At 41.2% G+C, this 288,358-nt stretch overlaps 1 protein-coding gene across 3 annotated transcripts; it reads right to left on the bottom strand.

Annotated features, from left to right (window-relative positions):
* Positions 1–94,551: 94,551 nt before the first annotated feature.
* Positions 94,552–257,921, bottom strand: LOC118668255 (procyclic form-specific polypeptide B1-alpha-like). Of its 3 annotated transcripts, XR_004971598.1 has the most exons (4): positions 124,889–124,951; positions 95,946–96,154; positions 95,663–95,802; positions 94,552–95,556 (listed from the first exon to the last, which is right to left on the bottom strand). XR_004971598.1 is itself a non-coding variant. In XM_036332833.1 (3 exons), exons 2-3 carry the CDS (start codon positions 257,194–257,196, stop codon positions 95,713–95,715), a joined length of 309 nt encoding a protein of 102 aa, XP_036188726.1. In that variant the 5' UTR covers positions 257,197–257,207; positions 257,765–257,921; the 3' UTR covers positions 94,552–95,712. The 3 variants fall into 3 exon arrangements, 1 of the variants encoding a protein (XP_036188726.1); XR_004971597.1 differs by having other exon boundaries at positions 94,552–95,802; XM_036332833.1 differs by lacking the exons at positions 95,946–96,154; positions 124,889–124,951 and adding exons at positions 256,978–257,207; positions 257,765–257,921 and having other exon boundaries at positions 94,552–95,802.
* Between the last annotated feature and the right edge of the window lie 30,437 nt (positions 257,922–288,358).

Raw genomic sequence — 288,358 nt, 5'->3', positions numbered from 1 at the left:
AGAAAATGTGAATAGAACCCATTTATAATGCACCTCTCTTATAATCACTACAGCCAGACTTGGTGACATGAAAAGTCTGAGAGAGAATTCTGGCACATGAAGCAAAGGACAACTGGGAGTTTCTTTCTATCTGGTCTCATAACCAGGAGGTAATCTGAATGCAAGTCCTACTCAGCTTTTAGCATCCACATTCCGTGTTCTCGCCATGTGCCGCTTCAGCAAGAAGCCCTGTGGTCACAGTGTGTCACCTGTAAAAACTGCTCACCAACAGGAAGGATCCTATTTTGTTTACACACAGAACCATACAGCACCCAGCTGGTCTCACTTTCCCTAAAGCAGTTCATCAATATTCAGTATTGTTTGACCTAAAGGGAATTTGCTGATCACCCCCGGTGACTAGACACACACAAAAGAGGAGGGGATTCTAATATTAGTGCATTTTCTAATCTATTGGTGTATACACTCTTAGACAGAGACACATGTGCCATAAACATACATGCATGTATGCACACCCACATGGGAGCATATGTGATTTCCTAGAATCAGGAAAGGGGACAGGAAGGATCATCTTTGGTTGAAGAAAAAAAAGGACAAATTCATTCAATTCCAATCATTTCTAAATTGATTTCATCAGCTATTCACCCAGGAAGGCTGTGAATAGGGAACTTCAGTATTTTCCAGTCTTTGCCCAGCTCACAGAGCCCTGACCCCAAACTGCACAAACCTCTGTGGAGGGAGCCACCTTCGAGGGCAGAAGAGACAAGAGCCGAATCCCTTCCACATGCGCCCGGTGACGAAACCATGTCAGTTTAAGCACAATTCTTGGGAAAGGAGTATGTCAAGGCCGTTAAGGGAGCGCATTACCTGATGTGGCTGTGAGCTGGACCATCTGCTGTAGGAAGGAGCGCCTGAGGCCTTGCTGGCTGACGTTCTCTGCAGAAGGGAGGGGAAAAGAAAAGATGTCATGCGGTCACACAGACGGAACACACTTTCTATTTCTCCAAACCAAATGGCTTCCGTGTCCGCAGTTCCAAACATTAACGTAGCTGAGACTCTGTCTGAACTTAATCCTTGTTTCCTTTCTTTTGAAACCAGTGTCAGAATGTGGACACCAGAGTCAAAAGCTCTCGATCCAGGTCTGTTTGCACAAGCTGTTGGACCTGATGCAAGTCACCGAAGCGCTCTCTGTCTCAACTTTCTCTGCTGTGAGGCAGGAATAATCATTTTTGTCCTGGCATCACTGTGAGGGTCCAATTTGATAGCAGGTGGGAAGCACTTTGTACAGTAAAGCGCTCTAAATATATAAGGCATTCATTCAACAGGAAGAAAATAAGGCAGACTATTATAAGTTTCTGCTTGAAACACACACTGGTGCACGAATATCCAAGTTAATACATGAGGTCATTTGAGAGTCGGTTATTCTTGTTATAAAAAAGACCCTTTAAACCGGCTGGTGTGGCTCAGTGGTTGAGCATCGACCTATGAACCAGGAAGTTATCGTTCTATTCCAGGTCAGGACACTTGCCCAGGTTGTAGGCTTGATCCCCATTGTGGGGCATGCAGGACGTAGCTGATCAATGATTTTCTCTCTCTCCCTCTCCCTTCCTCGCTCTCCCTCTCCCTTCCTCTCTAAAAAGGTGTTTCTCTCTCTCTCCCTCTCCCTTCCTCTCTAAAAAAATCAATAAAAACTATTTTTTTAAATATCCTTTATCTTCGGAAAAACCTGACCACATCTTTGTTACCAGCTCCTTGGGATTGGAAAACACCGCATGCTCACTGTAGAGCAGCTAATCCAAACCCATTTTAAAAACCATTTTTCTTTGCCTGCTTCTAAGATAGAGGCTAGAAAACCTATATACTCACTTTCTCAGCCTTCCTTCCCTCTAGTTCTGGCCAATGAGACCTGAGTATAATTTTTCAGGGGTTGAAGGAAAGTTCTGAGAAATCTCGTGTTTTTATAAAAGGGAAAAAACAAGACCTTCCCATCACCCTTCTTCTCTCTGAGTATAAATTAGCTACATGGAGCTGGAGCAAGCATTTTGTGACCAGGAGGAAAAAGCTAAGAGCAGAGAGGTGAACCCTGATCTTGTGAAGCAACTGAAACACACTTCAGGCTGCTCCTTTGGCCTAAACTCCCCTGGTGTGATTGACCGCAACCCTATTTTCTGTTACTTACGGAGTGTAATGATATACCCTGCTAGCTCATTGAAATTAAGAGTCAACTCACATGATTTCAATTCCTTGGGACCTTGTGGATGCTTCAGGCAGAGGGAACCTAATGGCGGGGGCATGAAGATGCAAAAGCGATCAGTGTGTTTGGAAAATGATCACGAGACCAACATAGAATTGCCAGCCCCTGGATTCACCATCACCGCATTTCATCTGCCTTTCAGGACCGCTGTGCAATTCTGTGCTGGCCTTTGCTGGTTCCGACTGCTTTCCTGAACTTCTGCCACAGGGAGACTGACTGGCATGTTGGCTAAAGGCTCTATTCTGCCTGCTCAGTTCCACTTTCCTGCAGCACCAGCCCATCTGAGGCGGCAGTGCTGGGACCCGCTGGCAGGAACCTCCCTGTCTCGCCTGCTCCATGGAGGTGAATGGGATTGGGCCCTATAGCAGACTTGAACTATGGGGGAAGTGGCAAGAAGTTAAACTAAAGGCTTACTCCTGTTTCCTCAATGAGAAGCACCAGGAATGAACTTGGAAGGTATCAGACTTGACCCATGCCAGACCATGTACCTTCTCAGATGCTGTTTTCCTGATTGTAAAATAGGTTAAGTTAGATGCTCCCCACTCGCCTTTCTTCTCCCGCCCCGAATCTATTCCAGTAAATGGTAATCCGCTTTTAAAATATATGCGATTACTGATGATAGTGGCAACACCGAATTTCCATGGAAATTCAATATTATGTGTTTAAAATATCGCCCCCAAAATTTATTATTAAACCTCAGGAAACTGGAAAATGCTAGTAATCCAGAAGATCCCCTTGCCTGAATATTTTAGCAGACTCCGAGTTCCCGACATTTTTAGGAAGGGGCTACTGGCTGGTTTTCCAGCCCAATAATTTGGACTTCGGCAGTCTCAAGTCTCCTGAAAGACTTAGAAATTCACCATCAGACTAATTTTCGAGATACCATGCTTTGAGAACAGAACTCATCATTGTCTCAAACAACAATACAGGTTTCTAAAATTATAACAATGAATTTTACATTTGTTATCAGAAAAATGAAGTTTTTAAAAAATTAAGTTATAATTGAAATGTTAACACTGTGTAAGTTTAAGGTGTACAATGGGTTGAGTTGGTACATTTACATATTGCAATATGATTACTACCATAATGATATGATTTCTAACACCTATCACATCGCATAATTATCATTTCTTTTGTGTGATGGGAACAATTAAGATGTAGTCTCTTAACAACTTTAAAGGTTATAATACAGCACTGTTGACTACAGTCTCTAAGCTGTGCGTTAGATCTCCAGGACTCATTTATCTGCCAGCTGTAAGATTGTTTCCTTACACACTATTTTCCAAATTCCTGCACCCCGCCCCCCAGCCCCTGGTAATTACCATTCCACTCTTTGTTTTCAAAAGGTTGGCTTTTTAATGTTCTACATAAAAGTGATTATCATATAGTGTTTGTCTTTCACTGTCTGACTTACCTCATTTAGCACACTGATTGTTTCCCTCTCTTGGTTATTGTAAATAATGCTTAATAAACACGGAGTGCCAATTATCTCCTTGATATCCCATTTATTCTTTCTTTGGATATCTATCCAGACATGAAACTACTGGATCATATCCAAGTTCTATTTTAAATTTCTGAGGAACCTCCATAGTGTTTCCATAGTGGCTGAGCCAATTTATAGTCCCATCAACGGTGCCTTTCCTCCACGTACTCACCAACACTTACCTCTTATCTTCTTCAACGTTTTGGGTTTTTTTTTTTGTGTGTGTGTGTGTTTTATCAAGACAGAATTATGGCAATTAAAGTCAAGATCTGAGCACTGACGTCCAAAAACATTTTAAAGAAAAATGAGGTGTGTGACCTGGAGGAGATGACCCAAATTATTACATAACCTTGAAGTGGGAAGGGCAGACGATGGATATTGTGGATTTGAGCGCAACAATTACTCTATCTGAAATGCTCATCTCTCCACTCTTGGCAAGTGTCACAATATTTCCATGTCCACGCTTAGCTTTTTTCTAAAGGTCACACTGCATTTCAACACTGACACAGCATAATTAACTTTATAATGGTAATTGTAGGCTATTGTGACTCACGTACTTCATGTCCTTTCTAGGTTAAGGATAAATGTGAAAGGCCAGAGAAACAATGAAACAATTGGTCAACATGAATTACACATTTTAAAGACGTGACAGTGTTCAGAACTGCACCACAACTTCTGATGGATGTCACTGCATTCAAAAAGCAGTCTCATAGCACAAAACACAAAATCTGATTGGGTTTCCTTTATGTGTCTTTGAATACACTAGTTATAATGTGTGGTTTGGAGTTCAGCCTAGACAAAAATCAACTCATCTGACTAACCAGGTAAGTAATTGTTTCTTTCCTCAGTTGCCTCCTACTAGTGCCCTTAGCAACCAATCTATATATATAAAAGGCTAATATGCTAAGTGTCCAATCGTCTGACCAGTCGCTATAACTCGCACTGACCACCAAGGAGCAGACACTCAACACAGGAGCTGCCATAACATGCACTGACACCACAGACCTGGCGCCCACAAAGTAAGACTCGGCTTTCCACAAGTGGGACACAGGCCCCACCACCACCCCAGAGCAATAGCCCACCAAATCGCAGCTGACGCTGCCAAGGCCCCATGGTGCAAAATGTGGCCCACAGCCCAGCCCGGAAATGGTCGTTGTGGGTGCGGGCAATGATGTCACGTAGCAACGCCCAGCTTCCTCTCCCTAGCAATGACTAGCCTCCTTGCAGTTTCTTCAGCCCAGGAACATGATCTGCTTTATAGACAAGTGCCAGCGTTTTACACTTTAACCAAATGTCTGTGAAGCGTGTTCCCATGCCTCATCTCATTTGATCCTCACAGAAGTCCTGGAAAAGGTAGATAGGAGACTCGGTAGAACCCTATTTTCTTTTCATTAGCTGGAAAACGAAGATTTTAAAACCTTAGAAACTTGACCCGACTGAAAAGAAGAAATGGTGGACGTTAAAAATGACTTCAGGTTTTTTCACTGCACAGAATGTAGTCAAACATGGCTGCAGTTAAATACTTTACCCTTGTTCTCCCTGTGTGATCTACAATAATAATCTGCTTCATGTTGATATTTACTGTTGTGTTGCTGACAATTACCTGAAAGAGAATTTGGGGTGCGTCACTGGGCTGGAAAAAATTTAGCTATATCAGAAAGCGGGTCTAATTAAGCAAGTTTATTCTATATATGTAAAAGGCTAAGTTGACTCGCACAGGCGCCATACAAAGCTCTTACTGACACCAATCACACGTGTGTGTTTCATTTGTCATTGTCAATCGTGAATTTGGTTGACACTTCTATTACAGAGAAAGGGCAAATAGTGGTATTAAAATATTTCTTCTAATTAATTTCCTTTCAATGTGCATGAATCCGTGTACCAGGCCACTAGTGGTTAATAAAAGGGCAGTATTCAGATTGGCAAAATGATACATGCCAGTTAAAGTGCAAATTCTCTGGCCCCAAGAATTTACAAACCTCTGGAAGTGGAATCCAGCAATTTGCTTTTTTAAAGGAGGCTCTTCAGTGGATTGATAGTAAATCTTAGAAGCAAAGAAAAATCCCAGAATAATCCCAGCACACCCTTCCACCGCTACCTGCACCCACTGAAGGACAAGGATGATGAAGAGGAGAGGCATGGAGACCCAAAGATATTATGGAGAGCAGTTTCCTTTTTTTTTTTTTTCCTGAACAGATAAAAATGAACTCTGAAACTCCAGAGAAATATTTCTGGAAATTGTGTGAAGATGCTTGGGGGAAAAGAGTCTGATCTTTAATCTACTGATATACTAGTAGATTGAACCTTGAAACCACCACAGCCCAATTAAATGGTTGGGTAAGGGTTTTAGATTAGATATCCATGCTCTGCCCTTGGAAAACCTTCCTGAGTACCAAGAATGGGCTACTGCCCTTCTGCTGTATTCCCAACACATCTGAACCTACCTCATCAAATGCTGATCCCTCTCTCTTATAACAGCCTTCTAAATGCAGCTTCCTTTTGTTGACTGTACATTCCATGAGCTTACGGTGGGGAGGGGGGAGCAAGTTGGGGCTGGGTCTTATTTACTCTTGTAACCAGGCATGCCTGTGCCTGGAATATAGTAAGTGCTCAGTAAACGTCAAATTAATTAATAGTTTCCGTAAACTTAACCCTCTTCAACTTCGGCAAGAATGAAAAGGAGCCTGTCAAATAAGAGATAGTGGTGATGAAAGTTACACTCTTGACGGCAAATACACTAAAAATTGTAGGGTTCCAGAGCTCTAAAGGCTACTGTAATTCTCAGAAAACATAACACCATTGGCCCAGATTTCAAATTATTAGAATGCAGAGTCCCTTGCTCTGGCTTGCTATGAAATATCAATGGCTAAAGGAACTAGGGCAAGATATAAGGAAATAGCAGACACCACTTTGAAGTTGAGAGCATTGGTTAATTGATACGTGTTATACCACATGAAATGTCTCAGGAATGCTTTGAGGAAACCTTGAAAGAACTAGGTGATCTACAAAAGCAGAGACAAGCTAGAAGTCAGCAAAACGTTGAAACCAAAATACTGACCGTACTTTACATCTTCTCTCTCTCCCTTCCCTGGGCTGTGAGGCTTATGGAAATCCAGGTGACTTACATCATTGAGAAGGGGGTTCAGGAGGAGGAGTGTGTAGAACATTTTAGTGACAAACACAAGCAGAGAGTGCTACTAAGGGGCTTCCCTGTAACAGTGTTCTGTTAAACAAAGGACAGACACGCACTATGCAGAAACCTGGAAGACAGACCCAATTCAATGGCAGCTCATAACTGAGTCAATCTGCCAGATGCTGCAGCAAGACTGCCCACCAGACAGCCAGTCTGCCAGCCGCTGCACTCCATCCCCCAACTGTCCTTTGCTTGGCCAGCTAGCTTCCTCCAAGTCTAATTGCCCATCATCACAAGGGAAGGAACTCTGGCAACACATACATTTTTCAGTAGCTGGAGTTTTCTCCTGCATTAAGCCTTGAGCATATTTGAAGAAAAAAAATAATAAAATAAAATAAATAGTGTTGGAAGGTGCCAATTGGACATCTGCATTTAACATCTTAGCACAAAAAGTCATTGACAAAGATGGTCCAAGAAACAGCATGGGTTACGCAGACAGACTGAACTCCGGGTGACAGGCCATGACTTTTGGGGTTTTCATTTCAGATGAAAAAGCATGTTTCCAACCCCAACAAGATGAATCATGCAAGAAACAAGACCAGCAAAATCACCTAGAAAAGCAAATCACCTAGACAGCAGTAACATTTTTAATAAGGTATGGAGAGCTGACTCAAAAACCTTTCTTCCAAGGCGAGAAACTTCACAAAGTGTAAGTGGTAAAGGCTCTACCCACGCACACCTTAATAAGTAGCTACAAAATAAAGTCACAAGGACGTGTCTGCATGCCAGGCAAGCTAAGAAAAGGAAACTGATAAAGAAAATAAGGACGTGGGGTGAAGTGCTGGCGTCTCTTTAATAATTTTGCTAGTGAACGAGCAGCATGATGCCCTCATTATATTTGTGATAGCCCAGGACACAGACTCAAATATCTGTTGCTACATTTATTTGACATTTACTGATGGCCTATACTACTGGTGTCCATGAGGTACTTAAGAAACAGTCTCCATCCTTCCTATCCTTTATAGACACAATCACAGACTAATTACCTTCATTTCAATAAGAAATCATGGCGCTCAATTAGGGAATCCCAGAACCCCGTTCCAAACAAGCTCAGGCATGGAGTGCTGTCACATTCCTAACACTCCAGAGAATCCTGACAGTTGGGTAAGGAACGCTACCTGAAGGGTGACCTAAATCTTCCCAGTTTCAGTAAAAGCCCAGATCATTAAGGTATATGACAAGCAGCTCACCTATTCTCCATCTCTTTCGAATGCTAAGCATCCTTTGGTATTCTTTTCCCAATTAAATCAACCCCGTTTTATTTAACCTTTCTCTGCGTGCCCTAGTTTCCAGCCTATTCATCATTCCACTGCCCTCCTCTGGGCCACCTCCCAAATCTCCACGCTCCTCCCTCTGAAGTTGTGAAATGGGAAATTAGATGAGTTACTCATTGTGTCCTCATTCCATGACAAAAATGCAAAAGGCAATAAATCTAAGCTAGCCTCAATGCAAAAAAATAAAAGGGAGGAAATCTCCAGACAACGCAGTACTAAAAACTGACTTAGGAACTCTATTAGAAAGGCTTTACCTCTTGGTTTGATTTATTTTCCAGAGGTGGAGGAGGAATAAATGAGTCTTGTTCAGAACACCTAACCAAGTCTTTTTTTTTTTTTTTTTTTTTTGTATTTTGCTGACAAAAAGCAGATGTAAAATAATACAGACTCCATCTCCTTCTAGGAGTTAAAATACCTTATGTAATTTCTGAGATCAAAATGGCGCTCCCAGGGTTTTCATTTGCTAGTTCCTTGGCCCCTCGGTGCACTTGAACTTTACAAGCATTTTGTTGTACACATGACATGTGGAAAGCACTCTATCAGCAATAGGGGTTACAATGATGGATAAGATTCTCCTCAGTCCCACCCTGCCCGAAAGATCCACATGTACCGGTAAGCCTGTCCTTAGGATAATCATAATTATCCTATTATGATTCCTTCGCAGCTCCTATCACTATCTGAGATTTTTCTTATGTATTTGTTTCATTGTACATGGTTCATGTCCCTTGCTAGAATATAAATACCAAGAGAGAATATAAATACCATTTTACCGCTTTCCTTTTTTAACCATCACTTTTACTATCATGCACATTGCAGTGTTTCAGGACATATTAGTGAAATAAATGAATGAATGAATGAATGAATGAATGAATGAATGAAGACTCAGTACTTACCCTCAGAGTTACAGTCCAGTGAGGGCAATTAATGCACACCCAAACGCTACTGCAAAGGGTGTTGCTCCTTCCACCAAATATGAGTCTGTGCAGGTTGTGCCCTGCATGAGGGAGTCACTCACAGCACAACAAAATCATACACCAGTATATTGCAACCCTTTTCCAGCAGAAGTTGTAAAGTTCCCTGCTGCAACAAAATTGATATAATTTTCTGACAAATGTTTTAGAGAGAGTAGTTTATTCTCATTTACAAAATGGTGCTCTGTGGGCAAGGAATGATGTTGTGTGTGCAGAACTGATTTTTAGACTTAACTTCCTGGCCTTAGGCTTTGAGTTTCCAAGGCCAGGAGCAAGGAGGAAGTGCATTAGAGATTTCACCAAAACATATTATTTTAAATAAATACAATGTGGTCTCTAGGTTCCCAGGTGGCCTCGTAGGACCTCTGTTTCTTGGTATTGACCTTGGCGATGTACAGGGTTGGAATGGTTGACCACTAGAATATAGAAATAATGATTGGTCACTTCCTCAATTAGGTTATAATCTTGGCCATGCTCTCTTGCACTTGGATCACTTACTCTGGGAGGAGTTATCTCATGAGCCACCCTATGGAGTGTCCCACCTGGTGAGGAACGGGAACCTCCTGCAAATATCCATGTGAACGAACTTGAAAGTTCAACCCCAGTCAAATCTTCAGAGATTGCAGCCTTAGCAATGGCTCGACTGAAACTTTAAGAGAAACCCTGGCTGAAACGGGTTTGGCTCAGTGGATAGAGCGTCGGCCTGCGGACTGAAGGGTTCCAGGTTTGATTCTGGTCAAGGGCATGTACCTGGGTTGCGGGCACATCCCCAGTGGGAGATGTGCAGGAGGCAGCTGATCGATGTTTCTCTCTCAGCGATGTTTCTGACTCTCTATCCCTCTCCCTTCCTCTCTGTAAAAAAATCAGTAAAATATATATTTTAAAAAAAAGAGAGAGAGAAACCCTGACCCAGAACCACCCAGCCAGTCTGATCACAAAGTTCCTACCCTCGGCAACAGACTGTACAAGATAATCAGTGTTTGTTTTCTGACGGCTAAATCTGGGGGTACTTTGTGACACAGCAATAGATAACTAACCTACCTTATTGGCAGGAAAACTATTCACCTCTTACTAAAATACCAATAAAAGTCTGTAGAAAGCATATAGTATCCTGTGAGTCATAGGCACAGGAAACATTAACCTCCTGAATTATAGGGACAAAACGTTTCAGGATTTTTCCTCCTTTGGGTCTTTTTAGAAAAAAAATAATAATAATAATCAGTCCCTGAATTTTCACATTGTTATTTAACAGGTCTCGCAGTCACTTTCTCCAAGGAGACAGAGAACGCGAAGTCCCTGAAGACATGAGCACAAGATAACCTCCAGCTCCCTTCCTGCAAAAGACTAAAAACAACGAACAAGATGCCCTGTAAATAAATGATAAGCTTCCTGTTATCATGCAGCTTTCTCTCTCTGAAACTCAACTTGACCTTCCTATATCATCTAAAAAACAAATGGATTCACTTTAGCCATTGGGCTGGATCTGCCGCTCTATGTCTCAGGGAAACAGAAATCCTCTGCTAGCAGCTGCCTAACAGGGAAGGGTAGGGAGTTAGGCTTTCAAGGTCCGGAGGGGAGGGGAGCACACACTCATACGGAAAGCGTGAGCTGACTCAGTGTTCCCCAATCTGCGCTGAGCAGAAACAGGGCCCACAGAAGGAACTACGGCCGAAAAATGGCCCCTTAGTTCATTTGGGGAAACGCTCATTTCCCAAGTGATCCAACCCAACCCAGAAGTCAGCAAAATTTTTCTAAATGGGCCTTACAGTGAATATCTTAGGCTCTGTGGCTATATGGTCTCTTTGACTGCTATTCAAATCTGCCCCGGTAGTATGAAAGCAGCCAGAGACAATATATAAAGAATTGGCTGTGGCTGTGTTCCAATAAAAAAAAAAAAACAAACAAACAAAAAAACCTTATTTGCAAAAGACAGGCTGGAGTTTGTACATTGTTTTTATTTCTCACTGGGATGTTTACGTACCAGAAAAGCAGGAATAGAAACACATAGGACAGTGCTCTAACCCCTCTCTAATCGCTGAACATTTTGGCATATTAAGGCATTGGGAATTTCAGCTCCAAAGACCCATCCTTGGGTCAATTTGTTCAATTCTGTTTCCCAAAGTTATTCTTCCAGAACAACTGGAAGGATTTACTTGCTCCCCCCGCCCAGCCCCCACATTTCTCCTCCTCCTTTCATTCGCTCTCAACTTGTTTTCTTACTGAACACCTATTAACATCTCAGGGATTGGGGCTTCCATACAACATTCCGGGAAAAATAATGAGTGACCTGAGGAAATAATGAATTACCTAATGAGTGAGCTAATTTGTCGTGTATATCAGCCTAAGTGAAAAATTTGATCCTAACTCCTCAAGGAACTGCCTTGAAACTTAAAGTGTCCGTAAACACTTTAAGCCAGTGATGGCGAACCTATGACACGCAAACTCATTTTTTTGGTTGATTTTTCTTTGTTCAATGGCATTTAAATATATAAAATAAATATCAAAAACATAAGTCTTTGTTTTTCTATGGTTGCAAATATCAAAAAATTTCTATATGTGACACGGCACCAGAGTTAAGTTAGGGTTTTTCAAAATGCTGACATGCCGAGCTCAAAAGATTCGCCATCACTGCTTGAAGCAATACCTTGACTTTCCTTACATAGGATAGCCCCAAAGATAGAGCACTTACAAAGTGTTGGCTGTTTTGTGTGTGTGTGTGCTATCTGTTTTGTGGGAAATGGATTGACTGATACCTTGCCACATTTTTCTATGTCCTCCACCTCCCCCATGTGTAATTATTACTTTTAGAACTTACAGTAGGGAAAACCATCATTTAGGAAGTTATGGATTAGGTTATATAACCTCCAGAAAATTCCAGGCACTAACACATTTCACACTTAAAACTCAAAATTGGTCTTATTGGCCAAATGAGCAAACTGAAGGTTTTCTGGCAAAGTGTATTGGAAACTTGTAAAACATGTATAATGGTGTCAGGCATTGTCAGAGTTCTCTTTTAAGCAGAAGAAACCAAAAGTTTCTCATTAGTGTCCTATGATTATTGCTGATTACTGGCCAAACAGAGCAATCCAATCTGGTTACAATGTGGGAGGGCTGATGCCCATATGTTCATTGGCTAATTCCTTCACCTTCTTTCATCCACTGCGTCTATTTCGAAGAATTTTGTTGCCGCCTGCATTATTTAAAACTTTTTTTTTTAATGAGAGGAGCGAGGTGAGGTGGAGAATTGAACCTACTTTTAAGAGAACAGGATTTAAGGCCAGCATGTGTACAAAGCATTCACAAGTATTAAATCAGGAGAGGGAAAAAAAAAAATTCACCACCCAATGCAATGTGTATTTAAGTGGAATAAATTCCAAGAAATTGTGGAAAGGCTGCCCTCTTCAGACACATTTATTTTCATTTTTAAGTTGCTATAGAATTTTCTGTATAAATTTTCTATAGGAGGAAAAAATGGAGCGTGGGGTAAAGAATTTTTTAAATCTGAGCTTTACTCTCATAAAGAAATGTCAAACAAGTACATGGGGAAATGTTATGAAGTACCTGGAGTGCCTGTCTGGACTTGACTGGAATATGTATCTTATGAGTATTCCACGGGGCTCTTGAAGCATGTACGCCCCGAACACTTTAGACTCCTGAGAGGTAGTTAATTAATGGAGCTGTCTGGGCTGAAATGTTTACCGCGGCTGTCACGTATCTAAGTGCACTCAGAATAACCACCTGAAGTCACAATAATTGGCTTTCGTGTCATTAGAATTTTTAATAGCCCTGATGAACTCGGCTCTTATTCTCCACAAACCTCTTGTTTTCTGTTTTACTCCTGTCATTCTGGACACCTGAAATGACAATTAAGGGAGTCCTGTCATAAGGAGAACTACCGTGCATATCCGGGACCTTGGGAAGGCACTAATTCTGCTGTCGGCAAAGTTTTCCTTACAATATTCTAGACAGGTCGTAAGGAGAACCGAGTGGAAATTTCCATCCAAACACAACTTGTTTTTCTACATTTCCTGACCTGGGTTTTTCTCCCCCCCTAATGCTTCCTTTTTCAATGACCAAAATGCAAGGGACGAGTCCAATATAATAAGATGGGTTCCAAGAATCTCACTCACAAACCAATTCCAATTCTTTAGTCAATCCGGAACAAATAAGAGCAAAAAAAAAAAAATTACCAGTGAATCAGAAAATACCCTCATTGTATCATCTTCTGCTAGAAGGACAGGATGGAATTTAGTTAACAGGGTAGCCTCTTTTGCTGTATAATGACAATGAGAAGAGATGGCATGTAATATACTCAGAGTTCATTGGAGAGGGAAATTCTAAATATCATTTTTGAGAAACGGCTGTTTATGAAAATCGAACTGCAGTCTGTGGGAAAATGGTGTGGGGACAATGATAACTGCTGGTTTACATTATATTTGACATATGTAATAGGCATGAGAGGTTTGCAGAGGGACATAAGTATAGAACCGAATTGTTTATAAGTTGAGGTGATGGGGCTGAAAGGCAGTGCATACCAGCAGGTTTCTCCTCTGGCTTCTAATATTCCCTCTTTCATGTATAATAGATAGACCAGCATTTTTATGATGGTTAAAATAAGAGTAAATTGTCAGGATTTAAATTATCATCCATTTGCCAGAAATACTGGTTTTCTTTGAATGGATGCTAAACAATTGCCATTCTGAAGGCAATCCTAGCAGACTAGCAAATATGGGAGCTTCTTGTGCTCCCAAATACTAATGTCCAAAACTGAGATCGGTAGGTAACCAGACTTCCAAACTGGCCCATGCTTTATGCCTATGCAGAGTTTAAGTTCATAGCACTGGGCAGAAAAGCCAGAGTGATACCAAATGCTGAGCTCAGGCGATATGCCCATATGCAGGGATAAAAATTGAAAATTCCAAAGGAAGCTAACAGAAGGCACTTTGTACCCTAGTGCAAGGGCTCGAGGTGGAGAGAAGCTAATCACAGGTGCCATGGCTTCTGGGATTTCAAATATAAGCATATTTGCTTCTGTAATTAAAACCCTGTAAAACATTGTGAACATGAATCCAGTTATAGATGCTGCATACACATGCATATAAATTACAGACTTGTGTAGTTTGTATACATACACAATATAAAAATTATGAATTATCAACATAGTATATATTATAATTATTTGTATGCCTTATTATTTAGATGTATTTTATTTATATGTTGTAAATATTTGTACTGTTATGTAAATACATAAGTATAATATACTAGAGGCCTGGTGCATGAATTCGTGCACGGGTGGAGTCCCTCTGGTTGGCCTGCAGGGATTGGGCTGAAACCCACAGTCCAATGCTACCTGTAGCTCCTACCTGCTGCTTCCGCTCATATCAGTCCCACTGTGCCTGCCGCGGGCTCACGCCCAATCAGTCCCAATCGGAGAGGCTCGCGCTGCCACAGCAGCATTTGCCAGCCATGAGACCTGCATCTGGTGCCCACCCAAGTGGAGTGGCCTGAAACCAGCTCTCTGACATCCCCTGAGGGGTCCCAGATTGCAAGAGGACACAGGCCAGGCTGAGAGACCCCACCGATGCATGATCGGGCCAGGGAGGGACAGGGCTCCAGGGCGTGTCTGGCCCACCTTGCTCAGTCCTGATTGGCCAGACCCAGCAGCAAGCTAACCTACTTGTTGTTGCCTGGTGGTCAGTGCACATCATAGCAAGTGGTTGAGCAGTCTTAGCATATCATTAGCATATTACACTTTGATTGGTTGTTCGGTTGTTCTGCCGTTGTCTATTTGCATATTACTCTTTTATTATATAGGATTACATATTACATACTATATTATATTATGTATTTCATATATTACACATAAGTTACATGTAATATATTATATATTAAATATAAATATGCACATATATAAATATACTACACACTAGAGCAGGGGTGGGCAAACTTTTTAACTCGAGGGCCACAATGGGTTCTTAAACTGGACCGGAGGGCCGGAACAAAAGCATGGATGGAGTGTTTGTGTGAACTAATACATGTTAACACTGCTGCTGGTGAAGGAGCGGAGGGGAGAGCAAGAGAACCCTCCGCTCTTTCGGCTCTGCGGGCCGGATAGAACAGCTGAACGGGCTGGATCCGGCCCGCGGGCCATAGTTTGCCCACGGCTGCACTAGAGGCTCAATGCATGAAATTCATGCAAGAGTAGGCCTTCTTTCCCCTGGCTGCCAGCACCACTTCCCTCTGGCACCCGGGACCCGGGCTTCCCTTGCAGCCCTGGCTTTGTCCAGAAGGTCATCTGGAAGGACATCCAAAAGGATGTCCGGTCTAATTAGCATATGACACTTTTATTATTATGGCTTATAAAATTATATATTCAGTATGTTATTTTACTGCAAAAGTATATAAACAAAACCATAGATACTGAATTTAATTGGGAATGTAACATTTTCAAGGGTAATCTTAATTGCATGTAATTTCTAACTCCCACAAGGACTTTAAAATGAAAACCCTTTCATCAGAGGAGACACCACTATATTTATTCTCAACAGAGCACTCAACAGAGTCTTCCTCCTCCTACAGAAGTAAATGCATCTTTAACAGTGAGCGCAGGAATGCCATACAATTTCAAATCTAAAATAAAAATAATTTTTGAATTGGTATTGCCTATCTTGGCCTTGGTCTACTAACTATTTTAAATACAACTTTGAGGTGGAATCATTGATGTGTCCATTATAAAGAGCAGTACAAGAAACCCCAGGTTACCCAGAACATGTGAAAAGGTGAGTTCCTGGGTAATGCTGGGGCAAGCCTGCTCCATGGACAGGGCCTGTAACCACTGGACCTCCCAGCCTCCCCAGGTCTCTGTGCTTTGATTAGCAAATGTCCCAAAGCACCATATTATGCTCAAGATATCAGCGCGATCATTTGTAAAGGTTCTGAAAAATCCCTTCTTCCCTCCCATGCACATTAAATAAGCCAGCCTTCATGCCAATTTCCCCACACAGACAAACCATTACCAGCTACTGTTACCATGGCACAGACACACACCGGGGAAAACTCCCACACACAGAAGGGTCGTTTTTGTGATTAACTGGTAGAATCAAAAGATGAAAAAAGAAAAAAAGGCAGAGCTGGAGCTCAAGCCATGCACGGCTATTTGTCCCACATGAACAAAATATTCATAAAAACAAACAATGCATGGAGCCAATATGGCAAATTTTAGACATGAGCATGGCTTTACAATCACTGATAAAATGCTGGAGGGCAGGGCAGAGGTGGGGATGGGGGAGGGGGAGGAGGGGGGGAGGGAGAGCTCCGAGGTTTATTCTCCCATTCTGTATATACTCCATGGCTTCGTTAAGGAGAGGGCAGAAGCCAGGGGGACTTCGGAGCATTAGCGTGAGCAGAGAGGCACCTGAGCAAGTGTCTACATGAAGGTAGGCTTCGTCCCCCTGGCACACCCAGCTCTTGATCGCCAAGGCAGAAGCAAGCACTCAGGTCTGGATACAAAGAAAAGTCCTAAGGCCGCACAGTGAAAGGAGACAGCCAGGTTTCCTGAAAGCTAGCGCCTGTCTTTCAGCGTGATGCTCAGAATTCCCTATCCCAGTGCGGGGTGCAAGGTCCACGCATAATGTGAGACTCAGAATCCTGGAGCTAGAAATATCTGTCGTGGGCGTCTGTGGATTTACTTGCCCAACCCGCCACGCCCACATTTTTCAAAAGATGTTTTCATTGATTTCAGAGAGAGGAAGGGAAAGGGAGATAGAAACATCAGTGACGAGAGAGAATCGTTGACCTGCTGCCTCCCCTCCGCCCCCGCACTGGGGACCGAGCACACAACGCGGGCATGTGCCCTGACTAGGAACAGAACAAGTGGCCTCCGGTTCATGGGTTGAGGCTCAACCACTAGGCCACGCCAGTCAGACCAGGCCCACATTTTTTGATAACAGTGTATTCCTTTGAGAAACTCCTCCACCCCCAACTACACAGCAGTTCAGGTGTCTTGTCCTCCAGGCAACCCAAGCCTGACAGGCAGTTTCTTTGCCAAGAACTGGGATCTTGAGAGGAATGGCCCAAAGGCAGCATGAGATGCCTCATCCTGAGGGCGGTGCCCTGGAGAGACCATCCATTAGTTTCTGTAACCATCCTAGGTCCCTGGAGCTCCCTTCCTTGTTGCCTTTTCCAAGCTCTGAAGGCTCGTTTTTTTTTCTTTTACATTTAATTCTATGACCTACCCCATATCCTTACAATAAAGTCCATTTTGCTTAAGTTAGCCATGGTTCCTTTTTTTTTTTTTTTTTGGCTTGAAACCAACGTACCATAACTAACACAGAACCTCATGAATTACCTTGTTTCCAATTCCTTTTTCACTCTTCACTGCACACTATTTATCAAGTTTTGTTCATTATATGTGACTGTTTTCTCTCTACATATACATATTATATTATAGTGTATTAGATTCTACTGTATCACATTCAACTATATTATACTCTACGATAATTGTACTTACCACACCATAGTTTTCCATCCTTAAAGCTAACGATATACTTATTGCAGTTACATGGGAAAGAAGGAGGTAATTGAAGCTTAAATAGTTAAATCAGTGGTGCACGGAGGTCACCTGAATCATGGACTTGGCTAACCCATAGCTTCCTGATCCCTGACTGCTTATTCAATGGGTCTGGGTCTGGGTCTGGAGTTGTGAGGGGGGTTGGGGAGAAGGAGCCAATATTTTAACCGGTCCCTATATAGTGACGTTGCTTGTCCAGGACCACATTTTGCATAACCCCAGGTTAAGTCAAAGCTTCTCAAATTCTAACATGCTAGCAGATCACCTGGGAAATGTCTTCTGATTTAGCAGGTTCGAGGTGGGGCCTGAAACTCTGCATTTCAAACAAGACCCAAGAGTTGCTGATGCTGCCAGACCACACTGAGGAGCAAGGATTACGGAACTGACCCAGATCACACCACAACTAACAGTGTCACCTTGATTTCAGGTTGGCCTTCTCTTATTCACTCTATTGTCCCTCCTAAGAAAACCTGGTCTTTACAGGTGAGAAACCCAAATCCCAGAAGGATCACACAACTTGACCAGATCTCACAGCTGCTGAGTTATATATTCAGAAGGACACAACCCCAATCTTGAACCACCATCCCAACGTTGCTGTCCTCTTTAGTGTTCAACATTAACGAAGTATTGAATATTCATATCCACTCTGTGTTAAATCCTGACAAACACACCAAGAAATGGGCAAGGCCAACACTACTCATTCACATTGCAGGGATGGGACAGCCAACTGAGGTGCAGAATGGATACAGGACATGCTATGATCACTCAGGTCAAAGGTGCCAGGAAGGATTCTCAGGTTAGGGAATTGCCTTGAGCCACCACTATCTCAAAATGAACAACAGGTGCTTAGTGCTTAGCGTCACCCCTGCTAACAGCAAGGTCCACCGGCCTTCCACGTTCCCTGGTGCACTCTCGTGACAGTATCGGCAAGCGGTGGCTTCCCGCACTGGCCTAAAGAAAGTCCAGTGCCAAGTGCAGTGTTCCCACCACCTACAACAGCCCCCTCGCAGAGGAGGCAGGTCACATCCTTACCGTGAGAGAGAGATGGGAGAACCTCATGAGCTGATCATGGGGACCCAAGACTCTGGAGACCAGGCATCAAAACTAGTGTCCACTAGCCCTGTCTGGCTTATTGAGGCATTTCCTCTGGTCTGCCCAGCATTGGTTTGGCTTGTTGGTTAGGCAGTTGCCTATGTTTAAATATTGGGAAAATATACATTATTAATTCAGAATAAAAATTGTGGAGATGTGGCCACACAGAGTCCAGATTCTGGCAATATAAAAGTCAGCTTTGGCTGTGGAGGCACAGTGGTCACTAAAGCAACCACAGGATCAGTCATGAGGACTTTTATTATCTATAATAATAAAAACATAATATGCTAATTAGACCAGACATCCTTCTGGACAACCTTCCAGATGAAGCTAGGGCTGCGAGGGAAGCCAGCGCCGGCAGCCGGTGAAAGGAAGGCCTACTCTTGCATGAATTTCGTGCATCGGGCCTCTTGTAGAAAATAAACCATCACCCTCTTGTTCTTCAATTCACTGCAGTCCCTACTGAGCCTGAATCCAGAAAACCCTGTAGGTATTTGAGATGCAATGGTTGCAAAACAAAACAACACACACACACACACACACACACACACACACACACACACACTAAAGATACCAGGCCAGGGCAGTTAAATGTCAATATTTCCCTGGGCTATTGAACAGGAAGGTGCAGAACTGAACCACATTGTGTTCACATAGTGAAGAAGAAAAATCCAGAATGCATGCCCCTGCTTTTGTTATTCCTGAGGGTGGCCACTCACCTCCAAATGACAGCTGAGCCTGTGGATCCTCCCCTTTCTCTCAAAAGTACAAGTTGCTAATACTGCTATTACTCTTGAAATAATGTCAGCATCCCTACTCAACCTGAAGCTGGAGTACCTCCATTAGTGACTCTGTGCAGGCTTTGGGAAAATTATGCCTTTGTAAAAAAAGAAAAAAAGAAAAAAAAAAAATATATATATATATATACACATATACACACACACACACACACACACACACACACACAATTTTTTTTCTTTTTTCTCAAACCTCCTGGATTAGTGGTCCCTGTTGCACACAGCCAAGTATGTTCCTGAACGAGATCAAGAATCCAGCTGGCAAAATCCTGCTTTAGCATAACTTTAAATTCGCCAAGTCAATGCAATGCCACTCTTCTGTTTAAATTACTGAACAATTAGAACTGTGTGGGCTGTGGGCTCTAATTCCAGTCTGAGTCCAGCCCCGTATGCAGCTTATTTTTGTGGTGGTGGTTGTTAAAGGGCAACACCGAATCACTGGGAGCAGAGCTTCAGAGCAATAACATTTATGCAAGGAATTTAAACACTGACATCCTCTTTGTTGAAGGCAAAAGGTTTGCCCATAACTATCACATCTTGAAGATCACAAGGGTGTGTGTGTGTAGGGGTGTTGAGAGTCAGCCCTGAGAGAACACAGCCCTACCCTCTAGTGTTCTGCTGTCTCCTTGCAGCCTGGAGGTAGAAATAATGAGCCTGCAGAAGGGAGTGACAGATTTTATCTCAGAGACACTGACCCGGATGACTCCATTAGCATTGTTCCAAATGAAAAGTCGCCCTCCCACTATGGGGATTGGAGGAGGCTGCTAGGGAGACAGGAGGCAGCTTCCATTTGGAACCAGATCCTTCCCAGAACCAAGGACGTGTTGTGCCCTTGCCCCCGTATCCCACAGAAGCCAGGCCCCACTTCTATGCTGCGTGCCTGCAACAGAGGAAGAGCCTCTCAAATGAGAGGAATGGTACCCACCTCCTGCCTGCTCTAACCGCAATCCATAATCCTTTGCAGCCTACATCATGGGGGGGCCAGGCCAACCAATGTGATGGATGCCCTCCAGCCCAGCCCCATGGTTTATCACTCACCAATTTCCCTCCTGGGATACTTTTCATATAGAGCAGTGGCTCTCAAGCTGTGGGTTGCGACCCCTTTGGCGGTTGAACGACCCTTTCATAGGGGTCGCCTAAGACCATCCTGCATATCAGATATTTACATTACGATTCATAACAGTAGCAACATTACAGTTTTTATGAAGTAGCAACAAAAGTAATTTTATGGTTGGGTCACAACATGAGGAACTGTATCTAAAGGGCCAGAAGGTTGTGAACCACTGTTAGAGGATCAAAGCCATTTGTCCTCCCCAGAAATCGGAGGTTCCAGAGAAAACCATTATTTCCAGTTCTGAACCATAGAGGGAGATAAAGCAGGGGGAGGAGGTAATGAAGGGGCACAAACGCACATATACATAGGAACACACATATAAACACGAATACGGGCACACAAACACACATTCACACACAGACACAGACAAGCACTGCATTGTTAAAGACTCCAGGCAAAACACTTCATTCCACAAGGTCAAGACCTCTAAACCTGACATAAGAGTTCACCGGACTTGCACCTTTTAAGTGCTAGATGTTTCTCAAGTCAGAGATGCTGCTAATGGGTAAGTCTGGAGTTCGACCTGACTGTGGTTCCAAATTTTACCACCTACTTGCTCTGGCACCTTATTCAAGTTTAACTTGCTTAACTACCTCGGAGTGTCTCAGTTTCTTCAACATCAAAATGAAGATATTAGCTACTACTATGCAGAATAGTTTTTTGTAAATTAAATACAAAAAGGAATTGTGCACCCAGAACATCGCCTGGTACTTATAAGGAATGTAATAAAGGTGGCCTTATTTTAAGAACCACAATAACAATTATATTTATAGGCTCTAGAAATGCCAAGTCAAGAATTCCACAGGCAGAGGTAACCCCTAGACATGCAAGGCTTGCAGATGAGGTTCCTCCCTGCCTTCTATCCTTACTGCCCAGTGAGAGATTTCTCACGCTATATTCCTCCCCAAGGACTGTGTGGACCTCCCACATTGCTAGACTAGACTTCATTCATGACTGAACTGAATAAGTTTCAGGATCCTGAGTGACAGCTCCGTGGCAGGACAGGTTAGGAGGGACATTGTCGATGGCTCCCCAAGCCAACAGAGCTCCTTGCTCTGGGGAGAAACTCAGTATGTCAGGACCTGCTGGAAATCACAGAGTAAAGATAGCATCTTGTCCAGCAGCATTATTTTTATTGGATGGTAAATACATTCAAATGTAACTTTTAAGTTACAGCAAATGTGGATATACATGGAGTAAAAGGGGAAAAATAAAAGGCCTTAGAAGAGGCTATTTTAGGGCATAGGAAGTTCTCTCCTTCATCCTTAAGGTTCCTAGGAAATACCCACTGAGTCCCAATCAATCTCAAGACAACAGCTCAGGTGACTATTATATTTGCTATTTCATTGGTAAAGAATCGGCACAATTAATCTGCAGTGACAGAAAGTGATTAGTGGTTTCCTAAAGCCAGGATTGGAAGAACTGACCACAAAGGGGCAGGAAGGAGCACTTTGGTGTGACAAATACTCCATCCACATCTCAGTGATGGTGGTTACATGGCTGCACACACTTGTCAAAAAAAAACAAAACTGTATAACTAAAATAAGTATAGTTTATTATATGTAAATATAGCAAAATAAAACTGATTTTTAAAAGCCTTTGGATTTTTAAAACTCTACATAAGGGAATACTTCTCGGCCATAGAAAAGAAGAAGAAAATCTTACCCTTTGAGACAGCACGGATGGACCTGGAGAACATTATGCTAAGTGAAATAAGCCAGTCAGAGAAAGACCAGTACACTATGATTTCACTCATATATGGAATCTAATGAACAAAATGAACTAACAAGCAAAATAGAGACAGACCCATAGAGAGCAGGCTGACAGCTGTCGGGGAGGGCAGGGCTGGGGGGTTGGAGAAACTGAGCAAAAAAGAAAAAACTCAGGGACAAAGAAAATGGTGTAGTGATTGCTGGGGACGGGGTATGGAGAGAGGTGGAAGAGGCTATGTGGGGGGATAAATAATGATGGACAGAGACTTGACTTGGGGTGGTGAACACACAATACAGTATACAAATGATGTGTAGAATTTTGCACCTGAACCTTGTATAATTTTGTTAAGCAGTATCACCCCCAATACACTGAATAAAAAATTAAGAGTTTTTCTGCCGAAACCGGTTTGGCTCGGTGGATAGAGCGTCGGCCTGCGGACTGTAAGGTCCCAGGTTCGATTCCGGTCAAGGGCATGTACCTGGGTTGCGGGCATATCCCCAGTAGGAGATGTGCAGGAGGCAGCTGATCTATGTTTCTCTCTCATCGATGTTTCTAACTCTCTGTCTCTCTCACTTCCTCTCTGTAAAAAATCAATAAAATATATTTTAAAAAAATTAAGAGTTTTAAGGAGGCTATTGACTATGAATCCAATTTCAGGTAAAAAAAATAAAATCGGATGCTATCACAAAGTAGAAGAACATTGTGGGGAAGGGCTAGAGATAAAGTGGAGAGGGTGGGAGAGGGAGGGACCAGGGCTGAGCTATAATGAGCAATTTAGATCCTAGGAGATGGTGCAGAGAAACATCTCACCAGGGAAAGAAGAGAAAGAAATAAGAGGTGGAAGACAAGGAAAGAGGGTGGGGCCTAGTGAGCAGAATGGAGGCAGGGGGTGGGCCTCAACATGCAGAGGGGGTTCAGGAGAGGAGAGGTAGCTGGACACAGAGGCATTTCCAGACACAGCCGCTGGTTCTCTGAGCCACCCAGGTCACACCCCCTACCTTCCGCTACCCTGAGAGCCCTGAACACAAGCTGTCCCTCTTCCTTTGGCTCCATGGGCCATTCATTCTCCCTGCTTTGGAGACAGTCTCCTGCCAAGTGTGGCTCCACCAGGGGTTCCATACTTAAAATGATGGACTTATTTTGAGCTCCTGGCAAATCCCTAAGGGTTTTCAATCCAAAGGAAAGATCAAAGAGGAGGCTTTTGGGGGGCGGGGCTGGGGAGTGGGATGGGGAATGGGGGGAGAAAGAAAACAGAAAACCAACCTGAAGTTTGTTGCCATGTCGCTTTTGATTTTCAGTGTTAATTTGGAAATTGGCTTCAACTTGCTCTGAACCTTTCCATAGAAATATATTACACTGAACACTGAAGTGTTTTAAAAATACTGGCGCACTCTGGTTACCGTCTGTCACTCTTTGCAGCACATAGCAATTTAAAATTATTGGAGCTCTTAAATTAAGTGCTTAAATTTGAAGGTGATCACCACTTTGAGCATGTGGATTGCACAGCTATCTCAGCTATAACCGTGCTTCAATTTTCTTTAAGCAGGTCATTTTGGGGAGCGATAAGGGAGTCTGATTGCCCAGCATGCATTGATTTCAAACTACTGGAGTTGTCAATTCATTTCTACAAAGCACTTCTGTTTGGGTGCAATCTTGCTCTGACGGCTTAAATTGGGCCAAATTGGTCTCTACTGCACATGCCCAAAACGCTAATGTACTTTGGTAATCTGCCTTTCTGGGGACAAAATTCACAATCATTTCTGGCTGAGCCAAAAACAGCACCCCAGCCAATGTATTTGCCTTTCAAAACACAAGGTCATCTAGGTGGGATTTTCTGTGTGTCTAATGTCAAAAAGATATAAAGGGAATATATGTATTGGTTTTGCAGAGATATTTGGCCCAACGCGTAGTTTTCAATTTCTCAAAAATAATATGAATTTTATCAGAATGTAATGCCTGCTGTAGAATTCTGTGTCCTTGCTGGAACCCACAAGTTAACATTTCATAGCATCTGAAATTCTGAGAAGTTACCAGGTTTAGCAAGATGTTCCCTGTATACAGGGAACAAAAGAGCTTTTCTCAAATTAAATATGACCTAGTCAAGTTATAAGAAAAAGCAAAAAAATTAAAGAGTTTTTTTTTTTAAAGCCAATGACAAAATGTCTTATATGATGGATCCAAAGTATCCCATTATCAAGTACTTCAAGAAAATGTTTTGCTCTTAAAAATAAGTGGGAAAATTCTGATTCAGTTACAACAAAAATAATGATAGCTAACATGTATTAAACTATGTGTTTATCTCATGTAATCCTCACAGCACCCAGGAGGTAACTATTACAGCCCCCCCACCCCATGTTTTACTACCATATAGAACTTGTCTTTTCATTTATTAAGAATAGATTTTGATATCTACAAAATAATAATTTAAGGGATGTCAGAGTAAGAAAATAGACATACACACACACACACACACACACACACACACACACATTCTCAAAAGGTTTCTTCATAGCAGCTGTAATGAGGTATAGCATACATACCATAAATTTCAGCCATTGTGTATGCACAGTTCAAATGATGTTTAGTAAATGTATACAGTTCTACAATCATCTCCACAATTCAATGTGAGAACATTTCCATCACTCCCAAAGGTTCCTTCATGCCCCTTTTCAGTCAACCTCCAACACCACCCCAAAATCCAAACAACCCCTGAGCTGGAAATTTCATATAATTGGGATCATTCACTACTAGTCTCCTATGCCTGTCTTCTTTCACGTAGCCTAATGCTTTTGTGGTCTGTGTTATAGTAAGTATCAGTAGTTCTTTCCTTTTTATTGCTGATATATAGTTACACCACAGTTGGCAGACATTTTGGTTGTCTCTATTTTTGTGCTATAATAAATAACACTGCTATGACCGCTTGTGTATATGCCTTTGTGTGAACGTATATTGTTAATTATCTTTAAGGGTAGAAACCTAGGTGAATTAGTGATATATAAGATAAGTTCATCTTTATAAGAAACTGGCACACTATTTTCCAAAGGGGCTAAAACATTTTACCTTTCCATCAGCAATGAATATAGTTCCATTTTTACTGCGAGGAAAGGGAGGCAAAGTAGGATTAGGTACTTTTCCATGATTACACAACTAATATCTGTAAAGCAGGGTCTAGTGCTGAGATTCCTGCACTTAACTTCCAAGTAGCATAGGTTATCTAAGGTTAAACAAATTTCCCTATTATAGGCCTTCAGGAGGACTTAATTCTCTATTAGTTGTAAGGAACTTCCAAAAGGAGTTAATACCATGCAGTGCTTCCTGACACACTAGTATTCTGACCATAGGACCTTTCCTACCTTGGTACTTGTCTTCTGTTGAGTTCCTAAGACACAGAGCCTTAGACAGGGACCTAAGTGTATAGGATTTGTCAAAGAAATATATGAGGGAAGCAGGATAGAAAAGAGAAAGGGCTAATCAAGATGAGATTTCAGGTAGAGTCCAGCTTTAGCCTAACTGGGGGTAAGGAGAAGCTCTGGAACATATATTACAAAATAAAAATATCTTGCCTAGAAGCAGAGGGGCTAGCAATTTGTTCCCCAAGTCAGCCAGTAATTGACTGTGGGCTGCTGTCCTTGGTGGGGAGACAAAGGAGGTTATAATCTTCTATCCTTGGTGCCTCCCAATGGGGGAGAGCAATGCTCAGAGAAGGTGGCTGCTCATAGCTATAGGTCCACTCACTGAGTGCGCTGTGCTAGAAATGGGACGTGGGGGGCGACGACACCCACAGCATCTGTTACAGTAAACTTCTTACGCTCTCACAGACATTAACATGTCAAGCTCTTTCTTACCTCTGGGCCTTGCACTTGCTAGTCTAACTTGAAAACCTTACCCCAATCCAAACACAAGCATGCTGGCCTCTTCTCACCCCTAAGATCTTAGTTCAAATGTCAATTTGAAAAAAAAAATGAAAGAGGAAAGGATGGTGATAATGAGGGTGGTGGTGTGTGGATCATCAAAACTGGCTATACAATTTCTGCATGATTGATGGTCTCCCTGAGCTGACATACCTCAATCATCAGATGATTACAAAAACAATAAAGCATGCTGGTAGAAGCCACTTCCTTCCATGTTGAGTCACTTTTCTCAGAATCACAGGCCTCCTGCGTGTATGTGCCTATCACTCAGGACAGGATAGGTTATGCTGCAGTAACAAATAACCCCCAAATCTCAGTGGCTCCAGATAAAAACAATTCACTTGTAGTTTACACTACATATCCATTGTGAGTCACCAGAGGTGGAAAGAGGGGGAGGCACTCTGCTGCCACAGTAATTCACTCAGAAGCCTGGCGGATAGATCAGCTGTCCATTTGAATGCTGCCTGTCAGTAACCACCAAACCTGAGGAAGAGAGAATGTTCCAGAGACTCTAGCCTCAGAAGTTAAGTGCCCCTGTGCAGAAGTAGCACATGCTGCTTCTGTTCACAACTCATTGAGTAGAACTGCTCATAGGGCCTCGATTTGCCACAAAAGGTCTATGAAGTGCATTGGCCCTATGTGCTCAGAAGAGAAGAGACCCAAGGAAGAACTTGAAGCCTTCCTTTAAGGCCTGACTTCATCTGATCCATAAATAGTGTGGCCCTGGTCACTGTTTCCAGTCAATAAAACAGCTCCCTTTCTGACGGCCTCCAGCATTAACCTGGTTTTGGAAAGCACAGAACTTCTAATAATGTAAAGATAAAGAGCAATTGAATATGGCATGATCAGTGGTTAATGAGCTGGCAAGCACTTTCAGGACACCACAAAAGAACTAGTACTAAATCCCAAGTCATCAGCTAAGTACCTCTGCAATATTTCAAAATGTAACAGACCATTTCTACTTCACTTTGAGGAAGAGAAATTTCCCTTGCATCTATTTCTAAGGTAAATGAAGGTCAAGAAGGCCATAAAACTTATTTTAAGACCAAGCCAGGACAGAGATCTGACAAGGTTATAGAACACACACACCTTAATTACAGTTCCCAAGTAAAGAGAGAGAATTTAACTATTTCCTTATATTACCATCCATGTAGAGAAAGTCTTTTAAAATTCTGTATCACACACAAAGTCTTTGTAATTAACTTAAAATAAGTCATCTTTTTCAAGGTACTTAGATTTATGATGCAAAGGTAGCTTTTAACTTAATTGTTATTTTTCCCCAGGACCTTACACACACACAACAGCCAATTAGGAGAGCTTTCTTTTGCTATTCAGCATATATGCAGCTGCTGAAGTGTGCTTTAAATCCTTTCTTATGAAATTAGCTAAGTTTAGGATCCTTCCCCATTTGCCTGTGAGTTGCCTAGAATGACAAGATATTCTGAATATTAGAAAAAGTGGATATGAGAGACCACAATCGATCGATATAGTGTTGAGGCATTGTAAGCCATCCATGGCAGCCATGCAAAATTGTATCCCAAGGTTTAAATGAAGAGGATCACAGAAATTGCCCATTTGTTTCCACGGATATAGCAGAAATTCAAGAAATGTGATGAACCACCCAAGAATCAAAGTATCTAATTTTGCTTATATTTGCTCTTTCGTGAAAGTAACTAAATATTTGAAGTAGAAGGTAACCCTTCAGTTACTCACTACTCACTGATTGCTTCTCATGATTTCTTTGGCTATGCACAACTAACCAATAACATGAAAGAAAATGTTACATGGTTAGGCTGAAAAAGAATACCATGGACTCTTTGTTTAGCCCTATTTGTAGAATGTGATTTGTTCAATTCTCTTAAAACAATGAACAGAGAATGGATAACTGCTTCTAATAATATACAGTTTGACCCAACCAGTGTGGCTCAGCGTTTGAGCATCAACCTATGAATTACAGTGATGGTGAACCTATGACACATGTGTCAGAGGTGACACGTGAACTCATTTTTTTGGTTGATTTTTCTGTTAAATGGCATTTAAATATATAAAATAAATATCAAAAATATAAATATTTGTTTTACTATGGTTGCAAATATCAAAAAATTTCTATATGTGACACGGCACCAGAGTTAAGTTAAAGTTTTTCAAAATGCTGACATGCTGAGCTCAAAAGGTTCGCCATCACTGAACTAGGAGGTCACGGTTTGATCCCCAGTCAGGACACATGCCCAGGTTGTGGGCTCAATCCCCAGTAGGAGGCATGCAGAAGGCAGCCAATCAATGAGTCTCATCATTGATGTTTCTATTCCTTTATCCCTCTCCCTTCCTCTCTGAAATCAATAAAAATATATTTTAAAAAATAATAATAATATACAGTTTGACTGATATATCTATCCCCTCAGTCTCTCTATGCTGTCCTCCCCTGTTTTCCTCAAAAATGCCACAACCATTGAAGCCTGCATGACCTCATGGAAAATGAAGGTGTTTGACTCTTAAAAAATTAGAACATCTGGAAATAATGATTTCACCAGGCCATTGAGGCCACAGAGGCTGAAGTTGAGTAACAGCTGTCCACTTTAGCCTGGGCACATATGCCCTAGTTTGTCATGGGGCCAGTGGTGTGCCTCTGGTAAACCTTAAACAGCCAGCTCTTGGGAGAGACAGAGCCCTGATTTGCAGTGTTTACCAGTTTTGATGATATAAATACTTCTGCCATGGTTGATTCCAAGCTACCACTGGGATATCAGCCAACTTAAAATGCCCTAAAAATGTAACCAATGGATCTCATGAGCTGGTGCAAGCATACTATGGCACAAGCATACACTATCATAGCTCCAGCACACCACTACACAGTACCAACACTCCACGCCCACACAGTATAGTTACATGAATGAAAATCAAACCTGCTTCACATTCTGCCTGCCTTGGCTCTGGGGACATCTAAATTAGCCACCACTAGAGTCCATGACCCTAGTTCTTTCCAGCTACAACATTAGACGATTCCACATCTCAGAGAACACTTTCTACATTAATATCAGGACAGTCAGATATTGCCTCACTATTTTTAGATCTAGAAAGGGCTGCTAGAAGATTGAAATTTCTTATCGGGATTCAGATTTGACTCTACAATCTTCACCATCTTATCCTTGTATAACTGTAACAGCTTCTTGGCTGGTCTCTCCCACTCTATTCTCTCCTTACTTCAACCCTTTCTGCGGCTAGGCAGCCACTGGAATAATTGTCCTCCAACAGCTGAATGAAGCCCTCCATCACCATTTTCATCATGTCACTTCCTTATGAGGCAAGCCAGGGAAGCTTCCTGTGGCTTGTCATATCTAATCCAAAACCCCCAGCTTGGCATTCAAACCTGTCCGCCCATAAGCAAGAGCAATAATGCTGGGCTATTGTGGCCTCGCATAACACCACGGAAGGTCTTTGAAATCCCTATAGACCCGCCACATTGCATCTCAATATCCTTATTCACAGAAGACAGCAATAACCAATTCTCATCTTTCATCCGACTAGCTGGAAATCAGAGTATCTAGTAAGCATGCTGCCTGCATACTAAGTGCCAGGGATGTGCCACTTGCTCTTTTAACACATGCATGTCCCTGACAAGTCACAAAACCCTGTAAAGACAGATAACATCTCATGTTAACACCTTCAGGGCCATCAGCAAAACAAACCTTCAGACATCCTGTTAATTTCAGGAAGTACTGAGTTTCTCTTCTCCCCAACTTCTACTTGTAGTTTTTGGTATCTTTAACCAGGGTCTACTCAGGAAACTATCAGCCCACAGAATGGCAGTCAGAGAAGGTCCTGCAAGTTTGGGTCCCTTGGTGCATCCTACTCATCATGAATCAGGATTTGAGAACCAGACTTTATTGAGGAAAGAAGAAACTCACAAAGACAGGATATAAAAGATGCTGTTAAGGTCCCAACCTAGCACACCTGTGTTCGCCTACAGCTCAGGTAAACAGTTTCTAGCACGCAGGAGAGCTTCCTACCTTAAGTACCTATCATCAATCTTCAACGCTGCCTGAGAGCTTTCTCCCAGAAGCACCTGAGCTGGCTAGGTAGCAAGTAGGTACAATCAGAAAGTGCAAAAAAATTAATATCCTCGGGGACAGCCTCTACCAATTGGGGGGGGGGCGGTGCGGATGAGTGGACAAATGTCCAGTTCTCATTCTTTGGAGGGATACTTCAAAAGTGCCTTCTACATTGTTCTTCAGAAGGTCCCAGAGACACTGAGCCTCATTTATCCATAGCAGTAATCTACTCGTTAACATACATCTAATGAGCTTTCCTCTGTGCCCAGGCTCACTTTCCTCACAGGTGTTTCCTGTTCTCCCAAATAAACAACCTGAGCTCACATCTTGGGCTCTGCTTTTGAAACACCAGAGCTAAGGTCTGTGGTCAGCGAGAGAAGGCACAAGCCCCCATCCCCCTACTCTGCCTATGGGGGGTGAGCTGGGTCCTGAGCAACGGCCTGGCCATGCAGTAATGGAATTTTGTTCCAATGGAGGATTCCCCACCATGCTGTGTCTCCCTTCTTATATTAATACATCAATGGTTCTAAACTAGGGGCCATTTGGAGCCCCTGGGGACAGTTGATAATAGCTGGCGATATTTTGGGTTGTCGCAACTAGGGATGAGGGTTGCTATAGATACCTAATTGGTTAAGGCCAGGGATGCTGCTAAACATCCCACAATGCTCAGGAAGGCCTCTGCAAGAGAGAATTATCTGGGCCAAAATGTCAATAATGTCAAGGTTGAGAAATCTTGTCAGAGAGCACGCATAAGAGTAACCCTGTCTGTAGGGAATAAGCAGACAATTCATGTACAGTGAGTCTAGATTTGGGTGTCAGCTATTTACAGGTATCCGGGAGCAACATTTCCCCAGCACCTGGAGGCCTCAAGAAGTTAGAGTTCTCATGATAGGGAGAAGGCACAATCCTGTAGGAAGCAAAGCTTGGGAGGGGTGCACTTCTGGGAGCAGACAGACCCCGGTCTTGGTTGCTTGTCCACATAACTCAGAGTGAGTCCCCAGGGTCATTTCTCAAACCTGCACCACAGAAAGGACTTATCACCCAGCCCTCTATCCCTTCTAAAGAGGATATTCTTCAGAACATTCTCTAGGCCTGCAAACAAGTGCAATTACATTTTCTTTTTAAAAACTCCTTTTTCCAAAGTTTTTGACCTGCCAATAAATCATATCCAGAGAGGAAGTCACACCCCCACCCCGCTTCCCACAGCTCCCCATCCCCACTCACCCAAACAAACCACAGCGGGAGAGAGAAAGTCAGATGCTGAAGTTAACCCACTTGGCTGATCCAAAATGAGTAGCACTGACTGAAAATCCACTGGGCACACCGAACACGGTCACATTGACCTTAAAGGTTCCACCGCTCGAGGATGACATTGTGAGTTCCTCCAGAAGACGGAGCAGCGATCCCAGTGTGAGTAAAATCACAGGGGTCCCAAGAAAAGGAGCATCAGACATGACAACAACTGCAGGTGAGGGGCCTGCCTGGAGGGCCTGGACATAAAGGTGCTGCCGGGCCCTCCTCAGGGACACACTCAGCCCACAGGCCCCTGGAAGAGCACTGCTGGGGAATTCCCATACAACCACCCAGGCAGGCCCCGTGAGCGCCTTGGCTGCCCTAATGGGCCCCACTCCCATAGGTGGCTTCCTGCCAGAGTAGACAGATGCCTCCCCAACGCTAACTCCACCTGTCTCACATGAAGGCCCCACGTGCTCGGGAACAGCTTTGAAAATCACTAATGGTTTCTTTTTACGGGAAAATAGAGAAGCAAAGAGGTGTAGCAGCCAGCTGACTGACAGAAATCCACCAGCCTGGCAGCCGGCCCCAGCCCAGGAAACAAAAGGGCCTTTGGTTCACCTGTCAAGCCTGTGCTGTTCCTGGGGCCTGGTCCCATGGAGCTTATCTGATCCCTTCAGCCAGGTGTGATGGAGCGGAGCAGGCCGACATCATCACCCAGGGTGAGCGGCTGGCTGGCTCTGTCGCCCCAGGGAACACTGGCAGCGGCAGCAGCCCGGGAGATTTCCCATTTCTCTCCTCCAAACTGGCAGCTCAGAGGAGGAGGGAGCACTTAGGGGCCTGGGCTGGTTCCCAAGAGTGTACCTACCTTCTGGTCTTGCTTCTCCTGCTGCCAGGTTCTTCCAAGACATAAATGAACCTTTCAAAGCTTTGGAGGAACATTATCCAGACTTAATCAGGTGGAATCGTTAATTATTATTAGTTAGTTCTTCTCTTCCACCCATTTTGATGAGCAAATACAGTATTTGGATTTTCTTAGAGTGAAGATTCTCAACGTGTAGTCCCTAGGGGAGGAATCATCCTCATAGGTAACTTTTCCAAATGCAAGTTGTCAGCCGCCCTCCAACCTTTTTGAGTGGGGAACTCTGGGAGGGGCGGGACCTAGCAATTTAGTTTTACAAGCCTTCCAGGTGATCCCAATGCACGCTACAGTTTGCAGTCCACTGGCAGAGAGGAACAGAAGTCACTGCCAGTGCCAGGTGATTTCAATTCCAGGAAAGTTCACACCTAGACAACGCGTTCCTGCCATGCAAACTTCTTCACTGAAATCGCCTTGGCGCCTCCGCCCTTCTCCCCAAAATATTATTTACTGACTTCAAGCTTTTCACAATTTGCAATTTAAACTTCTCTGAGTGTGAATGTTATATTAGCATAGATATCTCATAGAATGCAAATGTCTCTAGTCGGATGCATTTCAAAGCCAAAAAGCCCTCACACCTGTCATCCATTAGCGAATTTATTTTACCCTAATACAAACAATCCGAGATGAACCCCATCATCACTTTTTAAACAAAGTGGGTGCGTGTATGAAGAGGATTGTGTGGAGGGAAGGGTGGTGGAGGAAAGAATGTACTTGTACCTGAATGTGTGTGTTAGTATCACAGCCCCGTAGGCAAATATCTCACACAACGTTTATTTAAGGGCTACTTTCTTTTAGAATAATATCACCTCTCATGTCTAAAATGTTTTTTAACAAGGTCATAGTCTTTCACTCTGGCTTTCATCGTTCTCTGGAGTGATTCCTAAATATAACTCTCGACACTATTTTTAAGCCACCCAAACTGCCCTACCTTCTCCAAATAGCCCAGGGACTTCAGGCCTTTCTGTTTTGCTATGGCTGTGCCCTCATTGACCTCCACTGTGAAGGTTTCCCCAACACCCACTTAGAATAATTCTTCCTCCCCTACCTCCCCACTCAATCAGCAAAGATAAAATTGATAGGTTTGATGGAGCAATTGAAAATAAGCTTTTATTACTCAATGTTGGCAGTAATGTGATGGAGAAGAACTTTCTTTTTTAAAAAAAAAAAAGTGTTTTTATTAATTTGAGAGAGAGAGGAAGGGAGAGAAAGAGAGAGAAATATTGATGTGAGAGAGAAACATCCGTAGTCTGCCTCTTGCACCCCCCCACCCCCCAACTGGGGCTCTGACCAGGAATTAAACCTCTCAGTGCCTGGGACAATGCTCTACCAACTGAGCCACACTATCCAGGGTGAGAACTTTCATACATTTCCCATGGGGTATACATCACAGCAACTTTTCAGGAAAGTCACCAGGCAGTATGGCCAATGATTCCATAAGTCTACTTTTGAGACGATCTCAAAGACATTTTTAGAAAAATAATGTTTATCTTTTAGGGGATCTATCCAATCCATAGACCATCATCCTCTCTTCTTTGGTAACTGGTGATAAGTAGCATAAAGGCTGAGGATAGATTTGGAGCTGGCCACCTGGATTTGAAACTTGGCTCTGAAACATGTGTGACAGGGGCAAGCAATGTAAATGTTCTGAGTCTCAATGTAATCCATTTAAAATAATAATAGTTCTGCCCTGGCCGGTGTGGCTCAGTTGGTTGGAGCATTGTCCCATAAACTGAAAGGTTGTGGTCAGGGCACATACATAGGATTAGGGTTTGATCCCTGGCCAGAGTGCATGCAGCACATATGGAAGGCAGCCAACTGATGTTCTCTCTCTCTCTCTCTCTCTCTCTCTCTCTCTCTCTCTCTCTCTCTCTCTCCCTCTTCCTAAAATCAATAAGCATATCCTCAGGTGAAGACTTTTTTAAAACTTCCAATTAAAAAATAATAAAATAATGATGGTACTATCTCTCCTGTGTGAAGGTTCTATGAGATGCCCCAAATAAAGCACTTGGTACCACAGTGTCTGATATCCAGCTCACACTCAGAGTGTATTAACTATGATTGCTGTATGACTTTATGCCTCTTCTATAGGCAATGGGACCAAGGTGATTGAACATCACATAAGCTGGGTCTATCATAGTTTTCTCCTACAAATTTGGGATTGTGATTGAGAGCCAGTGAGTGAGTCTATTTGTTGCTGGGAGTATAACCTAAAATATATTCTTCCGTGTGGACTGAGAACCTGTGAAGACTGCAGAGAGAGATAGGGGAGAAGCTATACAACATAATAGCTGATACAAGAAATGGTGAGAGTCTGGGGGTTTCCCAATCCGTGGTTCTGCTTTCCACTGGCAGCCTGGTTTTACTGCTGTCCTTGGGTTTTAGGAAAGGTACAGTTCTGCCCATGCACAGGCTCGTATGTTGATTCTTATCTGTCTGCCCTCTCATATCCAGTCTTTGCCATCCTCTGTCCTCTGCCTTGGGGACTGGCAGTGGGATTGTCATGACCCAGAATCCCTTGCCCTGGCAGCTACATCCTGTTACCTTGTGGTTTCATCTTTGAGCTCTTTTTTGCTGAACTGAATTTTCAATCCTATTATGTTCTTCAATAAAATAAAGCATATGCATGAGATGTTCTTTCATTCCCCGAGTTATAGTGTTCTTCTAGACTAGCTGTTTGCCTTTCCCCTTATGTTTTCCTCCTGTGCCGTGTGTTCTACAGCTGCCATGTGGCTTTCTTCTCGCATCTCACGGTTTTCATGAGACACTTGCCTGGAATTTCTATTTGATCACTACAGGGTGAGTGAGTGAATCCCCCTTAAGTTCCTTTCCTATTTGTATCTTTCTAAACAACAAATAAAGCCTGGGCATCCCAGGTCCTAGCACATTGTTCTTGTTTTTGTTATGGTGGATCCAGCAACTTGAGTGGAATGGCTGAACAAAAAGGAGAAGAAAGCTTAGCTGAGATGGTGAGCACTCATTATTGGAAGATCTGGGTTCTCTAATGCCCAGATAGATGTCCATATTAAACCAGAGTCTATGCCACCAATGTAACAGAGATATGTCAGAGATACGTCATGTCACACTATAATCCGTTAGTCCTTTTCTTGGCTGTCACTTGGGGAAATTTAGGGTATTCCATTATTTCCATTTCTTATTTTTTCTATTGGTGATCTATTTTTTGTTTACTTGCTAGTTTTTCCTAGTTTCCTTAAAGGAAGAATCCATAGGTGGTGTATCTTCTCACCCTGGGAGCTATTCTGAGTGTTACCACTTTAAGGGGGAGCCCTGGGGTCCTTCATTCTCATTTAGCTATTTCACTATCCCTTATCAAAAGAGAGAAGAGTGAAGAAAAATTCCTTGTTTCATTTTTCTCCAGTTTGGGGACGATTAATGGCAATGTTAGGGATTATGTGTAGACACTGTGGCAGATACTACTATATAAACCAGCCGTGGGCAAACTACGGCCCACGGGCCAGATCCGGCCTGTTTGAAATGAATAAAACTAAAAAAAAAAAAAAAAAAAAGACCGTACCCTTTTATGTAATGATGTTTACTTTGAATTTATATTAGTTCACACAAACACTCCATCCATGCTTTTGTTCCAGCCCTCCAGTCCAGTTTAAGAACCCATTGTGGACCTCGAGTCAAAAAGTTTGCCCACCCCTGGTATAAACCCTTTCCCTTTCTTCCTGGGCACACATGTAGACTACATTTCCCAGCCTCCCTTGCAGTTAAGGGTTGCCATGTCACAGAGGTCTTCTGGCCAAGTGAAGTTGGCCACTTCCAAGCTTATTCCATAAGAACTTCTCATTTTTTAGTCTTTCCTTTTAATGGAGAGGACTTTTATGATCTAGGAGGAAGAATCCATAGGTGGAAAGAGCCCAGAAGTTATCTCACAAGATATAACTATCTTGTTATATAAGGAGGGAGAAGGAAACTTGTAGTAAGTTAAACACTGAGGTTTCAACATTTCGTGTTTCAACATTTAGCCTACTCTGAATAATATACTCACCAATATTGCTTTTTAAGTTTTAGAGCTATGGTTCAGAGTTATGTCATGCCACACTATAATCCTTTAGTTCTTTTCTTGGCTGTCACTTGGAGGAAATTTAGGGCATTCAATTATTTCCATTTCTTATTTTTTTCTATGGGTGATCTACTTTTGTTTACTTGCTAGTTTTTTCCTACTTCTATGCATTTCATTAGGGATATTTGTAAAACCCATGTCATGGTGGTCATTGTTACCTGGAAGTGATTTAGCATGTTTTTTAATCTATTTTAACCATTTTTCCATTGGACCTTGCAATGTATGTAGGTGATTACAAGCTGGTTTCTTTTTCAGACTGCAAGTTCTTGAATTCAAAAATGATGACCTACTTTTCTGGTAACTTTCATGGGTATCAGAGCAGTTGGTTCATACTAGGCACCTAATATTTTCAAACTAGTAGGTATACTTGTCATCAGTAAGACTGGACAACTGGACCCAGAATTTTGTCTGCAAGTTGCAACTAGAAGTGCCGGGAGCCGGTCCATGCTTGCTGTTTCAAGGGACCTGGCATATATGGCATACTGTTCTTAATATGTTTGCTCACCTTCTTGGCACTATGTGTTTTAACCAAGGTCTCTGAGAAAGGTTGTTTCCCCAGGTAGGGATTTTCCCCTGAAGTTAGGGAGGGAATAAAACCTCTTAACTAGTGCCAGGTGGGTAATTAATCACTTTAACTACGAACAATCATGCTTAAGCTACATAATCTTTACTCCCTGGAATGGAGATAAGAAACGCCCTAACCTTTGTAATAGAGATTGATAGGATTGAATCAACTGGTATAAATACAGATGTAATAAGACAGCAAGACACAGAACTTAGAATACAGACCAAGAGAGACAGAACCTAGGCACAGAACCTACACAGAACTAGAGACAGAAGAACTTCGCTGGAGAGAACATGGCAAAAGATCCTGGACTGAACCTGACTACAGAAATGGGCAAGAGAACCTGACTAGAACCTGGTGACTGAACCTGGCTGGAGAACCTGGACTGAACCTGGCTGGAGAACCTAGCAAGAGAACATGGACACAGAACCTGGCTGGAGATCTGAAGCAGAACCTCTCTGGAGATCCAGACCAGAACTTGGCTGGAGATCCTGGCTGGAGATCCTGGCTAGGCTGCTGATCAACTGAACGCTGTCTCCGTGTCCTTCCTTCTTCGCCGACTCCATCCACACCTTTGGGGACCCCTGGACCCGCTGGGGCTGGACCCCGGCATAGAAGTTAATACAAGTGGATTAAGCAATGAAAATAAACACAAAGTATAAGGTGCAAATACATCTATCCGTAGTTACACAAAAGATTCAGCCAATGAATTTCAACTGCTCATCATTTTACCTGCAATAAGAAAAAGAAACACAATTTACTGACGTGCAAAATTCCTTGTCAATGATATGGAATTAATCAACAAATCTACTTTGAACATATTAACAAAAACCCAATTAGAAGTTTTGAAACTGTTAATAGTGCTTAAACACCGGCATGTTAGTTTTGCTGCCTAGTGATCAACACATTTTATGATACCAATCTCTCAACAAATCTCCAATAATATAATTCAATTTTTCCTTTAAACTGTGCAATCAACCTGGTTGCTTTGAAGTACAATGGTGCAGTACTTTCTAACTCTTGATTCTGAAAGTTGTAAAAATCAACAGACTCTTAGAGGAGCCATGAGATTTATAAATGGTACCAAATGGACAATTGTCATATTTTGACTTTTTCTGGGTTTCCTTTGATATCCTCTGTCTAAGATCCCTGTCTATTCACAGAAATTCAAGGCCATGGCTGGTAGTCACTGAAATCTAAAATTTAAGCTAGAACTAAAGTGAGATTTGCCTCTATTCCTCTTTCCTGTCTGTATATCTATCTCTCCATCATGAATTGGGGGAAAAAATCCTTTCCTACCACGTGATATTCCCAAATTTACATCTTCTCTGAGTTCTAGATCCCACTGACTACTCAGTCTCCACATGGATGTCATACAGGCACCTGAAAGTGATGTGTTTAAGACAAGTCTTGACTGCCACCATCCCTGTCCTACCCTAACCTTCCTGGGTAGTGTTCACCATCTCAGTTTATGTCCCATTGTAATCATCACAATTCAGGGAACTATCTCTGATTACATTTTTATTACATTGTCTTCCTTACTCTAATTATCTCTAGAAAATCTGTCATTTCTTTCTCAAAGATGTATTTCTTTACATCTGTTCTTTTACAAAACCAACCTTGGTCATCCTTGCAACTCACCTGGACCCCAGCGATAGTTTCCTAATTGGTTCCCTTCTTCTACTCTAATGTATTGCCAATCTATCGACTTCATACAGTCAACACTATATTTTAAAAACACAAATAAAGTCACTAGCCTCTTAAAGCCTAAGACACTAAATAATTTCACCCCTATTGCTCTCCACACGCAGTCCATATTATTTTCCTCCTTCAACATTTCCTGTTAGCCATAGTCGTCATCCATTAAGTTCGTCCTACCTGCCCAGTTCTTTTTCATTGCATTTGGCTTTTGCATTTGCCATTTCATCTCCTGTTAAATCCCCCCACACATACCCTGAAATGGCGACTTCCTTATTCTTCCCATCTTACTTTAACTGTCACCTCCTCTGAGAAGCCTTCCCAGATCTCCCTCCTGGCTCTTTTCTACCTGGGACATTGTTTTGTTCACTCAATGTCTTGTTTAATGCTCAACACTTAGTTGAGGCTTAATAAATATGACTTAAATAAGTGAATAAATGATTATGAGAATTTTTTTTAAAATATATTTTATTGATATTTTACAGAGAGGAGGGGAGAGGGATAGAGAGTTAGAAACATCGATGAGAGAGAAACATCTATCAGCTGCCTCTTGCACACTCCCTACTGGGGATGTGCCCGCAACCAAGGTACATGCCCTTGACCGGAATGGAACCTGGGACCCTTGAGTCCACAGGCCGATGCTCTATCCGATGAGCCAAACCGGTTAGGGCATGAGAATTTCTTTAAGTGAGAGAACCACTGTGATTGAGATGACACTTTTCTCATTGTTTGTTAATTTATAAGTTAACTATTACCCATCTTTTGTAGCAAAACAGGTGACATTTTCTTTTTTCTTTTTCTAAAGAAGGGTTGTCTGTTGCTTCAGACAAGCATATTGATTTTAGAGAGAGAGGAAGGGAAAGGGAGAGAGAGAGAAACATCAACCTCAGAGTGAAATACCAATCGCTTGCCTCCCATGCCTGCCCCAACAGGAATTGAACCTGCAACCTGGGCATATGCCCTGACTGGAAGTGGAACCTGGGACCTTTCGATGTATAGACGATACTCCAACCAGCTGAGCCACACCAGCCAGGGCAAAACAGGTGAAGTTTTTCATGAAGCAAAGTGAGGAGTTATTTTTGCTCCCCAAAGGGAGAAAAAAAAAAAGCCTGCTGGTTCTGATAGAGATAGTGTTGGTAAGGTTAAGATTTAATGAAAAGAGGGATTAGAAGTAGTTTACAGGAGCAGTTTATTTACCTAATATGAAGTAGAAGTGAAACTCTCCTTTGTCGATACTATAAACTCTATCTTGCTCACTAATTCAATACATTCTAAAAATATCAAGAAGTGCAAACCTTGCATCTGGATTAGAATGGATTAGACCAGTGCTCATATAATTTAGGGCAATCCAGGAAACATGTTCGCATAGACAAAGGAATCAGACAGAGGATGAGGAAGAGGGTGACATTTTCATGACCTTGTAAAATAAAAGGATCTATATGCTCAGTGAAATAAGCCAGTCAGTGAAAGACAAATACTATGTGATCTCAGTTATATGTGGGATCCAATGAACAAAATATATGGACAAACAAAATAGAAACAGAGGCAAGGATACATGGAACAGCCTGACAGCTGTCAGAGGGGAGGGAGGGGGCCTGGAAGAAAGAAGGTGAAGGTATTAGCCAAAGAACATGCATGCATAACCCAGACACAGACAACAGTGGTGATGGCCAGAGGGAAGGGGGAGTGAGGGAGGATGGGGGGACCAAGATGGAAAATGGGGACATCTATAATATTGTAAAAATAAAGTTAATAAAATAAAAGAATTTATACAACAAGATATAACATGCAGAAAACATAAAAGAAAACTTGATATCTTTGAATATATTAAAATCAAAATTACCTTTACAACCCACTATGAACAAAAGGCAAAGACAAGCCACAGACTGGAAAATACATTTGTTGTGCATATAACCAACACTATTTTAGTACGCAGCATATATAAAGAACTCCAGCATTTCTCTTTGGAGAGCAATTTGGCAATATCTAGTAAAGTTAAAGATATTCACATCCAAAAATTTAGTAATTTCATTGTAGGCTAACCCTCTGGAGAACCCTTATACATGGAAACATGGAAATGAATGTTGTTTGCCTCATCGTTTGTAATGGTGAAAAACTGAAACCCTTCTAAGAAAATGGATAAGTAAATTATGGCAAAATCATACAAAAGAAGTTGTAAAATGCAAAAGCCTGTATACCGAAACTATTTATCACTTATGGATGTAAAATTATGTATTAAAAATATAAAAACATGCATGAAAATAAAAAAAATCACATTTATGATAATGCCTGTTTCTGGAACAGGAAGGCAAAGGAATGAAATCAGCAAGTCTGGGGGAAATATGTGGTCTGATAAGAGTGGAAGGGGCATCCATGGGGCTCATTATATTTGCATTAGAATCACTTGTACATGTAAAATCTCAAAAAATTACACTAAAAATAAAAAACAACAGGGAAAAATATAAAGAGGAAAAATGGAATAAAGTAAGATGAAACTGAACAAGGGTTCACACACAAAAAAACCAGACAGTCTACATTACCACCCACATGGCAAAAAAAAAAAAAAAAAAGATTCTAAAACTAGAACATTTAGCCCTGGCTGGTGTTCAGTGGTTGCAGCCGTGGGCAAACTACGGCCCAAGGGCCGTATCCGGCCCGTTTGAAATGAATAAAACTATTGAAATAAAAGACCGTACCCTTTTATGTAATGATGTTTACTTTGAATTTATATTAGTTCACACAAACACTCCATCCATGCTTTTGTTCTGGCCCTCCAGTCCAGTTTAAGAACCCATTGTGGCCCTCGAGTCAAAAAGTTTGCCCACCCCTGTGCTGGAGGAAGCCTCGATCTTTCTACTTTCTACTTTCTACTCCCTTAATGGCTGTGAGCAAACTTCCTAAGATAGTGGGGAGAAGAAACAATTACGGAAAACTTTGGGCTCTGAGGAGGAAGAAAATAGGTCATGTTTTTGTCTCATCTTGCTCATATTTGGAGAAACTAAATTCACTTTGAATCAACTAGGGATTTAACCTTCCTGTAAGGAGGCTAAGATTTTTATCATAATATAAAACCTGACACAATTACAATTGAATTCAAACCGGAGTTGCTTTTGGTCTTTGTTTTTCCCGGAAGCTCTGACAGACACTAGTGCCCAAAAGAAATTAGCAATGCAAAAGGATATTCTTTCTTTAAAATAAATCAGGACACTTCACTTTATTTCCCTATATTTTCCCCAGTAGCCAGTAGCCATGGCAATTGTTGGCCAATGGGGGCTCATCCTGGGAGAAGTTCTGACAGGAGTGCTTTCCTTGCTGCCTTCCAACTATGGCCAGGGTACACGGGACTTATATTCCCAAGGAATTGTTGCCATTGTCCCAGCTTCTGGAGTTAGAGACAGGAACCATCCACTCCAGCAAGTACATGTCACCCTGCCTCCCTTCCACAGTGACAGGTTATCCCACAGACAGTGACAGGTTATGCTGGCTCCATTTAAAACAGGCCAACTCTAGGTTGTGAGGCAGAATCTATTTTATTTTATTATTTTATTGTATTTTTCAAATATTTTTATTGATTTCAGAGAGGAAGGGAGAGGGAGAGAGAGAGAGAAACACGAACGATGACAGAGAATCACTGATCGGCTACCTCCTACATGGCCCACACTAGGGATAGAGCACGCAACTCGGGCATGTGCCCTAACCAGGAATTGAACCATGACCTCCTGGTTCATAGGTCGATGCTCAACCACTGAGCCATGCAGGCCCAGCAGAATCTATTTTATTTTAAACTACTTCCAGCCTACATTGTGTAATGTAAATGAATGTGACACCTGGGGGTGGGGGGAGGGGGGGAGAGAACATAGATTTCCTATCTGAGTGATATCATTGTAATTAACGTAGTTATTAATAACAGGAAAGAAGCAAAGGGAAGGCCAAATATTATAGACATGTCATTTGGGCAGCTTCACCAGGCAGCTAAAGCTTTACACGCCCCAGGGAGCCACTGGTCTATTCCACCTGCAAATCGCTGGGGGGGTGGGGGGGAGGAGAGAAACTGAAGGGCGGGGGGGAGAATAAACACATGCTCAATAAAGTTGGGGTGACATAGGGAAGGTACTTGCCTGTCAGTCACACCGGGGAACAGATCATTGGCTGGAATGGGTGTGGCCACTGCAAGGGCACAACATTTGGGATACTTAATTCCCTAAACAAAGGAACTCACCCTTTTGCTGCTCTTCATGTGCTTGGCTTTCTTGGAACTCTTGCTACAGGGGGCACACTCTCTTGGCTCTGCTGCATTCCCCACAGGGGACTCAAGAACTGCAGCCAGCCTGATGCTCAACTGGACCCGGTTGCAATATGGAACGTAAATGCTGGACACTGGCTTTGCTTTTCGCTCTACTGAATCCCCAGCTCCACTTCTTCTAGGGCTGGACTAAGGGAAATGGGACTTTAGAATCTCAGGGTTATAATTCCAACACAAAAATCACTCATCCTCCTGTGTGAGTCTCAGAAAATTCTTCTTCTGGAGATATTGTAAGGACTCCGCCCCCAGCACTCAGTGGGGAAAGGAAAACCTAAACTTCCCCAGTAGCATGAGGACACTCCAGGGGAGGTCAGTTGACAGTTATTCAGAAGACCACACACCAGAGGTTGCATCTACAAGGCTTCAGTTAGCTTGATCTCTGTTCTACAGAGAAGTGTATTAATTAGAATAATGAATATTATAAGTGAATTTTCACTGGTGAAATCAATGGTTTGTTTATAAGCATAATGGATATTAGATATGGGCTTTCATTGGTGAAAATGATGGTGTTCAGATACAAGGATGGGCTAGAATTCAGCAGATATAGTCCTCCTCTTATATGAACAGAGAATTTTTAAAAGTCTACAAAATTACACCTTCCACCCTTAATGGCTCCATAAGTTTGAGTTCTACCTAATCCTAGGATACTGGTTTAAGAGATTCTTGATCATTTGGTCTAAAAAGAAATATGGTTAGAAAATGTACACCACAGAAATTTGCACATTTGCCTTGAGTGAAATTTCCATACACAGTGATATTGGAGCAGACGAAGGACAGAGAACAGGATTTCATTGAGTTTACAGAACTCTGTGCTTGTTTGATTTAGATTTCAGATGTATAGAAGAAGGCTGTTTGAGACTCATTTCCCTTAAACTGCATCAAGATACTGGGAGGGGAATTGCAAATATTACCTATCTTTACTACTAAAAGGAAGCCATTAGTTGTGCATAGCCAATTAGATTTAAGTCAGTTTTAAGCATAAAAACTAAGGCAGACTCAAATAATGGCTTGAGAGGAAGCAAATGGGAAAAGATCAGAGAATGTAATTAGGCAATAAATGGCTGATGGGAAAAGAAGTTAGAGACAGGTGGACTTTCAGGAACAAAGAGAAGTAAAAAAAAAAAAAATTGAACATACCAATGAGGAGTGGGAATGTTGAAAACAAATCGGTATTATTAAAATATACATTCAAAACTTGGGAATAAGATAAAAGAATGACTTCATGTTTTTTTCAGAGGAATAGGAATATTGTCTAACAGGTCTTCTCCAGTATTCTGTATTTTTCTAGGAGACAGCACCTTTATTTAATTATTTAGCATTGATTAGCACTTTTTAAATTTTTCATTATTTATTATTGATTTCAGAAAGGCAAGGGGAGAGAGAGAGAGAGAGAGAGAGAGAGAAACATCAATGATGAGAGAGAATCATTGATTGGCTGCCCCCTGCACAATCCCCACTGGGGATCAAGTCCACAACGCTGGCATGTACCCTGACCAGGAATCAAACCATGACCTCCTGGTTCATAGGTCGATGCACAACCACTGAGCCATGCCAGCTGGGCTAGGACTCATAAATTTTGAAGTTATATGTTAACTTTAGATTTTATCTGCTAGAATTGCAAATGATATCTGAACAATAGATAGAAATGGTAATGCAAAACTTAGCATTTTTATTACTTATATTTTTAAAATTTTACCAGTTTTATTGTCCTGTAGAAAGTGAACAAATTTTATATCTTATTCCAGCAGTCATTTTTTCCAGACATTGTTTTTCAAATTCTCTTTGAATCAGCTTTAATATCCTGTTGGTTCCCTCATTAATGAGTTAAATAAATCTTTGGTGTGATAGTCATGTTTTACAGTTTTAAAAAAATATACTTTGGCAGGAAGTTGGAAGAGTTGCCAAAACATTTATAAGTAGCTTATAGTTGCTTAACGAGCTAAGAGGCAGATTGTTGTTTTATTATTATTGCTCTCCAAACACTTACATAGGAAGATACTAATGTTTCCTTTGGGAGGAAGTATTTCATTCCCATTTAACAGAGAAGAAAACTGAGCTTGAAAAGGTTAATTAAGTAAGTTTGCCCTTATTAAAAGTACCAGAGCTTTTACTTAAAAGAATGCTGAGTCTTTTCCCCAAGTTATACAACGGTTAGAGTCCATGAATAAAATTAGAAAATGAAATTAAAGAGCTGCCACATAATTATACTTCCATCTTAAGAAACCCCGTAGTGCTAATGTTCTGTGTTGCTCCAGGCATTTTTCGAAAGCCACTTAGTGCAATCTGACCAAGACTTCCAGTACCCAGGGCAAATTTTCCCAAGGTGATCTGCATTCTTATCAAGAAAACAAGGATATTTTCTGGGTTCCTTCCTACAAATCTTCCCAATAGTTGGGTGAAATAATCTTGGCTTTGGTTATAAAGATGGCATTTGGAGAGCAATGCAATATTTGCTATTTTTGCAATGTTAAAGAATGGGCGAAAATGCATCCAAAAAGATCAAAATGTTCTAAAACCAACATTCCCCCCCACTTTGTTTTGAGACCAAAGTTTTCAAAGGTCTAGCTTTCACCTCATTGCTTTACTTTTTTTCTTTCTTTTAAACATGAACATTGATTTTTTTCCTCCTCTTCTTTAAATGTTATTTTTCAATTACAATTTATTTTGTATTAGTTTCAGGTGTACAGCATGGTACTTTACAAAGCGGTCCCTCCCCCCATCCGATATTTCCAGTATCCACCTAGCACCATGCACAGTAATTACAATATTGTTGAATATATTCCCTGCGCTGTACTTTACAGCCCCATGACTATATAACTACCAATTTGTACTTCTTAGTCCCTTCACCTTTTCACCTCACCACCCCCTCTTTCCCGTGGTAACCATCAGTCTGTTCTCTGTATCTATGAGTTTATTTCTATTTTGAACAGGAAGATTAATTTTGATATTCAGAGAGAAGACTGGGAAATAAGAATGTTAGCAAGACCCCCAAAGAAGCGACGCTGAGAGCTATGAAGATGAAAAAGATTGCTGATTATCAGATCACCCCATTTGTTGTATCTTCTGGTGCCCTGAACTGTGCTAGATACCTGCACTTGAGGAATTGAGGGTCTGCTTTTATAAAACAAAGTGAACATAAAACAGATAGCTCAGTAATCCAGTATTAAATGTTGTAAGACCGACCCTAAATGTTACAGAAATTCAAGAAGGTGGGGATAGGGTAGAAGAGGGGAAAGGTGATCTGGTGACCTTTGAATGCAGGTAAGTTTGAATGCAGAGATCATAGTCCATCAGGGCCTATGGCAGTGGTTCTCAACCTTCCTAATGCCGTGACCCTTTAATACAGTTCCTCATATTGTGGTGACCCCCAATTTCATTGTTACAAATTGAACATAATTAAAGCATAGTGATTAATCACAAAAACAATATATAATTATATATGTGTTTTCTAATGGTCTTAGGCGACCCCTGTGAAAGAGTCGTTCGACCCCCAAAGGGGTCGCGACCCACCGGTTGAGAACCGCTGGTCTATGGACTTAGAAAAGTATCATAATCTATTACAGTAATTTGTAAAGCAGGAAAGAAAGCTCTCCAAGGGTGAGGGAAATCTGTCTGCAGAGTTTGTGATGTAAAATAACAATAATAATAAAGTACTATTTATTGAGTCCTATGTGTAAGGTATAGTAAGTAGCAATGTACACATATGTCATGTCTATTTAATTTCATCTGATCCTCAGTCCTGTGAGATAGAAAAAAATTACAACCATTTTACAGATGAGAAGACTCCATGCGTGTGCACATGGCACATGTGTGCCAGGGATGGAGATGGGACAGTCACTTGGTGAAGGTGCAAGGTGCTAAGAGACCTTAAATGGGAAGCTGCAGAGTCTGGGCTTGAAACAATAGGCACTCAAGAATGATTGTAGCAGAGCACCTGCAGCTCAGGCCCAAAGTCCTCCACCTCTGGGCTCCCTCCTCCAACCACAGTGCTTTTTCTAAAATACAAATCTGGGAACCAAGATGGCAGCATAGGTTAACACCGGAGTTTGCTGCCTTGAACAACTACTTCAAAAGTGAAACTAAAAGACGGAACGGACATCACCCAGAACCACAGGAACGCTGGCTGAGTGGAAGTCCTACAACTAGGAGGAAAGAGAAACCCATACGGACACTCAGAGGAGGCGCAGTGCTGAAGTCAAATTCTGAGGTGCGGAGTGCGCGGAGCGGGCTGGCGGCGGAGGGCGCGGTTGGCGTTTTCAATCGGGAGGGAGTCACAGACTCTGAGCTCCAGATCCGGGCAAGTCTTTAGGGACCCTGCCTCAAACGGGAGAAGCGGGACTGTCTGGCTTGGGTCAGAGCGAGTGCAGCTTTCTCTCTGAGGTTTGCAGCGGGTGCTGGGACTCAGAGAGGCAGAGCCCCTGGGGACAGGACTGAGAGCCACCATAACTGCTCGCTACGGCCCACCCTGTTGATCCTGTGCGACCCACCGCGCCCAAGCCCTGCACAGAGGCATTTGCCAGATAGCCTTAGGCAAAGGCTAGATTAGCACCTCCCTAGAGGACAGAAGTTCTCTCACTGCAGACACAGCTGATTCTCACAGCCACTTTGCCTGGAGGTCAAACCCTCCCTGGTATTAGCTATAACAATCAAGGCTTAACTACAAGACTGCGCACAAAGATCACTAGGGGGTGTACCAAGAAAGCATAACAAAATGGGGAGACAAAGAAACAGGACAAAATTGTCAATGGAAGATATAGAGTTCAGAACCACACTTTTAAGGTCTCTCAAGAACTGTTTAGAAGCCACCGATAAACTTAATGAGATCTACAAGAAAACTAATGAGACCCTCAATGTTATGATGGGGAACCAACTAGAAATTAAGCATACACCGACTGAAATAAAGAATACTATACAGACTCCCAACAGCAGACCAGAGGAGCGCAAGAATCAAGTCAATGATTTGAAATGCGAGGAAGCAAAAAACACCCAATAGGAGGGGCGGAATGAAAAAAGAATCCAAAAATGCGAGGATAGTGTAAGGAGCCTCTGGGACAGCTTCAAGCGCACCAACATCAGAATTATAGGGGTGCCAGAAGATGAGAGAGACCAAGATATTGAAAACCTATTTGAAGAAATAATGACAGAAAACTTCCCCCACCTGGTGAAAGAAATGGACTTACAGGTCCAAGAAGCGCGGAGAACCCCAAACAAAAGGAATCCAAAGAGGACCACACCAAGACACATCATCATTAAAATGCCAAGAGCAAAAGACAAAGAGAGAATCTTAAAAGCAGCAAGAGAAAGAAACTCAGTTACCTACAAGGGAATACCCATACGACTGTCAGCTGATTTCTCAACAGAAACTTTGCAGGCCAGAAGGGATGGCAAGAAATATTCAAAGTGATGAATACCAAGAACCTACAACCAAGATTACTTTATCCAGCAAAGCTATCATTCAGAATTGAAGGTCAGATAAAGAGCTTCACAGATAAGGAAAAGCTAAAGGAGTTCATCACCACCAAACCAGGATTATATGAAATGCTGAAAGGTATCCTTTAAGAAGAGGAAGAGGAAGAAAAAGGTAAAGATACAAATTATGAACAACAAATAGGCATCTATCAACAAGTGAATCTAAGAATCAAGTGAATAAATAATCTGATGAACAGAATGAACTGGTGATTATAATAGAATCAGGGACATAGAAAGGGAATGGACTGACTATTCTTGGGGGGGAAAGAGGTGTGGGAGATGCGGGAAGAGACTGGACAAAAATGGATGAGGACAGTGGGTGGGGAGTGAGGGCGGAGGGTGGGGCGGGAACTGGGAGGAGGGGAGTTATGGGGGAAAAAAAGAGGAACAAATGTAATAATCTGAACAATAAAGATTTAATTAAAAAAAAAGAATGATTGTAGATTTTTTTCTCTAGTATATGACAGTTAAAATAAATCAGGGTGCAGGATAAAAAAGTGAAAGAACCTGAATTCTAGATACATATTCCTTGCCATTTCCAAAAGATTAGTCCCTTCTATTTAAAAAATATGTTTTGCCCCTATAGAGTTAGATATATATTTTATAATCATCAATGTCCCTCCTTCTCTGTCCTCAGTTGCCATCAATGATACCATTACTTATCCATTAAAATCAAACAAACCAGACATTTGCAAATCATTCTTTTTTTAAAAAATCCTCACCTGAGGACATGGAGAGAGAGAGAGAGAGAGAGAGAGAGAGAGAGAGAGAGAGAGAGAGAGAGAGAGAGAGAGAGAGAAACATCAATTCATTGCCTTCAGTACATGGGGATCAAACTCACAACCCAAGTATATGCCATGACTGGGAATCAAACCGCAACCTCTGGGTCCACAGGATGATGCTCAACCAACTGAGCCACTTCGGTCGGTCGCAAACTATTCTTGATTCCTCTCTTTTCCATGTGGCCTAACTCCGATCAGTCACTATATGCCAACTACATCATTTTAATAACTCTCCAAATGCCTCCAACCTCTGCCAAGATTGTCATAAACTGAGGCATTTATCACTCCATCATTTCTCACCTGGATTACACCAACAATGTAAAATTAGCAACCAGCTCACTAAACTACTCTCTTTTTCAACTATTTCCATTTTGTAAAAAGTTCATCTGATGCTTTCTCAGCAACCACATCAATGATTTTGTGTTGTTGTGTGTGTGTGTTTTGAAATAAATACAAACTCCTTGGTAGAGCATACAAAATCCTTCATGATGCAGCCCTCATGAAATCTCAGTGTCATTTCTTGCCATTCCACTCACCAACCCCAGTCTTGCCTCCACTTCATGCACCATGTTTCCAGCCACACCAAATACTCCCCGATGGTCCCAGAGGTCTCCCACTGGAAATCTCTGCATCTGTTATTCTCTGTACCTAGAATACCTGTCCTCATTGTTCTCACAGGTCACTTCCTATCCAGCTCTTCAAAATTCATTTGCCATGTCTGCTTCCCCAGAAAGCCTTTCCAACTCCCCCACTAGACTTGAATCAGATGACTTTCTATATGCACTGAGTCAAATCATAGCACCTACTCACCATTCTCACGTTGTGCTGTGTTTTACTTTGTCAGTCTCATCACTAAACACCAATGGTGTCATCAAATATCATGAGCTTGCTTTTTTTCCTCTGCATGTGTTGTGTGCTATCCATTCCTTTAACGACTCTTAAGATACCTTAAGATACATATGCATCTTAATACATAAAGAGGGCACTCAACTGGGTAGAGCACTCAACTGGACTCTAGGCAACACAAGGTATATGTTCCTTGTCCTGGAGGGAGACTTCAATGAACCTGAGAAAAGAGAAAATTCAAGGAAAAATAATACAGACCATCATGAATGATGGCCCTACAAAAGATATGTCTACTCAGAACCTGTGAATGGAACGTTTTTGGAAAAGGAAAGGGTTTTTGCAAATGTAATTAAGTTAAGAATATTGAGATAAGATCATCTTGGATTATCTGAATGGGCCTTAAATCTAATGACAAGTGTCTTTATAAGAGGAGAAGATACTAGCAGAAGACGAGAAACAGAGGAAAAGTTACATGAAGACCACAGTAGAGATTAGAGTGATGTGTCTACAAGCCAAGCAACACTAAGGATTGTTATCACCCACCAGAAGCTAAAAAAAGAGAGACATGGAACAGATTCTTCCGCACAGCTTGCAGAAAGACCCAGCCTCACCAACATCTTCATTTTGGACTTCTGGCCTCCAGAACTGAGAGGGAATAAATTTCTGTTGTGTGAAGCCATCCAGTTTGTAGTAATTTGTTACAGCAGCTTGAGGAAATTAATACACTAGATAATAACAATAAGAAAACAAGGCCTTCCTTATTTTCAACATGTTTTGGCACAGGTTAACTCAATTCCAATCATTTACAGTGGGGCCTTGACTTATGCATTTAATTTGTTCCATGACGGAGCTCGTAACTCAAATTACTTGTATGTCAAATCAATTGTGAATGAGTGAGACACATGATGCTGGGCTGATGTTGTGGCGTTCACTGTGACGTTCGCTGAGCCAACTAGCGGTGGGGTATCTGAAGCTGGCTCGTAACCTGAATTTTATCTCGCAACTCAAAGCAAAACATCGGCCGAGAGACGGCTCATATCTCGAAAAACTCGTTAGTCGGGACACTCGTAAGTCAAGGCCCCACTGTACATGTAATCCTTTTCTTTTTCCTTGTATGCTCTTTTGCCCATAGACTGTAATATGGTGGTGTGCATGTAGAGCTGCTGTAAGTGCTTAGAAAATATTGATTGACAGATAAGTACATCTTGTGTGATAAGAGAGAGATACCACCACAAGTAGAGCCAAAGTGAAAACAAATATAAAAATGTGTGCTTTCCTTATTTCTAAAAAGAAAAACAATCTGTCAGAAACAGGAAAGAACTGTCAAAAGTACAAGATCCCAAGTATATAAATTATGAAACACAAGTCACAGTACAAGTTGTTTTGTGACAGTGTAAATGCATACATTTTCCAAGATAGAATGATAAAATTATTCTATCCAAATTACATGTGCTCCTCCCAACATTTTCATCATGCTCTCCAGTAATCTCTCATTCAAGAGAGATAAGTTGGTAACTGATATATTCAGAGCTGTTTAGGATCTTAAATCCAGAGAAAAGAGTGTTTCTTTGCAAAAAAAAATTGTCAAATAAAAAGGGAAAGATATATGATAGATGCTGGAACAGACAAGGACAGGTGAAAAAGAGAGCCTGCTATTCTTCCTTTTATCATCAGAACTTCAATAGCCTGCACCCTCCATTCATGCCAACCATTGTACTTACTATTGAAGGACAAAGTTCTGAAACTCATGGAACTTACACTCTACTGCATCTCTACAAAGCTACACAGCATTATGTAAATCTGTAATAGAAATAGCAGTAGAATCCTCGCTTCCTAGTCTTTTTTCAAATTAATTTATATCACTACAACAACCTATGGCTCCCTTTTTGACAGAGGAGGAAACTGAGGCACAGAGAAGTGAAGTGAGTTGCCTCCTGGTTGAACTATCGGAAGTGTATATAGACTGTTTTGAAACCCAGCAGCCCAGCTCCAGAGCTCTTGGGTTTAATTACCATATTACCTTTCGTGTAGATGTTATAAGAGCAACTGACAACAATATTCTGAAAATCATCTATGGAATAAACTAATCACTTTTTAGTCTCCATCACAAAGCACAAATCAAATAACAACCTTAGTTTCATACTCACCATTTTAAAAAAAATGTGGACAATAATAATACTTACTTTGCAGGATGCATGTGAGGAGGATGCAAGCATAGGACAGCTGTGAATGTGCATAGCATAATACCCAGAACAAAAAGGGAATTAAATAAATATTGACTTTTTAAAAAATTACACACAGACTGTTCCGTGGTCCCTTTCCTTGTTTATTAAGCATTAGCTTAAAATGGAGCTGAAAATGAATAGAGATCACATTGAAACCTTCAAAGTATATAATAAATCCACTAGTCGTTGCCTGTGGCAGAAAAAATGCTATATTTTCACTAAACTGCTTTATTTTCCTCCTGGGCACACAGGCAGGCCATATTTCACAGCCCAGCTTATATCTAGGAGCCAGGAGGTCTTTTCTGGCCAATGGAATCTGAAGGAACATGATATATACCACTTCTAGATCTGGCGCCTAAAACCTACGCTCCTGGATCTAATGTATCAGCCTCTGTCAGGCCACTCCTCCTGCTGGAAACAACTAGGGGGGAAAAAGATAAAATGGAAAAACAAAGTGAAGCAAAACACAAACTAAAAACATCTCTATGCAGCCATCAAGCCTGGCAGCGTGATCAGGGCGTATGGAACCTGAAGGACATGATGCCACTGAGCAGATACAAATAATCATTGAGTTGAGCGTGACTTTCTGTACCACTTATGGCAATCCAATCATCTATCAATGTGTAAGACAAATTACCGAGTTTGAAGAAACAGAGCAGAAAGCAGCTGCTAGAAAACTGAGAGGCTAAGCAGACCCAGTGGCAATGCATCCTGTCGGGGGAATAAAATCGCAAGGTTAGTGCCACCTGGGTGCAGATTCTCTGTAAGTTTACACTCCACAGTCAGAATGAAGTAGAAATGGACCAGATTTTATAAGGACTAAAATGCAGCCTCAAGTCAGCTCTAATCCTTTAGCCAGAAACTAAACAAAATCCTTTCTGGAGAAAGGTAACAGCATCCATAGACGCTAACAGTTATTAACACAAGGTCTGACATTCAGTTCCGAATTACCAGGCTTATAAAGAGACAGAAGAGAAAAAGCAATGAACAGAGAAAACAGACCTAAGGGTGATCCAGATATTTGAGCTACCAGACACAGACTTTAAAATAACAGTGATTAATATGTTCAAGAAAGTAAGGTCAAGATAAAAATTTCGCTAGAGAACTTGAATCTATGGAAAATCAAGTGGAAATTCTAGAATTAAAAAACATATATCTAATGAACCACATAAACTGATGCACAAAAATAGACCCAGAGTCAGAGAAGCATTGATCAGACCATCAAACCTCAGAGGGAAGACAGGGGAGGGTCGGAGAAGGGGGAGAGATCAACCAAAGGACTTGTGTGCATGCATATAAGCATAACCAATGGACACACTAGGGGGGTGAGGGCATGAGTGGGGGGGGGGGTGAGCATTGGAGGGATAAGGACACATATGTAATACCTTTATCAATACAGAAAAAATATATTAAAAAGTACAATGGCTGAAATTAAGAATATGACTATGATTAATAGGCTAAAGGCTCTCATGGATAGACACCATGCAAAAACAGATGGGCAATGTAAGCGGAAAGATACAAGCCTAAGAAAAAAACAAAAAGAAATGTTAGAGATAAAGAATCAAACCAACCATGAACAGAAATGAAGACTGTCTTTGATAAGCTGAGGAAAGAAACTGAGCCAGAGGACATTATCAATAGAAACCTCCCAAACTGCAAAGCAAAGAGTTCAAGGACTGGAAGAAAGAGACTGAATTCTAGCAACTACAAAAAGTGCAACATACACATAATAGACATATCAGAAGGAGAAGAAAGAAGGGAACCAGGAGAGAACCAAGATGGCGGCATAGGTTAACGCCGGAGTTTGCTGCTTTGAACAACTACTTCAAAAGTGAAACCAAAAAACGGAAGGGACATCACCCAGAACCACAGGAACGCTGGCTGAGTGGAAGTCCTACAACTAGGAGGAAAGAGAAACGCATACGGACACTCAGAGGAGGCGCAGTGGTGAAGTCAAATTCTGAGGTGCGGAAGCGCGCAGAGCGGGCTGGCGGCGGAGGGCGCGGTTGGCGTTTTCAATCGGGAGGGAGTCGCAGACTCTGAGCTCCAGATCCGGGCGAGTCTCTAAGGACCCTGACTCAAACGGGAGAAGCGGGACTGTCTGGCTTCGGTCAGAGCGAGTGCAGCTTTCTCTCCGAGCTTTGCAGCGGGTGCTGGGACTCAGAGAGGCAGAGCCCCTGGGGACGGGACTGAGAGCCACCATAACTGCTCTCTCCGGCCCACCCTGTTGATCCTGTTCGACCCGCCCCGCCCAAACCCTGCACACAGGCATTTGCCGGATAGCCTCAGGCAAAGGCTAGATTAGCACCTCCCTAGAGGACAGAAGTTCTCTCACTGCTGACACAGCTGATTCTCATAGCCACTTGGCCTGGAGGTCAAACCCTCCCTGGTATTAGCTACAACAATCAAGATTTAACTATAAGACTGCGAACAAAGACCACTAGGGGGTGCACCAAGGAAGCATAACAAAATGCGGAGACAAAGAAACAGGACAAAATTGTCAATGGAAGATATAGAGTTCAGAACCACACTTTTAAGGTCTCTCAAGAACTGTTTAGAAGCCGCCAATAAACTTAATGAGATCTACAAGAAAACTAATGAGACCCTCGATCTTATATTGGGGAACCAACTAGAAATTAAGCATACACGGACTGAAATAACGAATATTATACAGACTCCCGACAGCAGACCAGAGGAGCGCAAGAATCAAGTCAATGATTTGAAATGCGAGGAAGCAAAAAACACCCAACCGGAAAAGCAAAATGAAAAAAGAATCCAAAAATGCGAGGATAGTGTAAGGAGCCTCTGGGACAGCTTCAAGCGTACCAACATCAGAATTATAGGGGTGCCAGAAGATGAGAGAGAGCAAGATATTGAAAACCTATTTGAGCCGAAACCGGTTTGGCTCTGTGGATAGAGCGTCGGCCTGCGGACTGAGGGGTCCCAGGTTCGATTCCGGTCAAGGGCATGTACCTGGGTTGCGGGCATATCCCCAGTGGGGGATGTGCAGGAGGCAGCTGGTCGATGTTTCTCTCTCATCGATGTTTCTGACTCTCTATCTCTTTCCCTTCCTCTCTGTAAAAAATCAATAAAATATATTAAAAAAAAAAAAAAAAAAAAAACCTATTTGAAGAAATAATGACAGAAAACTTCCCCCACCTGGTGAAAGAAATGGACTTACAGGTCCAAGAAGCGCAGAGAACCCCAAACAAAAGGAATCCAAAGAGGACCACACCAAGACACATCATCATTAAAATGCCAAGAGCAAAAGATAAAGAGAGAATCTTAAAAACAGCAAGAGAAAGAAACTCAGTTACCTACAAGGGAATACCCATACGACTGTCAGCTGATTTCTCAACAGAAACTTTGCAGGCCGGAAGGGAGTGGCAAGAAATATTCAAAGTGATGAATAGCAAGAACCTACAACCAAGATTACTTTATCCAGCAAAGCTATCATTCAGAATTGAAGGTCAGATAAAGAGCTTCACAGATAAGGAAAAGCTAAAGGAGTTCATCACCACCAAACCAGGATTATATGAAATGCTGAAAGGTATCCTTTAAGAAGAGGAAGAGGAAGAAAAAGGTAAAGATACAAATTATGAACAACAAATATGCATCTATCAACAAGTGAATCTAAGAATCAAGTGAATAAATAATCTGATGAACAGAATGAACTGGTGATTATAATAGAATCAGGGACATAGAAAGGGAATGGACTGACTATTCCTGGGGGGGAAAGGGGTGTGGGAGATGCGGGAAGAGACTGGACAAAAATCGTGCACCTATAGATGAGGACAGTGGGTGGGGAGTGAGGGCGGAGGGTGGGGCGGGAACTGGGAGGAGGGGAGTTATGGGGGGAAAAAAAGAGGAACAAATGTAATAATCTGAACAATAAAGATTTAATAAAAAACAAAACAAAACAAAAACAAAAGAAGGGAACCATAATGACTGACTTTTCACAAATTAATGTCAGACACCAAACCACAGCTCCAGGAAGGAAGCTCGGAGAACACCGAGGCAAATAAATAAGTGTTAAATCTTCAAACTACATGAAATCAAAGATAAAGTCATAAAGAAGCAAGAGGGGAAAAACACGTTGCTTCTAGAAAGATAAACATTGCATCCAACTTCCAAGTCATGGGATTAAGGAAAGAGTGAGGTGAAACATTTAAAGTGTTGAGAGAAAAGAAATAAAAGTGAGACAAGACATTTCACAATGAACAAAAACTTAAAAACATGCCATTACTTACATTATGTTTTACTCTGATAATTCATCAAATTATATTCTTAACATAATAAAATGTATTGTTTTGAATGGTCTACAGAATGGTGAAGCCTGGAGATGATAGTGGACACTTTAATGATTATATCCACCCTTTCCCACTGTAAACTGAACCACCTGCCTCACTTGGCCATATCCAATTATAGATGGAAAACTAATTAACTTCAAATCATGTTCATAATTTTGCTAATTACAAAAGGCTGGACAATTTGACTTCTAGACCTAAATATAACACAAGTGTGCACGGGGTTCCCATGACTCATCCAGGGTCAATGTTTGAATTATGGGGCAATAACAAAAGTGTCGCATTTGTAATAATTTCAAAACCCTCCTCAGGTGGCCTGGCTGCTTTTACCTTATCTCTGTGCTGAAGGCAGAGGGTGCAATGAAGGACTTAAGTCTCAGCTGGGAAGAGAGCTGCCCACTCAGAGAGTCCACTTTGGACTTTTTGTGAATAAGACATAAATGGTATTGAATAGAGTTATAGTATTTTAAGGCTGTTTGTTCCAGCATTTAGCCTCACCTAACTCATGCGCCGCTCTTAGAACACTTGTTTGATTCAGGGTTGCCACAAACCTTCAATTTGTTAAAAATGCAATATCTGTGAATTGCGATGAGATGAAGTACAATAAAAGGACTCATACCTGGATAAAGTGCTCAAAATTGTGCTGTACACATGGAAGTCAATACCAGTTAGCAACTTTTTTTTATTAATGTGGATGTGATTATTGGGAAAAGAGATGATCCAAGCAAAATAAAACACAGAAGAGATCCATGATCAAATACATTTGGGAAATCCTGGGGTAACAAAATTAAACAAGTTTCGTATGCAGGACAGTGGTACTCCAAATAGAAGGACAAGAGCATGCAGTGTTTCTAGCACTCATTTGCTGAAAAAGAATACCTGTTTTTCAGAGCACATGTATTAACATCATTCATGCATTTAACAGGTGTTTATTGAGGACCTATTACATATCAGCTACTAATGTACATGATTTGTACAGTTCCTCTCTCATGAAGATAGCAGACAGCAGGGGAAAGATACAAAAACAAGGGAAAAGCAAATGAAATTGTTACAAACCAGGGAAGGGTCTATGAAGTGTAACTTAACTGTACCTTTGAATCCTGGGAAAGTGTGGATGGCAAAAAGATATTCCATGTGAAGGGCAGGGCATAGGAGGGAGGAAAATAACTCACGAAAATATTCCATGAAAATTAGAACCAACCTCTAGCTAACAGCTTTATTCCTTTTCCTTTGTTGTTTTCAAAGACTGATGTATAATCCCAACTGAAGCTTTATCTATTTAGGCCAATCATGGCATCTGTCTCATTACCCGATGGTGGCAATGATAATCAAAACACAGACTGGTACAATAGAGAAGAAACTAGAAACTAGTATGAAGATTAATTAGACCAATGAGGAAACGGAGGCTTAGCGAGGTCTCCCAGTGTCTGGTTGCCTGGAGCCACGCTGGTCCCAGTACATCATTCTCAGTCCCCACAGTTCATCATTTCCTGAACTAGAAAAAAAAATATTTATCAAGCTTGGTACAATGCTATGCGTTAGGGGGAATTAAAGTGAATGAAGTAAATAACAATATTGTCTCTGGCCTTGGAGTCTGGTTGCGGGGTGGAGCAGAAACACAGGAAAATACCACAATCAAGTGTAAATAGGATCTCCGGAGAACAATAGAATAGAAAGAACAGATGGAACTTCATAATGTCCAATGAATCTACAAGCGATAATTACTTTAAGAGTCTAGAGAAAGGTTTGGGATACCAGGGGAGGTCTTTTGTAAGAAATCAAATTTAGTTAGGTGTAGAACGTCTGCAAGGATTTGGGAGCCAGAGTGGAAGAGTCAGTTTCTAAATGAAGGTGATAATAAAGGAATTGCAGAGGGAATTCAAAGTGTGTTGTATTTTTCACGAATAACGAAGTATGGTACAGCAAAATAATTAAGCAGGGAACTCCTGTCAGGTCAAACCGATCGGTTTAGTGGGGCCACTTGTTGTGAAACCACTCTTGGAGCTCACGATGGGCTCATGGAGAGGAATATTCAGGTCTCTGGGAACCTCCTTTGGCCTTATCATTCATTCATTTACTCATTTGATATTTAGAGAAAATCTACTCTCTGCCAGGCAGTGTTCTAGGCTCCGGGGGGGTATACAAATCAACAAAACATAGTCAAAGGACAGAAATACCAGCTGGGAAATTAGATTCTAATTTGGTGCTTCTCCCACCTGGCCGCACATTATCATTTCCTGAGAAGCTTTTGAGAAAGACCTGAGGAACTTTAAATACACATTAATAAGTGAGAAGAGCCCGTGTGAAACGCTACAGACTATAAAATTCTAATTATATGACATCCAGGAAAAGGCAAAAATACAGAGACAGCAAAAAGATGAGTGGTTACCAGGGCCTCAGGGTGGGTTGCGGAGAGGACAACGTGGGGAGGTGGAGGACAGGGGAATTTTAGGAAGGTGAAGCTGTTCTGCACAGATACTGTGATAGTAGATATAGAACATTTGCATTTGTCAAAACACACTATACAGCACAAAGAGTGAACCCTGCCCTGTCCAGTTTGGCTCAGTGGATGGAGCGTCGGCCTGCGGACTGAAGGGTCCCGGGTTCGATTCCAGTCGAGGGCATGTACCTTAGTTGTGGGCACATCCCCAGTAAGGAGTGTGCAGGAGGCAGCTGATTGATGTTTCTCTCTCATCGTTGTTTCTAATTCTCTAGCCCTCTTCCCTCTTCTCTGTAAAAAATCAATAAAATATATTTTTTAAAAAAGAGTGAATCCTAACATAAACTATGAACCTCAATTAGTAACATATCTATATTGTTCACCAGTTGTAATTAAGGTACCACACTAATCTGAGAAATTAATAATGAGGAGAGAAGGGATATGTGGGAACTGCCTGTACTTTCACAACTTTTCTGTTAACTAAACCCGTTCTATAAATATAAACTCCATTAATACTAATCTATTTTAAAAATTATAAATGTTATTAAAAACAAAACAAAAGCCTGGCCAGTGTAGCTCAGTGGTTGATCATCGACCTATGAACAAGGAGATTATGATTCAACTCCAGGTCAGGGCACATGCTCAGGTTGCGGGCTTGATCCCCAGTGTGAGGTGTGCAGGAAGTAACCAACCACTCTGTCATCATTGATGTTTCTATCTCTCTCTCCCTCTCCCTTCCTCTCTGAAATCAATAAAAGCATGTTTAAAAAAATAAAACACACAAGAAAAACAAGACCTATGCTTGGGTCCCACCTGGAAATTCTGATGAAATAGAATAACGGGTCTCAAGTACTCTTTTAAAGTGCAGCCCATGCTTTTAAACCGAGAATACCAAGTGCTGGCAAAGATTTAGGACAACTGGAACTCCCATGCATTGCTGGTGATCACATGGCACGGAACAACAACTTCGGAAAGTAGTTGGACAGTTTCTTACAGCGTTAGACATGCACTGACCGTATGACCTAGTAATTCCACTCCTCGGTATTTCCCCAAGAGAAATGAAAACTTGTATTCACATAAAAACCTGTACAGAAATATTAACAGCCTCTTTATTGATAATTGCCCCAAACTAGAAACAATCTGGATGGAAGCCCTTCAACTGGTGAATGGATCACACACAGTGGAATACTACTCACCAATAAAAAATGTGCCACTGACACACACAAAAAGATGGATGAATTTCAAATGAGTTCTAAGTGAGAGAAGCCCTGTCCGAGTGAAGGAAGGTAATCAACAAATAAGCAGACATGCAGTAACTCGCATAGTGGTAAGTGCTGTAAAAGTAACAAAGCAGGGAAGGGAGATAGGTGTGCTACAGATAAACTTGCAAGTTCAAATAGGGTGGTCAGGCGAGGCCTATCTGAGGTGGCATGTGAGCAAAGTACTGAAGGGCATGAGGCCGTGGGACCCTGTAATATGGGGGAAGAGCTTGGATTTTACAGGAAGTGCATTAGAAGCCACTGGAGTAGGGCTGGGCATGGCTCAGTGGTTGAGCTTGGTATGGCTCAGTGGTTGAACTTGGACCTATGAACCAGGAGGTCACGGTTCAATTCCGGTCAGGGCACATGCCAGGGTTGTGAGCTTGGTGGGGGGCATGCAGGGATGATTCTCTCTCATTATTGATATCTCTCTCTCTCTCTCTCTCTCTCTCCCTCTCTCTCTCCCTCTCCCTATGAAATCAATAAAAAAATATTAAAAAAGAAAGAAGAAGAAGAAGCCACTGGAGGGCTTTATGGAGAAAGATCATAAATGGAATTTCTGTCTTAACTGAATTAGCTGCTAGAAAATAAATCCTTGTGGTTTTGGAAAAAGAAACAAGAGGTGAACGAGAAGACTATTTACAGTAGTTAAAGGGGAAGATGATGGCTGGGAGAAAATTTCATATCACACAACTTTCCTCCACAGAGACACACATAGTTTCGAAAGGGGACATTCTCTCCCTAAATGGAATGGGCATCTCCAATAGGCAGGATGTAACTCGCACAAACTGCTAATTAAGACTGCAATGCAAGGAGTAAAAGAAGAAAAATGCTTCTTAATGTTAGTGAGATACATGTTTACTGTCTCCAGTGAAAAATGAATAAAGCTCAATCTGATTATCACTAACCTGTCGTCTGAAACTGTGTGTTGATGAGAAGGCTACAGGACACCACGGATGGGGAGAGGACAAGAAAGAACAGTTCAGCTAAATGGCCTTAAAATAACTGCCCATCTATCTAGAATGTTCCTCTGTCAGTAGACTCCTACCCAAAACCAGCTCCTTAAGTCCCTGAAAACCTGGGATTTTGGAACCATTACTTGCAAATCAGGACTAGAGGAGCTGAAAAATCAGGCCCCTTGCCCAGGCTGAACAAAGAATAATAGGCACAAAGAGCCAACGTTCTTTGTTTCCTTCTTAGTTTGAGTTTTCCCAGAAGCCACACCAAGCAGGGATTTAAGTGGCAGCGTTTAGTTGGGAGATGCAGGAAGTGTTGCTGAGAAAGTGGGGAAGAGACACAGGGAGAGAAGGCAGCCCATCCAGCCAGCTTCCCTTGTAGATAAATGGGGCGGAATCCTGAGTGGAAACGGTAAAAGAATACCTCAGAGTTATAGCACCCGAGCAACAGGAAGGCGAGGTATGTACTAGGTGTACCGGTTAATAATGCAGGTTATTACAATAGATGGAGTTACATGTATGTTGATATATATGCGATTCAATATGTATGCTATTTTGTTGTATTGACAACAAGCTTCAAAACTTCATGTCAAATTTTCTGAAGGTGTTAACATATAGATATTTTTACATTTAAAAATGGCAGTAAGAGTATTATCGTGTTTTCCTTGGATTACAGAATCTGTATTATTAACCGATTAATAGTTAATCTGCACTATTAAATGGTTAATAATTAATCCACATTATTAACCATAATAATTCATATTTTGTAATCAAGGAAAACACAATAATTTCAAGAGAAACATCAAAAGTGCTTTACTCAAAGTAATGTCCATCGCTAGCTACACATTTCCCCCATCTTTCAGGTAATTTTTAGATACCGTCCCAATAGAACTTTTCTTGTTTTTGAGGCAGACCATTCAGAGACCCAATTTCCCACTTCTTCGTACATTTTGAAGTGCTGCTCAGAAAGTGCGTGTGCCATCGATCGGAACAAGTGGTCATCTGAAGGAGCAATACAACAAATAGCATACATATCAAATCACATATATATCAACATATGTGTAACTACATCTATTGAAAAAATCCGCATTATTAACCAGTACACCTAGTTCACACCTATCAGTCATTGGTTGAAGGATACTGAGGAGCAGGAAATCGTAATTTCCCAAGTACTGGAAGCCTCCTAATGTGGAGGCTTTGGAAAAGAGTCCTCGGGCAAAGAGATGCAAATACCAGCATTTGGTGGTCAAAGGGAGCGCTAAAACCATAAGGCCCAGGGGATCAAGCAGAGCACCCCCAGATTCTGCTAAGCACATACTTGTACTTCTTTTTGTCCCAAGAGCGGGACATTTCTTTACCTCTGGCCAATATTTCATCTGCAGAGGAAATAATTTCAACAAATTGGAAAAAGGAGGAACTCTTCTCTCCATCCATTTCTCTCAAAGCACTCCTCATTGATTTATCCATTACATTATTGTTATAAATTAATAAAGTAAGGCGCGCGTTAATTTACTTTATAGGTTTCTCAGCCACTGATTTCCTATTATCCCTTTCTATTACTCAAGTCACTGACTCCTGCAGATAAATTGTCTACAATGTAAATGCATCCCAGACTCTTGGATTTTATTAAGTACATAAAAGGTGTGTTATTTGTATTAACAACTCAACTCATCACCCCATATTCAAAACTTCCCCAATTAAGCTCAAGTGCATGCTAAAATAGTAAAGAGATTCCTGATTTCTAGTTAATACTCTTCTTGCCTAATGAATTGCTCATTCTTTCTAATTCTAGTGCCATTTGCTTAATTTTCTTTTAATTTCTAAAATGTAAGAAAATCAAGTCTAATTTTCTAGATGTGTGGAAATATAGTGTCTTAATATTGCTCATAAAAATTTCTTAAGAAAGTTGAAGAAAAGTGGCATAATGAGTGTCAAGTAATACACAGTGCCAGATACACAGTAGGCACTCAATAAGTGCTTGCTGAATGGATGAATGAGCCTACAGTTAAATTACCAATGTTCCAGTTATCACTATACCAGCTTGTTGATTTATCTAGCAGCTATTGTCCTCACAGGTTTTTGGTGAGTCTGGTAAAGTAAAAATATATGCATGTATTTATACAATTTCTTAGGGCTAATAGGTAGTTCTTTATTTTTATAGCCCTTTCATGCGTTAATAAATTCCATTAAAAATAGAAGCCATTATTCCACTAATTTATTCATTCAAAATACTATTAAATGCTAACTGTGGGCCAGGAATCATGAATTATATAATGCTGATAAGGTTAAAATAATACCAAGTTGTTTAGGACATCATCTGTGGTAAATAGTTTATAATGCAACCATAGTGCAGCGCACAGAGAGAGAGAGAGAGAGAGAGAGAGAGAGAGAGAGAGAGAGAGAGGGAGATTTTAAGGAATTGACTCACATGATTGTGTGGACTGACTAGTCTGAAATTTGTAGGCTGGAAATTCACATAAGAGTTGATGTTGCATCCTTAAATCCAGATTTCAGGCTAACAGTTGGCCAGAAACTCAGTCAAGATTTCTAGTTTACAGTCTTGAGGCAAAATTCCTTCTGGAACCCGTAGTCTTTGCTCTTGGGGCCTCCAAAGAGTGTATAAAGTCCACCCACGTCACAGGGGTTAATCTGCTTTATTCGAAGTCTACCGATTTAATTGTTAATCACAGCAACACCTAGACCAGTGTATGACCAAACAATTGAGCACCACAGTCTAGACAAGTTGACTCATAAAATTAACCATCATCGTCATGGAAACAGTGGTTCTCAAAGTGCAGTTTCCAGCCAGCTCAACCAGCGTCACCCAGGAACTTGTTAGCAACAAAAATTCTTGGACCTTCCCCAGATCACCTGTGTCATAAACTTTGGGAGTGGGGCCCAGCACTGTGATTTTAACAAGCCCTTCGAGTGTTTCTGACGCACATAGGAGTCTGAGAACTGCTGGACTAGATAGAGTACAAGGTTCAATGTTTAGGTCATTAAAGAACGTGTTAACACAGGAACAGGTTATTAATTGCCTTGTTTTTCATGAGCTTTAGTCATTTGATTGATTCCATGTTTAAATGGCATATCTGACAGTCCCAGCAACATCAGGTTGTATTCCAATTTGGAAGAAACAAAAGGGAGGACTATGGATTGTTTCTAAATCTTTACTCAGGGATACTAAATAAGTAATCCATTGAACTCTTCCTCCATCACTAAGTCGGGGCTCTTTAGCTATAAGACTCTGCTAAGCTGGCTTCAATTTCCTTGACTAAGGTCAATAGAACCCACATCTGAATTTGCCTCAAGACTCTTCAATAGTTTTTCTATTGGTATTGATCATACAAGGGGAACTGTTCCTAAACTGTTCCATGGCAGAGACAATATATTAAGATAACCAATGAGAATGGTTACTGTTTCAGCTCCTTTCAGTGATTTTAATACCCTATTTTTCACTGGCCCCCAAGCTTTTGCTCTCAGTTATCTAATACCACAATAAGGCACATAACAAACCGTGATGGCGTGTAACAGTATGCGTTCACTGCTCTTGCACTGAGGTAGGTGTCTCTGCTGATCTAGACTGGACTCAGTCACATGTCTAAGGACTGGCTGACTGTGGCTCTGCTAGGATGGCTTCAGCTGGATAACCACAGCAACTAGACTCAGCTCCATATCTCTCATCCTCTGGCATCCTCACAGGGAATGTTCTCGTGATGATGGAAGAGTGCAAGAAGAGGCTGACCAGTAATGAAAACTTGTTCATTTAAGCCTCTGCTTGCACCACGTCTACTAAAATCTCATTAGCCAAAGCAAGTCATATGGCTGGGCCCAGAATTGGGGGATGGAGACACTGCAGAGTTACATGGCAATGGGCCTAATTAATCCAGAGAGGTAAAGAATTGAGGCCATGTTTAATATCTACCTCACTCTTGATGCAAAACTCTTCCCTAACTGCCCTCCTCACCTGGTTACCTCTTACTCACCGTTTGGATGTAACTTAAGTGTCTCTTTCTTGGAAAATCTCCACTGACTCCTCAAAGCTGGATTCCATCATCTTCCTCTGGGCTTTTCTTTAACCCCCTATCATTTCCATCGCTGCAGCCCTTACAATATGAACATGAGTTAGCAAATCCAAGAAAACTAACTGAGCGGGATGCTGATAACATATATTTGAAAAAGGTTGTAGTATCTGGTTACTAAATGACTGAAGAACTACATTAAAAATTCATTGGTCTTAGAGATTTTTAACTTCTAGACTAAGGGACACAAAATTCTGTTTATTGCGCAGCCTGACTTTCAATGCCCACACATACTACTATGCTTTGCCATATGCTGTCCCTTCTACCTGTAACCTCTCCACTCTGTGCCAAAGTAAATCCTCCCCAACTTCTGAGGTTCCACCAGGCTTAGGTAGTAGTATCCCTGATGGTCTCACAGCTCTCCACTTACCTTTATTCTGGCACTAATGACTCAGTTTTAGAATGGGTGGTATGAAGGCAATAGATTATAAACACCTGCTAATGAAAAGACGCTTCTCATGTCCTGCCAGGTTGCACCCTCAACGATTGCAGAGATGGAATAGAAACTTACATCCAGGGTGCCCACTGTGGACTGGTGCCCAGGTATCTGTATGAGCATCAGGCAGCAGTAGCCTCACTCTCTAATCTTCACCATTTGATTCCAATAAGCTTAACTAATTAGCCTTCTGCTCAGGCTTTGATTTTCAGTTTCCTTTCAGTCACTAGAGCCCATTTGCAAATCCTAACTTGGGCCTTGAACTCATCACTTGGGTATTGTCATAGACTCTGCTTTCACTGTAGTTTCCTGACTAACACAGCAGCAACTCTAGGAACCCTCAACCCCAAAATATACCCAAAGGCTGTTTTTGCTCAGCAAGCCCCTTGAATCGGACCTCCAAAGGCCATTCCTTTTTTCCAGATTTCCTACCTCTACTTATTCCCACTGAGATTCCAGCCTCCTGTTCAGTTGACAAACAAGCTTTCAGAATTGCTCTCATTTCTCATTCCTTTTGATTCTTTCTCTGTTTTTTTTTATCCCTCTCTTCTCTAAAATATTAATTTCCAATAATGTTTTAGTTATCCCAAATTTGTGTTTTCCATCCCCATTTTCTCTTAGGGAGTTCCAGCCACCGAAGAATCATGCCTTCCCTGCCTGTTTACCTGCCAGCCTGAGGTTGGAAATGAGATGATAGGATCTTACAATAATCAGAAAAACACAAAATACAGCCTCAGCAAGTACACATCATTAGTAGGAAGCAAGTGGGTCCCAGGAGTGGTGATTAGGCATTTAAAGAAATAATAAGGATGGAAAGCTTGAAAACTGTATTGCAAAGAGAATGAAAAATAATCACTGACTGGCCAATTTTGGGGAGTCAACAACTTGCAAGTAGTTTGATTCATAGCATAAAAGGGCATTTAAAAAAAGCCAACAGAGCCCTAGCCAGATTGGTTCAGTGAGTAGAGCATCAGCCTGTGGACTGAAGGGTCCCAGGTTCGATTCCAGTTAAGGGCATATGCCTGGGTTTGTAGGCTTGATCCCCAGTGTGGGGTATGCAGGAGGCAGCCAATCAATGATTCTCTCTCATCATTGATGTTTCTCTCTCTCTCTCTCAAATAAGTAAAAAATATTAAAGAACAACAACAACAACCAACAGACCACCGCTCTATGCAGTTCCCTACTCATTCTTCCAAGGGGGCAATGGAGGCCCATTCAGGAGTTTCTACTATGGATACTGGTGGTCCTCAGGGCTCCATCCTGGCTTTATATGCTCTTCATCCACATTCATGGATTATATGACCACTTTAAACTATTGATTGCTACACCCATGGCTTTAGCCCTCTGCATTCCAGACATCCATATCTTGCAGGCAACTTTGTGCTGTTTAGTTTTCATTTGTCCTGTCACACACCCTTTCCACCTTTCTTCACTCTGCTCTGGACTCTAAGAGGCTGTCTCTGTGAACTTCATCAACCATTTTCCTGGCCTTCTGAATGCTAGGTGAGTTTACTTGGTCACTGGCTAGAGCTCAGAGGAGAAGAGAAGAGAGGTTGAGATCTTGATTCCCCCAGGTTTCTCCCTGCCAGGTTATGTCCTGACTGTATGACTCAGAACCTGATGTGGCCTCTCCCACCACAGTGGTGGACAAAGGTTAATTATTGGGGTGCAATGACTGCGCTTCTTGGGGAGACTCAGAAACCTGACCAACCTCACATAAACACATAAACAAGATACAGAAGCTGAAATGAGGCTCTGCAGGACTACAGTGGGGGCACATTTATGATTTTTAAACGTAAAAAAAATGGGTAGAAGCTTTATTCGCTTTTATAATGACCTGGCCCTGTCTCCTGTAGCTATGGTAGAATAGTCAGCACAGGGCCTGGGTGAATTCCAACAGGAGGAGAGAGCCCAGCTGTGCCTCACTCATAAAAGAAAGCCACAGGGAAGGGCTGGGATAAATGAGGAGACAACATGTATGTCAACAGAGCAGTGAGGGCACAGTGGGGCAAAGTGAGCGAGGACAGAAACATCCTAATTGTTAAAAGAGACAGGGAAACAGGCAGAACTAGCAGGGTAAAGGCTGCACAGTGGCACTGTCCTCTGGGGAGCGAGGAAAGAGGCTGCAATTGAGGGCAACTTTGGGGCACTTCCTTGGAGTTTATTAAAAGCACAACTACTTAGGGACCAAATGGGACCTTCTGCTACCAGTTCTTCCTGAATGTTTGCCGGAAATGCCTTTTCCTTTAAAAAGCAAAAGAGATTCAAATTTTGTTTAAGGCTGTGGAGAATTTTGAAATTAAACACCCTCAGAGGTAGAGTTCTTCTAGATGAGGAGTAGAAATAAAGGCTCTTTATGGTTTTCATTATGACCCTGCAGAGAAAAGGTAGAGAGAGCTGATGGGGAAGGCAGCCAAGATGACTTCAATGATGACCCTTCCAGGTGCCAGCTAGGTGCTTGGCGGAGGCTGGACCTGAGGTTTGCTAACCTTCAGTAAGACTATTACCCAACAGTGTAAAATATGGGTTTATTTTCTACGTCAAGAACAAATCACTTCTTCGTGCAAATTGGAGCAATTAATCATAATGTTAAAAATTAGCAAAATGCACAGGAATGAGAAAACTGAGATGATGAGAAGTTCAATGGCTGCCAAAGTTATTATACACCTTTCCTTTTAAGTATTTAATCATCTACCTCTTTCCTATCAACTTTATGGATTTTGGTGTTTGATGAACATACAATCAAACTTTGATCTAACTGAAATGAAATATGTATCTGCCCATAAAATATACAGATGTATACAGATGTGTGCATGAAAATGTGTGTTGCAGCTTGGTTTATAGTATTGAGAGTCTGGACAAATGGTCATCAATAAGAGACTAATCAAATGATGCTACATTGTCATCCAATGAACTATTAGGCACCTCTTACTCTGTTTTTGGCAATGTTGAAAGATCTTCAAAATGTATTTATTACAAAATAACAACATACAAGTGTAATGGCTTTTGCTGTTGTTGTTCAGGGGGAATATTTCCATAATAAAGCATCTCAAATAAAAAAAAAATTACAGCATATAACATGTATAACATGAATAACCTCCTTGTATTAAATAGATTCACATATAATTTAATATGCTTCTGTGTGCATAAAAATTTCTATAGATTTTCATTTAAAAAAAGAGTTGTTTTCATAGTAAGGGGTAAAGTTAGGGCATGTTTGAGATAGAAGAAGTTTTAATTTTCATTTTATATCCTGTACCGTTTGCATTTTAAATAGTGCAGATAAATTTTAAAAAATATTTTAAAAGTTAAAAAGCTGTTTCTCTGTGAGGATGTATAGTTGAAAATGGAATCTTCTTAAAATTAAGATACAAATCCCTGAGCAAAAAATAATAGGAAGATGGAGTCAATACTTTAATAATTTTTTTAATCCTTTATGACCAACCAGAGTTTATCCAAGGGATGTAACAGAGGTTTAATATTAGAGAATCTATTAACAAAATGCATTACATCATTAGACCAAGAAAGAGGAATTACATAATCATCTTAAAGAATGCCAAAGGACACTTGGTAATAAGAAAAAAACTGATTAAAAAGAAAAAACCTTTATAAGTAGTAGACTATCATAACAGATAAACAATAAGTACCTAAAAACAACAGCCAACATCATAATTGGAATTACATAGGACTTTTATATTTTTGAACTTTTAAAATAATGTCCATGTTGGAGTTTTACATTTTAAAAAGGTATGTTTCAGAATCTGTCCAGAAAATTCCTCCAAGAAGAGTGAGAAGGATAAATATGTGAAGCTTAGAAAGCATGCTCAGTACTAAAATAGACCCAACTCATTCAGCCCCAAATTCATAGACCAAGGAATTATTTTAGAATTTAGATTTTATCACTGACAAATTTGAGAACCCTTAAACTCTTCTCATGTATGACCCTCAACTATCTTCACCATGTGCTGTTCTTCAGAATCATCCAGTGAGAAATGATTTAGTAGTTTCTCTGCGATCAAGACTGTGTTAGGTTTGAGACTCACAAAATAGAAAAATAAAGTAAGAAAAGGGTTAGAGGTACTGAAGGTTCCCAGGTGTCAGGATCTGAGGTGAGGTCGTGGATTATAATCAATTCTCACATTAGGGAATGCTGACAGCAGGTGACTAAGTAGGCTGGAGAAGGCTGCTAGGGGGATAATAAGATAATGTTTTTAATGTTTTCCTAAGTGTGGACAGTGGTGAAATTGGCAGTAAGGAGCCAGGAAAGATGGCGCAGCTTCTATAGAAGAATGCTACAAGGCAAGTAGTAGCCTTCTAGAAAACTGGGGTTCCAGTTAGGCATGAAGAGGTGGAGAGATCACTCAGTGGTAAGTGTGAACATATAGCGATATTTGTTCACAATGGAACACACGTTCAAGAGCTTGAGAGAAGGTACAAGTTTGGGTTTCAGGGTTCAAGTGGATTGAACAGGTGACTTTTCATTCAATACCAAGAATTCCCAAAACAAGAAGACTCACTCAAAGTAAAAACTTAAGTGAAATATTCTAACTTTGACACATTGATGTCACAACAGTACATGGACACGAGCTTGTGTGGTAATTGTTAAGTAACCAATCCAAGACTTGGATTGAGATCTACTGGCTCCCAATTTGGCATTCCTCACATCTTACCCTGCCATTGCCAATGGTTATTGAGCATGTTCTCTGAGCAAGGCACTATGAGGAAGATAATGGAAAGAGTTAATGGACCAACCCTACTCTCAAAAAAATACTCAGCATAACTCAGAAGAGCTGTGACAGTGATTTTTAAAGTTTAGCATCACCAAAATCATCTGGAAGGCTTACTAAAACACAGATTGCTGGGCCCCACCCCTAGAATGTCTGATGCCGTAAGTCTGCAGTAGTAGATCCTGAGAATCTGCATTTCTAACAAGTTCCCAGATAACATGGATGCTGCTGGTCCAAGGACCATACTTTGAGAACTGATCTATGAGAGACAGTCAACTATAGATGTCATGGGAACTCAGAGTATGGAGATCCTCATTGATGGAGATTAAATTCATACCATGAATAAATTTTGATAAGCTTCCAAAGTTATGACTTTTGAGTCTATGACATTCTCGGGAAATCACATGTGGTTAATATATTTTTTAAAAGAAAAGCCCAGTTTTAAGTAAATTCAAATAGCAAGGGGGTATACACTGCCTGGTTCAAGGCCTACTCAAGCATTAGAAATGAGGGCTTCTGCATATTCTCTTTACAAAATCAGATTACACTACCAGATCCATGGGGTAGAAGCTCATGGTCATTGCGTGTGTGGGCTGGTCTGACCACAGAAAATCTCTCTCCTCCTCCAGCATTCCTGGGAAATATAATAACCACAAGAGCTACAGTTTTATAGTAGCTTGAAGCTTACAAGTGCATTTACATATGTTTACCCAAGGGGCCAATTGAGAAACATGAGTAAATGTGCTATAAACTGCAAAGTCTATTTAAATATTAGCTATTATCATAATTTGATCCTTACAGATAGAGCATTGCTGTCTATCTTTAGCCTGCGAATAAAGTGAGACTACAAGAGAAAAGTGCCTTGACTATGGTCAGAAAACTTCTAAGATATAGAGGTACAATTAAAATTAAGATTTGGAATTTGGATTCCAGTCTCTGTGCTGGTTTAGACAGAGGATATATGAGAAATGTTAGTCTTTGTTGTACGTGCTCCATCCATAGTCACCAAGGGAGAGACAGCCCTGGTAGCCATGTTTTATACCAGGTCATTCTCTGCACTCTTTTTTCTCTATGCAACTCCAATGGCACCTCCACAGCTCACTGGACCAGCGGTGAGAACTTGACCACTAGAGTAGCCAATCCATAGGCCTGGGATTAGATTATGTTTTCCAAACTTAAATGTGCTTTAAAATCACCGGAAAGCCTCTTAAAACAGATTTCTGGGCCCCAACCCCAGAGGTCTTCAGTATGGCCTGAGAATTTGCATTTCTAATGAATTCCCAGCTTCTGCTGCTGCTAGTGGTCAGGGGGTCATATGTTGAAAACCTCTAAATTATAGGACAGCTAGGTCAATCGGATTCTCTTTCTTCCAGATGTAAAACAGGAACTTCCGAGAGCAAGAGGTACTTAACAGGGGAGGAGGGAGCTGGAAAGAAATGTGGAGAGGGGATTGATGAGTAAGAGCTGTGGGAGATTATGACACACAAGTCTTATAAAGAACAGAAGCTATAAGCAAAGAAACGTGGTGTTGTTTTTTGTTTTTTTCTGAAGAGAGAGAAATAATGGGGGAGTTAATGGCAGAACAGATAGAAGCAACCAGGCCAGGGGCACCTTTCCTGAGGGAGCTCTATGGCATGAGAGAAAAGACCCCCAAATCTTCCTCTTCATTTCAAGTCCGGCTTATTTGGCCTCTTTCTGGATGCTCTCTATCCTCCCTCCCTTATGGAACCTCAAGGAAGTCTCTGGTTCTTTCAAAGAAGAACTCCATTGATCAAGAGAGGAGGTTGAGCCGTTCTTTAATCATGCACCATATTTGTCTAACTCCCAGCGCAGTCCAGAGCTTTGGAAACACTATCCCTTCACTAGCATTGTTCTGCAAAGCACAGTGGCTGTAGAGTCACCCTGGACCACCAGTTTCTTAGGAGAAGGCCATTCCCCATTCTCTGCTGCCAACAAGGCTTATCTGCAACCATCCAACTGTTTTGAGTTGTTGCCCTAATCCAGTGATGGCGAACCTATGACATATGTGTCAGAGGTGACACGCAAACTCATTTTTTTGGTTGATTTTTCTTTGTTAAATGGCATTTAAATATGTAAAATAAACATCAAAAATATAAATCTTTGTTTTACTATGGTTTCAAATATCAAAAAATTTCTATCTGTGACACAGCACCAGAATTAAGTTAGGGTTTTTCAAAATGCTGACACGCCGAGCTCAAAAGGTTCACCATCACTGCCCTAATCCATACTTGGCACATGTTTATTTCCCCATCATATATGTTCTGGTGGAAAAATTTCCAGTCCAATCTCCCAACCTGGTATAAAGGGGAAAAAACCAACCAACCAAACAAACAAACAAAAACACCTCAGCCAAATAGCCAGGAAGTCCAAAATTATACGCTCTGGTTCCTAATACTTTAAATGACTGGTTTCATGATTTGGGGTTATTACCTTTAAAAAAAATGATGTCCAGATGGTTTATCTGTAAGGTGAAAAGTATGTTTAAATCCCAGATAGATTTGCTTGTCAATGCTAAGCAATTGGTAGTGACTTCATAGAGTGCTGTCTTGAGAAGGATAATGAGCCTGTGTCCATCAAGGGTGTCAAGACTGGTTAATAACATCTGTCATGGCATGAGAAGGGGAAGTGAGATATGAATGCTGCTCCATATTTATCCTTCCTAATCCAAATGCTACCATGAGTCCCCTACATTTCTTAATTATATAATGCTGTTTTATTATCCTTAATGTGAATGTACCAAGCATATATTGACCTCTAAGATGTTAGCTTTATTTCTTCAAAAGGGTCATCTTTCTGTTTTCATCTTCCTGTTGGGTCTTGGGCTCCATTTTTTCTCAGGCGAACATTGTAATATTCCAGCTCCCGGCATTAAAAGTGCACATCAAATGCATAATAATATAAGGTCTGCTAAACATTTCACAAAAAAAGTAGTATTAATAATCCACAACACATTTTGTTTCTTTAGAAAAATCTGCATGGGGCAAATGAATTCAAAACCGCGACAGGGGCGAGCTACAGCCCTGGGACTGCAGATCTTGGATCCAGATAAAATAGCTGCAGGAAGAGACCTTTGATGAAAGCCACCTTGGTGCCCCTATTTCTTTTCTTCCTGACTCGCTTTAAGAGTGATGTCAAATTATTCCAAAGCACTCTGGCCCTGTTTCTGTAGAAACTATGTCAGCATAAAATGGCACAGCATAGAAAATTATTAGGTCTAAGCACTCCTTCAAAGCGCATTAGGAAGACAGCACTATTTATCTTGTGTTGTCAGTGTCGATGGGCTGCCTCTAACCTGGGCAAGCCACCTCCCTGATCCTCAGTTTCCTCATCTGTCAAAAAGGAGTCTCAATAGATGACTTCTCAGGTCCTTGCCAACTGAGACAATTTATAAAATCTATGGCAATTTATAAAATCTCTGCGCAAATGATTGCTACATGAAATTGGGAAACTGAATGTGTTTTAAAAGGAACTGGCTTGTTATGATTAAAGCTATAGTTGAACATTATGATTTTTCTCTATCAATGAGAATCCCATAAAAATAAAAAGTCAATTGGTTAACCATTGTTACCTTTAACTCAGTTGGGTACCCATCCCTGGTTCTAAACCCTGGAGGGTTGGGGAGAGAAGGGAGATACCCAGGGAAAATTTGGAAGTATCTGGAGACATTTTTAATTGTCAAAATGGGGCCAGAGAAAGATGTCACTGGCATTTAATGAGGAAAGTTTAGGTTACTCCTAAACACCCTGCAATGCACAAGATAGCTGCATCGCAAGAAAGAACAATGTCGCCCAAATTGTCAATAGTATTGAGGTTGAAAAACTCTTCATTAACTCCATCTTATTACAACAGAGTTCACAAAGGTTTTGATAGCGAAGAATGAGATCTTCAATCCTATATAATAAAAGCCTAATATGCTAAGTGTCTGGTCATCTGGTCAACCAATCAAAGCATAATATGCTAATGATATGCTAAGGCAGCTCAACCACTTACTATGACATGCACTGACCACCGGGGGCAGACGCTTTGACCAGTAGATTAGCTTGCTGCTGAGGTTCGGTGGATTGGAACTGAGCGAGATGGGCTGGACACGCCCTGGAGCCCTCCCTGGCTGGCCAACCTCCCACATCCCTCCCCAGCACCGATGGTGCACTGGTGGGGTCCCTTGGCTTGGCCTGCACACTCTCGCAATCTGGGACCCCTCGTGGGATGTCAGAGAGCCAGTTTCGGCCTAATCCTGCAGGCCAGGCCAAGGGATCCCACTGGTGCATGAATTCGTGTACCAGGCCCTCGTTTGATATAAAAACAAATTTCAGTTGTTTGAAATGACACAAATCAAGGTAACTGCATGGTTTATGTTAACTGCACCAGGACAAATTAGTCACAACAGTACAGCTAAAATAGTCAGGGTTTCTAAATATTACTAGGTGATAAAAAAGAAAAAATCGGACAATTTCTGAGTTGATGAATACTACCCAAAGCAAAGTATTTTTCTACAGTAACATGCTCTGCGTGTATGAATTTCAATCTCTCATACTTTTATTTTTAACTTCTTTCAAAAAAAACAAACAAAAAACCCCTACCAGATCCTCTTTAATTATAATCACATATAATAAATGAACCAGTTCTTCTGGTTCCCAGTCTCATTCAGCTAAAATACGAAAATGGAAAAACCTGCCAAAGAAATGTGCCTTCTATTTGGAGGTGAACCAAGAACACCTTCTTATATTCAGTCCTGAGATTGCCAAAGTGGAAGCTAGAACAAAAACATATTTTTGCAGTTCTGCTAACTTTTATTTTTGCAGGTTAACTATCTATACACTATTGGAAAGATTTCCACGGAAGAGCCACAATACCTGCTTTCTTCCCTGACCAAAAAGAAAAAAAAATTGTGTGTTTGTGTGTTAAGACCTTGAAATTGAAAGATGATTGTTACAGTAGCATAACCTAGCCTATCCTGACTAATGCACTTAGAAATCGAACTCATCTCTCTAGAACATGCCAACAAATTTGAGCCTTAGGTATGAGAATACCCAAGATCTTAAGTAATCTAACTCATAATTACAAACATATGAATCTCAGATACTACTTTTTACATACACCCTATTCCTCTTTACTGTACATTAAATAAGGTCTGTGACACTCCCAAATCAGTGTTATCATTGGCACAAACTTTAGTAGCACTTCACTGAGGATTTCCAATCCTCCTTCTGGTTGGTAGAGACAAGGTAATCAGTGAACTGATTTTCATAAAGCATCTCCAAATGCTTTATTTCTCTGCTAAGTGATGGACAATCTGTGTTTGAGTAGTTCCTTCTCCCCACTTGAATTCATCCAAAAATACAAACTTTCCTTTTGTTTGACAATTGTCCCTTTGTTTGACAAGGATGCTAATACCAAGTATCTCTATTTGATAAGGATCCCACACCATCTTTACTTCCTATTCTTGTGACACTTTATGTGCAGGGTTTTCCTAGCCATAGTTAGGGAATTTGATTAATGATTTGACCTCATCTCTGCTCATGTATTCATTTTACTGTTTCAAGTACCTCCTTGATGGCAGGCTCTCTGGAGTCATGAGGCCCATCACAAAAACCTCACAGGAGAGCTGAGTCACTTATTCAAATGTCTCCATCTAAAACTATCCCAGTCTCAATTATCCAAATGAAACACAACACCACACCGCAAACCCCTACCAACTGCCCAACTGGTCCAAGTTATTACCAAGTTGTTCATTCTCAAAAGTATGCTTTTCCATGGCGCTTTAAAAATAGTATGAGATTTTTTTTTCTACACTGTGGAAAAACCTCAAGAATCTAGTATTAAGTCCTAGAGCAGGGGTGGGCAAACTTTTTGACTCGAGGGCCACAATGGGTTCTTAAACTGGACTGGAGGGCCGGAACAAAAGCATGGATGGAGTGTTTGTGTGAACTAATATAAATTCAAAGTAAACATCATTACATAAAAGGGTATGGTATGGTCTTTTTTTTTTTTTTTTTTTTAGTTTTATTCATTTCAAACGGCTGGATCCGGCCCGTGGGCCGTAGTTTGCCCACAGCTGGCCTAGAGGAATTAGAATGCAACAAATAATCTTTGGCTGAACGAGCAGACAATAGCTCCGTGCAAGAAAGACCCAAAGCATCTCACTATAGCAGATGGCAAATAGGAATAGGTCAGAATATCTGTCCTATAAATGTTTAGTTTAAACAACATAGATGACAGAATGTATAGTAATCACCTGTTAACCTGTGACAGAATATAATAATTTATCTATTTATGAGTCTGTTTTTCCTGGACTTGAATGCGAGCTCTTGAGGGCAGGGAATGTGTCCTATTTATCACCTCAAGGCCCAGAACAGTGCATGGTCCAGAGAAAGTATTTGATTGATTGAATAACTACATGAATGAACACTAGTTTTTCACCCTGATTTATCTGGCATATATACACTATTTTGCTCTGCCTCTCAGATTGATTTTGCATTAAGGAACTATCGCTAGAAATCTCCCAATGACTTTAGAAAAAATGTCCCTTTTCCAGTAAAAGCTGTAGGACAATATCTATTTTGTTAATAGTGATCTTAGGAGGAGGCCAACACATTGCCTTCTATGCCCTTGTAAGACTGAACAAGAAGAAAAGGTAGAAATTAAGTTTGTACATAAAGAAGGACTTACCCACCACAGTGACAAAATATTGAAATGGGGACTCCACAGGACATTACATGGTCTCCAGAACATTCTCTTCTACAGGGACTAAATGAAACACCCCCAAATTTTCTTTATCTCCTGGCCTCTCAAAGGCCATTTTGGCTCTATGATAATATTGAAGAGATGACAGTAGGACAAGTGTTTAACCACTGTTATAAAGTGTGAGTAAAAATGCCTAACTAGCCCACTAGGGTGGCTCAGCGGTTGCACATCAGCCCATGAACCAAGAGGGCACTGGTTCACATGCCCGGGGTGCCAGCTTGATCCCCAGTAAAGGGCTTGCAGGAGGCAGGTGAATGATGTTTCTCTCTCATTGATGTTTCTCTGTATCTCTCCCTTCCCCTTTCTCTAAAATCAATTTTTAAAAATACTTAAATACTAATAGAAAAATTAAAATAAAGAGATTGTAAAGCACTTTGCAAATATAAAGGATTCTATCAATACTGAATAAATAATTTAATGCCTTCCAACAGAGCTACTACATTTGGCAGGATTATCTTTAAATAACAAGGGAGGGTCTATTCTACCTAACAGAATAAACAACTGTTGTGATTGCCCTAGAAACCTATATGAAGTCTGGATTTTATAATACAAGGCTGTTCTCTCTCTCTAGCTCTGTCTCCCTCCTTCCCTCCTTCCTTCCCTTTCTCTATCTCTCCTTCCCTCTCTCCCTGGCCTCCCTCTTTGTTTTACAGTCTTATTCCTATTAACATCTAATACCAAAATGTACCCACCACAAAGAAAATAGCACCCAATTTATTTAAGACAAAGAGCAAAACTTCAAAAAGTTTTTTGTGTTTTTTTTAAAATATATTTTATCAATTTTTTACAGAGAGGAAGGGAGAGAGATAGAGAGTCAGAAACATCGATGAGAGAGAAACATCGATCAGCTGCCTCCCGCACACCTCCCACTGGGGATGTGCCCGCAACCAAGGTACATGCCCTTGACTGGAATCGAACCTGGGACCCTTCAGTCCGCAGGCCGACGCTCTATCCACTGAGCAAAACCGGTTAGGGCAGTGGTGTTTTTTTTTTTAAGTAGCAGAAAGTTTTTTAAAGCAAGGTTAAGTGATTGAAAATGAAATTGGCCAAAAGGCCTTGTGGAAGATGGATTGCATTAATGACCCAATTATCGGCCATGCTGCATCCTCTCACATGGCAATGTGACTTGGCAGCTTCTCCCATCAAGACAGGAAGTCTATTTCCTCTCCCTTTTCATCTGGACCGGGTGTGTGATTTGCTTTGCCCAATAGAATGAGGCAGGAGAGACATTGTGTCAACTCTAGGCCTTCCCTTCATGACACTTTGCATATTTAGACTCTCAATCTCAGAACCTCCACCACTATCAGCACAATAAGCCTTGGTTACAGCTCATGGGAAATAAGAGACCATGTTGAAGAAGTTCACATTGTCCTAACTTAGGACGGCATCAATGATCAGGCAATGGCCAACCAATTCCTCAAATATGTGATAGGGCTCAGCCAATATCAGCAGAGCTGCCAACTCAACATGAAACTCAGACACATAAAGTTAGTTCAGCTGAGACCAGAAAAATTATTCAACTGAACCAAAGACTCTACATCAGTGGTTCTCAACCTTGCCTGCACATTAGAATCACCTGGGAATCTTTTTAAAATCCTGATTTCTGGGCCTCATCCTCCGGAAATTATGTTTCTTTGTTATGGGGTGGGGCCACAACATTAGTAATAAAGAAACAGAATTTCCAGAGGATGAGGCCCCAAAATCAGGATTTTAAAAAGATTCCCAGGTGATTCTAATGTGCAGCCAAGGTTGAGAACCACTGCTCTACATAATAATAAATATTTATTGTTTTCAGCCTCTTTGTTTTAGGGTGGTTTTAATATAGGAATATGTAATTGATATAGGCCTCATCTTTGTCTCCTCGCCACATGATTAAATGGTCTACCTGACATTTATTAACCTAAATGGAGACAATACATACTAAGACCCCGAACATATATACTTTGTATCTACTACAGTATGATAGATGATTGACATTTGGAGCATCACCTGTGGCATCCCTATGTTCAGAGGGCTGTTTATAAATATCACAACCGCTAATTGCAATTCCTGGAGATACTTCTGCTGTTATTAATTTTAAAGCAGCCATGCCCAAGCATGGGCAAAACTGTGAAATATGACATGCAAACTGCCAACATCACTTCACCAGCTCTCTGTGATAAAGACCTCTTAGGTATTGCCCTATTTTAAGACTATCAGACACTTTCTTTTACTCGTGGCATGAAAGAGAATGAAAACCTCTACCAAGATGAGAGATTTTAAATAGAGACTTCTGTCTCTACAAGCACAATGGAAAAATCTAGAAACTCCTTGAACTTGTATGTAAACAATTACATTTATATAATTTATGTAGCAGGCTAGTTAGGCATTTTTACTCACACTTTATAGCAGTAGAATGTGGTTTTAATGAAAAAAATTCCCAGTATTCCCTCTTAGCAACTGATGGAATTTATAGGCAGAAATTCAGCAAGGCTATAAAATATTTAAACAACACAATCAACCAACAGAATCAATAGAACACTCCATACAAAAATAGCACAATATACATTATTTTCAAGTGCACATAGAACATTCACTAAGGTAAAAGAATTAAATGTATGTAGTCTTTTCTCTGACTATGATGTAATCAAATTAGAAATCAATAATGGAAAGACAACAAGAAAATCACTAGAAACATGAAAAATAAACAATACATTTTTAAATAATCTCTGGGTCAAAGAGAAAGGTCTCAAAAAAATTTAAAAATTACATGGCACGAAACCAAAACAAAATACAACATATCATATCATATTTTCTGGGGCACAGATAACACAGGTCTAAGAGGAATATTTATAAGACAAATGCTTACATTAGAAGTGAAAAAAAAAGTCTTCAGTCAATCATCTAAGTTTCTACCTCAAAAAAGTAGGGAGAAAAATACAAAATAAGCCCAAAGCGAAAAGAAAAAAGGAAATTATGAAGGTAAGAACAGAAATCAATAGGTTGAAAACAAGGCAAAAAACAATAAAGATCAATGAATAAAAGCTGGTTCTTCAGGGAAAAAAATAGTAAAACTAATAAACGTTTAGTAAGAATAACAAATTTTTAAAAGAGAGAGAAGGCAGAAATATCAGGAATGAATTAGGGATTATAACTACAGAACTTGTAGCATTGAAACGATAATAAGGGAATATTATGAACAACTTTATGCCCCTCAATTTGACAATTAGAAGAAATGAACCAATTGCTCAAACATCACAAATACACAAATCCAACTAATATTAAAACAACGATGATCTGAATAGGCCTATCACCATCAAGGAAATGGAATTTGTAAGTTAAAAGCTCCTAAATAAGAAATCTTCAGGACCAGAGGGTTTCATTTAAGAATTTTATCAAATGTTTAAAGAAGAATTAACACCAATTTTGCATAATCTCTTTAATAGAACAGAAGAGGCGGAAACACTTCCCAATTCATTTTATGAAGCCAGGATTTCCCTGATAACAACGTCAGAAATTTCAAGAAAGGGGAGGGGAGTGGGGGAAGAACTAAAGACAAATACCTCTCTTGAAACCATGACAAAATCTTCAACAGAATATTAGCAAACCAGATCCAAATGTATGTCACATCCCCTACAAAGGCAAGAATCTCTGTCCAGCTACAGGGGGTACAGTCAGCACAGACCTCCAACTGGCAGCTCCTTCAATGTCTGTCTTAGCTAAAAAGAGCTACGTTGGTCCCTAAAAGTATCTCCTAGCAACTCCATTTTAGCATCTTCTTACAGAAACCAACCTGTGACACTAAACAATGCAGATTGTAATTTCAATGTTATATTTTCAATAGAGGAATATGAACACAAAACACAGTATTTCCTCTCCAGTCCCTGATAGTCATTAATGACTTGGCAATTGTTATAAAAGGATTGGCAAGAACAAAGCACAACAGACCGAAATGTTGGGATTTACTTTCCCAGTGATAAGAAGTACGGTGCCCCCATCTATTCTCCCACCTCCCTTTCTCTCTTAGCAGAAAAGGCATCTACAAGTAGTTTGGGCTTGAAATAACCATTTCCTCTCCTAAACACACATATGTTTTCATTGAGAGATCCTGAAGAATACCTCGGGCTTCTTCTTTTCTTCTTTTTATTTTATTTATTTATTTTTAATATATTTTTATTGATATCAGAGAGGAAGGGAGAGGGAAAGAGAGATAGAAACATCAATGATGAGAGAGAATCATTGATTGGCTGCCTCCGGTGTGTCCCCCACTGGGGATCGAGCCCGCAACTTGGTCACGTGCCCTGACCAGGAATCAACCGGCGACCTCTTGGTTCCTGTGTTAACGCTCGACCGCTGAGCTACACCCGGCTGGGTTCTTTTTATTTTTTTTAAATAAAGTTTTATTTATTAATGTATTTATTATTGATGAGAGAGAGAGAAAGAGAGAGAGGGAGAGGGAGAGAGAAAGAGAGAGAGAGAGAGAGAGAGAGAGAGAGAGAGAGAGAGACATCGATTGGTTGCCTCCCACAAGCGCTGTGCCCAGTGACAGAACCTCCAACCTGAGCATGTGCCCTGACCAGGAATCAAATCCACAACCTTTTGGTGAATGGGACAAGACTCCAACCAGCTGAGCCACACTGGCCAGGGCAGTCTCTATTCTTCCACAGAGACAACATTGTATGCATAGTGACTATACAGTACGATAGAAGAAATTTTGAGCAAAAATATTTGTTAGTTGAAATAGCCTGATTATGTTAGCCCCAGTTTAGGGGGTCAGGTCAGAAATAGGTAGGAGCAGGCAGGTGACAGTGAGCGTTTTTGAACCTTTGATAATTTGGGCTGGGTCATTCTTTGTTGTAGGGGAATGTCTTGTGTATTGCAGGATATTTATAAGCCCTGGTGTCTACCCATTGCATACCCATATCATATTACCTCCTCTCCCATCTTTGTGACAATCAAAATATGTCTCCAGACATTGCTAGTATCCCAAGGAGGACCAAATTCCTGCTGGTTGAGAATCCATACTCTAGAACAGCACTCTGTAGGAATATACTACATAAAAGAAATGGGCATTGCATCACATTATAAAATGTTTATATGTAACCTACTCTATCTGAACCCAATGAATAAAACTTTAATTATGTTGTTTCTGTAGTTTTAAATGATACCCCCAAAATCCAATTTAAATATTAAGGTAAAAACAGAACGCTTATTCACTATACTAATTTGTTTTGAAAATAACCCAGGCTGGCACACACCTTTGGTAATGATACATACTTCAGAAGCATGCTGGGGGAATTAGCACTTACAACATGCTTTAAAGGTAAGACCCTATTAAAATTATTAGTGCAGATTTAAAAGCCCATATTGTTTTGAAAATGCATTTTGCTAAGAGATGGTCTGAATTTCTAAACATAAAACCTCCACTCATCTCTCCCTAATTACTTGTTAGTGGATTCTATATATGCAGGACTGGCTCATGCTATGTATATTGGTCCCTGACATTTAATGCTCATAAAATTATTTGGAGAAGGTGGCCTGTTATAGTACACCCTCATAACTAGTTCACAGTCTTCCCCAAGCCATTGATGGACTTTAATTGAAGAACCTATGGGAAATGGAAGAAAGAGATGGGGTGTGGCCTAAGCCAAAGGGCCTAATATGATTTGTGGCCAGAGGATCAAATTCCAGTGCCCTAAGAGGCTTAACTCTAGAATCTATGCAGCTCTGTGGAAGTTTGATCTTCATCTAGGCATGAACTTAGAGTACATAGGAGCAGACCCAAAGTGCAGAATTTAGAGTAAAGGGTGGGTTTGATGGTCATTTCTTCAAGATCACCAGAAAGGCAAGTCTAATTCTGGACCTATCCTGCTGGTGAGAATGTCTTCTGAAACATCCCAGGAGGTAAGTTCTGGCTCAGAAACTAGGAAGAACTATGGCTCCTGGATGTTCAGAGGCCACACCTGAAGATGCTGGACATGGCAAACTAGCTTTATGTACCCATTAAGATAGTCTTGCTCTCATGGTTCCATGGGATGGTTCTTAGTAATTTCAAATATGACTCTGTGGGGAGTAACTGATCCAAGAAGATCCTTAGTTTGCCCAGACAGTAAAACAAGAAAATACGAGTGAATACTTCTAACTACATATTTAAATGTCTCTCTTTAAAGACAAGTTCTTATTGTTTATACCAACAGAAATGGAGAGATGGCATTACAGGAGCTAAGGAAAAAGGAAAGTACAATATATCTGTCAGGGGCAGAATACCAAAAATTGCCTCAAACATTTAAAGTCAAGAGACAGAGGTACTTGTTGGCAAGAGAAAGGGAGCAATTAAAGGGTGTTGTGGCACCCAGACATTAGCAAGATGAGGAAGCCATCATGTCCCTAGAGTCAAAGAGGTCAGAGGAGAAAATAAGGATCACGGAACTCTCCATGGTAGAGGGGGTCTCTGGTAGATTCTGAGATCACCTGGAGGCACAGCTATGGTCAGAGATGGGCTTCAAAGTAGGGAGGGAACATGAGAGGAATAGCCTGGCCTCTCTCTCCTTCTGCTCTATGATATTCCAATGCCAAACCCCACTGGAAGGCATTGGCAAGGAAGCCCGGGTACTGTGGTCCAGAGGAGTCAGCCTTCCATATCAAAGTCTGGGAACAAAGGGCAGAGTGAGGATGTAGATGGCGAAGCAAATGGAGAATAATTAACAGGAATAAATATGTATTGATTACCTACCATAAGAAGCAGACACTGGACCAGGCATTTGAAATAACTAAAGATATATGTAGATAGAATTTGAGGAAAACTTTCCCAAATATTTCCCTGAAATTTCCACCATTCAATAAGATTTGGATTCATATTGGTGTTCTGATGGCCTTCTGGGAGAATGATTATTTTTATATAGGTAATGTAGTTTGGCAAAGGTTTTCTAAGTATCGCCCTTGAATTTTTTATAATTTTTGTATAGACTGCCATCTAAGCACAATTATTTACTGGCAGGTGTTTGCTGATTAGGTCAAGACTACCATGTGAGTTTGGCTGAAGTGCTGTTTAAGGAAAGTAAGAGGTTATGGAGAAGAATGTGGTGGTGGCTGATGGTGATTCCTGTCTTCAAATGCCTGATGGGCTCTCCAATGAAAAGGAATTTGTATTCCTTCCTTGCAGCTGTGGGGCTTAGAACAAAAGTTTAAATTAATGGTCCATAGGCCAAATCAAGCTGTTGATGTGTTATTTAGCTCCCAGAATGTTGGCCTGCAGAATGTTTTTAAAGGTTTTGAAATGGTTGCCAATTTAAAAGTCAGGAGGTGCCACATAAAAATTCCAAATTCTGGTTTCCATAAAAAAATTAGAATATCTGGTACACACTTCTCCAAAGAAACAATAAACGAGAGCTGAAAAGTGACATGCTCTTCAGTTTACTACAGTCCCTACCACGCCCTACTGTGTTCACTAAGTTGTGGCCACATACCAGATGCCACTTAATATAATCTTGACCTTGTCTTTTTTCAATACCTGATTGCTTAACTCACGTCTATTATCTATCAAGCCTCTGTAGGCATTTGAACTAGAATTAGAAGTAGAATTGGGATCCATGAGTAAACTCACAGTGACACAAATTTTCACCTGATAATAAGGATGAGCTCCCCAGAGATGGCACTGGGTGATAATGACTTCCCTGAAACTGAACAATGTCCAAGGGAAGCTGGAGCATCATTTGGCAGCAACTCTTTAGAGAAAATTTAAGCACTGGATGATATTTTTAAATATCCCTTTCCTGAGATTTTACCAGTGGTTAGATTGTGACTTTTTGAAGTCATAGACTACTCCTTATTTATCTCTGATTCTAGCATAGGAATTAGAACCTGATTGAAGCAAAATAAATACTTTATGTCAGATAATACAGTGATTCATTCATTATTCCTTACATTAAGGACATGATGGCTGGGGAAAAAAATGACTTTTTTTTAATCTGGGAAAGATGATATATTAAGTCATTGTTGCTCATCAACAAACCAATAATCTTATCTAATCATTAGTCACATAGAGAGATCCAGAATTCATGAGACTCAGAATAAGGGAGGTTTAAAAGGGCGTGAAGAAGTAAATTCTGAAAAGATCAGAGTTCCCAAATAATAGTTAAATCCTTTAAAATGTTTTAAAGGGATTACTGCAGTGAGTTATACAACAGAATTAGTCACTTGTAGGCAAAGGAAAAGGTACAGACTGTCAGGCTCAGAAAAACAACACTATAAAGACAATGCTACTAACAGTGCACAAACTCTAGAGCGTGACTACCTCTGAGTCTTTGATTAAAGACAGTGGCTTACAAAATACATGACTCAGTTTAGCAATTATAGATTTTTTGCCTTATCAAATGATATACATGTAATTTCTGAAAATAAGAAATTGAAAGACTTTATAAAGAGCTCAAGATCATCTTTTGCCCATTCCAAAGAGGAGATGCTGACATGGGACATAGGACAAGATCACTCTTCGGCCTTGAGGATAGAGCATGGAGCTTTGTATAATCATAGAAGCTCCAGGGTTATAAGCAAAAAGTTAAAAACTATAGAGTCAGCATAGCCTGGAATCTTCGAATGTCCTGCCTTTTTAGAATTTCCCTCTTTTGAAACTTTCCCCATGTCACTGTGTAAGGTGGTCCTTGCGCTCCTTTAAGATATTTCTCTTTGAGTTTATTCTTGCCTGCCTTTACTGCCATAGGACACACCAAAGTAAGGTGCAGCCAATGGGGGAAAAGGCCATGTTGGTACGTTGACTTGCGTTGGTCTAGACCAGTGGTCGGCAAACTCATTAGTCAACAGAGCCAAATATCAACAGTACAGCGATTGAAATTTCTTTTGAGAGCCAAATTTTTTAAACTTAAACTATATAGGTAGGTACACTGTTATTAACTTAATTAGGGTCCTCCTAAGCTGGCCTTTGCTAAAAAACATCCTCAATCTGATGGATGTACATTCGCTGAGGTCGACCCCTTCCAACTCTCCCATCCACACTCGTCTTGTATACTTGCTTCGTCTATCTCCTTTCAGAAAACTGACTTCTGCGCATGGGCCACAAAGTTTCAATTGCACTGTATGTGCATGCCAGCACGTGGTATTTTGTGGAAGAGCCACACTCAAGGGGCCAAAGAGCCGCATGTGGCTTGTGAGCCGCGGTTTGCTGACCACTGGTCTAGACCACAGAGCTAAAGGAATTTTTAAGACCCAACTGTGGACCAGTTACCAACCCAACCTAGAGTTTCTAAATAACACTTTGGAGTTCCCACCTTCGCACGATAAATAGCCTGCTTGCTTCTTCTTTTTGTGCCACTATAACTCCATTCCCACAGAGCATTAGCATTCTTTAGACTTCTTTAATGTTTCCCCATCATGCTTAGGATAAACTCCATAATCTACAAGGCCCCACATGATCTAGCTCCCTTTTACTCTGGTCTCATTTCATACAACTTTGATTTACATCTCTATTCCCTCTCACTAGTCATTCATCTCTTCCCCAAACATACCAAGCTCATTCCCACCCATGGCCTTTCACATACTGTCCCTCAGTTGAGAATATTTCCCCTAGTTCTCTGCCTGGCTTGGTTTTTTCTCATTTTTCAAGTCTAAGCTTAACTGTCATGTACTCAGAGTAATCCTGCTAACTACATACTTTTTATACCCACAACACTCTTTAACATCACTGTTTCCTAATTAGTAAAAGTCACAATCTATATCAGTTTATTTCTTGTCTTTATCCCTCTTCTAGAACAAAAGCTCTATGAGAGCCTAATAAGTGTGGCCCCAAAGCCAGTACAGTGCCTGGCCAAGAGAGGGCTCTCAAATATTTGATGGCTTATAAACAACATGCACTTGCCAAGAGTACCCATCTCAGTATTTCCCATAAAGATATACCTCAGGCTTTGGTTATTTAGGATTCCCCATAGTCACAACAACCAGGTACATGCACAAGTCGGAAGTGAAATATCCATAGAGTAATGTGGAAGCTAAAAAAGAAGAGGTAACATTGGTTGGGATGAACCAAGCAATGCTCAACAAGGAAACTAACATTTATTATGCATCTTTCAAATGTATTGAATCAGTAGGTAGAAAAAGGAATAACACAAACCAAAAATTACATTTAAATGTATCTTTAAAGACTGATATAACACCAATGGAGTGACAGGGTTCATATATGAGTCATAAGAGAGAAGAAAGAGGAAACAAGCCAGGGCTGCCTATTAGAAAGAGAAAATAAGTGGGGGCTGCAAATATGTTCAAGCTCTTTGACATGACAAAGAGTTTGAACATATTTCCTTACATACTGGGAGTCATGAAATATTCTAGACCAGGACAGTGTCATAATCAGTGACACAATCTTTGGGAAAATGTGTGTTGCAAAGATATTTAAGATGGATTTCAGTGGAGAGAGATTGAAAATGAGAAAATCATTTAAAGGCTTTAACAACCATTTGAATGGCAGTATTGGATGCCTACGATACAGTTTTGTCAGTAGAAGATGAGATAAAGATATCAATGTCAGAGACATACCAGAGGCTGAATCTTGTGGCTGTCTGGGATGATAAAGAGGGAGATGTTAGTACGGAAATAATGTGGCTTATATTCAGGGAGAAAAGAAAATAAGGATACATTGAGTTGGGAAGAGGAAAATCTGAATACTGCTACAGGCAGGTGGTTTGAGTTACCAGAAAGACATATGAATAAAGATGTCCCCCAGTGACTTGGAAATGAAGATTCTCAAGGTGTATTTGGAGGGGAGAGGTTAGACTGTGAAATCAACCCTTTGAGAGATAATAATTTAAAGTGTGTGGAATAATCCACTCATAGAAAAACACAGACATCAAGGAACAAAGAGAGAAGGCAGAACCTTGAGGAACGTCTACGTTTTGGGGGCAGGCAGAGGAATAAGAAAACAAAAGACTTTTGTCAGGTAGTTCCAAAATAGACTGAACACCTGCTCTGTGTGTCAGAAGTTCAAGTTCTTAACAATAGTATAAATAAATGCATCTATTTATCTTCCAGCGTGAGTCTTTCTGCGGGATTGCAAGTGTCTTATTAATGTCACCCACAACATCCATTTATTATGACTGTTTATTATTCATCCCAAAGTGACAGCATACTTGGCACTTGCTTAAACACTTAGAAAGACAGACTTTCTGCTATAACAGATGTTAGGAAAGGGGAGACAAGGTATACACTTCAACCTTAAAATAAAATCAACACAAGATCAGGATTGAAAGACACAAATTCCCTTTATATGTGTGAAATCTTTTCCCATCCAAAGAATTTTTTTGGAAAAATTCATTGATGTTTATTCATGGTAAAAATAATTTTCTAGATGAATTATGGAATTCTGTTGTTTTAAACTGAGAAGTTCAGATTGTTAGTTACAAAATAATTGCAAGGGTGTAAAGTAGAGCATAGGGAATATAGTCAATAATATTGTGATGACTGTGTATGGTGCCAGGTGGGTACTAGATTTATTGGGGGAATCACTTTGTAAGTTATATAAATGTCTAACCACTATGCTGTACATTGAAATTAATATAATATTGAATGTCAACTGCAATTGAAAACTTTAAAAAATTAAAATAAATTTAAAAATAACATTAGATAAAAACTTACAATAGGTAATATTAGTACTTGTATCAGAAAATGGCAATGAAAATGTATGACTTAAAACACATACTTTTCTAGCACTTTTACTAGTGGTCAAAAGTAGTATGCTTTTGGCTATCACCACCACATTCCTGAGGATAAAACTGATATGCAATCCTGTTGCTCTTCTCTACTCATAGAAATCAGGGCTTCGGAGGAACTGAAAATCTTAACTATTAGAAGAGAAAAATCAATATGAGCATGGCATGTCATGTTGCCTTTAAGCAAGCGACTTTCAAAAATGACTCAGGACTAATGCTGAAAAGACAAGGGAGAATACTTAAGGATGTGCCCACATCGTACTACTTTAAGCAATAAGAATTTTTAGTTCATTGGAATAACTTATGTCTATGAAAATCCTTGAATCCATAATAATATTCAACAATGAAAAAGTATAAGGTATACATTAAGTTAATTAAAAAACAAAGAGGGCATAGTTTTGTAAATATTTTTAACAAGTAGGTTAGAAATTATAGATATGGATGTTCTATATACATATATAGATGCCTGGTACTTTTATTTGGTATACATTTAAACATATGTATACATATTGATTCTCAGTAAATAGAAAAAAAAGCTACAGTGGATTTTAAGTCAAATAACAAGAGAACTTGGAGATTTTTCTTGATGGACCAAAGAAATGACCCTCTCCTATGACCCTCTGTAATAGCCAGTGGACAGTCCAGTTGTGTGTTGGAAGCTGATGCATGAAGCAGCTCATCAGACTCCTCCTTTCATCCTGAAGATGAAGAAACTTGTGTTTTATTAAAAAAAAATAAGGAGAAACCAAAGCATCACGAAGCCCAGGCTCACTGCCTGGGACTAGGATTTGATGGGCATGGGAGCTCTCAGGAGTGCTCCATGTTGCTAGTATTAGGCAAGGGCTCCCAACAATTCATTGACATAGCAACTGAACCTTGACTCTTAAGAAAAATTCAGGCCAGTAAACATCAGTCCAGGGCTGCATCCCCCTTTGGAAAGATCCATAAGATCCAGAATGCCAAGCAAAAATCAAGTGGCGGATAACCCCAGATCTGTAAACTCAGCTGCTCTGAGATGCCATTCTTTTCCTTTTGAGTCTAGCAAGATGACTGTAACTCTAGGAAAGTATAAACACTGAGGGTTATAAAAAAATAAAAGGAAGTGATAAAACAAATTTATAAATAATAAAGATATAAATCAAACCCATAGCATAAATACTTCTGAATCAGTTAAATGTAGGTATAATACATTTTGAATTACATTGTGATTACTTGTGTGAGTGTGTGCGCACGCAGGCATGTGCATACAACCTGCTTTCAAAGTTTGTGAAGCTTTTAAATGAAATTGGCATAGATTTTATTGAAATACTTAAGAGAATTTGTCTACTTGAATTTGTAATCAGATTTAAATACTTAAGATGATTTGATTCATAAAGTATGTTTTATTAGTGGCAGAGGTAGCATTTTAATGTTTAGTGAACAAAATAATAATTAATGTGATTTAAAATGTGGGCATGAAAAGGTATCAATAGTAGCAAGTGTTTTTCCCTGTATAAAATGTCCTTGGTCATTTAAGATCCTAAGAACAATGTTATTCTCTGCTTTTTTTCCTAATAGGAATCTTACCCTCATTTTTCATAAAATATGGATAGCCCCACCCTCCAAGACCTCAGCAAAGACTGAGAAAGGAGATAAGACAGACTCTGACACACACTATAATTTCATTTTCCCATCTCTGATAACATAAACATCAAAGTCCTTACAGAGAAGCCCATAAAAGAAATGTGTTTCTTTGTGTGTCCTCCTCCCAGCTACAATAAAAATAAATTAGGTGTTTAATGTCTCTAAACAAAGATTAGGGCACATTTTCTCACTTTACAGGGTTGACACGTTCAACATTTATTTTTAAAAGCAGTAGTGGGTCCGTCTGACATGCGTTTTTAGAGCATCATAACTTGAACTTAGAGAATTTCAAAGATGAAATCTTGTATACAAAACTGCCCTGCCAGAAAAAGCAAGCCTCCAGTATAACAGTCCTGATCGATGTCTTAGCTACTCCACACAATATCCAATACTCCTACCGAAATGTCCCCATACAACAAAGGCTCGCGGGGAGTGTCTTAGAGCCTCTGGTAATGGAATTTGACAAGAGCCAGGCACTCTAGGCAGGCTCAATCAATGTTAATTGAAGCAGAAGTTATTCAAAGGCAAATAGGAGTCCTTGAGAGGTGAAAGTGGGCTTGAGGATTGTGACTCTCTCCTTTTCCCATTACCCCCTTCTATTTAATTACTTGTTCTACCCACTGTAGAATTACACTGTAGAATTGTAATTTGATTTGCCATCAGGTGATTCTGGCCCGGGTCTCATATGTTTGTGGAGTCTTTCATTTAAAGGCAAAATATCTCAGAACGTGTGGAGATGCCTGTTTCACAGGTAGGAAGTTGTTCTCTGGCATGTGGGCCTCAGGTTTAGAAGGTCTCATTTCCAGTTGCTAACATAGCAGAGATTCCAGCAGAAGAATGAGGTGGGAAAGGGCTTAGCCCCGAATGATGCTGCTGTATTTTCTCTGGGACATTATTATTTCTACTAGAGGCCTGATGGACGAAATTTGTTCAAGGGGCTTGGCCACTGTCGTGGCAGCAGCTGCCTCAGCCCCTGCCACAGTGGCTGCCTCTGCCTTGGCCCCCACCGCCTCGGCTTCATCCGGAAGGTTGTCCGGAAGGATGTCTGGTCTAATTAGCATGTTACACTTTTATTATTATAGATAACTGACCAGCACCAGACTTGTTCATGCACTCAGGCTCCTCCCAAAAGCAGACCCTCACACAGGCATTTGTATGCAAATTAACTACTTACTGGTGAGATATGGGTGTGAGACAAGGAAGGAAAGACAGCATACAAACATGGGTTAAACCTGACTGGCATGGCTCAGTGGTTGAGTGTAGACCTGTAACCAGGAGGTCACGGTACAATTCCCAGTCAGGGCACATGCCTGGAGCAGGCTCGAACCTTAGAGGCAGCCAATCAATGATTCTCTCTCGTTGATGTTTCTCCCTTTCTCTCTCTCTCTCTCTCTCTCTCTCTCTCTCTCTCTCTCTCTCTCTCTGGCTCCTTTCATCTCTAAAATCAAGAAAAATATATGTATTTTTAAATGGGTTAACAAACTAGTTCCCACCATGGGCCACTGGCATGTCACCTCCCTGGGGAACTCAGAACCACTGTAGGGCACGCTTCACTGGGTCCCCCCAAAGGGTGAGGAGGTGGGGGCACTCATACACCAACTTTCTCCAGTCTTGGGTGAGGGTTAGTCTCCATGGGGAGGGGAATAAAAGCCCCAGCACGTCTGACCTGGGATGCACACAGGCGCCCCCAGCAGAGAAAGCCCTCAGAAATACGGACAAGGCACCAACTGTGTCTGGTACATTCTGTCTACAAACATGTAGCTGCTTTAAACTCCTAGGGTCCTTCAGACAAATACACAATCATACCCCCTTCTGGATAAGCTGTTGGTGGGAAGTGGGAAGAGGTTCTTTTCCTCCGACATGAGTGATGCTTTTGAAAACAGGTTTTAGGAGCTAAAGTTAGAGTCAGCATCATTTTGCTCAAGAATTTAAGGCTATTTTGCCTTTAGTCAGTGCTCTCTCGTTTACTCTTGAGATAGCTCCTGGGCTCAACATTCACATCCTGTGAGGACTCCCCCTGGGTATGATGCACTGGGACCTCAGAATGTGAAACAGAAGTAGAATTCAGCATAAGGAAGGCTGAACCTGGACCCATTTTGGAAGAATATATTTTTTATTTTACATTTTAAAAAATGCTCATTGTTTAAATTAAAACCTTTACTTTCCATATTGATTTGCAGCTCGTTGGAGTACATTTGCCAAGCGCTTAGACAATAATTGCGAGAATCCGGCAGGAGAGGATGATAATTAATAGTCCCAAGATGTAAGTAATTTCCAAAGGTGAGGTTCAAGGTCAGGAGCTGGGAAAGCAGACAAGGACTGTGAGGAAGCAGCTGAGTGCAATGGAGTCAGGAAAGCCCAGTGCATCCCAGCTATGACTCGCCAACTGGAGTGGCCTGGCCCAGTCATCTAGTGATTTCACGCCTTGGTTTCTCACCCAGAAAATGAGAGTTAAGAGTACCTATCTCAACCGGTTATTGCAACAGTTAAATGAGCCAGTGCTCATAAAATACTTTGCCCAGTGGTCAGCATATGCTAAATACTTAAAAACTGTCCATTGCTATTGTGTTATTATTACCATTTTAATGACTTCAAGGTAGAAAGTAGAAAATATTTCTACTCTGCATGGCCTGAAGTCCAGGATTCATATCTGTGGGACTATAATCCATCCATGGCAACCAGAGAACAACTCCTTCAGAAGCCACCCAGAATGTCCTAGCTCTTGTCTTTGTTTCACATTGTGTTTATCCTGAAATCTCAGGTGAGGTGGTGGAGCGTGCTGGGGTCTTCTCAAAAGTGCTTGCTAGTAAAATGGCAAATGCAGTCTGAGGCCTGAGATGGGTCTAAGTCTTCCCCACAGTGAATGAGACCTCTTTGTCAGAACTGAGACTCACCTGCCCTTTAACAGCATAGACCCAATGCTGCAAACAGGGGGGTGAAGATGACATCTCCCACATCCATGGGCGTGGTACATTTCCCCGCTCTAAAGCAATGGTGTCATCTCTGCGAAGGAGATAAAACACCTGCCCAATGCCACAGAAGGGGGAAGGACGGTATTGAGCTACATACACAAGGTATGGAATGGCAGATTCTCTTCTCTTGTCTTATGTCCCATGAATCTTCACCTTGTTTTGAATGGCTTTATACAAGCAGGCCTAAGAAGCTATTCAGAGATTACTCAAGTGTTTTCAACCAAAGCCCAACTTTATGGAATTCAAGTGTCCTTTTCATCATTTATTAATACAATAAACAGCATTTATTGAGTGCTGCCACATCCAGTGTGTTTATATAATGTACCATCCATGTGATGTCCTTGTGCAGGCTCCTATCACCATAACTATAGCAAGTGTCATTGGCCCCATCTTATATAGGTGGACATTGAGGTGCAGAGAGCTTGTGGCTTGTTCTAGAGTCTCCGAGAAATGGGTGGGGACTGCAGAATTAGAGAATGGTGACAGAGGGTAGCAACTCGGTCTAACATGGTTATGTGTGATTAGAGATTCCTGGCGTTGACTACGATATGCAGAGTAGGTAAGTTGACCACACACACTGTCCCACGTGCAGACACCTGAGCGCTCCAGCGACACCTCTGGTGGCACCCAGCTGAGATCTTTGGCAAGTCAACCACTCGTCGGTCTGCCCTGGACTTTCTTACAAAGCCACTGAGGAAGGACACCGTATTGCAGGAAATGGACAGAGACCTTGTTGCTGAGTCAACTTAAGGTGTTTTATTGCAAGGCAGGCACAGTTACAGAACGTAGGTCAGAAATGCCACAGTTTCCGTAAAAGACAGAGAGGCATGCCTTGTTCCTAATCCCTCCGCAATGGGCAGGCCCCCGGACAGACCCGAGCAACCCTGGTGGCGAGGTCCGCGGATCTCCAGTTTCTGCTTTGCCTTAGAAAAGGGCATTTGGAAACCAGCCACTTACTGTTGGTTAGCTTACATTCAGGGTATTTGAAGCCATTTTTGATGTGTATAATTTCTCCCCCGTTCCAGCTGCAGGATCAGACAGGAATTAAATTTCAACCTATTAGGTTTGTGTTTCTTTGCAGTGTAACATATATATCAAACAGTGTGCAGGCGCCCCTGGTATAATATATGTTTGATTATATTTCAAATCCAAGCGATACCACAATGAGATCGCTTCAGTAGCTAAGCAAATGTGATTCAGGACATTACCTGAATCCAAACTAAAAAAAAAAAAAAAAAAAAAAAGCAAGCCAGAAAGAAAATGTATTTTTAATCTAAGGATCAGTACTACACAAATCAAACCACGCAGCCCCATTTACTAGGTAACCTGGGACTGCAATGCAGAAAATCCCCAGTGACAGAATTTGTTCATAAAACAAGGCTAATGTCACCAACAGAATTATACTTTCTAAAGCAATTCTTTTCTTACAATTCCCAGGGCCAAGAGGAGAAAAAGAAAGGACAGGTGGGGGGGAAAAAAGAAGAAAGAAAGCCAACCAATGGAAAACATCCAGAACTGTGTGTTATGCAAATGATGGCAAAGCAAAAACAGTCCAATTGGGCACCACAGCTCAGACAGCTCCGTCTGAAGGGCTTGAGTCCCACTCTAGGTGCCTCTTGCTTCCAGCTGCTGTGTTTCTGTCCTGGGGACCAGCAGCATCTTCCTCACTGTCCTTCAGCAGTTCCCCAGGACACCTGAGAAGGTGGTCTGTCCTCTGGCCAAAAACAACAACAATAACAACAACAGAGCCTGTGAAAGGACACACAGGAGAAAGCCCATCAGTCCTGGGCCCAAACCATCTGACAGCTAAAGGTCGATGGAGTCAAGGGCAGAGGAAAGAGTGATGTTTCCTCACCTCCTCCAGGCTTGCTTCTTGCTTCCTGCTGCCTCTCCAGACTGGTGTCTTTATATGTTGCAGCAGCCGGTGTCTTGGAATCTTTGCGGTCTTGTAGTGAGCTCTTTGGGGTACCCATCACCTTTCAGTCCATGATATGTCTGTTGACAAGAACATAAAATAAATACCCCTGCATCACTGGTCTATGGAATCTTGAGGAGAAAGAGACACGATAGAGCAAGAGAGATGTAGATAGGAGGGGTGGGAGGACGAGAGAGAATAAAATCCAGAAAGGATACTCTACCTGCTACCTTTCCCTGGAAGTCCCCCAGGTGGTCGGATCCTCGTTGGGAGGCTTGAGGTGATTTCTAAGACCGCCCAGAGGTCTCAAAGGTCTGAATGGTCAGGAGGCATCATTCCATTGCCATGAGGGCACCTGAACTCAAAACAGCTCCTTGAGAACCTCAGCCAGCCTTGCCCCAACTCTCCTCAGTGGATCTTGTCACTGAAATACTACATAACAGAGAGCAAAATGCAGTTGAAAATTAGCAGGAGGTCCTCCTTCTTCTTTTGCCCTGGGGTGGTGGCCAAGGGATGGGCAAGGGGCTGGGGTAGGAGGGATATCAACAACCACCTGGTCATCTCTTCAGTGATTCCAATCTTCAACTTCAAACTCTCAACTTCTCACCAAGTGACAAATCTCTAAGAAGATTCCTCCAGGCCCAGGATCCATGCCCTTGGGGGTCAATCTAGCATCACTTGTTGACTCTAAAGCATCATTTGGATCCTGAAGAAAGTGTGTGTCCCAGGCAGGCTGCCTGGGGCACAAGAGCTCCAGAAATGGAACACGACAGACACCTGGCTCCACCTGAGACCCTCCTTTCCCAAAACTCATGGAAAACCCAGGGCTACCCTTCGTCCTTTATAGATCCGGACTCCCCAGAACACAGGGTGGGTAGCGCACCAGTGAAGAACACAGACTGAGAATCAGAGAACTAGGAGTGTTACCAAGAAAGACAGAGAGAGAAAGGCATTCAAGAGAACTGATCCTAACAAAGCCAGTTACTAGTGGTGTAACAAAGGGTGGGGGCTGGTGGGAGTGGTCTGTCCTGGGCACACATAATGAAGAGGACACATTGTCTGTCAAGAATTTAAGAGCAATCATAAAACTAAGAGTAAGTATGCCTTTGACTACGATCATGCACCGGTAAGTGTAAGCAATGTTGGTGACAAAACGCTCCTTGCCACCCAGGCAGATCCCCCTCCTTGGCCCATCACTGCAAACTCATGGCATCTTCATTCTGCTCTAACAACTGAGCACACCACCAGGGCTTTGAGTGGGTTTTTAACTTGTCTCTTTCCTCCAAACTTGCCGTACTTAGTGGTACTAGGGCTAGGACTGTACACATTATATTCCTCCTGGGCCAGTAGGCTCACTTTGAAGTCTGCTGTTGGGGTTGGGGGTGGGCAGGGAGTTTCAACTTGAGATCAGAAGCAGGAGGAGAGGTGACTCACTCCTTATTTGCTTCCTAATCTGTCAGCATGGCCCAGTGATAACCCTTCACCCGGGGAGTAGTAACTGGTTCTAGTAAGAACAATTGATTCCATTTTGCAATTTCTTGATATTCCTGGCATCAGTTTCTTGACGACCCCTTCAGAGACACCAGCACAGCCAGCCACCCAGTATACCCTCCTCAGAGGTCTGAGGTCCCCCTCTGCAAGTATTTACATTTTCATTCTCCTGATTTTTTCCCTTTGTTCCCCCAGCCTTAAAGCTGTAGCTGCTTCCTGCAATTTACAACTTCTGCACCTCTTGGATTGTCCAATAATGTGGTTAAGAAGTGATGGGAATCAGGACACGCTACCCCCAATACAACACATTGGCACTTCGAATATTTTCAGCTGGGGAGTTTGAGAAAATAGCTGAGGCAGGAAGCTCACTCTGACCTCCTCCCCTGTCACCCTTCTTCCTGGAAACAGGTCATAAGATTCTCTTGGGAGAGATGCCCTCCCTACACCCTGAGAAAAGGAGCATCCTTATCTCCAAAGACAATGGGATGCCAAGAAGAAGCCTAATAGGCCTTGCTAATTTACCCAGGTAACTACACTTACCTTGGGCTCCTTAACCTCTCATAATCCTTCAGGACTGCCCACTCTTTATCATACTTCACATAAAAATACACAGGTCTGTTTCTTCAGACCTTCATTTCCTTAGTACGAGGTCTCCATGACACATAAAACTTACATTAACTAACTCTGTATGTTTTTCTCCTGTTAATCTGTTTTTGTCAGTTTGATTTTCAGACCCAGCCTAAGAGGGTTGAGGAAAACTACTTCCTCCCCCACCCAAGCCTCCATACTAATTCCTTCTGTTAAAGCAACTGGTGTAGCTCTGTCTTCTGACAGGATCCTGCTTAAACTCACTCTTTCTGCTTACTCTCTATGGACCAAGTATGTTACTGGGTACATAAGAATGCATCCGCATGTCCTACATTTCCCCCCAGATAAAAGCGATCAATAAATTATCAACACACCCTGACATTTCTATTACAGGCCTTCTCTGCCCAGCATATAAATACAGGATAGAGATAGAGCACATCCAAGCATATAATATGATATGGGAGGGAGTGATTAGCCCCTGAGGTACAACTTCCGGGAGCTCATCCTTGGGCACATCTACCAGGGCACCTAAAATCAGGTCAAACACATGGATGTTTCCATTAACAAAGATCAACACATGGGAGTCCTTGCAGGAGGCATTTGCTAAAGCCTAGGGTGTAGGCCTTATGAAGCAATATGTCAACCACTACCTGTGCCAGATGAACCCGAGCCCTCTGCTGTGCTACAGCCTTTGACTGTCTTAACTCCCCCCAGATCTCTATAGAAGGCACATACGACACAATATAATACAATACAAAAGGAGAGTATATTATCAGATCTACTTTAGAGGTGTGACCACGACCACCCCACCACCACTCTCCCAATGCCGTCACTCTTATTCTTTGTAAATACAGTAGGGGGCCTGGGATGCAATCTTCACTGCTTGTTGGTTACCAGCGGCCTCTTCAACCAAGTTGAGTGAAGGAAGGACATGTCTAGTGAATCAGGGGGCATCCTGACTTGGAGCAGCCCTCACCACCTGGATCCTCTCATCTTCAGTCAGCTTCAACTGGTAGCCTAGGCCTTCTTCCCTATGTCATTTGAGCCACACGCTCTCGAGAAACTTGCATAAGAAAGTCAATAGTTTCTGGCTTCAGTGCCATCCACTGTTAATTTTGGTCTTCATAGGTAGTGGTTTCTTCATTACTGGAAACCTCAGTCTCTCTATTTTCCAAGCCATTGCTGTAATCGATACCTCTAAGTGGAGCAGAGGCTGTCAGGGTCGTGCGCTTACCCTCAAGGCCTTTCCAAGTCCCACCTCCAACTGCCATTAATTTCATCTCTTTGCAAGAATTGCATGAAGAGTTTGCCCGAAACTATTTGATTGGGCAGGGAAGTCCAAGAGCATCTCGGTGTTAACTTGTTCTGAAAGGAGTCCTCAACCACTGGTGGACAGAGTCTGGGAGATAACTGTGAGATGCATGTGCTTAGCTGTTCCCAGAATTTCCCTTTGCTGGCTGCCTTCCTTCCTTCCCCGATCTTCCTTTCCCACTCCTCTTACTAGTGTTTCCAATACTTCTCAAATATACTACTTGCTTTCAAATCTTTGTCTCAGGGTCATTCCTTGTAAACACAAGCTTGGGCACTAGAAAACCCCTTTTAAAAATATATATTTTTATTGATTTCAGAGAGGAAGGGAGAGGGAGAGAGAGGTATAAACATCAATGATGAGAGAGAATCATTGATTGGCTGCCTCCTGCATGCCCCCCACTGGGTTGAGATCAAGCCCACAACCCAGGCATGTGCCCTTGACCAGAATTGAACCCAGGACCCTGCAGTCCGCAGGCTGACGCTCTATCCACTGAGCTAAACCAGCTAGGGGTGAAAACCACCTTTTTCCAGCTCCAGTCACTTTAGTCTTTTCAGAAAAATTCTTCAATTTTATATATATATATATATATATATATATATATATATATATATTCATTCCCAAGCCAAGTTAATTGGATTTATAAATAATGAATGACATATGTCTGGCTGACATTTGAGTGTTCATGTGTTTTGTTTTGTGCTGGTTCTGTCTAGCCTGTAAGTTGATAAGATGCTCAAAGGCCAGGAGTGCATCGTCACCTTCTTCTATTATTTTTCACAATGCATGGCATGATGCTCTGTAGAGTAAATATTCAATCAGGGCTGATAGACAAGGGGCCCTAGAGGGCAGGTCCTTCTGTCCCACAGGCTTGTCAAGGGTGAGAAAGCTCCTAAGAGAATGAAATGGTGATGCTATTTTCAACCCTTTGAAGGACAAGCTTGGGAGCCCAGAATGGAAGCTGGCCCTGAGTCTAGACACCAAGTCAGGACACCAGAGTCACATGCATGTGCTGAGCCCCCCAGTCACATGCATGTGCTGCATCAGGTGTGTTCTCTGAGCCTGTTTTGCAGTGAGAGTCCAGTCGAAGGCAAACTGAGCCAGATGAGCTAGATAGATCAATGTCAGGTTCATCCTGGAACCTGGCTTTTCTGAAAAAGCCTGGGCCTTTGCTGAAAATCAGAGCCTTCTGATTATTAAGCACTTCAAAACGCATCAAAGAACTGGGTGCTAATATGTGAGGCACTAAAACAGGTAGAGAGGAGGCCCTTCCTTGACCCATCTTATACCCCCAAGGCTTTGGAGGGCTAGTAGCAGAGGCAGACAGTGCTGAATATTAATATCTCCACATCACTCCCACCTTTGCTTTGGGCTCTCTTCCCTCTTCTGGGCCCTGGAGACTTTATGCCCTTTCCACTTGCCTATTTCCCTTCCTAAGTAGAATAAAGACTGGCTTTTCAGACATTCTAGACCAGTGGTTCTCAACCTTCCTAATGCTGCGACACTTTAATACAGCTCCTCATGTTGTGCTGACGCCCAACCATAAAATTATTTTCGTTGCTACTTCATAACTGTAATTTTGCTACTGTTATGAATCGTAATGTAAATATCTGATATGCAGGATATATTTTCATTGTTACAAATTGAACATAATTAAAGCGTAGTGATTAATCACAAAAACAATATGTAATTATATATGTGTTTTCCGATGGTCTTAGGTGACCTCTGTGAAAGGGTCGTTCGACCCCCAAAGGGGTCGCGACCCACAGGTTGAGAACTGCTGTTCTAGACCCAGAATCTTTACTAACTCCTCCCCCAGGATACAAAGATTCTATAGGACCCTCTGAATGAAAGAATGGTAAAAAGCCACTCCACATTATCGCATTTTTCTCTAAGCCTTTCACAACTGACAATCCAGGAAAGGTACCGCTTAAACAGATCACTCCACATCCCCAACTCTGCTGATGACAGAGTTCACTGTGTCACTCTTTCAGCCAATGGCCACCGGAAGCGCAAGCATCAGCACCTCACAGTGACTTTGCCAAGCCCCAGGTGTGCGGGGCAGGCCTGCCCACAGAATGCAGCCGCCCACCAGTGATGGGATTCGAAAAGAACATTCCCAAGGCTTTATCTGAGGAAATCACACCAGCATATGGCTTCATGAAAGCCTTTTGTTCAAGGAAATCTAAATTCTATAGCAGCTTTCTAAAAATAATTCTAATTGGAATAGAAAGTCCAGCCCTCTACCAAGCCCAGACTGCTTTGTTGTTGTTTTTTTCCCCCATCACCTGGGAACGTGAAGAAACTACAACAATGACAACAGACAGAGCAATGGGTAATTCATGCAGAAATGAATGGCAAACAGAATAATACACAGCTGTCATGTGGCCAGGAAGAAGCCAGAATTAAGAAGGGCGTGGAAGGGAAGCATAATGAAGACCAGAGACCTCTAAGCACCAAATACGAAGGCACACACAGCATGCTCTCACCCCCAGCCACACAGAAATGCTTCATCTGACAGCCAGATTAAATTCACTTCGGAAATAATCCTTGTGTGACATAAATATATTGAAAATAGACCCAGCCGTGGAAGTTCTAGATAATCCAGTCAATTCAAAACTATGTTGTATTTATGGGAGAAATTCCCTGCTAATTTCTCACAGGTGAGAAACACAATGCCAACGGAATGCTTAATTAACAGTCACCTTCAAAGCTGCAGGCTACTGAAAGAACCATAAAGAGAAATGGGAAAGGCATCCCATTACTCTCTGGGTTCTTCACTCTGTGGGTTCTTTGCATGCATGAACACCATGGCAGCATGAAAATGACATCACCTGTTACCAACACGGAAGACTTGAGCGTGTTCTTAAGAGTGAGGTTAAAAGCATTCTATTCTATCCCCAATTGTGCTCATGTTTACATTGAACACAGCATTGGCTATCTAACCTGCAGCAAGTTATAATATTCAACCTGGCCCCTGGGTTGTCTTATTAATATCTAAAACAGCTAAATATGAAAGGGTGGCTTATTTGAAGTCAATTCTAATTCTGCCCAGTCTCCACTCCTGAGGCAGTTTAACATCTCCCCACCTTAGTTGTATAGCAATTCTTTTCTTCCCACCAAAGTAGCTTTGGTCCCTGACAGTCTGTGTTATAAATCAGGAATGGCCATTTATTGTGCGGAGTGTTTTTACAATGCCAATGCACAGTACCTCAGCGAAGCCTATAAGCCCCTATTTGAACATTTTTATATGCATGCTTGGTTTTAGCAGCTAGAATATAAACTCGGTGAAGGCTGAAGCTGTTTCTTACACATGTTCCATTTGTAAGTCTCCTAATGCCAAATAGGATGCTGGAGATGGAGTTCAGGAGATTATAATTGCTACTAAGGTATCTGATGCTCAAGGCAACAGAAGACATCTTACAGTGCTGTCAATCTTGGATTAGACATTCCCCAGGTTTCCAAGGATGGGTCCACAGAGGTGTCCCTAATGAAGAAGGTACCAATGAGTCTCCTGCTAGAGGCCTTCCAGGATTGTCTTATTTACTCCTCTCCCCCACTTTTTCCTGTAACCCACTGGTTGAAGATGGAGGTTAAGAATGAGATATTATTGATGCTCATTCTGCAAAGATTCTGCAAATCATCACCATGGGGAAACAGGCCCTAGGCATCCTCTGTGGTTGGCCAGGCCTAGCACAGAGCAGACCTAGGAGTTTCCAGTCTCCAAAACTTAATCGCTTTTCTCTTGGCCCTTTGCAGACTGCTGCTCACATGAAATGGGGCAGGGGTAGTGAATCTGCCTTTCTTTGGGAATTCTGGGAGTGGAGCTTCTTGACTTGCCTGGAGAAGGCACCCTGAAAATAACATGGAACTCTGCTCATTACTGAGAGGTATAGGTGCTGTATAATGGGAGTTGCCTAGCTAATATAACTTTAGACAACTCTGGGTTTCAAATGCCTCATCTGTAAGATGAGAATACAGATGACTCTTTAACAACAGATTTTTTTCAATAAGTACTAACACTACTAAAAACCTATTTTCTCTTCCTTGTGATTTTCTTAATAACAAAGTTTGGGGAGAGTCAAAAGTTCTATGCAGATTTTCAACTGCACTGAGGGTTGGCACCTCTAACCCCTGCGTTGTTCAAGGGTCAATGGTACTAAATGTCTTGATTCCATTGAATACCTAGTACTCAGACGTGATGCTTATGCAATTGTTCTAAAGTCCCCTTAGCTGTATGTAGCCCAGGAAGGTTATTAAGGACAGCTCCCAACATGGGTTCAAGTACATTTTGCATCCAAGCTTATACCAGTAAATTTCCAATCTATCAGTCGTTCCAAAGCTGTGACCCAGAGGAACCAAGTTCCCGGGCAGGAAATGAATATAAACAGAATTCACATTTGTCTGCGTGTGGTCTACCCAGATGCAAACAGATTACTCAACCAGGGCAAACACATGAGGTGCCAGCAGCAAACCCAAATGGTGACAGGACCAATTACGACTCGGCTCACCTCCCTGATTTTAAAATGTCAAGCTCGAGAAGTGTTCTGTCTGTGAAACCCTGCAAAAGAGAAACCGCACCACTAGGACTTTCATTGCATTTGATTTCATGTGGAGGAAGCCAAACAGGATAACCAACTTGCTGTGCTACGCAGCACACCTTTAAATTCCTTGATGTTGGAGAAGTAGAAATTTTTAATTGAATCCAGAAGTCACAAACTCATTTGAACACAAAGGCCCTGGAGGTAACACAGACACAGGAAGGAGGCTGGGTGGGCGCCGTGTGAAACGAGAGAGCACGCGATTCAGTTCCTGTGGCCACTTGCCATGGAGAGATGAGAGCCTAGGGAGGGCAGATCTTTCATTTTTCAGAGAAGCTAAAATCTCGATGATCTGTGGGAAGCTTCTTAACATTAATATGTTGGCATCTACAAAAATTTTAAATTACTGTGCATGCAGATGAGGCCAAATTTGGCCTATAACTTGCCAAATTCCCAGGTTTCTTCTAAAAAGAAATATAGATCTATGTGGCTCAATGGTTGAGCGGCGATCTATGAGCCAGGAAGTCATGGTTGTATCCCCGGTCAGGGCATATGCCCACGTTGCCAGCTCGATCACCAGCAGGAGGGCGTGCAGGAGGCAGCCAATCAGTGATTTGCTCTCATCATTGATGTTTCTCTCTCTCTCTCTCTCTCTCTCTCTCTCTCTCTCTCTCTCTCTCTCTCTCTCTCTCCCTTCCTCTCTGAAATCAAGAAAAACATATTTTTAAAAAATTATAGATATGGAAAAAGTCCAATTCCAATGGTTTCAGTATAAATAGGGTGCAGTGGAAGGGTGCCAACTTGGAGTCAGGAGATCTGTATATGTGTCCTGGATCTGCGATGCTCTGAGAGGGAGAAGGCGGGCAAATCATTGCTTTCTGGAGTCCATTTCCTCCTGTCTGAAACGCAGCTAGATTGCAGGGCTCTTAGGAGAATTACATTAAAATGAACTAAATACACAAAAAGCACTCAGTGCAATGGCTGGTATATTATACCCAGGCTACACTTTATGTCTCCATTCCCTCAACTGAGATAATAATTTTACCTCAAAGGAGCTGTCCTTTGAACTAAGTGAAATAATACAAACAAGGGGCTTAGCCTGACAGAAAGTAAGTGCTTCGTGTTTGTTGTTGTTATTTGTAACCAAGAAACCTGTTTTTGAATTCTAACTTTTACCAGCGCGGACACAGAGATCCAGGGGGAAAGACAGCATAGTCGAGTCTCTGCTCGTGGGCAGCAAAGCCAGCATCGAGGAGCAGGCTTCCTGATTCCTGACCAGTAAACTTTTCCAGGAAGCCCTAGTTTCTACTCAACCCTTGGGTCAGAAACCGCTCTTTCTCTGGATTTGTTTCACCAACATATTCAAAATTAACCAGTAGGTTGCTGTTCATTTTGTAGTTGCTATTGGTAACTGATAAAATTGATATGGCTATCTTAACTTATTGATAAAGGGGGAAAGGGCAAAAGGACAAACACTACCAGACTTTCTTATTATATAAAATTCATAGGATATAGTTTCTACTTTTTAATAAAATCCAAAGAATCAACTAATTTTCTTAAAAAAAAAAATTCTTACTGTATCAAGTGACCTGCATTTTGATTCAGTATATAAAATCAGAGTTGTCTCTTTTTCTTTGACAGTCCTGAAACCAACAGCTTCGTCATGATCACACACAGTAGTATGTTTGATGTCTGCAGCAAAAGAATGTTATTCTACTTAATAGACAAACAAAATTTCCCAAGCCATTGTTTGGGTAACCAGGGCTTATGTATATCAACACTCTCAAGGTAGAGCATTCAGGAATCTAACATTAGCTTCTATGAAAGCAAAACTGCATAAAATGTTTGGAATTCCAGGCAATAGATAGTATTGTAAAGAATCAACAAAACTGCCTGGATGGTGTGGCTCAGTGGTTGAGCATCAATCCATGAACCAAGAGGACACTGGTTTGATTCTGGTCAGGACACATGCCTGGCTTGTGCGTTTGATCCCCAGTAGGGGGCGTGCAGGAGGCAGCCTAAAGATGGTTTTTCTCTCTCATCGGTGTTTCTATCTCTCTATCCCTCTTTCTCCCTCTCTCCCTAAAAATCAATAAAACATTTAAAAATATTTATTTAAAAAAATAGAATCAACAAAACCGAGTTCTCAAAACATGAAGTTCCCTTTAAATGTAAACCTGAAAACAGGGCCGATTTGTTAAAATTTGTTCATCGCCTGCTTTCTCTCATTTGTGTGCACTCCATTTCTTTTGTTCTCATCTAGTCTTCACATCTTGTCTCCTAGTAGAACCTAATGATCTAAAATCTTCCCTTCTGCCCAGCTGGCGTGGCTCAGTGGTTGAGCATTGATCTATGAACCAGGAGGTAAAATCTTCCCTTCACTCTCAAGTTCACATTCAGACTAATAATCATCACGTTGAGATCCATCTATTCAGAAAGTCTATGTTAAGCACACAGTGTCTCCATTTAATCAGGTTCTTGGAAGACTCCGAGAATTGTGGTCCTTCTCTCAGAGTTGCCTCCCTCTGCTTTTCCCCTCACATTCCCAAAGTTCTCATTTGTTTAAAGACTTAATGAATACTAACTGGAAGTCAGGCATTCACTCAACAGGTAGCAATCTTGGGTGGCCATTTTTTATTTTTATCTAGGTAGAGCCTGAGCTTTAAAACTGAAGAAATAATAATAATTATACATTTAAAAAATATTTTTATTTATTTCAGAGAGGAAGAGAGAGGAAGAGGGTAGAGAGATAGAAACATCAATGATCAGAGAGAGTCACTGATCGGCTGCCTCCTACATACTGCCTACTGGAGATTGAGCCTGCAACCCACACATGTGCCTGGACCAGAATCGAACCATGACCTCCTGGTTAATAGGTCGATGCTCAACCATACCGGCTGGGCATTCAGTCCTCAAGGCTTGCCTCAAATCATCTCTATCTACTTATCCCTTGTTCTGACAGGGTCATTCTCTCCTTGGTTATAGACTCTGCCTCACCAAAATTTGTTTGTACTAGTATCAAATATGTATTCATTTACCTCCTTGATTACATTTTAAACCCCTTGAGAGTGTGGCCAAGTACTGTTGGCATGTGGAAACATTTCCTCTAGTGAACACCTAGAATGATCTGCACTTAGTAGGTGTCCTCATAATCACTTGTTAAATTGAATTACAACCCAAATTCATATATGGCCATCATGTTAAAACATTTCAACCTTTTTTAAAAAATATATTTTATTGATTTTTTACAGAGAGGAAGGGAGAGAGATAGAGAGTTAGAAACATCGATGAGAGAGAAACATCGATCAGCTGCCGCCTGCACACCTCCTACTGGGGATGTGACGGCAACCAAGGTACATGCCCTCGACCGGAATCGAACCTGGGACCTTTCAGTCCACAGGCCGACGCTCTATCCACTGAGGCAATCCAGTCAGGGCCATTTCAACTTTTTAAGATTCTTCTGAGTGCTCTCACAGGATAAAGTGAAAAGAATTCATCACTATGTTTGACAAAGTGAAAAGCCCCAATTGGGTCTGCCTGGCCCTTCTACTTTGGTACACGACTGGAATATGAAGCTGGCTAGAAATCACATCCATCTAGTTTGGCAGATCTATCAGGGTCCTGTTGGAGATATTTACATATGAGCTGGTTAGAGCGGGATTTATGCATTTCCATCATAGGTAATGGAGACAAAAAGGCACCTGTCAAATCACAGGGCCTAGTTTGTCTGCCCAAGGAGGGTATTTAATTAAAGTGATTATTTATATATGTTCTGTAGAGTTTTAAAGACTTCATTCTTCAGATGCCCTTGGAAATCTGGCAAGAGACAAAGACTATCCATTTTTTGCAGGTGAAGCAGAGAGGAACTCAATGAAGAACCCAGGTTCCTTGGAGATAGAAGCTCTGTCCCCTCAGCTCAGACAATAGAATGTTTAGGCCACAGATTTCACGATAAAGATTCTTTGGCAAGTTAATGTTCCAAATGAGAATGTAAGAGCTAATTACAATAAGTTTACTGTCACTTTATAGGCATGCCTTTACTAAATGAGGCTATTTGTTTCTTCCTAAACACCACCGTACAATTCAGATAGTCAGTTGCAAGTTGAGCTGTCGTGACTTAACAATGATTTCATGGGCCAAAACAGATTCTAAACAGCACAGTCATGCTACTTAGGTAAGATGCTTTCCATAAAATGTAACCGTTTATGAAAACAATCACCTTTCTCTATTTTTAGTCAAATAACACACAGAGAAATAGCAAAAGAAATTCAAATGCTTACATACAACTACGTGCCATGCTTATAAACCTTATGCTGTTATCAGTCATCACTTACTCTAAGCATGATCATAAGTACAAATCTGATTAGACCTCATGCTATCCTAAGTTTCTTGGATATGTGTCTGTGTGTGTGTGTGTGCACACGCGTGTGTGTGCTTTGAATGGGGTTCTTTACTCAAAATCATTTATCCAGCATTATGCCTAAACTCCATGTGGCCTTTCTTCATATTTGTTTTCACTTTCTCTAGCATTGCAACTAACAGAAAAATGCATCTCTCCTGTGTTTAGCACAGAATATGGCCTCTTTCCCTTTCCAAATTTCCTGGTTCCTCTTCTCTTCACATCTTTTGCAAAAGGGCTACAACAGACAGCCTGCAGATATGGCAAATTTAGTGAACCCTCTTATAGTTGATTTTTAATTTGGAAAATAGTTTTATAATGATATTAAGGAGTCGCTCAGTGTATTACCCTGAGGTTTCATTCCATAACCCTCTATAGACGCCCTGATTAGCTCATGCACATACAGCTCACAGACACTACACTATTTTAAAAGCACTTGGAATTATTTAAATACCAACCTATTCCAGACCTTTTCCTTTAGAAACATGTGAATCAAATATTTTCTTTATACACATGCATCACCCACACAGTATTTAAGTGCCCAAAGGAATTGCACTATATTAGATACTTGGACATTTGCTTTTTCCTAGGAGTTTATAATAAAATAGGCAATACTGACTCAGACAGGCATGTGGGCATTCAGCAAACACTGCCTACATCATTAAACGGTGAAAGGACAGTGAAATGTCTGTCCCATATACTACAGCCCAAGGGCTTTTGGGGTGAGGAACAAATATAGGTTATAAAACTGACGAAAACAGTCCAGTATCTAGTGACACCATGTCCAGTAGACTAATGATGCTGGGAAACGAGTTCTTTGCTCATCAGGCCAAAACAAATAGAACCATGACAACATGGCTTAAGAAATTCAAAAGGGAAATGGCTGAAACAAGGCCAGAAATTATTAAAAAGGGAAATTCTGATATTATCTTCATAAAGACCCAATGAACATAACAGGAATAGATTTTTAAATGATCATACTAACCCACTGGCTGCACAGAGAGCTCTCTAATGAGCTTCTACTTTCAAAGGCTGAGTACAAAGCCAGAAAAACAAATTGTGCAATGGGAAGGACACACACACAGTATCCGGAAGGCTAAAGTGGAGAAAGAACCACAGATGTTTTTAGAAAAAATATAGAGAAGCCTTTTTCTTCTAAGTGTTCTTCTTTTTAGCTCAAGGCAAAAAGGGAAAACAAAGGTAGAGAGAGTTCAGCTAACTGTAGTCTCTAGTTCACGTTCATAGCAGGGAAGGAACACAACCAGTCTTCTGTGGTCATTTTCTCTACCAACATGGTTTTCAAAGAAAAAGGGCCCAGTATGGCAAAGAGAAAATATACATCTTTATTTCATTCCTGGCTGATTAATTAATTATTAAGTAAGTCACGAGTGCCAGGAATTGTGCTAGCCTCGGGAATCTTTGGAGAGTAAGGTAAACATGGTCCCTGCTTTCATGCAACTTGCATTCTAGTGAAGTTAAAACTGAAAGAAAACCTGACTGCGCCCTTAGTACAGCCAACACAGGTCCTCTGAGGTGAGCAATGACGTTATCTATCACTCCTCTGCCAACCTTGGAGTGTTAAAGATCATTTTATTAAGGGAGCTATCAGATTTCTTTACAATGTCTAACAGATGACGAGAAGATAGTAATGGAGCATTTGACTGAGTTTGAGACTCCGGAACCCAATAAATCAGATCCTAAAATATGGAAAGGCTTTTTGGGGTAGCCATAGGCCATTTAGTGACTCTCACCCTTTAAAAAATTTTATAAGAATGTCAAAACTACAGAAGTATTAAATGTGTTGTTTTAACAAGTATAAGAATACAGAGAGAATACAGGACACAGTGTGGGATGACAGTCATGTTGTAGTCAAGGTTCTTGTGCACATGTCTGAGTTCAGTGATGTGCTGGAGCATGCCTATATAATAGTGAGCATCTTTTTCTAACTCTGCATATTAGCAGCTTGAACTTGGTCATGATGGGAGTATTTACATCATAGAAAATGACAAATGCTACAAATAAGAAATTTTCTTTCTACCTTTCCTTCTCTTCCTTCTTTCTTCTTTCCTTCTTTCTTTAGAGTCTGTGGTTAGACATTAACCAATACATCAATGTCTCAATGTAATATGCTTAATGTCTTGCTGTGACTTCTATAGAACTGTGTTTTCCAATGGGTTTGTTGAGTGTATATATTTTTTTAGTTTTCAGATGTATTACCAGATCATTTTTGCTTCATATGTAAATCTACACCATAAGCATATATAAGTATATACCAGTAGATCACAGTCCTCATAAGTTATGTGGTGAATGTTATACCTGTTTTTAACTGTAGCCAATCCACAGGGTGGAAAATTTTATTCCAATGATGTTTTAATTTGTGCTACCCACCCAGATGACAAACGAGGTGAGGGATATTTTTATGTTGTTGGCAATTTGCATTCCTTCTTCTATGAATGGCCTGTTCATATAATTTTCCGATTTTTAATTTAGCTTACTTTTTATATCATTGGGTTTGATCATATTAGTTACATCAACTTTGTTCTGTCATGTGTTACAAATGTCTTTTTCCTAGTCTATATTTTATCTCTAGACTCTATATTTGGTATCCTTTGTCAAACACTTTTTGTTGACCCGTGTGTCTCTTTTTCCTTTGTCACTCCAAATATAACCCAAGTGCTATGGTCTGAATGGTCGTGTCCTCCCCAGATGCATATGTTGAAATCCTAGCCCCAGTGTGATGGTATTAGCAGGTAGAGCCTTTAGGAGGTGATTCGGAGTCCTCATAAGTACGGTAAACAACCTTATAAAAGAGCACTCCCTGTTCCTTCTGCTCTGTGAGAATCCAGAGAGAAGTTTGCCACCTGGAAGAGGGCTCTCACCCAACCATACTGGCACCCTAACCTTGGACTTCCAGCCTACAGAACTGTGAGTCATCGATTTCTGTTGTTTACAAGCCACCCAGTCCATGGTATTTTGTTATAGAAATCCACACAGACTAAGACACCAAGACTTCAAGGAAAGTCACATGGATAAGTAATTAAGAACATCGGCTCTCAAAGGGCTTCAGCTTGAATCCCCACTGTGCCACTCTGAATGCCAGTCTGCTCTCTCCAAGTCTCTATTTTCCCATTTATAAATTGGGTAAAACAAAACAAAACACCAGTATCACATTTATAGAACTTTTTTGTTGAGTAAATATCTAAATATATGTTGTGAACTTCACTGTTCATCATTCTTCTCCTCTATCTTAAAATATCTATTCTGGCTCATTGGGTTATATTAACTCATCAAATATTTTCACAGATATCATGTAAGAAGAGATTACAGTCTGAGGCTTTGCATGATGAATGTTTCTCTGATTGATAAAGGGAATCTCAGATGAGATTCCTGGACACTCCTCCTCTCTGTAGACTCTTAAACATCCCACTGTCTTATAGCTTCAATAGCTGCAGGCAAGTGCTGGTCTGGTTCTTTCTCTACAAAAAAATATATTCTATCTGTCTGGAAGCCTAGAAAAAGTTATGCTTCTCTTTGTCCTTCCCAAATTTCACCAGAAGATAAGATTATATATATATATATATATATATATATATATATATATATATATACCTATGTGTACATACACAGCCCCAGCATGTGCGTATGTTGTGTTACATGCAATGTTTTATAGATGTATGTTATATGTGTAACATACATATATATGTATGTTACACATATAATGTGTGTTGTGTATGTATGTTATATATGTGTGCACACCTATGTATTTATAAGTCCAGTGTACACACACCCATGTGTATTCATAAGTGTATTTATGTATATAAGGTGTCCCCAAAATATGTAGACACACACTTTGAATAATTATAAAGGCAGTGTTTATTAAAATTCATTTCATTTTCAAAATTGGGCTATCAGCTATTTTAGTCTATATACATTTTTGGGGACACCCTGTATGTGTAAAAATATGTGTAGAAATATTTATGCTATGTACACATACTTTTATATCTTTATGAAACCAGCCTGAAACTTGATTATATTTTTCAAACAGAAATTTCAAGTGTTTCTTTATCTTAAGAAACATTTTTCTTTTTTTTTTATTGCTTAAAGTATTACAAAAGGTATTACATATGTGTCCCTTTTTTCCCCCCGCCCTTGACAGTCCCCTAGCCTCCCCTACCCCGCAGTGTCTTATGTCCATTGGTTATGCTTATATGCATGCATACAAGTCCTTCGGTTGATCTCTTACCCCCCTCCCTCCTGCCCCCCAACCCTCCCCGGCCTTCCCGCTGAAGTTTGACAATCTGTTTGAGGCAGCTCTGCCTCTGTATCTATTATTGTTCAAAAGTTTATAATGGTCTCTATTATCCATGAATGAGTGAGATCATGTGGTATTTTCCCTTCATTGACTGGCTTATTTCACTTAGCATAATGCTCTCCAGTTCCATCCATGCCGTTGCAAATGGTAAGAGTTCCTTCCTTTTTAAAGCAGCATAGTATTCCATCGTGTAGATGTACCACAGTTTTCTAATCCATTCATCTACTGATGGGCACTTAGGCTGTTTCCAGATCTTAGCTATGGTGAATTGTGCTGCTATGAACATAGGGGTGCATATATCCTTTCTGATTGGTGTTTCTGGTTTCTTGGGATATATTCCTAGAAGTGGGATCACTGGGTCAAATGGGAGTTCCATTTTCAGTTTTTAGAGGAAACTCCATACTGTCTTCCATAGTGGCTGCACCAGTCTGCATTCCCACCAGCAGTGCACGAGTGTTCCTTTTTCTCCACATCCTCTCCAGCACTTGTCGTTTGTTGATTTGTTGATGATAGCCAGTCTGACAGGTGTGAGATGGTACCTCATTGTTGTTTTGATTTGCATCTCTTGGATGATTAGTGACTCTGAGCATGTTTTCATATGTCTCTTGGCTTTCTGAATGTCCTCTTTTGAAAGGTGTCTATTTAGGTCCTTTGCCCATTTTTTGATTGGATTGTTTATCTTCCTTTTGTTAAGCTGTATGAGTTCCCTATAAATTTTGGAGATTATGCCCTTATCAGATATAACATTGGCAAATATGTTTTCCCACACAGTGGGCTTTCTTGTTGTTTTGTTGATGGTTTCTTTTGCTGTGCAGAAGCTTTTTATTTTGATGTAGTCCCATTTGTTCATTTTCTCTGCCTCTCAGAGTCCCAGCAACCGCTCCAAACCTCGGAGAGAAAGCTGCCCTCGTGTTCCGACTGATGCCAGACAGTCCCGCTTTTCCCGTTTGAGTCTGGGTCCCTAGAGACTCGCCCAGAACTGGAGCTCAGAATCTGAGACTCCCTCTGGATTGAAAACGACAACCGCGCCCTCAGCTACCAGCCCGCTCTGCGCGTACCTCCGCACCTTTGTATTTTCCGCACTGCGCCTCCTCTGAGTCTTGTATGCTGTTCTCTTTCCTTCTAGTTGAAGAATTTCCCCTCAGCCAGTCTTCCTGTGGTTCTGGGCGATGTCCGTTCCGTCTTTTAGTTGTATTTTTGAAGTGGTTGTTCGAGGCAGCTAACTCCGGTGTTTACCTATGCCGCCATCTTGGTTTTCTCTCTTTTTTCTTTTATTTAAATTAACATTGCTCCTCCATCTATCCTTTTTTCTTCCTAATTTTTTTTATTTCCAAGGTGTTTTGGAACTGCCTTCTATGTCTCTTATATTTTCTTTTAATATTTTCATTATTTTGAATTTTTACTCTGTGTTGTGAGATAATTATTACACTTGATTTTCTAGGAATCTAATTTGGTCTTCAGAAGAGACTATATCCTTTCAAAGTACCTGCTGAGTTTTTTAATTTGCAAAGCTTTTTTATTTTTCTTAATTCTAGGATTTGGGTATTCTAATTGCATCTCCTTAAACAATTGTCTTGCCTCTGGGGTAAAGTTTGCATCTGTCAATTCCATTACTTCTATATCAAGAGAAAAATTTTTTCAAGTGGTTTGCTAGTATTTAGCCATTCACATATGTTTCAGACACATAGTAGGACTATACTTCCTGCCCATAAAAAGATAATTGTGACTTGCTTTGCCACTAAACTGTGAGAAAAGTGTTGCATGTAACTTCAGAGCACAAGCTTTAAGAACCAGTGTATGCTGCATAACATCCCTTCTCTCTGTTCCAGCTACCACCATTGTTCCACTTAGTGGCTGTCCCATCACCCTGAGTCTTGTAAAAAGAATGATGGTGCCATGGAAAAGAGCCCTCCAACCAACCTTCACTGAAAAGTAGGGTGGATGAGAGAATTAGTCTTACTTTAAGCCCCTTCATTTGACGCCCCATTAGGGGGTCATTAGTTATTTAAGCAAAGTCTAGTATATACTGACTGATACAGTCTGCTTAGTCTTCCTCTTGCAGATAAACTATTGTGAGCTCCTTGAGTGACTTGCAGAGATTAAGCAACTGAAATTTTTCATGCAGTGGAAAACTAGGAGTGAATAGAAAGGGTATTTTTCATACTAATAAACCAGCTATGAATGAGCTGGTTCTTCTCAGATATGAGACTGAATCCTAACTAATCTCATTTCTTAAAATACAAGAGGCATGTCTCTTGTACATGGCAACTCCAGGAGGCATTCAGCTGACTCACATAGTAACATACTATGCTTACACAGCCTCAGCAAGATTGGGGACCCTCAGAAGAGCAAAAACATCAGATAGGAAGATGTGAGCTCCTCACAAAATCTCAAAAGTCATCCTCTTGACCAACCTCAATATTTATGGTGAAGCAAAACACCTTCTTTGTTACCTGTCCCTTGACTTTTGTCCAATGACTTTGAGAAAAGAGCCTCACACCTGCTCTCATAGAAGTCTCTGGGGAATGTGGAGGCACAGACTCACCCTCAGGGGTCCTCTAGCCCTCCTACTTTGGTTGCTGGCATGCTCCAGAAAAGGTCAGAGGCAAAGGTGGATAAAATGAGTAATTGGGCAGATATCTTCATAGATTCCCCCCTGAAGATTAAGGAGAACAGGAAAGATGCCAGGTTTCCAGAGAAAAATGAATGTCCTGGTTTTCAAAAGGAATGAGGATGAGTGATGAGGAGAGAAAACAGACTCCAGAAACTGGTGAGATTGATATCAAGCCTTAATTAAATTCTAATGAGTATATTACATAAAGTGTGGCTGCTTCCAAAGAAGAAGAAGTGATTACTAAGAATTAATATTCGTTTACCTGGTTGATTCATGGAAGTACCATGAACATGAAATAACAAGCTCAGCAAAAGATTTTTATGGTTTCAAGACATCCTTCTAAGAGAACATGGAGAAATGACCAAGAGTGGTATGGCTTAACAGCTGGTTGAGAAAAAAAAAGTATTCCAAAAGTGTTGATTAATGACTTCCAGGTCAATGTGGGGGGGAAAATCTGTACAAGTTTCCGAAAGTTTCTATCCTCTCAATGACATATATCTACGTCAGGTACAATAGGAGAAATCTGGCTTAACAGAAGCTCATATAAATAAGACCAGGGACTTTTGCTAGCTACAAGGTCAAAATAATGTATGAATGATATGCTTGCCAAAAAAAAAATAGGAAATCTTAGGCTGCATTATAAAGACATACAGAGTCTAGGAGGTGGGCAAGGTGAGCAGGAGTTAGAGGGACATTGGCAAGCCCATTCCATGACTTTGTGCTAATAAAAAAAAATAAAAGGAGGTCCTTCCTTTCTCTGTGAAGACATGGGCCTGAACCAGGGCAAGGGCCTTGGTGGGTGATGTGTAGGCTAGAATTTAGCTCTCCCCCAATGCCACCTCTGTCAGGCACCATTAAACAATGCACAATCTGCATAACTGTATGGCAGCCTTGGTGCTAACCTGCTGTACTATGCATTTTGCTCTGAACTGTGTATTCCTTTTTAAGAGATACTTTCAAAGTAGGATACTTTCAAAGATGACAAGAATAGCAATTAGTCTGGAAGAAAATCATATGAGAAAGGATTTTAAAACCTGGTATAGCCAGACCTTGATAAGAGAGAACTCAGGAGACCATGATACAAGGCTTCAACTATTTGAAAGGAGGCGGATTAGATTTACTCAGACTAAATCCAGAGTTCAAGGGAGCACTAGCGAGTGGACTCACAATGCCCTGTAGATGGCTTGAGCGGTATGTCAAATCCAGTCATAATTATAACAAGACATATTTTTCATTTCAGTTAAAGGGACGTTTTCCCATAAACATGGCAATTCAAGAATGGAATAGCACATTTTGAAAATAAATTCTTCATAAGTGGAAAGTTCAACCAGTCAATAATTTTATAGAAGAGCCTCCTTTAAGCAAAGATTGAACTAGCAAAAGTCTTTCAAACTTTCACAAAATTTGATAGCACATAGTACACACACATAAGGGGTTGTAAGAGATACAAATATAAATAAACAATTCCTTCCTTGAAGTAGTTCAGTCTAGTAATGAAGACCAATATGTACACAAGCATGATGCTCAGCTATAAGCAATTATTTCCTGAATGCAACCAGAGCACATAATAAACCTGTACAGTAGAAACCACATATCTTACTTTTATTTTCACCTGCAAGAATTGCAGCCTGAACCATCCAATAATTTGCCAGGCATGTTTATTCTCTTGTCTTTAAATATTTAGCCCCAGTAGAAATACTAAGAACACATTTATTCACAACTTCCCGTTAAACTTTCTTTTATTCTTAGAGATCAGAAAACAGACCTGGACACAGTGCCCTCTGTACAACTCTCACTCATGTTTGAATCTTATTGCAATCAGAATCATGGCCCATGCTTCCTAGTGAGTCCATACATCAGGTTTGCCTGGGAGGGTCCTGGCTTGTGCCTGTTGTCCCATCGTCATACTAATACCACTCCCTTCCCTCTCAAAAGTGTCCAATTTGGACTATAAATTATCTGGTCATCCTGATGCTATCCAACTTCTAAATGTCCTATTCTCCACTTGGTGGAATAGAAAGAAAGAAGCATAAAGACCTCTAACTGAGTAGTTTTAAATTGAACGAGACACTTGATAAGTGACCGCTAACACTACTTAAATACCTTTACTGCAAAGCAGATTAAAATAATTATCTGAACAGTCCTAGCTGGTTTAGCTCAGTGGATTGAGTGTTGGCCCTCAGACTGAAGGGCCCCAGGTTCGATTCTGGTCAAGGGCGCATTCCTTGGTTGCAGGCTCTGGCCCTAGTAGGGGAGGCAACCAACCCATGTGTCTCTCCCCCTCCCTTCCACTCTCTCTAAAAATCAATTGGAAAAATATCCTCAGGTGAGAATTAATAACAACAACAAAAAAGTTACCTAAACAAACTGTGGAGATCTATGGAAGTGTGGAGGAAGAGAACAACCACCAATTAAGAGAAAGCCTCTTTGAGAAATAGGAAATTTCCTTAAAGCTGAGCCATAGGTGAAAATTTCAGTGACTGGAAGGGGCATTCCAACTAGAATATGGAAATACTTTTCCATGTATGTTTATTCATTCATTAATTTATTCATTTAACAAATAAGAATATAAGTAAAACTGGATCAAGGAATGCTATGTTATGTTGGCAATAAAATAGGGAAATGGAAATGCGGGGTTAGTCAGACATTCCTACATCAACATTCCTTTTTGGTTGTTGTTAGCAACAGAAATGGAAATGGGAGGAAAATAAGAGTAAATGGGGTTTCCAAGGTATTTTACATATTATTGTTAGCAAATGTGATTCAGTATAACCATCTTAAATGGTAATGGCTTGTGCCTCTGTGGTTTTCTTCATTCAAGTCAGTTTTTTTCTCTTTCTCCTGCCTGGGGATTTATGATATAACAGGCTGTAATAGGCAAGATAAAACCATTCATCATGCAGGCTTAATGTGGGAAAGTAAATTTAACTTGGTGAGCTTGATATATAAATATTGGCCTTTTTGGGAACACACAGAGCATATTTACTTGAGTGTAAAATCCAGGCTATATACCATGTCCAACAAATGTCTCGGGTCTGCGGTTCAGGAGAAGGGTCTTTCGGTGCTTTAGGTTATGCAGACAGCTAAGAAACTGCTGGGAGTGGGTGAAAGAGGCTATGTGTTCTGCAGCTTCCCAGCTCCTACTCTTCTGACTGCATTTTAAAATCAGCACATTTTATCTCTATAGTTATACTTAAAGGTCAATGGCAATTAATCTAGCCACCTGGAAATTTAAAGGTGGGTCTACTCTCAGTAGATTTATCCACAAAGATGGTTGGAATGTCCCTAAAACTGACAGGGCAAGTGAAAATGGCAGTGTAGGAGATTTAATGCCTTGTCTAGACATTGTTCATAAGCTACCATCCATATTGTGTGCCAAAAAGGCTTTGGGTGGTAAATGAGGGGATTGCCACCAGAGGGGGCTAACTGAGGTTGTGTATCAATCAGTCAACACAGAGAAATAGTGTCAGGCTGATCAGTCAAATGACTTCACTTTTATTCTTTTTTAGCCATTGATCCTAATATTCTTTAGATAAGGCTGAGGGTTAGACTGAGAAATTTGGAAATGTAGCTACACATCTCAATTTATGCTTGAAGTTCTCAGTGGATATGTTCCATCAATATAATTTTAAATATCTTGGGGTTGTAGATATCATTTTTTAATACTTAAAACGTGTGTGTGTGTGTGTGTGTGTGTGTGTGTGTGTGTGTGTGTGTGTGTACATGAATAACACAACTCTAATCAGAGCTGGTGGTTTAAGTCAAGCCATAATCAAAATGGAAAGGTTTTCCCAAAGCCAAAATAGAAGCCATTTCAATGCCAGCCTCAGCCAGGATCCCTTCAGTTAAATACAAATAACATTCAGAAGTCAAGTTATCAAGGAATGCTATATATCATATCTCTTCTTTGAACATCTTTAAAATAGGCATGCTATCTATCCAGTTACTAGAGATAATTCAGTTCAGTTCAACAATGTTGAGTGCCTACAACATGATTGCCTCTATGTGCTGGAGATTCAAAGTTAAGTAAACAAAGACCCCTGCTCTTAATAAGCGTATAATCTTCTGGTTTAGGATGCGAGACTAATATAAAGGCAAAGAGATGGACTTATATTAAATTTTCAATTTGTCCGACTGCTTCACCTATATACAAATCTATATACTGGATGAGGAAAAGATATACAAAATTATGGTAGTAAAGTTGCCCTTAGGGAGGTCAGAATCAAGAATCTGGATTGTGGGGAGGATATGCAAAGAGAAACAACAAGACAAGACAGTACTTCAGAAGTGGAACACATTTTTCAGTTCAGTTGATGATCAGTCAAGGTGGTCTCCAAGCTGGTCAGGGAAGGCTTCAGAGAAAGAATATATTGGATACAGTAAGAGAGAAGGCATCCTAAGAGGTTAGAGTGAATGGGAAAATCTCAGCAAAGAAATTTATGGAATTTTTTAGAGACTGAAGTGGGGCAGAAAAAGCAATGAGACCAATTCTATAGTTCAGTTAACAGACAAAGGGCTTGAAGGATACGGCCAGAAACATACAGATGTTGGCCTTACAAGTAAACCACTGAGAGGGTGGGAAAACTATCCAAGGATCAGTGTATTTGTAGCCTTTCAATGGAAATTTCCAATTCACAAAGTCAGGCCACTCACAGTTGACATGGTTAACCTCATTCTCATTGGGTGATGATGCTAAGCAGAAGGCAATTACTCTGTGAAATGTATCTAAACTAAAAGTGCTATCTATACATGCCAAGGGGGATCTGATCATAAATTTTTTGATTCTGTGTTAGAAAATAAAATCCTGTCTTGAAAAGAGAATTTGAGCATGCAATTAACTCACTGTACGCTGACTTGTCACCCCAAGTAGATAAGTTTTTTCCATCAATTTTAAGTACATTAGAGCTTTCCAGCAGCAGAATATATCCTGTGTTACAAAGGGCATCATTAGTCATGTGTATCAAGCCATAAAATGTCAAAAATGATTCTAATAGTCTCTTAAATGGGTTAGAAGTCTGGGAAGCCCCGTAAGCATAACTTTGTTTATTGATAACAGTAAAGAATAGTGTGTGTGTGTGGGGGGGGGGCAGGGAAGAGACAAATTATAACTATACATGTGCATTTCCTCCAGGGTTTGAGGGTATCACTCCAGGTGACGATTATGACAGCATACACACTAAAGTTTGGATATAGGCTGACAATTGACTCCAAAATAAGACTAGGGGAATGGGTTAGGAAAGGCACATGATTAGGGAAAACTCTCTGGCTTAAAATACATTGATCTTATCATTGTTCCTATACAGATAATGATTCACTAAATAAAGATGTGTTCAACCTACATTTAGAAACGGAAATCCCCATTATATTTCTTATTTAGGAATCTCCTGAAAGCCTGAGAAAGTGTTATTCAGCCCCAAATGTTCACTTTATTATTTTTATTTTTTTGTAATCCTCACCTGAGAATATGTTCATTGATTTTAGAGAAAGGGAGAAAGTGAGAGAGAGAGAGAGAGAGAGAGAGAGAGAGAGAGAGAGAGAGAGAGAGAGAGAGAGAGAGAAATATCCATGTGAGAGAGAAACAGCAATTGGACACCTCCCATATATGCCCTGACCTGGGATCAAACCCTCAACCTACGTATATGCTCTGACCGGGAATTGAGCCCACAACTATTTGGTGTACGGGATTATGCTCCAGGCCCAACTATTCACTCTTCTAAAATATCCTCATATAAATAAAGGTAATAGCTTCATATTCTTTACAATAATGGAATTAACTATTTGCAGGCATAACAGCAGGTCAAAAACCAATCATCATCTGCCAGATAAAAACAATTCAATAAACGCTTTTGGCATTTTTTTCTTAATGTGACGAATGTACCACAACATTGTTTGCTATAATCATTGACCTTGGTCAGAATCTAATGGTACAAACCTGCCCTGACACTGCAGGCGAATGAGATGCAGCTATTGCAAATTCAAGGTGCCAGGAGGGCTAGGGGAGCCTGGGAGCCTTTACAGTGGGTCTTTCTGTCTGGTGGCAGCCGCTTATCAGAAAAGACCTTATAAAATCAGTGTACATGCCAGCTGCTTTTCTGTTCCTTCTAATATTGTCACTTCCTTAAAGGGCAAAATGTCCCACACTGTCTATGTGCCAAACAGTTTACTAAAACAGCTACTGCTTGCCAAGAAAAACAAATAAAAAAACTGTTTCCTAAAGTAAACATTTAAAAAAAACAGCTTTCTATTGAAATAATATTGACAAAGATGAAAATAATAGCCAGCCTGGTGTGGCTCAGTGGTTGAGTGTGGACCCATGAACCAGGAGGTCGCAATTTGATTCCCTGTCAAGGCACATGCCTGGGTTGCGGGCTCGATCCCCAGCAAGGGGCATGCAGGAAGCATCTGATGGATGATTCTCTCTCATCACTGATGTTTCTATCTCTCTCTCCCTCTCCTTTCCTGTCTAAAATCAATCCTACCTAATAAAGAGGGAATATGCTAATTGACCCTCACATCATTGCAAAGATGGCGGTGCCCACAGCCAATAAGGAGGGAATATGCTAATTGACTGTTACACCCTCAAAGATGGCAGTGCCCAGTCCCTTCAGCCCCGTTGGGGTGGCAGGCACGCGGCAAGGCTGGGCCCATCCCCAGACGTGCCTGCCTCTGGAGTCCCCCAGTCCCCTCAGCCCCCAGCTGCCTAGGGCTGGCCCAAGGCACAGGCAAGCCTCAGATGTCGGCTGCCCAGCTGCCCAGGGCCACCCGAGGCTCAGGTAAACAGGGCCGGCCGAGGCTTGCTCTGCTGGCAGTGGCAGCAGCAGAGGTGTGATAGGGCGTTACCTTCCCCTGATCGCCGGGTCGTCTCCTGCCCCAAGGGCTCCTGGACTGTGAGAGGGGACAGACTGGGCTGAGGGATCCCCCTCCAGTGCATGAATTTTCATGCACCAGGCCTCTAGTATTTAAATAAAATGTAAAAAATGTATCTCCCTATCTTCCCATTTTTTTACCTCCCTCCCCACCTCATAGTTTGCCACTATAAGGATTCATTTTGTTTTATCAATAAGCCTATAAGACATGGGCACTTCTTTATGGGTGCAATCTATTAAACCAGTGATGGCGAACCTATGACATGCGTGTCAGAGGTGACATGCGAACTCATTTTTTTGGTTGATTTTTCTTTGTTAAATGGCATTTAAATATATAAAATAAATATTAAAAATATAAGTCTTTGTTTTACTATGGTTGCAAATATCAAAAAATTTCTATATGTGACATGGCACCAGAGCTAAGTTAGGGTTTTTCAAAATGCTGACACGCCAAGCTCAAAAGGTTCGCCATCACTGTATTAACCATCTTCACATCATTAGAGATAAGAAAGCAAGTCACCAAGTTACTCAATCAACACCAACACTAAGCTCATCACCTGTCCAAATTGAGATCATTCATGTAACATGTGACTTATGAGGACATCACATGTAGAAATTTCTTCAGGATCTTAGTACATTTTCTATTTTATCCTGGACACCATTATAGGAACTGGGAGGTCCAATGAGTCCTAAGGAATTCAGGGACTTCTACTCCAAACAATGCTTGCACCAGATTAACAAGATTGTGAAAACACAAGTGTTAATGGCAAATCATTAGATCACACTACTGGTAAGTACAGATTACTAAGCAAGTACAAGAAGTTTTCTGGGTGATTTTTTTTCCAGTTAATTGGAAGCATAAAACAGAAGTGTTATTTTGCTTTTCATCACCAATCCTTCCCTACTAGAGAGCTAGTATAAGTCAGAAAACCTTAATTTGTTAGGTTTGAGGATCATCCCTGAGAAGGCCCCTCCCACCCCTAAAATCTACAAAGAACAATCTGAAAACCACTTAATATAGTGCATCCACTTTGCTTAATAGAAAAGGACTCTGATTCTATTTCTTGATCAATGACAGGCTCATGTAGAGGCAAGAGCTTGTGTGTTTTTCTGTGGTGTTTCTCTCTCTCTCCCTTTCTCTCTCCCCTCCCTTTCTCTCTCCCCCACTGTTCCTCCCTCTCTCCTTCCCTCCCTCTCTTTTCTTTTCTTTTACCTCCTCCTCTCCCTCTGCATTTGATGAGGAGCACCACTGACCTAGAGCCATGAGTCATTTCTTCCCAGGGTACTGGCTTTGTGTTCATGGTTCCTTTATTGGTCTGTTTCTTACACTGACTCTCAAGACCACATTCTCCATTTGAAAATGAGTTTGTGTATTTGGCCCCTTCAGTTTCCACCCTTTTCTAATTTTTACAACTTTGAGAGATCTTTCTACTCTGACTTACTTCACTTACTAAATAATAAGAACAATTATTTCTCACCTTCACTTCTTCTTAATGATTAAAGACCGATTTTCTAGGACAATATTGTCTGAATGACTATCATTCCAGGACAGGAAAAATTGTTTCGATAGTGTTTTTGTTTATATCTCCTCAGTCACTTTTAAATATTTATCTTGTAGCTATAAAAAACACAAAGTGTCAATACTTCAATTGATGCCATTTACATTTCTAAGTACTTCTAATCTCAATGTGTTTGGCTGGTTTTAGAATCAATGGGTGACCTATGACCTGTCTACTCAGCCATCTCATGGGCTCACTCATCATTAATTCAGAAATTGACAAAGATTTCCTGATTAAGATTTGATGAGACTGACCTTCGGGTGTAGATACAGATCCCACAATATCAGCCAGGGATGAGCCTACATTACTACACTATAATGAAAACATTATCTCCCTATTAGAATGATCATAATTGTAATCATTATCATAGAGATCTGCTAGTCACATGGCTTAGCTATGCATATCTGCCAGAATTCATATTAGCTTACATGTTCTTCCTCCTCTTTCAAGACAGATGTGTTTGCTGCTGACATTATATTTCCTACTTTGAACAATGAATGTTCTGTGGCAAGAGGACTAGACCAAATCAGTAGGTGGCAGCTTGGCTGACAATCCTGTACTTAAGAAATTGAGAGTGTTGGGGACCCCACCAAGGATTACAAAATAGCAATGCCTACTAAAAAAATAATACATTTCATAATCATCAGCTTTGTGAACAAAGTAAAAACACAAACTCTACGTATTTTCAACTTCAATAAGCACTTTAAAATATAACTGCCATTAATGGCAGTGGCAACTACTATAAAAATAAAAGCACTAAGTCAAGAAGAGAATCATCATTGTAAAGGACTGTCTGTAGCCTGGCTGGTGTGGCTCCGTGTTTGAGCGTGGACCCAGGAACCAAGAGATCTCAGTTCAGTTCCCAGTCAGGGTACATTCAGATCAATGCAGGCTTGGTCCCCAGTGTGGGGTGTGCAGGAGGCAGCCAATCAATGATGTTTCTGTCTTATCAATATTTCTATTTCTCTCTCCCTTACCCTTCCTCTCTCTAAAAATCGATAAAAACATGTTGGTTTTTTTCAAAAAGAACTGTCTGTTGAGCTATTTACTGTTAATTTTTTGATGTATACATTTCAATAGCTTCATAGTTTGTGGGTGTTTCTCTTTCATACCTTAATTAATAAATTATGGCTAGAACCTAGGCACTATATACATATAACAGAGAAATGATACTATATTAGTCCCCGGTGAAACACAGAATAAGTCTACAGTCATCACATTAACAAGAACTCACTAAGAGTACATTCAACAAATGTTATTTATCATTAACAAATACTTATTGAGCACCTATCATGTACCTGTCACTTTAAGTGCTGAGGACAAAACAATGAACAGAACAGCAAAATTCTCTGCCATCATATGCTTAAAAATAAGGATATTTTAAAAAGTTACCCCGCTTTCAGGAAAAGACTTATTGCTCTAACATCAGTTATAAGTAACCGCCAAAACTGGTTTTAAGTCCATTTCATCAATAAGTGACAACGAACCTCAGTGAGTGCTCTTCAGAAAGTCAGTCCAACAGTCTGTTTTCCTGTTTTTCTCTGTCTCCCTGCCCCACTCTGAAGGTCAGGTTCAGGAGCACAAAGCCTGGCTCTGCCTTACTCACCCTCTCTCTTCAGCACCTACTTCAGTTTCTGGCACATAGTTAGGACTTGGGAAATGTTGTTGATTGAAAGTGAGGAAAGAAATCTGATCAAACTTAGTCAAACTTATATGTGAATTAATGTTAACTCCTTACTTAAGTTCCATGCCGATTGCACTTTAAAAGAACCAAACTTGCCCTAGCTAGTTTGGCTCAGTGGATAGAACATCAGGTTTGAGGAGTGAAGGGTCCTGGGTTAGATTCCAGTCAAGGGCATGTACCTCGGTTGCAGACTTCTCCCCAGCCCTGGTGGGGCCTGAGCAGGAGGCAACCAATTGCTGTGTCTCTCACAAATTGATGTTTCTCTCTGTCTCTCCCTATCCCTTCCACTCTCTCTAAACATTAGTGTAAAAAATATCCTTGGTTGAGGATTGACCAATAAATAGATGATAGAGAGATGATAGATAGATGATCAATTTTTGAAAAGTGATTGCCTAATTTACCCTGGTCCATGTATGTGTAACAACAACGACATTATGAAACTACTCTCTCACCCATTCATCCAACTTCTATTACCTGAAGCAGCGGTTGCAAACCGGTGGGGTGGTCCACAGACCATTGGTGGTCCGTGAAGTACGAAAGGTTGGCGACTGCTGACCTCAAGTGTAACTGTTATTTCACGGAGGAATCACAAAGAGAATACATTTTTATATGATGTTGCTTCAGCAGTGTGAGGCGTGCACCCTAATTCAGCTTTTTGTTTTAGAGGAAAAATGAGATGGGGAGGCAAACAACATTTATTGAAATGTCTTTTGAGGCCAAATACTCTGCTGCATATCCTAATCACATCATAAAATTTATCCTCAAACCTATTTATTTGGTAACTCACTAATTCATTCAATCCTTCATTCAATACATCTTTGTGATATGCCAGGAATTATGCTCAGTCATGGAGATAAAGCAGTGAACACGACAGAGGTAGGAGGAAATGTATCTCTTAGAAGATGCATGTGAAGACAGTATCACTATCCCCTTTTCAGATAAGAAAACAAGGCTCCGAGAGCTTCAACAACTTGTTTAAGTCATATAGCTTTTAAGTCACCATACGTTTCAGAGCCAGAATTCAGACCATCCAGGCCTTTCTGACTCTAAAACTCAACCCCTTTGCAAGGCTGTGGTGGCTCAGTGATTGAGCATCAACTTATGAACCAGGAGGTCACGGTTTGATTCCCAGTCAGGGCACATACCCAGGTTGTGGGATCGATTCCCAGTGTGGGGTGTGCAGGAGGCAGCCAATCAATGAATCTCTCTCATCATTGATGTTTCTATCTCTCTCTCCCTCTCCCTTCCTCTCTGAAATCAATAAAAATATATTTTTACAAAAACTCAACCCCCTTTTGCTATCAAACTCTTTCCCTTTCATTTAGCCATTTTTATTCAAAATATGGTCCCCAGACTAGCAGCACTGAGAAGCTTATGAGAAATGTAGAAACTCAGGCCTTTATTCCTGCCAAACCTATTGAACCAGAATATGCATTTTTTTAAACAATTCTCAAGCGATTTATTTGCGCATTAAAATCTACACAGGTCTAGGCTGAGAAGCTCTTCAGTGAAGTAGGGGAAGAGAAACAAAGAAATTAAAGCATTTTGTTCAAACAATACCCAAAGGATTGTAATTACACCACAGTGGTCTGCATTTTGAGATAAAAGATGTGGGCTGAGCCTTCAAGTTCATAAACTAACCTGATAAATGGTTTATGCACTTACACTCAAGAAGAAAAGGACAAGAAACACAATCAAAGTTGCACACAGGCCCTTAGAACACATAACAACTCCTGGAAAGCACTGATTTTAATACAGCCGTTCGCTGAGTCTTTAGGATACGCCAGACTTATACCACCTCTGTTCTTGGTCAGGTAAATCCTCTTAATTAGAATGACCTCAGATTCCCTCAAAGCTGCCAAGCTACATTTTCTTCAAAACACACATTAAATACTACTTCCGCAGGCATTCACTCATCAAATTTTTTAAAGCCTCTTACAGTTGAAGAAAGGTCACTTGTAGGAAACATGGGCTTTTGAAAGGTGTCAGTCATTTGCAAAACATCTCGGCAGGAATTTTTTTCCTATTCCCCCTAGCCAATGACCTCTGTCCATCCTACTCAGAGGGAGCTGACCCACCCAGACCAGTAGTTCTCAACCTTCTGGCCCTTTAAATACAGTTCCTCATGTTGTGACCCAACCATAAAATAATTTTCGTTGCTACTTCATAACTGTAATGTTGCTACTGTTATGAATCGTAATGTAAATATCTGATATGCAGGATGGTCTTAGGCGACCCCTGTGAAAGGGCCGTTCGACTGCCAAAGGGGTCGCGACCCACAGGTTGAGAACCGCTGCACTAGACACTGGTTAATGCCCTGCTTTCTCTGTTAGTCCTAGGTTCTCAGCTCTAACCATAGCAGGTGCCTTCTGGATGCTGAGTGACAGGGCTGGATCTCTGTGTGGTCTTTCCTGTCATTCTGTAATGTTCTAGTATTTTTCTGTCATCACTTATAACTTCATACCTACAGACAGCTAACCAAACAACCAACCAACCAACCTACCAACAAGAAAACCCTTTTGAATGCTTTCTGAACCTTGGTCCTAAGACTTGGCTTCTTCCACCTTCAATGTCAGAAGTCATCAATAAACTCTAGATTTTCAAATCTAATAACTACATTTGGCGGGTTACACTAAAGCTTTATTCTTCCCACAAAATTCCTTCCACAAAACCTCCAGGGATTTTTTCCAGAATGTGAGTATAAGTCACTCTTGGGAAAACCAGAAAACAAAGATTGAAAAATGCTTCACTATTAAGTTCAAAAGTCACACTTAAAAATGCACAAATAAGCAGGAAAAGAGGTGTGTACCGGAGAGAGGTGTGAGACCCAGAAACTAGTATCATCCTTAGATCAAGTACCATCCTAGGTGAGAAGTAGGGGCTGAGAGAGCATTTCATCATCCAGACATGTTTTCGCTGACACAAATGAGGACCACGGACTCACAGTGGGCAACAAGGTGTCCGTGGATGTCCACTCAAGGATGACACTTGTACGTTCCCTATGACTTTGCCCCTGACCCCATCTGCCCACTCCATATAGACAATGACTTGTTTAATGATAAGGACACTCATCAAGACCTGGAGATGGAGGAGTCCTTGAATGCCTGGAGGAGGAGATGGTAGCATGACCAGAAAATTCCCACACCTGGCCAAGTAGTCCTAGAAGGAAAGAGTTCAAGATCCCCTTTTAAACAGGACATGGTAGGATTCCACAACCAGTTTTATTTTCTCAGACTGATTACTCTTAAACATGTTTACTGGCCACTAACCCTCTCTAATGCATTCCAGTTCCCTTATCTGTCTTTATGAGCCAAATGATCACTCCTCCCCCATTGACAGTTCCTCTAAAGCACTGGCTGCTTTTGTTTCCTCTTATCCTACAAAACTCTGCCCAGAGCTTCAATCCAAGGTCTTCTGCTACCTGCCTACCTCCTACAAGGCCCTTTCTTCTTGAACCTTCCCTTTGCCAATAGAGCACTGTTTCTCTGAATTCTTCATTCTTTGATTTTCCATTCCAATGCTTCTCCTGTTTCTAAAGTGATGCTTGATTGATTTAAAGGTGAAATTTGAACAATTTAAGCTACAGATCAAAAAGACCAAGCAAGTAGATGAATAAACAAACATGAATCCTACACTGAATAAGCTCACACTTTGGGAACAGATCTCAATTGTACCAACCACATGTAATATTGAACCAGACTAAGCCTTCAGTGGTTAAGATAGATTGGAAAATTGTAGTAATTAACTGGGTAATTTAGTAAAATAAATAAATATATTCTAACAAGTGAAGTGGGGGTGGTGGTATTTTTTTTTTTAACTAAAGGCATCCAGGCTGCCAGTCTACATTGATCAAATTGACAAGAAAATTGCTCAATTCTGTAGTTCATATTTCCTGGTAAACACAGTAAAAGACATCCAGATGACTGAATAATTTCATAAAGTAACTGAAGTATACACATTATACTCAGGCCTTAATACAATTTACATCTGTGCAAATGCCTGGCATGTGGTATCATGTAGAGATGAATCTGTATTTGCATAATGACCTCTGCTAACAGTGGCCCTGTAGGTAGCCTTTGAAGAGTGAAAAGATAAATGCTATGTCTCTCTCTCAGCAGCTGAAAGCTGGGTTAGACTCTCCTTGGGGAACTTTCTGGGTACCGTCTACAATACAAATTTGTTATAGACAGCCTCATATCTCATTAAGGCAATATCCCTAAATTTTCTCAAATCAAAACACATATTTGGTGACTATCTAGCCTAGGCATTAGAAAACATTTTCTGTAAAGAGCTAGAGAGTAAATACCTTAGGCTTTGCGGCCTCATGGTCTCCATTGCAACTGCTCAGTTCTGTCTTTGTAGCATGGAAGCAACCACAGACAATACATAAATGAATGGGCATGGCTGTGTTCCAATAAAACATTATTTGCAATAACCAGTGAAAAGCCAGATTTGACCTGATGGCCATAGTTTACCCACTTCTGGTTCAGACTCTGGGGTATAAAGTTGAGTTGAAGAGACAGTCAATTAATCACCCATCATCGTAATCACCATATTCTTCATCACCATCATCATCATCATCATCATAGTCATCATTCCAATTTTACAGGTGAGGAAAGGCTAAAATATAAATTTACACAATATTTACAGTGTTTGGGCTGGGACACCAATGATCTGTTCTCAAGTCCAGTTTGCTTTCCAGCAGAGAACACTGCACACATATAACACAACAATAAAATATTCTAGTAGTAGTCCAATAGTAGAGTAGGAAAAAAATGGTTAAAAAAAAAGAAAAAAGAAATTTAAAGATGTAAAAGTAAAGGAGTACAAATTAAATGTACACATTAGTAATGGTTCATTGGAAAGAAAGAAATATAACTGTCAACAGATGATACCATTGTAATTAGCTAATTATTAAAAATAGAAAAGGAGCAAAGGGAAGGCCAGACATTACAGGGATGTTCCCTACAAAACACTGGGGGGGGAGGGGGGGCGGGACTGGACAAAGGGAAGACAGACACATGCCTGGGGAAGTTGGGGTGACATAGGGAAGATGCTTATCAGTCACACCTGGGAACAGAGGCCAGAACGGGCGTGGCCACGGCAAGCCTGCAAAGATTTAGGATATGTAATTCCCTAAACAAAGGAATTCACATTCTTGGTTCCTCTTGGCATGCTGTGCTTGACTCCTGGCTTGGGGGCTCTTTTGCTCCTGTTTCCTTGCATTCCCCCACATGCAATGGACTAATGGACTGCACCTAGCCTAATGCGGAAATTGAACCAGCTCCAACAAAGAAAGGAAACTCTGGAGACTGACTGGTTTTGCTTCCAGCCTTACTGAAACCCCAGCTACACTTCGTCTAGGACTGGACTAAGGGAAATGGGATGTTAGAGATGCAGGGATTTAATGCCATGCAAATCGAAATCACTCATTGCCTTGTGCAAGACTCAGAAAATTATTTTTCTTGGGATATCATAAGAAGTCCACCGCCAGCAGCACCCAGTGGGCAAGAGGACCGCCCATTTTGTCCGACCTGTCTACTTGTGAACCACACTCACTTATCTCTAATCAGAGCTCTTGTTACCTGTAATACATCACATTGAGTTTTAGCTCATAATGAAAAGTGTCAGGGTAATAGACACAGGGCATTAATGACACAAAGGGTGAGCTTCCTTTTGAAACATCTATTTCCCTGGTTTCAAAGTGGATTCATATGTGAGCATAACTGAGCCCAACATGGGTAAAGATAATTCAGAGCAACTCACAGAAGCAGGTAAAAATATTTAGAATCATTTAGACATTGTTGTCTGAGAATATATATTTGGGTCCAGTCATTGTTAAATACGTTAATAAATTCAAGAGAAAAGTTTTCCTCCATCAGTTTTCATATACATCTATTTCCCATAAAATAAATATAATTTGTATCTTAAGATGTGTGCTAAAACAGAAACATGTTTTTGTTGTTGTTGTTGCTCCAAAGCATTTAACTCAAACTCCTTCAAAGTTGTTCATTATTACTGCTAATTTTTCTAGCAGCACTTGGATTTAGCAAAATACTTTGAAGTGTTCTGATCAAATGAGTGAATTGGTAAAAAGCAAGCATACTGCTTGAACTTTTAAGCCACACTAAATGTATTAATATTCAAATACAGATAGTATTTTAAAACAGCATTGTTTTTGTCATTCCTGTTTTCTTCATTATTGTTTTTGTCACTCCTGCTTCTGGGTGCCATTGGGTAGATACTACTGAGTTACCATCACCTGTCGTTCCGTCCCGTCCCAGGAGTCTCCACTTTGTAACCTCCTTGTGGCCAGTGGAACTATGTGACCAGACAAAGAAATGTGAGAAGATGTGTCACTTCTGGGCTGAGGCACCAGACAAAGAAATGTGAGAAGATGTGTCACTTCTGGGCTGAGGCAGTAAAAAGCCCCTGTGTGGCTCTCCCATCTCTCTTGCCCAGATCTGGCAAGTGTGGAGGAGTCTGTGTTGAGATGATAGAGCCACATTACTGTAGAAGACAGCTTCCCTGGAGAGTCTCTGGGAAACTCCGCCCTCCCGCCTCCCCCCCCCCCATTCCACACACCCCCCCCGACCCCACACAGGGCCAGGCTCCTAGGCATTCGATCTATGCAATCAATCTATGCAAACAGGATTCCACCTGATTGTTTTACTGCTCTGCCACCAAAATTTTTAAATTTTTAATAATTTTTGTTTTCATTTTGCACCAGGCTTCACAAATCTATATCCTATCCCACCCACAGAGCCTATTTTGCATGTGTTTCCGTGTGTGTGATTTTATGTCTGTGAAGCCACTGAGGTTTTGAGGCTATTTATTTCTGCATTGTATACCTAGCATACCCTCATTAACAAAACCATGAAATCCTCGAGCTTACTAAGTATATCTCTACTCCACTGTTTCACTGAATGCCCCTCTGCCCTCTGAGATAGGTACCTCCATTGGATGTTCCCACAGTATGGTACTATTATGCACTCCAGCCCGACATTTACATAATTCATTGTGGTTATCTACTAACCTGCCCATCTCTCTGTGGTGGCTACTATTTATTTATTTCCTCCATCCAATATTCCAACCACTCTAGTGTAACTTCCTATGTGTCAGAGTCAGGAACGCTAAGAACTATATGTCCCAGACTTCCTTGCAGTTGAGATAAGTGATGTGAACTAGGTCTTGCCAAGCTGATGAACCTTTGAGAGGTTTGGAATGAACAAGAAGGCACCATAGGGCCTGGCTGGTGTTGCTCAGTGGTTGAGTGTCAACCTATGAACCAGGAGGTCACAGTTTGATTCCCAGTCAGGGCACATGCCTAGATAATGGGCTTGGTCCACGGTAGCAGGTGTGCAAGAGGCAGCTGATCAATGTTTCTATCTCTCTCTCCCTCTCCCTTCCACTCTAAAATCAATAAAAATATATTTTGTTAAAAAAGAAGGCACCCTGAGGTTACTGATGCTCTTGGGGAGATTGGCTCTTCTTGAAAGCATGGTGTTAAGGGTAGTTCTTTCTAGGGCAGCGATGGTAGAGGGTCTTGCCCCAAACTGTAAACCAATAGCAGAGGGCTTTCTCTAGGGCAGGGGTCCTCAAACTACGGCCCGCGGGCCACATGCAAATACAAATACTGTATTTGTTCCCGTTTTGTTTTTTTACTTCAAAATAAGATATGTGCAGTGTGCATAGGAATTTGTTCATAGTTTTTTTTAAACTATAGTCCGGCCCTCCAACGGTCTGAGGGACAGTGAACTGGCCCCCTGTTTAAAAAGTTTGAGGACCCCTGCTCTAGGGCAAATCCATGGTTGAGCATATCTCTTGGCAGCTCTCATTCTTGCCTATATGGTACCCAACCCTGGTTCCCAGGGCTTTCCAAAGACTTTGTCAGCTACCTAATGCCCTAGAGCAGCAGTTCTCAACATGTGGGCCTCGACCCCTTTGGGGGTCAAACGACCCTTTCACAGGTGTCATTTAAGACCATCGGAAAACACATATATAATTACATATTGTTTTTGTGATTAATCACTATGCTTTAATTATGTTCAATTTGTAACAGTGAAATTGGGGGTCACCACAACATGAGGAACTGAATTAAAGGGTCGCAGCATTAGGAAGGTTGAGAACCACTGCCCTAGAGTATAAGGTGCTTGGGGACAAGGACTGAATTTTACTGATTTTTCAAAGTCACCTTCCTCTCCATCACCTAGTCACCTAGGACTAACTTGGTGTTTTGATGCATAATGATTAATTAACAGATGTTTTGGGAAGAAAGGCAGGCAGGAAGGAGGAAAGGAAGAGAAGCATCCCTTCCAAATAGTCACAGAATTGGAATACAAACCTGTTAACATATGCCTTTCATAGCTTAAATGCATTAAAAATGTACTATTGCTTTAATGCATAAAGCCCCCAACAGTCTTGCAGCTACAGAAAAATTAAATATCTGACAAGCCCTGCTGGATCTTTCCATGTGCTATGGTACACAGGCAAACAGGAACATTTGCTGCATTTGAGTTTTAGTAAAGTACCTATTTTAACAAGTCCTTTGCTGCTAACCTTAAAATCCTTAAAAAATAAAAGTCATAGCCCTGGCTGTTGTTGCTAAGCAGTTAGAGTGTCAGTCCACGCACAAAGGCCTATCAGGTTCGATTCCTGGTCAAGGGCATGTACCTGTGTTGCAGGTTTGATCTCCAGCCCCTCATTTGGGGTGTGTGTGGGAGACAACCAATGGATGTGACTCTCTCACATGATGTTTCTCTCTCTCTCCTCTGTCTCTCTTCCCCTCCCTCCTTTCCATTCTCTCTCTGAAAAGCAATAGAAAAATATCCTCCAGTGAGGATTAACAATACAATAATAATAATATAAAGAACCCCAAGCTTTTCCACAACTTGAAGGCTGGGTTTTCATCAGGCACGGATGGATCACATTACCCATGGTGGGGTAAGCTGCAGTTCTAGGTAAGGAAAGAAAATTTGTCAAAGTGACTCCAATGTAAGCCTCTTTTCACCCAGGGCTCTTAAGAAGTTCTCCCTCAGTCACCATGGCAGCTTCTTAGGTGGTAGCAACACCTTGAACTGCCCCATATTTTTAAAAAATCTGAAGTCAATATATTTGGCAAATAAGTAAAAGAATGGGCGCTGTGCCTGGCTGGCATGGCTCAGTGGTTGAGTGTTAACTTATGAACCAGGAGGGCATGGTTTGATTCCCAGTCAGGACACATGCCTGGGTTGTGGGCTTGGTCCACGGTAGCGGGCGTGCAAGAGGCAGCCTATCGATGATTCTCTCTCATCATTGATGTTTCTATCTCTCCCTCTCTCTCCCTTCCCCTCTGAAGTCCATAAAAATATATTAAAAATAAAATAAAGAATGGATGCTGCTCAGGCAAATGCACTCTGCTTCCCCATGCATTCCCTTCAGTGTGGAATGTAGTACTACTTTACACAGTATCAACTTCTTGCTTGTAATTGTACAGCCACTGGAAAGTAGGTCAAGCCACACTGGAGCTTTCCAATTTCCAAAATACTATATGCCATGCATGAAAGTTGAGACTTATCAGGGTTGAAGTACAGGAAAGGAGGGGGGAAAACACAAGCAGAGGATAAGAAGAAATGCAATATATTTCCTTCAAAGCCCTTTCATAAATCTTCATCCCCTTTCCAATAAGATCTAGGAAAATCACAGTTTCACTCTGGGACAGGGATGCTCATTACCCAAGTTCAAAACCTATGAAAAATTACAGTGGAAAAATCATTCACAATTGATTTATGGTTAAATTGAAAGAAGTGGAAGTGTTGGACCAATCATCTGCCTTTAAAATATCTTTCAATCCCAAACCCACTCTGAGGCTTGGCTCCAATCTGCTTCTATAATTAGGGGACCAACACACGAGGCGTTAATACCTCCAACAGATCATTAATCCTTCCAGCTACCTCGTGATGGAGGTAGAGGAAGGGCTGAACAAATAAAATAGTCATTGATCTCTATTTGGAGACTAGAGCAAGACCGCTCACTCTGTGTGTGTTGTTGGCATCTATCACACAGGATTGCTACACAGACCATCAATAACACCCCAGTTCACTTTAACAGCCTAATGCAGAGGTAGAAACTATGCGTGTTTCCTGGTAATTAGCAAACTAAGATCCATTTTAGGTGCCTACACTTGGTTAGTGTTAACAGGTGATTAAACAGCAACTATCATGATCTCCTATTACCTAGATATGGTGAAAAAAATTGATGTGTATGCACTAAATGTGTTCACAAGCTGTCTACCAGATTCTCCTGAATGCTTCATGAACTGATACCTTTTTTGGGGGAGCAGTAAAACCTCATTAATATGAACTGTTTGGGGTGGGCAAACTTTTTGACTGGAGGGCCACAATGGGTTCTTAAACTGGACCGGAGGGCCGGAACAAAAGCATGGATGGAGTGTTTGTGTGAACTAATATAAATTCAAAGTAAACATCATTACATAAAAGGGTACGGTCTTTTTTTTTTTTAGTTTTATTCATTTCAAACGGGCCGCGGGCCGTAGTTTGCCCACGGCTGGCTTAGAGGGTAAGCCTTCTAAATAATAGGGGAGGTAAGTAGTTATAGATTTATTCCTTAAATAAGAGAGGTTGCCTTTCTTTTATGGTCTGATAGAAATACCTTAAAATTAGGAGCCAATAGATGTGGAATCAACCCCTGCTCACCTGCTTTAGATGGAAAGATAAAGCCCTAGGCATTCTATTTCCCTCACCTGTTCACTGTAGATCACAATACTTGCCCACCTTCCTTATAGAATGATTCTGAAGATGGTGGGATAGAAAAACTTACCAAGTACCTTTGCAAAGTTGAGATCAGGATGCAAAGGTAAACTTCCAGATAAAGTTGGAGTCTTTAAAAAATCTTTGTTAATGGACAATGTTAATGACTCCTTATTAGTTTATAAGTGGATGCTTAGATACTACTTGAACATTATCTTAAAGCAGAGTAATGATTTCTGATTTGACATGTTTGACTGATTTATTATGTACTCTGTATAAGTATGAATCCCTATTTCTGGACCACATGTGGAGGAGCAGTGCTTCACTTTTACTAAAATAGCTCACAGTCATCCCCATGCCAATTCAGCACCTACATTCTCCTGGAGATAGATCCTGCATGGAGGGACAGGTAGCCCCCCAAAACACTAACCATATGGCCCTTAGAATTCTGCTTCCACTCTCCATGCATCAGTAGCAGAACAGTTTGAGTGAAAGCCTACCTCTGAATCTTTCCTTGTCGACCTCATGACCACTAAGGGTACAACAGAGCTACTGGCATGGAAGCAGAGTCTACCTCAGTTCTGATATCCTAGATATCCAGAGGTTACTGACCCTATTGCTAACCTGACAAAGATCTTCTAGAACTCCTTTAAATATCTTCTAGATATTAGTTTATTGTTCAATAAACTTTCTGTGATGAAGGAAATGTTCTTTAATATGCACTATCCAATATGGTAACCACCAGTAAGGGTGAGGCCTTGGGGATCAACCTAGGCAGGGGTGGGCAAACTTTTTGACTTGAGGACCACAATGGGTTCTTAAACTGGACCGGAGGGCCAGAACAAAAGCATGGATGGAGTGTTTGTGTGAACTAATATAAATTCAAAGTAAACATCATTACATAAAAGGGTACGGTCTTTTTTTTCCCAATAGTTTTATTCATTTCAAACGGGCCGGATCTGGCCTGCGGGCCGTAGTTTGCCCACGGCTGACCTAGAGCCAGAGTTTACTGGAGCCAACCTGATAATGAAATCAGCAGCAAAGTCAGGTGTTCCTACACACTCCTTCCCTACACTCCTTTCTGTGATGAGAATACAGACAATGGTTCTTAGACCAGTCATTTCTCATCTATCATATGGATTACCAGCATCCACAAGCACTGAAGGAACAACCCAGTTACCTGTGAGAGTCAAGTGACTCAGATGCACAGTGAAGGACCCAGGGTGGGTCTGCCAGGCCGAATGTGGTAAAGGTACTGTTTCAGGTTCTCTTTCTGGCCTCATTGAAGAGCAGCAGGCTAGTAACTGGTAGCCATGGTCTTTCACTGCTCAGATCCAGAAGATACCAGACCCTCATATCTACTCTACTTTAATACCTGGTGAACAACTGTGTTGCCAATGGCAACATAGTGACTTCATGCTGGAAGTCTTGTTATGTGAACAAAATTAATACTGACTGCATCTCCGCAGAGAGCATGGTGCTCTCCTGGTTTAGACAGAAAACAAACCATGAAGCTAAACGCTCACAGGGCTATGTGCGGGTCACAACAATAGAGACTGAATCAAGCACCTGCTCTTTCTTTTTCTCCAGAAAGAAAATTAGACTTGGAAGAGAGTAATAAAATTAGCCATTGCTTAAAGGAAAATGGCCATTCTAATGGCTCAGTGTAGAGCCAATCTCATTATTTCATAGAATAATAGAAGGCTGTTATTGTTACTTAACCTTTGTTATACTCGGTTTTCACATCTGCAAAAGGGCAGTAATAGTACCCACCATGCAAGTTTGTGGTGAGCACTGAAGATTAAGCGTTAAGTGTCTGGAGGATGCACTCAGGCTACCATTATTCAGCATTTTATACCTACCTGATTCCTACATCACTTCTAGGAATCCTTACGTGGTCTCAAAAGTTGGGAAAGGATCCTTCCAATGAGGACCCAAGACTCCTGCATTTTCTGTATTTGAATATCATTTTCTTCTATTAGACCTTGGCTATACTGTTTACTATTATATCCCAAGTATCAATACCTAGGACACAAAAGGAACTCTCTACATATTTAAAGAATGAATGAATGAGTGCATCTATGAAGGAAGGAATGCTTATGCCTTAGTCATCAATAGAACACATGTGGGGATGATTTGTTCTAGCCAGTCTACACTCATACCCTGCTCCCTTTCAGAATTAGAATTACCTGGTGGGCCGGTAGAACAATGGACCCCCAAAGCTGTCCACATCATAATCCCTGGAACCTGTGAATGTGTTAGGTTACAAAGCAAAGAGAAATTAAGGTTGCAGATGGAGACAACGGTGCTAATCAGCTGACCTTAAAATAAGAGCTTAACCTGGATTATCTGGATGGGCCCAATATAACCAATGGGGTCTTTCAAAGGGGAAAAGGCAGACTGAAGAGTTGAGTCAGAGGGAAATGGACCTGCAAAAGGAGGTCATATTGATCAATGTAAGGACTTGACTTGCTATTGCTGGCTTTGACAAAGGAAGGGAGGAGGCCATGAACCAAGGAATGTTGGTGACCTTGGAGCCCAGAAAAGGCAAAAGACATTCTGCCTTAGAGCCTCCAGAAAGGAAAACAGCACTGCTGACATTCTGATTTTAGCTTGGTGAGACCTGTGTCAGACTTCTATCCTACAGCAAATACATTTGTATTGTTTAAATCACTACATTTGTGATAATTTGTTACAGCAGCAATAAAATAAAATCCACTTAGGTAGTTTAAAAAATTTATTAATGCCTGGGTCCCACCCCCATAGATTCATACTGATTTTCATCTGAGATGTTGCTAGAGTATCAGGAATTTTAAAGTGCTGCAGGTGAATTGAATGTAAACTAAAGCTTAAGAATCATTCAACTATCCAATATTATTTGGATATTCAAAATCACACACAAAAATCTGCCCAGAAAAAAATATCAAACAAGTACTATGCTCAGATTGAGAGAAAGACGGGGTGGGGGGAGAGGGGGCAGGAATCCCAGAAATTTAATATTCCTTAATTTGTAATAGGAATGTGCATGTTCCTGCACAGTATTTCACTTGACCTTTACAACAACCCTATTAGGTGAATAGGGAAGATAACACAATGTAGCTTATACAGGAAAGAAACACAAAGTTAGTTGCAGAAAGATCCAATGGGTTCTCCAAACCTGGGAGTTAGTGAGTAGAGACAGCTCATGCTGAGACCATTTGGTGGCCTGGATCTTAAAAAATGGAAGTTCCTGGGACACTAGGAATAAGAAATTGCCCCTATGGAATCTACCCTTGATTTAGCATAACTGTGTTCCATGTCCAGGAGTAACAAACTGGGCGGAAGGGGGGGTGGGGCAGGAATGGTATAAATCATTAGAACTATTATTTTCACATTCTTGACTTTGAAATTGTGACTCTTGCCATTGGTTCAAATCAGTAATGGATTTCTGAATTGGCTTGAGTAGTCAGTGGAATCTAGTATTATCACCTAGATCAGGTGTTAGCAAACCACACCCAACAGGCCAAATCTGGCCCACTCCTGTTTGTAAATACAGTTTGAGTAGAACACCAGCATGATTATTTGTTTAGATATTATCACTGGCTGCTTCCTCACTACCATAGCAGAGTTGAGTAGCTGTGACAGAGACCATATGGCCCACAGGATCATCTGGCCATTTATGGAAAAAGTTGGCCAACCTCTGACCCAGATCAAGCACGGGTCCTTCACTTTCCTCACTGTTCACAACTGTTATTCTTCAGCCTATTAACTTCATGGGCACAAGTTAAAGAGCCTGGTAGAAGCGTCCTGCAATAACACATCATGGATATAGACAGAAAGACCTAAGACTGATTTTTTAATAATAATTTTAATTTAACCACTGATTTAGTTCAGAAAAAATCAATATACTTTGAACATTATCTCATTTTTTCTGACAGTTTTTATTAGAAAAAAAATGGAGATAACCAAAAGATTAAAGACATCACTTAAATCATTTAAGATATCATCAGCTACTTTTTTGTCTTCTCCTACTGTCAGTGTTTTGAGAATTAATTGCTCATTTGTACATAGCACTGTACAATGCAATTTTAAAAGACATGGTATTTGCCTTCTGGGAGCTTACATAATCTAAGACAAGCAAGGATGGCAGAGAAAGAGTGCTCCTTAGGGGACATACTAAACAAACCCATAAAACAAACAAATAAGCATTAACATAATGTATTCACAGAAGGTGAGTCTAGATTTAATGGGAAGGCACATAAAGAGGTGTTCATGAATGTAACCCAACTCTTCTAAGAAACTCTTTTAATTATTTAATGGAAGGTTTCCTGGAGATGAAGCTGTACATGAAGTGATTAAGGTGACCTGAGAAACAATGCTAGGCATATGGTTTAATTACACTTAAAGGGGCTAATTAGATGGAAGCGTTGGTACAGAAAATTACTCTGGGAAGACTAAGAAAAGTTGAAAGCACTGTCACACCCAACATTGAGAGGGAAGACAAAGCTAAGCTTGAGATGCAATCATGGAGCATGAGGAGCCCAATCTCTTAACCCACCCCAGGGCAAGCATCACTAGCTGATCACAGTATTCTTTCCAGCTAGACATAGGCACAGCCTTACAGTTCTCTTCATCATAGCGCTCTAAGACTCAACACTGATAAATGATCAGAAGTGGCCCTTAAATTTATAAAAGAATGATAACACCTCAAATAAAAGTCTTAATTCATTGGACAATGAGAAATGAATAACTGGTTGTCCTGACCTGCCCTTACCCCCCACAGAAACTGAAAATGATAAACGATAACCTGAAGAGTGTTCTTAGATATCAACTCAAAAGGAGCAGCAAAGGAATCAGGGAATCTCTAGAGAAAAAAACAATTGCTAATCAGAGGGAAACCTAGCTCTTCTCATAAGAGAAAAGAAATATATGCTAAAGAGTAGAGTGGAGGCCGAAACCGGTTTGGCTCAGTGGATAGAGCGTCGGCCTGCGGACTGAAAGGTCCCGGGTTCGATTCCGGTCAAGGGCATGTACCTGGGTTGCGGGCACATCCCCAGTGGGAGATGTGCAGGAGGCAGCTGATCGATGTTTCTCTCTCATCGATGTTTCTAACTTTCTATCTCTTTCCCTTCCTCTCTGTGAAAAATCAATAAAATATATAAAAAAAAAAAAAAAGAGTAGAGTGGAGGCAATTCCAAATTACTAAGCATGTAGTGGATATTGTGGGGTGTGTCCAGATTCCCCTTCAGGGCTGAGACACTCAGCTCCTCGGCTATAACTGGAGCAGAACGCCCCACAGCAAAGGGAATAAAGAGCAAAACAGAAACCCACTCTGGCCGGAGAGGAAGTTATACAGAAGATGCCATGGAAACTCTGAGCCTAGAATGTCTGAGGGAGAAAACAGTCTGGAACTTCCACTTATTTAATGACATTTCCATATATATTAAGGAGGAGTTCTCATTTTTCCTTCAATTGCCTCCTTCCAAAAAAAGTCTGTGGTTGTTCCCATCCCAAGCCTGACATCACCTCCGGGCCGTTTCTTCACTGTCAGCCCCAGGGACTGTCCCCAAGGCTTCCACACCACCATGCTTCTCAGGGGCGGCACTCAACTCCTTTTGAACCCCAATTCTAAACTGCCCTTTGACCCTTGCCCTAAATCACCCTTTGAGTTGCTCTGGGAGCTGTTTTTCTTCACCACAGAGACTCTGCTGGGGTGTCCCACCCTCTGCTCTCTCTTCCTGATACTTTAGCAGAAAGAACGAAGGCAACATCCCATTAGAAGCTCCTTTCCCTTTTACTCTTCCTCTACTCTTCCTTCTCAGATAGTCATTCCTCCTGGATTTTTAAATATTGTCTCCTTCTCTCCTTACCCTACTCCTGAAGTCCCTCTGAGTGAGGATCTCCAAGGCCATGACTAACACCTAGAAATAACTGCTTCAAGAACTACTGGTTCCTGCTCCTTCTCCATGCTGGTATTCATCTTCCCACCATCACTTCATTACTCCTCAGCATCATCACTCACCCCTCACTTATAGTCACCACCTTAACCCCTCCATTTGCCTGTAAAAGGCAGCAGACCCCGCAGATTTACTCAAATCCTCATAAGACTCTGTTAACCGGAGAATGGCCCCAATTGAATTTACCATGACACAAAGGAGTCCAAGGACTCAGTTCTCACCAGCACTGCAAAGGCTCAAGGCTCTTGGCTCCCCATCCATTGTCCTCTATCCAAGACTTCTTCCACCTTCAGAGAAGGGGGACTGCAAGTATACCCATGCCCTTATTCATGCTAATATATATTCTAAATAACCAATAGCTGTATCTGGTTCAGAAATGGCATTCAGCAAGATCTCTCTACTTGTACATTCAAGGCACAAATGCATAAAAGCATAAAAGCATGAGTGCCTTTTAAGTACAAGATGCTGTGCCCCAATTTTTCTGAGTCCGACATGATGATGGACTAGCAAATTTCTTGGGTCCAGTGTTAAAAATGAAGTGGTTAGAGGTGTCTCTGGGTCTAGCTGACTGTGGCCTAAGTACCAATAGAATATCCAGGCATCTACTGAGAACTGAATGGGCACCAGATACCTGGCTGTCTGATACCACCTTTTGTGGTCCCAGCTATCTCAGTCCAGTTTCCTTAGAGAATTCAGCTCAGGTGAAAAGTGGTTTCTAATGGGAGACAGGCTGGCCCCAAGGTCCCTGCTGAGAGGATTGGTGAGGATGAACCAAGAAACTCATGTTTTAGAAGAAATTACAAAATAATGAGCTTCCTGGAAAAGAGGATGGGAGACTAAAAAATCTAGAAGGCGAGGGTCAGAGGAAGCATCAATAAGAAAGTGACTATCGCAAATTTCATATCTGTATCATTGTCTTTGAGGCCAGTGACCAAGACCCGGTATGGTCTGGATTTACCCAGGAAGTTTCAGTGAAGTAGACATAAAGTTTATCTTCTTGTCTAATATTGTAATAACTATGTATGGTGCCAGGTGGGCATTAAAATTATCAGGGGTTGGAAAGGTGGAGGGAGTGTGCTTTCTTGCCAAAAGAGAAAGTTCTAGATACCTGAGGGGGAAAATTAGTATTTTATCATTCTGGTGATATTATTGAACTTAATAAGTGAATACTATATAGAACATAGATGAGTAGATCCCCTTCCATACCCCCACACCCTCATACAACTCACACACCCAGAAAAGTCCCCAAGTCTCCATTAATTGCCTCACACCCGAACACACCAGAAATATGGAGAGAAGGCAGCATAATGGATCATCAATATCCTTTCTCCAGTTACACAAGAAACTGGGACAAAAGTGGGATCTGGGAACCCAATCAAACAAGTCCAGCAGCTCCTGCATTTTCAATCAACTATGCGTTTAAGTTAATATCAACTAGGACACTGGAGCCTTGTTGAATTTAAGTAAAAATCAATGAGTTCTGCAGAACCCTTTTGTAAAAGTAAGTCTGGAAGAACAATCACTGAAGAGGGGGATAATTAGATGAGTCGAGGAGGTTTTTTTTGGCTTTAATCTCAACCCTTGTAGAAGAAGAAAGAACACACGGAATTCTTCTCGTATTTAAAATTGAGGAGAAGCTGAAGAAACTAAACTTGCGTATCCTTTCTAAGAATGTGCTGCAAGGTAGGAAAGTCAATGATGCTGAAAAAACAAAGGGCCAAGTCCATAGATACTGGCTTTAAAACAAGAAAAGGGCTGAGGCAGACAAAAGGTTCTCTATGCAGAGCCACTTGTCTACCTGCCCCTGCCAGCAAAAACAAACAAGCAAGGCTTTATAGGAACAGGGACAGGTGTGCGACTCATCGCCTGGCAGGTTATGAACCATCGCAGTGCCTCCAACCTGCTCCACCCGCTCTGACAAGGCTCAGTTTCAGCTGGTAGACGACTGCCTTGACATACTAGACATCAAAATATTTAAAAACATCACTTCGGAACTAATTGGAAAACAGTGGCTGTCCTGAATCCCTCCAGATCTCCCCCACCCTGACTGTCTTCAGTCTCTCTTTTGGAACTTTTTGGACCTCCTCACCATTCAATAGCTAAAATGTTAAGAGCTGCCACATCAGGTGGCCTCCAGGACCCTGTTTCCGGTGGGAGCCTTGGGTCTTCAGATGGATTGGTACCCATGCCTTCCCATTCACTGAGTAGTAAGCATCACCTCTATGCTCTCCTCTTGCTGTGACTGGCAGTAAGTGGTTCGTATGGAGAGCTACTTCTTCCCTGGGGAGAACCACGAGCTCCCCATTCCCCAGATCAACCCAGTGGAGCAATGGTCTTCAAAGTAGCATTCTAGGCCATGCCTGCTTTGCTCTGAGAATGTAACACACAGCACCTCAAGGGTGCAGAAGCCTGGACTTGGCATTAGAATGACTTTGGTTTAAACAAAGCCCAGATCTCCCACTAGTTTTGTGGCCATGATGCATCACTGAGCTTTGGTTTTTTCACCTCTACCCTGAAGTACAGCCAAGGATTCTGCAGGGTTTGGAGAGGATTAAAGGTAATACGTATAAAATGCCAGGCATAATGTGTGGCATCTGGTAGGGGTCTGATAAAATGTTCTAATGTTACTATCAGACTAGAAAGGGCAGTTGATAGGACCTCATGCTCATGTCTATCTTTGTACTCCGAGATGCATTCATTTAATTTCCAAAATTTTTGTCTGCAAATTTTTGTTGATTATTTCATGCAACATCAATCAATGTCCTGTTCTCAGAGACCATTTGGGTAGATGCTGTTCTATTGGAAAAGCAGGCACAATACAGGGCCCAGCTGGTGCACCCATGACCCCTGCCTCCTTGATGTGACAACTCCAAGATCTCAAAGCCCATGTATAAGTACCTCTTCACACATTAAAGATGAACTTAAACAATACCTGAGGCTGATAATCAGTTGAACAACTGGATCAGTTGACCAACTTGGAGGTCCTGAACTGGGGCATCACTGAATCAAGTTCTTGCCCTGAGAACTGGCAACCACAAAACACCGAACTCCAGCAAGATGCCCCAGCAGCATAAGTGCCGTAGTGCTACTTGATGGGTTCTGCAGCAACAGCCAGCCGCATGGCTCCACATTCTCGGGCCTGCTGCAATGCTGCCTTCAGGGTCAATGCTATAAAACTCCATTACGAGACCAGGATATGATGAGGCATTAACCATAGACCCTTGTCTAGACAGGCTCCATAGGCAATAGTAGCTATGTTTTAGGGGCCATGCACTGTGCCAATTATTTTCCATGTTTCATTTACAACCAGCCTACAACACAGGCATAGTCTCAATGATACATATGGGGAACTGAGGCCCAGGGAGACAAAATAGCTTGCCTTAGATCATACGGTCAACATACAAAACCAGAATGCAAACCTTGTCTGTTTTACCTCAAAAGCCCATGCACTTTTCAGTGTGTGATGCCTCTGATTCATATTTAATTCTCACATGGAGGTTGAAATACACTGTCTCCATTTTGCAAATGAGGAAAATGAAACTTAGAAAGGTGCACACTTCTAAGTGATAGAGCAGGATAAAACCCAAACATACCGTCTCCCTCCATCTAAGTGCCTGCAAGGGTGCAAACACTAAAAGTGGAAGATTTCGCATTCATTTTATTTTTAAAAATTGAGGCAGCCAAGCCCTAGCCGGTCTGGCTCAGTGGACAGAGCATTGGCCTGTGGACCAAAGGGTCCCAGTTCCATTCTGGTCAAGGGCATATACCTCGGTTGCAGGCTCCTCCCTGGCCAGGGCCCTGGTCAGGAGGCAACCAGTCGATGTGTTTCTCTCACATTGATACTTTTCTCTGTCTTTCCCTCTCTCTTCCACTCTCTCTAAAAATCAATGGAGAAATATCCTTGGGTGAGGATTAAAAAATAATAAATAAATAAATAAATAAATATTTCTCTAGAAAAAAAATGAGGCAGCCTTGGTGGGAGGGGAGATACACAGTAAAAGAAGATGAGTAAATAGGGTACAGAAAATGTGGACTAGGGAGCCTGCAATAGGCCTGTATCCTCGATCTTCCTTGGACACAGTCTCCAGGGAAATATCTGTGAGATTACCCTGAATCAAGTTTGCCCTCAGTCTTTGCTATTTTTTTTTTTTTTTTAATGAGCCACAAATTCCCAACTCAGGAGCCTAGTTGCAGAAAGGTATTTGTCATTTCCTGGCTGGAGCCGATGGACTTCAACTCTCCTCTCCTCTCCAGTCTTCAGGGACTTGACTCAAGATCTTGCCATTTATTTTAATCATACAAACTCCTTTGCTCCTTCCATCTCTGACATGATCAGTTCAAGGACCTTTCGGTGGTCAGCCCAAAAAGCAACATGCCCCACCTGTTAGGAACAGGCAATATTTGGCAAAAGGTGAGCATGTGACTCAAGTGGTCAAGAAGAAACTGCGCCTGAAAACAGCAAATACTGTCTGATACCACTAACCCTACAGAAAGTTCTCTTGGTCTCGAATTGAATACCTATATTTCAAGCAAGCGACGCGACTGCCACTCTTTGAGAATATTAAAAAGAGTAAATAATGGCACCTTTACAAATTCAGCAGGCTCTCCCACCAAGAGGCTGAAGCCTACCTGCATGGAAGCCATCCCACACAGAGTGAAAGGAAATAGGATCTCTGCTCTCGTCAGCAAAATAAATCAGCAGGCAGTCAGAAGGCAGGCAGAGTTTGGCTTGTTAAGAAGTTAATATTGTGTAAAATTTAAGTTAAAAAGAGAAAAATAAACAAGACAACGCTTTCTTTAGAATCAAAGATTCCACAGATGGAGAGAAGGATCTGGGGCAGCTTTGTTAATTGACATGGCTAAGGAGGCCCCTGCTGCCAGAGCTATGATGGACGATGCAGCTCCATAGTCCCCACCTTAACATGGAACCCAGGCTCCTGAGGTCAAGGTCCAATGGCCTTGACATTCCAGCCCTTAGCCACAAGACTGGGAAAACTAACTAGCAGGCTGAATGAGTGAATCAAATTTCTAAAGATTGTGACAGGATAGCTAGACTGATGGGTAACAACTAGTAAGAAGGGATTTTATAAGGAAAATATATTGCTCAGGTGGGATCCTTGGCTGGATGAATCACCAGCAGGGATGAACATCCACAAGGAAAAATCATAAAAAGAGAATGTGTATCTTTAATTCTTTCACCTAAGGGGATGGACAGAGAGAACAACACAGACAGCATTACTGACCTAACTTCCAAGAGCCCATTTCTTCCCACCTGTAGATGCCAATTCCCTGGGCTCTCACTCCACCAACTAAGCAAACAATAATTGCATATTGGAAAAATAATTGCATATTGGAGTTGCTTCCCACATTTTTGTTTTGAAAATATTCAAACATAGAAAAGTTAAAAGAATCCTCTAATGAACCACCCTATGTCTATCACATAGATTTGAATTTGTTAAGATTTTGCTTATGTGATTGTGTGTTTCTGTGTCCCATGCATTTAAAAGTAACTCAAAAAATCTTCAGCATACATTTCATAACCATAATATCATTATCACGTTACCAAGATAATATTATCACTTAATAATAATTCTCTAATAATACTGAATTTCCAGTCCATATTCAAATTTCCCCAGCTCATTCACAGTATCTTTTATAGCTGTCCTTCACATCAAACCCAATAGAAATTCCCATGTTACATCTGGTTGCTTTATCTATAATAATTTTCTAGAACAGCGGTTTTCAACCTGTGGGTCGCGATCCCTTTGGCGGTCGAACGACCCTTTCACAGGGGTCGCCTAAGACCATCCTGCATATCAGATATTTACATTATGATTCATAACAGCAGCAACATTACAGTTATGAAGTAGCAACGAAACTAATTTTATGGTTGGGTCACAACATGAGGAACTGTATTTAAAGGGCCAGAAGGTTGAGAACCACTGTTCTAGAAGAACCTCTCCATGCTTTTGGTTTGGAATTGATCTGATTGGTTTTCTTTCGGTGTCATTTAACTGATTCCTTTATTCTCAGTATTTCAAACTAACTAAAAATTAGGTCTACATCTTGATTAAATTCACCTTACACATTTCTGACAAGAATGCTTCATTGACGATGGTTTTTCAAAACCTTGCTTTATGTTGGAAGGCTCATCATGTCCATCTGTCTGTCCTTTAGTGCAAGAAGTTGGGTACATGGAAAAAGCAGTGACCACAAGATCTCTCCCTTGTAAATGCTATGCTTTTCCTTTTACAATTAGCAAGGAACCTGTGGCATCATGCTTTCATACTGTGTGAGCCTATTTTTTACCAACAAGACTTTATATCAAGATTTTAACATCTATTGGCAATCCTGGGCTGTGTCCATTATTTCCTAGGAACCGTGAAAGCAGAGATTTTCTAATATTATCATTACTTCTTTATTAGCTGCCATTCTTTATTAAAGAAGAACTTTCCTTCATCAACTGCAGATGAATTACATTTCCTCCTAAAAATTCACATTAGGTGCACAGATCTCCCTTACACTTGAGAATTCCAATCAGATAGTCTGTGGTCTATAACAGGGGTCAGCAGGTGTTTTCCGCAAAAAGCCTGATAGCAAATATTTTAGGCTTCACAGGCCATATGGTCTCCGCCACAACTATTCAATTCTGCCATAGTAGCATGAAAAGCAGCCATGACAATACATAACTAAGGGGATGCGGATGTGATCTGATGAAACTATACTTACAAAAATAAGTGGAGGGCCAGATTCAACCCTCAGGTCATAATTTTCCCACCCTGGTATTGAATAATATCATTTACCTTTCAGACACATTTTATTTGCCCTACTGGGTGGCTTTAAAAGCATTTTCACTTCGATCACGCAGTCTGTTCTTCACAACAGCCATATAGCATACATGCCCATACATATGATTGCTATTATGCAGATGAGATAAAGTTCAGAGTGGAGCCTAGAATCTAGATTTCTCCACTCCTTGCCTGATGCTTGTATTCAACGGTCTTTCTTTATGTAGAAAGGCACACCCCACCCCACCCCAACCTACCATCATGAGCAACAAATCCAATGCCCCTCAGACTTCTGAAAAAGTAAAGGTCAAACACTCTAATCTCCAAATTATGCTTTCCCCAGAGAGTTAGCTATTGATTTGCCAAAATGAAAAATAAACCATACACATACTCTGAAGACTATGGTTATGTTTTCATTTCCACGAAAAAAAATATTCAAAATGTTCTGAAATGCATAACCCAAGTGGAAATTAATGTCTGGGCTTAGTTTGTTAGCAGAACATAATAATAAGCAGACGTGCAAAACCCTTTCACACTGCCATTAACTTTGCCACTGAATCTATCAAAATGTCAGAAGCCACAGTTTCCTCCCTAACTGATTAGCACATGGTGAAATATATATCACCATGTTGAACATTGTAAAGTGCTACTCCATAGTCAGTTAATATTACTGTTGTCACTGATATTGTTAGAGACAGAAATGATCCTTACATGACTACAAAACACATATTTTGCCTAACCAAGTAAACTTGCATCTGTGCTAGGAATGAAGACTGTATTTAAAAACATAGTAACAAGCACTAAATCGGTACTGTTTGCTATTGATTTGAACCAACATAGAGTATTGATGAAAACGGGACATTTAAGGGATCACATTCCTTTTTTTTTTTTTTTTAAATGCAGAATTTGTTTTGAACTCAATGGGAAAAGACAAGGCTACTTAAAGTTGGGAAATTCTTAGCCATCATCTTATGTCACACCTCCAAATCTTAGCCATCATCTTTTTTTAAAAAATTCTTTAAGTATTACATAAGTCTCCTTCCCCCCCCTCCCCATTGACCTCTCCCCAGCCGCTCCCACCACCACCCCCCCCCCCAGCACAGCCATCATTTTATAGTCACACCTCTAAATCCTAGCCATGGTCTTATTGTCATACCTCCAAATCCTAGCCATGGTCTTATTGTCACACCTCCAAATCCTAGCCATGGTCTTGTAGTGACACCTCCAAATCTTAGCCATCATCTTATGGTCACACCTCTGAATCTTAGCCATGTTCTTATGCTCACACCTTCATAACATGTTGAAAGAGTTTCTGAGCTGCAGCTGTCCTTTCACTATGAAAGACAAAAAGGAAGGAACCCAACTTTATGGGGCAATTAGTAGGACCTGACAATTTACATTAGGCCTAGCCCTAATATTTGCAGGGGCAGGAATACAAATGAAAGCCTACATATCATATGTTTAATATTTTCCAATTATAACTGCTGCTAATAAATAGTTAAGTGAAGTAAGCCCTATTCTACCTTTAAAAATATTTCATAACTATAACATTTCAAAATGTGTGTAAAGCGGTGGTTTTTATACAGCTGAAAGTCAGCAAAATATCAAAGACAACTGAATTTAATTCTTATTGCACATATCTGGGTGTTGCAATGATGGACCTGTGATTTGGGGCTGAGTAGTTGTCTAATATTGCAAAACTAGAGGCCCAATGCACGAAATTCGTGCATGGGTAGGGTCCCTAAGTCTGGCTTGGCAATCAGGGCCCATCTGTGGGGCAACTGGCAGGGCAATCAAGGGGCCCCTGCTGGCACCTGCCTTGGCTGGCCTAACACTGCCAACTCGCAGGCCCTGCCCGCCCCCCTCCATGCTACTGGTCGCCTCCCTCTGTAGGGCAACCAGTGGGGCAATCTGGGGGGTGGGGGGGGCATTGGCACCAGCCTTGGCTGGCCTGGAGCCTGTGGGTAGCTCCTGCATTGAGTGTCTGCCCCCTAGTGGTCAGTGCGTGTCATAGCGACCGGTTGTTCCACCGGTCGTTCTGCCATTCAGTCAATTTGCATATTAGGTTTTTATTATATAGGATGTTCTTCAGTCACCATGTGTAAGAATTGCAAAGAGCTCACTGAAAAAAAAAAAAGAAAGAAAAGAAAAAAAAAGAGCTCACTGATTCACAAGTAGCTCTGGAACCATGAAGAGAAGCAAGAAGATGATTCCTCGGTGCTATTGAAAAATAATACTTTTTATGTAATAAACTACTACATTCATGCTGAGAGAAAGGTTTTACAATTTAATTAGTCTTTTGTCTTACCTAAGAGCTTTTGCTGATCAAACCCTCCCCACACTCCAAGGCAGCAGTTTCAGACAGCACAACCCACAAATCCTCACAGCAGCCACCTTTCATTTGAGAACATTGGACAAGAGATGTGGGAAAGTGTCCCTGGGGGCTGAGAGTGAGTGTTTAGCTACCAACACTGAGTGCTCAGTCCTGAGTAGCACAGGCATCACATATTCTTTATCAAACGCAGGTGTGTGTGTGCCCAGCCGGTGTAGCTCAGTGGCTGAGCATCAAACCATGAACCAGTAGGTCATGGTTTGCTTCCCCATCATGCCTGGCTCAGTTCTGAGCAGGGGGTGTGCAGGAGGCAGCTGATCAATGATTCTCTCTCACTGATGTTTCTATCTCTCTCTCCCTCTCCCTTCCTCTCTCTGAAATCAATAAAAACATATTTTTAAAAATACATGTGTGTTTATAATTGTTGAACATAAGGATGTCCAAAGTGTGTGGCCCAGGGCAGAGGCCCCTCTTGCCCAGCTTTAGAGGTAGTATTGCTTGATATTCATTTCCTTATTCAAGGCAGCTGTGAATCGCTATTTTTCAGTGTCTATCCCTAACCTAAGTCCACCGTGCCTCAGAAGTGAGGGTTTTAATGACACTCATGTTGCCATATCAAGCGAAATCCAAGGTGTCAAAATAGCTACTCAGTACTGACAATCACCACTATTCATGGTTACTTCAAAGATAATTCCAGTTTCCCACTGGGCGTTTTATGTGGGCAGGGCAGGGGAACAAACACTGGGCTCTACAAGAGAAAGAGGGGGAGAGAAAAACTGGGCACGTATTTCTTCTAGATTCCTTTTTCTCCAATTCGGTCTTATCATAGGAAAATCACACCTGTGCTTTCTAACACCTTGGCACTGGAACCTTCTTTAAATATTTACCCAGTAAGTATGTGTCAGGCACCGTTCCGGGTGCTGGGGATAAAAGAGACTAGTCCTTCCCATTAGAGATCCCAGTATTCCATAGCCATGGGCTTTCTGTCACCATTTCCTAGGCCACTGCAAGGACTCCCCTCTATCACTTTCCCTTTCACTCTTTCCCTTTTTTAGTACAAGTTATTCCCTGAAGCATAAGAGGATGATGCTGGGTCGCAAGTCCTGTTTTGCCCCTGTAACTGTCCTGTAATTGACAGAAGATGCATTAAGTGTCACACATTCTAAGGATGAAGAACCAGACACCTTCCCACCGGGCTAGCTGAAAGGTAACTGCTCAGTAGAACCAACATTAACCCTCTCTTTCTCTCTAACCCATGCCTCCCTGCACCTATGTGTTGATATAAAGTCGAACGAAGAGGAAGGAAGGGAGGCTGAGGTGCTAGAGGACATCTCGGAGAAGCTGTTCTCCTCTCCCCAAGAATAAGAAAGGAGGGAGGCTCCAAGCAAGAGGGAAAATGACATGATGTGCCCCCTAATATGTCAGGTTACTCATTCAGCTTGATAGCAAGTCTCTGTACTGGGGGGAAGGCAGAGAGCACTAGGAAGGGATGTGTGAAAAGGGAAAATCCTGCAAGTTTCCTATTCCCAAGACATATGTAGGTTAGATCTGAGCTTGGGAGTAAGCCACAGAGATGGGAACACCACCAATACCAGATAATACTGTCTTATTGTCTTGCCAGGCACAGGCATAGGGTCAGTGATGTGATGTCTCCAACTAGGGATCAACTAGGAGACAGGGGTGCGTCAGGCACATGGAGTCACACAGTAAGGCCTTTGTCAGGAGGGCTTGATGGAGGCGCCAGCCTCCTCAAGCAGCCCATGGACTGAGTCATAAACTAGGTCAGCAGAGATGACAAACCAAAAAGAGTCATGGGGTTGGATAGAACAAATTGGTAGCAGTTATTGAACAAAATGAAACCATTTCATGTAGGATACCAAAGTAATCAGACAACAGCAAATTCTTAAACATATTCATCAAGCAGCCCTGGTGAAGAAGTGATGAAGCTACAGAGAAATCTGGTGTGTGCCTAGGCAGGGTCCCAGCGCTGGGAAGTTCAACCCTATTTGCTACCTCCCAGCTGCTTGGAGTCGTAACAGAAAGTGATTCTGTTTGTCTTGATCGGCAAAATCATTTAACGTTGGCAGAAAGTCTGGCTTAAATGTTTGCAAATTGTCTACATTTACAGCTGGGATCTCTTTTCCCCAAACTGCAGAGAACAGAAAATTGAACTCTGCATTTTTCTCTTTGTACTTTCTTCTTCTTGCTTCTCATCTTCGTGGTCGCCCATTAAAAGTGATCGCCTTTGCAAAGGAGATCAGAAATTGCTTCAGAAAGAGTCTGTTCTTCCAAATGACATTGTTAAGATGGGAGTGTGTGTTTTTTTTAATAAATCTGTTTCTCCTCTGATCTCTTCACTTTGCAGCTAAAGTCTTTCAACCTCCTTGGGATGAAAGAAGTACTGTAGAATATTGATTTTTTTTTTTTTTTTTTGCTTCCCCATATAAATTCTTGACAAATGGTGAACAAAAGCTTATCTGGAAGTTTTGACATCCAATTAAAATTTTACTCTCAAGTGAAAATTTCTCTTAACAAAAAAGGGAGGGGGCCTCCAACTTCTGTGCACTCTTCATACATCTTCATCTCACTGGTGACATGTCCCAGGGCCAGTCCCAAGAAACTAATCTTAAAATTAACTTAGGCCCTAGCTGGTTTGGCTCAGTGGATAGAGTGTCGGCCTACGGACTGAAGGGCCCCAGGTTCAATTCCAGTCAAGGGCAGGTACCTAGTACCTTGGTTGCAGGCTCCTCCCCATGGTCAGGGCGCATGCAGGTGGCAACCAATGGAAGTGTTTCTTTCACATTAATGTTTCTTTCTGTCTTTCCCTATCTCTTCCACTCTCTCTAAAAACCAATGGAAACATATCCTCAGGTGAATATTTAAAAAAAAAAACAATTAACTTAGAGAGAGACAGAGATAGAAAGATGTGTGTGTATTTGTGTATGTATTTGTATATGTGTGTGTGTATCAAAGGGAAAGTAAGGCATGGCATCTACTGGAGGGATACTGGGATCTTGTGAATTCCATGGTTATTTGGATCCAGGCTCTGGGTGGGTCTGGCCACGGAGAGATAAGACACAGCAGGTTGGGAGAGAAGAGTAACAGGCACAGCATGCACGAAGTGCAGAGGCAGGAAATCAGAGGCCAAGGGAAGAGACCTGGACAGGTCTGACCTACACATCTTGGAATGGTGATGTACTGTTCAGATGACTGACACATCGCCTGTAAGATGAGAAGTCAGGTAAAAGTCTGCAGAATGAATTGAAGGCAGCCCCAATAGATCCATTTTATAAAACATTTAGTACTTAAATTGGTTCTTTACTCACTTTGTTGTTTTTTGTTTTTATATGTTTGTTTGTTTTGCCTCTGAAGCTCTCCATTTATTAGCATCCTCTGCTACAACTTTGCCTGACAAGCTTTATCAACTTCCTTTTTATGCCTCTTCTCCAACCACTACTTGAAACTATTACAGGAAAGATAAAAGAACATTTGGTACTAAACACACTGTTGGCTATGTAAAATTAATAATAAAGTACTGGGATAATGATTTTAATCTGCACTCCACAACAAAAAAATAAATGCCTAAGTATACATACATTACAGGCATACACACACACACACACACATATATGCTACAGGCATACATGTATACAAGTACACATATATGCACGCATGCACACATTTGTACACAGGCATGCACAGGATTACACATGCATAAGTATACACACAGAGAATAAAAAATAAATGAAAGGCAAAGGAAAAGTTATTTTCCCCTTTAAAGACAAACCTGGTCCTGAAAGAGCCTGCCAACCTTCTCAGCTCGCAGGGTTCACTGTGTCACTCCAAATCCCACAGCACTTTCCCACTGAATACAAACAATACTCTGTGGATAACCTAACTTCAACATGGTCATCATTTCTTACAGCACCACAGAGCAGCTTGGAGTGATGGACTGAGATTCCTAAGCTTCTAGAATGTCAAATCCCAACTTTCTAACACGAGTTTGTGCAGCCTCAGGAGCCCTAAGCAATCCCACATCCACACATCCTACTTTCCCACACGTGCTGTGCGTGTCTTTCCCAGCAGCACCCACCTTGCCTCTCGGGGCACTCTGCATTTGCCTTGATTCCGACTGGGTTCTGCTAGCCAACGTGACCTACCCTCCCTCCCAGAGAGATGGAATCTTTATATTTTAGTTAGGAAACAAACCTACCCACTGCCTGGAGGGAGAGCCCATCTCCATCTTCCAAGCTGAGTCAGGAGGCACAGAAATGCAAGAGACCCACAGAGAACCGTCTTCCAACAACAGCATCTAAACCACAAGGAATGACAGTGGGGAGGGGTGGTTCTCTACCAGGAAGAAGCATGCTCTGATACCAGGAAAAACACAGCCTGGGGAGACAAAAGGAAGTACAACCCACCTTAATCCTACCAGACCTGAGGCCCTGAACCTAACTGTCCCCTATACCTGGGCTCCTGAGCATTAAAGAGAAAAAACCAACATGATATAGAAAAATGTTAGTTACATGCAAACAAGTGGTTAGAATAAGATGGAACTTGGAGACATTGTAGAAAATAGGTCTACCTTTCATCTACCTTTCATCTAGCGCCAATATTCCACCTTTGTGTGGAAATTACCGAAAAATCGGTACAGCAGTCTGGTAGGGTTAATATGGGTATCATCTAACTCCAGGAGAATGAGATCTCTCTCTGGCCCCCACCTCAGTCTTTCCTGCTAGGAGTACCTGACACTGCTTTTGCACCTGGGTGAATTGCATCAATGCCAAGTGCAGGCAGTGATTTCCATCTGGCAACATGTTTCCCTGAAACCCACTTTGAAAAAAAACCCTTGAAGTCCTGGAGGTAAAAATATCACTGTACAACCACCTCTCTGCATGGACCATGAGTGATGAAGACCAGGAACTTCAGTCTCAAATATCCTGGCTACTTAGCCTGAGTCTGTACAGTACTTGACTTGGACAATTTTGCTTCTGAATGATTGCTTGCTCCTCCCTAAATCCTAAATTCCACACAACAAAAAAAGGAGAATCAGGACCCACTATGTAGGCAGGGAGGTCCATGCTGTGCTGGAGTAGAAGAGGAAATAGCAGCCTTGGGTTTAGAATCTGCTTGTCATATAATTGCTATGAACCTACCAGCTCGTGAACTCTGAAAAACCCTCTGGCATAAGCTCCAAGGAAGGCATCTAGGAAGGGAAGATGGGCCAGAAAAGATACAAACAAGGTATGGAGTCCAAGAAGGAAGAACATTTCATGGGCTATGCTAAAGGATAAAGGGTAACCAAAAACAAAGGCGTTTAAAATTCCACAAAACTATCTCTGAGCCCTACCTGGTTTGGCTCAGTGGATAGAGCATCAGCCTGCAGACTGAAGGGTCCCAGGTTCAATTCCAGTCAAGGGCACATGCCTGGGTTGCGGGCTTGATCCCAAGTAGGCCAATCAATGATTCTCTCTCATTATTGGTGTTTCTATCTTTCCCTCTCCCTTCCGCTCTAAAATCAATAAAGATATCTTTTTAAAAAACTATCTCTGAAAGAATCCTGTTATTTTGAGCCAGAAACATGTTTCTCAAACATTGGGCTTTATTGTGGGAAAATGGTACTACAATACAAAGATATACAGATCAGTTCTCAGAGTCACAGACATGGTTCGATTAATTTCAGAATCAGATTGCCTGAGAAAGGAGTTTTAAGAGAGACACATGTTTTGAACTTACCTGAGCAAGTGAAGTGGGTGGGGGTGCTGATTGCACCAGTAATTCTGGGTTCTTAAGCAAAAATTTTCAAAAACAGAACTTAAATATATTCATTAGCAGATAAACCTTGGCACCTGTCTGTAGACAAATGTTATAGGGCAGGTTCACTTTTTGCGGCTCTCCTAAGTTTTTCCTACAATCCCAAGCATTCCAGAGCTTTATCCATCTATCCATCCATCCATCCATCCATCCATCCACCCATCATCTATCCATTCATCCAATCACTGAACAAATGTTTACTAAGTGACTTCCATATGCTAAGGCACTGCTATCTATTGAAGATTCAGCAGTGACCTAACATATATGGCCCCTTCATGGAATTCACAATCCAAGAAGAAATATTGTTATTCATAAAGTAAAAACACAAGTAAATGTCATAAAATACTGTAAAGATTATACAGAGAAAAGCTCTCTGAAATAGAATAAATAGGAACAAGCCCTTTGTGTGCTTAGGTGTGGCTTCTCTGAGGAAGTGATAGTGTTGCTGAGAAGAAAAGGATGTGCAGTTACTAACAGGTGAAAAAAGAGGAGAGATGAAGGCTTCCCACAGAGAGCAGAGAGAGCAGGAGGCATGGCTGGGTCCTTAATGGAGGCAGCTGAGATGACAGAATGGTGAGGGAGATGTGGATAGGGCATGGCAAAGTCAGAGAACAAAGCTGGTCACACTTTGTGGATTCATAAGCCAGAATATGCAGGGCCTCCCAGTCTGGGCAAGGACTTGGGGAGGTAATAAATGGGGAGTGATGTCATATGACTTCGTTTTTAAGAGATCACTCCAGCTTCTGCATGGGTAATAAGTCTGGGGACTTAGAAAGGAGGTAAAGAAACTATTTAGGAACAGCTTCTCAGTGTGAGGCTGGAACAACAGCATCATCTGCATCACCTAGAAACTTAGAAAAAGCGGATTCTTGGGGGCCCCATCCCAAACCTGGTGAATCAGAAACATTGCTGTGGTGCTGTTATTTGTGTTTTAACAAGTCTTCCAGGTGATGCTGATCCAGATCAAATCCTGCAAACTACTCCTTTGGGAGACTTATAACAGGATGATGACAGTAGAAATGAAAACCATTAATCTATGAAATACTGTTAAGTATTAAGTGGTGTACTCCTACTCAACACAGTACTGGAAGTTCTTGCTAGAGCAATTGGGCAAGAAAAAGAAATATAAGGTATCAGAATTGGAAAGAAAGAAGTAAAACTGTCTCTATTTACAGATGAAGTGATTTTATATATAAAAAATCCTAAAGCCTCAACCAACGGATGTTAGATCTAACCAATAAATTTATTAGTTGCAGGATACAAAATTAACATACAAAAATCAGTCGCATTTCTATATCCTAGCAACAATATTTCTGAAAAAGAAATAAAGAAACTGAACTCATTTACAATAGCATCGAAATAATAAAATACTTAGGAATAAATTTAAGTAAGGAGGAGAATAATCTCTATTCTGAAAACTATAAGACACTGATGAAAGAAATTGAAGAAGACACAAATAAATGGAAAGGTACCCTGTATGCATGGACTGGAAGAATTATATTGTTAAAATGTCAATACTATCAAATGCCATCTATAAATTGCATCTATAAATTCAATGCAATCCCTATCGAGATTCCAATGGCACTTTCTACAGAAGTAGAAAAAACACCCCTAAAAGCACAAAAGTTCCCAAATAACCAAAGGAATCTTGAGAAAGAAGAACAAATCGGGAAATATCACACTTCCTGATTTGATGCTAGATTATAAAACTATAGTCATCAAAACTATATGGTACTGGCATAAAACAGATAAACTAAAGCAACAGAATTGAGAGCAAAGATGTGAACTTAAGCATATACAGTTAACTAATATTTGACAAGGGAGCCAAGAATATTCAATGAAGAAAAGATAGTTCTTTAGCAAATTGTGCTGGGATGAGTGAACATTCAGATGTAAAAGAACGAAACTGGACCCATACCTTCCACCACTCAAGAATTAGTGAGAAATGGATTAAAGATTTAAACGTAAGACATTAAATTCCTAGAAGAAAACAGAGGCTAAAAGCTCCTTGACATGGGTCTTGGCAATGATTTTTCTGATGTGACAGCTGAAGCACAAGCAACAAAATAAAAAATAAACAAGTGAGACAGCATCAAACTAAAAGCTTCTACACAGCAAAAGAAACAATCAACAAAGTGAAAAGACAACTAACTAAAAAAGGGAAAAAAATATTTGTAAGCCATATAAGGGGTTACTATTCAAAACATATAAAGTACTCATACAACTCATAAACTCATACAAAAAATAAATAACCCAATTAAAAATGGGCAAAGGATCTGAATATACATTTCTCCAAAGAAGATATATGAAAGGCCAATAGGTATATGAAAAGATGCTCAACATCTCTAGCAATTAGGAAAATACAAATTAAAACCACAATGAGATATTATTTCATGTCTGTTAGAATGACCATCATAAAAAAGACAAGAGATAACAAATGCTGATGTGGATATGGAGAAAAGGGAACCCTTTTATACTGTTGCTGTGTTTGTAAATTGATACAGCCATTATGGGAAACAGTATGAAGGATCCTCAAAAAATTAAAAGCAGAACTATCAGACAACCCAGCAATTCCACTTCTTGGAATATATCCAAAGATAACAAAAACACTAACTCAAAATGATATGTGCGTCCCCATGTTCATATTGCATTATTTACAATAGACATGGATACAACCTAAGTGTCCGTTGATGAATGAATAAAGAAGTTGTGATACACACACACACACACACACACACACACACACACACACTGGAATATTATTCAGCCATAAGAAAACACAAGGAGCCAGGCTGGTGTAGCTAAGTGGTTGAGTGTTGACCTATGAACCAGGAGGTCATGGTTTGATTCCCAGTCAGGGCACATGCCGGGGTTGGAGACAATCCCCACTGTGGGGCATGCAGGAGGCAGCGATCCATGATTCTCACTCACCATTGATGTTTCTATCTCTCTCTTCCTCTCCCTTTCTTCCTGAAATCAGTAAAGATATATTTAAAAAAAAGAAAGAAAACCCAAGGAAATCCTACCATTTGTGACAACATGGACAAACCATAAAAGCATTATACTAAGTGAAATAAGTGAGACAGAAAAGGACAAACACTGCATGATCTCACTTATATGTTGAACTCTTAAAAAAAAAAAAAAAAAAAAAAAAAAAAAAAACCCTCGTAGGAAATGAAATCAGATTTGTGTCACCGGAAGTGGAGGCTGGGGAAGGGGGAATTGGAGGAAGGTGGTCTAAAGGTACAAATGTCCAGTTACAAGATCAGGAAGAACTAGAATGTCACATACAGCATGATGATTAGAGGTGTAACACTAGTGTATGAAATATAGGACAGTTCTTAAGAGAATAATAAATCCTAAGAGTTGTCATCACAAAGAGAAAAATTTGTTGTCTTTATTATTTTCTTCTTTCTTTTTAGAGTCTCTATATGAGAAGATGGACATTAGCTGGACCTACTGTGGTAATCATTTACAATGTATGTAAATCAAACCATCATGCTGTGTGCCTTACACTTATACAGAGATGTATGCCAATTATCTTTCAATAAACTTGAAAAAAGGTAGTAATAGGTGTTCCTTACAAATTTGGCAAACATGGTAAATGCAATGCCGCTTGGAACCACCAGAAGAACTGAGTAAGTCAGCAGGTCTTTCAGTACAAAACAGTATAGCTGCTGTCCTGCAGTCATTTCGTTTGCTGACTTAAGGCTTTCTCACCCCAAGGACATGGACACTTAGGCCTCTTAAAGAGTGGCTGCATCTAAGAGCTAACATTTGAAGTATTCAATTCCATTCAACCAGTCTTGAGTGAGGACCTGCTGGCTACAGAGTGAAACTATGAGTATCAGCAGCCTAAGAACTTCAAAAAGTTTGTAAATAACTCATTCCAGGCAGGCCTAGCAAATACCAATGGGGAGGTAGAGGAATTCTGGAAAGAGTAGTTGTTTCGTAAAAGCTGGTGTAAAATGCAGTGTGCAAAGAGAGAGGAAAATTGCTAGGTTGGCCCTCACCTGGCCACTATATTCTGCTGTTATAACTGATCATTCTTAGTTCCTTCAAACCCGTCCTTCCCCCAAAACACACCCACACCCACTCACACAGACATCCCATTTGGGTGGAGAAAAAGAAAAGGAAGAACACATTAAGTAGCACTCCTCTGCAGCTGAAATGACAAAAAAAAAAAAAAAAAAATCAATTAACCCTACTCAAGAAATAAGAACCGCCAATTTCATGGACATAGTTTCTGCTATTATCTCTAGTTTAGGAAGGTCAACTGAACAACTAAAAAGAGAGAACAACATTCTCAGATCAGGTCTCCAAATGCATCCATCCAGCTAGAACATTAGATTCGTGGTGAGGACTCTGGGAACACAGAGGGCGTCCAAGAATGTCGGGGACTTGGTCACATCACACTAGTCACAGGAGACCTGACACTACAGCCTGCCAACCTCCCCCAACTCTTTTTCTCTCCCTCACCCTCCTTCCAATGACTCATTATGCCGGAAGGTGTTCGTTTTATTAAAAATGTGTAAGTAAACTTCATTTAATGAGTATTAAATAGCACACTGCATATTATTCCGGTTTAATCAAAGGCAGTCTGTTCAAGTAACTCCAGGCCCTGAACATTCTGGCTAAGGCTTCCCTCTGTGTTTTTAACTACTGTTGTACTCTCAGCATCAGAAGCGCTTGCTTGCGTGCCATGAAGGTAACCATTAGAGGGATCAGAGACACTGCTGAGTGCAGGAGTCACTGAGTAACCAAGAGAGACCTGCTTCTTGGCAACAGCAATTAGGCGATCCAAATTGCCGGAGTGAAGCAACATCTCACCTCAAACAGAATGGAGATGAGGAAAAACACATAACAAACATCAAAAAAGAAGCAGCAGCTCCTATAATACTCTCATATGAAAACAAACCCAGCCAGCCGCAGTCGCTCAGTTGGTTAAACATCTTCCTTCTTGCACAGAAAGGTTGCTGGTTGGATTCCTAGTCAGGGCACATACCCGGGTTTGGGTTGTGGGTTCGGTCCCTGTTTGGGGCACATATAGAGGCAATCAATTGATGTTTCTCTCTCTCTCTTCCTTCCTCCTCCTCCTCCTCCTCCTCCTCCTCCTCCTCCTCCTCCCCCTCCCCCTCCCCCTCCTCCTCCTTCTTTCTCTCTCTCTCTCTCTCTCTCTCTCTCTCTCTCTCTCTCTCTCTCTCTCTCTCTCTCTCCATGTCCTCAGGTGAGGATTAAATTTTTTAAAAAAGAAAAGAACTCAGCCCAGGCTGGTGTCACTCTATACACCAAAAGGTTGTTGGTTCAGTTCCAAGTCAGGACAAATACCCAGGTTGAGGCTCAATCCCCAGTAGGGGGTGTGCAGAGGCAGCCACTTAATGCTTCACTCTAGCATTGTTGTTTCTCTCTCTCCATTTCCCTTCCTCTCTCTCTTAAAATCAATAAAAATATTTTTTGAAAAACCCCAAACCTTAAAAAGTATATCAATCAATATTCTTTTTTTTTTTTTCTCAAAATAAAGAACAGCTGGCCAGAGTGGGAGTTTTGATAGGGACAAATGATTTCTATACTTTGGTTCACCAAAGTTTATTTGTTCTGGTCATTTTCTCTCATTTATTCTTCACAGATCAATATTCGCCTTCAGTTCCTCCCCCACAATTTAGCAATCTGAATGATTTTTCCTGCAGAAAAATTGTGACTCATTGGGGGGTTTGGTCTGGGCATCCACAGCAGATTGAGTTTGGGGAAACCTTCCTGTGCAGTATTGATGTCAGCACATTGGCTGAGTTTAGATCAAATATTTACTCAGGGGAAAATATAATTACTTTTTAATTAAGGAAGCTTAGACACGAACAAAATCACAGAAAGAAAAACATGTATGCTTTCCACTCGATCCCGAGACAGTCTACAACAGAAAACTCTTCCCGCAAAGACTGCGTTCACAACCACTCAACCGTGTCATCACAGGCATTTCTGGTAACTCACTGGGATGTGCTGTGGCTAAGAAGGAGTTTGGGAACTTATCTTCACGGCAGTCTTTTTAATGGACATGTTTTTCGGTGCCTGCTTTGCCCAGAGAAATCGAGAGAGATCCAGTGAGAAGGAGATGAAAGAAACAGACATACATAGCTAAAACGAAAAGAGAGACAAAGATACATGGAAAAGAAAAGTAGACTTCCAGAGAGAGGGCAGCGCTCCTGTGTGTGTGTGTGTGTGTGTGTGTGTGTGTGTGTGTGTACACACGCACGCAAACACACACACACAGGATCCTGTTCCTGGCTTACACACTTCCACCTTCAGCTGTCAGTCTCCATTTCCTGTCCTTGGAATTCTTGAAATCCACCCTTGTCCTTAAAGCCAGGCCTCTTATAACCAAAACACACCGAAGAGACTAATCCCTCTTTCTGATTACTCAGGTATTTTTTTTCAGTCAACATGACTATACTAATCTATATTATAAATGATCATAATTCAATCCACACATATTAAACTCACAAAGTAAGCAAATATGGCCAAATGAACTCTCTTCACTTACGGAGCCCTGCAGGATCTGACCTACCCCTGCCCTCACCTCATCCCTCCCACCCTCCTACCCCCGTATCCCATGCTACAGTCAGGATCATGGTCATTCTCACTCAAACCCACCAGGCTCTTCATAAGCCTCTCCATAAAACCCAACCCCCCTCCACAAGATCCCACACTACCTTTTTCCATGGTTCACTTGCCAACCCAATCCCAGATTCTAGTATTTACACTTTAACTTGCCTCTCTTCCCACCATGAGGACCAGGCCATATCCTTTTCGTTCACGACTGTGTACCCACCTCAACACTGAGGACAACATTTGAAGAGTACAAATTTAGGTTCTTTGTAAGCAAAACCATTCTTTACTTTCTTTGAACATAACAAGAAGAAATATTCACTAAGGCAGTGATGGCGAACCTTTTGAGCTCAGCGTGTCAGCATTTTGAAAAAACCTAACTTTACTCTGGTGCCGTGTCACATATAGAAATTTTTTTATATTTGCATCCATAGTAAAACAAAGATTTATATATATTTTTTAAAATATATATTTTATTGATTTTTTTACAGAGAGGAAGGGAGAGAGATAGAGAGTTAGAAACATCGATGAGAGAGAAACACATCTACTGGGGATGTGCCCGCAACGCAGGTACATGCCCTTGACTGGAATCGAACCTGGGACCTTTCAGTCCACAGGCCGATGCTCTATCCACTGAGCCAAACCAGTTTCGGCAAGATTTATATTTTTGATATTTATTTTATATATTTAAATGCCACTTAACAAAGAAAAATCAACCAAAAAAATGAGTTTGCGTGTCACCTCTGACACGCGTGTCATAGGTTTGCCATCACTGCACTAAAGGATATCAGTCAAAAGGTTGTATACTTCCAGGATTCCTTATGAAGTTCCACTCCCAGGATTCCATATGGAGTTCCACTCCCAGGATTCCTTATGGAGTTCCACTCCCAGGATTCCTTATGGAGTTCCATTCCCAGGATTCTGTATGAAGTTCCACGCCAAGCACCATCTATATGTCCCGAACACAGCTTTAGCTCACTACCTGATGTGAGATTTTAAGAATCAGAACACATCGAACAGACTGTCAAACCTCAGAGGAAAGGCAGGTTAGGGTAGGTGAGGGGAGGAGATCAACCAAAGGACTTGTATGCATGCATATAAGCATACCCAATGGACACACACAGTAGGGGGGTGAGGACATGTACTGCAGGAGTGAGAGTGGCCGGGGAGAGGTCAATGGGGAAAAAAGGAGTCATATGTCATATTTTAAACAATAAAGAATTTAAATTTAAAAAAACAATCAGAACAGCTCTGGCCCAGTGTGGTTTGCTTAGCAATAGGGGCTGGATGCTGAGGGATTCTGTCTTCAATTTTCAGCCAACCCACTGCACTGACAACCAGATGATTTGTCTGAGGTTGAGTTCCTTGGGAAACAAGCTCTGAGACCAGATTTGTGTGCAAGAGGGTTACTGGGATCAACCCGGGAGGAAAGGGAAGGAAGCAGGATTAGGCAGATGGAGGAGCTGGCTTGTGATGCACCCCCAACAGAAGTCTCTTGATCCCATAGGGAGTTCCGGGGCTTGGATGGCCGTTCAGAGCTTGTTCTGAATTGACGCAAGGGGGCAGGTACTTGTGCTTAGAGGACATGTGATTGGATGCTGTCTACTCCTGCCCTCCTGAGAGGGATCACAACCTTGGGCAAAGTGATCCCCGAGGCCGAGGCCGTGAGCAATTAGGGGAATGAGATCTGGAAGCTGCCAGCTGCCCACACTCAATGCCCCTGAAGAAGAAAGGGCCTGAAGGGGGCATCTGGGCTGCATACCATAGCACCCACCACTCTATTTCAGAAGAGGGAGAAAGGTTCTGACTGTCTCCACGTTCCCTTGTCAAAATTGATGTGCTTATCAATGACAACTTTGCTTCAACCCATTGACAACTGTGGGACAGATTTCTCTCTAATGCTCTTTTTGTTTGTTTGTTTTTGTTCATTCTCACCAGAGGATATTTTTTCCATTGATTTTTAGAAAGACTGAAAAGAGAGGAGGGGAGGGGAGGGAAGGGCAGGGGAGGGGAGGGGAGGGGGGGAGGAGGGGAGGAGAAGGGAGGAGAGGAGGGGAGAGGAGAGGAGAGGAGAGGAGAGGAGAGGAGAGGAGGAGAGGAGAGGAGAGGAGAGGAGAGGAGAGGAGAGGAGAGGAGAGGAGAGGAGAGGAGAGGAGAGGAGAGGAGAGGAGAGGAGAGGAGAGGAGAGGAGAGGAGAGGAGAGGAGAGGAGAGGAGAGGAGAGGAGAGGAGAGGAGGAGGAGAGGAGAGGAGAGGGAGGAGAGGAGAGGAGAGGAGAGGAGAGGAGAGGAGAGGAGAGGAGAGGAGAGGAGAGGAGAGGAGAGGAGAGGAGGAGAGGAGAGGAGAGGAGAGGAGAGGAGAGGAGAGGAGAGGAGAGGAGAGGAGAGGAGAGGAGAGGAGAGGAGAGGAGAGGACAGGAGAGGAGAGAGAGGAGAGGAGAGGAGAGGAGAGGAGAGGAGAGGAGAGGAGAGGAGAGGAGAGGAGAGGAGAAATGCACATTGATTGGCTGCCTCCCACATGTGCCCTGACCAAGGTGGGGAGAACCTACAACCCAGTTATGTGCCCTTTACTGGAATCAAACCTGTGACCCTTTGGTGGGCAAGCTAATGCTCTAACCACTGAGACCATCAGCCAGCGCTCTCTAACATTCTTACAAAGATCTATCTAAAGAGCTAGTAAGCATTTTCAAAAATAAAAACACAACTCTGTCAACTCTGTCAAGAGACTTATCCGTAGAGATGTGGAAGGAGAGAGGTTGCAAAAACAGAAAACTTTAGGGTTCTCTAAGGACAATAAACAATAGCTATACTTCATTCATTCCACAGGCTTCCCATGAGAAAGAAGCTGAATCAGAATGAATCTAGATGAATCAAGAAGTTGCAGGCCCTCAAAGGGAATTTTCCTGAGGACCTATGCTTGCATATGTAGAAACTGGATGCACATTTGTTTAGCCTGATTGGATGAAATCTGATGCAAAGTCATGGCATTCATACTTTCACTCAGAAATAGTGAAGGTTTTAGTTCTAGAATATGCAAAGTCAGTCTTTCACAGGTAAATGAATAAAGATGTCCTGGGATTTGAGAATGCAAACAGGAAGTAAAGGAAATAGCAAGTGAAAGGGTTCTTACAGGAAACCTTGGATGAGGTACACGAGGGGTGGGGGGTGCAGTGGAGCTTCTATGGCGTTCTGGCTGTCAGAGCCCAGGGAGAAAGCTCAGAGGCATCTGAGAGAGCCGGACAGATGTGGGCCCCAGAAAGAAATCAATAATTCTGAGCCATGAAACCAAAGAGGCATTGAACATCTGGATAGTGAAGCAGACCTGGAAAAACAACACCCACCTTATGGTATGTACTATATCTGCCAAAGTAAACAAATAAACAAAAAACATACAAGCTGCTTGCTGCACCTGCTGTGAAGGGAGGCCCTGGAACTACCCGCTAAAAATGTGTAAACTCTCACTAATATTGTCCTTATTTCTCGTGCTGTTTTGAGTTATTTTAGTGAATATAAAAATTTTAAAGTTTTCATAGACTCATTTAGGACCCTTATTTCAAATACGAGGTCCTAAGATGTGACTGTTCCTACCATGAGGGTTTTGAATACTTCATTTCTGTGGCTAGGTAGAAGCTACTATATGAACATGGATTTTATTAATGGACACATGTGCATCTGATGGCAGCTTGTTGAAAGGTCCACAAACTTGTGGAACCTGACAATGAGTGTGAACTACTGGACAAGAAGGATAGTCGTTCCAGCTCCGTCATTTATTAGCTGGAGATCTTGTCAAATCCCCTTAATCACAGTAAGACATAGCTGTTTCATCTCTTAGATATATATGAATGAATATAAAACAGGCCCTGTCCATCTTGCAAAGATGTCTGATTCAAAAGAGATTTTGTAAATGAAAGTAGCTTATAAACTTTAAGATCCAATATACACCTAAGGAATTATTATGACATGTGTAGAGAACATAGGAGTCTGTTATAGAAAGAGCACAGAAACCATTCAGTAAAACTGGTGAGGAAATATTTCAGATATAAGTTCATTTACATTTGGCCATTTTTCACCCTAGTAATAAAAGCTACCACAACATGAAACATAACAATAAATGAAATGCTTTTGATGCTCGAGATAGCATCACAAGGCAGCTATGTCTGATGGGATATGAAATAAAAAAGTATCAATATTTACCCAGTGTACTTAATATGGGATGGCCTGTCCTAAGGATTTTATATATGTTAACTCATTTAATCTCCACTACAACTATAGGACAAAGGTATTATTTTCAAACCTACATTACAGATGAGAAATCTAAGGCTCAGGGAAGTTAAATAATTTATCCAAGATCAGACAGAGAAAATGACTAGAGCTAAGAGCTGCATCCACGTGGTCTGGCTCCTCCCCCAACTTAATGACTACTGGGGTGACAGAGAATATCAACACTAACCTGGAAAAGGTGCAACCATGGAAAGAGAGAAGGAAGAGGTCAGGTGAAGAAAATATTTTTAACATGATTGTGCTTCATGTTTTTATCTGTCCTCTTCCAAGTGTATGAAACTATATGATTAAAATCAAACCCCTATCCCACAAACAAATGGTTCGATGACCAGGAATTCATCCTCATAAAGAGACAGGTAGCTTTGCCCTTCATGGGTTCTGCTGCTTAATCTCAAACTGACCGATTCTACTCCAGTCTTTCATTACCAACAACCCAATTCAAACCAGGGGCAATGGACAGTGTGGTCATGCCAACTGTCTGCCAACAGAACTTCTATGGCAACCACCCTAGAAAAAGAAATGACCTTGGAGCCTGGGCCATCTCTTATCTTTCAGAAGACAGACAGCATGTACAACAGAGCCCTACCATTGAGTTGGGGATCTGTGTGATAACAATCTCCATTCTCCCACAGGCCAGAGCATGATACCAGGCCAATCAGGACAGACAGGGCAAGTCCAATGCCCTTTGAGCTTCTGTGACCACAGGAAAAAATGGTCATTTTGAACTCCTTGGCTTCTGCCCGAAGAACATTCACTCTTCAAACATGAGCACCCTCTCTGTGCCAGGCACTACGTGAGACCCCGGGACACAGAATAAAGATGACTCAATCTCTGCCCTGAGGTGTGCAGAGCATAGCAGGGCGAGGCAGGTCTCAGAATCGCCACTTGTGGTGAATGCTGTAAGAGAGGATGAAAGAGTAATGGAAACATAGAGGAAGGAGAGAGTGGAAGACGATGAATAGTCGGGAATTATTTTTGAGTATGATGGATGGGATTTGGGGTTCAACCAGCTAAAGGTGGGAGAGAGAGAGGAATGACCCTCAGGATTTCTAGCTCTCAGACCAGGTCAGGCCAACATAAAGCAAGACTAGTTACCTGACTTCACTTGTCAAAAGCCCAAAGTGACATCTATTGTTAGCGCCACCTGTTGGCTGTAATAGATGTTGACATATACTGGGCTGACATTAAGCTGTATCTAAACAAACTTCGGAAGTTTCAAACTAGAAGACCATCTGGATGTGACGCCATCCTTAACCTAGAAGAGGAGGAAAGGATCGTGATTAAACTATATGAGGTCTGAGGTCAGACTGCCTTGGGGGTAAAGCAATAATATATATGACCTTGGTCAAGTCATTTATCTTAAGACTCAGATTTATTCTAATTTAAAATGGAAATCAAATAGTACCTATGCCATAGATACTGTTTTGAGAATTAGAATATATTTGCATAAACGAAAAGTATCCTACACAAGTAGTGGAACATAAACTGATATATTTCAAAGCTGAATCATTTTGAAAAATTGATTGTCAATATCTATTAGTGTTAAATGTATATATACCTATAATGCTGAATTTCACTCTTAGGTTTATGTACACCAGAAATGTATACATATGGGCTCTGAGTGATATGTATGTGAATTTCATATTGTTTCGATATGCAATAATAAAAAACTAAAAAGAATACAAATTTCCAGCCCCAGAAAAATGAATACATAGAATGTGGCATGTTCACACAATAGAAAACTATCCAGTTACAAACTCAAGCTACCAACAACTACAAAAAAATAGACAAATCTCACAAACATAATGTTGAAGAAAGAAACTAGACACAAATAGTACATATTGTATGACTCCATTTAAATGATATACAGAAACAGACTAACTTAATCAATGTTGTTAAAAAGTCGGGATAACACCGCAAAGAGTTATTAATTAGAGGGAACACTGAGGAAGATCTAAAAATGTTAGTGATGTTCTTTCTTAATTTGAGTGCTGCTTTTCTGAATGCATTTACTTTATAAGATGTATTAGGCTGTAAATTATCATGTGAGCATTTTCTGAATGCATGCTATATGTTACTAGAGATTTCTAACTGTTTTTGAAAGTGATATCCTGCCTGTAAATCTCTCATGCTACTCAATTTCAAGATTTACTATAAAGCTGCACTAATCAAGACAGCACTATTAGCAAAAGTGCAGACACGTAGGTCAGTGGACCAGAATAGAATGACCAGAAATAGACTTACACAAATATGCTCAAATGATTTTTCACAAAGAAGCAAAAGCAATTCAGTGGAGAAAAGCAGTCTTTTCAACAAATGGTGCTCGAACAATGGGGCATCCACATGTGCAATTAAAAAAAAGAAGAAGAAAAAACACTAGACACAAACCTTACACCTTTCAGAAAATTAAGTCAAAATGGATCCTAGCCCTAAAAGTCAAATGCAAAACTGAAATTTCTTGGAGAAAAAATAAAGCACAATCTATAAAAGAAAAAAAAAATGGTAAGATGGACTGTATTAAAATTAAAAATTTATCTGTAAAGGACATTCAGAAAATGGAAAGAAAAGCCACAGGCTGGGAGATTATATTTGTAAAATGCTCTCATAACCAAAATATACCAAGAACTCTGGAAATTCAACAAGAAAATAAATAAACAACCCAATTTAAAAAGTGGCCAAAGGATCTAAACAGACACCTGGCCAAAGAAGTTATACTGATGGCAAGTGAGCATATGAAAGCATGCTCACATAGTATGTCCTTAGGAAATTACAAATGAAAACAGCAATGAGATACTACCACATACCTATCAGAATAACTAAAACCCATAAAAGTGGCAACAGCAATAGCTGGTGAGGATGCAGAGTAACGGGAACTCCTCCGTGGCTGGTGGGAATACAGCCACTGAGGAAGACAGGTTGTCAGTTTCTTATAAAATGAAACAGAGCCTTACTATAGGATTCGACAGTTGTGCTCTTAGGTACTTGCCTAATTGATTTGAAAAATTACGTCCATACAAAAAACCTGCACATAAATGTTTACAGCAGTTTTATTCAGAATTGATAAAAACTAGAAGCAACCAAGCTGTCCTTCAACAGGCGAAGGAATAAACAAACCGTGGTACATCCACGCAGTGATATATTATTCAGCAATAAAAAAATAAGTTATCAAAACATGAAAAGACATAGATGAATCTTAAATGCCTATTGCTAACTGGAAAAAAAAAGGAATCTCAAAAGTCTACATACTGTATGATTCAAATTGCCTGACATTCTTGAAGAGTCAGAAGTACAGCAACAGTAAAAAGATCATGGTTGCCAGGGGTTGAGCAGGTAAAGCACAGGGGAGTTTTTACAGTCATAAATCTATTCTGTACCATAATGTAATAGTGGATACATGTCACTATGCATTTGTCAAAACCCATATAACTTTGCAGCACAAAATGGGACCTTAATGTATAGAAATTTTTAACAAATCATTTAGAAGGTTGTGAAATCCCGGGATGGGATGCTAAAAGTAACAACACAATCTAACTGTATTACAAATGTATGAAATAGTCTCATTGCAGGTGGAGGAAAACAGTGCTGAGCTAAATAACCGTGGAAATGACTGGGGTCTATAAGACTAAAGGCAATAGAAACTGTACATAAACACTGTAGTCTAGTTGATAAATATTTTTCCCGCAGGGGTACAGATCAGCAATTTTGATGGCACTGTAAATGTAGACTGGCATTTAACAATTTAAGAAAATGAATGGCAGATGGTGGGAGCCAGGTTTCTCACTGTGGAACCAGAAGTTACCAACAAGCAAGGGGAGAAGGCCAAAATGATCCAGGTGGTAATGAATTAGAGCTAGAGACATCAGCATGAATTCATGTTTAGCTTAACATAGATAGAAATGGTTACACATAGCAATAGCTGTAGATAGTTATATAAACACAGGTTAGTATATACACATATGTGTCCATGCTCTGTCAGCTTAGAAGGTCTAAAAGAAATAATACCCCAGTAACAAAGAGCCCAGGCAGCATCCAGATATAGGTTTCTAATACCATCTATATATAAAAGGCTAATATGCAAAGTGTCCCCTCAGGAGTCCAACCAGGAGACCGGGAGTTTGATCACTCGCTATGACATCTGCTGACCACCAGTGGGCGGCGTGGAACAAAGGAAGGCCCCAATCAGCAGCCAGCAGCCAGGAAAGGAAGGCCCCAGCTGGCAGCCCGAAGGCCCTGATCAGCCCTGATCACCAGCCAGGCCTAGGGACCCTACACATGCATGAATTTTGTGCACTGGGCCTCTAGTTCTCCAATAAAAGGAACCAGGGCTCCTTGGAAATGGCTGGTTCTAGGATTAGGGTAGGAAATATATAAGACAAGCTTAGAGCATTTTATAGTGCTAGAAAAGTGAGAAGGTGCTCCAAAAACAATTCACTCACACACACACACACACACACACACACACACACACACTAAGGGTATGTCAAAGGCAAAAAGGAGCCACTCTCAATGGCCAAAACAGGAATGATTTGAGCAATAAAATAAAGTAGAGCTAGGTTATAACCAAAGTATAAAATAAGAAACCATGTGTCCATACTGATAAAATGAAATGATTGAGTAATAAATAAATGGGGGATAATGTCTAATTCTCCTGTGTAATAGAATTCCAAATAATTTCTGTAGATACTCCACCCTCCAGGAGAGAGAATCATTCCCCACTGGTAAGTGTGGGCTGCATACGGGAACTTCCTTTCAAAGAGCACAGTATGCAAAAGGGGAAAGAGTGGAGAAACCTTACCTCAAACATTACCTCAGTCAAGTGACCTAAGTTAAACATCAATAACAACAAGATATGCTGAAAATAGGTGCCCTTGATATAATGTGATGAAAATGGTACTTGTCCTCTGCATTCTTTCTCCCCAGAACACAGAATCCCAGTCTAATCATGAAGAAAACATTATACAAATCCCAACTGAGAGACACTCTACCAAACTTCTGGCCGGTACTCCTCAAAACGACCAAGGTTGTCAAACATGAGGAAAGTCTGAGAAACTGTCACAGCCAAAGGAAGGCTAAGGAGACATGACTGATAAATGCAATATGGTATCTAAGATGAAATCCTGAAACAGAAAAAGGTAAAAACTAAGGAAATCTGAATAAAGCAGGGACTTTGCTTAATCTTCTAAAATGGTTTTCTGTTTTTAAAGCTCTTGGCACAGACGCTGGTGCTCAATATGTGTTAGGGATTAGGACATTATAAGAATAAAAAAGAAGAGGAAGAATTACTTGGAGGAGTGGTTTAGGGGCTATAAATTCTACTGCTACATTCAGATAGAGTTATTTATCAGCTCGACAGGCAGTCACTGAAGCCATGGCAAAGTATAGAATTGCCAAGGAGAACTTCTAAGTACAGAGCCTGGGAAATATATTATAGATAAGACAAACACAGAGGGAATAATTTGAGAAAGAGACTTATCAGGAGGTGGGAAGAGAAGCAAAATAGGATGATGGTTCAAAAACAAAGGAACGGTGTCTTCCAGGAAGGAAGGTGGCACAGTTTTAATGCTACTTAAGATTCGGACAAAGTCTATATATATATATTCCCACAGATGCACCTGTGACTTCAGTAGGTCAGTTTTCAAAGAGTTGAATTTAGAATGAAACTTAAAGGAGTAAAGACAGTGAGACATGAACAGCTGGCTCAATGAAAGGAAGGCACCACTATCAAGATAAAATAGGTGATAAGACATCTTTATTATAACATTTAAGATTTGAGAATTTTGCTAATAATTTGACTAACAGTGGAAAGGAACAATAGAATATATGGTAAAGATGCGGTAATTGACAGAATAAGACCTATGAGGAACCATGAGAGAAAATAACAGTTTCCAATTGAAGTAGATAGCCTTGGAGAGTAAGGTGACCCCTTTTCCTCTAAGACAAGCATGAGAGAAGCAAAGTAGCCTGACGATGATGATGGTGATGGTGATGATGATGATGATGATGATGATGATGATGATGGCTGCAACAAAGATTTATTGAGCTATTCCTGCATGCTTTGTTTATACTGGATGTCTCACTCATAGCATAAGTCCGGGGGGGTGGGGAGGGGGGAGAAGGGGGCATGCACTATTACTTTCATTCTATAGGTGAAGAAATTGAGTTCAGATAGTTTAAATAACTTTCCCAATTGGATAAATGGTAGAGCTTCATTGCTCCTTTCAATACTCACTCTCCTCAAAATATTTTAGACCTCACCCCCCTCTTGGTAGCGGTAAGTTTAGGCACCCTCCCAGTACAGAAGCCTGGGCGTAGGAAGTGAGGGGCATGCTGGTCTACCTCTAATATCTGTGGAGCCTTGTGTAAGTCATGTGTCATGTCTGAAACTCAGTCTCTCAACTGTGGGATGAAAGATTAGGACTACAGGAATCGCTTCAGATTGTTTCTACCTCCAACAATCTTTGATCACTTTTAAAGACCCAGACAGGCTTTGGAAGAGTGTACTATCTAGCTGTAAAATCTCTCATAGTTTTTAAGGTGAAGAATGTGGCTCATTCAATCCAATTTTCTCTGTAAAGGGCCAGATAGTAAGTCTTTTAGATTTGCCAGGCCAAATTGCATCTGCCACAATGACTCACCTCTGCAATCATAGTAGGAAAAGCAACCATAGCTAATATATAAATGAATAAATGTGGTTTTGTTTCAATAAAACTTTATTTATAAAATGATGAAGGCTGGATTTGGCGCAGGGGCTGCAGTTTGCCAACTCTTACAACTTGAGAGCTGAGGTCATTAATAGTACGTCTCTCCTGTAACTCAGACGATGACCTCAGATAAGCCAGTTAAACTTGCTTCAAACCAGTAAGCTAGAAACCACAGAAAACAGAGGCATATACCCTACCGTGACATGAGGAGGCAAAGCTATAAAAGTGATAGTAAAACACTGAAAACCGATTTAGGGCTATCATACAGAATGACTAGGCCAGCTGTTCTTTCTAGCCAGTGACTATAAAATAAGAAACAATGGGACTAAACTGCACCAAGTGTTAAGTTGAGAAAGAGAGAGGATGAGAAGGAATAATTGGCTAGGAAATACCATACTGCACGCTAGAGTTAAGTTGGAGGATTTGGCTTCTCTGGGTATCTTGAAGAACTGAATAGATAATGATGTGTCAACAATCATCAGAAATAAGCCCAAACACAAACCGATGGGTAGGAAGTGGACTTGAAGCCTTTTTCCTTGGCTTATGAAGCTCCCAAGTTTCTTCATCACGATACCACAACAGACACTCGGATGCATCCAAAGTACCCATTTAGGCCTTTGGACAGTTCCCATTAAAATTTGAGACCCTGTGTGATTCTGGGAATGCCAACTCTTTCCTCCCCTCCACGGGTTAGCAGGTGATCTCGTCTAAGCCAGCCATGTGGACTGATCAGAATGACCCCCAGGCCTTTTTTGATGAAGGAACAAGGGCATATTCATCTTATCTGGACAGGCAATGTGTGGACAGGAGGCCTTCAACTGTTGGCGTCATTTGCCATCATGAGGGAAGTCAAACTCTGGATGATACCAAAACACCAGGGAGGGTGGTCAAGGGATTCACCAACAATAAACTCAGAGTCCTAGTGACACCATGGCCTCTGGTTCAAATATCACTAGAAGTCTGCCTGACCTTCGGCCTTAGACATTTACACAACTGATCTATCCTCTTTGTTGTCTAAGCCAACTGGAGTTGGTTTTAGTGCTACTTTCAAAAGAGTACACCTAATGATATATAGTCCTTCCTCATTTGTATCTGTAGTATGCCTTATGCATAGAGATGAAATAAATGTTTAAATACGCTCCTAACATTTTTTATCTAAAATATTTTCTAAAATGTTTTCCTAAGACTGAATATTATTTGGAAAGCGTGATGGTCAAATGATCACCTTATCATCACTGGTTCCAACCTGCCCACAACTCATTTCTCCTCACCTTCTCCACGCAGAAGACAGACTGGCTCGAAGGCCTCTGCCCTTTCAAGCTGATCAGATATAAAAGATCATAATTCAAAGTCCTGTACTCAGGAAAGAATTCCCTCATGCAAATCAGTTCTGTCTACAAGCCTCTAAGCTTATACCCCACGTGGCCTCTGAGAAAAAGCTACAGAAGCACACTATTTCAAGCCCCTCCCCCACCCCACCCTGAAAGCCCCAGCTAAGGACAAGAAACAATGCATGAGGAAGCTTTATGTCTTAGGGCAGCAGAAAAGAGATTTCTAATTTACTCAGAAATGCGGGGAAGGGGTTAGAAAATGCTAGGTCATGTTTCATTCATTCTTTCCATTCTATTTTTAGTTTCCGCCAGGAAGTAAAGTACCACAGGAAATTTTTAGTGCTCAGCATATTGGATACTTTACATGAACATAAAAACAAGAGCAGGACAACCTATTGACCGTCGTAACATTTCTCCCTTGCTAGCCAGCAGCAAAACAAAGATAATGTATTAACCAGCCTCTCCGATCCATTCATCTTTTCAAGATATGCTGAATTCTTAGCCTGGAAAGATGCACGATGGTGAACATCCATCTTTAATATGTCATTGAAACAAGGCTACTACTTCAAACACAAAGTCGTCTTTTTTTCCTTCCTTATTACTAAGTAAAACTTTTCCAAATGGCATGCCCTCCCGAAAAAAATAGATAGAACAGGCCCACTCCAAAAATATGCATTTCTCTACATGACCAGAATATAAAGGGAGTCAAACAGGCCAAATGGAAGGCAAACAGAAAAGCCAATGCAAAGCAGACACAGGGACCTCAAAGGCGTTGCATGGATCTTGCATCTCCTTTAAGTTGTGTTTCAGATGACCTTTCTTGGGATTCTATGCCTACGAGAGAATGTGAAACACTGGAAGGGGAGAGCAAAGAGTCTCAAAGTATAAAACAGTGCCTTGGGGACAATCCCAGTGGGTCTTTCAGACCCTGGCTGCTTCATCTGGTCTGCTTCTTCCTGTCCTGATCTATTCATCCCCCACCACATCATACTAGCTTTTCCTCTTCCAAGGGTAAGCTCATCTACAAATGACACTTTCCTCTGGTGCCCAAGGGGCTTGAAATCCCAGTACTATTATATTTGTATTGTGTTTTCCTTCCTATGGGAACATGGGAGAGAATAATGTTATAACCATTATTCTAAGCAAGGAAGGCCAAAGGCCAAGGTGCCTTTCTCAAAAGATATCTGTGTGCTTTCTTTGAGAAAGAAGAAATAACATTTGCAAATACCCTGCTGGAAATTCCCTTGTATGGGAATCCTATCTGCGTTGTCTTTATTTCTCCTTAAATAGATTAGAGTAGACATTTCTCTTTCGTATCCCAAAGAAAGTCATCCAAAGACATCATGGGTCAAAGTCACAACTAGATTAGGAAGGGGTTAAAATTATTTTTAAGAACCTATACCTTGGACACCAAAAACATTATAAAAGGTCCAAGATGTCCCTTTTTCTTGCTGAAGAGATTGATTAACTACCTAGAGTCCTGGATGTGAGACTCCCTTCTGTCTTTTCCTGTCCCCTGTCACTGAGGAAACACACTAACTTCAGGTCCCTGGGCCTGTGGAATTACTGAGAAGACCCATGTTAGGGGAGAAAGCTGGGAGAATTTGGAGAATTACCCCAATACTTTGTGAGCAGTGTTCTTGATGGTGAATAAGGGGCCACGTGGAACCACTGACTTCCCTGAAATGTCCATTCACCCTGCAAGTAACAGAATCAAAGAATGATCTAATTCAGAAAGTGGAGGGACCTAAAATTGGCTTGGAATGCCCGAGGCTAACACCTCTCTTGATTAACTACATCTCTAACTTCAGCCCTGCTAATGACCATGTACTTATCTAGACTTTGCAGAACTCCAAGACAGAGGACAAATCCTGTCCATCCAGTAAAATCCGTATGTGTCTATTTTTTGGAAACTTTTTGAAAGGTCAAGTTAACTATTAGTAGTAATCTTTTCCCGTTGTAAAACAGAATATGAACCAGAAAAACTAGAAGTTTTAGAACCTCCTTGCAACCAACAATTGATGATAATAAGGATAATGATAATGTTCAATTCTATTAGCCTCCGTAGTGACTTGCAGCACTAGCCTACCTTGAAAATACAAATAAATTAACATTATAACAAAGTTAAACAGCTCCAAGCACACTATGCTGGTGGATTACTGACATTTGAGATGAGGTCGTATTCCATTGCAGTTGGATAGCTAATTTCCCCCAAATCTGCAAAGAACCATGTGTCCCAAAGCCATAAATTTGGGGGGAGGGCTGATTTGTAAGCAGGGTATGGAGTGGGGGAGCCAAGTTGAACATTACACAAAGATATGAATGGAATTATTTTAGAGGTTCACCCACTGGGCAGCAGAGAAAAGTGGGAAGGAATTTCCCACTACTATGAAAACCACATTGAGCAAAGAAGAGAAACTACATTCTGGTAAATCACTTTTATTAAGAATCTATGACATCGATCAGACCGTCAAACCTCAGAGGGAAGGTAGGGGAGGGTGCGGGTAAGGGGTAGAGATCAACCAAAGGACTTATATGCAAGCATATAGGCCTAACCAATGGAGACAGACAACAGCAGGGTGAGGGCATGAGTGCGGGAGATGGGGATAACGTAGGGATAAGGACACATATGTAATAACTTAATCAATAAAAAAATTATAAATAAATAAATCAAAAATCTATGACATGTTCAACACAGACCAGGTTCTGGGACAATAAGATTTGACCTAAACTTCCAATATCAAGGATGTGAAATAAGAACAGTTAAGTACTTCTTTATCCCTACCACTAACAATCCCCCCACCCCCCCAAATGGTTTTCTACCACCTCTGCTTAAGGAGAGAGCAAGTAAACATTCAATTGTCAAATCCAGTGACTTTTGCTCTTAAGTAATTTTTTAGACTAATAATGAACCCAAAGAGATCTCTCTCTCTCTCTCTCTCTCTCTCTCTCTCTCTCTCTCTCTCTCTCTCTCACACACACACACACACACACTCCTATTCAACATTTTATTCTGTATTCATAACATTTCAATTCTTTTTCTTTGGTCCCTGTTATCAGTGGGCACATAGCTTAACACAACATCTTCCAAATTTTTTTTCCATATAAATATTCCATCTACATATCTACTATATTAAATAGTTTTCCATGCTTAAGGACACATGGCAAGTGTCCCACATTCACACATGTGTTTGCATACATAACATATTCCTTCTTCTCCTTGCAAGGAACGGAGGAACTTCACACCTGAAGATAATGGAGAATGACGAATCCTTCTATTCCCAACTCTGCACTGATCTCTTCATCCCCACAAATAAACCAAGTATCAAAGAAGGTTTCTTTACTTGCTCTCATGAAAGACATAATGGTGTGAGTGTAGCCTTTTCCAGCTATAGCTCTATGTTAGAATCTCCAAGGTAATCTTCTAAAGAATATTAACACCTGGGCCTCATACTTTGAGATTCTGGTATAACTGGTGGAGTGAAAAGGGTCTTAAAATCACCTGGCTGGCATGGTTCAGTGGTTGAGTGGTGACCTATCAATCAGGAGGTCGCAGTTGGATTCCTGGTCAGGGAATATGCCCAGGTTGCAAGCTCGATCCCCAGTGTGGGGCGTGCAAGAGGCATATGTAATAACTTAATCAATAAAAAAAACAGGATTCCCACAGCCACTTGGCCTGGAGGTCAAACCCTCCCTAGTATTAGCTACAACAATCAAGGCTTAACTACAAGACTGTGCACAAAGACCACTAGGGGGTGCACCAAGAAAGCATAAAAAATGCGGAGACAAAGAAACAGGACAAAATTGTCAATGGAAGATATAGAGTTCAGAACCACACTTTTAAGGTCTCTCAAGAACTGTTTAGAAGCCGCCGATAAACATAATGAGATCTACAAGAAAACTAATGAGACCCTCGATGTTATGATGGGGAACCAACTAGAAATTAAGCATACACGGACTGAAATAACGAATATTATACAGACTCCCGACAGCAGACCAGAGGAGCGCAAGAATCAAGTCAATGATTTGAAATGCGAGGAAGCAAAAAACACCCAACCAGAGGGGCGGAATGAAAAAAGAATCCGAAAATACGAGGATAGTGTAAGGAGCCTCTGGGACAGCTTCAAGCGTACCAACATCAGAATTATAGGGGTGCCAGAAGATGAGAGAGAGCAAGATATTGAAAACCTATTTGAAGAAATAATGACAGAAAACTTCCCCCACCTGGTGAAAGAAATGGACTTACAGGTCCAAGAAGCGCGGAGAACCCCAAACAAAAGGAATCCAAAGAGGACCACACCAAGACACATCATAATTAAAATGCCAAGAGCAAAAGACAAAGAGAGAATCTTAAAAGCAGCAAGAGAAAGAAACTCAGTTACCTACAAGGGAATACCCATAGGACTGTCAGCTGATTTCTCAACAGAAACTTTGCAGGCCAGAAGGGAGTGGCAAGAAATATTCAAAGTGATGAATACCAAGAACATACAACCAAGATTACTTTATCCAGCAAAGCTACCATTCAGAACTGAAGGTCAGATAAAGAGCTTCACAGATAAGGAAAAGCTAAAGGAGTTCATCACCACCAAACCAGGATTATATGAAATGCTGAAAGGTATCCTTTAAGAAGAGGAAGAGGAAGAAGAAGGTAAAGATACAAATTATGAACAAAAAATATGCATCTATCAACAAGTGAATCTAAGAATCAAGTGAATAAATAATCTGATGAACAGAATGAACTGGTGATTATAATAGAATCAGGGACATAGAAAGGGAATGGACTGACTATTCTTGGGGGGGGGGGTGGAAGGGGTGTGGGAGATTCGGGAAGAGACTGGACAAAAATCGTGCACCTATGGATGAGGACAGTGGGTGGGGAGTGAGGGTGGAGGGTGGGGCGGGAACTGGGAGGAGGGGAGTTATGGGGGGAAAAAAGAGGAACAAATGTAATAATCTGAACAATAAAGATTTAATTAAAAAATAAAATAAAATAAATAAAAAAAATTAAAAAAAACAGGGTGGGGGGCGCCCAAGACCCAGGAGGCAGCCAATCAATAATTCTCATCATTAATGTTTCTCTTTTACCCTTTCCCTTCCTCTTTGAAATAAAAAAAAAAAATGTATTTTTTTTTTTTTTTAAGAAAGGGTCTTAAATTTAAAGACAGATGGACTTATATCTGTCTTTAAATTTAAAGTCCCTTTCTATCACTGTGAGTTATATGCTCTTGGGTAAGTTACCTAAATTCTCTGCCTCGGTCTTCTAATCTGTAAAATGGAAATAGTATTATTACTGTGAGGATCATATATAATATATGTAAAACCACTAGCATACTCCTTAAATGGTATACCTCCAAAAATGGCAGCTTATTACTATTCATATTCACAATTCTTCAGGATACCTGATAATAAAACAAAAACCACAGTTAAAAAAAAAGGCTCTGAAGTCTTTAAGGATTCTAACATACTTTCAAATGCCATGCTGTGTAGTATCTAAGTCCATAAAATACTGTGCAGTATCTGAAATACTATTGTGACATCTTAAAGAGGTAACATATCTTGGTGCTAAGCAATGATGCATTCTGACCCTTTTATTCCTGTCCCACATTTCTTTTTATTAAATGTCGTGATCTAATTTAAAACAAATATATTAACTGACTAGGTTATTACATGACCAATATTTTCAACCACGACAGAGTATAATGGAAAGCTCTTCCATGTTTATTTAACAGTAGAGCATTACTGCTGTGTAAATGAAGTCTGAAATTCATGGTCTGTTGTTTAATGGTGCTGTTTCTTATGTTTATTTTTCCAAGTTACATACGAAATTACACTGTATACAAATATGAGTAGCTAGAAACTGGACGCATTACCAAGATGCTATTAAGTCGTTATGATCTGATAGTCCTCAGTAGCATCTCATTGGTGTGGTGTCTTGTGACCAAAAGCCAACAACGCAAAATGTGTGACTGCAAAACTCAAATATAAACAGGAAAGAGAAAAGCACGTGCAAATGTGGCGAAACACCTTTTCATTTCAGTGCATCGACCTGAATTAGAAACCAAATGTTTTTTTCTCGAGAGCAACCCCGCGTCTCTATAAACATCTCCCTGTGGTGGGAGAACTCCCAAGAAAAAAGATGCAGAAGGAGGTACACTGGACACATCGCGGGTCCCTTCTTCTGCAGGATGGCATAGTCTTCTTCCTTTTCACAGAAAAAGGCCTGGCCCTGTTACTAAAAATGAAAGTGAAGAATTCGTGAGCATAGAAGGTATTGCAGGGACACAGAATATGAGCACTCAGACTCCTGAGAAAGCAAGCAAAGGAGAGCAATTATTTCCATTCTCAGTCTTTGTGTTCCAGATATTGGAACGAATAAAGGAGGTATTGGGAAAAGTGCCTGGAGGCACCACCCCAAATGTTTTCAATTACTATTCTGAACATTCATTAACCATCAAAAATATGCCATGCTGAACAGTCTTGGGTAGATATCAATCAAAAGCACATTTTCTCACAAATGAACAGGGCGGGGGCCGTGGGGGGCGCCCAAGACCCAGTTCTGGCATCTTTATTCCTTTGGATTCTTTTCTCTGGGAAAATATCACTTTAAATTGCTGTTTATGCTCATAATAGACTAGTGCCTTTGAGGCCTTTCCTATTTAAAGTGCGCTTAATGTACAGTCAATGTACATGGAAAGTTCACGCTGCTTATACGCAGCTCAAAGGATTTCAAACCACCTCCCTGGAAGCCCTTCCTCTCCCCTCAAAATTCCCATCTGAGTTTCCTGGAGGCTGAGTTTCAACAGAGCACGACGGAGACGCCTCTCAGAAATAGATTTCGCACAGATCTGGGCTCCATCGAAGGAGCGCTCGCTGATGTGAGAGCCATCTCTGTTACCGCTCAGCTTCCATGCGGGAGAACACACGCCACCGACTCGCTGCGATGGGAAATGCCGTGCCAGGCATCAAGCCCTGTTCTCACCCTTTCCCCCAGTCTTCCAGGGTCATATTTTTCTTGTGGTTTCATTCCTCGCATTTGTTGTGCTTATTGTCGAGGTCCTTTGGCCTTCGGAATTCCCACCCAATTCAATGAACTCATTTGGTGCGTAGCGTTTTCTGTCCTCTCTCTGGCAGTTGATAGGGTTAACTCTTAAGAGTGTCCACACTCCATTTCCATTTCACACACACTTCTTGGTCTCGGTCCACATGTGGCTGTCCATAGGGGATCACATCAGCTCTGTCCCATGTCACCCTGAACTTCCATTCCTCCTGGGAGAGCTCAAACATTCTTCTTTTTTTTTTTTTTTTAAGACTTTTTAATTGACTTTTTTAGAGAGAGGGAGAGCAAAAGAGAGGGAGAAACATTGATGCGAGAGCAAAACACGGGTAGGCTGCCTCCTGCACAACCCCCGACCAGAGATTAAGCGTGCAGCCCGAACATGTGCCCCGACCAGGAATCAAACTGGCAACATTTTTGGTGCACGGACAATGCCTACACAACTGAGCCACACCAGCCCCAGGTGAGAGATCAGCCTAAGAGTAAGGGAAGAGCAAAAGGATGGGGAACTAACTGGTCTGCATTCCAGATAAAGGAGCAGAGACCTGGAAACATTACTTGGATTCCACCCATATATTATTCTTCAAAATAATGGATATTATAAATCAAATGCCTACAGAGGTCCAGGAGTTAAGTGATCAACTCTGAGTGGGGACCATGGAGGTGCAGCACACGCCCCCTTCATAAGGCCCAGCACTGCACTGTCTCAAACACCCTCCTCTACCGATGGCATCTGTCTTGGCTCTTTTCCTATTGCAAGATACCCTGCAATTCCAGTATAATAACATTCCTGAAAGTTCCCCTTTGGGCCAATGCGTCACAGGATATTAGATCTGGGCAGGTCAAAAGCGAGTTCTAATATCTTCTCCAGCTTCCACAGCCTGCTTCCTCACCGACTTCAGATCCTTGTCCAAGTGTCACTGTCCAGGCACCCTTCCCTGACCTCACTGTTTAAAGTCATTAGCCCTTTTCTCTGAGCAATTCCCTTTCCCTGCTTTACTCTCTCCATGGCACTGCCACCTGACATACTATCATTTTCACTTATGTATTTGTCTCTTCTTTCTAAAATACAATCTTTGTCAGGGTAAAGATTTTTGCCCATTTTTTTCACTGTTCTATCAACAGTACCTAGACTAGTACCTGGCTTATAACAGACTAGAGGCCTGATGCACGAACTTGCAGCCGCAGCAGCTTGCCTCGGCCCTCACAGCCCCGGCTTCATACAGAAGGTCGTCCGGAAGGACATTCGGTCTAATTAGCATACTATGCTTTTATTATTATAGATACTCAGTAATGTCTGAGACAAATGAAAGATTATTCCTTGATGACTAGATGTCAAGAGTGGCTGCACCATCTAGGGCTTTTAGCAGCTAATGGGAGAAGGATAGGACACAAGAAGCCCGAGGGGCCGCAAGATTAAAAAAATAATTGAATCCATACACTTCTCATGATAATGAAAGTTCCCCCTACACCTTTCCTCATAATGTCACCAGTTGCTTCTTAAGGTGACACAAGTCAAGAGAATGGAGAAGAGGGGAGGAGACAATACCTATACAATTTTTTGAATGGTTTGCTTCTTCAAGAAGGAATAAAGATACTACTTAGCCTACCACTATGGGGCAGCAGCCAGCTTGAAGTCAGTACCTGATGTTTAAGGTTTTGCAAACCAGACTATCTTCTCTGGAGAAACCTTGGAGAGAAGTCAGAGTCTACAGGTGGGGAGGAGACCAGTCTGTCATAGTGGTATGACACAATGGAATGATGGTCAGAAGGCAAGTAGAGAGATGCCTTTTAGTCCCAACCAGACTGTGAATCATGCTACCCCATGTGCTCTGTAAAGTACATATTGTGGTACACTTACTGTCACTCTCTCTGAAATCATTATTTCATTTGACAAATTAAGAATACCTACCAAGTGCAAAGCATTGTGCCAGGTGCCAAAGGGGAGAGAATCAAGTCCCTGCCTGCAAAAACCGAGTTACTGTGTGGTATGTTGAGATTGCTGGGCCTTGCATGGGCCTCTGAGCTTTACCTGAGTCAGGAGACCTATGGTGCAATCCCGGATAGAGAACTGAGCCTTTCATATCTGCCTTGATTGGTCCCCTTTAGAACTTCTATCTGTAGTTGCATGCCACAGGAATGCTAGAGACAGTTATTTTATCATTATTTTGTTATAAGAAAGCCATATATTAGAATCAGCTCAAGTCTTGCTGACTTTTTGTGACCCCGAGTCTTCCATAAAATTGATACAATTACAGACATACCTCATTTCGTTGTGCTTCGCTGTATTGCGCTTCAGAGATACTCTTGCACTTTTTTTTTTACAAATTGAAGGCAAGACCCTCCATGACCAAAGGATAACAACTTGTTTTATTACAATACTTTCTTTATAGTGGTGGTCTGGAATCCGTATGGTCTGCCCGTATGGTGTTAAGCACTCCCAAGTGTGTGCAAACCATCATATTCACTCTGTCCACAGGCAAACAGCCCAATAGATAATCTGCCATTTTATAGAAAGGTGGCATCGCTCCATGCTTACCATCTCCTCCAAAATGAGACCACCCACCAAGTAAATCAGGTCACATTTGAAGGAATTCTTTATTAGAACATTCCAAGCAAAGACAAGAAAGATGGGAGAATGTTAACTAAGAATCACTTTGAACAAAGAGTTGGGTGGGTAGAAAATGACAGCTGAAATCCTAACTTGCTATTTGGCGCAAAGTTGAAGGCCAGAGTCAGGAAAAAGGGTTACCAGGAGCTATAAGAGGTCAACACCATGTTGACATGCACATGGAAGGTACTGCTTGGAGGGAAGGAGACGATGACAAGCCAGTGTTCTTATTTTGGAGCACTCTGTTTTGAACATGTCAGGAGATAGGAGGTAAAAGAAGCTAAAGTAAGAAGAGTTGCCTATGACACCTAGGGAAATGGTTACAATTTCTAATTTTAAAAATGAGAAGAATGTGTGGACCAGACTATGACTGCAAAGAAACCAACCACAGCAAGAGTATTTAGGAGGTTAGTATTTTCAGTTAATAGCTACTAAGTCCTAACACCAGAGACAAGATTTCTCCTTCAAGAGAGGAAAATAGCCATTAACACCATATTCTAGACAGGGTAAATCTGAGTTCAGTGAATGGAGAATTTCCTGAAGGGAGATTTTGACAAAAAAGAGGAGCTGATGTTTCCTTAGTTAAAAAGTCTTTTGCAGCCCTAACCAGTTTGGCTCAGTGGATAGAGCACTGACCTGAGGACTGAAAGGTCCCAGGTTCAATTCCGGTCAAGGGCATGTACCTTGGTTGCAGGCACATCCCCAGTAGGAGGTGTGTAGGAGGCAGCTGATGGATGTTTCTAACTCTCTATCCCTCTCCCTTGCTCTCTGTAAAAAATCAATAAAATATATATATTTTTTAAAAAGTCCTTCGCAAGGTTATGTAAAACCCTAGGAATCACATGGAAGAAACCTCCCAATAACTCTCATTGTCATCTTGGGGTGCAGAGGGGAAAGAAAACAAATACATCTAATTCCAATAACGTTTTTACACAAACAATAAAATTTCAGCCTCATGTTTTTGAAATACTAAGTAGTTTTCCTCCTGGCATGTCAATATAGAATCAGTATAATTTTTAAATTTAATTCACAAAAAAGTAAAATGGATCACTTCCTAAAAGATACAGGAATAAATACTAGCAAGAAAAACTTATTTTCAATGTGTTTATGTATTACAGTAATTCAATAAAAAAAACATGGGATGGGGGCAAAATGATTCTAGTATTAGAAAATTGCTTTTTCAGAACCATACCAAGCAGTATCATAGAACGAGGAAGTTGAAGGACTTAACCTTTCTGCTTGACCCATGGCAGAATTAAATTATATCTTCCCCAACCTGATTTCTTCCATGAAATCTATTCTGTTTAGGATGAAGGTCAAGTACCAAGTGAGAATGATTTAGTGCTGCTCTTCAAATCCAATTCCATAATCATACTTCTGTCTCAAAATACCAGCTGGACATCAAAGATGAAGAAAAAAAAAGACCAAAAAAATGGAGCCACACTCTCAAGCATGTTATGAAGCTGGAATATGACCATTTCAGATTCTATCTTCCTAAGTACAAATAGTACTTTCATTCACCCAACACTGAACAAACAGGGCGGCTGTTGCTGGCTTCACTGTTTTTTAGCATCTCACCTTTTCACACGGAGCAGCAACCTCCATCGTTATCTCCCCTTTCTCAAAAGAACTTGACTTCTTTGGAAAAACTGCAGTGTTTACATTAAATTCTTTTATTTCCTTGTCTGTCCATGTAGAGTAGTCACTTGACTCCAGAGAAAGTAAAATTCGACAACTGCAAATACTTCAGAAATAGGCAGGAACAAAATAGCACAGTGGACAAGCATAGCAACTGTCTAGTCCTTAACACAAACCTAACAGCAGCTTGGAATGGGACAAAAACTACTGTTTATTAACTATCCTCCGTGCAATGAGGTTGCACAGGTATTGAGGAGGACGAGGTCATTAAAGTAGATGGCCTAAAACAAAGTCTGAGCTAGGCAAAAAAGGAATATTCTCCCCCACTTTCCCCTTCTAAAGCACTTCGGAGGCATGCCATAGATTAAAGTTATTCTTTGTGTATAAATTCCAGTTTTAATTAGATACTCCTGAAAAGATGGAATTAACCACCATAAATTGAGTACCCACTATGTGCTTTCATTTTTGCTTTGGTCTTTGCAAAGTAATAGAGGAAGAATCTACAGCCTAATTAGGGTAATCAGACACCTTGCCTTCAAAAGCTAAATGGACAAAACAGCAAAATGTAAGGGGTCATCGATAGTACATTACATAACTTAAGGACTGTATGATGAAAAGGTATGAATTCAAAGGGACAAGTAGATAGATGCCACCATGAACTTGGCAGATAGAGGTGGGCTTGAAATAAGGTTAAAAGTTCTGGCAGCTCTATAGAAGGAAAAAAGAACAAAAAAATTGCGGGGGCGGTGGGGGGGAAGGGGGTTGTCACATGAACAGCACCTAAAAATAGAAAGGCCCAAATTCTATTTGGGAGGCAAATATAGAGTGCCATTGGCTGGGTATGGTCTCTTTAAGACAGTTCAAAGACTTTTTGTATATTATGTAGTACACATCTAGAGACTGCCTTCCTCTCATTCTCATGGCAACAGACACGTGTGCCCACCTCTTCACCCACTGTTTTGTGGATTTTCTTCTTTTCTTTCCCCTATAATTTACTATCTTAACCATTTTTAAGTGTCCAGTTCAGTGGTATTAAGTACATTCATACTGCTGTACAACATCACCACCACCATCCATCTCCAGATCCCCTTTCATCTTACAAAACTGAAATTCTGTACCCATTAAACAATAACTGCCCATGATCCCCCTCCCTCAGCCACTGACAACCATCAATCTACTTTCCTTTTTTTTTTTTTTTATTAATCTCCCCGCTGCCCCCAGGCCCAGGACTCTGGTAACTACCATTATATTCTCTTTGTTACTATGAGCTTGGCTTTTACTCCCACTACAATTCTACATGTGAGTGAGATCATGCTGTATTTGTCTTTCTGGGTCTAGTTTACTTCACTTAGCATAATATCTTCCAGACTCACCCATGTTGTCGAAAACAACAGGATTTCTTTTCTTTTTTTTATGAAACTGAGTACTATTCCATTGTGTTTATGTAGAATATACAGTGGTGGGCAAAAGTAGGTTGACAGTTATTCCTATGAAAAATAATACAAGAATAAATAATACAAGAAGAAACTCTGTGCTTCACGTACTCACAACTATAAACCTACTCTTGCCCACCGCTGTATTTTCTTTATCTACTCATCTACTGATGGGCATTTATGCTGTTTCCATATCTTGACAAGTGTGAGCAATGCTTTATGGATATGGGAATACAGATAATTCCGTAAGGCAGTGATTTTATCTCCTTTGAATATCTACTCAGAGATGGGATTGCTGAGTCACATGGTAATTCTCTTTTTAATTTTTGAGAAACCTCCACCCTGTTTTCCCTTTTGGATGCCTTTTATTTCTTTTTCTTGCCTAACTGCTCGGGCTAGGACTTCCTGTACCATGCTAAATAAAAGTGTGAGAGCAGGCAACCCCTGTCCTCTTCCTGGCCCTATAAGAGAAGCTTTCAGCTTTGCACCAGTGAGTGCAATGCTAGGTGCGGGCTTGTCATATATGGCCTATGTTATGTTGAGGCAAATTCCTTCTATACCTAATTTGTCAAGAGTTTTTAACCATAAAATAATGTTGAATTTTGTCAAATACTTTTTCTGCACCTATGAGATGAGATGATTTTTATTCTCCATTTTGTTAATGTGATATGTACCACATTTATTGATTTGTGTATATTGAACCATCCTTTTGTCCCAGGGATAAATCCCACTTGATCATGTGAATGATCCTTTTAAAGTGTGGCTGAACAGATATTGTTGACTAAAGGAATGCAACATATAAATATCATATTTCATATTCTTCCTAAAATAATTTTCCTATGATTTTTCCAGTAAGCTGATATGAGAAGCAATTATGAATTTTCCAGAAGGTCAAGTAATAAAAGGGAGAATTCATCCTTTCTTCTAAACCAGGCTGGGAATATTATTACTCTGGGTTCAAATTCCAGCTTTACCAATTAACAGCTCTGTGACCCTGAGAAGTAAGTCAATTAACCTATCTGGTCCCTATTTTACCTATCTACAAAACACAAATGACAATAGTAGCTAACTCACAGTGTTTCTGAGAATTAAATAAGCCAATACATATAAAGAACTTAGTACAATGTAATGTGATAAGGGCTCAATAAATGTGAGCTAATATTCTTGGGCCTAAAACAAAATCCTAAAAATAATGAGATACCTGATCCATGAAAAAAATAAGTGAATTTTCAGCTGTGGGTCCAATAAATTAATCTCTTAAGCATCTACTATGTACACAGTACTTCATAGTGCTTAAAGTAGTGTCTAATATTAACTCTTAAAATAAACCTATTAAGTAGCTTATAACTATAATCACTCTGGAGGGAAGAAAAGCAAATATGAGGAAAAGTTAAGTAATATTTCCATTATGTCACAACTAGAACTTGAACCCAACAAGGTTGTATGAGTTTACAAGACTCAACTTTTTCCATAAAGCCATACAGACAAAAGAACAAGAATACTTTCAATATTTTGGTTCTGTAAAGTGGAGTAGAATGATTGATTATAGTGGACTCTCATCTGACACAGAGTTAGGGTCTAAATTGAGATTTTAGGGCAAAAATGAAGTATAGACAAAGTGACCTTCAAAATGTCCCTGAATTTATCTTTAAATTTTCGGTACTTGGGTCCTGAAAGCACAAAAGCCAAGAATTGATTCTTTTAGTTTTCCTTTGTATTTTTTTAATCTTTGAGGGAGGGAGTACTTTGCCATTGGGCAAAGCCCTTTTTCTTTTGAATTGGTGAAGAATTCAGCACATGGAATATGTGGTAAATAATGATTTGCCTTCTTACTCTCTGGACAGATAATATCATCATACACCCTTATTTATGTTCAAATAAATTTTGAGATTCCAACTAAATACTGCACATTGAACACATGTTTACCACCACTCTGACTCAAATCCCCACAAATCATAACAGCAGAAAAAACAGTTTTAAGACAAATAAAAGACAAAGAAGAAGATAAAAACAATTAAATTTTGAAAGCTGGAGAGCAGATGAAACTAGCAAACCAGAAGAAGTATGTCAGCACTGGAGGAAGCCCCCAAGAGAATATGTACTGGATTTGGGCAATATATACCAATGAAATATATGAATAAAATAGCCAAAATAGAGGAATGGCCAAAAGTAAAAAAACAAAAACAAACAAACAAAAAACACACACAATTAAATCCCCAGACCATCTCCACACTCCAAACTCCAAGGTCATCTTGGGCAGGAGTTACAATGGGGAGGGCCAGCACTGCCGGGGTCCAACCCCAGCAGGTCCAGGACTTCCCAAAGGCGTAGATGGAGTCGGCGAAGAAGGAAGGACACAGAGACAGTGTTCAGTTGATCAGCAGCCTAGCCAGGATCTCCAGCCAGGATCTCCAGCCAAGTTCTGGTCTGGATCTCCAGAGAGGTTCTGCCATTTATTGTCTTGTTACATCCGTATTTATACCAGTTGATTTTAATCCTGTCAATTTCTATTACAAAGGTTAGGGTGTTTCTTATCTCCATTCCAAGGAGTAAAGATTATGTAGCTTAAGCATGATTGTTTGTAGTTAAAGTGATTAACTACCCACCTGGCACTTAGTTAAGGAGTTTCATCCCCTCCCTAACTCCAGGGAAAAATCCCTACCTGGGGAAACAACCTTTCTCGGAGAGGTGACCTTGGTTAAAACACACAGCGCTAAGGAGAGCAAACATATTAAGAACAGTATGCTATATACGCCAGGTCCCTTGAAACATATGCTGTGCAGATGTTTCTATCCTGCAGCAACTGTGTCAAGCAGCAAGGATGGACCGGCTTCCGGAAAATTCCCCCTTTTTTATTTTTTAAATGATAGCGCATGCAAATCAGTGGCCACCTCTCAGATTGGGCCGTTTAAAACTCGGAAGAAGACTGGCAAGCAATGACAGTGAGCATAACTATAAACATAGTGGATGGAGTGCACAAGGAGCCCCATTCCTGTAGAAGGTTGCCGGCCTCTTCAGTCAAGGGATTTCAGCTGTTCTCAAGTTGTTGGTTTGATTGTCTTTGTTGGTCTGGCTAGCGGGCAGCGTCACTGGCGACGGGCTTCCCGAAGCTTCAGCGAGTTGAAGGGCTGCATCAAAGCGTCCATCAGGGCCGTGGTTGATGGTAGTGTCGGTGTCCGAGGAGGAGTAAGCTGGGTCAGCTGATATGGAAGATGGAGGGTAGTAGAGAGAAAAAGAAGAGAAAGCAAAAGAACTACAAGGCATGGACGTGTTTAGAAAAAAGAGGGAGAAGAAAGGGAAGAAGGCAGCATCCTGACACAGCCCTTTCCTTCAGCTGCCCCTTTCCCTGTGGTCCAAGGTAGAAATGGGAAACAAGTCCTGTTGCAGTGAGAGGGCAGCTGCTGTCAGCCAGTCTCTGTCTTTACCTGGGTCCCGATCTGAGCTGGGCATGGGAAGCGGAAAGCAGCCATGGGGACAGGAGACCTTCCTCAGAAGGGGCGAGTGTTCAAGCCCCTGAACCATTGGGGGGGGTGAGGATCTGTGCCCCACCTCTGTTGAACCCCAAGTTCTCTCCTACTGGCCCCCCGACTGTGCCTGTCTTAGGTTGCCCCACCCTGTGGGGTCTTACCCGTCTTTGACTACCAGCCATCTCTGGGCCAAGTAGGGTGATATGAGGTTCAGTTCTGTCTCCTTGGTAGCCTATGTCCCTCTGGCCTCCATGCCCAGCAACTGCCTTGGGATCCCCTTGCCTGCTGGCAGGGCCCCGGCATTGATCACATATCTTGGGGAACCCAGGTTTCTTCTCCAGGGAGGGCCCAGCTCATGCTATTGGGTGAGAGACAGATCCATGGTACCAGCCACCATGAGGCTTCAACCTCAGCATGAATAGAGAGCTCAGGGAACAGCTATGGGCAATTGGATTGTAAGAAGAGGGTCCCTCTTGACACAAGGGTAAGAGGGGCCAATACAGGACAAAGGAGAGTCCCGGAACAGGGCTTTCTCAGCCCAGGATGTCAGGCTCTTGGCACAAGACAACTTCATGTATGGGGCATATAGCAAGCATCCCTAGTCACGGCATAAAAGGGAGGTGCTCTTCCTGGAACAGTAGGGTAGGGAGATTCTACAAGAGGCTGTGTTCAGGAAAGAAGGAGAAAGGCCAAAGAACCAGCAAACAAGTAGTTAGATTTTCAAAAAAAGAAAAAGGAAAGGAGATGTGGGGCAAAGCTGGGACATGTGGAAAGACAAAAAGGAGGCACATGTGATCCTCCCAATGGACAGATTGTTCCAGCTCAGGGCTGCACATCTGCTGCAGATGGGCACTGGTCAGGTGTGCTATGGTGAGGCGGAGACGGAGGGCGGTGAGACATAAGGTCGGACTAGACGGTCTGGAATCCACACAGGTGAGTCTGCGTCCTGTGGAAATATACAAGCATATCCTCTCCCCCAAGTTAAAAGTACATCAGGTCCCTTCCAGGCTCTTGTAAGCAAGTCTCTCCATTTGACGAGGGCTTTAGGTTTAGTTAAATCAGGGTTCCAATGCCTGTACATTGGGGAATTTCCCTCAGAATCTACATTTAGTATATTAATTACAAATAGAGTACGTTGTAGAACATGAAGAGGAGAGGAATATTTAAACTCATTTTCTTATAATATTTTGTAACAGGAGTAAATCAAACACCGCTGGGGCTATATAATAGAACTCCCATTTGAGATAAGATATCTCTTCCCCATAATGTAAAGGTGATAGTCGTAATTACATAGGGACAGAATGTTCCTGAATGTTGATCTTCATCAGCCCAAGTTAAAATCTGAGAACTCTTTTTTACATTAGATGCCTTGCCTAGTCCTACTAGGGAAGTGGAGGTGGTGTGCGTGGGCCATGAAGAGGGCCAATCCTTCCCTGCTATGCAGGAAACATCTGCTCCTGTATCCAATAGACCTTCAATTGGTTTTCCCTGAATTTGTAAAATTTTTGTAGGTCTAGTAGCATGGATTTCTTGTATCCAAAATGCTGCATCACTAGATCCAAAGCCTCCGGCCCCTCTAGCTTTCTGGGTAACAGCTGTCCCTATTTTATGTATTGGTAACAGGAGTAATTGGGCAATTCTCTGGTTGGGCTGAATCTGTATAGTTGTGGTGGGTGGGGAAAGTAAAATCTGTATTTCTCCTGTGTAGTCTGCATCAACAACTCCTGGGATGACTAAGATGCCCTGTAACGAGGTGGAGCTCCGTCCTAATATTAAACCTACAGTTCCCTCAGGCAGTGGCCCAGACACTCCTGTAGGAATGGCTGCTACTAGCGAGTCTGGGGTTAGTATTGCATGGGTGGTTGAGTGGAGGTCCAATCCTGCACTGCCTGGGGTTGCCCTGAAGAGGTCACTGACTGATCAAAATTTGCAGAGGGGTTGAGGGTTGATGCCCTTATTATTGCAGGGGCCTGGGGCTGGCCCCTTCTCAAGTTTCCCAATTGAGGTGATGGGATATAACCTCCTTGGGAGCTATTTGTAGAGTTTAAAGGCCGACCATTTTTATGGTATTTTGATCTACATTCCTTTGCCCAATGGAATCCTTTCTGACATCGGGGACAAACGGTTTTTGGAGGATTAATATTATTCCCTAATGTATTTCCAGGCTGTTGAGGAGCTTGCCATCTGGCCTGAGTATTATTATTTTTATTTGGGCATTCTCTGCTAAAGTGCCCAGATAAGTCACAAGAGTAGCAGTTCATATTTCTTTTATTACCTGTATTATTGCTGGCTAGTCCTATACCCTGTACATATTGAGGGTATGTCTCCCCTTTGAGAGCTGCAGCTATAGCTACACCCTGTATAAATGCCGGACTTACATCAGCACACTGTTTTATAAAATCATTTATAGTTCCTGTTCTGCGAATCGGCCTTAATAAAGCCTGACAGGTATTATTAGCATTTTCAAAAGCCAGTTGTTTGATTAGGATATCGGCTGCCTCTTTGTTATTGATTACTCTCTTGACTGACTGTATGAGGCGAGAAAGGAAATCCTGATATGGTTCCTCGACCTTCTGTTTAACCTCTGAAAGGGTGGTTGTTTTTCCTGCTGTATAAGGTAGGGATTTCCAGGCATTTACTGCACAACTGGTTACTTTGGTAAGTGCCTCTGTGGGCATATTCATTTGCTCCTGAGCCGTGTTAAAATCACCTTCTCCTAATATCATGTCTAGGGTTATTCCTTTTCTATTTTTTTTGTAGTGGCTACAGCTTTCTTAGCAAGATCATCATATTCAGTTTTCCATAATAAGTAATCGCCTCCTGAGAGACAGGCTTTACAAACCTATGACCAATCATAAGGAGTCATCCATTTACTGGCTAGGGTTTCTACCAAGGTTTGTGTGTAAGGAGCTAGAGGTCCATATTCAGAGCAGGCCAATTTTAATTCTTTAAGTACTTTGTAAGGTATAGGCTCCCAGGTGGGGTTTCCGTCCCCACCAGACTCATTCTCATATGCAACTGGGAAGCAGAGTGAGAATTCAAGATCTCCATTAGCTTCAGCTTCTCTTATCGCCCTTTGAAATTTAGACATGGAGCTCATAGGAGCCACAGGCTTCCTTTCTAATTTGGGGTGCTTGTTTTGAATGGGAGGGCCTCTCTCCTCTCTACTGACTGGAAAGGACCAATGGTCATGTTTATGATATTTATTCTCCTCCCGATCAGTAGGCATAGCTAAATTGCTTTTAGATTGAGCTGAAGACAATAATGATGTATCCTCTCTGGGTGGAGCCGAGGGACTATTTAAATTTTGAGAAAGTTCAACTGTTTTTGCCTCTGGTGCCACGGTGTCACAGATTGAATTCCAGAGGGAAAAGGTAACTGCCGGGACCTTCTCAGATCCATGGTAGCTGTAATAGTTCTTTAATTGCTCTCCTACTTTAGTCCAAGTTTCTAAATTAACAGTTCCATCCTCAGGAAGCCATTGACATACGTCTTCTATAAAACTTTCTGTCTGACTGGGAGTAACCTTAACTCCTCTGCTAGCAAGCATATGCGTTAAAAGATTAATACAGAGTCTTTTTTCTTTAGACTCAGTATGACCCATCCTGTCAATCTAAGTTCTGTACTAACTACCCGCTTACCTACTTATCCTCTATAGGGGCGGGGGGGGGGGGGTGTCTGCAGCACCCTATGGTGCAGTCCTATCCGTCCCAAGTATGGGGGGACTTACTTAAGGGTCCCTGTTCAGGCGCCAGATGCCGGGGTCCAACCCCAGCAGGTCCAGGACTTCCCAAAGGCGTAGATGGAGTCGGCGAAGAAGGAAGGACACAGAGACAGTGTTCAGTTGATCAGCAGCCTAGCCAGGATCTCCAGCCAGGATCTCCAGCCAAGTTCTGGTCTGGATCTCCAGAGAGGTTCTGCCGTTTATTGTCTTGTTACATCCGTATTTATACCAGTTGATTTTAATCCTGTCAATTTCTATTACAAAGGTTAGGGCGTTTCTTATCTCCATTCCAGGGAGGAAAGATTATGTAGCTTAAGCATGATTGTTTGTAGTTAAAGTGATTAACTACCCACCTGGCACTTAGTTAAGGAGTTTCATCCCCTCCCTAACTCCAGGGAAAAATCCCTACCTGGGGAAACAACCTTTCTCGGAGAGGTGACCTTGGTTAAAACACACAGCGCTAAGGGGAGCAAACATATTAAGAACAGTATGCTATATACGCCAGGTCCCTTGAAACATATGCTGTGCAGATGTTTCTATCCTGCAGCAACTGTGTCAAGCAGCAAGGATGGACCGGCTTCCGGCACAGCCCCACGTCCCATGTATGTTCATAAGACACACCAGTACAGTCTTTGCCCCACCAAACTCTCAGGATAGCTTTCCATTCATTTTTACCTGTAACTTCTCTCAGCATATTTCCAACACAGCAAATTCTCCTTCACTACCAATGGACAAGCAGCTAGTTCTCAGCCACTCATTTGGGTTTTGCAACTGACTATGGTATTATTATATCTTTTGTTCCGCAGCACCCTGGATGAAACAATATAATATCCTATCACACTTACATAATAAAATATTATAAAGGTAAACACTGGTTCTTTAAAACATTATACTACACCTATAATGAGAAAGGTGTCTGATTTAGTTGGGGTTAGGGAAAGATCTAAGTCCTTATTTTCCAAAGGACAACATCAATAGATAACATCAAAACCTGAAAACCAATCAAGAAATGGTAGTGGAAGCATGTTTGCATGTTTTTTGTGAACATGGAGGTAAAACTCAGGAGAAATAGCTCTAAGAGCTGGAAGAGGTTTACCCTGGGGAGTGGGAATTGAGCTGACAGGGTGGGGCAGAAAAAGTATTACTAGTGTTCACTGTGAATCTCGCACATCTGTATAATTTTAAAAGTATTTATACATAACCTTGAAAAAATAAAATGCATATGCAGTATGCAGATGGTATCCCTCTCTCAGTTATTAACTCCATAGTCAGTTTTACATCCTATCCTCTCCAAAAATGTGCAATGACCACATGGCTACATCAAGTTAGGATGTCAGAATGATTAAGTGCAAGGCACACTTTAAACAGGTCTGAGAAAACCCATATTTAAATACTATAAACTAGGAGATGACACATAAGTCTATAAAGTCTTTCCCAAATGGATTCTTTAACACAGAGATCTTCCAACATATCTAAAATGAGTCAATTGATTTTTAAATATGATTTACATGCAGCATTAAAGCAATGTGTTCGATGAACATAGCAGAGCGGGCTGTATTCAATCTGCCATCCACACTAGCACACTGAGGATGATACAATTATGTGAGATTACTACCTTAAGAAAACTTGAAACAGCCACTGGTTATTTTTCAATCAAAATACCCACTTTTCAAATTTCTTAAAATGAGGCTATCAACCCATTATTATATCACTTAACCCTTATGAGTTAAAATGAGTGCTCGTGAGTGATTTTTCTCATGCGTAGAGTAGCTCTGAAACATGGATTCACAAGCATCAGGAGTGTGATCAACCCCACTGAGAATTGCTGCGAATAAATGGCTTTGGTAAAGCTAACTGTTAAAACCTGGCATTCACTGTCAACATCTAGCTATCTGTTTTCCCTCCTATCTTCAAAGACTTTTTTCAGATAATGATTTGCTTGATAACTTCGACAGCCCTGTATATTCTGCAGTTGTTCAAAACACTCAAATTTGATTTTCATTAAATCATAATGATTTGGGGCTCCTGTGTTTGACACATCATGACATTTCAAATTATATATTGATTCTACAGTAAAGGAACACAGGTCTAGAAGTTCATGAGAGGCACTCACAAGATCTCCATGTGTATTTTCACAAATTCAGATAGATGCATAGAACTATTGACATTTTGAACACCCAATTTCTGCCATGAACTTGGCACGGTGTCCAATATATAGAGGGCTCTGAGATGGTATCCTAAAAATATCATTCTTTCCATACTTTCAGAAAGGTGAATCATATAATTTTAATCTAGTTTTTAGAAAATTATTTCCAGCACCAGTGACTGAAATCATTGGAGTGACTAAAATTAAAATTTTTCAGATAATGTCAATGCATTAGAATGATGCCACATTCATTGCCATGATACCAATGGCTCGATTCAGCTACATTACAATTTTAAATTACCTTCACATCAGTTAATTTTAAAAACAGATATATTTTATAAGGCTTCTTATTTTGGGTTATCCAACACATTTTTAGAACTACACATTAAATGTATGTCATTTTTTCCCTCCTTAGAAAGCTTTACCCAAATGTACTAGAGTGTGCCATGCTATAAGTGTAAGCTTATAAAGTCAACCTAAAGAGCAATGAAAATAAATACATCATCAACCCTGACACCAGGCAACTGTTCCAAGTTTCCATCACAAACTTGAAGGTATAACTGCCATAAATAATCTCATTTGAACTAAAAGAAGGTATCAAAAGTTGACATTAACTCCCCTACCTGAGAAAGAAGTATAATGTAACAGCATTCAAGAAGATGCTAAAATGTCTCCCCAGCAGCTCTCAAGTTTGAGGTCCCAGTGAGAAAGTATCTCCCATTGGAGATACACAACAAAGATAAGAAACACAAGTTAGAGTCAAGTCATTCCTCCTTATATCAACAGCATCAAAGGCCCTAGCTCTCCGATGCAAACACACTCCAGGCACCATTATTGTGAGAAAAGTTGGCTATGGGAGGACAATGTGCTTGGCCTCCTTACAACAGTCCATGAGCCACAGAGCATCTCCTTACCCTCTAGTCTCACACAGGGACTCACTCACCCTGAGGTTGGGGACCCCATGAAAGCCCAATGGGCAAGGGAGGCAAGAATGACCCAATGTCAATATAACATGAAAGCCCTGATATATACATTAAAACGATGCCACGTTCATTACCATTAACCAAACCCAGCGTTGTCTTCTACATAATGAATGATCTAGGATGGGTTTCCCAAGCTCAGCCTACTGGCATTTGAGCTAATTCTTTGTTATGGGAGGCTGTCCGGTTCACTGTGTGATGGTTTGCAGAATCCCAATTCCATTAGCAGTCTCCACTCTCACAGTCGTGACAACCAAAAATGTCCCCAGAGATGGGGGACAGGTAAGATTCCCCACATTTTGACCACTTAATTTCAAGTTCTGGAAATTGCAAACAGTGATTGGGGACTTTGTAAATTTCAGTGACTTGCTTAGAATTGAATTTAAAGAGAATAACAATATGTTTTTTAGTCATCTGCTGTGATTTAACCTAATTTGAGTAAAATTTGAAATTTACCAGAGGGTGAATCTTTTATCATAAAAATAAGACCATCTCATAAATTTTGCACAAAGTTTCAGTCATTCCTTTGTGTCCCTGTGGTAGACCAGAAAAGCAGGAATGTGCCAGAAGGCAGATTATAAGACCCTGGTGCCAACACAAAGGACTCTATAATTAGCATATTTAATTATGTTATAATGAGCGTATATGCATATCATCAACGGATTCAACATTATATGTACAAGGGTGAGCAAAAGTAGGCTTACCATTGTGTGTTCCCGAAGCCCAAAGTTAATAAAGCTATTGTAATAATCATAACCTGCACATCTTTTTCCATACAAACACCTGTAAACCTACTTTTGCTCACCCCTGTACACGAGAATATTCTACTTGGAGAAAACAGTCACTAAGTATCAATAAAGAGGCTTCTGACACAAACACTTAAAGTAAATCTATGGGAATGTGTTTAAACCTTGATTTTCTGCTCTAATCTCTACCCATATCTTTTTTTAAAGCCTGTATTTTCTCAGCTCTAACATGGGGTGAGACACTTTAGACACCAAACACTTTTGAGACTTTTTCTACCAAGATGACTCTCACATCATAGAGGCAGCGAGCACTAATGACACACTGATGGGGCAAGGTTGGGCTAGAACGAGTAGGAAGATTACAAAGTATGAAATTCTGTCATAAAAGTTTTATTCCTCACAAATCAAATTTGCTTGTTTTTTTATACTCTAAACATCCAATCCTCAACTATCCATTTAGAGTATTTATTATAATATCATTAATTATTTATTATTATTTAGAGAAACATTTTACCTTTATTTTGGTTACTTCTTGAATATTTTTCTCTCCCTCCTCCTAAACCCTGAATTCTCATCCTCGACCCTTTTTCACATATTTCTTTTTTCACATATTTCTCTCTTAGAACACTAAACAGCCCAATCCCCAGGTTGCTCGGTACTGTAACTGGACAATCAATGGGTCTGTGCTGCCTGTCACTATTTGAGCCAATGAAGTAGAGACAGGGTTGAATCATAAATGAGCATTTATCCCAATACTGTCGGCAAAAATCTGCTCTGCCCCCACCATAAGCCAGCTGCTTATATTGGGTAGAAGGACAAAGATAACATGAGGAAGTAGGCAAAAGGTATGCCAAATGGGCAGTCTGGAGATTTGCAAAGGCCTGTGGGTATGCAAAGGGCGGGGGTGTTCAAAGGGCTGTGGCTCTGGTTTCTGCAACAAGATTGTTAATATTTCCATGATAATAGGCAGCTAGCTCCCTGATGAGGAGGATGGGCTGCATTTCCAGGTGAGCTCCCAGGTCCAGAGTGCAACTGCCAGCCAGGTTAGAATGTGCCTTCTTTAATCAGAATAAAACAATCACAATTAACAGAGCAAGATTAGTATTTCTTACAATGATAGCTGGTCCCCAATATTCTGTCTGCCCCTCTCAGTACAATGCGGGGTCAGGTGTGTGGCCCCAGAGCCAGTTGCCTGGGTTCAGCTCTTCACTCCATCACTTATTATGTGAGTAGCTTTGGGGATGTAACCGTATGCATCTCTTAAGCTGAACCATATTAAACATCTATTCTACAACTGTCTTGACGTACATCAATCGCAACAACAATTTCACATGGTTAAGCTAATATAAAGTGGCAATACTAGTCACACCAACACTCCTGGGATTACTAGAAAGTTTAAATAAATTAATGCAAGTAAAGGACTTAGAGCATACCCAGCCTTTAGTGGGCATGCGATACAACTTTATTATTACTATGACTATTTTTTATAATTATTTTCTCCCCATGGATTTAGACTTCTTGATCACTAAGACTCTTTCTCACTCCCCTCTGAATTTACCCCTTTTCTAATTCCAGTGCCTAGACCAGAACTGGGCACATAGTAAATGCTTAACAGATGTGTGTTTGGGGATGAATGAATGAATGAAATAGGGTGGAAAGGGACTCAAGATCACAGCACCGTGAACCAGGAGGCCAGAATAATTTGCACAAGGAAATGGCCCATAACATTGGCAAAATTCAAGTGTGTAGAAAGAAACAGGAGGACATGTTAAACTGTGTACTGGGGGGGGGGGGGCGGGGGGGGCGGGGAGGACTTGTGGAAAGGATGGAAAGAATTTGCAAGGCTGGCCAGGGCCCCAGCGCTACAGAATGACTTATGTGAGTGAGAAAAAGGCACCTCTCTGGGCCACCACAGTTCTGCGGGGGCCTCTTTCTGTAGTGAAGCACATGTTAGATTTCAGGGTCCACTGGCCCAGGCGCAGGAGCACAGCATCTGAAGCAGCCCTGAGAGGCAGCAGAGGATTTCATGTTTCAAGCAGGTGCTCTGGACCTAATTCTACTACTTGGTTACTTGGCTGCCATAGCAAAGGCTCTCCTCCCCATCCCAGAACAGCTGGTCCCATTTACCTCTCTACATCCAGACCGGAAGCCAACAGAACAGCACACCGCGGGGTTTGAACCTGGGCTCTGCTGCTTACATGACCTCGGTGAGTTAAACTTAACCTCTCTGTCCCTCAGTTTCCCCTTCGGGGAAATGGGGATAGTGATATTTGCCTCCTCGCTGCTGTGAGAAGCAGGCTGAATAATCTGTGTGAGACTCAGCACAGTGCCAGGTCCCAGGCAGTAGCCAACGAGGGGCCCCAGGTACCACCTACCTGGCTAGAGGATGCCTACGCTTCCACTGTGAAGCATCTGACAAGATGGTTATCAAAATGAAAATAGCTCTTTATGCCCCTGGGGGCTGGGAGATTGTATATTCTCAAGCTTTAAGTTACCTATTTTATTGAGTACAAGAGGTTGGTGTTATTTTTTAATCTAACAAAACACTAATATTAGAACACTTTTGAGAAGCAGAAACTCAGGAAAGCATCGAGATTTTTTTTATATGTTCGGAATTGCACAGCCTCTTCTCTTATCCTTAGAAGAATTTCAAAAGATGGCTAGAATTGTCTTCTTCAATTTACAAATGGAGAAACTGAGACTGGAAAATGCCAGGGGACTGGCTGGAGGTCCCAGAGAAGTAGCAGTAGAGCTGCCTGGAGCAGATCAGCTATGAGGGGCCTGGAGCTTATACAATGAGGGAGGGCCAAGAAGAATTTAATGCCATGAACACAAAATTTGGTATAGTAATCTGTGAGAGGCTTGAATGGCTGAGGTTAGAATTCATCACATGCAAATGCAATGTTTACAAAGTGGGTGTGGCCCTGTGCTAAGTGCTTTATTGGATATAATTCTGGAAGTATTCTCCCACCCTCCCCTAGTGTCATGCTTCCTCACCTCCCAACACCATGACAACAAACCTGGGTGTGATGGTTAGGTTGTTTTGAATCAATGAGGGTAAACTACAGAATCTAGATATTTAATCAAACACTAATCTATGTGTTGCTGTGAAGGTAATAGAAAGATGTGGTTAACTTCTCCAATCAGTTGACTGTAAAGGAAATTTCCAATCTTCTGACCTGCCCTCTATATATGCATATGTATATAGACATAATCTTTTTATATTTATAAGTACATGGATATGTAAATGTTATATATACACAAACACACACATATATTTCTCTGCAACCCTAATACTCAGGGCCACCTCCTCCTCAAGGGTTGGCTATGGCCAGCTCTTGGTCGACTGTACAATGCACGGTGATATACATCACAGCCCAGGCCCAGGCCCAGGCCCAGGCTACTAATAAAGATGCTGGACCAGTCCATGAGCCAGCATCCCTGCCCTCTTTGTCATCACATGCGGCCTCCTGGGTGAGCCTCCTCCATCGATTCTCAGCCTTATGCTTCAACGTCCTTACACCATGACTGTCCCTCCCAACATGGTCGACAGCCTCGTGGGAATAACTAAAACAGGACAATCCAGGCCTGGCTCTGCTCAGGCCCGCACTCATTCACAAGCTCTCAGCAGGAGAGCTGAATCCCGCTGTGGTGTGCTTTATTTGTGCCATACTGTTTAAAAAGAATCAAAGCAAACATGTAAAAATTCATTAGGTTTCACATTTAAAATGAGCTTTTCCAGTTTCCTTTAAAAATACTGGAAATACCTGAGGGGGCAGGGTGAGGGGGGGGGGGCGGGGTGTGGTGGTCCCTTTAGGAGCAAGTGCTCACCTGTACATCCTCATCTCTACCACATCCTCCCTTCTTTCATTAAAATTATCCACTTGAACCCTACAATCCATGTTTTTTGGAAACAAACAAACAAACAAAAAACCATGCACTTGTAATCCTACCACCTGCCAACAGACAAGCAAGGTTAGCTGTAGGGAGCCGTTGGCCTGTGGGTGGCCAGGCACCCCAGGAAGGCTGGGCCCAGATCTCCTGCATCTTAGTACTCCTCACATCTCTGCGGGAGCTCATTGAGGGCTTGGCTGATCTGCAGCCTCCTGCTCTCCTGCTCTCCTGCCCATCCATTAGTCATTAGCAGAGCCAAACAGGAGATGTGCAGGGAAAAGACATAAACGATTCATTTTTTTTTCCTAATTGTTAGCAGTTCTCGCAACAGATTCAATGCAAGCATGAAATGAAAGATCTTGGCTGAGAGGGCAATTAGGGATTATGTGGGCCCTCTCCTTTGAAATTCCTTGCAGCTCACCTATGTACAGATGGTGCTAAAAAATTCATCATTAGTAAGAGATGCTTTTAAAGTTAATATTCTGGTAGAGAGAAAAGGATTGCAACGAGTTATATGTATGATTATAAAACCATCTGAAAATAACAGCAAACCCCTCTGAAGTATAGAGTTGACCATGGGGCTGGATGACAGGAGAGGAAGCTGGTTTTCATACTATCCTACACCTACATTTTGGACAACAGGCTTAAAGGAACAGGGCATGTATTTCCTCTTCCTACTCCCTCTCGGCTTTTGGTAACCATGGAACACAGTGGCGGAATCCTGAATTTGCTGCCAGGGCCACTGCTAGACTATCTGGAGCCTGTGCACCAATAGATAAGGACGTGCCTTCTGAGCAGGAGGGTGAGTACATGGTGCTCGTGTGGTGGGAACAAAAGCCCCATGGACACTTGGATTGGCCAGCGGACAGTATTGCTGTGCCACAGCGAGAAAGGACAGCCTGCCCTACCTTTGATTGGACAGAGCCCCTTGCGAGGTCCCCAAGGTGAGCAGCCGATGGGCCAAATTCCAGCGCCAAGCCGTCTCCCTGCCTGGTGCTTCTATGCAATGCCCACACCGCACAACCGTATTCAGCAGCCCAGCCCGAGGTGGAAAATAGTATAATTTTGCGTCTATAAATAAGACACAGAGCGAGGAAGGGGAAAAGGAAATTCGTTGGGCATTTAGGAGCTCAACATATCTTATGACAGGCCCAGACACGGAGATCACTCATTCGTCTGTTTATTCAGCAAACAATGACGGAGCGGCTATTATGCTACGGTTAATGAGGATGAGAGGTGTTGCAGACACAATCCCTCAAGATGCCAAGGGAGAGGATGTGTCATCGAGAGCTCTGCAGGGGTAATCATTTCAGAAAAACATGTGGAAGATGGAGTGACTGCGGTGGGAAGGCTGCTGACATTTAGGTGCCTGGTGCTTAGGCTCTCTGTATTTCACACTTAAAGGGATTTCTGAAGGTTCCCCCTGCATGTGCCGCTGAAAAACTGGAATGAAAACCAATAGATCCGGTCCTTGCATTCACCTATTTCCTTAGAAAGCCAGAGGAAGACAGCTAATTTAAAAAGCGGTAGGCACCAAGGTCCAGGATTATGTGATGAAAAACGTGTCCTAGAATCGGTACAACTGGCTCTATTAGAAAACAGAAAAGATTCATGTCTTCTCCATGCAACACAGCAAACCAGACACAGGAGGTTTGCATCTGAAAACATGAATTCGAGGGGGAAAATATTTGGCAAGTATCTTTAAGGGTTCCATCCTGTATTTTTAGTTACTAAAAATAATCTCGCGAACCAGAAATTGGCTTCTTAATAACTGCTCTGAAAAATGTCTCCAGATTCCAAGTGGTAACTAGCTCACATTAAGTTCCATCCTCCTTCTTCAAACTTTAACCCTGCGAGGATTCTGAGGGGAGATTGATATTAATAGATCCTGGTTATTCGCCACTTGCACTGTGTCGGGCATTCTTCCAGCTGTTTTGCTAGATTGGCTTTCTTAATCCTTACGGCATGTCCTTTTTCCTGAGAAGCAAAATAGGGCACAGTAAGTTTAAGTAGTTTGCCCAGAAACATGGGGATAATTGATGAGGAAGCTGGGATTTGCACCAAGGCTGACTGGCTCCAGCATCTGGGATGTCAACCACTGCACGTTCCTGCCTCTATAATGACCATCATCGTTCTGTTTTACTCACCACTTTGGGTTGTAATTATTGGCTTAGGTGCCCAGCTCCCCCAGGGTATCATGTGCTCCCTGAGGACAAAGGGTCTCCACTCAGGACCCTGCTACATATTCGGCATCCAATAAATATTTGCTAAATAAATGAATGACCTAGACTCATGTGTCTGTCTGAAACGGTGTGGAGCCCCTACCAAAAGAATGTCCACCTGTACCAAGGGAAATGGAAAAACCAAGTGAAACACAGAAGTTGGGAGAAAGAATATTCTAAGTGGACCAAAGCAGGTGTTTGAAGGGTGTTCACACTGCCCAAGGGGCTAAAGAAGGATTCCTTGGGCTGACCCTGCTCATCCAGGCAACAGGAGGCGGAGGGCTGAGAAAGGGGTGAAATCTCTTGCACAGACATGCCCAGAGCTTCATGGAAAAGGGCAGGACATTAAGTGACAAAATATTCCCACCACCAGTAAGGCGATCCCAGCTAACGGACATCTCCCTCTTCCAGGATGCTGGGTACGATAGCAAGATGCCAGCAAGGATCTAATTCTACAACATCCCTAAGAGTGAGTGAGTGTGTGTGTGAGTGTGTGTGTGCGTGTGTGTGCGTGTGTGTGCGTGTGTGTGTGTGTGTGTGTGTGTGTGTGTGTGTTTAGGGGTGGGGGAGTGGAGGCAGGGAGAATGAAAACCAGCCTTTATAATGAAGGTGGCTGAAACACTGGAAATAGAATACAGAAGTTAACCGCTGTACCCTGACCAAGGAACCCAGAGGAACAATTCAGAGAAGTACAGAGAACACAACCAAAACCAGTTAGTACAATCAAAACACAATCACAAACTGCTTCTGCTATTGCATTTCTTTTCCTGCTTTGCTCTCACAGCAATTAGATTTTTTTAAATCCAAAAACTAGCTTTTATTCTTTACTGTCTGAAGAGAGGGTAGCTTATGGCTTTTAAAGCTTTAGAAGGAGTCATAAATGCAGGAAACAGGACATCATTCACCAAAGAAATAAAGAAGAGAAATGCAATATCTTCTCCATGTAAAGTCAAGTAAGATGTACCATTTAATGAAATCGAATTTCAATCATCATTATCCCACCTAGAGGTAAGAAACTCTAACATTCCTTAACTCCAGATTTAAGTATGGCGCCTTCTATACTTTTCGCCATCAAAATTATCTTGATCTCTGACTTATTTCTTTACTATCACTTTATCCATTAGGGTCCAAGCAGGAAATAGATATTACAAACAATCCAGGCAGTTGAAAGATCACTTACTAAAGGGGCTATTTACGGAAGTGGGGGCAGAGTGTGGAGAAACCACAGGACAGTGCAGTCCCCAGGGCCTGGGAACAAGGAGGGACATTAGCAGCCCTGAGCCTGGAGGGGCAGGGGTGAGAGCAGGTGTTGGCACAGAGAGAAGAAAAGGGTTTTATATTTCAAGGATGACCTGGTAGGAACTGTGACCTTCAGAAGCTGCAAACTGCAAAGACTCCAGAGAGAAAGCTAGAAAAGAAATGCCCCCATTCTTCCGCAGCAGCTCTCCATTTTCCAAGTTCAACAAGAAGAGGAAAAGGGGACCTGCTGGGTAGCTCAGTTGGTTAAAGCATCGTCCCGATACACCAAGGTTGTGGGTTTGATCCCCCAAGCAGGGCACATGCAAGAATCAATCCATATGCATAAATAAGCGGAACAACAAATCAATGTTTCCATCTCTCTTTCTCAAATCAATCAATCAATAAAGATTGAAAAAGAGGGCAAGGGATGTAAGAATAGAGGCCAGGGATCAGCACTTTTTTCTGTAAAGAATCAGATGGTAAACATTTCAGGCTTTTCGGGCCATAGTGTGCCTTTGGCAACTCCTCACATCTGCAGTTTTAGGCCAGTAAGGAGCCATAAAGGACCGTAAACAACTGGGTGTGGCTGTGTGCCAATAAGATTTTATTTACAGACTCGGAAACTGGTGTTCCATATAATTTTCTCATGTCATGAAATATCCGTCTTTAGATTTCTTTCTCATCCATTTAAAACTACAGATATTATTCTTAGCTCACAGGCCATACAAACAGAGGTGCCAACCCAGATGTGGCCCATGGACCACAGTTTGCTGACCCCTCATACAAACCATTCGGGTCAACCCCCAGGACTCAGATTAAAGCTGAGAAGGACAGATGTCAGATCTGAAGCAACAAACAAAGAACAGACAGTATCTCTCTTTTCCCACAATCGAACATAAATACCAGGAAACCAGGGACCTTGCTGGATCCCTAGCATTTTGTATGAGGTCTCAAATATAGTAAGTGCTCAATAAAAAAAGTTGTGATTGCCTCATCACAGGAGTTGCCCATGATTATTCTTAATATGGTCAAAATCGTGACAAATATGAAGAATCCTTGAAGCCTCACTAAAATGCATTCCCTGAAAAAATTTCTGGGGCATTTCAGCTTTTATTAAACAACTGAGCAAATCGATGAGTGGATCTGGAGTCCTTAAACCATCTAAAGGAGGGAGGGGTGCAGGCGCTAGAGTGATGTGCATCCTCTCTTCATATGTTGTCCAGCATTTGGGACCGCAAGACACTTCAGCTAAAGTCTGGTTCACTAAGAAATAATGCAAAGGAAGGAAAAGAATATTTTCCTTTGCTGTAAGCCAAAGGCAGCTCTGGGACTGAGCCTGAGGGAATCTGGGTGCTTGACTAACGATTCGTCTTCTAACCAAAATGGATAAATGTGCCCACTCGGGCTGAAGCTAGACAAAAATGATGGATGCCGGTGGGGAGGTTCTGGACAAGTTTGGGCTTTTCTGCATTTAGCCCAAGAGCAGCCCTGGTCCTGGGCATTGGATGCTTCCAGGAGCTAGACGAAGGTGATTGTTGTTTAGTGCCACTCAGGGAAATCCCTAAATTTACACTTCGATCTCCAGTTTTCACAGCAAGTTACTGTCCAGGAAAACAATGAGATGGTACTTCATGAATAAAAGGGGAAGAAAGAGACGTGCCCTAACTTGCACCACATTCAACACCAGGGATTTTTACTAGCATACATAATAATAACAGCTAATGCTTTTATGGCACGTGTGTGTCATGTACTGTTCTCAGAGCTGTAGGTGTATTAATGTATAGCATCTTCCCATCAAACTCAGGAGGTAGGAGCTATTCTTATTCCCATTTTCTACCGTATATGGCAATAGGACCAAATTGAATGAACAACTGCCCTTATTTTTACAGTAACCCAAGTTAATTAACTCAACTCATTGGCCATAAATTGCATCCTTGGCCTCCTCTACAAAGTCATAGAAGTGTTTCTGAGGAACTTGGCCAGAAAGGGTTTTAGATGAGGGCAGAGACAAGAGATGTGAAAGAGTCTGTCTCTTTCTCTCTCTCTCTCTCTCTCCCCCCTCCCTCTCTCCTGGCAAGTGTAGGATAACACACAGAACCACTAAAGGAAATTGTCTCCTTGGAACGAAGAGGGCAAGATGTGTGGTATTACATGAGTCTACTGCTTAGGCCTCGAGAGGACTTGACAATTACACACAGTGTGGGGCTTGGCTGTTTGATTGGGTCCATGCAGAGCATCTTCCTTTGAACCAGGAAGCCTCTAATAGCCTCCTCCAAACTGCCCTCACGTTCCTTATTTTTCTGGTGATCACCTTGACCAGAATTATGCCATTGTCCTGGAAAGACAGAAAATCTGGCTTAGAGACCGCTAAATGAACCAAGCAATGCCTTTCTGTTGGCATCTTCCTTCATAACTACTCACCCACCCTTCCACCCATCCTATCAATTCTGATTTTGACAAAATTGGTCCCAGCTCCTTTTCTCCTGACTTCTAGAAAGCCCCACATCTTTCAGAGGTTTTCTTCAAATCCTAGGGGGGTTTTGCCTCAAGGTCACTATGGAAACACCAGACTTCTTCCACATCCCATAGGATATTTTACCTCATGCAATACCTCTGTCAGCTCTGTGCCAACCCAGTCGTGGATTTCAGACACTGATAACCCAAACATGCACTGGGATGTGTGGAAGAATTTACTAATGACTTTAAAGTGGAGCTATACACATAATATAAATTTGACTATTAGGCTATTTCATATTAATACATCCATCAGTCAACCTAACACTGGGCATTTCTCCCTGGACATGTGTCTTTGTAGGGTCCCTCCTTCGTCATGTTGTCTATCCCATTCACTTCTTTCTACCTAAACATCTCTCTTCTCTCTTGCATCCACCTCCCCTACTACCATTCTGGTTCACTACAAACAGAAATACATTTATCTATTTGTTTAATATTTTTCTTACAGATCCTGCCTACAAAGCTTCACATTTCCATAGATATTTCCTAAATAAAAATGGTTTCCCCACTAAAAAGAACTTTGGTACCAACTATTAAAATAATAACTTTTTTATCCACTACAAATTAATATCACATTTATATAGAACATTTTCAGTGTTCTAAAAAAGAATATGTAATTACTTTAACAAAGATTTGCATTTAGCATAAATAAATGTGACATAAAGAGTCATTTTGTACTAGAAATATGTCACATCTCTTCCTAACTTGACAAGACTCAGCTTGTTCCCAGGAAAATAAATAGCTGAAGTTTCCTATTAACAGGAATTTGTTCTTTACACCAGTTCTGCAAGATTCCCTTGGACAACTGTTTCAGAAAGAAGCTTGCTGCTGCTGAGATCAACTTTAAATCTGAGAACAAGCTTCCTTCTGTGGGTGCACTGCCTCTATGAATTTCCTGGAAGAGCAGTCCCTTTGCCCTAGCTCTCTGATGACAGTGGCCCCTTGAGAGCTCTGAGTCTGTGGTAACTTCTCCCCATCAACCACTCAATCACATGAATGACTCCACATGTGACTTCCCAAATGTACTACACAGCTTCAAAACCAAGCTAACCATGACATAGTGAAAGATGTCTTCCCACCCAAGGGATCACATCATCTCCCCTTCTCCACCCAGAGACGGGCCCTTCACCGTTAGGCTTTGTGCCATCTCTCATCTGGGTTTCCATTCCTCTACCTGAATCCTGCAACAAATATCTAAAGATCCTGAGTTCTGCACAGAGGTTTCAGAAATAATGACAATTCTGGCTCACAAGGAGAAAACAAACAAACGAATATCCTTACTGAAGAGCAGAGATATATACCCATTAAATAATTTTTGACCCAACTAATAATATATTTTGTGGCATTAGTTTTTTTCTCAAATAAGTATTTACAACAAATGATCTTTAGTTAATTATAACACACTGGCCTTATTTTCAGAAGCACACAGCACCTCTTGCCCGCCCCCCCGCCCCCCCCCCCCCCAAAAAAAAAGAATTAGCAGGCTCCCAAGTGTTTCCAGGGTTCCCACTGACAGAACAAGGAACATCCAACACAGAGGCAATAACCACGGCAGCACAGCTGGGCCCAAGAGCAAAGAAGAATGGAATATTTATAAAATTATTTTTTCTGGCCCATACATGGGCTCAACTCCAGGTTCATCACCATAAAGCCAAAATTAAATATGATCATGAACTCACTCCAGTATGCCTATCAGAGATGTAAAATGGCCTGTTTCCAATGCTTGGGGTCGTGGGTGGGAGAGAGGGCATCTGACATGTATTAGATATTTATCATAGAGACTAAAACTAAACATGTATATTCAAGTATACGGTTTCCTAAGAGTTCTGGGATTTGGTATAGGGAATTTTGCTTTTTAGTGTGGGAAGCATAGCTCACTAAAAGAGAAACCAGTTCACTAAAAGAAGAACCAATTTTTTAATCAACAGGCCTGAGTCTTGATTATCAATTAAACAGATTCTAAAAACATCTAAATAGATGCTAAACATATCTATGCAGATGGTCTCATTCAGTCCACAATCTCAAGAGAGAAAACTCTCGCTCATTCATGGAAATTTTATCTCCTACAAAGCGAGAGAGACATGACAGTAAATGAAATTGGTCTTGGAAAAAAATCACACTGATATTTCTATGGGAAGTAATTTAAGAAAATTAAGTTATGATGGTGGTGAATTGGAATGGGGGTGCTGCAATAGGATTTTGAAATAAACAAAATTCGACAGTCTTTTATTGGCAAAAATCCACAGTATCCTTGATTTGGGTAAGTACAAAATATTCAACACTATCTTCAGAACTGCAGTCCTTCCCAAGCAAGATTCCTATTGACCTCAATGGAACTTCTAAAATTGAAGTAACTTTAGGGATGATTCCATGTATGATTTTAATTTAGTAACTAAAAGATTACCAAGCCTTCAAAACGTCTTCCTGATTGTATCACCAACATATGTTCACAGCAATTTTCTCTTTCAGGGTTCCTTATTATGGGGGATTCTTGGAAAGTGTCTTTTTAATCATTCATAAGATTCCATATCTGAATTAAACTAAAATCTTCCATTTTAAGACCATACCAAAAACTGTTCCAAAATGGTAAGAAATATTCTTTGAAATATAAAATGTCATTGGCCAAATTAAATAGGTAATCTGTAAATATATAAATGATTAATACATATTTCCAATAAATGTCTTGGTTTTGCACAAATGTGGACTAGTTTGCATAGTAATGAATATTTTCCTTCAAGTTCTGTATCTGTAAAGTTTGACATATGGGGCAAGATGTGAATTTGGTTATGGACTATTCCAGAGCATTTACAAAATAGCTTCCGATGTTTGACTGGCCAATATTTCCTACATTAATAGGTGTTACAGTAGGAGGGTTTGGGGAAAGAAGAAATGGGATTGTCATATGATTATAGAACTTTGTTTTTTGGTGCTACCTCCAAGGACCACAGAACTCCACAAGCAGGAAACATTAGCTCTTTCTTTACTGTTTTCCTAAATCTTCACGTTTACTTTCTCCCTTTCTCATGGGGAAACTGGCTGATGTAAGGTCAACAAGAGAGAATTTTTTATTATTATAGTCTCACCTTATACTACACACCCAAATAACTTCCAAATAGATTGGAGAAATAATGTAGAAATGATAGAGCACATGTAAATATTTAACTTTTGGAGAGAAAAGTTTTCTAAGAAAAAATGCAAAGAAAGAAGTAGGAGGAAAGAAATCTTAAATTAGTTTCTTAAAGAATGCAATCCTAGAGTTCTTTTACTACTAAGGTATAACTACAATTAAGATAATTTTTCTACTTATAAAAATTTTACACTCTCCTACCTGAAAATTTAAAAATCACAAAAAGAATAAAACAACAACAACAAAATTTACACCACCTACATTGCCACTCCAAGAGACAGCCACTATTAATGTTTTATTATGTCCTATTATTTTCTCTGTATTGCATTAAAAGGAGTGCCATGTATACAGTATGCCAATAGGAATGTTCTTGGAGGTAGCTGAAGAGGGATTGCAAGCCCACACTCCAGGCATGCAGCATATAACCCAGAGCCCTAGCCAACTAAGATTTGATATTCACTTTGGCCACAGTGAATCATCCAGTGAAGGATGCATGACCCAACCAATCAGAGCCAGTGAGATTGCTGGGACTTCCTTAAAGGAAACTCACTCCTCTTAACAGGATTGGTGCCATGTGTGGCAGCCATCTGTGACCAGAAAGGGTGGCACTGTGTGAGAATGGAGCAAATGCACTAAAAGCAGAGCCAAGAAATAAAAGAGAAACTAAACTCTAATTTGAGTCCTGAAGTCAACCGAACCTGAAGTTAGCAACCCCAGAACTTCTGAGACATGTGAGCCAATATATTTCATTTCTCTGGAGTTGGTTATGTTGGGTTTTCTATCTAACAACTGAAAGAGAGCTACCAGATTCATTTGCAGGTAGGGGATTAAAATAACTTCCATGAAGTTAGGTCTTTAATAATCAATCTCTTTTTCACAGGTAGTTTCAGTTTTCTTAGTTTAAACCCATCAATGCTCCATTTCTGGAAATGTGGGTTCACACACTCATGTCTGAAAAATAGAACAAGTTACCTGAAGAAAAAATCATGAGGAAAGATAAATGGATGATGGACTGTTAAAACCACAGCCATACCCTAAAAGTGACTGATAAAAATTTGGGGACATACCAGTATGCAGGAATTTCTGTTGCAGTTTAGAGTTTGGCCTGTTTCCTTGGAATATAGGGTCATTTGGACCTGACACTGTAACAGAACTTGTGTCTTCTAGAGTCTGCCCCATATTCTTACGCTGAGAACCTCCTACACCTGCAGCTATGGCTAAATGGCAATGTCCTCCAAACGAAAAGAATCAAAGGAACAAACTCTAACACAATGGTGGTATTTCACAACTTCTATTACCAGCTAGATCCTAATTATTGTCTTGAAGGATGAATAATTATGGACTATAGGTGCCACATCAATCAATCAGTAACATAAAATTATTGACCTCCTATTATGTGGCTAGCCTTACGCATAATGCTCTCTGAATTGTAATGTGTATTGACACTATATTAAAATGTCAGTTATCTTTGCAGCACCTCAAAGAGCTGTGTGGAGAGCACCATGCAGGCCTCTCTACTGTATCCATTAACCATACAATCCTGTTTGACACCATCCATGGCATTGACTTACAATGACACTGAGCATATTTCCTTGCTGGAGAAAAAAATCACCTCAATGACAGTTTCATAAACATTCCACTGTGTGTATGTGTGCATGTGTGGATTTTGTTTGTTTGTGTGTGTTTTTTAATCCTCACCTGAGGAAATTTTTTTTCATTGATTCTAGAGCAGGGGTGGGCAAACTTTTTGACTTGAGGGCCACAATGGGTTCTTAAACTGGACCGGAGGGCCAGAACAAAAGCATGGATGGAGTGTTTGTGTGAACTAATATAAATTCAAAGTAAACATCATTACATAAAAGGGTACGGCCCGTGGGCCATAGTTTGCCCACCGCTGTTCTAGAGAGAGGAAGGTAGAGGAAGAAAGAGAGAAACATTGCTGTGAGAGAGAAACATTGGTCAGTTGCCTCCTGCATTCACCCCGACTAGGAATCAAACCCACAACCTGGGTATGTGCCCTGACCCAGAATCAAATCCTCGACCCTTCTGTGCACAGATGGTTCCAAAGCTTTGACCTTCTGTGGTAGGCTACCATCTCAGCAGCTGTTGAAAACTTCTCAATGGATGCTGCTATTTTTCCTACTAGGTTTTCTCTTCTCTATCTCTTATATGCCCCAAAAAGCAAGAAGAGAGACAGGAAGAGAAAAGTACCTTCAGTTTTGTAAGAACAAAACAAAACAAAACACAAATCATAATGGCCTTTATGCTTGGGGCTTCTATTGGCGGTTAGTATCTTTGTCTTATCCCTCTTTTCTGATTTTAGCACCGGAGACATGGCAATTGACTATGCCAACGAAGAACTTCTGATCCTATGCAAAGAAGCAAGGTGAAGCAGAACGTCAGGATGATTGAGAGTTACAGGAAAGTTAGGCTATATGGAAGCAGCTGCTAATAACAGTTGTCCCTAAATAAAAACTGCATCTGTAGTGGATATTTATAGATTGGCATTTTGGCTACTCACCATCCAGATGTGCTCTTCAGTCCTAGTAGAATTATACAGCAGGCACACCCCAATCCATTCCAAGGGGCAGTCATGTAATCCAAGCTTCAGTCACTGGACTCTCTACTATAATGTCTAATCTTGAGCAAAATGGGACAAGATCATAAATGATGAAACTTTTAGCTAGATCCTGTTGGGGGATGCCAAGAGCTGCCTGTTCCTAATCCACAGCCAAGCATCATCCTTCAGTTTACTACTCAGGTTGCCCATCTACTGAGGATGCATTCACTAAGTTCCCTTTTTATTCCCTAACTTAGATTTGGGATCTGTTGTTTGTACTAAAGGCTCTTAACTAATAAATACCCAACTGCACCTCAGTGTTTGCATTTCTTTGGCTCTCACTCTACAATGCGTATCATCCGTTTAAAGATATTTGGCAGCCACTCCAAAGAGCTCAATAAAAGATGTGAATTAAGATTAAGAGTAATTAATGCACCCATTATCCAGATTTTGATAACTCAAAATAATAGAGTTTCTTCCATAAAAATATCCCCATAGCCATAATCCAAACAAAACACCGTTATCTGTAAGTTAAATTTTTATAGTAAAAAAACTTCCTTTCCCATACACAAAACCTCAAGCCCAAACCTGCAAACAGATTAACCCATTTCCTTCTAAGAAAGGAAGGGAAGAGAAAGAAGAAAAGGAAAGAAAGAAAAAAAAAGAACAAAAAGGGCAAAAGAAAAGAAAGAAAATAAGAGATCACAGTATCTTTTAACACTATCTTGCAAGGAAAATATGTACATGTTTTTGGGGTTTCAGCTATCTTTCTACTCCTCTGATATCAAAAAGTTCTTGTTTTTATCCAATATAATTCTGCATGATTAGTATCACCTTTATTTTAATTTATTCTGGTTATTTCTCAATTCATTCTTTTTCTAAGAAAGGTACTATTGTGTTTCTAACAGCACAAGCTATGTAGTGAGATCATGACCTTGAATACTAGAAGACAGTCTTTGTTAACAGTAAGCCATAAATGTTAATAGTTATGATTTGATGGGAAGAAAAGTGTAACCAACTCAAAAAGATATGCCAATCGATTCTATTAGTAATGATGATTGCTGATATTTATAGATTATTTACTCTCTGCCAGGCACAAAGCTGATGCTTTACATGGTTCTCATTAGTTCTTCATGACAATCACAGGTAGGAGGGACCATTTTCTCATGTTACTGATAAGAAAATGAAGAGAGGTCATTGCAAACCTAAATTCTAATGTCTGTCTTCTTCCCAAAATGCTACACAATTCACAGCTGTTCTTGCTTCAAGGAAACCAGGCCACACCACTCAAGAACCACTCTCCACTAGATAGCAGGTTTCCCAAATGGCAATTGTAGTAACCAGCTAGTAATTAAAGCTCTACAAACCCTTGCATGTGATGTCATCACTTCCCAGAGAGCTTCAAAAGAATCTTGAACATTCTCCAAAAAGATGTGACCAGTCACAGACTGATGACATTCAGTCTGATTCATACCTTATTATTAAACACGATGAAGTAGATTATTCAAGAAAAAAAATCTATAAATTTAATCCATTAAATCTTGCTAGCAGGCACTGCAAGAAGATGAGAATCTGAGCTCTGCCTGTGTTTCTGTGCTTCTGGTAACTTGGTCTAACTCTACAGAGTATAAACATCATCAAAAATCCTGGAACCATCCAGAAATGTTAAGCTTCTGCACTGCATTACACTTAGAAGCTGAGAAGTTGAAAAGGTCTTTGGTTTGGGTCTTAGTGCCTTTCAAGTTCTTTGCCCATTCTATGCTGAAATGTAAAGGACAGGAAGAATGGCAAAAAGACAGTAACTAAAGGATTCACAGAATTTGACAATCCATTAATTTAGATGTTCAGACTCTGTATCACCAAGATGTGACCATATTGGCCACAGAGCTGATAGAGCCTTTGTATGCAAAAACAAAGCTTTCATAATTATTCTGAGAGCAGCCAGAGGGAACCATGGTTAGAATTTCTGGTCTACCTGATTGTTTCGAATAAGGTTTTCTTAATTGAGTATGGTTTGTGTAAATTCTTCTTATTCTTTCAGAACCAATATAGGACGTGGTGGTTAAGACCTGGGTCTCTAGAGCTGATTTGTCCAAACTACTAGCCACGTGTGACTACTGAGCACTTGAAATGTGGCTAACTACAAACTGAAAAGCGCTAGAAGTATAAAAAGCCCACTGAATTTCAAAGGGTAGATAACGAAAAATTAAAAGAATATAAAATATCTTGATAACTTTCATATTGATTACATATTAAAATAATTTTGGATATAGTACATTAAATAAAACGCATTCTGAACAATATCTTTGCCTATTCTTTTTACTTTTTAAAAGGTGGCTACTAGTGTGTGGCCAGTGTGGCTCAGTGGTTGAGCATTGACTCATGAACCTGGAGGTCACCAGTTAGATTCCTGATCAGGGCATTTGCCTGGGTTGTAGGAGGCAACCAATCCATGTCTCTCTCTTATTGATGTTTCTATGTCTCTATCTACCTCCCTTCCTCTCTCTTTAAAATCAATAAAAACTTTTTTTTTAATCCAGGTAAATTACCTCCCCATCCTGAAAAAAATATCTGCCCAAGGGCTTTAAAAAATAAATAGATTGATTGATTGATTGATTAAAAGGTAGCTACTAGAAAAGTTAAAATTACTTTCTCTTTCCATCAGAAATGCTCTCCTGCTCTATTCTCCAGGTTTGAATTTGGGGCCTGTCCCTCACCAGCTGGGCTGCCACATAGGCTGTGTAGGGTGTGGAACACACTAGGGCACCTGGCAGAGGGTGTTTCAGGGGCTGAAGTCCATCCTGTGCTAGTCCAGGGTTTAGTACACAGTAAATACTCAATAAATGTTAGTTATTAGTTATTAGTTGCTGCTCTGTATAAATTCCCCAAAAATTCTGAGTCTTCTACACACTGTTGAAAGTCTTCAGAAACATTTTCATTCTAATACTAGTCCTTCAAGCAGGTGACTGTTCTCTCGCCCAGACACCCATTGTTTAAAGCAGCGGTTCTCAACCTGCAGGTCGAGACCCCTTTGGGGGTCGAACGACCCTTTCACAGGGGTCGCCTAAGACCATCGGAAAACACATATATAATTACATATTGTCTTTGTGATTAATCACTATGCTTTCATTATGTTCAATTTGTAACAATGAAAATACATCCTGCATATCAGATATTTACATTACGATTCATAACAGTAGCAAAATTACAGTTATGAAGTAACAACGAAAATAATTTTATGGTTGGGGGTCACCACAACATGAGGAACTGTATTAAAGGGTCGCGGCATTAGAAAGGTTGAGAACCACTGGTTTAAAGGCAAGTAGAGTGAGTGGTCAAGCATCCTTTCACAATACAGGAGTTGAGTGATGAAAAGGAATCCCTCCCAAGAAGCTGCAAGCTTGGATTTCACCAGAAGAAACATTACCACAATTGGGGAAGAAATAAAATGAATGGAGAAAATTTTAACTGAGTAAAATGGAAATCTGAGGAAGGAGGACTATCAAATAAATTATTTCTCATCGATTCCCAGTGACTATATCTTTTCTTCTCGAAAATGAATGCCAGGTGTATAAGAAGGATAAAATTTCAATTAAGCTGCTACATAAAGATTAAATGACCTTTACAACAACTAGGACACTTGAAAAGGCTATTAATCTTCATTAGGATATGTGTCAAACAGCATCCAAAAGCACGAGGCCTCAGACTGGGCACACCATTTCAAAAGTGCTAATATTCCACTTCAAAGTGCAAAGTGACAAAGGTCCACGAGACGAAGCAGGAGCCCAAGTTCCCATCAGGGAGGCCCAGTACCTCCGCCTGCTTTCCCACTATGTGGAAATGAGTTACCGGACACGGAGTTCATTAAGCTGTAAGCCCAATTACTATCACATGGCGTCAACCGTATTGCAATTACAGTCCTTCCGAGAGACAGCCAGCCGCCGTTTTCAGGAGACAAACACTGGTTTGGACAAGGTTTATAAATGGTTTTCATTAACTATCATTTACCATTAGAGCAAATAAAAGCACTAAATGCCCACTTTGCTGTAGAGAATGACCTTTGGCCCGGATTCTCTCGCTAACCGATGAAGGCTAAATGCATTGTGACAGCTCCTAATCATGTTTAGTGCCGCCCGCGATCTGATGGCGCTGGGTGTCCCATCAACAATAGACAGCTCTGGCGAGGCCATTAGATTCCATTTCCTTTCAGAGACATGCATATTAATATCCGGGGGAATCGAGAAATATAAGCCTTCTCCAATCATCCGGAGTATATTTCAATAGCTTCAAAAACTCATAGTTACACCATTACCTCCAAAGCATGGCTTGCAATGAGAACATATTTCTCTTCTTTATAATGCAGGTTTATATGCCTAAAAACGTATTAATCCGATCAGCCCAACTCTAGTACTACAGATAAAAACCTCATCGTCATAACTCACCAGTCAGAAACAATCCTCTCCAAAATCCACGCATAAACGTTTTGCGGCTCAGCTTCATCTCATAAAAAAAGTTAATGCAGCTGTGTGATATTTAATACCGAGGCATCGGTGCCTGATTCGGTACTAATCCAGGATAACACATTTCACAGAAACATCAAGGGGAACACTGGGAAGTCCAGGCTCATAACAGGAAAATGATTTACTTTGAAACTCTAACTCCTGGGTTTGAAGGAAAACGTAAATGGCCACCAAACGTTCAAAATAAAGCACTAAATTATGAGTCCGACGCCACATTACCATCAGTGATAGGTTTCCTTTTCCTGAACGAGACTGGATCAGACACTTCCCCAGCAAATGTCTGACCCCGAGCGGGATAATGGTTTCTAAGTGCACAGTGTGAGGCAAGAGGGGCAAGAGGTAGAAGATTTACAGGGGATGCAAAGGCCGTTTTCTGTAATAAAAAGCTGAAGCTAAGAGGCAGCTGACTTAAATATTGCCCATGCCGGTGTGGTTATCAAGCAGGTGTCAGTGATTATCAATTGTCTCTGTAACAGGAAGGCTCACTTGTCCTCCACTCTGTGTTCCCTGCCAACGGATTCTTCACTGTCAGGGGGAAGGCAGCCAGCTCACGCCTGCCCTCTGTTCTGTTCCATAGGAAAGAGAAACATATTGGGGGGGGGGGGGGCGGGCGGGGAGGAGGGAACACAAGAAAAGGCGATGCTTTTATTTCCACACAAATATTTCAAGGGGGAAAAATAACATCTAAGGATATTTTAGTTTTTTGGAAGTTAAATAGATAATTTATATAGACAGGTCCCCTTTCTACAGACTTTTGGCAGAATGCTTTGTTTTGTATCAACACCAAAAGAGCCTAAATAATTTTTAACTTGGCTACATGGGCAGCCTTTTAAAAAGCCCCGTTATCATTGTTCTCTTTGTTTGGAACCTATGAGAACTTAGAAGCCAGGGAAAATGTTTTCCTCTGTTGAGTTAAACTTTTAAAATCAGAGCAGGGCAAAGTCACTTTAAAGAGATAGAATGACTTTGGTGTGAAGAATGACTTTGTTGGGCAATGGAAGCACAAATGGACTAGAACAGGGGTGGGGAAACTTTTTTCTGCCAAGGGCTATTTGGATATTTATAACATCATTCGTGGGCTGTACAAAATTATCAACTTAAAATGAACCTGCTATATTTGGTCAGACATTTAATTCACTCACCTCTAATGCCTTGGCAAGGCCAGACCAAATGATTTTGCGGGCCTTATACAGCCTTCAGGACAGACATTCCCCACCCCTGGATAGAAGATGATGGTTTCTCCTGGGCTGAGTGTTCTGCTAAACCCTCACTCATACATTTTTATACACTAGAGACTTGATGCACAGTGAGGCAGGTAACTTGCTGAGGTCACACAGAGCAATTCCAGTTGACATTGCCACCCAAGTGCTATTTAAGGTATGTGGTCCTGATTGCAGGTGTCACTCTTTGGCAGAAGTGATGTAACAATCTTAGCCTCATGCCACTGAATATCTGAATCATGTGACCCACTCATCATGGCTGATTACAGCTGACTATCATTTGTTGTCTATGTTTGCAGAGCAATGATGGGTTGGCTGATGGCATGGGCTAGTCTTTTGACAAGAAAGGCTTGCTGTATGCTCATCAATTGGCTTTCTGGCTTTAAATATTAGGGTCAGGAGTTTGTGACTTTATGAGTCCACACCTAAGAGAAGAAACTACTGATAATTGAGTGTTCTGAGAAATGAGTGTTCTGAGCCTATTGGGAGTGGATCTACAATGTGACACATTCACAAAATATCATGCTATCTTGTGATGAGATCCCCAGTACGTTTGGGGGCCACTGAATGAGTTAGACCCTTTCCTTTTAGTTAAATGTATACAATTATACAACTCATGCTCTCTATAACCCATGATTTCCCAAAAATGTTTTAAAAAGAAAAAAATTACAGAAAACAAAAGCCTAAGGTTATATAGTTAACCTATCAAAAGCTCACTACATCTCCCTTTAATACTACCCTTAAAAGCTATTCCCCTGAATATAGCAATTCAGGACATGCTTTATTTGTACTTCTTCATGCTCTTCTGCACTTTAGATATGGATTAGAGAACCTATTGTGCTGCTGGTTTTTTTTTTTTTTAACTTCAAAGTCACTAAAACTAAAAGCTCTGTTCCCTTCCTTAATGTCATGCATTTACAAATAAGCCACCATTGGAAATAAGATATTCTAAATGCTTCTTCAAATAGACGGTCCATGTTTTAACCAAACAGAGCATTTTCACTTAATCCAGTTCCCTTTGAAGACAAAGTGCTTTTAAATTCGATCTTTAAAAAATGGGTCACCTGCAACTGTGTCAATTTCCTAATTTATTCATTGCCTTAACCTTGACTTGCCCAAGCACACCAGGCACTCTGTTCATAGACAATCCATGCTGGAGTTGAAATCGCAGGGGAAAGCATCCTGAATAATCCTCAGAAAACAGAGTTTTGAGGCCAAACCCCAGGATGGCATTAAAGCAGAGGGCTTAAGAGCCAAGACTAAGGTTTGAAGCTCATGGAAATTAGAATCCCAGATTTGTGACACACTATAGATATATAATATAATATATATATATATATATATATATATATATATATATATATATATATATATGACATATATATATGACATATATATATGACACATACATATAGCCCTTGGCTACTCAGATTGGAATAAGATAACATTCAAGCAATTAATATGTTCTCACCATTATTCTGATTAGAAATTTAAGCCTCATCACCTTATGGTGAACGTGGTATTATTGTTGCCATTTTATAGACAGGGAGCTGGAGTTCCAGTGACTTGCCAAGGACACCCAGCTGTATATGGTGGAGCTGGGATTAGAACCCAGACAGTCTGACCCTGACTTGCCTCCTTCATCATCTTACTTAATGCCTCCTAGAATTGATGATAGAATTAAATGAGATGACACATCTAAGTCCTCAGAAACTGTGGTTGTTATTAGTTTATTTGATACCGAGGTAAAAAGAAATGTAGGACCTTGAGATTACATGCTACTCCTTGCATCAGTAATATTCCCCATTTATTGAGTAAAAAATACTATAACACTATAATAGCAGCAGCAATAATGCCATAGTAGAAACAGAGTAGTTCAAAGCATGGCTCCAAGCTCAGAAGGTCTGGGTTCAAAATCCAGGCTGTCAGCTGTGTCCCCCCAAGTCCATATGTTGAAGTCCTAACCTCTAAGGTGATGGTATTTGGAGGTGGGGCCTTTGGGAGGTAATTAGGTTTAAATTAGATCATGAGAGTAGGATGAGTGTCCTGATAAGAAAAGACAAACAGAAGGCAGTCTCTCTTCATGCTTAAGCACTGAGGAAAGGCAGTGTGAGGACACAGCAAGAAGGTGGCTGTCTTCAAGTCAGGAAGCAGGCCCTCATCAGGAACCAAGTCAGCCAGCACCTTGATCTTGGACGTCCCAGCCTCCAGAACTGTGAGAAATAAATATCTGTTGTTGAAGTCACCCAGTGGGTGGTTTTTGCTAGAGTCCCAACTTTCTAAGACTGTAGTGAGAATTAAATGAGATGAAAAACCAAAAGCATTTAGTACAGTGCCTGGCCCAGAGTAGGGACTCTAAATATCAGCTATTATTTTGGGTATGACCCCCTTCTCTCAACAGACTCCAAGTCTTTCTGTGTAAATAAATCAAATACAGATGCTCCTTGACTTATGATGGAGTTACAGCCCAATATACCCACCATACATTGAAAATATCATATGTTAAAATGCATTTAATACACCTAAACTTGCCAAACATTACAGCTTAGCCTAGTCTACTTCAAACATGTTCAGAACACTTACATTAACCTACAGCTGGGCAAAATCAACTTGCTGCCACGGCCCAGCATCACAAGAGAGTATCATACTACATATCACCAGCCTGGGGAAAAAAAATCAAAATTGAAAACTCAAAGCATGGTTTCTACTCAATGCATATTGCTTTCACACCATCGTGAAGTTGAAAAATCCTAAATAGAACCATCATGTGTCAGGGACCATCTGTATGTCCATTGATATGTTTGCTCATTTGGGGGGGTCATATACTAACAGATGCTTCTAAAAACTATCTTAGGAGGTATTACTTATAAATCCCCAGAATGTTTCCTCTTATAAGCCCATTCACTACCATTATCCTAGCAGTGTTCACACATACAACATAAGAGCCACAAAAGGCTTTTCTGCTTTCCCATTTTGCTTCCCATGTCCTTCGACTAAGCACCTTTTCATTTTTCATGAACTCCTTTCTAGATGTAGATTTCTTGGATTATTCATTTAAAAAAATTTTTCTAAAACGTTCCTCTGCACTTCTTCCTATACAACTTTCATTCATAATGCTCCCACCACGAGTGCAGGCTGCATAAAGTTGTGCTTTGCCAACACTCAGCAAAAACGGAGTGCCTGCTCTTAGGAGCACAGCTCTGAGATTGTCTTTGGTTCCTCACTTGACAATGATTCCATCCCTTCTCCTTTGCCCAACCCTGGCCTGTGATGAAGTCCATGTCATAGCCTGGAGATTACATATTTCCCTTACCCTATAATAAATATCTTAAGTCAAAGATGCCAAATTATAGGTTCTATTTTGCAAATGGAAGGAGAAAAGGATGATTTAGAGAAGGTTATTTCCTTTGGCGCAGAAAGAAACAACCTAACATTCAGGCGAAATTTTTCAACCAGTTGAGTCAATATCGTTCAAAAGCCTTAAAACTGTCTTTATTTTCCCTAGCTATTTCAGATTATTAAAAAGTCTTTACTATCCCATTTTCTTTTTGCCCTGTAGTGTTTGGACCTCATTAGGAACGTTTATCCTGGAGAATGTAAGCTTTTGCCATACAGTCAAAAAATACTGAACTACGCTCCTTTAATCACCAATTAGCATTTTTTTTTGTTTCTCTTTTCTGTTGTTTATGCACTTTGGGAGTTAGACTCTTATTTCTCTGAAATGAGGCTAAGCCCTTTCACACCAATTTCAAATGGAGAAAACAAAAGGGGAACATTTCAGCTTTCTCCTTCCCTGTCACTTTTTAAATATTTAAAACACAAACACCAGTCCATTACAAAGGCATTTTATCACATCCTATCCTCTATCCCAGAAGAGTAAGAGCATTATGCACCTTTTAACCAAAACCACCTCAACAACAAAACTACACCTTCCATACTGGGTGGGGACGGGTCCTTGAGAGGAAAAAAATGAGAATGATTTCATGCTCCAAATGCTTCCTAGGGAGCAAATGCTGGTCCCAGCCAGTCGACTTGCCACACCTAAGGCTCCCTTCTGAGGAGGCTACTCAGGTCAAAGACAACGATGTTCCCAACTGATGTGTCCCCATCTCCCCTGCGCCCCATTTCGAATGTGGACTCAAAGTCATTTCTCTCTTCAGATGCCACTCCATCACGTTTTACTCAGAAGAGTTATATTTATTTCATAATTGTTTAAAGGAAATCACTTTGTCCCCAGTGGTGATGGGGGCACTTGAAGGCATGTACTAGTACATTTTGCCTTTACAGACTGTTAACTCTTCTGTGCTTTGTTGGTAAAGGTTGACTCTAAGAATGGAAAACTAACGAAGAGTGCTTATAATTTTTATATATGTGTAGATATTATACACTTTAGAACAGGGAAGAGTGATACATAAGGAATCATCCATAAATCACTTCCAGTTGGAGGTGAGGATTTCAGGTGCTCACTCCAACTGATCTCTGACCTTCCTTGAATTCTCTTACGTCTTATTTCTTTCTCATGTTGCTGAAATACTTCCTATTGCCATCTTTTCACAAACTTCCTAAATTTCTGTGCATCCAAAAGCCTTCATGTTTGATTGGCAGTTGACAAAGTATAAAATCCTAGCTTCAAGACCTTCCCCTGCCCTCCCAGCATTATGAAGACACTGCTCCCTTATCTTCCACCATCCAGGGCTGCTGACGGAAGGTAGGATGTCACTCTAACCCTTATACCTTGATAAGGAATTTGTTTTCCCTTGTCTCTGGAAGCTTTTAAAACCGTCGCTTTATCCTTGGAGTACTAGAATTCCCCTATATATTAAATATATTACTATGATTTTTGTGAAAAAACCAACTTAACCTATTCTGTTCTTAATGGAAAGCCCAAAGGGTAGTGATAAAATCAGATGTGGCCATACAGATGGTTTAAACAATGTTATTAGGTCTGGATCCTTTCTTATCTCTCAGTCCAGGCGTCTTATATGTTGGACTCTATCTCAGGCTGACACTCTCCTTAAAAATGGTACCTTACTGTTTCACCATCACTGGATCCTTAAGCACTAGAGACCTCAGAAGGAGTAAGGTTCAATCTCTCCCAGCTTCAACAATGATTTCCCAAGAAGCATTAATTGGCCAATTCTAGCATATGGCAGAGGACATCTTAGTGACTAAAAGGGCCCAAAAAAAGCTGAACAGACAAACAACAAAAGTCCACTAAGCTAGCTACCTTTCATTCTGTTTGGCAACTACTAGAAGCTGTCAACCTAAAGAGTTATATTTATTTTGCTAAATAAATTTTTCTTCTAGTATATTTTAGCTATGTCCTCTCTCCTATTCTTCCTTATTCTTTCCTTCTGGAACTCCCATTAAAATCATGTTGGATACCTAGACATCTGCTTCTTTTTCTACCACTGTTTCCCAATTGCCTGACTTTTTTTTACTGTACAGTGTGGAAAGTTTCCTTGATACTGTTTTCAAGAACAACATGGTCTTCTGTTCCATTCTATTTATTATTTAGCCCATCCATTTTTTTAATGTCGTGACCTACTTTTTGGTTTTCAGAAACTCTTGCCTATTTTATGAATGAAAGCTCTTGATTTACTCTAAGAACACATTTGACTTTTTCCCCATTACTTAAATTTTTCTATTTAATTTAGATGCATGGTTCTGATCATCTTTGTTCTCAGGCTTTTCCTCGTGGTTTCCATCACATATATGCTAAAACTTTGTCCATTTATAGTTTTTAATATATGGTTTAAGAGAGGCACTGCGGATTTATATTTTAGGAGAGGCAGTGTGTATTTACTCTAAAGTCTTAAAGTTAGCTTACACAAGCATCTTTCCCTTAGATGGAAAGGCTGAGTACAGGTTCTTAGTAGGTCATTAGATTATAGGAGCATGTCAACAGGCATGAATCCTGGATATGGGATCATCCATGATTACTGTAGGGATAGTTTGCTATACTTCCTTCCTGACACCAGCCTTTTCTTTTCTCTTCTTTTCTTTTCCTTTCCTTTCTTCCTTTCTTCCTTTCTTCCTTTCTTCCTTTCTTCCTTTCTTCCTTTCTTCCTTTCTTCCTTTCCTTTCCTTTCCTTTCCTTTCCTTTCCTTTCTTTCTTTCTTTTCTTTTCTTTTCTTTTCTTTCTTCCTCTTCTTTTTTCTTTGCAATGTCTGTTGTGGAGATCTGGATTTCCTGTATTCACTTCTCCACTTCACCCACAGATGCCTTTATTCTCCTTGGAATCTTTCCCAATATAAATCACTTTCATTAGGAAAGTCCTTTCGCTTTAGTTCAAGGGCTAAAGCCCATTTCTCTAAGCTGTTCTGATGAAGGACTAGGGGGAGTGACCAAATGTGCAGGCTGTGAGAAATACCGGTCTATACAGGAACAACTTTGATTATGCTCCATGGGCCACTCTAGCTCCTGTTGTTGACTCCAGGCTTAAAGTTGCTCTGGATTGTGGTTTCTATTGAGCTCTCTCCATCAGTTCAATCATATATGGTATGTTCTGTATCCCCCACATATTTTTCAAAAGTTAGCCACTGACAGTGCCTTTACTTGTTCTCTTTACAATTTCATTCTTTTTAAAACCTTTTCCCTGTAACTTTAAGAATGAGAGAACAGTTAGATGCATATCATCAGTCTACCATTTTGAGTCCATTGCCTCCAGATACCAAGAAAAGCTTATTGGACTTACACAAATTAAAATGATGAATAATGTTGGGTGATGGCAAATGTGTGAGAAATGGGCACTTTGCTCTTAGAAGAAAGGAGACTGGGGCATCCTTTTTGGAGGGAACTTGACAGTCACTCTCATCATGTTAAATGTCCACAATCCATGACTTTGTAATTTCACATTTATAATCTACCCCCACTGAAGCACTGGCATGACTACTTAAAGATATAATGTGCAATTGTGTTTACCAAAGCCCTCTTCCCAAAAACAAATAGGTGATGGCTTAACTAGGACAGGGGTTGGACAAATTGTTGTATATCCATAAAATGGATAAAGAATGAGGAAAGTCTATTTGTGATGGCCTGGTGACTTAGAAAGATGTCCACAATGTATGATTAACAAAAGCAAGGTGCATAAGAGCATAATTCTTGATGATCCCAATTTTAATTATTTTGTTTATTTTTAAATTCTTTATTAGTTAAGGTATTACAAATGTGTCCTCATCCCCTCCATTAACCCCCATTCCCCCCCCCCCACACACACACACACACTCATGCTCTCATCCCCCTGTTGTCCATGTCCATTGGTTTGGCTTATATGCATGCATACAAGTCCTTTGGTTGATCTTTTCCCCTTACTCCCAACTCTCCCCTACTTTCCCTCTGGGGATTAATAGTCTGATTGATGTTTTTCTGTCTTTGGATCTGTCCCTGTTCATCAGCCTATGTTGTTCTCTATATTCCACAAATGATGATCCCAATTTTTAAAAAGTCAATTATGTGCCTTGCTACTATCCTAAATATTTTTAAATGCTTCTAACATATTTCTTTTCTATTCCTACTTCTTTTAGAATTTGCAATCTCTGCATAAATCAGACATAGTTAATGGCTATTGTCAATTAAAATCAAGCAACCATAGCGCATGAAATGCAAGCTTTCTCGGGAAAAAGAAGATGTGAATACAACATACTGACCAAAAAAGTGTTGCAAATTATAAGTAAAATATTTTGGTATTTTAAAACATTTTATTTCTTATAATTTTCATAGTTACACCTCCCCAATTTTAGCTATCCAAATTCTATGGCTAATGTCAGAATCCTTCACGCCAAAATCTGAATTTTTCTTCATTATGGTAAAAATATATTTCACCAAATAATTTCTCCACTGCACATCTTGTATCCAAAGTCACTATGCTATGCTCTCTTCCCCTTCCTATTGCTTCTTAAGCAATCTTCCTTGGACATTGTAGACTTCAAGAACATCATAACCAGGTCTGAAATATATTAGGTAAAAAGCCAGGTTTTTCACAGAAATAATAATATTTAGACTTGTATATAATTTCAAAAGTGACATTTGAATGCACTCATAACATTTAGACTCACTTAGGGAAGTTTTCCTAATGAGTCCATCAAAGGCATCTTCATTTGTGTCAATGTTTTTGATTTGTAGCATTTCTTATTGGATTCTTTCTTGGGATTTCCATCTCTCTGCTTACATTACCCATCTGTTCTTGTATGTTGTCTACTTTTTCCCATTAGAGCCCTTAGCATATTAATCATAGTTATGATTCCCAGTCTGATAATTCCAACACCCTGCCAAATCTGAGTCTGATTCTGATGCCTGCCCTCTCTTGTTTTTGTTTTTGTTTTTTGGCTGATAGTATGCCTTGTCATTTTTTGGTGAAAGGTGGACATGATGCACTAGGTAAAAGGAACTGTAGTAAATAGGTCTTTGGTGATGAGGTGGGGAGGGGTGGGGAAGGGGAAACATTCTATAGTTTTATGAGTAGGTCTCAGCCTTCAGTGAGCCTGTGTCCCTGACTGTGACCTTTGCACATGCTTCTCAGTCCTCACCCCACCCCTCAGGTTAGGCAGAAAGGCCAGAGAGGCTTCCCTTCCCCCAGGTAAGTGAGGCTCTGAGAAATGGTTTCTCTTGAGGGCAGGCCTTACTAAGAAGAACAAAGGTGACATATTTTATATGTATTTTCAAGGACAACATAATTAGAGTAGATGCTTATGAGGAAAAGGAGAGCTGAAAAGGGTTAAGGTGTGTCAAGGATTAAAGGTGTGAAATGAACAAAAAACAAGAGAGGGGCCTAACATGGGGAAAGGACAACACTCACACACTCTAAAACAGTCTACATGCTTCTCTTCAGACCGTCACACCTCAGAGGGAAGGTAGGGGAGGGTGGGGGTAAGGGGAAAAGATCAACCAAAGGACTTGTATGCATGCATATAAGCCTAACCAATGGACCTAGACAACAGGGGGGTGAGGGGCATGAGTGGGGGGATGGGAAGGGGGCAATGGGGGGGATAAGGACACATATGTAATACCTTAATCAATAAAGAAATTTAAAAAAATAAAACCGGTATGTGCCAATTGAATGAATTAATGAATTAATTAATTAATTTTTGGAATTAAAAAAAAAGAGTCTACATTTCACCCAACTTTTCGGCTTTCCCTGAACCTGCCAACTCCCAGCAGATAGGGGCCCTAGCCCTAATTTTTTGCCTTTCACACTTCATTGTTCCCACATGCCCCATGTCTACCTGCTGGGTCCTCAACCAAGTATTTTCTTCCTGTGAGTTGGTCACTGAGTGATTCCATTAAAAATGCAGAATTGTAGTGATCATTAACTCTCACTTCCTCATTTCACAACTTTGGACTTAGTTCATGGTTTCAGAAGTGACACTAAATACATTCAGCGAATTGTATTCAGTGAATTGTCGTGAAAACCCCACATGAGATGGTCATATTTCCCTGAATCAAAACCCCTACCTTCATGTGTTAATCTCACTTTGTCTATCACTGTAACACTAGAAAATTAAATTAGTTCTCACGGACAAAATACTTAAAGGATAGGAAGGGGAGGCTCACAAAGGCCCCCCAAATGTAAAATTGTCCCAGAATAGTGAATAAAAATGCTTGTTTTACTTTTGCTGAGGTCGAAATCTCCTGAGGCACCTTCTGTGATCTTTTATTTAGAGGAAAAAAATATTCAGCTGGCTGCCTATACTTTCTCCTTCAGGCATTTAGCCCCAAAGAAAGAGGAAACAGGAAAATATTTCTAAAGAAAGCCCAAAAAATAAAAAAAAAATAAAAATGAAGAAACAGATGAGAATCGAAGTGAGTTTTGCAGGAGATTGAAAATGGTGTCATTTAGAGTAACCCTGGACGTACAGCTTACATGTGACTAAATCTAATCTTTCATAAAGAATTGGAATCTGTATTGATAGAAAAAGCTTCCAGCTATAAGAAAACAAAAGTAGCAACGATAAACAACACTGATCTCTTTTCTCACAGAAGCACTATTCGTGGACAAAAGAATTGAAGTGGAAAAATAACTTCAGATTTCAATCTACTCTACGGAATGAGTCACACAAACATACACCGAAAACGGGCTTAAATGATAATCACTTGAACAAAGTACAATAAACCTTGGGTAATGGCACATCTCCCAGGTTGAAGAGTGACTTCATACACTTAGCAATCGCCCAGAGAGGTCACCGAGAGGAACACCTCATTCTAACACAAGTTTACTTACCCACTTCTGCCAAAAGAGATTCTGAAAATGCTTAAGGATCTCCAGATTAAGACTCTGAAGTCACAACCAGGAATGCATTTCAAAGCTCAATAGCCTATACTACCAGGAAATGATTTCATCCAGGTAACTTAGGAGATTTAACCTCTTGTTGTTGTTGTTGTGTTGTTGTTGTTGTTGACGACTTCAGAGGATAACTGCTGATCCTGCTTCAGTGAGGAGCTCATCCCTTATTAGAAATGTATTAGCGAGCTGCTCTTTGGGATGAGCCACTGTTCTGTTTGACCGTTGCTTCAGGTTCTCCTGTCACAACACTCCAAACACTGGCGACTCCTCAGGAAACCCGCTGCAGCATGAGAATAAGTCACATGCAGAGAAGTGCAAAGACGTGCCTTTGTATTAACTGTAAGGAGACTAGGAAAAGTCCACCAGGAGCCTCCGAAATAGCCATGTGGAGAGTGGGAGGAAACTGAGACCAAATCTCAAAAGGATTTCGAGAGACCCAGTGATTCCTTTCTAAGCATTTATCCTAAAGATGCTTCCTAACATTGACATCCATCTACTAAAGTGTCCTAGCATGTACCTTCAAGGATATTCACAGGAAGCCCTGTTTATAATAGGGTACAACTAGGAACAACCTAAACATCCAACTTTAAGGGAATAATTGTTTAAAATTACATGTACATTGAGTGAACTCTTATTCATCCATGAAAAGTAATGCTGTTAGATGAATATTAACACAGAAATATTTTTATGATACAGTATATTGTGTTATTTAAGAAAGTAGGCTACAATACTACTTGATTAATTTACAGGGTATTTTAATTTATGTTGAATTGTGTGTTTGTCTAAAAATACTGGTCTATAAAAATACATACCAAGATCCTGGCTGTGGTGATTGCTTGGTGGTGGGATTGTGAGAGCATTGCTCTTCTTATTTTCTATCAGTATTTTCTAATTTTTCTAACAATGAGCATATGTTGCTTTTGTGGTAGAAAAAATCTAGTAGTTACTTCAGTTTTGAAAACTGTCTTAAAGAAGATTTCTACTTTATACAAAATTACAAAGAAAGGTGCAGCACTTCAAATAACAAAGAATTAGGGTTTAGACAAGGGTACCTTCCAAAATGGGGGACATATCAGAGACAAGGCAAATGAAAAGGTAAATGAGGGCTGGGAATCACTTCTGCTCTGTATGACTTCTCTAAAGCATTTGGCTCCTCTAGAATGCCACAGCCTCTCAGTTACTTCCATCTGTCTTTTCACTTTTGGTTTTCACCACTGTGTATGTTGCCCTAAGCTAATCTCACTTATTACTCTGTAACTTCACCTTCCTGACCTTGGGAATTAAATGTCCCATCTCCAGAAGTCCTATAGAACCTTTCAACTCTATCCAGTACATCTAAGACCAAAGTCATTACCCTCTCCCCTCCAGCCAGCTCTTTCCCCAGGATTCCTTCTCTTTATTCAATGGCATCATCGTGTACCCAAGCTAAACTTTTTAACTCCTCCCTCTCTGTTAGTCTTAAGCAATTCAGGAAAAGTTGTGTCATGTCCACCACACAAATATTTCTGATATCTGCTATCTCCTCATTTTTCCTTACAGCCCTAACTCAATGCGCCATCATTGCTAATCTGCATCTAATATTTCTTCATTCCAGTTCAAAACATAAGTTCATTATCACATCCTTATGAAAAGCCATCTAGTGTATACCCCACCTGCAGGATCAAGTCCAAACTGCTTTTCATTAGGCACAAGGCCCTTTAAAGTCTAATGCCAACTTGTGCTCCAGCCTTAATATAATATTCCCCACTATCACCATCCATCTCTCTCTCTCTCTCTCTCTCTCTCGCTCTCTCTCTCTTTCTCTCTCTCTCTCTCTCTCTCTCCACCCACCAACTTTCTACCACACACAGGAAACACATGCAATACCCATGTATCACTGCATCCCATTTCATTTCTACTGCCTAGACTCCTTTTCCCTGCCCATTATCCATTCTCTAGCATCTTTCTCAAACACTCTTTTCTCTCTAATTAAGCCTCAAGCCCCACTCCTATGTAATCATTTTTTCTACCATGTTTTCACAACATCATACACATTCCTCTTTTATACTCCTTATACCCCATTCCCATGCTGCCCCTACCCCCAAGTGAGGCTATAAATAGGGTTCTTGTCCAAGTCCTCTGTTAAAGCTGGGAAAGCTAAATAGTCCCTACCCAATCTCTCTTGCAGCTAGAGATGCTCATTTGGCACAGCCTGGCCAATGAGATGTCAGTGCAAAATTGCTAGGGAATCTCGGCACAGCTTTTGTGTTTTCCTAACAGTAGAAAAAAGCATAGCTGACACCTCCCTCTTCCTCTGACCTCACACAGGGATATGACCTCTAGAGCTGCAGATGTTATCTTGCCAACATTAGGTCTAAGCCAAGAGAATCACAGAGATTCCAGCCCTGAGATCCTGACTTAACATCACTAGCAGCCACCAATCTCCAGAATTATTAGGTGAGAAAAATCAACCCTGGTTTTTCTAGCTGTTTTTCACACTGACTGTTGCTACATTCTAACTGCTATTTTTATGAAAAAGTTAATGTAGCAATAACTATCCAGGGACCTACCAGTCTACTGAAACTGTACTGAGTATTTTTATTTCTTTTGCCTTATTTAATCTTTAAGCATCATCATTTCTATTTGCAGAATTGAAGACCGATGTAGTGAAAAATTAAGTAATTTCTCAAACATCACACACAGCTATGAAGTTTTTGGGCCAAAATTCCAAGTCAGAGCTGTCTGTGTTGAAAGTTTGTTCTCTTCACCACTTTTGAAGACTGACTCAATAAGGCTAGACTGAGAAAAAAGCTGTTGAAGACACCTTGGGCTTGAAAACCCAACAAATGAGAAAATCCGTATCAGCTGCATCCATTTGCCAGTTTACTGAAGAGCTGGTCGTGTGGGATAGAATAGAAAGCCTTGAGAAAGGTGGTAATAGATGAAGTCTTTCTAAAATGACAAGAGTTATCCATCCTTCACTCTTTGTTACAGAAGATTGGAGTCTCCTCTCTAAAGCCAAAATGGTTACTGCCCAATACTCCATTTTCCTCAAGACGCTTGCAAATTCATTCAAAAAAAGGAGACTCACGTTCAAAAAAAGGAAAAGTTTGCTTAGCCTTAATGTATCTGTGAGTTTGCAAAGACATCACACGAAATAAAATGCCTCTGTTTGGAATTCCAGTGAAGAGGCCATATTCGGGATCACAGATGATTGCAAAAGAGAGGAAAATACCTCCACAGTATGATTTAAGGATCAAGAAGCATGTGATTTAAATCAGCCTGGAGATATGAGACCAAAAGTCAAATGTACTTACATGACTCTGGTCTGATGTACATCAGTGGAAGAAAGGGCACGAGCCATCTAACAGATAGAATATATTTAAATCTCAGATCCACCATTAACTGTCTCTGAACATTTAGCTTAATTATCAAATGAGGGTAATATACTTACTTGATAAGGTTCTGTGAGTATTATTAAGTGAGATAAGAGATAAGCAAAACACTCAGGTCACTGCCTGGCCCCAGCAGGTGCTGGGTAAGTGGTGTTGCTGATGATGACAATGACAATTAGAAAAGCAGTGTCAACAACGATGGCTCAGAAGTACCTCAACTAGATGCTGACCCTTTAACACTGGGGTCAAAGGAAGTGGTTTAGATAAACAAGCCAGAAGATTAGAAGGAGCAGTACCATGAGTATAAATCCAAGAACATTCTAGGTAAAAGAGACTGATTATGTCTTATGATTATGTTGACATCTCCAAGACCTCACATTATTCTAGAATGATCTTGAAAAGGAATGGTGGCCATTTATGTTGATCAGTGCAAAGTGGTGCCCACCCATTCATCAACAGTGTAAACAGTTTACAATGCACTTGGCCACCAAGTGTGAAATAGTGTGACTCTTGTTGAAAATTTTTTAAAATTTATTTTTATTGATTACAGAGAGAAAGGGAGAGGGAGAGAGAGATAGAAACATCAATGATGAGAGAAAATTATTGATTAGCTGCCTCCTGCACACCCCCCACTGGGGATCGAGCCCATAACCCAGGCATGTGCCCTTGACCAGAATTGAACCAAGGACCTTTGAGTGTGCAGGCCAATGCTCTATCCACTTGAGGCAAACCAGCTAGGGCTCTTGTTGAAAATTTTACTATGGGAATGGGTTCACATTATTTTATATTTTACTTATCACGTGAAGTAATTTTAACTTTTGTCACAAAATTTCACATTATGCATAATTTCAGTTCGCATAAAATGTCAGTTCCCAGGAGCATGAAAATCTCAAGTACAGATGGTTGCCTCTTTATCAAAATCCATTTTGACCCCAGACCTCCCTCCTTCAAGAGAATAAACTTGTATCTGGGAAACAGCTGCCCCACAAGGGATCACCTTTCTCAGTCACCTTGGACTAGTCAATGGTTTGTGACAAGCTCGCTCCGCAGAACATAAGTGGTGTTGTCATCTCCACACTCTAACCCAGGGGTGGGCAAACTTTTTGACTCGAGGGCCACAATGCGTTCTTAAACTGGACCGGAGGGCCGGAACAAAAGCATGGATGGAGTGTTTGTGTGAACTAATATAAATTCAAAGTAAACATCATTACATAAAAGGGTACGGTCTTTTTTTTTTTTTTTTTTTAGTTTTATTCATTTCAAATGGGCCGGATCCGGCCTGCGGGCCGTAGTTTGCCCACAGCTGCTAACCCCTTAGTCAGTAAGACCTTGGGATTCCTAAGCAAGAGATGAAAAGTAAAGCAAGATACATGTAAGTGTAACCCTTTAGGAAAATTGTTTTAAATTGAAGAACCAGCATCCACTACAACATCCAGAGAATGTATCTGAAAGGTGCTATTAATAGAAAAATAAATAAAAATAAATAAATAGATGAGCCCATCAGATATTTGCTAAGTTTAACATCTCTGTTTTTGTGAAAAGCCTAGCTTAATTATGGCCTCCACAGGTTTAAAAAGGAAGTTTGCTGGAGTTTCTATCTCCATACACATAAAAACTAAGGACAGGTACTAATTCAAAGAATCTTTTCAAGCCACTGGATATAGATGCCCACCTCCAAGATCCTCACCCCTGTGTTGTCTCCTGCCACACTGACCAGGGCTCACCTGGTTGACAATAGGGTACTGCAAACATGACAGAGTGTGACCTCCCAAGCAAACTCTTCTACTTCCTTTCTCTTAGATCACTTGTTCCGGGAGAAACCAGTTGCCACGTCGAAAGGAGAGATTCAAATGGCAAGGAACTCAATCCACCTACCAACAACCAGCACTAACTTCGCAGCCACATGATGGGACCACATTAGAAACTGATCATTCGGCCCCAGTCCAGCCTTCTGATCACCGCACCCCGGCTGACATCTGTGGACTGCAACTTCATGAGAGCCCCTCATTTAGAGCCACCCACATATGCTCTTTGAATCCCTGACCTACAAAAATGTGTGAAATAATAGTTTATTGATGTTTAAGCTGCTAAATTTGGGGGTAATTTGTTACATAGCAATAGATGATTAATTCACTAGCTTGTTTTGTGTACGTTTATTTATTTAATTATATTACTTATCGATGGTTGGGGAAGGGACGGAAATGGAAGAGAAGAGAAAGCCAGCTCTAACTGAGGTTGAAAAGCTTTGTCTATTTTTCATGCTTCCTGGAAATAGAAGACTGGATTGCGCCAGACATGTAAGCATTATATTGAGTTTTCCTCAAACGAGCCTAATGAAATTAGTTCTTTTTGCATAACAGGCTACTTTTAATTAGACAGGAAAGCTTTTACTCATGAACTTGTCACCGGATCGTGTGAAAAGCCAATTTTTAACGTTGCTTTTTTGTGTGTGATGTGTGTGTGTGTGTGTGTGTGTGTGTGTGTGTGTGTGTGTGGACTGGTAGAATTGAAGAAAACCTGGCTAATTGAACCTAGAAACAAGAAACATAGTGGATATTTCATTCAAGAAATCAGGGACTATTTCTTAAGAGCCTCACATTTCACATAAAATGAAGACTTCGGGGCAATTTTACGCTTGTGCGTTCCACGGCACACTGCGCCTCCCGCCCCATGATTGAGAACTCTCACACAAAACTACTCCGGTTTTTTATCTTTCTTGACTGAGGGCACTTAAGAGGTGGGGAGAAACCTCTCATTGCCTCCACATCGTGACCGTCTGGCTTGTTGGAAGTGTCACAGTGTTTGATCACAGCGGCGTGATTACTGAGGAATAGAGAGCTAGGAACTTCTGGTGGCTCATTTCTCTCTTTAGTTTGTGCGAACTGTTGCTCCCTCTTACATTATATTAGCTGACACACTGACAGGGCCTAATAACAGAACCCACATTAGAAAAGGTATATCAGGAGGACCCAGAACACAGGGAGTAGGGCAGTGCCATACTTATCATATGCTACCAAGGTCAGAGCCAAGCAACGTCTGATGACTGCGGAGTGAGATCCACTACTCTGACCAGCAGTCCACAGCACAGCTTTAGCCTGCAGGGAAAAGGACTCATTTCTTTCTTCCCCCAACCTGATTCTTCACCAACTCTGAAATCTAGCAAATATTTAAAATGATGTAGTAGCCCTGGCCAGTTGCTCAGTGGTCAGATCATCAACCCACAGACTACAGGGTCACAGGTTTGATTCCCAGTCAAGGGCAAGTACCTGGGTTGCAGGTTCAATCCCCGACCCTGGTCGGGGAGCATGCAGGAGGCAATCAATCAATGTGTGTCTGTCACATCGATGTTTCTCTCTCTCTTCTCCCCTCCTCCCTCTCCTCCACTCTCTCTCTAAAATAATCAATGGAAAAAATACCTTCGGGTGAGGATAAAAAAATAAATGAAATAAAAAATCACTGGTATGTTTATAATAAGCTGACAGACCCTATTAGACAATTTCCATGAACATTGGTGCACTTTTTAACAAAATCAATTTGTGAGTGTGTGTGTGTGGGGGGGCGGGGGGCAGTCTTCTTTGCCTATTATGCTGTTGAGGGTGTGTGGACCAACACATAAGTATATCCTGCAATCATCCCAACCTAGAGGCTTTGAATATCGTATTGGGCTTCCATAAATAATCCTCACCATTGCAAAAACGTAACAGGAATGACGCCTTTGCCCATGATAAAACTGCCTGGGTTCAATTAAGCAGAGGTGGGAACACTAGGGCTTGAGGGCCAAAGTGGAACCAATGCCTGTTTTTATCAAGACATTTTATTGGCATGCAACCACATCAACTCATTTGTGGGTTGTCTACAGCTGCTTTCACACTACAACAGCGAAGTTGAGTAGTGGAGACAGAAGCCGCATGGCTCACAAAGCTGAAATACTTGCTATCTGGCCCTTTGCATTAAAAGTTTGCCAACTCCTGAAAGAAAGTATTATACTTTTTGGTCTGAGCTCACAATGTGGAAACTGATGTGGGACCTTTCTTTCTCTGGCCATCTCATGCAGACATAGTTAATTTCTTATTTCAATAAAGAGAAAATAACAAGTTCGGTAAATAAAATCTTGCAAGATTTGGAGTGGAGTAAACAGAATTTTCCTTCTTAACCAAGTATGTCCTTTAAAAAATGACTTTGGACTGCTTGTACCCTTGTTTAACAGTTTTTAAACCCAGTAGGTGGGTTTAAGTAGTCATCTCTCTTCCAACATGATTTATTTAGTTGGTCACCGATACTTTACAGGGATAAATATTCTTAGCCTTATATTGTTTTTATAAAAAGAAAATGTGTAAACTACTTGGAATACAATGTTTTTCTTGATTTGAAAAGTCATGAGCATGGATTAATCCATATTGTACAAGATAGGAACATGCTTGTAGCAAAATTTAATAAGAGTATAACAGCTATAGGATTTGGATTCACTGATTTGGAAACATGAAGCGTATATATTTTGGCACTGAGAGAGAAAATCTTTGTTATAGCCTAAAAAAATTATGTTTAGGGAGGAGAATTCCCATCAACCACCTTCAAGGCAACGGAAAGAGTCTCAGTAAGTGTCTTTGCTTAAAGACAATGCTTGAAATTTTGGCTGCAAAGAACTTTCTTCTCAGACTCATCTTTTCAAATCAGATCTGGCGAAAGGATGAATTCATAGATTTGGGGGTCCTGAAAACTCCTTAATAAGAAAAGGCCTTAGATATTTTGTGCTTAAACCTTCTCCTCAAAATTGAAGCATATGCAAGTCTTCTAGACCCACAGATCTAGAACATTCTCTAAACGTGGGTTTCTCAACCTTGGCACTACTGACATTTGGGGCCTGATGATTCATTGTTGTAGGAGGCTGTCTCATGCATTGCAAGATATGTAGCAGCATCCATGGTCTCGATCCACTAGATGCCAGGAGACCTCACTCCTGGTTGACAACCAAAAATGTCTACAGATATTAGTGAATGTCCCCAGTGGTGGTGGGGGGACAACATTGCCCCCCCGGTTGAGAAACATTGCTCTGGAGAGTAGACCTTTAAGTTGCCAAAAGGCGATTATTTCATTCAACCTATGCAAACCAACTATCCATACAATTGGAAGCTAAATCTAGTCCCTTCCACAGTGAAGTGGCTACATGTCCCTGTCACAGTTATCACTGCCACGCTGGAAAGGAGACCAATCCTTTCCTCTGAAAACTCATCTGTGCTAGTTTCTCTGATTGTCATCTTGTACTGTCATACCCAGATTTCCTTCCCAGAATCTCATCAACATGTAGAAGGCATCTCAGGCATCTACAGGGAGATGCGCTTTTCAACTCGATATTTCCAAACCCTGCTTTGATTCAACAGCAATGATGGACAGCCTCTTGTAACTGATCAGGACGAAAAACTAAGTAGCCTGCACTTGCTAAAGGGACCACTGCAATAGAGGATTGCCTTACCTATTGCACATGAACAGAATTTCTTACGACAGCGCCAACAGTTGAACGCAGTTGTTTTCCTGTGATCCTTTTAAGTCCCCAATTCAATTACTATGCTCATTTTTCTGATGAATCATCAGCAGAAAGCCAGGCAATTTTTCAGAGAGTGGTATGACCCTCAGCTGGAACATTACTTTGTAGGACTCTGTTGTACCTATTTGGCACTAAACAGATACCCAGTTTAGCCCTGAAGAGGGTTAGGACTTAGTACTTAACGCAGCATGAAGTTAACTCTTTATAGATCTTTCAGTTTTTTGAAGATGGCTGTAACACAAAGGACACAAAAAGGGAAAATAAAACTAAATAATGAAATGAAGTGTATGGTGCTACTTTATTGTTGTAGCTCTACAGTTGATAGCCTCGGAGATGCAAATCTCAGCTCTAGGCCATCATTAAACTGATGCATTGAAATAACGAAGACTTCACGTATATTTTCAACATCACAGAAGCAGTGAAACGTTAGATCTTCGATATTGCTTTTTCCTCAAGGATTTCCTTTTTTCTCTACCTCATCTTCCTTCACTAGAGGGATACATACCAGCAAAACAACATCTGACACATTGACATTACCCCAGATACCAAATCCCCGCAGAATTCGGGGACTGTGCCATAAATGAGGAGCTTCCTTTGAATTCCAAAATTGCCTGGAAGCTGAAAGTAGAAGAGAAAATGGACAACTGACTGTCCAGCATTTCGGCTGGGACTCTGAGCTAGCACTGATGCCGTTGTAATAATCTGGTTATTATTTAACAGGAAAGGAGTGAAAGGGGAGACCAAAAGATATAGACATGCCATGTACACAGCTTTGCCAAAAAGTCCCATTAAACATTCTCCAAGTTTATCTCCCATCAGCCCCACCCCCAACCCTCCCCACCCTCTCTGATTAATGGGGGAAGGAACTAGACAAAGGCAGTTTAGACACATGCCCAGTAAGGTCTGAGTGACCTGGGAAATGCTTTCATGTCAATCACTCCTGGAAACAGGTAATTGACCAGGATGGGCATGGCCATTGCAAGAGTGCAAACCTAAAAGTATAAACTTCTAGACCAGCGGTTCTCAACCTGTGGGTCGCGACCCCTTTGGTTCACAGGGGTCGCCTAAGACCATCGGAAAACACATATGTAATTACATATTGTTTTTGTGATTAATCACTATGCTTTAATTATGTTCAATTTGTAACAAAGAAATTGGGGGTCACCACAACATGAGGACCTGTATTAAAGGGTCGCGGCATTAGGAAGGTTGAGACCCACTGTTCTAGGCAACGAAGCCACTATCTCTCTCTTGGCTCCGGGGCACCTGACTCTTGTGGCCCCTGCTTTACCCCTGCTGCAGGAACCCAAGAAATGTAACCCTTTGCCAAGAAAGTCTTCCACATTTCATCCTCCCCTTGGGGGCTTCTGAAAATTCTTATTTCAGCTGCACCCCAAGAACCTCGCTTCCCCCAAATGACAGGGGAGTTTCATTCTCTGACAATAGCATGAGCTGAATGCCTTTGTTAGCCCAACAGACAGGCAATGCCTACACATTTCTGACTAGTGAGCATGGGAAGATCTAACGGTTAAGGTAAGGAGGTCTCCAGGAATTAAAAGCCCACTAGTTATTTGTACTCTTGCTCTTTGTACATGCACCTTTCTAGGTTTCGGGTTGCTCGAAGCTGTTGACATCACAAATGCCACAATTCCACCTTTTTAAAAAAATATTTTTTTTATTGATTTCAGAGAGCGGAAGGGAGAGTGAGAGAGAGGAGCATCAATGATGAGAGAGAATCACTGATAGGCTGCCTGCTGAACACCCTCTACTGGGGATCCAGCCCGTAACCTGGGCATGTGCGCTGAGGGGGAATGGAACCATGATCTGGCTCATAGGTTGACGCTCAACCATGGAGCCACACCAGCCAGGCCACAATTCCATCTTTTCACCCACAACATCTCAGTGGTGAAAAGTGAACCCTCCCTGATTCCCAAGCCTCTAAAATGAACTCCAGCATCCTGTCCTTACCTCAAACATGAAGGGAAAAAAAAGTAATGACTAATGGGCAATTGTGGTTGCCTTGGCTACAATTCTAATTCTTGCCAAATGTGCCTCTGTGTGCTTAATATTTGTTTAAATGGTACATAAAAAATACAAAAAAAGGTATCTTTATTATGGGCGTGGCCATATGCCTTTTTCTCTCTTGGTTACTGTTCTCTTCTATTGCCTGCATTCTCACACCCTGGTCCAGATTATCTGCCACAGCTGGGATGGAGGAAGGAGAGTTCAGATCTCTCACTCTCATCTTTCCCATGCACTGCTGCATTCTGGATGTGATACCTAGGGGCCTTCCAGCTAACTGGATGTGTAAATTAAAGAGTTTTAAATCACTTCAAGGTGTCATTCAAATTTTCATCCCAGCTAACAGGGAGGAAATTCGCCAAATCCACCCTGGGGCCATTTTCCCATCTCTTTCCCTACTGACACTCATGTAAAGTGCTAGACAAAGGCACAGCAAATCCCATATTAGAATCTTTTAGGACTAACTCCCAGTCCTTCCTCCTGCCTTAACAAAGATCACTTTTCTCACTCGTGAATAAAAAAAGATATCTATAAAGGGCTGAAAGGTAGTTTTCATTATCAGACTTTTTCTTTTTCACATCCTCTCTTTTTCTTATTTATCCAGATGTGAAACCAATAGTAACCAAAATGTATTTGGAAATTTATTGAGTGCGATATAATAGAAAACCTTAAGGGTAGAACTTAGTACTGTTTATCCATTACATACTTTTTAAAAATTTAATTCTTTTTGTTTGTTTGTTTGTTTGTTTTTTAGAGAGAGAAGAAGGGAAAGGGAGAGAGAGAAACACCGATAGGTTGCCTCCTGCAGGGGCCCCACCAAGAGATGGAAAAAGCAACCTGGGTATATGGCCTGGTTGGGAATTGAACAGATGACCTTCCAGTGCACGGGACAATGCTCCAACCAGCTGAGCCACACAGGCCAAGGCTATTCATTACTATATGACTTTAAAATTATTCCCTGTGTTGTTACAAGCATAGGGGCCCTGTGATGATATCAGATTTGGGCTTTCAGCAAGATTTCTCTGCCTGCGTACTCTGACAAGCGCCATCATAGTAATCCCCAGGGTGTGAAGGCAATCATCAGTAAATGGCAAAGGGGAGGAGTCAATGGCCCTTCAGCCAGTGGTTCAACCACCCACTAATGAAGACTCTGAACTAGGATAACAGAAAAGCCATCTCTTGAACCACTTTACCAGAAACTATTTTCTAGAATGGTCAAACACAAATTCCAAGATTCAGTGGAACACCTAAGGAAAAATAGCAATACCACTAGCCAAAGTTTTTGAATGAGAGCTTGCGCTACGCAGCCAGTATACACAATATAGGTCATTCAAAAACAATTTGTAAGTAATTCACCAAGAAACTAAAAGCAAACCCCAGGAATTTGGAAACTCTCCATCCCTGTCAACGGATTAGTTTCAGAGCATCTCAGAGAGATTTCAATCAACAATGGCTGGGGCAGGCAGGAGAGGTGACTTTCCAGTCTATAACACTGTTGTTCAGTAGAACTGTCCTCAATGATAGGAATGTTCCATATCTGCCCCACCCAACATGGGAGCCATTAAACCAAGGGCTTTTGAACATTTGAAGTATGGCTAGTTCAAATGAAGAACTGAGTTTTTAATTTTATTTAATTTTATTGACATTTAAATAGCCACATGTGTCCACTGACTACACATTGGATAAGAAAAGTCTAGAAATGGAAGCGGGGAGTGCTGAGGACTGAATGTCTGGCACAGGCAAGGGAGGAGGCATTGCTAGGAAAACTGTATGCCCAGAGCAAGGACGGCCCCACAGTTTCATCTTGCAGGCCATCTGACTGTTAATGAAGGCCTGCTTCCAAAGCTAAGGCTAACTCGTTGGGAAAGAGTGCTGTGATTAATTAGCGATGTCTGAGTTGGTGGCACATGTGTTGTGATTTCTCAATGCCAGTATGGTGAGCAGAACTTCAATTCTGTAGAGAACATAGAGGGAAGCAGAGGAGGCAACCAGGTTCAAGGCCATGAGATAGATGGTAATTCGAGAAGCAGACTGGATTATGGTTATTTATTTACTGCACTGAATGAATACTCGCCTATAAATATGGCTAGGCAGTGGTTTTAAATGTATGCCTGCAGCCAGACAACCGAGGGGTTACTGATGTCAGATTATTTATTTGGTTGCTTCTTTATATGTTGCATTTAGTCAGTTGTTTACTTGTTTAGTATGTCTTCCCCACTAGAATGTGAGACATATAAGGTCATGGACCATCCTGGGCCAGAAAGTAGGTACCAGGTAAAAGATTGTCAAATGAGCATCTTTATACCAAAATTTATTCTCAGAAATATATTTGAAGGTCTACTACATGTAATGTACTATGTTAGGGTTGGAAGTTAGCCATGAAAGACAGACCCAGTCCCTATCCTCATGGCTTATATTAAACAGTTAATTACACAATTTAGAATGTATGATATGTATCAGCAGAGACCTAACGTAAGAGCTAGGTAGGGAAAGTTTCAAGGAAAAGCTTCCTTGAGGTGTGGAACCGAATTTTGAAGGCTGACCAAGAATTAACTGAGTAAGCCCTGACTGGTTTGGCTCAGTGGATGAAGGGTCAGCCTGCAGACTGAAGGGTCCTGGGTTCGATTCTGGTCAAGGGCATGTACCTTGGTTGCGGGCACATCCCCAGTGGGGGGTGTGCAGGAGGCAGCTGATCGATGTTTCTCTCTCATCGATGTTTCTCTCTATTCCTCTCTCTCTGTGTAAAAAAACAATAAAAAGATATTTTCTAAAAAGAATTAACTGAGTAAGATGGAAGCAAAGGGGAAACAAGGGAGAGCAAAGGAAATGGATTGGGCAAAAATTCTGGGCAGGGTGAGCTCCAAAAACTTAAAAAAAAAAAAAAAAAGACCAGTATCACTGTCATCCAAAGAGCAAGCAAGGAAGAGGGGCTGGAGAGCAAGTAATCAGGGTCGGTTAGTGATGTAATGACCACCTTTAAGTCTATTGAGATACTTGTTTGCTCATTGTCTTAAAAAGGATATAGAAAACCATGGGAGAAAACTCATTTATCCAATAAAACCAAAGAGACTTATACACAAACACACACACTCAGCCTTTTGTAAGGGTTTACAGAGAGGCTTTGCCCATGTACTACTGAATTTGAACTTCTAGTCTAGACAGTTCTTAGAAAGGTAAAAATATTATCCCCATTTCACAGTTGACAACTCTGAGACTCAAAGAAAATGTGACTCATCCAAGACTTCAGTTAGACAGGACACAGCCAGGATTCAAAGTCACACCACCCAAGTGCCATTACCTCCTCTACAATAGCAGTTTCTTCTCAATTGAGGGCCCCATGGGAAATATTGAGTCTGATCAGTAGACCCTACCAACTATGCAATTTTCAAAAAGTTATTTGTTGAGACAATTTTTGTCCTGCAGGTGCAGGCACTCTCCCAATGCACCTTCCCTTCTCCAGCTAAGGAGGCTCAGCTAGCTGTCTAGAGCACACTGACTTCGTGGTTGGAGGCGTTGGGGTGCTACCTTGGAAAGTTCTACAGCCACTTCTTCAGAAAGGCAATGCTATTTGTCCAATTCGACTCCAGGGCTTTGCTCTGAACTATTTTTTTAAGTCAATTCGGAGAACCTGGAATCATTCACAGAGCCTCATTAGTTCTGAAATGCTATGAGTCATTTTCAGACTCATGGATCAAATGCCCCAGAGCACTTCCAACAGTGACAGCTCTCATATCCTGAGAGTCTGTAATGGTCCAGATACTGTCCATGTATCTTGTAATTAGGGTGACCAACTGTTCCCGTTCATTTGGGACCCAGGGTTTCCCGGGACTGAAGGAGTTGGTTACCTTACTGATAAGAGAATCCAAATCAGAGCGTTCACATGTTTGCCTAAGGTTCTCACAGACCGTAGGAAAAAACTGGAGTTTGCACTCAGATCTTATTCCCAGGGGTTAGCCCTACCCTGGCCCTCTGGGTAGCCATAGCACTGCAATTTAGCTGGGAAAGATGGACATCTTGTGTACTGAAATGTAAATGAACACCTCAAACCTTCTTCAATGGAGAATTGTCCCTTTTCCACCTTATGAAATGGATCGGATTTTTTTTTTTCAGGACTGAAATAAAACTGGGAGCACTCTTTTTTTTTTTTTTTTTCAATTTTTACAGGTATACATGCTTTATTATTATTATTAAATGGCAAATGCCTTTGTTTTAAAATTGAATTTATTGGGGTGACACTGCTTAATAAAGCCATACAGGTTTCAAGTGTACAACACTGTACCATATCTGCATGTTTCATTGTGTGCTCAGGACCCAAAGTCAAGTCTCTCTGCCATCATTTATCACTCTTTAGCCTTAAGCTCAATGTCCTGATTTGCATGTCAATGCCAGCAGTGTTATTTCACCTGAGGGCTGCTTTTAAAACACCCAAAGCAGTGCAAGCAGTTTGGGCTGGGAAACTAACCAGTAAATTGTGGAGAACAGGACTTGAGTCACACCTGAAGAAGTGGAAATAGTAGGAGTAGGGCAGACTTAAATGGAAATCCTTCCTCTGCCATATGCTAGCTGTGTGATCTCATGGCTAATAACAGTTATTTCGCAGGTTTACTGTGGAGCATAAAATGAGATCACTCAATGTGAATCTACCCTGCTCCATGACTGGCACATGATAAATGCCCAATAAATGTTCGTTCATCAACAGGCCCCCAAAGAAAGGAAACTCAAAATGTTCCTTGCTTCCTAATCTCCTCAAACTTCCACCAGAGTTTCTGAAACCTAAAACTATAATTGATTGCATCATAAGAATACAAACAGCCCAAATTTGTTTAAAATAAACAAATATTTGAATGGGCCCTAACTGGTTTGGCTCAGTGGATAGAGCGTCAGCCTGCGGACTCAAGGGTCCCAGGTTCGATTCCGGTCAAGGACATGTACCTTGGTTGCCGGCACATCCCCAGTAGGGTGTGTGCAGGAGGCAGCTGATGGACGTTTCTCTCTCATCGATGTTTCTAACTCTCTATCCCTCTCCCTTCCTCTCTGTAAAAAATCAATAAAAATATATTAAAAAAATATTTGAATGGACATTTCACCAAAGAAACATACACATAGCAACTAGGCACATGAAAAGGTTTTCAATATTGAAAGTTAATATAGATTAAAGCCACCATGTGATACCATGACACACCTACTAGAATGACGAAAATTAAAAATACTGACAATACCAAGTGTTGACAGTGATGTGGGGCAACTGGAAATTGCATGCACTGACAGTGGGACTGTACCAATATGATAGGTACATTTTGAACAGCTGCTTTTGAAAGTAAATTGATGGCTTCTTATAAATTTATCATAAAATGCAGCAGTCCTATACCTAGGAATTCATCTAGGAGAAATGAAATGTATGTCCACAAAAAAGAAGTTTATAGGAGCTTTATTTATAAAAGCCAAAAACCTGTAAATAATCCAGACATTCATCAACAGGCAAATGAATAAATAATGTGTGGTACATCCATATAAAGAGATTCTACTCGGTAAGAAAAAGGAACTACTGAGACCCCAAAATGAGTGAATATTAAATACATGTGTTAAGCAAAAGAAGTCAGACACAAAAGACTATACACTGTTTACTCCATTTATATGAAATTTTGGAGAAGGCTGCGGTGGGGTGAGGGGATTGTCTGCAGAGACATCAGGAATTCTATGGAGGTGATGGAAACATTCCACTTCCTGTTTGGGGTGTAGTTACACAGGCATACACATTTGTCAAAACTCACTACACTGTACACTTTAAAAGGATGAATTTTACTGCCAGCAAATTATATGCCTGTAGATCGTCCTTTACAAAGAAAAATAGATTATAATAAATACCATATGATTTCACTTATATGTGGAATCTAAAGAACAAAATAAGCAAACAAAACTGAAACAGACTCATGGATACAAACACAGACTGCTGTTTGCCAGAGTTCAGCGGGTGAAAAAGGTGAAGCGATTAAGAAGTACAGTTTGGGCCAGCCGTGGGCAAACTACGGCCCGCGGGCCGGATCCGGCCCGTTTGAAATGAATAAAACTAAAACAAAAAAGACCGTACCCTTTTATGTAATGATGTTTACTTTGAATTTATATTAGTTCACACAAACACTCCATCCATGCTTTTGTTCCGGCCCTCCAGTCCAGTTTAAGAACCCATTGTGGCCCTCGAGTCAAAAAGTTTGCCCACCCCTGGTTTGGGCCCTGACTGGTTTGGCTCAGTGGATAAAGCGTCGTCCTGCGGACTGAAGGGTCCCAGGTTCGATTCCGGTCAAGGGCATGTACCTTGGTTGCGGGCACGTCCCCGGTGAGGGGTGTGCAGGAGGCAGCTGATCGGTGTTTCTCTCTCATCAATGTTTCTAGCTCTCTATCCCACTCCCTTCTTCTCTGTAAAAAATCAATAAAATATGTTTTAAAAAAGAAAAGAAGTACAGTTTGGTAGTTACAAAATAGTCACAGAGATGTGAAGTACAGGATAGAGAATATAGTCAATATTGCCTGAAATATAGGGGAAAGTATATAATTGTCTAATCACTATGCTATGCACCTGAAACTAATACAAAATAATACTGAATATAAACTGGAATTGAAAAAAAGCATTTTTAAAAACTTTAAGACAAGCAAAGTGATGGAATTGTGCCACTGACTTTTCAAATCTATAACTGCTATATAGCAGTTCTGAATAATTTTATAAATGTTACAAACTGTGCATAACTATTGTTTAAATAACTACATGATTTGCAAAAAGAAAAGAGATGGTAAAATATAGGGAGTCTAGTCTGGGAAGGGGATGCAACCCTGGGAAAGAGATGGAGGTAGAAGCTTGGGAGGGTGGATGGATAGGGTAGACCCAGCCACTAGTCGTAGTGAATGGGACATGACCTGTGCCTTTGGTTACTGGGGGAGCAAACCAAGAAAAAGGGAGACACTCATTGGCCAGTGTCCCCATAAGTCCCACAGTATCATTTCACTTGGCTACTTCTAGTGCTTGTTAAAAAGGTCAACATTTTACCTTTAAAAATGTGTTAAGTGGCCCCACCTATGAAGAACATGCTAGCAGAGGCACTACTCCTGCTGCTGCTCCCAGTTACATTTCCGGCTGAGCTTAAGACTGCTTTAAAAAATTTACAAATGAAGACAACAGCCTAGTCTAAGAAAACGGATCTTTCTTACAACTGCTTTCACATCTGCCATGAGAACAGGAAGACAATCTCAGAGTTGATGCACAGGGGCCGGCAGCAGTTACCAGAGCCCAATGATTAAGTACACAGAGGTCCACAGAGACTTGAGGACAATAAAACAATGGGATGGGATGGGATGGGATGGGATGGGATGGGATGGGATGGGATGGGATGGGATGGGATGGGATGGGATGGGATATACATGACAAGAGTGTGGGGTGTGGAAGGGAGTGTTGGGTGAAGGCTGCAACCTATTCTTTCTCAAGAAAGGCTACTTTATTCAGAATAAAAAACATTTATTTATCTATCTATCTATTTATTTATTTATTTATTATTTTCTTGTGCTTAAATGACCACACTTCCCTGACCAATAAGCAGCTATCCGATTCAAGCAAGGCCAATTAGATATCCTTTTCATGGACTTTGACACTTGAGCAGAGTGACATGAAGGCAAAAAATGGTTGGAATTTATTCTTCTGTCAGAGCACTTGAGAGACCATCCATCACTTTTTACTACTTAGATCTAGATTCCCTGGCTTCCTTATAACCAGTTGCATCATTTTTCCTTTGATTCTGAAGTTACCTTACTACTTTACAAGAAAATACTTTCTTGCTCAAATTAAAGTCAGTTTCTGTTGCTTGCAATCAAAGAGGCCTAAAGGATACAACTGTCTAGCTAGCCACTATGCTCTACACCTGAAACTAACACAAAATGATATTGACTATAAACTGTAATTGAAAACATGTAGCTCAATCATTTTTTAAGTGTTAAAAGTTGCTTCCCACTCCTCCTGAGAAGCCATAAATGTGATGTGTAAAAAAGCAGGTCAATTCACTGGCTCTAATAATGTCTTGCATGTACTCCAGGGGCCTAGGCTGGGATCCAAGGGCCTTCCATCGGTCCTCTTGGCTTTCCTGATGGGAGAGGAGCAGTCTATTGACAAGTCGAGTAAAGGATAACCCTTTCCTAACCTCCTGTCCACCAGGAAATGACACGGAACATCTCAAGGCCAGCAGGGCAAAACTGGATCACTGAACACCAACTTGGTTTGATTGTAGAACAATGCGTTTGTATCATTTCCAGCCCTATGACCTACTGGGGCACTGAAAAGTCTTCAGCGGTTCTCAACCTGTGGGTCGCAAACAATGAAAATACATACTGCATATCAGATATTTACGTTACGATTCATAACAGTAGCAAAATTACAGTTATGAAGTAGCAACGAAAATAATTTTATGGTTGGGGGTCACCACAACATGAGGAACTGTATTAAAGGGCCGTGGCATTAGGAAGGTTGAGAACCACTGGCTTGGAGCCCCAACTCATTCTCCTTTTCAGGACCCTGGACCACGACAGTAATAACAATAAACACAATTATTATCATTATTAACAGTTACTGAGCAGTCAATCACTGTGAAGCACTGAATCAAGAACTTTATATGTTGTATCTCATTCAAGCCATACCTACAGTAACCGTTAAGTGGTAGGCACCATAATTATTCTTATTTTACAGACAAAACAAACTGAGGTTAAAAAAGGTTAGGTCCTTATCTGAGGGTAGCAGCCGGTGAAAGAGCCAAGATCAAATGCAGGTCTTTCTGATTTCACTCTTAATCAGAAAGCCAACACCCTTAATCACAAATGGCATCCTATCTGATGCAGGCAAGTCTCTGCTGCTGTGCTGGAAATCAGAGTTGTCCTGGCTAACACAATGCAAAAACAAAAGGGCTTCCATTATTTATCACGCCAGGAACAAACACCCAAGGGGTTAGGCATCAAAGTGAACTGTCTTGATTTTATCAATTGCCTTTTCTCCTCTACTTGCCACATGAGACTTTGCTGTCCTCCGCGTGCTGACAAACCCTATCCTACCTGGAACAGGAATTTTTCTCAGGATAAAACAAAAAAGAAGACTATCACTCCCCATAAGTTAGCAGCACTCAAGAGTGTTGCCAAAATTGCCGTTCTCATAGGGCTCACTGCAGTACGATGAGGAGCTCAGGGACCTCAACCTTTGTGCTTTGCAAGCTGTGTCTGCCCACCAGGAAAAATGGGGGGAGGGTTAACCCAAAGTTAAATTTGGCTCTTAAATATCCTCTCATAGAGCCTTTCAGGTGTAAATAAAGTCTTAAGTCCTAAGAGGATAGAAATGGAAAACATCAATAGGTTACACATTCACTCAACAAAAATTGACTGGACAAGTTTAGTGTTATACCAACAATAATGTCTTCATTGTCATCTACATACAATGATTACGTAGGATGTTAACACTGAGGGAAGTGGGGTAAAGGACATATGGGAAGTCTCTGTCTTATCTTGCATCTCTTCTATAAATCTAAAATTATTTCACAATAAAAGGCTTCTACAGATGTGCTGTACAGGCTGCGTAAGACATTCCCTACAGCATCCTCGGTACAACTGACAGGACAGCGTCACTGAGGGAATGCAGTTGAGGTGAGAACCTGGAGTCCTGTTCATCAATGAAGGACCATTGGTAGCAAAGGCACAGGGTCTCTCTGGTCCCAAACCACCAGAATAACACATCTTGCAAACCAGGGCTTAAACGAGAGCTAAACCAAAAAGAGAGGTTATTCATGATACCTCACATCTGGGCCATAAACACATGCTTAATACACATAAAAACATCATGGTAAATGGTATAGGAGGGGTGGGCAGTGAGTGTGTGTGTGTGTGTGTGTGTGTGTGTGTGTGTGTGAAACATACAGACAGACAGAGAGGAAGAAAATGAAAAAAATATATTAATGAATGAAGGTAAAGTAGAAAGGATCATTTACGTCACTCATCTGAGATCGGAGGAGGAACTCACATTTGTCTAAGTATCTTGGTAACATAAATGAAGTAGATACTGGGGTGCTGGTCCTCAACACAAGGAACTTATTTTCAACTTTTCCAAACAAAGTCTCAGAACTACCCACCTAAGAATTATTTCCCATAAGCAAAGAATTTCAGAAGGCTTTTAAGAGGCCCAGAAAGAATTAAATGTTTAAGGCCTACAGAAAATGCTGCAAGAAAGTTTTAATGAAGAATAAACCCAGGATTGAGAAGACTTCCCAGAATCTGAAGGTCTCTTATTCAGTGACCATTCAACCTTCACCTGTAAGACTAGAAGAAAAGAGTTTTGTCCAGTTTAGACAACCTCTTTTCAGATGTGAGGAAGGCATTCTTGAGGTAATGGGTGAGGAAATACCCCTGAGATCCCCCACGGGGTTATACACAGTCTTTGCTGTCATTGCAAGGACAGGAGACTGCTTTCGTAAGGGTTAAATATAAACCTGCCTTAAAGTGCAAAGGACGAACAAATGCTCGATTTCAGGTTTTCTCCAGTTGGTGGAATCACAGCATACTAGGTGTACCGGTTAATAACGTGGATTTTTTTCAACAGAGTTACACATATGTTGATATATATGTGATTTGATATGTATGCTATTTTGTATTGACAGCAAGCTTAAAAATTTCATATGTCAAATTTTCTGAAGGTGTTAACATCATCGATATTTTTACGCTTAAAAATGTCAAATTTTGTGCCAAGAAAAAAGAGCATTTGTGGGAAGTTTTAATTTATTACTTTATTTTGAAGAAAAGTGCTGCTGAAAGTTATCGTATACTTTGGGAAGCTTATGGTGAACATGCTCCATCTCAAGATACTTGTGAACACTGGTTTAAACTCTTTAAAAGTTATGATTTCGATGTGAAAGACAAAGAACATCCAGGTCAACCGAAAAAGTTTGAAGACCAACAATTACAAGCATTATTGGATGAAGATGCGTGTCAAACTCAAAAACAACTTGCAGAAAGATTAAACGTTGCTCAGCAAACAATTTCCGATTGTTTACAAGCAATGGGAAAGATTTTAAAGGAAGGAAAATGGGTGCCACATCAACTGAACGAAAGACAAATGGAAAATCGAAAAGTCATCAGTAAAATGTTGCTTCAACAGCACGAAAGTCTTTTTTGCATCGAATTGTGACTGGCAAAAAGTGGATTTATTCTGAGAATCCCAAACACACAAAATCATGGGTTGATCCAGGTCAACCATCAACATCGACTGCAAGGCCAAATCGCTTCGGAAAGAAGACAATGCTCTGCATTTGGTGGGATCAGGAAGGTGTGGTGTATTATGAGCTTCTAAAACCAGGTGAAACCATTAATACTGATCACTACCGATAACAAATAATCAATTTGATCCATGCTTTGATCATAAAACCACCAGAATGGGCCAGAAGACACAGCAAAGTAATTTTGCTTCATGATGACGCACCATCACACACTTCAAAACCAGTTAAAGACACGTTAAAAGATCTTGCCTGGGAAGTATTAACCCACCGGCCGTATTCACCAGACCTTGCTCCTTCAGATTATGTTCCGATCGATCGATGGCACACGCACTTTCTGAGCAGCACTTCAAAACATACGAAGAAATGGAAAATTGGGTCTCTGAATGGTCTGCCTCAAAACAAAAGTTCTATTGGGACGGTACCCACAAATTACCTAAAGATAGGGGAAATGCGTAGCTATCGATGGACATGACTTTGAATAAAGCACTTTTGATGTTTCTCTTGAAATTACCATGTTTTATTACAAAATCCACACTTTTAACCAGTACCGGTTAATAATGCGGATTGACCATTTACCAGTTAATAATGCAGATTTTGTAATCCCAAAAAAACACAATAATTTCAAGAGAAACATCAAAAGTGCTTTATTCAAAATCATATCCATCGCTAGCTACACATTTCCCACATCAACACTTTTAAAGCATTCAAACCAGCGTTCACAAGTATCCTGAGATGGAGCATATTCACCATAAGCTTCCCGAAGTATACAATAACTTTCAGCAGCACTTTTCTTCAAAATAAAGTAATGAATTAAAACTTCCCACAAATGCTTTTTTTGGCACGATATTCGACATTTTTAAGCGTAAAAATATCGATGATGTTAACACCTTCAGAAAATTTGACATATGAAATTTTGAAGCTTGCTGTCAATACAACAAAATAGCATACATATCAAATCGCATATATATCAACATATGTGTAACTCCATCCATTGAAAAAAATCTGCATTATTAACCGGTACACCTAGTACATAGCATGTGGCTGCTTTAATGTGTCTCTGGAGAGTACTTGCTAGAGAGGAATCGGGCATCGTTATTCTAGGAACAGAAAGTGCCAGTCACGTCACGAAACTCTGGCGTAAAAAAATCCCCTGATTGATCCAGTTTTCTAACCTTTCTTCCTATTTCAGAGACTTTCTGAAGACGTATGACCGTGAACCTGCGATTCAGGAGACAAGCGGATCGGGCACTAAGCTCTGATTTCTTTTCCAATAAGACAACTGGGATAAATTCATGAGAAAATAAATCATGGCCCCAAACCCGAGTCAGAAAAATTAAATAAATAAATCCCATTACTCCCCTGACACTTGCAGCAGGAAAGGGTGTTCATATCCACTGACATCCTATTTGCAGTACCCTGCTTGGGGAAGATTTAAGACAAATAATACAGTATTCAAAATTCATATTTTGTTTACTCTCACGAGTGAAAAGAACACATAATGGTTCAATACATCACATTCATGCATTACTGTGTTGAAATCCAATGGGGATAATCTCCCAACCTCACCCCAAACAGCTTGGTAAAAACCACATTTCACTTTATCCCAATTTGTCTCCCATTTACATTTCAGTAGAATAATTTGGTTAGACACCCAAAGGCCTCCCTCATAATGGAATCAGCAATTGCTAAAGAAAATCAATTTATAACCTGCCTTAGTATCCATCAAAGACAAAAAGAGTTATTAAAGTCTGAAACACAGTTACAGCCCTCAAACTCTGAGAAGAACCAGTAGGAGCATGCCAGAGACAAGCAAAGAAAGGGTTAAGCACAGCTGATTTCTGGGTTGAGAGAGGGATGCAAGATCATTTTGGAAGGCAAACACCTGGAGGGGAAAAAGTAGTATTTTGTTTCCACCTCAAGAAATTGCAGACAAACATAAAGCAAATCACATCAGTGGAATACTCAATTATCTGAACATGCTAATTAACGAACTGTAATCAACCGGCTTTCAGTCCTCTCTTCACCTGCTGTAATGTGTGTAGTGCATCGCCTTCCTTATTCCTCACAACCGGTAGAACATTAGACAGTCTGCATGGTGCATCCAAGGGAAACAAATAAGCACAGATTTTTGCTGATGGCAGGAATTTCTCACGCTCAGGGCATATGAACCAACATTACGGAAATGGCAGCGCTGGCTGTATATTTTAATTATTCCCCACACCTACTTTGCAAAGGAGACTTATAGTCCAATTAGGTAATATGATGCTCAGTTATGGTTATTTCCGAAAACTAAGCACAGACAGTCACTTAAAGTAGTAAATATGCAGTCATGACAGAATTAAATATTCATGAAATCAGGAGCGGCTGGGAAAGCTGAGGATATTAGAATATTAAAATTCATCATAGCTTTTACAATGTAAATCTTGTATGCATTTGTAAGGCACCCGGTCAGGTCTAGAATGTGTTGAAATTCCAGTTTCTTGGTAGACTGCCATTAAAATTACAATATTGATTTTGGTAGATAAACAAACATCTCAATCCTTAGCTCAGTTTCAATTCGCAGAACAATTTTGAACATTTGCAAATACCAACTTGTTAAGTGAGCCTGTCTCCAAATACAGAACAACAACATTCGATGTGATCCCAATGCTTTTCAGATCTTTGTTGAGTCCACCAGTACCTCTCTTAGAAGAACCAGTAGACCAAGACACTCTCCAACTAGGGACATCTCCTGACATGCAGTTCTTTCCTAGGTGGGAGAAGCGACTATGTTCTTATCCACTCCCTTAAGTGAGCAAAAGGGAGAAAGTCTATTGACCGACCCTTCTTTGGTTCCAATATTCTGATTTGTTGAACCAACTTTTCCCCAACCTTAGCAGCACGTTTCAAAATGTATCAACAAACACATGTGTACACTTTATACAGATACAACTAAACACTAGCTCCCACAAACAGAACTCCGAGTTTGTATGGAGAAGCAAGACTGTACTTGGACACAAAGCTGTCACAGATACACTCTAATCACGTTACCAAAACATTCTTTTCTGTGCCATTGCATCTACTTGACAATTTTCTCAAGCGGAGAAGCACCAGCACCAGAGAATGGCATCTGAACCATTTCTTACTGGGATCCAGTTCCCTGGAGAACTCTCTCTCCACAGGAAGTAGTAGCTGTCCCCAGGTCTACGATGACACAGCAGGGCTCACCTGCTGCCAGGCACTGGGTCCCCACCCTCCTAGGTAGGAGGGTGCCGGGCGAGGAGTTTAGAGCTGGGTTAAGCAGTGATCTGCATTCTACAAAGGAGCCAAACTTTGCTCCCATTGTTGTCATCTTTAGGTTGATGTCACCTTCCTCGGAGGAGTCTCAGAAGCCACTTGGCAACTCCTGAAGACATGTGTTTCCCCCTGACCTAGATCATCCAAATTAGCTTGGTCTCCTGTGCGGAAGCCAAGGTCTCCGGGCACTGCCCTCCCGAGGTGTGGGCTCTGCCCTGGCAACGCATCGCACGAACCAGAAGACTTTTCTCTGCACAGACCGCTCAATAGGGAAACCGGGCAGACTTCGGCTCACGCCTTCCAGTTCAGAAAGTCACTACTGCCCAACGATTCCCTTCAATCGCACGCCTTCCCCACCGCTGCAGCCCCCACCACCACACAACCGAGGGGAGGGGGCGGGGGAAGCGGCGGGTTTAAAGTGACAGCCGCTCCTCGAGCTCCTTGGTTTTGTTCAAAAGGTGTCACAGCGCCAACACTGTGGACCTACCTTGCTCTCCCCTTTCTCGCCGCGGGGTCTCGCCTCCGGATCGTCGCCGTCCTCGGGTCCCGCACTCTCGCCGGGCAGTTCATCCTGAGCCAGCGGCTGCGGCTGGGGCTGGGGCTGGAGCTGGGGCGGCGGTGGCGGCGCCTGGCAGGCTCCGCCAGCCCCCTGGGGCCGGGGGATGGGCTCCGGGCGCGGAGAAACTCCCTCCACATCCATCTCCATCTTCCCATTCACTGGAGGGCAAGACAAAAGCCGAGCGGAGACTTGGCAGCGGCGCGCGGCGGCTCCTCAGCTGCCCGCGGCACGCATGGCTCGCCGAGGAGGGGCCGCCTCCCGCGCGCCCTCCTGCTGCCGCCCTGCGCCCGCGCTCCCCGCCGCTCCGCTCGCCGGCTCGGCTCCGGCTCTGGCTCTGGCGGCGCCGGGGCGGTGGAGCGCGAGCGCGGGCGGCCGCGTGTCCTTGGCGCGGTGGCCTTCAGGCGCCCCCGGCAGCCCCGCTAAGCAGAGCGCATCCGGCGGCGGCGGCAGCGGCGGCGACGCCTCCCAGCCGCGCGCCCAGCCCGGGGGCGCTCGGGGACTTGCTCTCCGGTCTGGCCTCCCGGTCCTCGTCGCGCTCCCGTCTCTCTCCGGGGGCCCCTCGGCGCTTCCCCTCCCCTCCCACCTTCTGAACAAAGTTACGGGAAGAGCAAACCGGAGGGCCGGCTGGGGCCGGGCGAAACGGACAGCGAGAGGGAACGTCAGGTGCGAGTGCCATCCACCGGCCCCGCCCGCGGGCCGGGCGCGGGTCCCTCACCTTTGGCCTCTCCCCGACGCTAAGGAGCCGAGGACAGGAGGCTGCTCCGACCTGTGCGAGGCGGCGGCGAGGAGTGGAAGAAGAGCATACGGGGGGCTGGTGACTGGTGCGCCCACCCCCCGCCGCGGGCGACCCCCACCTCCACTCTGCGCGGGTCTGTCTCCCTCCCTCCCTCCCTCCCTCCCTCCCGCGGCCGAGCGGGTGTCGGGTCAGCCCCTCCGGTGCGCGCGGGTGGGATCTGAGCTCCGCTGCCGGCCGCGCGCCTCGCAGCCCCGCACCAGCCCCGGAGGGAAGGGGAGCCGGCCGTCAATTCCCGGCAGGAAATCGACCTCCCTCCCCTCCGGCCCCAGCGCGGGCTGGAAGCGGGAAGGGGTGGGGCCCCGCGTGGATGGCGTGGACGCGAGGCTCGCAGCGCGCCCGAGTTGGGCGTCAAGGTTGGCAGTGGAGGGTCGATGGGGGAGGCGGAGGGAAAAGCGAGAAGTCACTGCCAGGCGTTGACTGCCATGTACCCCGGGGTGGGCGCCAGCTGGGCGCCGCGGCTCCCGAGGGGCCAGCTCTCCGGGGCGGGGAGGCCGCCCTCGGCAGGCCAGGTCTCCAGGAGGCTCCCGAGGTGACCCCAGGCCGGGCGGTGAGCCGCGTCTATGAATCCAGACAGATATAGTGATGACAGAGGGAGACTTGGACATTCTGAAATTGGGGTTCACCGACAGTCAGGTGATTGGGATGACTTCTAAATTTAACACCACTTGGTCCTGGGAGTCGCTTCCAACTTCAGGGGAACTGTTACTGCAACTCCGCCTGTCCAGCAGCCACGGAGAGGAAGAGCGGGTTATTGAGAACCTGTTCAATATTAAATAAAGCCTATTGTTCTGGGCTTTGACTTCCATAATGCCCCCAAATGGATCAGGAGATAAATAAATGAATAACTCATGCATCCCCCCTGCCCCCCCTCCAGCACACAATGTATCACAGATAACACTTGCCTAATGAAACTAGAAAATGGCATTATTCATCTCGTGCCTGCTTTGCGTGAACGTACAACTTTTACACATCAAGACACACTGCCCCCAATAAACGCAGTCACACAAGAACACATCATTAGGTCTTGTCCTTCAATGCAATCTCTTAATCTCTCACTCTGCCTGTATGACAGAAATTAATTGCCACTTTAATTTAATCAGCATAGACAGCCAATCTGGATAATGCAATGTGAACATGCTTTTAGAAAGAAAAAAGTTTGGGGACAGAATTACTCCGTCGCTTTTTCTTCAAAATTTCTACAAAACTAGACTCCAAGCTCATTGTCAAAGTCTACACTTTTAAAATATTACTATGACCCTTTATGTTTATGCAGTAATGTACCAGCCAGAAAACAGATAATAGAGGTAGGTGCCTTTAAAGAAGTTACTTAACCTCTAGTTCCTCCTCAGTGCATTGTACTAAATCAATTCTTATAGTATTTTTATAATGGTAAATTAGATTATCTGAATAAAGGGCTTAGCAAAGTACCCTAGTGCATAGTGAGTACTCGACAGTCACTGCCTGAAAACAGTAAGATAGTACAGATTCACAAGAGCACGCATCTGAGGACCTGGATTTAGGAAAAAGAAATTGCCAGCTTAATTAATCGTTTTATATAAATTATTCTAAAAGATACTTGGCATCTTCAAAGAATGAAGCTTCTTCTGAAGGCAGAAAGAAAGTCAATAGTGTTTTGTGCAATAAAGTTTTGTATTTGACAGATTTTCTTTCTACAGTGTAGGAATAAAAATCACATGTCAGTTTCCACAGGAGCTGGAGCAGCTGACTGGTAAGTTACCATTCTTCCATGCTTTTTACTTCCAAAATGTGTTTGTGAATTTAAGGCTTAAATGAAGTTTAAATCAAAATAAAGATGCAATACTTCAGCTATATTTGTTCTAAATTTAGGCATGTGCTTGTAAAGATTCCCATTGTTAAATGCAAATATTTTTTTCCTTTCTCTGCCCTTCTATTTTTTTGGGGACACTGAATTTTTTTTGCATCTGCCATAAGTAAATATGGGCTCAGAAAATATATTACATTTCAAAACTGTTGATTGCACCTAATTATGCATGCAAATTGCTACTTCAAGCATGCAGACAGCTTGCAACATTTTCAAAATTTTGCCCCAGTAGTCATTTGAGGTATTTGTGTTGCTAGTTTGCTTTTGCCTTAAATCACTTCATTTCCCAATTAGCTTTCAATTAATGACAAGTCTGTGAATAATTTTGACCTTTTGATGTCCGTGGTTTAGGTGATTCCAATGAACAAATCAGCACTTTCAAGAAAATCACCCTGCTCATTGCTCATACCAGACCATTTGATTTGTTGAGTCATTGAGATGAGCGTTTACACAAAGGTGTCCTGGAAGAGTCATCTAACTCAAAATATGGTCAATGGACCAATAAGCATCACAACACTTTATTGTAGAAATAGTCTCGGGCCTCACCCCAGACTTAATTCCTCAGAGTCTGCATTTTAACAAGGGCTGCAAGTGCTTTCTATCACATTCGAGCTTGAGAAGCACTGCTCTGTCCCATCACATAGTTGGCCTATATTTGGGACTGTTCTCCTAAAATAAATACTCAGAGGGACTTATTTGGAAAATACAGTCTTAGAAACTTTGTGTGTGTGTGTGTGTGTGTGTGTGTGTGTGTGTGTGTGTGTGTGTGTGTGTGAAGACATTAATTAAAGTCCCTCTCCATCACCCCACCACCTCAGGATCTTAGTGTTGCATAATGAAATCTTACATAAATTAAGAATGCATCTGTGTTGGAATCTATGTAATGAATGAAAAGCATACAGTTTTCAAAAAATCAAAAGGCTTTAAACTAAAAATGGAACAGTGCTTTATCTTGAATAATAACTTTTATGCTGGGATTTTTGATACCTTCTGTGACAATGCAAGCAGAAACTGCCAAGTTTGTGTCTGTGTAATGACAAATCTAATAAACCTTCAATTATTTGGCATAAGTATAGCCTCAATTATATGACCTAATATTTTTAGGAACTAGCAGAACTTACTACTTTTGAAGAATTTCTGGAAAACACATATACATAGATTGATAAATTATTACTTTAAAAAGTTATCTATCTAGTACAGTGGTTCTCAACCTTGGAATCACCTGGGAATCTTTTTTAAAATCCTGATTTCTGGGCCTCATCTTCCGGAAATTCTGTTTCTTTGTTATGGAGTGGGGCCACAACATTAGTAACAAAGAAACAGAATTTCTGGAGGCTGAGGCCCAGAAATCAGGATTTTAAAAATATTCCCAGGTGATTCTAATGTGCAGCCAAGGTTGAGAACCACTAATCTAATAGCAGTTCTCACCTTAAATGTATAAGAACTCACCTGGGGAATGGTGAGGAAATGCAGGTTGGGCCTGAGTCCCTGCATTTCTAACTAACAGACTTCCAGGTGAAGCCAATGCTTCTGGTCCTCAGATTTCATAAACTTGCTTTATCACCGTCAATGGTTCTCAAGTAGCAATCACTTGGGGAGCTTTTAAAAATCTTTAATGCCCAGACTGCACCTCAGGCAAATTAAATCCAAATCTCTGCAGGGGAGATCCAGGCATCAGTAGTTTTGAAACCTCTCCAGGTGATTACTCTGTGGAGCCAAGATTGGGGAATAGTGCTGCACATCATTGATTCCCCAAGTGTGGTCCTCAGGACAGCATCAGCAGCTTCACCTGGGAGCCAGGTATGAATGCTGACTGTCAGGCCCAACCCAGACCTACCGAATCCATAGCTGCAGTCTGAGATCTCCAGGTGATACGAATACACATTTAAAGATTGAGAAGCATAGCTCTGGGTTATCCTCATGAGATGGGGAGGTGGCACCCAACCAGCAGCCACCTGGCCCTAACCCCTGCACCTCTTGGCTTTCTACCCATCTACACACATGCTGAGAGGTTCTACAAACCCTTGTGGATAAAGTTCCAATTGATAAGAGGAATCTACATGCATCCCTAGCTCTATTTTAATACCTACGTGGTTAGCAGCACTGTCTGATAGAACTTTCTCCAATGATGGGAATATCCTATGTCTGAGTTTTTCTGTTAGTAGCCACTAGCCACATGTGGCTATTGAACACATGAATCATGGCGATGTGACTGAGAAACTTTTCATTTTAGTTCATGTTAACTGATGTAAATGTAAGTAGCTTCATGTGGTTATTGGTTCCCTTGTTGGACAGAGCAGCTCCAGAATCATGCTCCTTCCTGTTGCTCAACCCTCATTCGAGTTTCCAGGCTGAACACCTCCCACTCAGTTTCTGTGTGTATTAATCCCCAGTGAGGGCATTGGGACGAAAAACATCTGCCATGCCATTTCATTTACATAATAAGCAACATCGTGCTTATTATTTTGAATGAGAGGAGTTTCACTTGAATTAAATACCACCAAAAGTTGTCAAAACCTTTTTCATAGCATTCATAATCAAGTAGCTTTAATTTTACAGACTTCTCAGACGTCACACACAAGGGGTATGTTTGGAACTGTCTTAACAAGAGACAAAAGACTACAAATGAATTCTGGGTAGAAGACAAAAAGACAGCTCCTTCCCCAGCATCTTATTGATGCACAATGGAAAGTTGAATAAGTTAAGTGTGTATCTATGTGGAAAATAAATATCAAAACTTGAAGATTCCTCTCAAAATGGAAGATGAGATACAAAACAAAGGAGGGATCAAGGAGTTAAGATGCCAGAAGATAGCAAATAAAATTCAAAATAAAAAAATGTACTCAGTAATTGCCTTGGAAGAAAATTGATCTGTGGAGCCAATGGAATGGGATAGGAAATGTTAGGATGAGTAGGATGGGATGGGATGGGATAGGATATGTTGGGATGGATGGGATGGGGTGGGGTGGGATAGGATATGTTGGGAGGGGTGGGATAGGATATGTTGGGATGAGTGGGATGGGGTGGGATAGGATATGTTGGGAGGGGTGGGATAGGATATGTTGGGATGAGTGGGACGGGGTGGGATAGGATATGTTGGGAGGGATGGGATGGGGTGGGATAGGATATGTTGGGATGAGTGGGATGGGATGGGATGGGATGGGATAGGATAGGATATGTTGGGATGGATGGGGTGGGGTGGGATAGGATATGTTGGGATGGATGGGGTGGGGTGGTATAGGATATGTTGGGATGGATGGGTGGGATGGGGTGGGATAGGATATGTTGGGATGGATGGGTGGGATGGGGTGGGATAGGATATGTTGGGATGAGTGGGACGGGGTGGGATAGGATATGTTGGGAGGGGTGGGAGGGGGTGGGATGGGATATGTTGGGATGGATGGGTGGGATGGGGTGGGATAGGATATGTTGGGATGAGTGGGATGGGATGGGATGGGATAGGATATGTTGGGATGGGTGGGATGGGGTGGGATAGGAAATGGCGGGATGGGTGGGATGGGGTGGGATAGGATATGTTGGGATGGATGGGTGGGATGGGGTAGGATAGGATATGTTGGGATTGGTGGGATGGGGTGGGATAGGATATGTTGGGATGGATGGGTAGGATGGGGTGGAATAGGATATGTTGGGATGGGTGGGATGGGGTGGGATAGGATATGGTAGGATGGGATGGATAAGATGAGATGAAATGGGATGGGTGGGAAAGGAAGGGATGAGAGGGGAGGGGATGGAATGAAACAAAAAATACTAATAATTTAAAGACAGGCGCCAGCCCCCTTGAGTCTTCCCTTCTCTGGGATGGGAACAACAGCAACCATGATTGCAATAGCAGAGCTACCATACATTATCTCCTGCATTACTCCCAACAACCCTGCGAGGTGCGAATGATCAGGAAAGAGATTATTTGAGGGACATTGTTTAACAGATACACCTCAGAATAAAAATAAGCGAATTTCTGCTTGAGAGGGAAGAGGACAGTGTTAAAATAGAATCAGCCATTTTCTTTGATTGAAAGAGATGTGTGTCATTTCTAAGCTGAATTAACCACAACCTGTCTTAGGAAAGGAGGCTACCCCCAGGGAAATATTTCTGCAGGGCCGGTGCCTTGCCCAGCTGCTGCTGATCTGCGACTGTGTGAGACAAGATTGTGCCCACAAAGAAATGTGTAGCTAAGGGAAACAGCCTCGCTTCTGAGGATGGTCACTTCATAGCAACAGAAGCCAATAAATAGACTGCCTTTGTTGTCCTCGGGAAAGAAACTCCAAGGGACTTCAGACAATACAGTTTCAGGGTTGTGAGCTCAAAGGCCATTCAGAACTCATCCTGACTCTCATGCAGGCATCTTAAGACCCTCTTACCCATGCTCTCCTTTTCTTCAGAAAGTGAGGGCAAGTTTTTTCATAATCCACATGAACTCATCTCAGAAGGCAGGGGGCAAAGTGACCAGGAAAGAAGAAGAAAAGATTTACTTCCCTGGGGGATGGACAAAAAAGGCAGAACCCAGTTCTATGTTTATATAACCTTGCTGATCTCATGTCTAACAACATAGCTTATTAGTTAAGCCACAAGCCCTAACTGTTGTTCTAGGCCAGTGATGGCGAACCTATGACACGCGTGTCAGAGGTGACAAGCGAACTCATCTTTTTGGTTGATTTTTCTTTGTTAAATGGCATTTAAATATGTAAAATAAACATCAAAAATATAAGTCTTTGTTTTACTATGGTTGCAAATATCAAAAAATTTCTATATGTGACATGGCACCAGAGTTAAGTTAGGGTTTTTCAAAATGCTGACACGCCGAGCTCAAAAGGTTCGCCATCACTGCTCTAGGCAATATTTGAAGGACTCGCCTGTGGGGCGCGGCTACAGTGTTTTGGCCAGGTTCAAGCCTCGGACTAATGAAAGGACAGGGTCCTCTCATTGCAATGTGCAAGTCCCAGCTGGAAGGGCAGGGCCCTCCCAGCACAGTCATAGCCAACAGCTAGAGGTGTAAGCTTGAACCTATGGTCCGAACACGTGGCCCCACATGCCTTGTGATAGAGTTCGGGTACATGTAGTTGAGTGAGGTTGAAACTCACGAGAATGCTGTAAACAACACGATCACACCCCTACTTTGCCTCGTGGCATCTGCTATAAAATAAAGACACGGCTTGTGGGTGCTGGCGCTGTCTCCTCATCAGGGAGCAGCATCCCACCGAGACCCAGCGTTCATTCTCTTGTCTGTCTTTTCTCAATCCTTTCACCCCCCCACTCAGGATCACCTTTGGCAGTAACACTCGCCCACCCTTCACTTGTTCAAATATACCCATGATTCGTAGCCAAAGTTATAGGTGTAGTTTACAGACACAGGATTCCCAGGGCTTCTGAACTTTACCTTCTGTGGCACCTGAAAATATTCCAGGACCCTGCAGTTTCACAAGCAGCCCCATTCTGCCCTGACAATATTGGAGCAATTCTGCCTAGTGGCTTCCTGAATCTTGTACAGAATGCCAGATTTGCTGAGCTGGTTGTAGACTTGAACGGTGCCCAAACATCACCTTTATTACTGATAAAAGTCTAGGTTGGAGGAAGTAGCTTGTATCGGTAGGCAAATGGTCTTCCGATTTTATTTTCTTATTTCAGAGAGGAAGAGAAAGAGGGAGAAAGAGATAGAAGCATCAATGATGAGAATCATTGATCAGCTGCCTCATGCACACCCCACACTGGGAATGGAGCCCGCAAATTGAGCATGTGCCCTGACTGGGAATCAAACCGTGACCTCCTGGTTCATAGGTCGATACTCAACCACTGAGCCATGCCAGCCTGCTGGGGTCCAACCCCAGCAGGTCCAGGGGTCCCCAAAGGTGTGGATGGAGTCGGCGAAGAAGGAATGACATGGAGACAGCATTCAGTTGATCAGCAGCCTAGCCAGGATCTCTAGCCAGGATCTCTAGCCAAGTTCTGGTCTGGATCTCCAGCGAAGTTCTTCTGTCTCTAGGTTCTGTGTAGGTTCTGTCTTCTTGGTTCTGTCTTCTAAGTTCTGTGTGTAGGTTCTGTCTTCTAAGTTCTGACTTGTTACATCTGTATTTATACCAGTTGATTCCAATCCTATCAATCTCTATTCCAAAGGTTAGGGCGTTTCTTATCTCCATTCCAGGGAGTAAAGATTATGTAGCTTAAGCATGATTGTTCATAGTTAAAGTGATTAATTACCCGCCTGGCACTTAGTTAAGAGGTTTTATTCCCTCCCTAACTTCAGGGGGAAATCCCTACCTGGGGAAACAACCTTTCTCAGAGACCTTGGTTAAAACACATAGTGCCAAGAAGGTGAGCAAACATATTAAGAACAGTATGCCATATATGCCAGGTCCCTTGAAACAGCAAGGATGGACCGGCTCCCGGCACCAGCTGGGCTGGTCTTCCTATTTTTGAACACCTGGATCAGGCACACAGATCCACTCAGTCACAGCCCCATGGGGCTGTTGCAGCTTTGCCTGCATGCACCCTACAGGCAATTAGCTCCCACAGGGTACAAGCAAGAGGCCAGGAAGCTCAGTTCATTTTCCCCAAATTCACTAGGCCGGTAAGACACCCCTCCTGGGGAGAGGGAAAGAGTAGAAAGATGCCAAAAGTGTAATGTTACTTGAACTTGCTACTCATGGAAAGAAACGTTTATCAGACGTTTTTGGGGAAAAGTGTTAATCCCCCCAAATGAATTCTACTTCAACATCAGCAGATGCCATGTCCCTCGTCTCAATGCCTCTCACTGCCTGGCTCCCCCTTCGGAGCATTCCATTTCCTGCCTCTTGTATCTGCTCATTGGTCCTGTGTGGTCACCAGGTCACCATCAGCTCTACTGGCCACACTCCCCTCAACTGTAGAACTAACTTGTTGGGTCTTAGACGGGGTCAGTGAATTAACATCCCTCCTACAAAGCTGTCAAGAATTAAACTCCTGACCTGGCTCTCGTTAGCATCATACTTGTATCACCTGAGCCAACCTGAAATTGTACAGAGGTGTGAGGCTTGGAGAGGGGAAGCCTTTTATCTTACAAATGCCTAATAAATATTGCATTTTCATAATTTGGCTTTTTAAACCAGAAATTACCTTTCATCCCCTCATATAGTATATTTTAGAAGACCCACGTAATGCAGTGCCACACATGGTGGGAACTAAATAAATGTTTGAGGATGAATATTAAAAACCTTTTACGGGAAGGCTTAGAAATGACTTTGCATCTCATCTTGGAAAGTAAAACAAGAATAGGCTATTTGGGCCATGTCTAAAAGCAGCCATCTTTCCGCAGGATTATGTGGAATTACAGTGTGAGGGGGGAAGAAGCAGAGAAAAGTAAGAAATGTTAAATACCCCTGTTTTGTCCATTCTGGATGAATAGGATTTTTCTATCAGATATGAGAAATTGTAGCTCTGATATCTAGCTGCAGCCTCCTTGATCTGCTGATTACATTGTTTTGATTTGCTTTTGTGGGAAAGCATTTTTGCTTAAAAAAAAAAAAAAAGTACAGACTTTTCCCTTCCTATCTAGCAGTATAGGATAGCTTTGTGCCATGCAGCATTTGAAGACTCGGTTTTTAAAATTACTAATCTGTGTCAATTCCTATTTCAATAGCCATTTCTCTTAATTCAGGATCTAATTTCTTGTGTACATTTCCACACACCATTTTTTTTTGTATGACGTGGGGTGAATGGGGGAAAAACACAGCTTTTTAATTTGTTTAAAACAGACCTTCTGCCTGTTCCATTTTGTGCTCTTAACCAATTAAAGAAGCCAATGACATTTTCAGTTTCTTTTTTTCTTTTTTTTTTAAAGAACAGGCTATTTGGAAACAAGGTTTTCACCATGAATTACAGTGATCACCTTTGCATCAGTTTTACTGAACTGCTGTACGAAGACAAATAACTGTACCTTTGCACAAGTATGTTTTCTGAGTTTCTGTCTCCTTTTTTCTGAATTGAAGAACCTATAATTCCTTTCAGCTCCAAGACGCTGAGATAACAACATTATAGCTATTTTCTGACCAGTTAAGTGCACACTGAAAGGATTCAATAATCAAGTGAGGGTAGGAAACCCTGTAGTTTGTAATGGCATGCTTTCATTTTCATCTATTAAACAGCAAATCTCTTCTCCTATTTCTAGATATGGCCTTTGGTCTCCCGTTCATTGTGTCCTTTACCTGTACACTTTGCTTTCCATTTTGGAGCCAGAATATAAGCAACACGTGCAACTGCAGTAATAATTTGACAAGACATTTTGGAAAACCAGGAATTTAAATGTAAATATGAAAGATACAATCCACAGAGACATGATAAACATAATAAATGAGTTCATAGGGAGTACCAGAGCATGTGGGTCATGAGTGGCAAAATTCACCCAGATATATTTCTAAAGAAAAGAGAGGGACCACTATAGTGGGGAAAGTGACAATTCAGTGGGTGATACATACCTTTTTAATATAGTAGTTCTCTCGTGTCACTTAAGAATATCATAGATGCTTAGAAATTAAGGCATATGTAAATACCAGCTGTTGACTTCCCTCAGCATGAGGACTCCCAGCCCTCTGCTCTATTGACCCTATTGTGTTATGTGTCACTTGTCACTTCCCCACGGCTGAAGCAATGCCTGTTTCCACTCTTGATCTCAGCTGGCCTTCTGTCCTGTATTTCACTTCAAGCTCCTCAAGAAAGCTACTCAGACTTGTTTTCCTCCTCATCCTCTGACTAGTCCCTCACCACTATTTGTTTTGTTTGTTTTTACTCTTCTTTTCCTATCCATCTCCAAGTGATTTGTTCTATTCTATGTATACTCTTTATTCAAAGAACTCACAAAACTTCCACCTCATCTCGGGGAAATGGTGCTCACTATCAATCACCAGAGAGATTAAGCATGAGGCATTTGCATATAAGCATCTCTTTTCATTATCACAATAATTCTCTGCAGTAGCCATTGCTAGCATCATTTTATACACGAGGAAACAAAGTTCTGATTGGCTAGGTGACATGACTAAGGACACAGAAGCAGAGATTTGAACCTAGTCGTTTCTGACTCAATTTGCATCATCCTTTCATCCACCTATGTATATCATTCTGACTGCTGTGTAACAAACCACCGCAGAACTCAAAGCCCTAAAACGATAATAGGCATGTATGTTACTTCAGGTACCTGTGACGCAGACAGAGCTTAGTGGATCTGACATGCCTGTGCTCCATGTGGCATCAGCCAGAGCAGCTCAGCTGGGGCTGGAGGCTCCACATGGCAGAGGCTCACCCACAGGGCTGGCGAGTGGGTATTGCCTGTTGGCTGGGAGCTTGGGGGCCTCAGTTTCTCCCTACATGGGCCTCACCGAAGGCTGCATGGGCTTCTTCACAGCATGTTGGCAGGGTTCCAAGAGCAAAGGACCTAACAGATGGAGGTAGAAGTACAAGGTATTATAACTTAGTCACACGGTGTCATTTCTGCTATATTCTGTTGGTTGGGGCAACCAACCAAAGGTCCCACCCAGGTTCAAGGGGAGGTGACATAGACTCCACTTCTTTTTTAAAAAATATATTTTTATTGATTTCAGAGAAGAAGGGAGAAGGGGAGATAGAAACATCAATGATGAGAGAGAATCATTGATCGACTGCCTCCTGCACACCCACACTGGGGATCGAGCCCGCAACCCAGCCATGTGCCCTGACCGGGAATCGTATTATGACCTCCTGGTTTATCGGTCAACTCTCAACCACTGAGCAACACTGGCCGGGCTGGACTCCACTTCTTGATGGGAAAGGAGAAAGGTACTAGAGAGCACGTAGGACAGCATGAAGCACTGTTGCAGCCATCAGTGGTAGAAAGAAGCGGCCACATCACTTTCCTCTATAAAGCCCATCTATAGAGATGACTTCTTTTTAAGATGACTTTTAAATCTTTACCTCCACGCCCTGACTTCTCTTCTGAAGCCAGTTCCACAGTTCTGATGGTCCATTGGAATTTTTCAAAATCCAAATTCACAGAGCTCTTTGTCAAAATCAAGCCTTCCCTTACTCTTCATTATTTACATTATCAGCAACATTCTTCCCAATCCCAACACTGGGCAGATCGACTCCTCTTGTTCCAATCTCTTCACATTCCTAAAACCCATTACTTCTACTTCAGCTCATAGTTAATCCATTCACACAAAACATTTAGCATTGAGAACCTCCTCTGTAGTTGGCCTTTTATTGGTAATTGTCAGTTATTAATGATGGAGATACAATAGTATGTTCACACACACGAGTATGTATGAAAAAATACCTACCTTTGCTCTCAAGTAGTTTACAGGCTCATGCAGAAAGAAAAGACAAATCATCAAAAAGTTATCATTGTTTCAAGTGTCATATTCCAAAGAAACCCAGGATGCTGAGGTTGCAAAGAAAAGAGCACTAACCTAGATTTGGGTGAGTGAAGGGAGAAGGAAGTGAACTCTGATCCAAGTTTAAAGGCACAGTAAGAGTTTTATTCCATCTGAGCTCATACATTACAAACAGCAACCAAGCCCAAACTGAACAGAATCCCATTTCGCTCAGGACAGCTTCTGGCGGGTCGGCCAAGAGATTGTCCCTGAAGCATTGAATGATACCCAAAGCTAGACCTCTGTTCAAATACATTTCTCTATACTCTTTGAATGTGGCCAGCTTAAAGAAGGTTAATTAACCTAATTGAGATTAACCAGTTTTGCTAAGCCTGTGATGTTTGAAAATCGCCTATATAATTTTATTAAACAATGTCACCCTAATACATTCAATACAATTTTTTTAAAAGAAAGGAGCCAGACACAAAAGGATGAATACATAATTTCATTTAAATGAGGTACCTAAAATAGGCAAATTCATAAAGACAGAAAAATAGAGCGGTGGTTCCCATTGGTTGAGGAGCAGGAGGAATGGGGAGTTAGTGTTCAGTGGGTACAGAGTTTCTGTCAGGGAAGAGGAAAAGTTCTGGAGATGGATGCTGGTGATGGTTGTATAACATTGTGAATATACTTAATGCCAGTGAAATGGTAACATTTATGTTAAATATATTTTACCACAGTAAAAGCCAAAAATAGTCAGTGTAGAGTAATTATCAAAATTTACAGGAATTTGAGAGAGCTGTTTAACTGACAGGGAAAGAAATTTTACATTGCCCCGTGTGCTGGTGTTTTGCCAGCTTGCGGGCACACGTATGACCATGTGTTTGTGGTGTCCCCTGTTCTGCTCTGTGTCTCTGGACTCTACATTCCTGGGCTGTCTTGCACACTTATCTCTGGTTAGTTGAAGTCCCTGGAAGGCACTGGTGGAAAACAGGAGGGTACAAGGAAGGGAGAAGCGGGGTGTTTCTTCCCTCTCTTGGCTGCAACTGTAACCTACAGCAGCGGCATCCCCTCCTGTCAGGGCCGCCCAGCTGTCCTGTTGGGCAGGGATATGCCAGGGATGGGACCAGCCTCCTGCTCCTGTTAACCTCTTGTGGTCTCATCATCTTTGAGCTGCCATCATAGGCATAACCAGGTTGATCGCAGTCCCTTCCATTTGAAATATGAGAGTGGTGTCTGTGACTGGACCCTGAATGATACACCTAGCTAACTCATTTTTAAAATTCTTTTCAACTGTGACAAAATACACATAAAATGTATCATCATAATCGTATTTAATGTACAATTAAGTACATTCACATTGTTGTGCAATCTCCACCACCATGCATCTCTGGACTGTTCTCATTTGCAAAACTGAAACTCTACACCCACTTAACAACCCCTCCTTTGTCCCAACCCAAGCCCCTGGCAACTACCATTCCATTTTCTGTCTGTAAGTTTGACTATTCCTCATATTAAGTGGAATCATACATTATTTATTGCTTTTTTTGGTAAAAGGTTTATTTCACTTAATGTCCACAAGGTACATCCATGTTGTAGATGTGTCAAATTTCCTTCCTTTCAAAGACTAAATACTATTCATCATATGTACACACCAGATTTTGTTTACTCATTAATCTGCTGATGGACCCTTAGCTATTGTGATTAATATTGCTAGGAACACGGGTATACAACCATCTCTTTGAGTTCCTGATTTTGGTTCTTTGTGGCATATACTCAGAAGTTGAATTGCTGGATCACATAGTAGTTCTATTTTAAATTTTTGGAAGAACTACCAGATTTTTCTCCTTTGTGACTACACCATTTTACATTCTCACCAACAGCACTCTCCACACCTGTGCCAACACTTGCTATTTTCTGTATTTTTTATGGTGGCCATTATAACGGGTAGGAGGTGATAGCTCCTTGTGGTTTTTAACTCATTTTAATACCAGAGCAGTTGACTTTGAGTAGCAAAAATCATTGACCCAACCTTGTCTTCTAGTCATAAGCAGGGTGTCTGGCATTAAGTTTACTGCTCTTTATTTCTATGACAAGTTTTAGAGCTTTAACAGTGCCCAACAATGGAGGCCCAAAGAGGATATCAGAGTAAGATGGCTCTTCTTCAAATCCTACCTCAGCCACTCTAAGACCTTGGACACGTCAGCCCAGCCCTTTCTCTGATCTCAGTTTTTTCATCATTACATTGTGAATAATAATCCATGCCTCGTTCAGATAGAATTATATTTCCTCCACATATTTACTTATATTTCAGACTCTTGGTTTTAAATATTTGATGCTTCATAACTTGCTAGCTTGTTTACATAGTTAAAACATCAGATGCTTTTGTTGACACAGTATCAATAAAAAGAACTGAAAATGTGCACATGTTGCTTTTCCTGGTGGCTGAGCTTCACAGAGGTGATTAATTAAGTGTAGAACTCCCTGTCAGCATGACTTCAAATCCTGACTCCACCAACAGGAAATGTGTGACTTTCAAACTTACCTAAATTATTAAATTTCTCTGAGCCTCAATTTTTCCATCTGTAAAACAGGTATAATAATAGTTCCTACACCTTTGGGGTGTTGTGAAGATTAAATGATAAAATTACCTCAAGTGCTTACTTATCACATTTATAAGTACACATTATGCATTATTAGACTCCATTTTAATTTAAATGGATCTATTCTTAAAAGATCCTTTTAAATATTTTCATCGTGTAGAGGGGATTCTAGGTTGGGTATATTAGGACACATATACTTCTGCCTCATTTTGCAGCCCTCACCTGCCTTTCCCACACTCCAGGGTGCAACATAACTTTGTATTAAGTTAGGTAACCTGCCTGCGTAGGGAGGGCAAGCTCTAGGGGCCTGGTCTTCTTTCAACATGCTTGACTAGTGGAACTCCATGGCAACGAGCTTTCTGTGTGGTACAGGAAGTCAGAAGTCTAGATTTTTATTAAAAAAACAACAACAACAGGGCCAACTATGGTCTTCTTACAAGGGTATAATGAGCCTGTTATAATGAACCTGAGTGTAATGAGCCTGTGTATAATGAGCCTGACTCATTCACGTCTTCCCTAGGAGAAAATAAAGCATAACATCTCCCTCATTCATTCATCCATTCATTTCAGCAACCTTTCCAGAGGACCTGTGCAAGGCCCTAAGAAATACAGAAACATGAGACCCAGCTCTAGCCCTCCAAGATCAGGAGACTGACAACCACCACACGATGCTGTGGGAATCCATGGGGAATCTATCTCAGTCTGAGAGATCTGGGGGGAGGGAGGTAGTAATAGAGGGCTGAATCTGGAAGGATGAGGAGATGTTAGCAAGGAAGACTACGAAGGAGGGAGTGTGCTGTTCAAGGTAGAGAGAACAATAGGTACAGGGCATGGAGAATGAGAGTAACGTGGCACATTGAGGGAACAAGTGTGCAAAGAGATGAGAGGTTGATGCCAAGGTTGGCTGGATCCAGACTAGGAAGGAGTTAGATAGTAGACCATGCATGCTATAGAGGAATGATGGTAGTATTTTAAGTTGGAAATAAGAAGAGATAGGAGAGTTCTATTACAACTCTATGAAGAAGAACCAGACCAGAGGGCAAGGAAATGAAGGAGTTCATCATAGCAGTAACCAAAGCAAGAAATAAGATCCCAAATAAGTCAGTGGCCACAGGAAGGCCACAGGAAGGAAGAAAAGCACTGGATTGTAAATTATTAGAATGAGAAAGCATGATCAACAGGACAGGGTGAGTCATTAGATGTACCTGTTATTTCTAAATTAAAAGTTCCAAGAATATTGAGCAAACTATAAGTATCCTCTGACCTTGTATGAGAATACCACGCAAGGTTTCAAAAGATGGACAAAATAAGAGAAAAACCTATGTGCAATGCAGTTGTCAGATTTTAACCAAAGCTGACCTATTTTGCTATCCACTATACACTGGAATATCAGGGGCCAACAAAGTCTATGAAATTATTGTTGAGGGGAAAAAAAAGAAACCCATGCTGCAAATGTTTGTTTCTATGTTTACAGTGTTTCTCATTCTGAAGGTCCTCATGAGTCTTTTGTCATAAAACTAAGTATGTACTTCTCTGTGTTGAGCATCAAACTTCCAAAGACTATTATTTTGCACTATCTTCACTTAACGATGTCTAACCAATAAGAATCTATTGGTTCTATTTTTGAGGATATCTAAAGGAGTATGTTCCATAACCTCCAGTTCTAAAAACACTTCCCATGATGAAAACCCTGCTCACTTACTACTGTAACTCTCTCATATGGCCAGGTAAGTCTCTTTCCTCTCCTACTATTTGGATTGCATTGAAGAAGAGCTGTTGTGCCAAAGGCAAAGCTTTGCATTTCACTAGATCTTATGAATGGAATTGACTTCTCCCTCAGAGATCAATGCCAGGTGAGCTACACTAAATATAACCTGCTGAAAATGACACTTCCTAGGTTCCATAGCTAATCACTCACCATTTATGAATAAATAAATTTGGGTTGCAGTGAGAGCAATAACAACCCTGAGCACCACTTTCAGAACTAAGCTTACCTTCAACTTTTTCTTGGCTCAAGGTTTGTGTATATATTTAAAACAAGGCAACCATTTTGGAGCAAATAACTGAAAGACACCCACTATGACAGGATGTTATTATCATGTTTTGTAGCAATTGCCCATGCCTCAGAAGGTCTTAGTAAACTGGATCACTGGCTCTTTCTATGGCCAAGTATTGGCCACATTTTGAGAAGATATTGGCAGGCTGGGCCATGGGTTTTAGATGACTAGAATCCAGAGTTGGAACCCAGTGAAATAAAAAGGGGATCAGGAGCAAAAGGGAGGGTCAATGCAAGAATGCACAAGAAAAGAAGTATAAGCTATCTGTTTCAGTAAAGATGTTTTGGGCTACACATAACAACAACAACAACAATAAAACAAACCTAAAACTATTTTAACAACAAAGGGATTTATTGGTTTGTGGAAACAATGTCTAGTTTCAGGCATAGATTGAACTGGGCTTTGGCTTTATTTCACTACTGTTCTCTTAGATCTGTCTTTATCATATCATCCATGTCCTCAGGCTGCCTCCACACTTACTAGACTAAATTATTCTACATACCCTCTCGTGAACTAATCACCATGGCCAACAAAATACGATAATCTGATTGATGTAAACCAAACCTTTTCTGTATCTGGATCTGGGTGGGGATGGGAATGGGTGGAGGGGGTGGGGGGAAGGGGGGAGGGGGGTCAATCCCACCAAACCACATGCCTCCTACAACAGAACAGGAGTGGGAGAGATGCTACAGAGTCAATGCCCACTGAATCAGTGGTCAATGAGAGCAGGGGGTGAAGGCAAAGAAGAGGGCAGCAAAAGCACTTGAGAGTAGAATAGTCATGGCACCAGCGTCAGACTCAATCCATTAGGCTCAGAACAACCCTGGAGCAAAGCTAGCCTCCAATGCAGGCTGTTCTATTCTTCCTGCTCTAGTGGGTACCTAAGAATAATTCAGGGAGGACTGAAGCCAAGACCTGTATTCATGACAGTCACTTTCTGATTTTAATGATTAAGAAAAGAACAATGATGGTTATAATGCCAGATAGCTCATGGCAGTAAATCACCACTCTAGAATAAGAAAAAAGAGGTATTCATTCTTTCAAGCAACTAATGGGCTATTTAGTAAATGTCTGTTCTTAAGGACAGAGCAGAACTCTGAAACACTAAGCATTTCATTAAATAAAACAGCTTGTTTCCTAAGAACTGTACAGTGACAGGATGTTCTAGGACTAACTGATTCCTTTGATAGGAACAAGAAGTTTACAAGCTAATATTGAAGAGGGAAGGGGGAAGGGTCACAGCCTCTGGGAAAGGATTTTATAATTAACCAAGATTTGTGTTTAAATACCCCTTGTTTTATTTTTGTTTATATCAAGAAAGTCTGTCCAAGGATAAATCAATTAGTAAATGTATCTTACACATTCCTGAGTAAGCAGTAGGTACTCAACAATGTTCACTGGATTTAAGTATTTATTGAGCACTTTGTAAGTGCTGTGACAGGCACTGATGGTCGTTTAGCAGCCCCTGTTCATAATCCTGGGGACTCACCATGGCCTAGTATGTGGGTGGCTTCTTATCTCAAGCACCTGAGGCTCTGCTTGAGGGAGATGCTTTGTTCATCCAGGTAGCCTGGAGGTGCTAGGAAGTTAGAGGCAGTAAACTAAGCTCCAGGATATGGATTATTATTGGGATATGCCAAGCATGACAATCCCATTTTTAGCTACAGATGGTGGCATGATCACTTTAGCCCAGTGGTTCTCAAACTTCCTTATGCCATGACCCTTTAATACAGTTCCTCATGTTGTGGTGACCCCCAATTTCATTGTTACAAATTGAACATAATTAAAGCATAGTGATTAATCACAAAAACAATATGTAATTCTATATGTGTTTTCCGATGGTCTTAGGCGACCCCTGTGTAAGGGTCGTTCGACCCCCAAAGGGGTCGCGACCCACAGGTTGAGAACCCCTGCTTAGCCAATGAGATGTAAGCAAAAAACTGATGGGAATTTTCTGGAGAAGCTGATGCTCCCTTGATAAAATGTTATAGATTCTACTTCCATCTTCCTACTTTGAATGTGATCATGGTACCATTTGACAGTTGCTGCAGCAAAGAGATCCATCGGAAAGATTTTGTTGGCCCCAACATCATTCACCCACTGAACCAATAAGAGCAATAGCCATCTATAGGACTCCTTATTATGGGAGAAGATAGAGCCCTATTTGTTTAAGTCAATTTCCGATTTTCTGCAGCCAAAAGCAGTCCTAACCAATATGAACACTTAGCAGTATGTTAAGGGTTAAAAAAGTCCAAGAAGGAACAACCCAGGACTGCTTCACTGTGGAGTGGAAAACTAAGTTGTAAGATAATTGGAACCATCTTTATTAACTCTAAGATAATGGGTATGATGTAATCATTTGTTCAAGCAGAGGTTGAACAACTAGTTGGCCCAGATTTGAGTAATGTAGATTGTTTGAGGCTAGAGAATCCTTCAGATCCCTTCCAATCTCAAATTTCTATCTCTCTCTTATGGGAGGAAAGGGAAAAGTCATAGTGGCATTTCCAGAAAGGCTCAGGGAAAGAAAGAAGAAAGAGATGAGCCTTGAAAGGTGGATAGGACATTAATAAAGTGAAATAAAGAGCATTGCAATTAGAGCAAAGGGGTGGATATACATACTGCTAAAATACCACTCACAACTTGGAAATCTCATAGCTAAAAGCCCTAAATTTGGATCCCCCCACCCCCCGACTTAAAAAAAAAAAAAAACAATGAAGGGGAAAATGCAGCCACAGTTGATGAATTTCAATGCAGATGTAAATGTAGACACCAGCCATTTCAGAAGAGCATCTTTCAGCTGAAATATTTGCCATGACTGCATCCAGATGATCTTGCTTTTAAGTCCTCCGAAGAATCTCAAAATCAAGCTCAATGGATAATGACAAAAGTGCTAACTTCTGTTACACCACTCTCTGAAGATGAGACTGCATGTCATCAGGTGTGGCATTAAATGCCAAGATGAAAAGGAAATGGAAGAGACTGATGTGATGGAATTCAATGACACCGGACCCCTGAGAGAAGCCTCTTGTCATTGCTTGACATTTATAGTATCTGTAATTCATTAGCTATTCTTTAGCAGAATCCTGTGAACTAGATGTTTTTTAAATGAAGAAACAGAAAGAGGATCCATAGATAAGTAGCTAAAATATATTTTCCAGTAGTAATGTAAACACACGTTACCATGAATCTGAAAGCTAGAGTTCTGTGTGGGAAGAAATATATGGTCTCTGCTAATTCTAACCAGGACCATTGACTGTGTATCACAATAATAATAATAATTAATGGTGTCTAAATTTTACAAAAATGGTTCCCTGGCCAGTGTGGCTCAGTTGGTGGGAGCGTCATCCCGTACACCAAAGGATAATGGGTTCGATTCCGGTCAGGGTACGTACCTAGGTTGTGGATTCAGGCCCTGGTTGACATGTGTACAAGAGGCAACCAATTGATATTTCTCCCTCTCTTTCTCTCTCTCCCTTCCTTCCTCTCACTAAAGTCAATGAACATGTCCTCAGGCGAGGATTAAAAAATAATAATTAAAGATAAACTAAATTAAATTTAAAAAATAAAATTTACAAAGTGTTAACATAGACACCACTGCATTCAAACTTCATTTTTTAAAACCCAGGCTGTAGATAAGTCAGAAATTAAATCCCTGTTTTACAGAGGAGGAAACTGGCTCCTAGAAGTTAAGCAATCAAGGTCACCTAGCTGGTAAGGGACTAGAATTCAAGCTCTTGAATGAAAGTCCCACTCTGTTTGTTACTCCACCCTGCCATCTAGCTTTCAGCTATGTGAAACCAACTTAATGGTCAAATCGGATTAGTCTTAGAGTGTCCAAGGTACGGGCCAGCACAGAAATATAATTTTTTGGAATCTCTATAGATAAAAGAATTGATTCACTTGCTCATTGAACAATTATTAAATGATGCCCATGGGCCAGGCACCATGCTGCATGTTGTGGCTATTTACAGAAGGAATTTCCAAAGGCCCTAAGCACCTTCGAATTACTCTCCTCAGACTGGAGGCAGAATGCCTTTCCCAGAGACACACTTTCAGCTGGCTTTGGTGTTGAGGGCAAGAGCTGCTATGGTTTTCTGACTAAATCATCAAAAACAAGGAGGTGAATAGAAGTGAACAAAAGAGAATGGTGAGAGAGGTCTAGGGACCAGAGAGAAGGATACATGCCAGAAGCAATAAAAACCCCTGGCTCACGGCTCCTTTGGGTCTGTTTCTTACTATGCTGTGTCCCTGATGGCTTTTATTCCTGTGGTTTAAATTCAGTTAGAATCCTTTTATCAAACAACTGAAAATTTAACTGAAAAACAGATATTAACACATTTATATAAGTAGATAGTCATTAATATTATTTATGAGCATAAAAAGATGTTTCCTATTATAAACAATTAAAACAATAGGAAATGGTTACATAAGTTATAGTGTAGCCATTAATCTATATTTTTAATGATATGAGGGAAAGGTTATCATATAATATTAAATAGAAAAACATGTGTCACTGTGTGTGTGTGGATATACCAATGACAAAGTTTTTATAAAATTGTTCACACAGCAAGATGGCGGCATAGGTTAACGCCGGAGTTTGCTGCCTTGAACAACTACTTCAAAAGTGAAACTAAAAGACGGAACGGACATCACCCAGAACCACAGGAACGCTGGCTGAGTGGAAGTCCTACAACTAGGAGGAAAGAGAAACGCATACGGACACTCAGAGGAGGCGCAGTGCTGAAGTCAAATTCTGAGGTGCGGAGTGTGCGGAGCAGGCTGGCGGCCGAGGGCGCGGTTGGCGTTTTCAATCAGGAGGGAGTTGCAGACTCTGAGCTCCAGATACGGGTGAGGCTTTAGGGACCCAGACTCAAATGGGAGAAGCAGGACTGTCTGGCTTCAGTCAGAGCGAGTGCAGCTTTCTCTCCGAGGTTTGCAGCGGTTGCTGGGACTCAGAGAGGCAGAGCCCCTGGGGACAGGACTGAGAGCCGCCATAACTGCTTTCTCCGCCCCACCCTGTTAATCCTGTGCGACCCGCCCCGTCCAAGCCCTGAGGCATTTGCCGGATAGCCTCAGGCAAAGGCTAGATTAGCACTAGATTAGCATCTCCCTAGAGGACAGAAGTTCTCTCACTGCAGACACAGCTGATTCTCACAGCCACTTGGCCTGGAGGTCAAACCCTCCCTGGTATTAGCTACAACAATCAAGGCTTAACTACAAGACTGCGCACAAAGACCACTAGGGGGTGCACCAAGGAAGCATAACAAAATGCGGAGACAAAGAAACAGGACAAAATTGTCAATGGAAGATATAGAGTTCAGAACCACACTTTTAAGGTCTCTCAAGAACTGTTTAGAAGCCACCGATAAACTTAATGAGATCTACAAGAAAACTAATGAGACCCTCGATGTTATGATGGGGAACCAACTAGAAATTAAGCATACACGGACTGAAATAACGAATATTATACAGACTCCCGGCAGCAGACCAGAGGAGCGCAAGAATCAAGTCAATGATTTGAAATGCGAGGAAGCAAAAAACACCCAACCGGAGGGGCGGAATGAAAAAAGAATCCAAAAATGCGAGGATAGTGTAAGGAGCCTCTGGGACAGCTTCAAGCGTACCAACATCAGAATTATAGGGGTGCCAGAAGATGAGAGAGAGCAAGATATTGAAAACCTATTTGAAGAAATAATGACAGAAAACTTCCCCCACCTGGTGAAAGAAATGGACTTACAGGTCCAAGAAGCGCGGAGAACCCCAAACAAAAGGAATCCAAAGAGGACCACACCAAGACACATCATAATTAAAATGCCAAGAGCAAAAGATAAAGAGAGACTCTTAAGAGCAGCAAGAGAAAGAAACTCAGTTACCTACAAGGGAATACCCATACGACTGTCAGCTGATTTCTCAACAGAAACTTTGCAGGCCAGAAGGGATGGCAAGAAATATTCAAAGTGATGAATACCAAGAACCTACAACCAAGATTACTTTATCCAGCAAAGCTATCATTCAGAACTGAAGGTCAGATAAAGAGCTTCACAGATAAGGAAAAGCTAAAGGAGTTCATCACCACCAAACCAGTATTATACAAAATGCTGAAAGGTATCCTTTAAGAAGAGGAAGAGGAAGAAAAAGATAAAGATACAAATTATGAACAACAAATATGCATCTATCAACAAGTGAATCTAAGAATCAAGTGAATAAATAATCTGATGAACAGAATGAACTGGTGATTATAAGAGAATCAGGGACATAGAAAGGGAATGGACTGACTATTCTTGGCGGGGAAAGGGGTGTGGGAGATGCGGGAAGAGACTGGACAAAAATTGTGCACCTATGGATGAGGACAGTGGGTGGGGAGTGAGGGCGGAGGGTGGGGCAGGAACTGGGAGGAGGGGAGTTATGGGGGGAAAAAAGAGGAACAAATGTAATAATCTGAATAAAGATTTAATTAAAAAAAATTGTTCACACAGAGAAAAATGGTTAAAAGGGGTTATACTGAAACCCAAGTGTGTGTGTGTGTTGGGGGGGTGGGGTGGACAGGGGAGGATATGGATGATTTTTATTTTCTTCTTCCTTTATTTTTTTCTCTGAGTGATTACATAGTCTAATTTTAACTTGTTTAGTGTGCATCATACATACATTTATATAGTCTTTTTTTGTTTATTTGCTGATGTATGTATATATTCCATCTTATTACCTAAGACATTGACAATTAAAATTTCTGGCCCAAATCCCCATTTTTAAAAACATTTAACTAACTTATTAAAGAACTAAAGAAGAAAAATTTAAATCCTTGTTCATTAATGTCTCAAATGTGATGAGGGAGCTGTGTTTGGAGGTCACAGCTGATCCCCTGTTCCTACCCTCAGAAATGCAACAAAAGGGGCCAGGACAGTTCTGCTCTTGAAGTGGCCAACCATGGTGCTGTTTCAGCCTCAGGTAGGGAGCACCAATGCCTTCTATTCCTCTCTCCCCTGCCCTCCCCACCCCACCCTTGCAGGCAACATTGAGTGAACCAAGACAATCTTGAGGTTCTGGAACACTGGACAACTGAGGACCCTCACCTTCTATTGGGGTCATGTTTGAGTGTGGGTTGGCATTGCATTTTCAGGGAACAAAGAATGACCAGTCTCTCACCTTCAACTCTGGCTCTATCCTGGTGTCCTAAAATTCCATTTCATTTCACCAGAAGGAATTCATTGGGATTTTCTAAGTCTGATGTCCATTATGCTGGTGGCCATGATAGAGCAGTTCGATGTGCAGCAGGCAGATTGTGGAATGACAGCCTAGTTATACAAACTGGGAAGTGCCAATGGGAGGCTCCCACATTGGTTCACTGGTGAGGTGACATGTGGAAGGTGCCTAGGAATGCAGAAAAGAAGAGCAGAAGACTCAAGCAATCAAGCAGTTTTATCAACATTGGTCAAAATCCTCGCCTCCCTTCTTTGCCCACTGATGTGTACATGCTACGTGTGAGGAAGCTGTGTGAAAATGGTATGGGCTTAGAACTCTTTCCCTGTGTAGTCTGATTCCTACACATTTCGTTGACCTGAAGGTTTTAGTTCTTCCTCAATAAGATTCTCATCCAATTTCAGAGTATCTGCCCAATGCCAGCTCAGTTGCTCACTTGGGCATCTTGGAATAACACACATTTGGCACAATCAGCTAAATAATTTTCATCTTCTTACCAGCAGGTTCCAATCATGGCAACCTAATCAATCTTCTGGCCATCTACATTAATCCCCAAAATGACCCAGATAATCTGATTGGCTGCAGTGCAGCCCAGTCACAATTTACATCAGACCATCTGGTGGCTCTGTCTCCTCCAAGGGTAGCCCAGAAGGACCATCTGCTTCGATGCTCCGTATGTCCTGCTGAAGAGGCAAAGGTTGAGGCTGACCACACACCAGCAAGCCATTCTCCTCATGCCGTTGACTGAACCAAAGAAAGCCTGAAATGCACTGTAATTTAGTTGCTCACATCCTGCAGAGCCTGCTTTGCATTCTCAGTGAACACAATGTAATATTCAGAATGCAAATTAAACTTTATGGGTGCCATAACCTTGGCCATTTATTGCAGCAGATTCGGTAATTGCCTGATGCTGCTAATAAAGCCAAGACTACTTTGGCTTAAAAAAAAAAAAAAAAACTTTTGCAGATAGAACTTCCATGTTGATTAAGCAATCCCGGTGTTTCTTTGCACTATTTCTTAGACTAATGAATTAGTTAAGGTCTTTTTGCATACAAGCACTTAGCTAGAGATGGACAGTAAAACTTAAGATTAAATATATTAGTATGCTCCAATTCTAGTAGTACTTGGAAAATGAGTAGAGTTAACATTGTGAGGAGAAATAAGTTTGCTAAAATACAAGGAGCATTAAAAAGAGAAAGAAAAAAGTCACTTGAAGGTGGCTACAAGTTATACTAGAAGGTGAAAGTTGGTTCTTTGGATAATTTTAACCATAAAGGCATCTATGGTTTGCACTAACTTGGAAGAAAATTACTCAGCATTAAGATTATCACCAAAGAAAAATTAAGAAAGCCAGGGCTACTGTTGACTAATGTTGACACCTGTGTGTTTATTAGAAAACGGTCCCCATTTTTCCAGACAGGTAAGTCTGGTCCTGACTAGGTATATTCCGTTGTGATCTTCTGGTGTGGAGAAGCCACCACCAAAGAAAATGTCCCAGGACAGCAAACGGCCCCCTATATTTTAATGACCTGGTCATTAAAGGAGGTGGATACACTGGTAAAAGCCTAATCTAGAAATGAAAGTAGACAGCATTTCTGGAGTGTCTGGGGTGTGGGCTTCCATAGGGAAAATAACAGGCAGAAACTTGGATAGAGTTAAAGGAAGAGTTGAGAGATTTGAATAAAAACTGAACTCCAAGCATGTGTTTGGGGATGTCCTGGGTTACAGGAGACCTGTTTCTCCTCCCCTGTCCCAGCGGACTGCCATTATAAATATATCAGAGTTGGGGTCATTGCCTTTTGCCTCCTCTATGCAATGTCATGGCCATGAGAACTGTGTCTTTAACCAGATTACAGTAGAGCTTGCTCCTTTGGCCATGCTTATGGGCTTAATTGGGAATGCAGCAATCTCAAATGTGCTTCCTACTGGTTACTTGTGAGGTGAGGAAAAGAAGTAATGTATGGAACAGGTATGGGGGCTAAACAATCAATATAACCCATATTCCGCCACAGCATGGCAGACTGTGATAGGCCCCAATGCTTTAACTCTCCTGTGTCACATGAACTTGTCATTTCTTTCACTAAAAAGGCAGAGTCTATTTCCCCACCTTTATATCTGTGCTCAGCCGTGTAACTTGTTTTGGATAAATAGAATGAGATGGAAACAACAGTGTGCCTATTCAAAGCCTACACCTGCATGTTTCTGCTTGCTCTCTTGCTCTGTGCCATTGCCATGACAAGAACATGCATGAACTAGTCCTCTGTCCCATGAGTGGATAAGAAACAAGTAGAGTTGTCCCAGCCACAATCAGAGCCCTCAGATAACCCTAAGATGTAGGAGTGAGCCTAGTAGAGGTCAAACAACCCATAAATGTGTGCATTATAGGAATAAGTGGTGTTTTAAGCCACTGAGTTTACACTATTACAAATGTCCCCACCCTACCCGCCATTTTGTCCACCTCCACCCTGCCCTCACATCCCCTTCCCTGTGGCCAATCACACTGTATCTATGGGTTATGCGTACGTGTTCTTTGGCTAATCCCTTCACCTTCTTTCACCCAGTCTCCACCTTTGACAGCTGTCAGTCTCTTCCATGTATTCATGCTTCTGTTTCTATTTTGTTCATTAGATTTTACATATAAGTGAGATCATAAGGTATTTATCTTTCTCTGACTGATTTATTTCACATAGTAATAATTTCCAGGCCCATCATGCTGCTGCAAAAGGTAAGAATTCCTTCTTTTTTATGGCTGTGTAGTATTCCATTGTGTAAATGTACCACAGCTGTTTTATCCACTCACCTACTGATAGGTACTTGGGCTGTTCCCAAATCTTGGCTATTGTAAATAACACTGCTATGAACATAGGGGTACATACATACTTTTGAATTTGTGTTTTGGGATTCTTAGGATATATTACTGGAAGTGGGATCACTGGGTCAAATGGCAGTGTCACTTTTAATTTTTTGAAGAAACTCCATACTCTTTTCCATAGTGGCTGCACCAGTCTGCATTCCCACCAGCAGTATACTAGGGCTCCCTTTTCTCCACATCCTCACCAGCACTTGTTGATTTATTAAGGGCAGCCATTCTGTATGGTGTGAGGTGATATCTTATTGTGGTTTTAATTTGCATCTCTCTGATGACTAATGACTTTGAGCATTTTTTCATATGCCTACTGGCCATTTGTATGTCCTCTTTGGAGAAGCATCTTTTTAGGTCCTTTGCCTATTTTTCAAATGGATTGTTTTCCTGGTATTGGGTTGTATAAGTTCTTTATATATGTGGGGTTTTTTTAACATATTTGTCTCCAAATAAAAAAATTATTAAAATTATCACATAGTGTAATAATTTCCAGGCCCATCATGCTGGAAATTTGCACCAAGCAAATTCAAAAGATTCCAACTTACTCCATTTTGTGTATAATTTGTTTGAGGCCTTAGATATTTTATGATTTTAGGAAAAATTTTTACTTCTTTTCAATATATTTGGCTCAGAAATGCTGTCACCCAGTGACCATTTCTACCCTTTATTTTAATCTCATTTGAGTGGGAAGAATGGCTTTGACCATATTTAGGGTCACTTGAACTCTGTGAGCTCCAAACTAACTTTTTCTCCTGCACCCAAGATCCATTTAGTGCCAACAAAATATGATTCCCTAGTTCAAATCAAAATACCTTTGAAAAAGCTTATAAAAAGGTACATAAAATATGTTGGTATTTGAAACGGCTCTGAGATACATAAGTGAATCAGGCACACAAAGATTAACTTTCCCTTGAAAAAAAGAATTTCTGAAAGTCCTTGGGAGGAAACATTTATGAGGATTTACTGTTTTATTTTGTTTTGTTTAAACATCTGAAGGATTATTGAGATTTTCTCTTCCATAAAATTACTCCCTGAATTCTCTTGAAATTAATGTTAATAGATAATCATTTTTCTGGGGAATGAATATTTTAAGTTCTTGCTACTTAGAGAACTAAAATGTTGAGGTTCTGTCAATTTGGGAAAAGTTGTTTTAATGTCCTTAAATAAAATATCTTTTAAGGATTGTGAGATTTAACATGAATGGACTTCAGCATGTATTTACATGTATGCCAAATGTATAAGGATACCAAGATTACAGTTCTGGAAAAATGATTTGAAAATTGTCTACATTTGCAAATTCATTAGCTTGTTTTCCATCAAGGTTTAAATTTTTTTGGTAAATTCTTATGATATCCAGGAGTCTATATGTTTTAAATACTTCATATTAATTAAATATGCACCAAAGTAAGATTTTTTAAAAAATATGTTTGCCTATGCATGACTAGGCTGATAAATAAAAGTCTGTTCATATTTAAAGAATTGTTTTCTTAACCTATACTATATATAGCAAAGGCATTTAGAGCTGAAAAATAAATTATAAATGATACTATACATGGCTGGTCCTCATATATTTTAAACTAGGGGCCCAGTGCATGAATTTGTAAACCTTGAAAGGAACTGTGGGCCATGAGGTTGCAGTGGGCACAGGGGCGGGTCTCGGCCCATCCTTTGCACCCCCACCTGGCCCCTCCCGCCACGACCCCAGTCCCCTATCTGCCGGGAGCCCCACTCCCGCCACTGCCACTCCCATGTGCTGATGGTGCCAACCCCGCTTGCACCTGCTGATGACGCAGAGCGATTGGGGCCGGTGACAGCAGCAGGTGCGAGCAGGGCCAGTGCTGTCAGTGAGTGCGAGTGGTGGCTGCTGCCCTGATCGCCCCTTAGGAGCTGGGGGAGGTGGAGAAGCCCTCAGGGGCAGTTGGGGCTGGCAGCTGCTGCTCACACCTGACAGCCCTGAGTGATTGGTGCTGGCACCAGGCACCAGCAGCAGGTGTGAGTGCCTGGCACGACTGTGGTGCGCGAGCAAAGAATTTTCAGTAACCACCACAGGCTCGCCCCGATGACAGTGACCAGTGCCCCGCCTTAGTCTGGCACCTCCACTCACCTGCTCCACCATCCAGCCTCAGCCGATGCCCACCATGTTCCATGTTCTGCTGCCTGCTGTCAATGCCCACCATGTCCCCCCTGGTGGTCAGTGCACGTCATGGTTGTTCAGTTGTTCCGTAGTTCGGTCTATTTGCATATTAGGGTTTTATATATATAGATTAACATGCTTTAATAGAAAGGTACAGTAGTAGGTTTCCAGGTAAATTATTTATTAAGTATATTTCTTTTTAGTTATTTCAAATATTTTGCCTCACCTTAAAAATACCTCTTTTTATTTAAGAAAAATACATACAATAATTAGTTTCTTAGGACTAATCTTTTTAAAATAATGTATTCTTCTTCCCTCCTATAAACAAATCCTAGTATTTAAATAGTTGTTCTTTTTCCTTTCTGGTTGTATCTCAGTGGTGATCTCTCCACTCTCTTCACCTAGACACACACACACACACACACACACACACTATGGACTTTTTCTCTCTTTGCATCTCAATGTCTGTGTCTCTCTCTGGTTTTCACTCTTCGATTCATTCTAGCTATCCTACTCCCCACGCCCCCCATGTCTCCCTCTTTATGAAATCTCTTCAGAATTAAAGCACAAAGAAAACAATTCATTAATTTGCCAAGATTATGTTCATAAAAGGGAGCAAGCAAGCAAGCAAATCACTCAGCTTTATAGAGAGAACACCAGCTGCTGCCATGGAGAGACATGCAGGAGCCCTAGTGCCACAATAGCTCACAATGTTAAATGCAAGCTTACGTTCTGTGTTGTGCCCCTCAGAAGGGCTTTTATATGTGAAAGTAAGGATAAACTGGTTTATCTGAGGTGAAATGCAAGATTAAAAAAATTGGATGTCTATGAAATGCAAACACAATTCATGCTATAATTAAGGCAGAACTCATTTTTCAGTGATCATTCAATTCATTGTGACATGTGTTTCTTTCAGCAAGAGAGAGAAGAGGTGAAATCCACAGCACGGAATGACAGAACAGTTAGGAAACAGAATTTTATTTGTTCTTCTGTTGGGAGAGTTAATTACTCATCGATTTGAGACCTTATGTCTTGATAAACATATATTGATTGAGCCTGATTATTTCCTGCCATGTCAGAAACATTCAAACATATCTGTGTTAGTCCAAATGCTATATAATTTACTGGTGGGCACTAACGGCTTCAATGAAGTCAGAGGGCTTCAAGTGGCAAACGTAATGAAAGGAAGACTGCAATCAGTGAATTTCCAATTCTTCATTCCGGCTACAAATATCAGCCTCTTTTGACTCATTAGTCATGTTTATATGTTTATATGATGAATCACTTACACTAACAGGCCTGTTTAAAGTATACCAATATCTGGTGACCTTTCTCATTCAGAAAACAAGAGAAAGAGGGGTCCAAGTCATCAAGTGAGGCTTAAATGTAGAGTTGTGAACCCACTAGTGAAATTTGTGACAAATAGTGAACATGGCTTTAGCCATACTGACTTTATTGAATGTGCCACACTTTCCCAGTCTCGTG

Source organism: Myotis myotis, unplaced genomic scaffold (assembly GCF_014108235.1).
Source record: "Myotis myotis isolate mMyoMyo1 unplaced genomic scaffold, mMyoMyo1.p scaffold_m19_p_13, whole genome shotgun sequence".
NCBI lineage: Eukaryota > Metazoa > Chordata > Mammalia > Chiroptera > Vespertilionidae > Myotis > Myotis myotis.
Note: the sequence above shows the minus strand (reverse complement) of the source record. Positions and strands in the feature narration are given on the sequence as shown.

Excerpts from the sequence above, each read along its gene's own strand:
- LOC118668255 (XM_036332833.1), bottom strand. The coding sequence starts at position 257,196 with ATGGAGATGGATGTGGAGGGAGTTTCTCCGCGCCCGGAGCCCATCCCC. Across the intron at positions 95,803-256,977 it reads GCGAGAAAGGGGAGAGCAAG|ACATATCATGGACTGAAAGG; the intron begins GTAGGTCCACAG and ends TCTTGTCAACAG.